This window comes from Pongo abelii, chromosome 7 (assembly GCF_028885655.2).
Source record: "Pongo abelii isolate AG06213 chromosome 7, NHGRI_mPonAbe1-v2.0_pri, whole genome shotgun sequence".
In the NCBI taxonomy this organism is placed as follows: Eukaryota; Metazoa; Chordata; class Mammalia; order Primates; family Hominidae; genus Pongo; species Pongo abelii.
Window position 1 is genome coordinate 28,315,699 of NC_071992.2, and position 288,358 is coordinate 28,604,056.

The 288,358-nt window shown below is 44.2% G+C and overlaps 2 protein-coding genes, 1 long non-coding RNA gene and 1 pseudogene across 5 annotated transcripts; 3 read left to right on the plus strand and 1 right to left on the minus strand.

Annotated features, from left to right (window-relative positions):
* Positions 1 to 33,011: 33,011 nt before the first annotated feature.
* Positions 33,012 to 42,156, minus strand: PNMA2 (PNMA family member 2). Its single transcript, NM_001133537.1, is given in 3 exon segments — positions 33,012 to 37,539; positions 37,843 to 37,972; positions 42,100 to 42,156. A coding segment is annotated over 1 exon segment (1,095 nt). The 5' UTR covers positions 37,052 to 37,539; positions 37,843 to 37,972; positions 42,100 to 42,156; the 3' UTR covers positions 33,012 to 35,956.
* A 157-nt stretch (positions 42,157 to 42,313) lies between these two features.
* DPYSL2 (dihydropyrimidinase like 2) lies at positions 42,314 to 185,593 on the plus strand. 3 transcript variants are annotated; one of them, XM_024250562.2, is made up of 14 exons: positions 42,314 to 42,963; positions 109,945 to 110,033; positions 111,782 to 111,966; positions 151,762 to 151,926; positions 154,239 to 154,300; positions 154,835 to 154,915; positions 155,491 to 155,559; positions 162,187 to 162,307; positions 170,871 to 171,027; positions 171,382 to 171,523; positions 175,051 to 175,221; positions 179,699 to 179,878; positions 180,672 to 180,837; positions 183,032 to 185,593. In XM_024250562.2, exons 1-14 carry the CDS (start codon positions 42,610 to 42,612, stop codon positions 183,121 to 183,123), a joined length of 2,034 nt encoding a protein of 677 aa, XP_024106330.1. In that variant the 5' UTR covers positions 42,314 to 42,609; the 3' UTR covers positions 183,124 to 185,593.
* On the plus strand, positions 74,889 to 76,813 carry LOC100447217 (proteasome activator complex subunit 2-like; annotated as a pseudogene).
* On the plus strand, positions 112,631 to 139,135 carry LOC134761915 (uncharacterized). The gene is made up of 2 exons (XR_010141077.1): positions 112,631 to 121,935; positions 122,471 to 139,135. It is a non-coding gene; the product is annotated as an uncharacterized LOC134761915 (long non-coding RNA).
* Positions 185,594 to 288,358: the final 102,765 nt, after the last annotated feature.

A 288,358-nucleotide genomic window follows, 5' to 3' on the forward strand; every position in this document is an offset into this window, starting at 1 on the left:
AGACTATTATTTGCAGTTACTGCAGTTATCTGCTATAAACACAACCTAGAGAATCAATGGAAACATCCAGTAATCCAGTAAATAAGAATAAAACGAAGTGATATTTTTGCCCCTTATTTAGACAAAATTTAGATTTTCCACGTTGCTAAGGATGTGGGAAACAGGCACTTGAATATAGTGTTGGTGGAGATATAAATTGGTCAACTTTTTAAAAGTTTTAGTTCTTATATATATATAATAGAGATAGGGGTCTCACTAGGTTGCCCAGACTGGTCTCAAATTCTAAGGCTCAAGTGATCTTCCCACCTCAGCCTCTCAAATAGTTGTGGTTACAGGTATATGCCACCACACCCAGTTAAATTGGTCTATTTTTGAGAGCAATTCTGGAGAATCTACCAAAGTTTCAAATACACTTATCCTTGGAGAAATAACTGCACTCGTCGTTATTCTGTTAATTCTAGAGCAACAGTTCCACATCTGCTTGAAGAAACCTGTGCAAAGAATCTGGGGCAGCGTTGTTTGAAATCATAGAAAATTAGGAGCAATCTAAATGTTTATCAACTTGTAACATACATTCTCATCTGTTTATGCTATGGAATACCATGTGGAATGAAAAAAAATGATATCAATGTACTGACAGAGACTCTGTAAGACATATTGTTAATTGAAAACATATACAAATGAAAAAACAGATGTTTTGTCAGATACAGCTGTTGGTTGTCCGAAAAGCAATTGTCAACTGCCTTCTTTGATGTCGTTCCTCCTGGTGGTTGAAAGAGTTAAACACTGGCCTTTCTAGCTTCCACTGCATCTAGAGGTGGCCATGGGACACACTTGGCAAATGAAACATACAGAAGTGTGTTGGTGGGTTTCTGGGAAATATTTTCCTGATGAAAGGCTGGGTACAGCAGCCCTTTCCTCTTTTTCCTACATTGAACACACAGGAATATAGCAGGTGGACTGTGGGAGGGGCCATCTTGCAGCCGCAAGGTCAAGAACTCAAAGGAAAGCCCCTGAAAATCATTAAGACAGGCTGGACACAGTGGCTCATGCCTGCAATCCCAGCACTTAGGGAGGCCGAGGCGGGCAGATGGTTTGAGGCCTGGAGTTTGAGACCAGCCTGAGCAACATGGCAGAACCCCATCTTTACAAAAAATAAAAAAATTAGTCCCGCATGAAGGTGCATGCCTGTAGTCCCAGCTACTTGGGGGAAAGAGGCAGGAGGGTCACTTGAACTCAGGAGGTCAAGGCTGCAGTGAGCTGAGGTCGTGCCACTCCTCTCCAGCCTGGGTGACAAAGTGAGATCTTGTCTCAATAAATAAATAAATAACAAAAAATAAAAAAGAATCACTAAGACAGTGGGGCCACCTAATGTCACTGAGCCACTGAGCTAACTCTCAGACCTACTTATGTACAGAATTCTTGGATTGTGAGTCAAATAAAAACACCATTTATTTAAGTCACTCTTAGTAAAAGATTCTAGATGAATGCATTTCTAATGGATACAACCCATTATTGGTATAGGTACATCCATATAAATGCATAGAGAAGATTTGTAACAATTCACACCAAATTGTGTATGACTACAACTCAGGAATGCAATAGGATTGCCTTTTCACTCTAAATACTTACATAGTATTCTGACTCTTTCTTTCTCTTCCTTTCTTTTCTTTTCTTTCTTTCTTTCTCTCTTTCTTTCTTTCTTCCATCCCTCCCTCCCTCCTTCCTTCCCTTTCTTTCTTCCTTCCTTCTTTTTTTTTTTTTTTTTTTTTTTGAGACAGGGGCTTGCTCTGTCACCCAGGCTGGAGTGCAGTGGTGCAATCAGCTCACTGCAGCCTCAAACCCCTGGGCTCAAGCGATCCTCCCACCTTAGCCTCCCCACTAGCTGGGACCACAGACACGTTCCATCATTCCTGGATAATTTATTTTTTTAATTATTTATTTATTTTTTTAGAGATGCTTGTTATGTTGCCCCGGTTGGTCTTGAACTCCAGGGCTCAAGTGATCCTCTTGCCTCAGCCTCTCAAAGTGCTGGAATTACAGGCTTGAGCCACTGCACAGAGCCTCTGAATTTTTTCAATAAGGAAGTTTTTATGAATCAATCATGTAATTAAAAAAATTTAGAAAACACAAAAATAAAACCTCACTGTTGGAATTTTGGGATTATAGCCAAATGGAAACAAAAAGAGTATCACTCATAGTTCCATCACAAAGAAAAAATATTGTCAGTTCCCTCTGTCTTTTTTTAATAAAATTATAAAATTAAACATAAAATTAATAAAACAACTTCCAAAGCAGGAGTAAAATTTTATTAAAAAGCTTTAGAACAGTAAGAAAAGGAAGGAAAGGAAAGAAAGGAAGGAAAGTACACTTGGAAGAGGGCCAAGAGAGCAGCTCGAGAAACCAAGCAACCAAGTGCGTGACTCTTGACTTGTGGTTTTCTACGTTGGCATACTTGTGGGATCTTGCATTACTTCTCCCCACTCCTGAGATCTTACTGGGAAGCTGCAGGTCAGTTTCACGTGAGGGTCAGGTATCTATTGGGAGACTGCCTTTCCCTGGGGCTGGCTGCGACCAGTTAATTAACAGATTTTATGTTTTGGGAGGTTTTGATTTATAGAAAAATTGAGCAGATAGTACAGATAGTTCCTATATACTTCCTCCCACCAGTTTCCCTTGTTTATTAACATCTTGCGTTAGTGTGGTACATTTGTCACCATCAATGAGCCAATATTGATAAACTATTATTAACTGAATTCTATGCTTTATACCAAGGTCCCTTTGTGTTATACTGTTCTATGGATCTTGATAAATGCGGAATGTCATGCCTACATCATACACCATACAGTATCACACCGAACAGTTTCACTGCCCTCTGTGCTCTGTCTACTCATCCCTCCTTCTCCCCACCCTCCATCCCTGACAACCACAGATACTTTTTTTTTAAGACAAAGTTTCGCTCTTGTTGCCCAGGCTGGGGTGCAATGGTGCCATCTTGGCTTACTGCAACCTCCGCCTGCCTCAGCCTCCCGAGTAGCTGGGATTACAGGCATGCGCCACCACACCCGGCTAATTTTTGTATTTTTAGTAGAGACGGGGTTTCTCCATGCCATTGGTCAGGCTGGTCTCGAGCTCCTGCCCTCAGATGATCTGCTGGCCTCGGCCTCCCGAAGTGCTGGGATTACAGGCATGAGCCACAGGCGTGAGCCACCGTGCCTGGCCAACTACAGATACTTTTATTGTCTCCATACTTTTGCCTTTTTTAGAATGTCATACAGTTGGAATCATACAGTATGTAGCCTTTTCAGATTGGCTTCTTTCAATTAGCAACACACACTTATAGTTTCTCTGTGTCTTTTCATGGCTTGAGAGTGCACATTTTTTTTTTTTTTTTGAGGTGGAGTCTCTCTCTGTCACCAGGCTGGAGTGCAGTGGCGCGATCTCAGCTCACTGCAACCTCTGCCTCCAGAGTTCAAACAATTCTCCTGCCTCAGCCTCCTGAGTAGCTGGGACTACAGGCGCGTGCCACCACACCCGGCTAATTTTTTTTATTGTTTTAGTAGAGACAGGGTTTCACTGTGTTAGCCAGGATGGTCTCGATCTCCTGTCCTCGTGATCTGCGCGCCTCAGCCTGCCAAAGTGCTGGGATTACAGGCATGAGCCACCATGCCCAACCACAACTCACTTCTTTTTAGCCCTGAATAACATTGCATTGTCTGGATGTGCTACAGTTTACCCATTCACCTGCTCAAGGACATCTTGGTTGTTTCCAATTTTTGGCCATTACAAATGAAGCTGCTATAAACATCTGCGTGTAGCTTTTTATATGGGTGTACGTTTCAACTCAACTGGGTATATATCTAGGAGCACAATAGCTGTACCATCCTGTACTCCTTGCCAGCAATTAATGAGAGTTCCTGTTGCTCTGTACACATTTGGTATTGTCATATTTGGGGATGTTAGCATTCTGATACGTGTGCAGTGGTATCTCACTGTGGCTTTCATTTGCAATGATCTCCTGACATACGGTGTTGCACATCTGTTCATATGCTTATTTGCCATCTGTTGCTCTCTTTTCATAAAGTGTGTAACCTAGGTGACAGCTGGGGTCTTCCAGCCCCTTGAAAATCAGATAAGATTTATTAAATTCCTTATTCCAAGTTCTATGAAGGTGCTAATGCCTATTCCAGATACATGTAGACTAGATTAGACAAGGAAAGACTCGTAGCAGTGGATGAATTTTTAATACTTAACATTCTTTACACATGTTAAATATTGAGTGTTTTACAAATGCCTTCCCTGCACTATCTCATTTAGACTTGGCAATAACCTTGTCTCAGATAGGCATGGCAGGTATTATCCCATTTTAAAAATCAAAATGGGGACCAGGTACAGTGGCTGAAGCCTGTGATCCCAGCACTTCAGGAGGCAGAGGTGGGAGGATTGCTTGAGATCAGGAGTTTGAAACCAGCCTAAACAACATAGCAAGACCCCTTACCCCTACAAAAAAATGAAAAAATTAACTGGGCTCAGTGGCACGCACCTGTACTCCCACTTACTTGGAAGGCTGAGATGGGAGGATTGCTTGAGCCCAGGAGCTGGAGGTTACAGTGGGTATGATTGTGCCACTGCACTCCAGCCTGGGTGACAGAGCAAGACCTTGTCTCTTAAAAGAAAATCAGGGTGAATTTCTCTGAAAATTCGGTGAATTGTCCCAGCTTATAAAACTCTAAGTGGCAAAGCTGGGACATGAACAAAGTCTTTTTTACTCTGAAGCTAGAGTTCTTTTCACTATGCCCCTAAATTCCTTCAGGAGGAAACCCGCTTTTATCCCAAAAACCTGGGAGGGCAGTAGCCGTCATTATCTCCTGCTGCTGTAAGGGTCATTGACATTTCCAAGTCCACACAGCAAGGAAGTGGTGGGAAGTCTGAGTTATTTACTACTGCATCCAGGAACTTGATTTGGGGTAGAGCTGGAGTGTGGGGTCTTAGTCCCTCCCAGAGGGGCTTTGACTGCATCCCGCTTTGTGTTGATCGGGAAGGCTGGCCATTCAGAGCTGGGTGTAGGGCAAGGGGTAGTCACCTGTTAGTGAGGGAAGGAATGCACTAAGCATGTTTTTCTCTCTTGATATTTTGACATCTTGGGGCCTTGCTGACACTTGGAGGACTGCCCCTCCCAGAGCTAGCCAGTTCCCAGAGATAATAAAGGACTCCTGCCCAGAAGCAGGCCTTTCATGTGCAAACCAACCAATCCAGAGCCCACACCCCACCAAAACTCCAAAGCACAAATTGTAAGTGAACACATTGATGGATTTAAGCACATCAAAAATAACATCTTTTTTTTAAGCAAAGGACAACATAGGTAGGCATTAGTAATATAAGAGACTGAAAAAGTTATCTCCAACATTGAAAACATAAAGGCTAATATCCAGACTATATGAGCAAACTGCAGATCAAAGACAAATCAAATAGAAAAATGGGCAATGCTTATGAAGAGAATAATCACTGAAAGAGAAAATGGAATGACTAACAAGTCTGTGAAGAGATGCATAAATTCATTAGTAATCAGAAATTCAAATTAAAACAACAATGAATGCCTCTTCACAGTCATCAGACTGGTAAACTAGTAAATGGGATAATGCCAAGTGCAGAAGAAAATGTGGGAAAACAGAGGAGTGGAGACATGAACGGGCACTTCAGAGAGATTCCCACCGGTACGGGGCAATGGAATATGGGCATATTCTGTTGGATGGCTAACTTTATGTGTCAACCTGATCAGGCTATAGTACCCAGATATTTGGTTCAACATTTTATTCTACATATTGCAGTGAGGGCATTTTTTTAGATATGATGAATGTTTAAATCAGTGGACCTGAGTAAAGCAGATGATCCTCCTTTAAGGTGGGTGATCTACTCAGTTGAAGGTCTTAAGACTGAGAACCTGGGGAAGAAGGAATTCTGCCCGCAGATGGCCTTTGGAATTGAGCTGCCATATCACCTCTTCCCTGGGACTACAGCCTGCCAGCCGGCTGGCCTTCTGATATGATTTGGCTCTGTGTCCTCACCCAAATCTCATCTCGATTTGTAATCCACACGTGTTGAGGGAGGGACCTGTAATCCCCATGCATCAAGGGTGGGAGGTGATTGGATCATGCGGGTGGTTTCCCCCATGTTGTTCTTATGATAGTGAGTGAGTTCTCTTGAGAGCTGGTGGTTTTATGAGTGCTTGGAAGTTCCTCCTTCGCTCGTCTCTCTCCTGCTGCCTTGTGAAGAGGGTGCCTGCTTCTTTTTCTTCCATGATCGTAAGTTTCCTGAGGCCTCCACAGCCATGTAGAACAGTGAGTAAATTTAACCTCTTTCCTTTACAAATTACCCAGTCTCAGGGAAGTTCTTTATAGCAGTATGAAAACGGACTAATACGCCTTCCATGCAAAGTTTAGTTTTGCTAGTCTTCACAATCATGTGAAGGAATTGCCATTCATTAAAATCAAACTCGCTCTCTCTCTCTCCACATACACACACACACACACACACACACACACAATAATTTGAATGTGTCCCCAAAGTTCTTATATTAGAAACTTAATCTCCAATGCAACAGTGTTGAGAGGTGGAACTTTTAAGAAGTGATTTATGTCAATATCTCGAGAATACATTTATTATAAAAGTGAGCTTAACCCCCTCTTGCTCTAACCCTCTCTTGTCTTTCCACCTTCTGCTCTGTTACAATACAGCAAGAAGATCCTTGCCAGATTGTGGCACATTGATATTGAACTTCCCAACCTCCAGAACTGTGAGCTGAATACATTTTTATTGTTTACAAATTACCCAGTCTGTGGTATTCTGTTACAGCAGCACTAAGGCAACACCCAGTTGGTTCTGTTTCTCTGGAGAGCCCTGACAAATAAACTTGTGTTGCTGAAATCTCCCTTCTCTGGCCTGGCTCCATCCCAAGGCAAGAGAGTAAAGGTTTTCTCTTTGGAGGAAGGGGGCAGTTTGAGGAAAAAGAGCCCCAAATCCTGACACTGGCTGGGTTCCCTCTGTGTTCCACACGGTGAAGCCCATCAGTCAACAGGTCTCGGCAGTGAACCAGAACATTCAGTCAGCGTTTTTGTGCCTCATTCTTAAATGGTACATACAGAAGGTCAAGATTTCCAGATATTTGCAGAATGCATCTGGCATGAAAAACAGAGGCCAAAACAAACAGAAAAAAGGGACTCAGAGGGAAAAGAAGCAATACTGGGAGGAAAAGACAAATAAAAAATTACCCACCTCCTCAGGTGATAAAAGGAATGATCAAATTCATGGAACAAAACCAGGAGGACTTAAAAGAAATAAGAAGAGGTTTTGGAAATTTAAATATGAGAGCAGGAATTTTTAAAAATGCTAGAAGAGAAAGTTAAGGAAGTTTCCAGAAAGCATAACAAAAGATAGAGAGAAAGGATAAGAAAATGAGAGGGTTAGTCCTGGAGAATAATTTGTGTCTGGTGGAAATTCCACAAACAAAGAACAAGAAAAATAAGAGGGAAATAATTATCAAAGAAATAGCACCAGGCATGGTGGCTAACGCCTGTAATCAAGCACTTTGGGAGGACAAGAGAGGAGGATCACTTGAGTCCAGGAGTTCGAGACAAGCCTGGGCAGCTTGGTGAAACCCTGTCTCTACTAAAAAATGGAAAAATTAGTTGGGATTGGTGGTGCACGCCTGTAGTCTCCGCTACTTGGGAGGCTGAGCTGGAAGGATTGCTTAAGCCTGGAAGGTCCAAGCTGCAGTTAACTGAGACTGCACCACTGCACTCCAGCCTGGGCCACAGAGCAAGACTCTGTCTCAAAAAACAAACAAACAAACAAATAAAAAACCCACCAACAATGACAAAAAACCACTCTGGGCCCAGGATAATGAATGAAGAGAAAGAGACTCATACCAGGGCACATCTTCATGAACATTAGGGATTAAAGAAAAGATCCCAGAAGTTTCCTGAAAAAATATCAGGTCAAATAGCAAAGGATTTGGGAATCACAAAAGCAATTGACTTCTCAACAACACTGGTAAGTATTAATGCCTTCAAATTCTGAAGGAAAATTATTTCAAACACAGTATTCAATAAGCGGGCAAACAATCAAGTAGGAGAAGAAAATAAAGACACTTCGATACCTGCAAAGCCAAAAAAAAAAAAAAAAGGGACTTCCTATTATCTTATCTCAGGAAGTAAATGAAAGATTTGCTCAGTTAAAGGTGAAGAAAACAGGGACTGTGTTACATGAACGAGGTAAGGGGACTTCCCAGGAGAATGAAGAAGGCCCAGAGGAAAGCCAGGAGGAGGAGCTTGCAGGGCGTGTCTAGAGCAAACAAAACATACATGTGACAGGTTTCTAGATATCTTGGACCATAATGAGAGGAGTTTGAAAGTTGTATTGGAGAGTTTTGGGCCAAAATTAGTGAGCAGTACATATTTAATAAAAAGCTAAGCCAAATTGGCCGGGCACAGTGGCTCACGCCTGTAAATCCCAGCACTTTGGGAAGCCGAGGCAGGCAGATCATTTGAGGTCAGGAGTTCAAGACCAGCCTGGCCAACATGGTGAAAACCCACCTTTACTAAAATATATAAAAATTAGCATCATTTACACTTTTTGTGTGTTTCTTTGTATTCCACACATTTCTTAACCAACTTCAGTTTAGCTTTCTGCTCCTCATGCCACCCAAACAGCCCCTGATAAATTCATCAGTGATCCCTACGTTGTTAATGGCAACTTGAGCCTCATTGGACTTGACTTCTTGGCTGCATTTAACTCTGTGGACCACTCAGCCTCCCTTCTTGAGAGTCTCTTTCCCTTGACCTCAGTAATCCAGCGCTTGGTCTCCTGGACTGCCAGCCATGGAGACGTTCCTTCAGGCTTCGCTGGCTCTGCTTGGATACCGCATGCGGCTTTTCCTCAAGGTGTGGGGGCCCTAGGCTCTCCTATCTCTCCATGCTCTCTCCTAAGCCCATCTTGTTCAGTCGTGTTTATAATCTGTTTACTACAGATGTCCTAGAAATTGTCTCTGGCCCAACTTGTTCTCTGAACTCCATGTCAGTGTCACCCTTTTGAACAGCTCAGAGTTTCCCTCAATGTGAACATGCTCAAAACCAAACTCCTGACTTTGACCCTAGTCCTGGTCCTCTTCCAGCAGCCTCTGTATCCATCACCATCCAGATGGGCAAGCCAGATCCTCAGAGCCATTCTCCACCACTCCTCTCCCTCATCCCCTTACCCAAGTACCATCAATGTTAGTTCGAAAATGTTTCTCAAATCCGCTCACTTCCCTCTATGGCCACCATCACCACCAAAAACAGGAGCAACCTTGTTCAGACTGTTTTGTCTCACCTGAACTACTGCAAATGGGACAGCAGGCAGTGACCTCGTCAACGCGGAAATCTCATGTCATTCTCCTGCTTCCAGAATAGGTAACGCCCCTAGCGTGGCCCCTGCGCCACCTCCACTCACTCTGCTCCACTCACCTTGGCCTTATTTGGCTCCTCCTACCTTCCGTGTCCCCTCACACCACAGACCTTTTGCACACTCAGTGTCCTTCTGCCAGAATCCTTCAGCCTTGCCTCAATTCCTTCAGCCTTGCCTCAATTCCTTCAGCCTTGCCTCAATGGCTAGCAGTGCCTGCTCAGTCCTTATATCTGGACTCATGCATCACTTAGCAAGGAAGCTGTTCCCTGGCGGAGACAAAGCTCCTTATGACAGCACAGGCTCTTTCTCCTGTGAAGCGTCTGTCACAGTCTCAATTTTATACAGCATGTGCCTTGCATTTAGAGCCTGCTTTCACCATTAAATTGTGAGCTCCACGAGGTTGGAGATTATACCTGCTTTTGCTCACCATTTATCCCCAGGACTTAAAACACTGTCAGACTTATAATAGGCACTCAATAAATATTTGTCAAATGAATTGATGACTACATAAATCACTTTCCTATGGGGCCCTCGAAACAGGACTGATCCTCCCCATCGCCTTCTCCTGAGGCTGGCAAAATAATGCAAATTGAAGAAAAAAATAGCCTGAAAACCTGAGTGAGTCTAACACAGATGAATCCTATTAGACTCCGCTAAAAAGAATGGTTTTTGACTTTCTGGGAAAGGATCCAGTACAAGGAAATAGTGTTTCTTTCTCCCAGCACACAGCTGTGTCCAAAGTCCAGCTTGTATTTGACATCATCCCCATTTCCTTAGAGCTCAAGCAAAGCTCTCGGTATTTCAGATGCCAAAGTCTGGACACATTTGTGAGGTTGAATTTCTGCACCTTACTTACGTGACTCGCAGGAGGAAAGTGCCTGGACTTGGCCGTGTCAGCCTCCTCTCCCATGTGGATCAGGTTGCCATATGATGGGCTCAGATGGGGACCTCTGTTTCTCCCAGGAGCCCACAGCCTATCTCATCCAGGACAGGGCATGCATTGGGAGCATGTTTGGACCACAGACCCTCCTGCTGAGTCATCTGCCTCTAAACTTTGAAATGAATGCATTAAGGGCAGCTTTGGGGAACCACGGAATATTTTTAGGTGCCTGCTCTCTTCATGCCCCCTTCTCCTGAGAATCCCTTCTGCAGAAGGGCAGGGCTCAGCTAGCACCATCTCAGGTCACAGTTGAAGGGACTATGGCGGGACAACTCATGGACTGCGGGTAAATGAGATGATCCTCCTGGAACGGGCTGGCAGGGAGACTCTCTCATAGACAAGTCAGGAGTCCACATGGAGTCAGGGCTGGCATGACCTTTCCTTCTGCGTGCACAGAAAGACAGGGCAGGCTGACATGCAGAGAGACAGGCAGGCTACAGTACAAGGAGACCACTGTGTTGCAGTAAGGTGAAGAGCATAACCTCAGTCCTTGGCCTTCTAGTTCCGGATTCCAGTCCCTTATGAGGCCTGGATGTGTTTCCTACCCTGATATTCCATGAGATACCCCTGAATCCTTCCAGTGGATTCTAATGTGTGCTGGAGCGTGTTGCATGCAAACAGAGACAGAGATGAGGTGGGGAGGAGGGGTGCATTGAGGGACATTTCTTTTCTTTTCTTTGCTTTTTTTTTTTTTGGACAGGATCTTGCTCTGTTGCCTAGCTGGAGTGCACTAATGTGATCATAGCTCACTGCAGCCTCGAACTCCTAGGCTCAGTCTATCCTTCCATCTCAGCCTCCCAAGTAGCTGGGACTATAGGTGTGTGCCACTGTGTCTGGCTAATTCTTTTATTTTATGTAGAGATGAGGACTCACTATGTTGCCCAGGCTGGTCTTGAACTCCCGGCCTCAAGCGATCCCCCTGCCTTGGCCTCCCAAGTCACTGACGAGAGACATTTCTAAGGAAGAAATGCCAGTTTTCCTGACACACGGAAGTCGGTGTGTAAATGGAAAGAGAAGCAGGCCCTGCCATTGGCTGAATCGTGCCTGGTACTGTGCTAGGAACCTCCCATGGGGCACCTCTCTTTTGAATTATAAGAACTTTCTGTGGTATATCTTATTATCCTCATTTGACAGACAGGAATCAGAGGCTCAGGAGGTCAGCCAATGTCTCTAGTTTCTAGGTCACACAGCTAGTAAGTGACATGGAAATGGATGTGGAGCTGGCACTGGAAGAAAACACAGCAACTCCAGTGGCTCTGGCCCAGACTGACCAGCCGATGAGAAGTGGGGGGATGGCTGGAGTGGCCATTGTGTCCCTGTCCATGGAAGCAGCAGCATTTGCGTCTCCTGTTCTAGTTACACCTGGTCATTGTTTATCCACACTACAGAATGCATCAAAGACATTGCCCTGTGGAAAATTCCTTCTCTGCCCCTCAGCCTTGTATCATTTCCTTCTCTGACATGACAAGGTGAAATTAACATTCTAACCTCCGCAGGCAGATGCCAGTCTGACCCATCACTCAGAGCAGCAGAGGTCTGTGCTCAAGTGACTGAGGGGCTGACGTATTTCCTATTGTGGGTGGCAGCAGGGAGATGGGAGCAGGAGGGAGGAGGAGGATGGTGTGCATTCTGGTTGTAGTGGGCAGGCATTTTGCTTTTCCCTCCTGACGCCTTGTCTGCAGGTTCCTACCTGAGGCCCCACATTCTCTCAGGAGCCAGGGCTGACTGTGCTACAAGCTGCCCTTTGGATGCACAGCACAAGCCTGGTTTCCATGGTAACATCTCAGGAGGAGGATGCGGATTCCAGGCTCTGTGTGGCCTTGGGTAAACAATGCGTTGGATGTTTCTGAGAATCTCAGAACCTTCCCTCTGCCTTCTCTAACACTGCTTACAAAAAGCAGCTGAAATGAGAAATTAGGTCCATGCGGCTTTTAATATGTAGAAGGAAAATCCCATGTGTTTATTTAATAAACCAAATATGAGTGGGGGGTTTCAAAAGATTTATATCTGTCAACCTGCTTAGAGAGACAAAGAATTCTAGGAAGGAATTCTAGTGAGGTGCTGCTGGGTTCCTCCAGGCATCTGTCTCTCTGACACCTGTCTGCTCAGTCACCACCTGACTTAGCAGCCTCTGCAGTGCAGCTCATGCCAGAGCTGGGGCAGTTTGCTCCTTAGCTAAGGGTGCATTCATTCATTCATTCATTCATTCCCACATTCCACCACCATTTATGGACCACCTACCTGGTACCAGGGACTGTACCACCAGTTGGGGACATGAAGAACACGAAAGGAATTCACAGCCCAGCAAAGAAGACAAATAGTGGGAGAAGTGTAAATTACAGATGGATTCAGATCCAAGGCTGAAAAGATTCAAGCTCCAACTGTTACAACTCAACCGTCAAGACGTTTTTGTTAATGGTCAGCCCTTTACTTCCTGCCCTGGTGACTTCCAAGTGCTTTGGTGCCATAGTAAGAGGAGAACAGCCTTTCTCTTTTGATATGGTTTGGGTCTCTGTCCCCATCCAAATCTCATGTCAAATTGTAATCCCCCATGTTAGAGGTGGGGCCTTGTGGGAGGTGATTGGATCATGAGGGTGGATTTCCCCTTTGGTGCTGTTCTTTTGCTTATGTGTGAATTCTTATGAGATCTGGCTGTTTAAAAGTGTGTGGCACCTCCCTCTTCACTCTCTGTCTTCCTCCTGCTCTAGCCATGTGAAGATGTGCCTGCTTCCTCTTTGCCTTTCACCATGATTGTAAGTTTCCTGAGGTCTCCCCAGCCATGCTTCCTGTACAACCTGCAGAACTGCGAGCCAATTAAACCTCTTTTCTTTATAAATTACCCAGTCTCAGGTACTTATTTACAGCAATGCAAAAATGGACTAATAGATCTTTCTACACCACCTGCTAAAGATTGGAGCCCTGCTGTGGAGCCCCTGTGGTTCCCAGTGAGAGGTGACAGCGTGCTGGCAGTCCTCACAGCCCTCTCGCGCTCTCGGCGTCTCCTCTGCCCGGGCTCCCACTTTGGCAGCACTTGAGGAGCCCTTCAGCCCACTGCTGCACTGTGGGAGCCCCTTTCTGGGCTGGCCAAGGCCGGAGCCGGCTCCCTCAGCTTGCAGGGAGGTGTGGAGGGAGAGGCGCGAGCGGCAACCAGGGCTGCGTGCGGTGCTTGCGGGCCAGCTGGAGTTCAGGGTGGGCGTGGGCTTGGCGGGCCCCGCACTCGGAGCAGCCTGCCGGCCCTGCCGGCCCCGGGCAATGAGGGGCTTAGCACCCGGGCCAGCGGCTGCGGAGGGTGTACTGGGTCCCCCAACCGTGCCAGCCCACTGGCGCTGCTCTCGATTTCTCACCGGGCCTTAGCTGCCTTCCCGCGGGGCAGGGCTCGGGACCTGCAGCCCGCCATGCCTGAGCCTCCCACCCCCTCCGTGGGCTCCTGTGCAGCCCGAGCCTGCCCGATGAGCGCCACTCCCTGCTCCACGGCGCCCAGTCCCATCGACCACCCAAGGGCTGAGGAGTGCAGGCGCAGGGCGCGGGACTGGCAGGCAGCTCCACCTGCAGCCCAGGCGCGGGATCCACTGGGTGAAGCCACCTGGGCTCCTGAGTCTGGTGGGGACGTGGAGAACCTTTATGTCTAGCCCAGGGATTGTAAATACACCAATCGACACTCTGTATCTAGCTACTCTGGTGGGGCCTTGGAGAACCTTTGTGTCGATATTCTGTATCTAACTAATCTGGTGGGGACGTGGAGAACCTTTGTGTCTAGCTCAGGGATTGTAAACGCACCAATCAGCGCCCTGTCAAAACAGGCCACTTGGCTCTACCAATCAGCAGGACGTGGGTGGGGCCAGATAAGAGAATAAAAGCAGGCTGCCGGAGCCAGCAGTGGTAACCAACTCGGGTCCACTTCCACACTGTAGAAGCTTTGTTCTTTCGCTCTTTGCAATAAATCTTGCTACTGCTCACTCTTTGGGTCCACACTGCCTTTATGAGCTGTAACACTCACCGCGAAAGTCTGCAGCTTCACTCCTGAGCCAGCGAGACCACGAGCCCATCAGGAGGAAGGAACAACTCCAGAGGCGCCGCATTAAGAGCTGTAACACTCACCGCGAAGATCTGCAGCTTCACTCCTGAGCCAGTGAGACCACGAACCCACCAGAAGGAAGAAACTCCGAACACATCTGAATATCAGAAGGAACAAACTCCAGACGCGCCACCTTCAAATCTGTAACACTCACCGCGAGGGTCCGCGGCTTCATTCTTGAAGTCAGTGAGACCAAGCACCCACCAATTCCGGACACACTAGGACCTTGTTTTCAGCTGCCTTTCGGATGCTTTAGTATGGTGGGGCAAGACTGTGGGCTTTGAGTCCAAGATCTGGGGTCAAAACTATCCCTGTAATTTGCCATGGTGAGTGACGTCTGAACCTTGATGTCCTCATCTTTAAATTGGAAACACCTCATAGGGCTGTTTGAGAGATAAATAAAATATGTGCAAAGTTCCTGGCACCGTGCTTTGGCATATGGAAAGAGCTAAATATTAGTCTCCTTCCCTTATACTTTGTCTCAGATTCCCATCCCTTTCCACTTGTTGCCAACTGTTGCCTGTGACCTGGAACTGTTGCTACCTGGGGCCCAGGGTTACTTGCAAAATGGCACCCTCGTTCTAATGGAACCTGCAATGGTTAATTTATGTGTTAACTTGACTGGGCCAAGGGATACCCAGACTAAACATTATTTCTGGGTGTGTGGATGTTTCTAGGTGAGATTAGCATTTGAATCAGTGGACTCAGTAAAGGAGTGCCATCTGCAATACGGGTGGGTACCATCCAATCTGTTGAGGGTCTGCATAGGACAAAATGAAAAAGAAGAAGGAATTCTCTCCTTTCTTTTCTGTCTCACTGCTGGGAGCTGGAGCATCTCTTCTCTTCCTCTTTTGCCCTTGGAATGAGTTTTATGTCATCGGCTCCCACAGTTCTCAGGCCTTTGAACTTGGACTGAGATGCACCACCGGCTTTCCTGGGTCTCTAGCTTGCCAACTGCAGATCGTGGGACTTTTTAGCCTTCATAATTCCATGAGTCAATTTCTATCATATATCTACACATCTGTCTATATATATCCTGTTAGTTCTGTGTCCCTAGGGAACCCTGACTAATACAACTCCAAAGCAGAGTGAGATCCCCCCAGCTTCTGGCTGGTCCCATAGATAAATTGTTTTCTGCACCTTAGAAAGTTCATGACTTCCCTGTGCTCTATTCAGTTGTAAGAGAATAGGAAACCATGAGGTTCCTATGAAGGAACTTAATGAAATAAAGTATGTGGGAAAAAGTATGTTGAAAAGACATGCCCAGCCAGCAAAAGTAAGGTGAAGTTCTCCTCCTCTGTGCATTTAATTGATAATTTATGTTTCTCTTATTCCCTGAATAATCTCATTGCTCCACTTCCCTGAGTCTCAGTGCACAGAAGGATAAAAGTATATACCATATAAATATAAAAGTATACACCATATAAATATATAAGCATATAATTTTATCCATCCATGTTCACTGGGAGGCTCTGAAGAAAGCACGTGTGAACTCTGGGTCAGAAGGAAAAGTAGGTGGGGACTCTGGCTCAGAAAGCTGGGGAAGGACAGGAACAAAGAAGGACCCTAGGCACACATCGGGCCATTCAGATGCTTCCTTCCTCAAAGACCCTTGCCAGGGATTGGCTTTGAACACTTTCACTAGAAATGAATGAGTTACTAGACCTCCTTCTATTCTAATTACTGCAGGCTTCTCTATGATTAATAATGTTGCACTTGAACAGTGCTCTTTGGGCCTTGCTTTCTCTAAAAATGGCTTTTCATATTCAAAGTTCCTTACCACCTCATGAGAAAAATTCACTTCTTGCAATCCAAAGTCCCTTCATTCCCGAATGTTTGTTGTTGTTGTTGTTGTTGTCTTTTTTGTTTTTGAGGCAGAGTCTCACTCTGTTGTCCAGGCTGGAGTGCAGTGGTGCTATCACAGCTTGCGGCAACCTCAAACTCCCAGGCTCAAACTCAGCCTCCCGGCCAGCTGGGACTATAGGCATGTGCCACCACACCCAGCTAATTTTTTCTTTTTTGTAAAGATGGGGTCTCTTTATGTTGCCCAGGTTGGTCTCAAACTTCTGACTTTAAGCGCTCCTCCTGCCTCAGACTCCCAAAGTGCTAGGACAGACGTGAGCCACTGCATCTGGCCATTCCCAACTTATAATAGGTTCTCAGTCATAAAACAACAGGTACCTTCTTGGGATAATTTATAAGAAAGGGAATTGAGTATGGGAAAATGGGGAGCTCGCTGACTCTATAGGAGGGCTGGAGAACCAGGTTCAGAGGCTGTACATCCAGAAACAAATCATGCCACAGTCAGGGGGCCTCCTAGGCTCAGATGTGATTTCCTTCTTTTTAAAGGCTGGATCATAGTCCATTGTGTATATACAATGCATTTTCTTTATTCATTCATCCATCTGTGGACATTTAGGTTGATTCCATAACTTGGCTATTGTGAATAGTGCTGCAATAAACATGAGAGTGCAGATATGTCTTTGACATACTGATTGTATTTACTTTGGATAAATACCCAGAAGTGGGATTCCTGGATCTTATGGAAGTCCTATTTTTAATCTTTTGGAGAATCTCCATACTGTTTTCCCTAGTGTGTGTCCTAATTTATATTTTCACCAGCAGTGTGTAAACATTCACTTTTATCTACATCCTTGCCAACACTTGTTATTACTTTTCTTTTTGATAATGGCCATCCTAACAGGTGTGAGGTAGTATCTCATTATAATTTTGATTTGCATCTCCCTGATGATTAGTAATGTTGAGCATTTAAAAAATACAGCTGTCGGCCATTTGCATGTCTTCTTTTGAAAAATATCTATTCCATTCCTCTGGCCATTTTTTATCTTCTTTTTTTGAGACGGGGTCTTGCTATCACCCAGGATAGAGTGTAGTGCTGTGATCCTAGCTCACTGCAGCTTTGACCTCCCAGGCTCAGGCAATCCTCCTAGCTCAGCCTCCCAAGTATCTGAGATAGCAGGTGCATGCCACCACACCTGGCTAATTAAAAAAAATTTTTTGAGATGGAGTCTTGCTATGTTGCCTAGGTTGGTCTTAAACTTCTGGGCTCAAGCGATCTTCCCGCCTCAGCCTCCCCAAGTGCAGAATTTACAGGTGTGAGCCACCGTGCCCAGCCCTTCTGTCCATTTTTAATGGGGTTATTGCTTTATTGCTGTTGAGTTGTTTGAGTTCCTTATCTATTTTGGAAATTAAGCCTGGACCAGACCCTCTCAAGGAGGGTCTAAGCAGTGCGTCCTCATGACTGCTGTGCTAGCTTTGGTCCCAAGCAAAGGGAAACACTCCCTCAAGAATGCAGAATCTCTGCATGAGATTCTGAGTCCACATCCATCCTAGGCAGGAGTGCACACGTAGACAAGGGCATCTTGACAGTAGCCGCACACATCCATATTGCACGTTGGCTTGTATGATTTCTCTTATTCTGTGTGTGTTGGTTCCACTTCCCCAAAGAGCTTGTTAGCTCTCCAAAGCTACAGATTATGTTGAACTTTAGCAAACCCACAGAACCTAGCACAGGGCGGAGCACATAGTAACAGCCTGGGGAATGCTGAGCACTACATCTGAAGGCTCCATGAGCACAGACCATCCATTAAGCCAGGGGCCCACTCTCAGGGCGAATTTCCAACAGATGAGTGCTTTCCTCCCTGCCCCCATCTCTGATCATTCATTTTTCTTGTCACAGATTGAAGAGGAAAGCAAACAGCACTTACAAAACCTGCAGCCCCGCTCTTGACACCTCCCGCGCAGAAAAGCATTTGACAACTGGTTCCCATGGCAACAGTCTTTCTTTGAAAGAATGTCTTGTTTGGTGCACCAGACCCCCACCTCTCTCTTCTTGGGAGTAATGGCCAGTGTTGACAATGAGACAGATGAGACAGGCAGAGAACATCTGGGAGGAAGCCAGCGGGTGGGCAGGGGGCTCTCCTTGGCTCAGGGGTGGGGACAGCACTCTAGAGCCCTCTCCTCAGTGGCATGCTGGTGCTCACCAAGGGGTTAAAATACACCAGAAAGAGGTCTGAGAAAAACTGACGGCTGCGTCAACAGGCGCTATTTAGAGCAACGCAGTAGCACAGAGTGCGCTAATTTTGGGAAAGGGCCCTTTTTGCACATTCTGAGTGGCAGGGCCTGCCCTGGAGGCTACCGGCTTCCTTCTCTTGTTTGGTGTCAGCTGTGACACATGAGCAGAGTTTTTCCCTCAGACAGGAGTGGACCTTGTCCCTTGCCTTTCGTCCTTGTCCCCACTGTGGTAAGCAGTGGGAGCCCCAGGCTTGACTTCTGCTATGAGCAGAACTGTGCTCCTCAAATTTCTTTTCGTTTTCTTTTTTCTTTTTTTTTAGATGGAATCTCGCTCTGTTGCCCAGGCTGGAGTGCGGTGGCGCGATCTTGGCTCACTACAACCTCCACCTCCGGGGTTCAAGTGATTCTCCTTCCTCAGTCTCCCAAGTAGCTGGGACTACAGGTGCCTGCCATCACGCCCGGCTAATTTTTTGTATTTTTATAGAGACAGTGTTTCACCATGTTTGCCAGGTTGGCCTCAAACTCCTGACCTCAGGTGATCTGCCTGCCTCGGCCTCCCAAAGTGCTGGGATTACAGGCGTGAGCCACCACATCTGGCCCGTGCTCCTCAAATTTTTGTGTTGAAGTCCTAAGCCCCAGTCCCTCAGAATGGGACTGTATTTGGAGAAAAAGGCCTTTAAAGAGATAATTAAGTTAAAATAAGGTACTTAAGGTAGGCCCTACTCCAATCTGATTAGTGTCTTTATAAGAAGAGCAGATGAAGACACACAGAAAGATGCCAGAGGTGCACACGCTCAGAGGAAAGACCCTGTGAAGACACAGCAAGGAGGGGGCTGTCTCAGTCTGTCCAGGCTGCTTTAACAAAATAGCATGAACTGGGTAATATTACTCCTGTAATCCCAGCACTTTGGGAGGCTGAGGCAGGCAGATCACTTGAGGTCAGGAGTTCAAGACCGGCCTGGCCAACATGGTGAAACCCCACCTCTACTAAAAATATACTATAAATAGCAGAAATTTATTTCTCGGGGTCCTAGAGGCTGAGAAGTCAAGATCAAGGTGCTGGCAGACTCAGTGTCTGGTGAGGCCCTGCTTTCTGGTTCATAGACAGAGCCTTCTTGCTGTCCTCATGTGGTGGAAGGGTGATGAGCTCCCTTGGCCTTTTTTATAAGGACACTAATCCCATTTATTAGGGCTCCACTGTCATGACTGAATCACCTCTCAAAGGCTTCATCTCCTGATAGCATCACCTTGCGGATTAGATTTCAATTCATGAATTTTGAGAGCTGGGCTTGGTGGATCCTGCTTGTAATCCCAGCAACTCAGGTAGCTGAGGCAGGAGGATCACTTGAGGCCAGGAGTTTGAAACCAGCCTGGGAAACATAGCGAGGCCCCATCTCTAAAAAAATATTGAAAAAACTTAGCTGGGGATGGTGGAGTGCATCTGTAGTCCCAACTGAGGTGGCAAGATTGTTTGAGCATAGGAATTTGAGAATTCAGTGAGCTATGAGCATGCCGCTATACTCCAGTCCAGGTGACAGTGCAAGAGTTAGACCCTCTGTCTGTAAACAAAGGAACAGTTTGGGCACAGTGGTTCACGCCTGTAATCCCAGCACTTTGGAAGGTCGAGGCAGGCAGATCACTTAAGGTCAGGAGTTCAAGACCAGCCTGGCCAACATGGTGAAACCCCATCTGTACTAAAAATACAAAAAAATTAGCTGGGCGTGGTGTTGCATGCCTGTAGTCCCAGCTCTTCGGGAGGCTAAGGGAGGAGAATCGCTGGAACCCGGCAGGCAGAGGTTGCAGTGAGCCAAGATCACACCACTGCCCTCCAGCCTGAGTGACAGAGTAAGATTTTGTCTCAAAACAAAACAAAAAGAAGGAACAAACTCCCCCAAAATACGTGAGTTTTGGGAGAGACACAAACATTCAGTTACAGCAGCAGCCATTTACAAAGCAAGGAGAGAGGCCTCAGGAGAAAATTGCCAACACCTTGATTTCAGACTTTCAGCCTCCGGAAAAGTGAGGATACAAATTTCTGTTGTGTCAGCCACTGAGTCTGTGCTATTTTGTTACAGCAGCTTGAGCTGACTAATAGAGCTCCCCTCTGGGCTGCAGAGGCTCCCTTTGTCAGGCTGAGGCTCCAGAAAGAGCCTGAAATGATGCTGTTCTATGGTCATTTTCAGAGAGGGTTGGGCTTGGTGAACCAAGCAAGCTGGCCAAACCCACTCCCCTCACGTCTTTCTGTGGGATACCCTTGTGTCTGGACGTGCCTGGGGATCTGTTCTCTCACTGGATACTCACAGTATTCTGGGAAGTCACTGATGGAGGCCCAGCCATCCACCATCTACAGCAGAAAAACGCAAAGACAGATCTGAGGGATTCCCCTTAGTGGGGCGTGGGAGGCATCAGTGGATGCGTCCTTGCTTCTTCCACCAGTCCACTTTTACAACTAGAAAAGTAAATCAAATAACACTTCAAAGGATATTGAATATCAGGTATTTTTAATGTTTGTGCCATCCAATAACAGGGTTCCCTGAGGTTTAGGATGCTATCTTGGGTCTCTTTGTATTTCAGCCACTGGGAAGGTTCTTGTATTAGTCTGTTTTCATGCTGCTGATAAAGACATACCTAAATCTGGGTAATGTAAAAAGAAAAAGAGGTTCAGTGGACTCACAGTTCCATGTGGCTGGGGAGGCCTCACAATCATGGTGGAAAGCAAAAGGAATGTCTTACATGGCGGCAGGCAAGAGAGCACTTGTGCAGGGGAACTCCCCTTTATAAAACCACCAGATCTTTTGAGACTTATTCACTATCATGAGAACTGGGTCCCTCCCATGACACATGGGAATTATGGGAGCTACAGTTCAAGATGAGATTTGATTGGGGACACAGCCGAACCATATCAGTGCGTAACATGAAGGTGCTTAATAACTGTTTCTAAATAAATTAATGAATTTATTCTGGCCAAGATTCAGGAAGCTTCAGATTTAAAGTTAAAAGAGAGCTTGCTGATCTTTTATTCCTAACATTCTTTTGCAGAGGATGAGGCAAAATCTCAGGGAAGTGAAGTGAGTTGCCCAAGGCACGCATGCTAAGACAAAACCAGGACCAAAAACCAAGGTCTCCTGAATCCCTGTTCGGGATACTTTTGTTCTGCCATTCACTAAACTTAATATAGATGGCAAATGTGTATAGACCTATGCCAGGAGAACAGAAAGAACACTCACCTTTGGAGTTAAACATATTCTCTTAGAGAGAGCAACAATTTTAAAAAATCACATCAAAGAACATTATAATCTAATTGTTGAAAAAACTGAAAAAGAGAACATTTTAAAGAAACTATGAAGATACATTGTATATAAGAGAACACAAATTAGAATTAACACAGAATTTTTGTCAGAAAAAGTGCAAGCCAGAAGGTAATTGAATGCCATTTAACATGCTGATTTTTTTTAAAATGCCAACCTAGAGTCCTATATCCAGTAGAAACATTCTTTAAAAGTAGAGATAAAATAAGGACATTTTTCATACAAACAAGCTAATTCATTGCCAGAAGACTAGAACTACCAGAAATTATTTAAAGGGTTTCCTTAGACTGAAGGAAAATGATGCTAGATAGAAACTCAAATGTACACAAAAAATGAAGAGTGCAAGAAATTGTAAACATAAAAGACATTTGTTCTCATTTTTTAATCTTTTAAAAAGAAAATGGAAGACAGAGGACTTGTGGATTCAGCCAAGATGGAGTAACAAGGATTGAATTTACATTTTTAGGGGGTTTGAAACAACTAGAAAAGTAAATTAAATAACACTTTAAAAGATATCGAATATGAAGCAACAAAGGCCAGTGATCTCTGAGAATCAGGAAACAATTCAAGTGACCCTCTGATTGCTCCAGCTTACTGCCCAGGGAGAATTTCCAGACTGCAGTGCAGACAGAGGGAATCCTAGTAGAAATCAGAGGTCTCCCTGAGTTAAGGAGAGAATTAAAAAAGGCCAAGTTAGCCAGAGTTCACAAGGTGGCTAGAGTTCACAGGCAGAGTACTGGAGATGAGAGAGGTTTTACTGAGATAATTCTGGAGATTTGCAGAAAGCCCCTTCAGGTATTCAGCTAACTCCTCCTGATTGGCTCCTGTGTATGAAGAAGGTACATAATGCTGGTAAAAGAACCACTTAAAAGGATGAGAGGGAACAGTCCTTGGTGCTATTAACATGAAGGTGCTTAATAAACCTTTCTAAATAAATTAATGAAATTATTCTGGCCAAGATTTAGGAAGCTTGGAATAGTGGTCTAGGAATAGTGCCTCTTCCCACCAGCCAAAGTGGAGAGCCTCATAATTCATAAGACATTGGGTAGAGTACTCAAAGATTGTGAGTCAGTATTGGGGCAAAATTTGGCCTAGATTAAATTCATTTTTGTGGTCTCTAACAATGCTCAAAAGCAAAAATCAAAAGGGTAAAGTTGTTATCAAGTAACTTATCTGCATCAAAGAACAAAACTCAAGAATATTTATAAGATTTTTCAAATCTAGCAGGCAAAATTCACAATATCTGGCAAAAATCACCAGGCATGCACAGAAGTAGAAAAATATCACCTGTAATGAGGAGAAAAAGAAATGGAAACTGAGCCAAAAGCAACTCAGAAGGCAGAATTAGTAGAAGAGGTCATTAAGACAGTTATTATGACTGTATTCCATATGTCTAAGAAGCTAGAGGAAAGAGCAATGTATTATATGCTATATGTTTAAGAAGCTAGAAAAAAGATTAACCAAGTAGACACATGAAAGATGTAAAAAAAAGACCCAAATGAAATTTCTTGAAATAGAAAACTATAAGGTCAGAATGAAAACATACACTGAATGAGATTAATAACAAATTAGATGTTGTAGAATAAAATATTAATGAACCTCAGATATAGCAATAGAAATAAACCAAAAAGATAAAGAACAATTAATAAAAAAAAACAATAGAGCAACAGTGACCTGTGGGATAACTTTATGCAGCCTAATATACATGTCATTGGAGTCACCAAAGGAAAAAGGAAACAAAAAATATTTAAAGAAATAATGACCAAAATTTTTCAAAATATGATGAAAACTATACACCTGCAGATCCAAGACACGCAATGAACTCCAAGCATAAGAGATAAGAAGAATCTATACCAAGGTACATAGTAATAAAATTGCTTAGAACCAGAGCTAATGGGAAAACTCTTAAAAGAAGGCAGAGATAAAAGACCCACTATGTATGAAAGAACAAATAAAATAATGACAGCAAGTTTCTCACTGGAAACAATGCAAGCTAGGAGACAGGAGAGCATACACCTTTAAAGCTCTGAAAGAAAAAAATTGTCAACCAAGAATTTTTTACCCAGCACAGATATCTTTCAGAAAAAGAGTGTAAAATAAAATTTTAGACATAGCTAACGGAACTCATCCAACAGAATTGCACTGCAAGAAATAATAAAGAAAGTCTTTAAAAGACTTAAAGCAGAAGGAAAATGACACTAGGTGAAAATAGGAATCTATACAAATTAATAAAGGGTGCTAGAAAAGTGACCTAACTACGTGAGTAAATATGTTGGATTTTAAATTGTTTAAACAATAATTTTAAATTGTTTTAACAATAATTGACTAATTGTTGTTTGTTTTTGAGACAGGGTTTTGCTCTGTCACGCAGGCTGGAGTGCAGTGGCACAATCATGGCTCATTGCAGCCTTGGCTTCTCAGGCTCAGGTGATCCTCCTGCTTCAACCTCTCAAGTAGCTGGAAGTACAGGCACATGCCACTATGCCCAGCTAATTTTCAAAATTATTTTTAGAGATGGGGTCTCCCTATGTTGCCCAGGCTGGCCTCAAACTCCTGGTCTCAAGGGATCTTCTCATCTTGGCTCCTGGGATTACAGGCATGAGCCACCGCGCATGGACAATAATTGACCATTTAAATTTTTTTTTTAATTTTGAATTTAAAGTATTCTATTACAGCACCAATAACTGATTGTTTAAACAACAACCACCACAGAAACCAACATATTTTGAGTTTATAACATATGTAGAAGTAAAACATATGATAACAATAGCACAAAGGCTAGGAGGGAAAAATGGAAGCCCATTATTATTGCAAGATAGTTTAGTTATATGTGAAATAATGTAATATTTGAGGGTAGAGGGTAGTAAGTTAAAGATGGATGCTATAGACCATAAAGCAATTATTAAAATAATGCAGCCAATAGTTGCACATAGTAACCCAACAAAGGAGCTAAAATAGAATCATTTAAAAACCCAAAAGAAGGCAGAAAAAGAGTGAAAGGGAAACAGAAAACAGATGGGACAAATAAACACAAATAGCAATATCAATAATTACATTAAATGTGATCATCACATTAAATGTCTAAACACCTTAATTAAAAGGTAGAGAGTTCTAGATTAGGTAAGATCCAACTATATGCTGTCTACTAGTAAGTAACATACATTAAATAAAAAGATGCAATAGGTTAAAAGTGAAAGGATGGAGAAAGATATACTACGTTAGCACTTATCAAAGGAAAACTGGAGCAAAGTGGATTTCACAGGAAAGAATAATTCCAGAAATAAAGACAATAATTTTATAATGATCAAGTAGTCAATTAGTCAAGACAATCCTATATGTGCATGAATCTAATAACAGAGCTTTAAAATGTGGAGCAAAAACTGATAGAACTGTAAAGAGAAATAGATAAATGTACAATTTCAGTAAAAATATTTTTTAAACTCTCTGAAAATTAACAGAAAGGTAGATTGAAATTCAACAAGGCTAGAGATGTCTTGAACACTACCAACTAACTTACTTTAATTGACACCTATAGAACACTTCACTCAAAAAGTGCAGAATTCACATTCTTTTCAGGAACACATGGAACATTTATATGTGGTGGGACATAAAACTAATCTTAATAAATCTGAAACTATTTTAATCACATAAAGTTCTTTCATTATAAAGAAATTCAATTGTAAACCCAAACCAGAAGATATATAGAGACACCCATAATATTTGGAAATGAAACAGCACACTTCTAAATATCCCATGAATCAAAGAAAAACAATCAGAAGGGAAACTAGGAAGATTTTGAAATGAGTGAAAATCAAAATACAACACATCAACATTTATGAGATGCAGCTAAAGCAGTACTGAGATTAAATTTTATAGCGCTAAGCACCTATATTATGAAAGAGGACAAGTCTCAATGCTCTTTCTGCCTCAAGAAACGGAAAAAAGAAGAGCAAACAAAACTCAAGGTAAGCAGAAAAGAAAGAAAAAGTAAGAAAGATTAAAACAGAAGTTAATAAAAGGGGAAACAAAAAATAGCAAAATTAAAGTTTTTTTTGAGGAGAGTGACAAAATTGAAAAGCCTCTTGCTAGACTGGTCAGAAAGAGAGAAAAGATACGAATTACCAAGGAGAGACAGAGGAACAAGGAAGGTGATGCCACAGATTTTGCAGATATTAAAAGAACAATAAAGGAAATTACCAAAAAATTGTGACAATAAATTAGGCAACTTCAATTAAGTGGAAAAAACCCTTGAAACCCCCAAACTTACTCAAGAAGGTATTGATAATCAATGTAGCCCTATATGTATTAAAGAAATTGAATTTATAATTAAAACTTTTCCCACAAAGAGAACTCCAGTCCCAGAAGGCTTAACTGGTGAATTCTAGGAAACATTTACGAAAGAAATAATAACCAACCACTTCCAGAAAAATGAACAGGACGTACTACTTGCCCTCATGCTGTGGGGTCTGTATTACTCTCATTCCAAGACCAGGCAATGACGTTACAAAAAGAAAACTAAATACCAATATTCCTCATATACTCATATACATAAATGAGAAAATTCACTTTTTTTTTGAGACAGGATCTCACTCTGTTCCTGATGCTGGAGTGCAGTGGTGCAGTCTTGGCTCCTTGCAGCCTCAACCTTCTGGGATTTTAAGTAATCCTCTCACCTTAACCACCCAAGTAGCTGGTGCTACAGATGAGCACCACCATGCCCAGTTAATTTTTGTATTTTTGGAGAGATGAGGTTTTGCCATGTTGCTCAGGTTGGTCTGGAATGCCTGGGCTCAAGCGACGCTCCTGCCTTGAGTCAGGAAAAAACCAGCAAGAATTATGGGGATTAATTGACAATTATACAATTACAGTAAGGAATTTTAATATAGCTGAATTAGAAAGTGATGGGTAAAATAGTGAAAAATTAAAATATACAGGATTTGAACAATAAATTAACAATTAGGAATCCTACAACCAACATATAGAAAATATAGATTTTTCTCAACAGCACATGGGGCATTTACAAAATTGGTCACATGTTATGCAACAAATGAAGCATCAACACATTTCAGAAAATTAATATGTTCTTGTCACAATGCAATTCCTTGGAAATATCATAAAATAAAGTACTTATTTTAACTACTTTATTCCCCCCAAAATTAACTCACAGTTTAAAGAAAAAATCATAATAAAAATATTTAAAATATTACATATCAAATTGTGGGATGTGATAAACATAGTACTTGGACATACATACATTTCTATGCTTAAATACATTTATTGAAAAATCAGGAAACATAGAAAACAAGGAACTATCTTCAAGAAGGTGGAAATGAAATGGTATATTAATTCTAAACATGGTGAGAGGAAAGAAAAATAAGAATAGGAATTAATGAAATAAGGATGCAGAGGATTAAAAAACCTAAAAGCTGATTCTTTGAAAAAGTAAATAAATAAAATGGCCAACTTCGGCCGGGCACGGTGGCTCACGCCTGTAATCCTAGCACTTTGGGAAGCTGAGGCGGGTGGATCACCTGAGGTTGGGAGTTCGAGACCAGCCTGACCAACATGGAGAAACTCTGTCTCTACTAAAAATACAAAAAATTAGCCGGGTGTGGTGGTGCATGCCTGTAATCCCAGCTACTCGGGAGGCTCAGGCAGGAGAATTGCTTCCTTACACCATATACAACTCCTTCCTTACACCATATACAAAAATCAACTCAAAATAGATTAAAGACTTAAATGTAAAACCTAAAACTATAAAAACCCTGGAAGATAGCCTAGGAAATACCATTCTGGATGTAGGCCCTGGCAAAGATTTCATGATGAAGGTACCAAAAGTAATTGTAACACAAACAAAAATTGACAATGGGACCTAATTAAACTGAAGAGCTTCTGCACAGCGAAAGAAACTATCATCACAGTAAACAGACAACCTACAGAATGAGAGAAAATTTTTGCAAACTGTGCATCCAACAAAGGTCTAATATTCAGAATTTATAAGGAACTGAAACAAATTAAAAAGCAAAAACAAACAACCCTGTTAAAAAGTGGGCAAAGGACATGAACAGACACTTTTCAAAAGAAGACATACATGCAGCCAACAAGCATATGAAAAAATGCTCAACATCACTGATCAGTAGAGAAATACCAGTCAGAATGGCCATTATTAAAAAAAAAAAAAAGATGCTGGCAAGTTTGCAGAGAAAAGGGAATACTTATAAACTGTTTGTGGGAGTGTAAAATAGTTCAACCATTGTGAAAAGCAGTGTGGTGATTTCTCAATGAACTTAAACAGAAGTATCATTAGACCCATTAATCCTATTATTGGGTATATACCCCAAAGAATGTAAATAATTCTACCATAAAGACACATGCACAGGTATGTTCGTTACAGCACTATTTACAATAGCAGAATTATGGAATTAAACTAAGTGCCCATCAGTGGTAGACTGGATAAAGGAAATGTGATACATATACACCACGGAAGACTACGCAGCCATAAAAAAGCACATGATCATGTCCTTTGCAGCAAAAATAATGGAGCTGGAGGCCATAACACTAAGTGAACTAATGCAGGAACAGAAAACCAAATACTGCGTGTTCTCACTTATAAGTGGGAGCTATACATTGAGTACACAAGAAGGGAACAACAGACTCTGCGGCCTATTTGAGGGTGGGAGGAGGGACAGGATTGAAAAACTACCTATCGGGTACTGTGCTTATTACCTGGGTGACAAAATAATCTGTGCACCAAACTCCTGTGACCATACTTTACCCATATAACAAGCCAGCACATGTTCTCCTGAACCTCAAATAAAAGTTAAATTTTCTCCTTATCTTTGGTTTATAGCAGTTTGACTATGCTATGCTTATATGTGATTTTCTTCATATTTATTCTGCTTCGAGTTGTCTGTTCCCATCTTATGTCTTATTCCACTTCTGATTTAAGTTTTAATTTCTTTCCTTTTCTTTCTTTCTTTTTTTTTTTTTTTTTTTTTTGAGACAGAGTCTCACTCCGTTGCCCAGGCTGGAGTGCAGCAGTACTATCTTGGCTCACTGCATCCTCTGCCTCCTGGGTTCAAGTGATTCTCATGCTTCAGCCTCTCTTATTCTCCTGAGTATCTGGGATTATAGGCATGTGCCACCATGCCCAGCTAATTTTTGTATTTTTTTAGTAGAGACAGGGTTTCACCATGTTGGCCAGGCTTGTCTAGAACTCCTGGACTCAAGCGATCCACCTGCCTTGGCCTCCGAAAGTGTTGGGATTACAGGTGTGAGCCACCATGCCAGGACCTAAGTTTTAATTTCTGTTGCTTGATCTTTTGTTTCTGATGTAGGGTGGAAATGCCCACAGTGAGTGTTGGGGGAAGGTGTTAGGTATGATCTCCTCTGCCTCTCTTCTTATTCCTTCATCCATATTAATTACCATCCTGCCCCTGGGCCTGAGTGCTGTAATCACATCCTAAGTAGATGCCCAGTTTGGGTATAACCTACCGATTCCTGGAAAATACTATATCCCCACCGTGGTAATAGAGGAAGTAGATGTGCCCAGCCTTACCTCTGCACTACAATTTTGATCGAGTCTTAAGTTGAACCAAAATATATTCTGGTTACGGGAGGAATACATTTCAGACCATGCCATCACGAATTCTGAAGCATCAGAGAACTTGTGGGCAAGCCTGGTCAAGGAGGAATAGCTCCTAAGTGGTTCAGCTACTGATAAACCTAGTGGTCCCAGTAGAAAAAATATGACCTAGGGATTCCAGGGGGCTGCCAAGCAGCCCCTCTAGTAATTTACAAAAGCCCATACAAGGTCTTGGGAATAGTCTGTGAGACTTATACAGCTTTCTTTCTCATCCCACATTGCCACTTGTAGGCCAAACTCAGACCAGTGACAGGGCTTGTGAATCTTAAGGCTTACTACCTTAGCTTTAGACCCATAAATCACCTTGAACTTGGAAATGGCCTTGTCCATTCTGGATTGACAGATGTTATTCCTAAGATGGCAGCACACCTAGCTCTAGACATTTACAGTTACCTTAGGCTCATACAGAAGATTTTTATTCTGAACATAAAAATGTCCACTGACCAGTACTTGGAATAGTGAGCAGGGTCGAAAAGCTCCACAAATGTGATCACAGGCTGACACCTTTGTATCGGATGTTGCCAGGCAGTGCAATGCCACTGCTGGTCAGCAGAACCCAGCCTCCCGTACTCACCAGCCTGGTTTCCATTGACTTGCTTATGCTCACTTACAATATAAAGTTTACTTTCGTGACAACTGCTTGTTAGTTCCAGAAAGCTTTTATTTTAGTTAATTGTGTTCATTGAGAAAGCTGTTTTGCCCAGAAGCCAGGAAAGGCCTTCAATGGGACTTTCAGGCAGGGAGCATCCGGTGGGATGGGATGGGGACCCCTTCCTGCTGTGGGACTACCCACAGTGGCGCCCAGCCCCAGCACCCTGCACAGTCTGGTAACTCTTCCCCTTTGGTAAATTTTCCCTTCAAGTGGGAGGAGGGCAGGTTGGGAAAAAGCCTCAGCTGCTGCTTCTGCTGCTTAAAGCAGTCCAGACGATTAATGGGCAGCTCCAGCTGCTATCCTGAAAGTGAGACTGAAATCTTACACCTTTTTTCCTTATGATAAAATTGATTTTGGCATACACTTTTGGAGTTGCTGTAATTTTCAGGAAAGTGCCTGTCTGGAAGGTCAAGGAGCATTTGGATACAGCAAAGGAGTTGTGTCACACAGGTTAGGACCAGGACAGCTCCAGGACCTGGTACATGGGAAGGCTTTCTTTCCCTTCTCTCCCCTCCCCTCCCCTCCTTTCCTTTCCCTTCCCTTTACTCTCCTTTCCTCTCCTTTCCCTTCCCTTTCCTCTCCTTTCCTCTCCTTTTTTTTTCTTCCTCCCTCCCTCCCTCCCTCCCCCTCTCTCTCTCTCTTTCTTTCTTTCATTTTTTTCTTTTTGAGACAAGATCTCACTCTGTCACCCAGGCTGGAGTCCAGTGGTGTGATCATGGCTCACTGCAGCCTTGACCTCCTGGGCTCAAGTGATCATCCTGCTTCAGTCTCCTGAGTAGCTGGGACCACAGGCGTGCACCACCATGCATGACTAATTTATTTAAAATTTTTTTTGTAGAGACAGGGTCTTGCTATGTTACCAAGGCTGGTCTTAAACTCCTGGCTCAAGCGATCCCCCTGCCTCAGCCTCCCAAACTGCTGAGACTACAGGCGTGAGCCAACCACACCCAGTCTGGAAAGGCTAGCTTCCGAGAAGCCTACTTATGGGCACCATCTTTCTCTCCAGAAGAGCATCTCCATGAGTATAAGTCTTCTCTGGGCAAACTCAAGGAATTCCTGGCCCACCCTAACAGAGAGCGGGTAAGTGAGATGTCTGCCCTGATCCTGGGCCTTCAGACCATTCAAAGATTCAGCTGGTGGCTAACATAAAACAAGCCTGCAGCACGTTCGACAACACTTGTCTCAGATCTTCTTACCTAGCTTCTGCATTTCATTTCAGGCTCCACTCCTTCAAAACGCTAGCTTCCAACCCTCTTTGCTATTTCAGTCTTGTAGGACTTCCTTGGACATGTCTCATGGTCATTGTATTTTTCTTCCTAGTCTTTGTTGCTTTAGGTAACACCAGGCCACATTCAGTCCTAAAGGGACCCCTCTGCCTTGACTTGTTTTGTCATTGCTTTGTCATTGCCATCATCCAGGCCTGTCAGGGACACTCCACAGCAGGTGGTGGGACAGAGTGGGTGACCTTATGCCAGGAAGGAACAAATGTATTTGCAATGACAATGAGCTAGGAGGAATGCTACCACCACCTTCCAGCCTCTCCTGAGCTGGCGGAGACTGAGCCGCTTCCCCTCCAGGGGCTGCACAGGCCACAGAGCACTGGGAGGAGGACCAGAGTTCAGTGCAGGAAGATGGTGACAAGGTATTCAGTAAGGACTCTGATGTTCAGGCTGGTTTGTATAGATACCGTGGAATGTCCAGAAGGTAAGTTGGAAGCATGGCACAGCGGGCAGGGAAAGGAGAGCAAAGCCAAGAGCTGCTGAGCGAAGTCTTGCATTTAGGATGGGCAGCAGAACCCAAGAGGAGGGGTGGCCTGGTGGGCATGGTTGGTGCAGGTGCATGGCAGGTGACACCAAAGGCCTAAAGAGGCAGGAGGCTGATGGCCTCAGTCTTCACCAGACAGCACTGGTGGAAAGTTATCCTCAGCAGTGATTCGAGAATCTTGGAGCCTGTATTTGAGCGTCAGGACTGGAGAAGTATGAAGTATAGGATGAGACCACCCCTTGGAGAGTTTGCTTGGGTGAGTGGGAGATGGAGTTGGGCCCCCTTGGGACATTCCTCTTTAATGGGCTGGTCTGCAGGATGTATGGCCCAGTGAAAGATACTCCCCCATTGCACTTTAGAAAAAAGAAGGAGGAGCAATTTCAAGAAGGCCAAAGGCAAGAGGAATTTTCCCCCATATACCTCCATAGAATAAAAGGTGACTTCAGGCTGGGCACGGTGGCTCATGCCTGTAATCCCAGCACTTTGGGAGGCCAACACAGGTGGATTACCTGAGGCCAGGAGTTTGAGCCCAGCCTGATCAACATAGTGAAGCCCTGTCTCTACTAAAAATACAAAAACTTAGCTGGAACATGGTGGTGCACCCCTGTAATCCCAGCTACTTGGGAAGCTGAGGCATGAGAATCCCTTGAAGCCAGTAGGCAGAGTTTGCAGTGAGCCGAGGTTGCGCCACTATACTCCAGCCTGGGTGACACCTTGGCTCAAAAAAAAAAAAAAAAAAAAAAAAAGAAGAAGAAGAAGAAAAAGGGTGACTTCAGCCCAGAAAAGCAATATTCTACCTTCAGGGTCATTCACCCTTGGCAGAATAGAGCCTGGGAATTTATCTGTACAGTTACTTTCCTAAGCAAATGAGCTGGGGGGTCTCTGAGGCAACTGACCTCCATCTGTTGTTTCTGTATATTTTAAAAGAGAAATCGATGATGGGCGGACCGAGCTCTCCCTTGTTCCCGGAGACATAGTTCAAGTATTCTTGTTGAAGCATTTTTTTGCTTTCAGGTTTTCTTGCCTAGAGGATTCTAAGACCTTTTGGCTTTAGCTTGATTTTCTCAACTTATCTCTCAAAATTTTTCAGTAACAAAGCTCCTTCTTCAAGCAGTAGTTTATAGAGGCCATGATATAGGAATCAGAAAAACTCAGGATTTTATTAGCATATATTTATTTTATAACTTCACATTTATAACATTTTACTTTGTATACTGTCAATAAATGACAATGAAACCATTTTTATAAATACAAAAACACATGAAATTAGGGTGTCATGGTAACCACTGCATCACTTTGGTGGAACAGTATTAAAAATATAATTTAGAAAGATAAATGATCACAAGTGATACCTTTTAAAAAATGCTTTTCTTACAATTTCAGGATATTCTTCAGTTAAACGTCGAACCACAATCAGAAAAAATAAGTAATTATTTAAAAGTCAAACCTCTAACAATTGTCAACAACTGCTGGAAGAGTCATCACAAATATAAAAAACAACAAGCACTCAAATTTACAATAAGAGCTGAAACGGTTTCTAACACCAGGGTAGACTGGAAGTCAACTGGAAACATATTAACTTGTTACCACACAACTGTCAGAACAATAAAGAAAGCATGCATTGAGCAGACAGGAACATCGTGAAAATCCTAAGAGCTTCAATGTATTGAGGGCTTTCTGTGTTCCAGATGTCATGCAACATGCTTAAAAAGCATTAAGTCATTTGTTCATAACAACCGTGTACTCTCATCTTCTTATTTTTCAGATGTGGAAACTGATGTCTAGAGAAGCTAAGCAATTTGCTTACAGTAGGCACAAATCTACCACAAGACTACACATCAACTGTGTTGGAGCTTTGCCTAGCACATATAACTAAATGGTGCTCATCTGCACTGCACTCACACACTTAGGTGATACACAGGTCTGATCTAAATACACAGGTCTGATCTAAAGAACCATGTGGTGCTACCGCTTTTAAAATCTATGAACAATTAAAAGAAGTTCGAATACGTACGCAGATACCATAAAGGAAACTTTGCTCTAAGGTCTGCCCAAAATGAGCCAATCTGGAAATAAAAGTAAACCTGGTGGTGAATGCTGATGTGTTAAAATTTGGTTATCAGCCCATTTGAATCTAGCTGCTATTTACTAGAGATTTAAAGAGTTTAGCCCGGGCACGGTGGCTCACACCTGTAATCCCAGCACTTTGGGAGGCTGAGGTGAGTGGATCACTTGAGGTCAGGAGTTCGAGACCAGCCTGGCCAACATGGTAAAACCCCGTTTCTACTAAAAATACAAAAATTAGCTGGGTGTGGTGGTGGGTGCCTGTAATCCCAGCTACTCGGGAGGCTGAGGCACGAGAATCACTTGAACCTGGGAGGTGGAGGTTGCAGTGAGCTGAGATTGCGCCACTGCACTCCAGCCTGGGCGATAGAGCAAGACTCAGTCTCAAAATAATAATAATAATAATTTTAAAAAATAAAGAGTTTAAAATACATTTTGGAGATGGAACTGCTAGAAAATCTCTGCAGAACTGCAGAGCACAATTTGAAAGTCATCATGATGGTAGAGGATGGACTAGTGTGAGTGAGAAAGTTCTGGGCTTCTGTCTAGGCTCCATCATTTCTTAGCATTTTGGTGTTGAGGAGCCCACTTAACCCATCTGAGCTTCAGTTTCTTTCTCTTTATAAAGAGCAAAATTATACCACAACAGGGTGGCTGTATACATTCAATGAGATATACATGAAACACTTTGCACATAGTAGGCCCTCAATAAATGTGAGTTCCTTTTTTCTCCTCTTTGTCCTTTGTTGCCACTAAAAACCTTCTCTAAGCAAACCAGCCTGCTCACTAAATCCAAACCTGCCCTAAACACCCCTGCTCTCGAGCATGCTGTCCCCTCATGTCCCCCTTTCTTTGGGGACACCTCTCAGGCTGTGGACCTCTGGAAAGCAAAGCTTAGGTTGAGTCATCTGTGTCTTCAGGGCCTGACACAGCACCTAGTTCTGGGACCATCTATCTGACACCTAGCAGAAAAGCAGGAAGAACCCTTCCCAGGTTAAAACAACAACAACAACAACAACAACAACAAAAATCTGCAGGCAGAGATGGTCCTATTCACTGGGTGATGACACTTTTACTGGGGTGATGAACTTATTTACACGAAGGGTTAGTTAGCCTTTTACCTGTCTAGATCATCTCCTCATCTAAACTGGAAACTCTCTGAGGGCAGGGCCCATTTTGTAGGTTTATAACTGCTCAACTGCAGGTTATAGCTGTAGTCTTGTAACTCCCTGTGCAGTGTCTCACAAAGCCAGGCACTCAGAGAGAATTTGCTGATTTGAGAAAGGAAAACACCTGACAAGTCAAACAGCTTTATTTTTGAAACATTACAAAAGGTATTTTTTTTTTTGACTGCTAATTCTTTCTTCTATGGTATGGGCCAATTCTGGTCTATTTGGGATTATTTAAAGAAAATTGGAAGTACAAGTGTTTCAGATTCCTTCAGGCTTACTATCTAACATTTGGAGTTTAATCTTTTGTTCATTAATAATCTACATAGGGTCTAAGAAACTCCTAGATATTTTTTTCTTAAAAAGAAAAATCAAGGGCCAGGCATGGTTGTTCATGCCTGTAATCCCAGCACTTTGGGAGGCCAAGTTGGGCACATCATTTGAGCCTAGGAGTTCCAGACCAGCCTGAGCAACACAGCAAAACCCTGTCTCTACCAAAAATACAAAAGAATAGCTAGGCATGGTGGTGCAGGTCTGTAGTCCCAGGAACTTGGGAGGCTAAGGTGTGAGGATCACCTGAGCCTGAGCCTGGGAAGTCAAGGCTGCAGTGAGCCGAGATTTTTGCACCACTGCACTCCAGCCTGGGTGATGAGAGTGAGACCCAAGAAATAAAGAAGAAAGAGAAAAAGAAAAAAGGAAGGAAGGAAGGACAGGAGAGGAGAGGAGAGAAGGAGGTAGGGAGGGAAGGAAGGAAGGAAGGTCAATAATTGGCTTTCATGCTTTGATTTCAGTCCCATACATTAAAGAAAAAATTTTTTAAAGGTCTTAGCCCACTGGCTGTGGGTCCTGCCCCCAGGTGGTTTTCAGTCGTCTCCCTCATGATTCCAGCGGCCATAGCCATCTCCTTCCTCTGGCTCTTCGATACTCTCATTCTCAAAGGAGGCCTCTTCCTCCTCTTCTTCCCGTATTACCTTCATTAGCTCAAGGAAGCTGGGGGGCGGGCCCTGATCCTTCAGCTCCCTAAGCCGGCACCACAGCATCTGGTTAAGAGTGGCCCCAGCCATGACCTGCTCCAGGCGGACCTGGTCCGCGATACGCCGAGGGATGGCGCGTTTCTCCACCGCTCTCCGGAGCAGGGTTTCTAACCGTAACACATAGGCTGAGACCTTCTCTCCTTCCTCCTGATAGGTCTTCAGATACCTCACCTGGGCTGCCCTGCGGCTCTCTAGGCTCCCAAACACTTGCTTAAAGGCCTCCAAACACTCTTCTACACTGATGGACGGGTTGTCTGCCTGCACTATGTGCATGAGGTCCAGGGCAGGGCCCCGCAGGCTTTCCGCCAGCCACCTTTTCTTTTCTGCCTCTGTTACTGGCCACTCTTTGACTATCTCGGTGGCCTGTTCCAACCAGACCTCAAAGGGCTCTTCCTCTGGGGCTGGGACAGCACTCCCCGAGAATACTCGCAGTTTCCGGTATCTCATGGGTAGCAGGGGCTGAGGCGCGTGTGCCATTGCCTGTCCCAACAAATGGGCCAGTAATTCTGGTGAGATGCAGGGCACTGTGGCTGAAGACACACCCTCGTGCCCCAGGGCTCGAAACATACCCGAGACCGTCTGCCCCTCTTTTTCTAGAAAGAGGTTCAATCTTTCAAGAAACTCAGTGTCCTGATTAGGGGTCTTAAAGATCACCTTCCAGACACCCCCCTTTCCCTGGACTTCACTGGGAATGGCCGAGACATCAGTATCTTCCAGAAGCTCTAGTAAAACAGCATTGGCATTCTCCTGCTTCCGGAATATCTTGCCAAGCAGTCTATACCTGCCCAGAGACTTTAAAGTCTCCTGAAGGACCTCCTGAATCTCAGCCTCCTCATAGTCCGCCGGTATCCCCGTAACCATCAGTGACTTCTGCTCATCCACACTCATTATCCTGCACCAGTCCTCTAACAGTGCCAGCGCCATTGTCCTAAGAATTGACCCACTCTGACTCTACAGGCACCAATTTGTTAGTGGTGCAGCTATGCACTGACTTAATATTGAAAATATCCTGGATGAGCTTCTAACCTTAGAACCCACCAATGAATGGGTCCCAGACTAGGACACTCAAAGACAGTCACAAAGTTTTCTGGACAAATGACCCTGGCCTACTCAGTGGCAAGAACTCAGGACTTCTTGTCTTTAGGCCTGACCCAGGTGGGCAGGTCGTATCTCAGTTCTAACCACACCTCTGCCTGCAGCTCTGAAGTCCGGTTACCAATGATTTTCTCAAAGATGCTGGCAGCCACGTGGCGCTGACCCTTCTCTGATAGTTGAGGCACCTGGGACAGCTGCTTTCTCCACAGCCTCCTGGTCTCAGATGTTTCGTCTCTCTCCAGTTGATGGGAAAATGCCTTCCACTCTGGCACCCAGAACTCTTGAAGAAAAGCCTCCCAGCAGGGCGGCTTGGACCCCTGGTGAAACAATGTTCAGTTTTACTATACAGCACTCTCTTTCCCTGGAAGCATCCACACTCTAGTCTGGAATGGAACTGGGGGCAGATGGTGGTTCTACTTTACACTGTGCTTGCATTTGTCCCACTCTGTCAGACCCCTTCTTTGCTCACTGTGACTTTTTTTCTCTTGAGGACTCCAATGAAATCTGGTGTTCCCACCATATGCTCATCAGACCTGTTGATTAATGTCTGAGCCCCATTTAAGGACAGGATTCAAGGTCTTTGCCATTGAAAGATGAAATCAGGAGATGTGGCTAAATACCTGTTGATGTGTTCTCGAGTGTTCCGCGAGAGGTGAGAAGCTTATTTATTCACCTTTTAGCACGGGAAGACGTCACCCACCTCCACACAGTGGTGTGTCTGGCTCTTAGCTCCAGCCAAGCCAAGCTGCCCTGTTACACATAAACAATAAGAACAGGTATTTATGCTTCATTAATATTCAGTAGGAAGACCGTTAATGCACTTATTCAAAAATATGATAATCCTTCACAATACTACTCAATATTAAGTTGCTTTACCTCTTTGATTAACAAAACTAATGAGGAATCACTCAAACGTTTAAAAATAGTTTAATCTAGGTATAACAATTCAGGGAAAAAAATCTCAGGGCCAACTAAGTTAAATTGGGTATTATGAATTAATTCTCTTTTGTTGTGTCTGGAAGGCTTTGCAAACACACATTTGGGCTTTGCTTTTGCTATGAATGGTAAGTGAAATAGTTTGAAGGTTTGTCCCCTCCAAATCTCATGCTGAAATGTGATCCCCAGTGTTGGAGGTGGGGCCTGGTGGGATGTGTTTGGGTCATGAGAGTGGATCCCTTATGAATGGCTTGGTGCCATTCTTGGGGTAATGAGTGGGTTCTTGTTCTATTAGCTTCCTCAAGATCTGATTGTTAAAAACAGACTACCACCTCCCTCCCCTCACTCTTGCTCCCTTTCTTGCCACATCTGCTCCCTCTTTGCTTTCTGCTATGACTGGAAGCTTCCTGAGGGGTCACCAGATACAGATGTCAGCACCATACTTCTTGTACAGCCTGCAGAACTGTGACCCAAATAAACCTCTTTTCTTTATAAATTATCCAGCCTCAGGTATTCCTTTATAGCAACACAAAATAGACTAAGACAATAAGTTACTAACACAACACTCTCCAGGCATTTGTTTCTGTTTCTGTTTTTTGAGACAGGGTCTCACTCTGTTGCCGAGGCTGGAATGCAGTGGTGTAAACACGGCTCACTGTAGCCTTGATCTCTCCTGGGCTCAAGCAATCCTCCCACCTCGACCTCCTGAGTACCTGGGACCACAGGCACATGCCACCATGCCTGGCTAGTTTTTTAATTTTGTGTAGAGATGGAGTCTCCTTACGTTGTTCAGCCTGGTCTCAAACTCCTGGGCTCAAGCAATCCTCCCACCACAGCCTCTCGCAGTGCTGAATTACACACTTGAACCACCACACCCAGCCTTTCCTAACATTTGAACTTTAACCCATCATTTGAGAAAAAAGAAAAAAGGAGGAAGCACACCTATCAAGGATTTTGTTCTGGAGAACCTGTGAGGATTAGAGAACATAAAAAAGTTAGAGTTGGCCAGGCGTGGTGACTCATGCCTGTAATCTCAGCACTTTGGGAAGCCGAGGCGGGTAGATCACCTGAGGTCAGGAGTTTGAAACCAGCCTGGCCAACATGGCCAAACCCCGTCTCTACCAAAAATACAAAAATTAGCTGGGTGTGGTGGCAAGTGCCTGTAATCCCAGCTACTTGGGAGGCTGAGGCAGGAGAATTGCTTGAACCTGGGAGGCAGAAGTTGCAATGAGCCGAGATTGCACAACTGCACTCTAACCTGAGTAACAGAGCAAGACTCTGTCTCAAAAAAAAAAAAAAAAAAGTTAGAGTTCCTGATACCTCCCAGTTATTGCTGTGGAGTGTGTGTTAAGGGGCTACAACCATTTCCCCCTTGGCCTAAACATCTTCATCAATTCGAATGGGGGCCATACGCCACAGTGCTGTCCTGTAAATCTATCAGCAGTGCTCCTGCTGTGGGCACATCTCCTGAGTCTTCTGGGAGGTGCTGAAGGCACCAGGGGTGCCAGAGAGCCAGGAGGGCAAAATGCTGCTTCACCCCCGTGCCCAGGAACCCCAGAGACCTGAGACTGCTGACTTCTCCATGCCTGACTTTTCCTTTCTAAAATGTGGGGACTGTGGGGGAGGGCCAGGTGCAGTGGCTTACACCTGTAAACCCAGCACTTTGGGAGGCCAAGGCGGGAGGATCACTTGAGCCCAGGAGTTTGAGACCAGCAACACAGTGCGACTCTGTCTCTACAAAAAGGAAAAATTAAAAAATTAGCTGGGTGTGTGGCACTCGCCTGTAGTCCCAACTACTTGGGAGGCTGAGGAGGGAGGACTGCTTGAGCAGAGTGGGTCAAGGCTGCAGTGAGCTGCGTTTGCACCATTGCATTCCAGCCTGGGTGATAGTGTGAGACTCTGTCTGAAAACAAAAATAAAAATAAAAAAACAGCTGGGGGCAACCTTCCTCCCCACTGGGATATTTAGAGAAAACAGGGAATGTGAAAAGATACTGCCTGGGAAAAAGCATCTCTACGGTCTACAGAATGACTGCTATGCTGAAGTTAGGCTGTCTTCAGATGACTCTTCCTCCCAATGTCACCTGCAGTGTGACCTTCAAATAAAAACATGGCAAGAAACATCCTTGATATACAATAGGGCCACGGATGGAAATATCTGGACACGGTAGAAATAGAAGAACCTTGTATTTTCTCACATAAAGGGGGTCACAGGACAAGCTGGAAAAGAAGCCAGACTTTGAGGTGGAAGACCCTCCCTGGAATTGTTGGATCATTTAACTAAATACCCAACCTTGGCTATGCACCTCAAGCTCTCTAAATCTGTTTCCTAACCTGGAAAGCAGTGCCGATAAGGCACGCATCTCACAGTGGGGCTGTGAGTAGGAAATGATGTAATTCAGTTGGAAGCGCTTTTTTCAAATGCTTTATTCAAATGCAAAGCACATCTGGCGCTAAGTCCAAAATGCCCCCTCCTGTTCTCTCAGCCCCTCCACTGCTATATTCTTCTTCCCCAGTCTGTTTCTCATCCGGAGACGCCTTTCCACCGATCAAGGTGGGCTGATCTTCAAATTGCGACTGGTTGTCCACCAGATGTAACTATATTCACCAAACTATCTCTCACAATTGGACTGTGGGGGTGGTTGGTAACCGCATTTAATCCTGGGCTGACAATGGGACTGGATCCCTGGTTACATGGCCCTACGCGGTGGCCCTGCGGTAAACGGCCTCTCAGCCCAAACCCACCCTGGTTACTGAGCATGCCCAGAACTCCCTCCCGGGCAACCAAAGGAGGGGCACCATTTCTGCAGGATTTTGCCACTGTGGAAAGAGAGGCGGAGCTGTCATCGCGCAGAGGCAGGGACTGATAAGCGGAAAGGACGTGGGGATGGGAAAAAGCAATGAAGGACCAGCATTGACCATGTTAGGCACACAAATCTAATTGCCCCCTGGTTACTTATCAACCTGGTGGCCGTGGCTCAGCTACCGCACACACACACCAAGTTCCTACACACCTTTCCCCTGCTTGGCCCCACACAATTCATGACACTCACAGCCCACATCCTACCTCCTACTCCGCACCAGATGCGCACCCGCACTTACTCCCCAAACACGTGGCATCTGGTAACCCGGGAAACACCGCGGCTGTGGCGCAGTGCGCAACAGGGGCGGGGGAACCAGGCGGGGCTCTGGGGCGCGGGGAAAAGCTGGAGATTTGGGGAGGGGGTTTCAATTTGTTTGTTTGTTTTTGTTTTTGTTTTTGTTTTTTTGGTGAGGGAAGCAGAATAAACCAAATCGCGACACGTTCCTGCGCCCTTCTTGGAGCAGTGGCGCAGACACGGTCCATGGCGCCTTGCGCAATAGAGCCGGTCTGCACCCCCTCTTTAAGTCGTGGCACTGGGCTGGAATTCCTGACTGCACTCTTTGCTACACCCCCATAGACCGCAGACCTGCGTCTCTCTATATATTTCTCTCCCATCTGCTACGCCCCTCTGCATTTCTTCCCGCCATGTTTTGTGCCCCCCCACTCCCCCGTCACCCCAACCACACCAAAGTGGATGCACGAAGCGGGAACCTTCTCGTTTCAGTCTCTGCTCCCTGCAGCCTGCCAAGACGAGTGGACAAACTGAAGCTTGGGTGTCCAGCGTCTTGGCTGCCCCCCTCCTGTCCACCCTGCCTGTGCTATCCTTGTCCATCTTCAGTGCCATCCCCCTTCCCACACCCTGGGTAGCGTGGCGCCCGGCTTGTCCCCTTTTCCCATCCATCAGCTCACACCCAGGGTAACGGAGAGGAACCCCTATCCACAGTGCGCCCTCGCCCCCCGCCCACCTCCGCCATGCGGCGGGGCAGAGGCGCCTGGGCCAGGCAGGTGGAGGAGAAGGGCACTGGGGCCGGGGGCTGCGTCCTCGGGTCCTCACTCCGCGTGCCCTACCCGATACTTACCCAGGCGCGGAGAGCGGTCAGCGGGCCCTCCGCTCCGCATCCATTAGCTGGTGGTCTGGCCGCTTCACTTCCGGAGCGCGGGGCTAGGGGCGGTGCCGCCCTCCCCTCTCTCTCTCCTTCCCTCCCCTCCAGCCCTCCCCTGCCCTCCCCTCCCCTCCCCGGCGCCGCGCCCCGCCCGCGCCTCCCTCCTCCCCGCGCTGCCGGGAACTGGCAGCCTCTCGGCTCCCGCAGTCGCAGCGGACGCCCTCCCAGATCCAACTTTGCCGCTTCCCCGAGCTCGCGCTGTAGCCGCGGGGGGCGTGGGCAGGGAGGGGAGAAGCGGGGTCAGGGGGAGGGACCGGGAGGGTGGGTCGCCGGCTCGCCAGCCCTCCTTCCTTTCTGTGCACCTTGCGGTGGGCGGCGAACGGCAGCCGCGGCAGCAGCTAGGGGGCTTGTGCACACAGCGAGGGAGACTTAGGGACTGGCAGACGGACGGACGGACGGCGAGGACCCTAACCGAGCCCCCGAGCCATGGCCGAGAGAAAGCAATCCGGGAAGGCGGCAGAGGACGAAGAGGTCCCTGCCTTTTTTAAAAACCTGGGCTCCGGCAGCCCCAAGCCCCGGCAGAAATTCTGTGGCATGTTCTGCCCGGTGGAAGGGTCCTCGGAGAACAAGACCATCGACTTCGACTCGCTGTCGGTGGGCCGGGGCTCGGGGCAGGTGGTGGCTCAGCAGCGGGACGTCGCCCACTTGGGCCCGGACCCGCAGCCGCCGTACTCGCGGCAGGGCCGGCGAGCCGGCGGGGAGCCATCTGTTGAATCGGGCCGGAAGGTGGAGATCCGGAGAGCCTCGGGCAAAGAAGCCCTGCAGAACATCAACGACCAGGTCGGTGTGGGGGTGGGGGGTGGAGACGGAGGACGGGGCGCGGGGATCGCCCCTCCCTCGCCCCTGAGCCCGGCGCGCCCACCTTCATGCCCCGCCCTGGACCTCGCCTCCCGCATCTGCACGCGCACCCCGCCCTACCCGCCCCTTCTCCGCGCAGGGTGCGGCGAGGCTCGGGCTGGGCGGTGGGCGGCCGTGCGCCCACAAAGGCTGCCCGCGTCTCCTTGAGCTTGAGAGGTGGGGGGTGGGCATAGGGAATGGGCTGATCCCCTGCTGGGGCGGGCGGTGGTCGTCTGGGAGGGTGTTGGCCGCGGTTCCATTCTTCTGAAACCCTCCGGGGCGGCTTCCGATTGCAGCTGCGGCTGGGTGCCCCACCCTTTTTTTGAGGCGGCTCAGAGCGTGCGGTGGAGGCTTTGCGTGAAGGCCCGCGGCTCCCCGGTGGTCGGGAGGGGCGGGGGTTCCGACGGCCGCTCCCTGCAGCCTCCGCCGGCGCCTTCTGCGCTCACGTCCCGAGCTCCGAGGCCAGGACCATGGTCAGCGCCCCCGGACCCCACTCCGAGCACCGCACCGCCCTTGACTCCTGCTCGCAGCGTGAGAAGAGCCAGGGAGGCCGTGGAGTCGCCCGAGGAAACCGAGACGCTCCTAAATAGCCTATGTGGGGAACAAAGTTCCAATAAGTGTCTCAGCCAGGGCTTCGCAGAGCGCTCCCCAAACCGCTATGTGGGAGGTGCTTTAGGAAGCGGGGAAGTAAGTGGATTATGTTCAAAGGGTCAAAAAGACAAGAAAAGGGGGAAAACCCCTCGCATTCGAAATAGACTGTCGAAGAAGACTAAACCCCCTCTTATTGTGTTAATGGGGGAAACAAAGGCCAATTTGGTCACGCTTGATTTTAGAAAATGTTTGTCACTTTCTGACAAATATGAACAGTGAGCATTTTCAGCGCAGTAATAATCTCACACCCCAATTCTTTCTTTATCTGAGTGATCCTTACACTAGTGTAATTCTTTTCCACAGCCTTAATTTCTTAACTGAGAATTTACAATGCAAAATGTTTTAGCACGTTTTCTGTTTCTCTCCCATGCCTGCTGGTAAAAATGAGAAGTCAATCAATGAATGATTATTGATTGAATACCTATTGTGCGCGTTGCCTTGTAGGGCAGGGGGAAGGTTAGTTATACAAAGTGCAAGAGGTTTCTTCTTCTCAGAGGGCTTCCAGAGTAGTTGGGAGTGGTCTATACATATTCAGCGAGGGATTCCACAAACATTTACATTTGTGTACTTACAGTGACAGCCTTTGAGAACAATTCAGAATTGGTGATGATGGTTGGGGCATGATTTGACTGTTTGCTGATGTGACATAGAATTTTGCAGCTTTTGACTTTTGTAGGGTCAAGTCTAGGAAAAATAAGCCATTTGCTGTCATTTGTAAAAGGTGACACAACTGGTAATTTATATCCACCCCCAGCCCTGCCCTCTAATTTATTCATATAAGGGAGTGTCTCATATCCATATTTCACTACGTGTCAACCAGAAGAACCTAAATCCAAAAAACTTGCTTTGTTCCAAGTGATCAGACAAGTAAAAGTTTCTAATAATGTAACTTATACTGAAAGCTGAGTGAGTGTGTGTGAAACACTTCCCTATGTGAATACATTGAGTGAGGGCCAAAATCATATAGCATCATGGTTGAGTGAGTAGCCTCATGCATGGCGAGTTGTGCTGGTGATTCTGATGTCCTAGAGGAAGCAGAAAAACAACTGGAGAATAAAGAAGAAATCATGTAAAAAATGGCAAATCAGAGGATGGGGTTGAAAGTGGCCACCCCTATCGTGAATTAGAACTCAAGTTTGAAAGGCATAGTTTCATCGGGTTGAATAACACTTCTTTTTTCTTGGCCATTTGGAAGCTTAGATGTTTGAAATTGTAAATTGTAAAACTAAGGCACACAGAGGGGGAGATTTGAAGAGAAAATACTCAAACAAACCACAAGGGAGTTTTAGATTGCAATCCACATTGGCTTCAGTTGCCCAGTTATTAGTAACAGAGGTCGATTCTAGCTTGGCCTTTCTGCAGCACCTTCCCCTGAATTTTCATGTTTAATCTTGTCTTATCATATAAGGCCTATTCAATGAGATTTTGTCATTCATGACTAAGAGCATTTACCTGGATCAGTACTTGCAATGTTTCAATATTTCATGTCTGTACAAAAGGGGAAAGGCTGTGGCTATACATGTGTTTATATTTATAACAATGTGACTTCCGAAAAGCTCAACTGGCCCACCATTTTGACTGAGTTGACTTGTCATTAGTTAGTTTTCAACGAATGAGTTGGGTGAGTGCCAGCATCTCTGTGCATTCTAATTGGAAGCCCTGGCACAGAGAAATGTGCGGGAGATTGAGAATGGGTGGATCCTGGGACCCTGACTCACACCACCCCTCCTCTCTTGCAGTTTTGTTTATGTGTTACTAATGTATGGTCAGATGTGGCTTTGCTCATCTGTTGCACTAAGAGGCCTGCTGTTCCCCTAACAAGGCTTTGGGAAGGGAGAGAATAGGCTTCCTTGACCCACATGCCACATGGCTCATGGAAGATGAGAGATGTTGGACATGTGCATTTGCAGTAACTAAATGAAATTATGTTCAGAGTGTGAGCCAGACAGCACCAGAAAGCGATGGGTGTGGCTTGACTTGGCATGTCAGATTTTGGCGGAGAGAAAGAGCTGGCATAGTGGTTGTGAATGAGGAAAGCCCCTATCTTGTTACTCTCTTTTCCCTATAAGTCCATTTTGGGCTGCAGTGAGGTTACATTGATTACCACTGTGAAATCCGAGCCTCTTGGAAGAGAGAGAAGAAAGGCAACTCTGTTGGCCCAATCCTCCCTTGTCAGTGCCCAGGGGTCCTTCAGCCTCTTCCCTTCCTCCTAGGAACTTCCTCCATTCCACCCCAGACACAGTGTAGCCAGAACCAGTGGCTCCACCAGCGATACTGGACCATAAGAATGCTTTCCAAAGGGGCCTCTAGGCTGTTTTCCCAGCAGCAAACAACCTATGCAGGCTGGAGTGACAGGGAGTGATTCTCCTCCTCTCCAGGGCAGGTGCCACTGAATGAACTGCACAGTGTTGCTGAGCTTGGCAATGTTACTGAGTCTGTGAAGTGCTTTCTGGTGCTCCCTTCCATCAGGGTCCCCATCTCTTCTCCCTGTGTTGAGTCTCTTCTGGCCCTGGGAGCCCAGTGCTGTGCTGCCCTCTAACTGCACAACATCATCCCTACTCCATCCCCATAGGATGCCCCTTCTAGACCTTTCTTCTTCCAAAGGGCAACAGGTTCTAAAATCACTCTTGGCCTCCCTTCTCCCATTCAGAATTCTTAACTTGTATTAATCTTAGTTAAAGAGAAATTCCAATGATTAAAGCCATCTGCTCCTCAGGCAAACAACTGATGCCCAAGTTGTCCCCAGAGATCCGTGTTTGATAATAGACTAGCCTGTTAAACAAAATGAATGTGTGGTTAGTGGGGTGTGTGGTACAGATTTGGAATAAAGGCAATACCTTGATACTTTACAGGTCATATTGATTCAAAACAGGAGATACGAGCATTTGTGTGTTCAGGAGTCCAAAAAACCTAAGACCCACCTGGGTTCAAAAGGAGGAAAGTGAGGGTGGGGGGTAATTGGAGAGGGGAAGGAAAGGATGAAAATCCATAATTATCATTTGCTCTTGATTTCCCAGCTGGTTATTGAACTAATCATATAATTAGTTAAATTAAAAAATAATTTTTACATAACATAAAATTTGCCAACTTACCCATTTTTAAGTGTATAGCTCAGTGGTGTTAAGTGTATTCACATTGTTGTGTAACCAATCTCCAGAACCTTTTCATCCCCCCAAGCTGAAGTTCTGTACCCATTAAACGCCAACTTCTCATTCCACCTCTTCCCAGCCCCTGGCAACCACCATTCTCTTTTCTGTCTCTGCCAGCTTGACTACTCTAGACTCCTCATATAAGTGAAATGACACCTTTTACATTCTTTGCGACTGGCTTATTTCACTTAGCATAATGCCTTTAAGGTTCATCTATGTTGTAGCATGTGACAGAATTTCCTTCCTTTTTATGGCTGAATAATATTTCTATAATTAGTTAAATTATAACAAGTCTTTAATGATTTAAAAAGTTGTTATTCAATTAATTGGCCTGCAATAATTAATTGTGGCAGGAAGTAAGAAGGATTAGATTTGGGATGAAATAGGCTTCCCCAGGTCTGGGGCCTATAACCTAATTAGAAGAAAACTCCTGCCAGCTAATCAGCATCTACCATCTTTCTCCTTGGAGCTCAAGGATGGAGAGGAGAATTGCTGTCATTGAACTGCCAGTGACAACTTCTGGCCATGACCTTTGCATAGTTGCATATGCAATGTTATGTGGTTCACAAACTCATGGCTCTGTACCATGGAAATCAGGGTGAGGCTGGGGAGTTTTTCCAGCCTGGTAAAGACAGGCCATGTATTCCAGGGTCCTTTGATGCAAGCATCCCTCTTCACTTTCTTGAGCAAGAAGGGGAAGTCAGAATTGATTATGGATTCATATGTGTACCATCATTGAATGTCAGAGCTTGCAAGAGACCTAATGATTGTTTAATTACCTCATTCTAGAAGTGAAGAAAGTGATGTCCTGAAAACTACTTCATTCCTTGGAGCCCAGGTGATAGTCCCAAACTGGGAGAGAGGTCTCTTGTATTCAGTCCCACTGCAGTCCTCTACCAGTAAAGCCATGTGATTTATGTAGCATTATATAACTCTAGAATGTGCTTTTAAATTCTAGATTCTACATTTTAGAATGTTTAGAGTATATTATTCTGTTAATAAAACCTGCCCCAACACTGTCTGATACAGGCATTATTTACTTTCTGTAAATAAGGAAACCGAGATTTAGTGATATTTACTTAGCCAATTCTTAAGGTCTTGCTATTTAGTAACTATGTAAACTAGGATTTGAACTAATATTTCCTAATCTAGTATCATATTTCTTCCAATAGTCAACTCTGTGGCTCAGTTACACTGCCAGAGATATGTAGTAAACATAAGGGTACAATTTAATTTTGCAGGCAAAATATTTTACATCCCATTAAACTCCATATTTTCTATGGGCTAAGTCCTGTGCTAAATGCTTGGTATGGACTATTTTATTAATTCTAGGATGACTCTTTTAAGTAGGTGTTACTCTTATTCTTATTTTGCAAATGAAATATATAAAGGTAAAAGTAACTTGTAAAATGATATGGTTTGGCTGTGTCTCTACCCAAATATCATCTCGAATTGTACTCGCATAATTCCCACACGTTGTGGGAGGGACCCAGTGGGAGATAATTGAATCATGGGGGCGGTTTCACCCATACTGTTCTCGTTGTAGTGAATAAGTCTCACAAGATCTCATGGTTTTATAAGGGGTTTCCCCTTCTGCTTGGTTCTTGTTCTCTCTTGTCTGCTGCCATGTAAGACATGCCTTTCACCATCTGCCATGATTGTGAGGCCTCCCCAGCCATGTGCAACTGTGAGTCCATTAAACCTCTTTTTCTTAATAAATTACCCAGTCTCAGGTATGTCTTTATTAGCAGGGTGAGAACAGACTAATACATAAAGCAACTTACTAATGAAAAGCCAGAGGCAGGGCCTGAACCCCAGGGATATGTGACTAGATAGCTTTTTCTGTCACTCTGATATACACTGATTTGCTTTTGATATTAATTATTTTTTCTCATTTTATCTCCAAATAATGCATTCTTGCAAAAAAGTTCTGAATGACTGTTTTTTTTTTTTCAGTGTACTCTTTGGAGCCATTTATAAAATGGACTGTTGATTTGTCTTTATGAATGTGCCCTAAACTGCTGACATTCTGTCTATCATTTTTTAAAACACAAGAAATGTCTTCAAATATCCCTGGGACACAAGCCAACTATGATAGTATGAATGACATGCTTTTCTAAGATTAGAAATTAGAGCAATGTGATGACAGTGTAATTTTTCTACTTGATGTAAATCATTGTCTTAGGCTGTGATAACAAGTTACCATGACCAGGTGGCTTGAACAAGAAACATTTATTTCTCATGGTTCTGGAGGTTGGGAAGTCCAAGATCAATATGCTGGCAGATCTGGTGTCTGGTGAGGGCCCACTTTATGGTTTCCAGATTGCCATCTTCTCATTGTGTCCTTACATAGTGGAAGGAGCCAAGGGAGCTTTCCGGGGTCTCTTTTATAAGGTCACTAGTCCTGCTTATGAGGGCTCCACCCTTATGGCCTACGTACCTCCCAAAGGCCCTACCTGCTAATACCACTCCATTAGGGGTTAGGATTTCAACATAGGAATTTTGGAGAGGGGAACACAAACACAAAGTCCATAACAATCATGAAATACAGGCAAATGAAACTAATGAAAGAGTCATCAATAAAAGCATTGGCAGGTGGGACTGATGGACGCTTGATTTAGTTGGTTGCAGCTGGTGGTAACCTAGTACCATAGGTACTGCACGCAAATACTGTCTTACGTGCAAGTGCCTGGTCTTAAAGGTGGTTTGTGTTTGTTTTTGAGAATACACAGATAACCTGCATGGGCTCTGATTCTGAGGGCACTCTGCAGAAAGCACTGAGTGAAGCCAGCTGGTAGTCCTGGCTCTGCCATTGACTGACCGTGTGACCTGCACAGTCCTCTAACCTCAGTGGTCACTGGGCTGTCCTAGGAATCTCTAATGCTTCTTCTATCCATTTCCACTGAAGGCTCTGAAAGAAAGCTATGCTGCCCATGGCTGTTCTTTTTTTTTTTTTTCTTATAATCGAGGCAAAATTGACTTAACATAAAATTCTCATTTTGGCCGCTTTGAAATGCACAATTTAATGGCTTTTACTGCATTCACAGTGTTGTGTAACCATTGCCACTGTTTAATTCCAGAACATTTTCATCACCCCTCCAAAAGAAACTTTGTACTATTAAGCAGTCACTTTCCTTTTCCCACTCCCCCCATCCCCTAGCAGTCACTAATCTGCCTTCTGCTTTTTTTTTTTCCTGAGTGGATTTGCCTATTCCGGACATTTCATAGACGTGGAACCATACAGTACATGGCCTTTTGTGTCTGCTTTTGTTTTTCACTTAGTATGATGTTTTCAAGTTTCATCTATGTTGTAACATGTATGAGTGCTTCCTTCCTTTTTAGGTCCAAATAATGTTCCATTGTTTTGTATGTATCCTATTCATTAGTTTTTCCAATTACTTGATGGACATTTGTGTTGTTTCCACCTTTTGGCTATTAGGAATAATACTGTTATTAACATTTTTTTTACAAGTTTTTGTTTAAACATATGTTTTCAAGGCTGGGCACAGTGGCTCATGCTTGTAATCCCAGCACTTTGGGAGGCCAAGGTGGGCGGATCACTTGAGGTCAGGAGTTTGAGATCAGCCTAGCCAACATGGTGAAACCCCATCTCTACCGAAAATACAAAAATTAGCCGGGCACAGTGGCACACGCCCGTAATCCCAGCTATTCAGGAGGCTGAGGCATGAGAATCACTTGAACCCAGGAGTCGGAGGTTGCAGTGAGCCAAGATCGCGCCACTGCACTCCAGCCTGGGCAACCGAGTGAGACTCTGTCTCAAAACAAACAAACAAACAAATGGTTTTCAGTTTTCTTGTGTTCTGCCTAGAAGTAGAATTGCTGGTCATATAATAACTCTATGTTTAGCTCTTTGAGGAACTTCCACACTCTTTTCTATAGAAGCTGTACCATTTTACATTCCCACCAGCAACATTTGAAGGTCCCAACTTCTGCACATCCTGGCCAACACTTGTTATTTTCCTTATTTTCGTTATAACCATCAGGTGGATGGGAATTGGTATCTCATTGTGGCTTTAATTTTCATTCCCTAATAACTAATAATGTTGAGCATCTTTTCTCGTGCTTTATGGGTCATTTGTGTGTCTTCTTTGGAGAAATGTCTGTTCAAGTCTTTGTCCATTTTTTTAGCTGGGTTATTTATCATATTGTTAAATTGTATGAATTCCTTATGTATTCTAGATACTAGGCCCTTATCAGATCTATGGTTTGCAGATATTTTCTCCAATTCTATGGATTATCTCTTTACTTTTTTGATGGTATACAAAAGTTTTAAATTTTGATGAAATCCAATTTATCTATTTTTTTCTTTTGTTGCTTATGATTTTAGTATTATACTATGCCTGGCTGTTCTTAAAAACTTCTGGATCATCTGAAATCTAGCAAAGAAGTTCCAGTACCTAATTTCCTAGAATCATATTCATGTATCCAAATCCTTGGGGAGCTTTAAAATTCATTTAGAGTAGCATTTGTAGTAGCTCAGTATTCTTGAGTGTTTTGTGCACTGAATAAGCCAGATTTTTCTATCTGAAGATCTTGTTCATATGTAAAAAACTCCTTTGTGTGTGCATATATATGTATGTATACAGACATGCAGATATATATATATATATATAAATTTTTAATAAAATTTAAAATTTGCTTTCTAATCCAATGGTTTGGGAGTGGCAGGGATGGTGTAGAGGAAGGCAGCAACCAACAAGCTGAGTTTTAAACTAATAAATTTGGGAAAATAAATGAGTTCAATTAAAAATATATATTGTAATAACGTAGACATAACATAAAATTTACTATCTTAATGATTTTAAATGTACAGTTCAGTGATGTTAAGTATATTCACATTGTTGTGCAACCAATCATCAGAATTATTTTCATTTTGCAAAACTGAAACTTTATACCCATGAAGCAACAACTCTTCATTCCCCTCTCCTCCCAGCCCCTGGCAATCACCTTTCTACTTTGTGTCTCTGTGAATTTGACTACTTTAGGAACCTCATGTAAGTGGAATCAAAGAGTATGTGTCTTTTTTTGACTAGTTTATTTCACTTAGCATAATGTCCTCAAAGTTTCTTCATGTTGTAGCATGTGTCAGAATTTCCTTACTTTTTTTTTCTTTTTTTACTTAAGAGACAGGGTCTTGCTCTGTCACCCAGGCTGGAGTGTAGTGGTGCCATCATAGCCTACTGTAACCTTGAACTCCTGGGCTCAACCAATCCTCCTGTCTCAGCCTCCCAAAGCACTGGGAGTACAGGCATAAGCCACTGCCCCTGGCCCAGAATTTCTTTCCTTTTTAAGGCTGAATTTAAAAAACAAGACCGAAGATATTCTATTGTATGTATACACCACATTTTGTTTATTTGTTCATTTATTCATCAGTGGACAATTGGGTTGTCCATCTTTTAGCTCTTGTGAATAATGTTGCTATGAACATGGCTGTGCAAATATCTATTTGAGACCTTGCTTTCAATTCTTTCGAGTGTGTACACAGAAGTGGAATTGCCAGATAATTTGATAACTATTTAATTTTTAAAAGAAACTGCTATATAGTTTTCCACAGTGGTTACACCATTTTACATTCCCAACAACAGTTTCCAAGGTTTCCAGTGTCTCCACATCCTCGCCTATACTTATTTTTTGGTAGGTTTCTTGTTTGTTTGTTTGTTTTGATAGGCATCATCCTACTGGATGAGAGCTGGTGTCTCATTGTGGTTTTGTTGAGCATCTTTTCACAAAAGATTATGTCCTTTGCTGAACAGACATTCTGATTTCAATTTTTATTTTGTTCTTTTTTAAAGAAATAATAACAAAAGTACCATGTTTATTGTAGATGACATTGGTAAACAAATTTTTAAAAAGAAAAAAATCATCCATAATCTTACTACGTAAAAATAACCATGGATAGTATTTCATTGCATTATATTTTCCAGGCTTTAAATTCCCATTAAAAATGAATGAGGGCTGAGGGCGGTAGCTCATGCCTGTAATCTCAGCACTTTGGAAAGTTGAGGTGGGTGGATCACCCACCAACATGGAGACCAGCCTGGCCAACATGGCAAAATCCCGTCTCTACTAAACATACAAAAATTAGTCAGGCATGCGTGGTGGTGTGCACCTGTAATCCCAGCTACTTGGGAGGCTGAGGCAGGAGAATCACTTGAACCTGGGAGGCGGAGGTTGCAGTCAGCTGAGATCGCACCACTGCACTCAAGCCTGAGGGACAGAGAGAGACTATATCTCAAAAAAAAAAAAAAAGAGAGAGAGAGAGAATTACTGTTTTTCAATATTCCTGACATCACTAGATATTATAGTTCTTGGAGCTATTTCCCAAGTTTATAGGTGGCAAATAGTATCCTGTTGTTTGATGGTTTTCCTATCTGTGTTCATATTGCAGACTGTGATTTGTAAAAATTACATGTTAAAATGTATTCATTTTAATGTCATCTGCTACATATTTTTTCTTAGTTTTCCTCTAATTTTTAAATGGCTTTGATCTCTTGACATGCAAATTTAAAATTTACAAGTTAAGTTGATCCATTTTTTCTGCCATATTTTTTGCCTTTGTAGTCATCCTGACCTTTAAGATTATATAATTATTTACCTGTGCTTTCTCCTAAAATCTTTTTGAATTTCATGAGTTTTTGAAATTATTGGGTTGGTTTTGAGACAGGGTTTTACTCTGTCACCCGGACTGGAGTACAGTGACATCATCATAAGCTCACTGTAGCCTCAACCTCCTAGGCTCAAGTGATCCTCCCACCTCAGCCTCCTGAGTAGCTGGGACTACAGGCGCATGCCACCATGGCTGGCTAACTTTTAAATGTTTTTGTAGAGATGGGATCTCACTATGTTGCCCAGGCTGGTCTTGAACTCCAGGCTCAAGAGATCCTCTTGCCTTTGTCTCCCAAAGTACTGGAATTACAGGCATTAATCACCATGCTTTGCCTGAATTTCATTTTTATCTACATTTTAATCTGATAATTAAGTTTTGTCTTTAACTTGAAGTAACATGTAAGTTAATTTTTCAAGTAGATGGTTTTTCCAATGGCATTTATTGAACAATTGTTGTTTTTTCCGCTTATTTTTTTCATATGCTGAACCTCTTATATACACCAGGATCAATTTTTTAGCTCTCTCTTCTGTTTCATTGATCCAGTTTACTAAATCCAGTGGTTCAATACTGCTTTAGTTACTGTAGCTCTTTAATATCTTTACTTTTTGTTTTCCCCATCACTCAAATGTGCTTTCCATTAAAGATATTTTTAGTTACAGAAACCTGATATGATTTTTTAACCAGAATTATATTAAATTTATATATTGAGTTATTTTAAGACACATTTATTTTTAAAATAGTCTTTCTATTTAAGTTTATATTATGTCTTACCTCTTATTCAGATATTTTGTTTTGTTTCTGTGACACTTCTTGTTAGATTTATTTCTAGATGTTTTGTTACTATAGTGAACAAATTTCCCTGTTATATTTGGTAGTTTATGTTCTGGGAGACTCTGGGGTTTATTTTATTTTATTTTTTCGAGACGACGTCTTGCTGTGTCACCGAGGCTGGAGTGCAGTGGCATGATCTCGGCTCACTGCAACTGCTGCCTCCTGGGTTCAAGCAATTCTCCTGCCTCAGCCTCCCGAATAGCTGAGACTACAGGTGTGTGCCACCACGCCTGGCTAATTTTTTGTATTTTTAGCAGAGACGGGGTTTCACCATGTTAGCCAGGATGGTCTCCATTTCCTGACCTTGTGATCCACCCACCTTGGCCTCCCAAAGTGCTGGGATTACAGGAGTGAGCCACCGTGCCAACTCTGGGGTTTTATATTAATTAGCAATAAGTCACGTTATTGAACTCACTCTTGGTTCTAATAGTTTTCCATTGATTCTTTTTAGACAGTTTTATTATCTGTGGCTAATAATAGTCTTGTGCGTTTTTTTGCCAATGGCTTTATTCATTATTTGTCTTCCTTGTCTCATTACATTGACTATAACTTCTAGAACCATGGTGGTAATATTCGGGTTCCCTGTTTGATTTCTGACTTTGATGAAAAGGCCTCTTTTGTCATTGTTTGAAAGAGATGCGCTCTATCATGTTAAAGAATCATCTTTTAATTGCTACTTGAGCATATTGTCAATGTCATTCAGTGAGTGACTACCAGGAACACACCTGTAGTTGATCCAGTTGGGTTTGTGCCTTGTTGCAGTGACCCCCATTGGTGTGTTCCATGGGGTGCCTCTGTCCAAGGGTGTGAGAAGGATCTGGGCTTTGGTTGGGTGATTTTGGAGGCCCAAGGAAGTGAGGGTGTCCTCTGGGTTGGGTGATATCAGAAGTGGGGACAATCCTATGACTGGGCATCTCAGTGCATCTTTTGCAGAGCAGGGCAGATGAGACTGAGGCTAACGCTGTAGTTGACAAAGAAGCAGTGATCACTCCTATTAGTTAGAATGGGGGAGTTTGGCATTTTGTGGCTTGAGCCAATGTTCAGATTTTATTAAATATGACTTGGGAGTGGGCTAGTTTTGTCTTGGTCCATCCTGGACAAGAGTGACCTGGCTGCTGCTGACGGTCCCTGAAATCATTTCTGTTCAACAGGAGAATGCCCAACCCCTGCTGTGGGTGGCGGGTCAGCTCTTGGTGACTTTTTTTGTTTTTCAATATGCTGTTAAAATCAGGGATTGATGTGATAAGTTATATTCTCTGGTGTTTTATTTTTGTTTTAGAGATATCGTCCTACCCTTCATTGAAGATGCTAAATAATTTCCTGAAAAATTTTTTTAAGGATGATCTGTCCTATCCCTTGTGGTGTAGTAATTTTTCATAAGCTTATTTTTTTCCTTTGTATTTATCTCCAATTCAGGTGAAATCCCTTTGGAATCCATGTTTTTGGCAGAAAAGTGTGTAAATTGTCTTTGGCCCCACTCTGATGACATATATTGGTCATTTCAAGCACCAGGTCTTTGTCCAATTCTTATTTGCTGGTGCAGAGGTTTCTGGTTTGGGTTTTTACACGCACATTTCAAAAATGAATTGGGGGACGGTTGCCAACTTTTTATGTTGCCAAATAAGGACACTAAAAAAATTATCATAATATTATTTCATAAAATAAACAACATCTTAGCAGTGAAATCATAAAGGGAAATTAATCCCAGAATTAAAAAATATGTATAATTTGGGCTTTATAAAAAACTAAATGTATGGTTCTTATTTGTTTATCCTTTTTTTTTTTTAGATGGAGTCTTGCTCTGTCACCCAGGCTGGAGTGTAGTGGTGGGATCTGGGCTCACTGCAACCTCTGCTTCCCAGACTCAAGCAATTTTCTTGCCTCAGACTCCTGAGTAGCTGGGATTACAGGTGTGCGACACAGCACACAGCTAATTTTTGTATTTTTTAGTAGAGACGAGGTTTCACCATGTTGGCCAGCCTTGTATTGAACTCCTGGCCTCAAGTGATTCTCCTGCCTCGACCTCCCAAAGTGCTGAGATTACAGGCATGAGCCTCCATGCCCGGTGTCTCATTTTGACCCAGATTTGTGAACACTACCTCACGCAACCTGGCATCAGCTACTAGAACAGCACTAGTGAGGTGGCACCTCTGCCTCTCCTTGTCTGCCCCTAATCCCGCTTCCTGCACAGTCCCTTTCCAGGAGTTGTGACTTCTGTTGAACAGAGAGACAGGGCCCCTGGCAGACCAGTATGGGCAATTGTCTCAAAATGCACCTGGGATCAGGTTTGGTGAGACACACAGATATGTAAATGACTGTCATAAAGAAAGAAATGGGCTGGGTGCGGTGGCTCATGCCTATAATCCCAGCACTTTTGGAGGCCGAGGCAGGTGGATCCTGAGGTCAAGAGATCGAGACCATCCTGGCCAACATGGTGAAACCCCATCTCTACTAAAATTACAAAAATTAGCTGGGCATGGTGACTCGCGCCTGTAGCCCCAGCTACTCAGGAGGCTGAGGCAGGAGAATCGCTTGAACCCAGGGGGCGGAGGTTGCAGTGAGCCGAGATCGTGCCACTGCACTCCAGCCTGGCGACTAAGCGAGACTCCGTCTAAAAAAACAAAGAAAGAAAAGAAAAGAAAAAGAAAAAAGAGAAAGAAATGAATACTCACAGATCCCTGGAAACAGGAGGCACTAAAAGCAGTGCAGCGCCACTCCGGGAAGCACCAAGTTGGGCAGGAGGCAGAGGGAGCAGGGAAATAGGTGGCCAAGAGCCTTTATTATGGTTTCTGGGAAGGAATAGGAGAGGAAGGGTAAACAGGTTTAGGGAGGCTAGTTTAGATAACGTTGATGGGCCCTGGAGCATAGTGGCTGTCCCTAAATGTCTGGTTCCTGACCCTGGGGTGATTAGGGTAGGTGGATATTGGCCCTGAGTTTCAGAGCTTCCTGAAGGAGGAGGATGGAGTGTGAGCTCTGGATTAGTTGGTTTGCATATGAAAGACATGCCTGCAGGAGAGTCATTTTACTATCTCTAGGAATTGGTTAGCTTGGGAGGTGCAGTCTCTCCAGGGTCGGCAAGGCCCCAGATGGCAAAGCATCAGAAAAACAGAATAGAAAGGCATGATTCATATGGCACTACTAGCTGGCAATAGTAGGCCTAAGATCATTATAAGATTCTGGTCTCATAGATATAAATATATATATATATATTTAGAGACAGGATCTCTCTCTGTCTCCCAGGCTGCAGTGCAGTGATGTGATCATAGCTCACTGCAGCCTTGAACTCCTGGGCTCATGTGATTTTCTTGAGTAGCTGAGACTATAGGTGTGTGCCACCACACCTGGCTCATTCTTTAATTTTTTGTAGAGACAGGGTCTCATTTTGTTCCCCAGGCTGGTCTCAAACTCCTGGGCTCAAGGGATCCTCCTGCCTCAGCCTACCAAAGGGCTGGGATTATAGGCATGAGCCACTGTGCTGCCTATAATTTTTCTTTTAAAAACTTGATGCATGTTCAGAGTTATAGTCACATCACTAAAACCAATGGAGTCCAAAACTGTCCATCCAACTGCTGGATTTTTAAATTTTAACTGTAATTTTTTTTTTTTTTCAAATGAATTATATTTCTTACAGGACATATGATTGTGCCAAAGCTGGTAGTGAAGATGGCTAGAAAAGAGTTAACTGGGGCCAGGCGCGGTGGCTCAAGCCTGTAATCTCAGCACTTTGGGAGGCAGAGGTGAGGGGATCACCTGAGGTCAGGAGTTCGAGACCAGCCTGGCTGATGTGGTGAAACCTCGTTTCTACTAATAATACAAAAAACTAGCTGGGTGTGGTGGCCCGTGCCTGTAATCCCAGCTTCATGGAAGGCTGAGGCAGGAGAATCACTTGAGCCCGGGAGGTGGAGGTTGCAGTGAGCCGAGATCGTGCCATTGCACTCCAGCTTGGGCAACAAGAGGGAAACTCCATCTCAAAAAAAAAAAAAGAAAAGAATTAACTGAAAAGAAAAAAAAAACAACAACTATCATCTACAACTCTGTTCACTAAATCTCCTCCAATTTCAGTGACGTGACAGAATTAGCAAAGCAGGATTTCCAAGTAGGGTCAGCTTTACCTTCCTCCCGTGAGATCATCCTGTAACGCGGAGCACTGTAATCACTGTGTTGTCTTGGCTGTCTTAGCTTCATCACAGCACACCAGCAAATGTGTATCTTTGCCTTATGATTTCTTGTGGTAACATTCAATTGGTCCGTGGCATTTCGGTCACATCTTAATTGGATGTGGACTTTGAAATTGTCATGGAGCATTCAGGAATGAAGCCTGCATGAAGTTATCCAGGCTTAGAACCATAGAGAGAAATGTGCAGACATTCTACAAGTTCCTCAATTTCCAATAGGACTCTGGACTGTTTTTAGGACCCTTTAAAAAATTTAACATGATCATCAGTCATTTCTTTGTCCTTCCTTCTGGCCATTTAGTTAGGTAAGAAGACATACTTCTGTGAGGAAACCGTTCCAATGCTGTGTTTCAAACTTAATTCTTGAGATTTCCTGGAATGTCACTGGAGAATCTGGTATGCAAAAGATTAGGATGAGTTTCACCAGTTATAGTGAGCTTTTATGGTATGCCAGATGGTGGGTTTAGCAAATCATCTATTTCTTTTAGATCTGCGTCCTCATTTGCAAAGTGGGTATCATGACCAGTTCCTTATATGCTGGGTCTTGACAGGGAGGTCTTGCTACTGAATGATTTCCCAGTTAGGTGTGGTGGTTCAGTCCTGTGGTCCCAGCTACACAGGAAGCTGAGGTGGGAGGATGGTTTGAGCCCAGGAGCTTGAGGCTGCAGTGAGCCCTGATTATGCCACTGCACTCCAGCCTGGGTGACAGAGCAAGACCTCATGTCAAAAAAATAAATAAATAAATAAAAAGTGATGAGGGAGCTCAGCTGCTATGACCTAAGCACCTCTCCAAAGACCCCACCTCTTAACACTATTGCATTGGGGATTAGGTTTTCAATACATGGATTTTGGGGGACACATTCAGACTGTAGCAAGGACAGAAACAAAATAAGGAAACAGCAGAGGAAATTGAGTAGGCCTGCAATGGAGGTCTGAAGAGAACACAGGGGCATTAATCCCTGTGGAAGGGCAGCTCAGGGGCTCATGGAAGTTCCCACAGGCCCAACACTAACACTCCTGGGTATGCAGAGATCACCTCTCAACTTCTGCAACCAGCTGGAAGTGAGCTCAGAAGAGATTTGGGGGCTGGAGATAGAGATAGGGTGCCATTGGCAAGGAGGTGGTGTCTGAAGCCATGAGGTGGATGAGATCAGTCAGGGAGAATGTGCGAGGTAGTAGAAAGAACATGGATGTTGGAACCATCTAGAGCTGGGTTGAATCATTTATTCTGGGCCTTGGATGTAACTGATCTTGGCTCCAGTGCCACATGAGACAAATAGAGAGAACCTCTGTTCCACAGTATTGTTCACACTGGCCCAGCGGACTGGTGAAAGTACAGGGCCTGGTATTAGCAGGTGCTTAATAAAGGGTGATTTTATGTTAATGAATATTTAAAAGTCAAGCTAGGGAAGGGAGACAATGGCATTTCAAGAGGTACATGATGGTCAGCAGTATTAAAGGCAGAAAAAAAATGAAGTAGGATGAAACCTGAAAGGACACCACTGGTTGGGTTTAGGTGCTGGTCTTGGTGGGAGCAGTCTTGATGGCGGGTGAGTGGCAGCTGCCATGTGCTGTGAGGTTGGGAGAGTGGTGGGTACTTAGGGAAACTCATCTTGGTGTCCTTTGGGAAGACAGGTGGTTTGCCAGGGATATGGGCACAGGGAGGGCACTTGTGCCTTTTGAAGGTCTTTTGCTTTTGGTAAGATGTGGAAGCCATGATCATGTTTGTGTAGAGAGAGGAAGGCCCCAGAAGGGAGAGCAGGACAGATAGAGATAGGAGGCAGGTGTGGTTCCCTGACAGGAAAGGAGGGATTGGCTTCAAGTACAGAGGAGGACACAGTTGCTGGAGGATGATCAGGGCTTTCTCTTGTGGCAGGGAACTTCTGTGAACCCAGGGATGAGGTCAGAGTTGGATTTGAGGGACTTTATGTCTGGTGGAGTTAATTTTTAGGTGAAAGAAGAGGGGCAGAGTTTCTCCCAAGGGCAAGTGGTACCAAGGTCTACTTCAGGAGAGGAATGAACTTTGGTCAAGTATTTACTATTGAAAAATTTTTCACATACCATAAAATTTGCCCCTTTAAAGTGTGTAATTCAGTGGCTTCTAGGATATTCACAAGATGTGCACCCATTATCATTGTCCACTTTCAGAACATTTGCATCATCCCCAAAAGAAACCCAGTAAACAGTCACTATCCATTTCCTCCACCCCTAGCCCCTGACAACAACTGATCTGCTTTCTGTCTGTATGGATTTGCCTATTTTCACATTTTATATACATGGAAGCATATACTATGTGGTCTTTTGTGACTGGCTTCTTCCTCTCAGCACAATGTTTTCCAGGTTCATTGGTGTTATAACATGTATCAGTACTTTGTTCCTTTTTGTGGTGAATGAGATTCCGTTGTATGGATATAATGCCTGTTTTTTAATTCATTCATCAGTTGACAGGTAGTCGGGTTGTTTCCACTTTTTAGCTATTACAAATAATGCTGTTATGAATATTCATGGTAGAGTCTGTGTGGACATATGTTTCCATTTCTCTTAGTTACGTATCAAGGAGTAAAATTGGTGGGTTATTTGATAACTATAATTTTTTGAGGAACTGCCAAACTGTTTCCCAAAGTGCCTGCACTACTATACATTCCCATCAGCAGTGTATGAGGGTTAGTGTATGAGGTTTCCAACTTCACTGCATCCTTGTCAACACTTGTTATTGTCTGTCTTTTTGATTCCATCCATCCTACTGGATGTGAGTCAGTATCTCTTGTGGCTTTGGTTTGTATTTCCCTGATGACTTGATGCCATTGAGCATCTTTTCATGTGCTTATGTCATTTGTATCTCTTCTTTGGATAAATGTCTATTAAAATTCTTTGCCCATTTTTATGTTGGAATATTTGCCATTTTGTTGTTGAGCTGTAAGAGTTCTTTATATATTCTGGATACTACATCCTTAATATATATATTTTTTTCTCCTGCTCTGTGGATTGTTTTTTCACTTTCCTGATAGTGTCCTTGACGTACGAATGCTTTTAATTTGACAAAGTGTAACTTATCTATCTTTTCTTTTGTTGCTTGTACTTTTGGTGTTCTATTTAAGAGTGTATTTCCTAATCCAAGGTCACAAAGACTTACCCCTGTGTTTTCTCCTGGATGTTTCATAATTTTTGCTTTTACCTGTAGATTTTGGATCCATTCTGAGTTAATTTTTCTATGTGGTATGAGGTAGGGGTCCAACTTCATTATTTTGCCTGTGGATGTCTAGTTGTCCCAGCTCCATTTATTGATTAGCAAAAGCATTTTAGGAGATGGCAAGAAACTAGAGACAAAACATTGCCACACAGCATTAGAGAAACCACTGGTGCTGAAAAGGCTGCATCGGGAGTAAAGTCAATGACCACAGCTGTCAAATGTTCTCAGGTGAAGAGATTGAGAGGACTCCTGGAGATCCCAGATGGAGAAAGGATGGTGGAAGAACTGAGGCTTGCCAGAAGTGACGTGCTGCTGAGGTGGCAGGGACTGATGGAGAACCCAGTGACAGCCTAGTGACAAGAGGGTCTTAATTAATGTAATTGAAAAGCAGGTCTTGTGAGAATGAGTAACAGTGTGAGAGGAGAGGAATGGAAGGGCTTAGGAGTTAGGAATTGGGAAGAAGCTAGAAGTCCATGGGCTTTGAAGGTCCAAGGAATGAAATGGTAGTGGGCTGTTAAGGATATTGAAGATCTCAGGAACAGAGGAGTTCAATGAGCTAACAACAAGACTGGTTATTGGAATTATTAGTGACAACTAGTGTGTGGATCCTTCCTAGATACCAGACACCATGCTAAGCTATTTATATGGACTATTTCACTTAATTCTTTTCTGTTTTTTGAGAGCGAGTCTTGCTCTGTCACCCATGCTGGAGTGCAGTTGCGCAATCTTGGCTCCTTGGAGCCTTCATCTGCTAGGCTCAAGTGATTCTCCCACCTTGGCCTCCCAAGTAGCTGGGACTACAGGGGCATGCCACCACCCTTGGCTACATTTTGTAGAAATGTTGTCCAGGCTGGTCTCGAACTCCTGGGCTCAAATGATCCGCCCCCTTACCCTTCCCAAATGCTAGGATTATAGGCATGAGCCACCATGCCTTGCCCCTCATTTACTTCTTACAGGATTTTTGAAATAAAAGTGTGAGCTCTGGAGCCAGTTACCACTGCTAACAGCTGTGTGGCTGTGTGGCCTTGGTCAACTTACTTACTTTTTCTATGTACGGTTGCCACTTTTTTCAAATGAAAATATATTTCATTTGAATATATTTCAGACACACTGTATTTTTTATTTTTATTTATTATTATTATTATTTTTTAAGACAGGGTCTTACTCTCACCCAGGCTGGAGTGCAGTAGCGCAATCATAGCTCACTGCAGCCTTGAACTCCTGGGCTCAAGTTATCCTCCTACCTTAACCTCCTAAGTAGCTAGGACTACAGGCATCAGCCACCATGCCAGGCTAATTTTTATTATTATGTTTTGTTGAGATGGGGTCTGTGTTGTCCAAGCTGGTCTCTAACTCCTGGCCTCAAGTAGTCTTCCCACCTCAGCCTCCCAAAGCCCTGGGATTATAGGCATGAACCACCACACCCATCCCAAATCTTGTATTTTATCTAGCTACAGCATTTCTATGACTGTTTCCTCATCACTTAAATTAGGGTTAGAACAGTGTCTACATCATTATGTGTCTTAGTCCAAGCTGCTATAACAAATCAGCATAGATTGGGTGGCTTGAACAACAAATATTTATTTCTCACAGTTCTGGAGGATGGCAGTCGGAGATCAGGGTGCCAGCATGATTGGGTTCTGTTGAAGGACTTCTTCCACATTGCAGACTTTGTACTTCTTTTCTCCTCGCGTGGCAGAAGGAGTGTGAATTAGCTCTTTATTCTCTTCTCACAAGGGAACTAACTGCAGTGTGAGGGCCCCACCCTCGTGACTTGATCAACTCTCAAAGGCCCTACCTCCAGATACCATCACAATAGGGATTAGATTTGGCCATGTGAATTTTAGGGGGACATATAAATCCAGTCCATAACATGAGGATTGTTTAGGGGATTTAAATATATCATACATATAAAGTTTTGGAGCACGGGCTGGCACATAAGAAAAACCCAACTAGAGGTTTCCCGTAGAGGTCATACTCTGATGTTGCATGACCTTTTTCTGCTCTCATTTGAAACCTGAATTCATTTCACAGAATGTAAGTACAGAGATTGCAGTGGAAACAATAAATAGAAAAGCATGCTATGTTTGGGCCCGTTTATACAAAACGGAATGCTGAGATTTATATATATATATATATATATTTTTTTTTTCAGTGTAGGGAGCATGTGCAACAGTGTTATGAACTGGGATGCAAACTAGTTATCTACTTAGATGAGCTGGTCAAGATGATATTGTTAATTTGCCGACATTGCTTTGAAATGAATGTGCCAGGACATAGTGCAGTATATTCTGTGGCAACAACAGGAACTTCATGTTAACACACAGTGGCGTTATCCTTGTAAAGTATTGTTACAAATTAATACAACTTTCTTCCCATCAAAATTATAAGCTCTCTATGGGTAGTGTGTGTGTGTGTGTGTGTGTGTGTGTGTGTGTGTGTGTGTGTGTGTTTGAGATGAGGTCTCACTCTGTCACCCAGGCTGGAGTACAGTGGTGTGATCATGGCTCACCACAGCCCCAACCTCCCAGGCTCAGGTGATCCTCCAGCCTCAGCCTCCCAAGTGGCTGGGACTACAGGTACATGCCACCATGCCCAGCTAATTTTTGTATCTTTTTCCTTCTTTTTTTTTTTTTTAGAGACAGGGTCTCGCTAAGTTGCCCAGGCTAGTCTTGAACTCCTGGGCTCAAGTAATCCTCCTACCTCGACCTCCCAAAGTGCTAGGATTACAGGTGTGAGCCAAGGCACCCAACCTTAATTTTTGTGTTTTTGGTAGAGATGAGGTTTCACCATATTGCCCAGGCTTGTCTCAAACTCCTGGGCTCAGCCTCCCAAAGTGCTGTGATTACAGGCATGAGCCACTGTGTTTGGCTCGTAATTATAGGCCAGGCGTGATGGCTCACGCCTATAATCCCAGCACTTTGGGAGGCTGAGGCGGGTGGATCACCTGAGGTCAGGAGTTCGAGACCAGCCTGGTCAACATGGTGAAACGCCGTCTTTACTAAAAATACAAAAATTAGCCTGGCGTGGTGGCACACACCTGTAATCCCAGCTACTCGGGAGGCTGAGAAGGAAGAATCGCCTGAACCCAGGAGGCAGAGGTTGCAGTGAGCCGAGATTATGCCACTGCACTCCAGCCTGGGCGACAGAGAGAGACTCCATCTGAAAAACAAACAAACAAAACTGTAAATTATTAGGTGGGCATGACATGAATAGTGAATTTATGAAAGGGAATAAATTGTGTTTGAATGAAGAGGAATCTGTAAGTCTTAAGGAAGCATAACAGAGACAAAAGAGAGACATTTGCAAATTATAGAGAAACAATGAAGGGCAAGATTCTGAATTGCAGCTGTATTGATGGGAAAGGCAGTGAGAAAATGGTGAGAATGATGCAAATAAGCTACATCTTGACTCGGCCACCAAAGGGACTCTATTTGGGAATAGGTGAGAAAATGTCTACTGAATCTGGCAGTTCCTTCCCAAATGACAAGTATATAAATGAAGGTTATGGTAAATAATAAGTATTTTTTTTTAAGTAGAAAGTCTTAAAAATTTGATTTGCTGATGAGTGGCTTAAATAGATTGGTTTATGGCTAAATTAATGTCAAAGGGCTATTAAGAAGTACAGGTAATTCCTACAGAGTTGGTTAGGTAATATTATTACTGCCATTATCATTATTACTGCCTAAATATTTGGGTAATGAAATCAAAGTCAAATGTTCTGGGAGAAGCTGAGGAATGGCTTTGACTCTCCACGTTCCTATTTAGTGGAGCCTATTCTGGGCAGGCTGCCTTCGCTTGTTGCAAAATCAAGATAAGTTCAGGAGCTGCAGGATGATTCAGCATGGAGTCCCAACCTCCAGTCATTTGCTAGTTTTTGTCATATCTGCCTATAACGTTCGCTATTATTTATCTAATATTGTGTAGAAAAAAATTGCTTGTGCTTTTAAAGCTTTTTAAAGACTGTCTTTTGGAGAAATTTAAAATATAAAGAAAAATTACAAAAATGATGCAGAATTTTTGTAGACCTTTCACCTAGTTTCCTGCATTGTTGGCATTTTACTGCATTGACCTTACTATCATTCTCTCTCTTCTCACACACACACACACACACACACACACACACACCTGTATATTTTTTCTCATTCGAGAGTAAGTTGCAGATATGATGCCCCATTTCCCCTTAATACTTCAGTGTATATTTCATAAAAGACAAGATTACTTTTCTTCATGACCAAAGTGAAACCATCAAAATCAGAAAATTAGCAGTGATACAATACTACCCTCTAATCCCCAGACTTTGTTCAAATTTCACCAATTATCCAATAACATTCTTTAGTAGGTCCAACATTCAAGTCAGGATTATCATTTACTTGTCATGTATTTTTTCCTTCTATCTGGAAGAGTTCATCTTTCCTTGGCTCACATAACCTTAACACTTAATGAAAACTACAGGCCAGTTATTTTGTAGACTGCCTCTCAGTTTGGAATCATCTGGTGTTGCTTCATGATTTATACATTTTTGTCATGACTATGTCTGAAGCAATGCTGGATCTTCTGGGAGAATCCTATCATGAAGTGCAGGATGTCAATTTATCCCATTATTTGTCATCTTAACTCTGGTCACTTGATAAAGGAGGTAGCTATCAGATCTATTCACTGTAATGTCAATTAAGAAAAATTTTATACTTATTGATGAGGAGTGATGTCAGCAAGATGGTGGACTAGGAGGCACCAGTGCTTATCTCCCCAACAAAAACAATGAACAAACAGCTACTTGCCAATGAAAATAGTTATGGGAGAGCTCTAGAGTACAATAAAGGAACTATAGTAACCCAGTGGAGCATGAAAACTGAGGATGACCACATAGAAAAGTGTAGGAAGCATTTTAACCCATGCTACCCCTCCCTCAGTCTGGTATAGGTAGGTGCCAAGAGTGATCCCTTGGCATGACCTCTCCCTGTGGGGGAAAAAGGGAGCAGGAGGACCCCAGTGGTCCTCATCACTGCCAAGAACACTAACAGCTTTCTCCCCACGGTCTTCAATGATGTTGAGCCCGTGTAATGAAGCTTCCTGGAGTCTACAAAGCTGTTCCTGCCTTGAGGAAGGAGCTGCTATTATGTTTCCACAAGAGTAAGAACCACCACTGTGTCCTGCCCTCCTTCAGGGCCAAAGCCACTACCTCCTTCCCACAATCACGTGCATGCTCCAGACCCTAGCTCCATGGCTACCGTGCATGCTCCCATGCCTCAGACACCAGCACAGTCACTGCAGTGAGTGTATTTACAAGCCAGACCTGTTGCAAAGAGGGACTCTCTTGGGCATGACATCTCCCAGTGAGATAAAAGAAGACCACTGGGCCCCAGTAGCCTTTAACACCAAGGACCCCAACAACCCTCACCACAGCAACAGCCATTTGCAACCTTGGCCACTAAGGACCACTATAGAATCCAACAATGTTTTTCAGCCCTTGCTCCCCTCCATCCCTCCCCCTTCTAGTAGTTCCCAGTGTCTATTGTTCCCATCTTTATGTCCACATGTACTCAGTGTTTAGCTCCCACTAATAAGTGAGAACACACAGAATTTTGTTTTCTGTTTCTGCATTAAATTGCTTAACTACCTCTACTTTTAACATATTTTAGGCATTAGGACTTGCTTAGCCTTTAATACACAGGAATATTAACTAAAATGCACATATAGAACAATGGTTAGACAATCTGAACTAATTTAGCTTATGGGTAGAGAACCCTTCTCTCTGCATGCTTCCTTCTCTCCCTACCCACCACCACCCAGTGATTAGTCAGCATCAAAACATCCAGTTTCACAATTCCTTTCCCAAATGCAACCACTCCTGTGAGATAACAAAAAAATATTTAAACGGTGTTACTGTAGCCCTCTACTTTTAGCATATGTTGTGCACTTTTAAACATCTAGGAAGACTAGGTGTTTCAAATAGGGCCTAAGTTTTCCACCATATACACAGTAATGTTGAATAAATGGTACACATGTAAGAAAGGCTCTAATTTGAAAGTGTTATTTATTTATTTATTTATAGACAGAGTCTCACTCTGTTGCCTAGGCTGGAGTGCAGTGGTGTGATCTTAGCTCACTGCAACCTCTGCCTCCTGGGTTCAAGCGATTCTCCTGCCTCAACCTCCCGAGTAGCTGGGACTATAGGGATGCACCACCACATCTGGCTAATTTTTGTCTGACCTCAGCAGACAGAGCTCCATGGAAACTACACCACCATGCCCTTCCTGAAGGCAGAACTGTTGCTACCTTCCCCGCCCTGCCAGAGTAGGATCGCCACACTCCACCCAGCCAACACCCTCACACCCACCTGTAGTTGTAGGTCTTTCCCCACTGAAGCCAGCCTGTTAAGTCTGGAAGAAGTGACTGTTTCCACAAGTGCATAGATACCAACACCAACATATGGCTATAAGAAACAAACAAACAAAAAATCAAGGAAACATGAAACCACCAAAAGGACACAATAATTTTTCAATAATTGACCCTAAAGCAATGAAAATCTACAAATTGCCTGACAGGGAAATCAAAATAATTGTTTTAAGGAAGCTTAGTGAGCTACAAGAGAACACAAGCAGACAACCCAATTAAATCAGGAAAACAATGCACAAACCTAATGGGAAGTTCAACAAAGAGATAAAATAATCTTAAAACCTCAGACATTCTGGGGCTGAAGAGTGCAATGAATGAAATGAGAAATTCAGTAAACAGCTTCAACAGTAGACTTGATCAAGCGTAAGAAAAAAAATCGGTAAACTTGAAGACAGGCCATTTAATACTATTTAGTCAGAGGATAAAAAAATGAAAAAAGAGTGAAAAAAGACTACAGGATTTATAGGACACCATTAAGTGAACCAATGCACATATTATAAGAGTTCTAGAAGGGGAACAGAGAAAGGGGTAGAAGGCTCATTTAAATAAATAATGGCTGAAAACTTTCCACACATTGTTGGAGAGAAATGGACATCCAGATTTCTGAATCTCAAAGATCCCCAAATAGGATCAACCACGGAAGACTACAAGTGCTCCTTAACAATGGATGTCCTGATAAACCCACTGTATGAACATATTGTAAGTTGAAAATATATTTAGGCCAGGCATGGTGGCTCACACCTGTAATCCTAGCACTTTGGGAGGCTGAGGCAGGCAGATCACCTGAAGTTGGGAGTTTGAGACCAGCCTGGCTAACATGGTGAAATCCTTTCTCTACTAAAAATACAAAATTACCTAGGCGTGGTGGCATGTGCCTGTAATCCCAGCTACTCAGGAGGCTGAGGCAGGAGAATTGCTTGAACCCGGGAGGCAGAGGTTGCAGTGAGCCGAGATCATGCCATTGCATTCCAGCTTTGGTGACAGAGTGAGACTCCGTCTCAAAAAAAAAAAGGAAATATATTTAATACCCAATAAAGCCATCAGGAAGTGAAAAAATTGTAAGTTGAACCATCATAAGTCCAGATGCTCCTCAACTTGTAATGGAGTTAAGTTCTGATAAACCCACCGTAAAGTCAAAAAATCTTAAGTCAAAACACCATGCTGGGAATTTGTCTGTACACCAAGACACATTTTAATCAAGTTGTTGAAAGTTAAGGACAAATAAAGAATTTTCAAAGCAGCAAGAGAAAAGTGATTTGTCACTTTTAAGAGAATTTCTATTAGAATATTAGTAGATTTCTTGGCAGAAACTTCACAGACCAGGAGACAATGGGATGATGTGTTCTAAATATTGAAAAAAACCCAACTTTCAATCAGGAGTACTATACCAGGCAAAATTATCCTTTAAAAGGGATGGAGAGATAGTTTTTCTCAAACAAACAAAAATGAAGGAGTTCATTACCACTAGACCTAACTTACTTATCATTTACTTGTCAAGTCTTTTTTTTCTTCTATCTGGAACAAAAAAAAATGCTTCAGAGACTTCTTCAAATTGAAATAAAATGATCTTAAACAGCAACACACACACAAGCATATGAAAGCATAAATCACACAGGGAAAGGTGAATATATAGACGCAGACAGATTCATGTAACACTGTAAAGATGGTATGTAAATTACTGTTAACCCTAATGTAAAAGTTATTAGAGAAAATGTCGCTAATGGATATACGATATAAAAAGAAGCATTCTTTGTCTACAAGAATACAAAGTGCTTGTGTGGGGGAGTAAAATGGTAGTGTTTTTGTATGCATTTGAACTTAAAATATAAGGTTAAAAACTATAAGATATTTTACACAAGCCTTTATCTAATAGCAAAGAAAAAAACCTGTAACAGATACACAAAAGATGAAAAATCAAAGTATATTACTACAAAAATCATCAAACAACAAAGGAAGACAGCAAGAAAACAAGAGTCAAAATAATGCAAGACAAATAGAAAATAATTAACAAAATGGCAATGGTAAGTCCTCATCAATAATTACTTAAATGTAAATGGATTAATCTCACCAATCAAAAGGTGTAAAGGCTGGGTGTGGTGACTAATGCCTGTAATCCCAACAATTTGGGAGGCCCAGGCGGGAAGATTCCTTGAGCCCAGGAGTTTGAGACCAGCCTGGGCTCAAACTATGTCTTTAACATAGGGAAACCCCATATCTACAAAAAAATTTTAAAAATTAGCCAGGTGTGGTTGTGCATGTCTGCAGTCCTAGCTACTAGGAAGGCTGAGGTGGGAGGATCACTTGAGGCCGGGAGGTTGAGGCTGCAGTGAGCCAAGCTCGCCACTGAACTCTAGTCTGGGTGACAGTCTGAGTGACCTTGTCTCAAAAACAAAATAAAACAACAAAAAGCCCACAAAAGGTATAGAGTCACTGAATGAATAAAAAACAAGATCCAGTCATATACTGTCTATAATAGATACACTTTACTTATTGTTTCCAGGTTTTAAAAATTACCTTATTACTTTAGGCTCTATGGTACATGTAATAAGCCTAAAGTATAATAATAATAATAGTAATAATAATAAAAAATAAAAAATAAATAAATAAATAAATAAAATAAAAAAAAAGAAACTTAAAAAAAAAAATTACCTTATTAAAAAAAATTTTTTTTTTTTTTGAGGTGGCAGTCTTGCTCTGTTGCCCAGGCTGGAGTGTAGTGGCGTGATCATAGCTCACTGGAACCTCAACCTCGTGGGCTCAAGTTGTCTTCCTGCCTCTGCCTTCTGAGTAGTTGGGGCTACAGGCATGTACCACTGTGCCCAACTATTATAATTTAAAATTTTTTTTTGTAGAGATGAGGTCTCACTCTGTTTCTCAGGTATGTTTTAAACTCTGGCTTCAGGTGATCCTTCTGCCTCATCCTCGTAAAGTGTTGGGATTACAGGAGTGAGCTACCACACCTGGCCTAACTTTTATTTTTAAAAAGTTACTACATGCATTATAGGAAAGTGAAAAACACAAGAAGCAAATAACAAAGTTGTCCACAATCACAAGCAGTTTACAGTTTGCTGTGTCCTTCTAGGTCCTGTGTGTGTTTAGACACAATATCCAGTTTTATTGGATTGAGAGCATACAGTATGTATGTTTCATGCTTTTTCACACATCATGAATATTTACCAATTTAAAATCCCAAAGTGATATGAATATTTTGATAACCAAGAATACACGACACCAACTCAATCTGTTAGAAAAAAGTATAATCCCAACCTCTTTTGAGACAAAAATTTCATAGAAGACAAAAATGGCAACACTCCTCTAGATAAAGGTATTGGCAGAATTCCGATTAAAATACTGCTTTCCTTAATGTTCAATTTAAAGTGAAACATAAAGCAACAGAGTACACCAAGTATAGTTTGTAAGATATCAGATCTATACCATTCAAATGTTAGCAAGGAGGTATATTTCCGTTGAATTACTTAATTTATTCTTGCAATTCAGCCAAGGAGATGCACATACGTCGGTTGGCTACAGTCAAAATGTAAATATGAACACATCTGCATACATCTCTCCCTTCACACTTCCTTCTGCTCCTCTGCTGCCTACCTAACAAGTCCTGATATACACTGCTAAGGGATGGGTTAACAATTCTGTATCCAAGGTTCATTTTTTGTACCAATTATAAGATGATACTTACAAATTGGCTAATTCACTGGCTCTACTTTGTTTTTTTTTGTTGTTGTTTGTTTGTTTTGTTTTGTTTTTTTTTTTGAGATGGAGTTTTGCTCTTGTTGCCCAGGCTGGAGTGCAATGGCAGGACCTTGGCTCACTACAACCTCTGCCTCCAGGGTTCAAGCAATTCTCCTGCCTCAGCCTCCCAAGTAGCTGGGATTACAGGCATGCACCACCACGCCCAGCTAATTTTATGTTTTTAGTAGAGACAGGGTTTTACCATGTTGTTCAGGCTTGTCTCGAACTACTCACTTCAGGTGATCTGCCCACCTCGGCCTCCCAAAGTGCTGGGATTACAGGCGTGAGCCACCGCGCCTGGCCACTAGCTCTACTTTTTATCATACATTGTTTGATTAGGGTGTTCCTTTTTAAAAGATACTTTCAGTCCGGGCTGGTCTTGAACTCCTGACCTCAGGTGATCCACCTGCCTTGGCCTTCCAAAGTGCTAGGATTACAGGCATGAGCCCCTGTACCCAGCCTGAAAGTATCTTTTAAATAGGAACATTCTAGCCTAGAACCCTTTTCCTTCCTACTTCTGTCAACCCAATGGACAGATATAAGCATCTATAGTACTTAGCAGGGATTTTCACAATTTCACTTCCATAAGGGCTAAGAACAGTCTTTTCTATGAATTTTAATACAAAATAGACTCAATGTATTAGTTTACTAACCCTACTTTTGTCATATGCTGGCGACCTCTTTAACATCTAGAAGGACTAGATGTTCTAAATCAGGACTTGCTTGTCCTTTTCTATGGTATAAACATAGCCAAGTAAAAGATAATGCACGGACATAAGGGACAGTGGCCAATTGTGCCTCACCACACACACACTAGTATCAAACCCTTTGGAATTCCTTCTCCTCCTTTCTGCCTGAACCAGCGTGAATATAGTAATGTGTACTGCTCAGAGAAGTGGTGTGATCATTCAATTTCCAAAAGACAATATTTCATATGAATTTTACAAAAGGATATTTGCAAAATGTGTTCTTTATTACCGCTACATTTAATATACTTTGTGCACTTCTAAACACCTAGACAGACTAGATGTTTCAAATAAGGACTTAAGTTCGTCTACTATATACACAGTAGTATTAAATAAGCTACACACATGTAACAACGGTTATATCTGAAAGTATCATCTATATTGTTCTGGTCTAGAATCCTTCATTTCTTCCAGTTCCTCTCCACCGCCAATCCGATGGATATAAGTACATGTATCACTTGGATGTGATATTATCATTTTACATCTAAAAGTCCTTTTGAGAAGACAGCTTTTCTGTGAATTTTAATACAAAGTGTACAAAATGAATAGATACAGTTTAGAATTAAAGACACATGTAGGTTGACAGTAAAGGGATAGAAAAGGATATTTTATGCAAATTGTAACCAAAAGAAACCAGAGGTGGCTATACTCATATCAGACAAAATAGACTTTAGGTCTAAAACTGTCTGTAGACACAAGGAAGATCATTTTATAATGATAAAAAGGTCAGTTCTACAGGAAAATATAACAATCATATACACACTCAACATCAGAGCACCTAAATATATAAAGCAAATATTGACAGATCTGAGGACAGGAATTGACAGCAATACATTAATAGCAGGGGACTTCAATACCTCACTTAACAATAAGTGATAGAACATCCAGACAGAAAATCAATAAAGAAACACTGACTTGAACAACACTATGGAACAGATGGACCTAACCACCATATGCAGAACTTCTTATCCAACAGCGGAAGTATGCACATTTTTCTCAGGCACACACAAAACATTCTCTGGGATAGATCACATATTAGGCCACAAAATGGGTCTTAACAAATTTAAGACGTTCAAAATAATTCTAAGTACCTTTTTCAACCACAATGAAATGTAACTACTAATCTATAACAGCAAGAAAATGGAGAAATTCACAAATATGTGGAAACAAAACACAGTCCAGAACAACCATTGGCTCAAAGAAGGTATCAAAAGGGAATTTAAAAAGTGTCTTAGCGAGGTGCAGTGGCTCACGCCTGTAATCTCAGCACTTTGGGAAGCAGGTGGGCAGATCACTTGAGGTCAGGACCTCCAGACTAGCCTGGCTAACATGGTCTGGAGTCCAAGATCATCCTGGCCAACATGGTGAAACCCCATCTCTACTAAAAATACAAAAAATTAGCTGGGCATGGTGGCATGCACCTGTAATCCCAGCTACTCGGGAGGCTGAGGCAGGAGAATCGCTTGAACCCAGGAGGCAGAGGTTGCAGTGAGCTGAGATCATGCCACTGCACTCCAGCCTGAGCAACAAAGTGAGACTCCATCTCAAAAAAAAAAAAAAAAAAAAAATCTCAGCATTGAATTTCCCTGCTCCTTTATCAAAGATAACTCGACAATATTTATGTGTGTTTCTTTCTGGGCTCTCTGCTTTCTTCCCTTGATATGTTTGTCTTGACAACCATAGCTTTATAGTAAATCTTGAAGTCAGAAAGTATCTGACATGTTCTACTCCTTCAATTTCATGTTGCCTATTCTGGGTCTTTTGGCTTTTCATATAAACTTTAGATTTCATTTGTTGATATCCACAAACAATTTGCTGGCATTTTGATTGGGATTTTGATTGTGTCGAATGTATAGATCCAGTTGGGAAGAACTGACATCTTGACAATATTGTCTTCCAATCCATGAACATGGGAATATTTCTTCATTTATTTAGTTCTTCTTTGATTTTGTTCATCAAAAAAATTGTAGGTTTCCTTACGTAGATCTTGGATGCGTTTGTTAGACTTACACCTAAAGATTTCATTTCGTGGGTGCTCATGTAAATTGTATTGTGTTTTTAATTATAAATCCCACTTATTCATTGTTGGTATACAGGAAAGCAATGGACTTTTGTATATTAACCTTGTATCTTGCAACTTTGCTACAATTGCTTATCAGTTCCAGTTTTTTTTGTTGATTGTTTTAGACCTTCTACATAGATGATTACACCATCTGCTCAACACATATCAAAAATATTAGCATTTTGGTGTATATCTTTCTAGAGTCTTTTAAAAATAAATTAGACACATTTATATTTATTGTGTGTATATACACATAATTGTATGTAACATAAATGTTACATAATTGGGATTCAGTGAGAAAGCTTCTAGTTTCTTATCTGAGATGCTAGGTACTTATGAGTCATGACTTCTATTCTCACAACAAGAAAAATCCTGCAGAGGCCGGGCGTGGTGGCTCACGCCTGTAATCCCAGCACTTTGGGAGGCCGAGACGGGCGGATCACGAGGTCAGCAGATCGAGACCATCCTGGCTGACACGGTGAAACCCCGTCTCTACTAAAAATACAAAAAAATTAGCCGGGCGCGGTGGCGGGTGCCTGTAGTCCCAGCTACTCAGGAGGCTGAGGCTGAGGCAGGAGAATGGCTTGAACCCAGGATGCGGAGCTTGCAGTGAGCTGAGATCGCGCCACTGCACTCCCAGCCTGGGCGACAGAGTGAGACTCTGTCTCAAAAAAAAAGAAAAAAGAAAAATCCTGCAGAAACTGAAAATCAACAACTCTTTATCAGTCAGATGATTGAGGTCACAAGGCAAGACACTTCACCTACAATTGGTGAGACAAGCTAATACACAGAATCAAAGCTTACTGGAGGCCAGGAGTGGTGGCTTATGCCTGTAATGCCAGTACTTTGGGAGGTCGAGGTGGGTGGATTGTTTGAGCCAAGGAGTTGGAGGCCAGCCTGGGCAACGTGGCGAAATCCCGTCTCTACTAAAAATGCAAAAATTAGCTGGGTGTGGTGGCACACACCTGTAATCCCAGCTACTCGGGTGGCTGAGGAAAGAAAACTGCTTGAACCCAGGAGGTGGAGGTTGCAGTGAGCCAAGATTGTGCCACTGCACTCTAGCCTGGTTGACAGAGAGAGACCCTGACTGGAAAAAAAAAAAAAAATTGCTTACTGGAGCACAAGCCCACTGCAGCAGCAAGACCCAGATTCCTTTTACTCAGTACATTGTATCCGCCCTTCAACAAAAAATTACAGGGCAAAGTGAAAGACAAAAAACAATTTGAGGAGACAGAACAAGCACCATAATCAGACCCAGATATTGTAGAGATTTTGGATTGCTGACAGGAATTTAAAATAACTATTTAACGTGTTAAGGCCTCTAATGGAAAAAGTGAAAAACATGCAAGAACAGATGCATAATATAAGCAGAGAGATGGGGACTTTAATAAAGAATCAGGACTAGCCAGGAGACCAGAGATCTAGCACCTGGAGCAGCATGGCCCAGCCTTGTGGAGTGCATCTGAGTGGGGAGGCCTGCATGCAGGCAGAGGTCTTCAGGCAAAATCTTTTCCAGGAGGCTGAGGAATTCCCCTACAGATTCTTGCCACAGAAAATCATATATCTGAATCAGCTCTTGCAAGAGGACTCCTTCAATGTGGCTGATCTGACCTCCCTCTGAGCGCCACTGAAATCCCCATCCCAGATCCTCTATCCAAGGATGATGAGTTGGAAACACCTAAGCAGGAGAAGAAAGAAGTCTCCCTGGCATGAGAAGGTCCTGTTCCTGTTCCCCTGGATAAGACAGAAGTCTAGACTCTCAAAGAGAAATGCATTCTCGTGATCACATGGATCCAGCATCTGATCCCCAAGATTGAGGATGGACATTATTTTGGGATATCACTCCGGGAGAAGATGCTGGAGAGGATGAAGGCAGTCAAGACCAAAGTGGTTCCAGACAACCACGTCCAAGTACTTCTCAGAACATGGAGATGCTGTGGCCAAGGCCTCCAAGGAAATTCATGTAATGGATTATTACCAGGCCTTGGTGCACGGGCAAGATGAGGCACCTATAGGGAGATTGGGGACACCGTGCTTGACCTGAGGGCTTTCTATGCTGAGCTTTATCATAATTTCAGAAGCAACCTAGAGAAAATTGTTAACCCAAAGGGTGAAGAGAAGCCGTCTATGTACTGAGCCCAGGGCTAGAGGAGAAATAAATGACTTATACTTTGTGTGGATTAAAAAACAATAATCAAGACCTTTTCCTCTCAGAAGTCCCCTCTCTCACACTAGAGAGAAAGCTATTTTCCTTTCTATTTTTTTTTTACCTATTAAACCTCCATTCCTAAACTCCTAACAGTAATAATAATAATAATAATAATAATAATAATAATAATAATAATAATATTCGGTCCATGTGTGGTGGCTTACGTCTGTAATCCCAGCACTTTGGGAGTCTGAGGCAGGAACATTGTTTGAGCTCAGGAATCCAAGACCAGCCTAAGCACTATAGTGAGACCGCCTCTCTTAAAAAAAAAAAAAAAAGTCTCCAGACATGGTAGTGCATGCCTGTGGTCCCAGCTACTTGGGAGGCTGAGGCAGGAGAATCACTTGAGCCTGGTGGTCAAGGCTGCAGTGAGCTGTGATTGCGCCACTGCACTCCAGCCTGGGTGACAGAGTGAGACCTCATCTCAAAAACAAAACCAAACAAAACAAAAAATAGGCCAGGCGCAGTGGCTCACGCCTATAATCCCAGCACTTTGGGAGGCTGAGGCGGGCAGATTATTTGAGGTCAGGAGTTTGAGACTAGCCTGACCAACATGGGGAAGCCCTGTCCCTACTAAAAATACAAAAATTAGCTAGGGGTGGTGGCAGGTTCCTGTAATCCCAGCTACTCAGGAGGCTGAGGCAGGAGAATCACTTGAACCCAGGAGGCAGAGGCTTCAGTGAGCTGAGATCACGCCACTGCACTCCAGCCCAGGTGACAGAGGGAAGACTCTGTCTCAAAAAAAAAATTAAGTAAATAATAATAATAATAATAATCAAAAGGACATGCTAGAAATAAAGAAAACACTCTACTAGAAATGAAGAATGCCTTTTATTTGATTGATCAAGAGGCAGGACACAGCCAAAGAAAGAAACAGCTAGCTTGAAGAAATGTCAGTAGAAACTTCCAAAATGGAAATGAAGAGAGAGAAAACAATGAAAATGACAGAACAGAATATCCAAGAAATACAAGAAAATTACCAAAGATTTAACATATGTATGAAGGTGATATCAGAGGGAGCAGAAAGACAGAAAGGGACAGGGGACATACTGGAAGCCATAATGACTGAGAGTTTCTCAGAATTAATGATAGCATACCACAGGTACAGGAAGCTCAGAGAACACCAAGCAGGATCAGTACTACAAAAATCTATCCCTGGGCATATCACATTCAAGCTGCAGAAAATCAAAGTCAGAAAGAAAACCTTGAAAGGAGTCAGAAGTAAAAAGCACTTTATATATAGAGGAGCAAGGATAGTGTTATACCGGATTTCTCTTGAGACCCATACAAGCGAGAAGAGAGTGAAGTGAAAGATTTGGTGCTGAAAGAACAAAAACACCAATGTAGAATTTTGTATCCAGCAAGATTGTCCTTCAAAACTGAATGATAAATAAAGACTTTCTCAGACAAATAAATGTTGAGAGAATTTGTCACCAGTGACATTGCAAGAAATGTTAAAAAAAAATTCTTCAGAGAGAAGGCAAATGACATAAAAAGAGAGTTGGATCTACTTAAAGAAAGGAAGAGTGTTAGAGAGAAATAAATGAAAGTAAAATAAAGTAAATAAAGTATTTTTAAAATTCTTAATTGACCCAACAGATACCTGTTTGTCCAAAATAACAACAGAAACAACAATAATGTATTAGGTAGTTATAGCTTATGGGTAAATTAAATAAGGAAAAGTAACATTACAAGGGATGGGAGCATTGGGAATACTCTGCTGTAAGGTATGTGTATCACCTGTGATGAAGTGGTATAGTGTAATTTGAACATGGACTTGTTGTAAATGTATACTGCAAACTCAAGGGCAATGACCAGAAAAAGCTAAAAAGGGACATAATTGATTTTTTGAGAGGTGAGAAAATGGAGTTACATAAAGTAATCAATTAAAATGACAGAAGGCAGAAATAGAATGAAAGACAAGAAAGAAAGAACAAGGACAAAAATATAAAATAGTAACAAGCATAGAAGATATTAATCCAACTATCAATAATCACTTAAATCTTAATGGTAAATACACCAGTTAAAAGATATTGTCAGAGTGAATTAAAGCAAAATAGACGTAACTATATGCTGTGTACAAGAAACCCACCCTAAATATAAAAATACAGATGGATTAAAAGGATGGAGAAAGATATGTCATGTCTTTTAGTCAGGGTTCTCCAGAAATGTAGACTGATGGGAGATAGATAGACTGATAGATAGATGACAAGTGGCTTATTAGAGGAATTAGCTCACTCCGTTATGAAGGCTGAGAATTCCCATGATAGACTGTCTGCAAGCTAGAGAAACAGGGAAGCTGATAGCTGGCTCAGTGCAAGTCTGAAGGCCTCAGATGCAAGGATGCCTATGGTATAACTCTCAGTCTGAGCCAAAGGCCTGAGAGCTGGTGGGGAGAAGGGGTCTGGTGTAAGTCCCAGAGTACAAGAGCTGGAGAACTCAGAGTTCTGACACCCAAGGGCAGGAGAAAATGGGTATCTTGGCTCTAGAAGTGAGAGAGTTTACCCTTCCTCTGCCTTCCATCCAGGCCTCCAATCAATTGGATGGTGCCCACTCACATTACATCTGGATCTTCCCCACTTTGTCCACTGACTCACACACTAATCTCCCCCAGATATACCCTCATAGACATACCTGGGGCAACCCAATTATTCTAATCAAAAGCCAAACCCTTTGAGCAGAAGAGGGATGGTCTTAGTGCCTACTGACGCACTGAGAATAATTGATCCTTTACCAGCTATCTGAGTATCTTTTCATCCAGTCAAGTTGACAACCCCAATCTACTATCACACCATGCTAACACAAATCAAAGGAAAGTTAGAATAGCTATATTAATTTATGACAAAGTAGACTTCAGAGCTAGGAAAATTATCAGGGATAAAGAGGGGCACAACATACTGATAAAGAAGTCAATTCTCCAACAAGATATAACAATCTTTACTGTATATGTCCCTAACAACAGAGCATCAAAATACATGAGGCAAAAACTGATAGAACTTCAAGGAGATATAAACAAATCTGCTAGTATAGTTGTAGACTTCAACACCCCTCTGTCAGTAACTGACAGATCCAGCAGACAGAAAATCAGTAAGGACATAACAGAACCAAATAACACCATCAACTAAATGGATCTAATTGAAATTTATATTATACATCACCCAACAACAGCAGAATTCACATTCTTCTCAAGCTTACATGGGACATGGAACGTTCACCATTCCAGGCCATAAAACACACCCTTAACACATTTAAAGGAATAAAAATCATACAAAGTAAGCTCTGAGACCACAATGAACTTAAACTAGAAATCAATAACAGGAAGATAGCTGGAAAATCCCCAAATACTTTAAGAATATACTTTTATTGTATTTTATTTTTAGAAATGAGGTCTTGCTCTGTCTCCCAGGCTGGAGTGTAGTGGCATAATCATAGCTTACTGCATCCTTGAACTCCTGGGCTCAAGCAATTTTCCTGCCTCAGTCTCCTGAGTAGCTGGGACCACAGAGGCATGCTACCATGCCTGGCTAATTTTTAAATTTTTTGTAAAGACAGGGTCTCACTATGTTGCCAATGCTGGTCTTAAACACTTAGGCTCAAGCAATCCTCCTGTCTCAGCCTCCCAAAACATTGGGATTACAGGTGTGAGCCACAGCACACGGCCTAAACAATATATGTTTGAATATCACATGGGCCAAGGAAGAAATCTCAAAAGAAATTTTAAAAATATTTTTTAACTATGAGAAAATGAAAATACAACTTATCAAAATTTGTGGACCGCAGCAAAAACAGTGCTTAATGAAAGATTTATACCATTAAATGCATATGTTAGAAAAGAAGAAATATCTAATATCAATAATCTAAACTTCCACTTTAGGAGACTAGACAAAGAAGAGCAAATTAAATTCAAAGTAAACAGAAGAAAAGAAATAATAATAATTAGAGCAGAAATCAATGGCATTGAAAACAGGAAATCAAAAGAGAAAATAAAACCAAAAGCTGATTCTTTGAAAAGATCAGTACAATTGATGTCTCAGTCCATTTACTGTTGCTATAAATGAATGCCTGAGACTGGGTAATTTATAAAGAAAGGAAAGTTATTTCCTACAGGTCTGGAGGGTGGGAAGTCCGAAGTCCATGTGCTATTTCTGGTGTGGGCCTTCTGGCTGGTGGGTCTTCTCTGCAGAGTTCTGAGGAGGTGCAGGGTGTTACATGTGAGAGCGCTTACGAGAGACTGCCAAACTGGCTTTTATAACAGACCCACTCTTGTGATAAGTAGCCCACTCCCTCAATAACCCATTAATTGGTTAATCTGTGAATGAATCAATCCATTCATGAGTGCAGAGCCCTCATGACCCAGTCACCTTCCAAAGGTTCTACCTCTCAACACTGCTGCACTGAGGATGAAGTTTAATGTGAGAAGGGACAAACATTCAAACCATAGCATTTGATATAACTCTAGCTAGGCTAAGAAAGGAAGAGAGAAGACACAAGTTACTAGTATCAGAAATGAAAGACAGGCCATCACTGCTGATCCCATGGACATGAAAATGGTAATAAAGGAAGATTACAAATAACTCTATGTCCACAAATTTGGTAATGTAAATGATATTGGCCAATTCTTTGAAATACACAATCTACCTAAACTCACACAAGAAGAAATAGATAATCGGAATAGACCTATTGCTGTTAAAGAAATAGAATAGAAAATAACCTTCCAACACAGAAAGCACCAGGCCCAGATTCATTCACTGGTGAATTCAACCAAATATTTTTTTAAACTTTTATTTTAGGTTCAGGGGTACATGTCCAGGTTTGTTATATAGGTAAACTTATGTCATGGGGCGTTTGTTGTACAGATTATTTCATCACCCAGGTACTAAGCCTAGTACCCAATACTTATTTTTTTCTGATCCTCTCCCCTCCTCCCACCCTCCATCCTTAAGTAGACCACAGTGTCTGTGGTTCCCCTCTTTGTGTCCATGTGTTTTCATCACTTAGCTCCCACTTATAAGTGGGAATATGCAATATTTGGTTTTCTGTTCCTCTGTTAGTTTGCTGAGGATGATGTCTTCCAGCTTCATTTATGTTCTTGCAAAGGACATGATCTTGTTCTTTTTTATGGCTGCATAGTACTCCATGGTATATATATATTACATTGTCTTTATCCAATCTACAGTGGTCATTTAGGTTGATTCCAGGTCTTTGCTATTTTGAATAGTGCTGCAACAAATATACACATGCATGTGTCTTTATGGTAGAACAATTTATATTCCTTTGGGTATATACCCAGTAGTGGGATTGCTGGGTTGAATAGTAGTTCTATTTTTAGTTCTTTGAGGAATGACCGCACTACTTTCTACAGTAATTAAACTAATTTATACTCCCACCAACAGTACATAAGTGTTCCATTTTCTCCGCAACCTCATCAGTACCTGTTATTTTTGGGCTTTTTTTTTTTTTTTTTTTTTTTTTGAGACAGAGTCTCGCTGTGTTACCCATGCTGGAGTGCAGTGGCATGATCTCTGCAACCTCTGCTTTCCGAGTTCAAGCAATTCTCTGCCTCAGCCTCTGAGTAGCTGGGGTTACAGATGCCCGCCACCATGCCCAGCTAATTTTTGTATTTTTAGTAGAGACGGAGTTTCACCATCTTGGCCAGGCTGGTCTTGAACTCCTGACCTCATGATCCACCCGCCTCGGCCTCCCAAAGTGCTAGGATTACAGGCATGAGCTACCATGCCCGGCCATTTTTTGGCTTTTTAATAATAGCCATTCTGACTGATGTGAGATGGTATCTCATTGTGGTTTTAATTTGCATTTCTCTAGTGATCAGAGATACTGAGCTTTTTTTCACATGCTTTTTGGCTGCCTGTATGTCTTCTTTTGAAAAGTGTCTGTTCATGTCTTTTGCCCAGTTTTTAATGGGTTTTTTTTTTTTGTAAATTTGTTTAAGTTCTTTATAGATGCTGCGTATTAGACTTTTGCCAGATGCATAGTTTGCAAATATTTTTTCCCATTCTGTAAGTTGTCTGTTTACTCTGTTGATAGTTTCTTTTGCTCTGCAGAAACTCTTAAGTTTAATTCCATCCCATATATCAATTTTTGCTTTTGTTGTGTTTGCTTTTGGCATCTTCGTCATGAAATCTTTGCCAGTTCGTATGTCCAGAACGGTGTTGTATAGGTTGTCTTCCAGGGTTTTATAGTTTTGGGTTTGACATTTAAGTCTTTTATCCATCTTGATCAACCAAATAATTAAGGAGTAAATTATACCAATTCTCTATAATCTCTTCCAGAAAACAGAAGCAGTGGGGATACCTCCTAATTCATTCTATGAGGCCAAAATTACCCTAATACCAAAACCAGACAAAGGCATTATAAGAAAAGAAATCCATAGACCAGTATCTCTAATGAATATATATGTAAAAATCCTCAAAAATATTAACAAATAAAATGCAACAATGTATACAAAGAGTTTCTACATTAGAACCAGAGGGATTTATTCCAGGTTTACAAGAGTGGTTCAACATTCAAAATCAATTAGTACAATCACATCAGCAGTGATTGTAAAGAAGAAAAAAGATCACATGATTATATCAGTAGATGCAGTAAAACTATCGACAAAATTCAACATCTGTTAGTGATAAATACTCTCAGAAAACTAAGTATATAGGGAAACTTTCTCAACTTGATAAAGAAGATCTACAAAAATGGCTAACATCATATTTATGGTGAGAAACCATAAACTTTCCTACTAACAATAGGAAAAGGCCAATGATTTCCCTTCTTAGCACGTGTATTTAACATTGCACTGAAATCCTAGGTAATACAAGAAGGAAGAAAAGAAAAAAAAGGAATATAGATTAGGAAGGAAGAAATAAAACTTTGTTTGCATATGACATCACTGCCTATGTAATAAATCCCAAAGAATCAACTACAATAAAAACTCCTGGAACTATTAAATGATTATATCAAGATTGTAGGATATAAGGTTATTATACAAAAGCCAATTGGTTTTCTATATACCAGCAATGAACAATTAGAATTTACATTAAAAACATACTATTGTTTATGTTAACACCAAAAAAATTAGACATAAATCTAACAGAATACGTATAAGATCTATATGAGGAAACCTACAATTCTCTATGCACAAAATCAAAGAAGATCTAAATATATGGAAAGGCTTGGTGCAGCGGCTCATGCCTGTAATCCTAGAGGCCGAGGCAGGTGGATAGCTTGAGTCAAGGAGTTTGAGACCAGCCTGGGCAACATGGCGAAACCTCATCTCTACAAAAAAATACAAAAAATTAGCTGGGTTGGGGGGGCGTGCACCTGTAGTCCCAGATACAAGGGAGGATGAGGTGGGAGGATTGCTTGAGCCTGGGAGAGAGAGGTCGCAGTGAGCCATGATTGTCAGCCTGGGTGACAGAGTGAAAAAAAAATTATATATATACTTGTATATGTAGTACTTGTATATGTAGTTATATATATTAGCATATATACACATATAATATATACATATACGTGTATTATATATGTAGTATATACACACATACATACACACACATTTTTATATATAATTGTCTATGTAATAAATCCCAAAGAATCAACAACATTAAAATCTTCTGGAACTATTAAATGATTATATCAAGATTGTAGGATATATGGTTATTATACAAAAGTCAGCTGCTTTTGTATATACCAGCAATGAACAATTAGAATTTATATTAAAAACATACTATTGTGTACCAAAAAATACTTAGTTATAAATCTAACAATATGTATATATGTACAGAAAGATTTTCCATGTTCATAGATAGATGGATTGTCATGATCTTGCCGGTTTGATCTACATATTAGATACAATCAAAATGCCAGCAAGTTGTTAGTACACATCAACAAACTGAATCTAAAGTTTATATGGAGAAGCAAAGGAGATTTAGAATAGACAACATGAAATTGAAGGAGAAAAACAAATTAGATACCATCTGACTTCAAAACTTACTGTAAGGCTACAGTTGCCAAGGCAGTGTGGTAGATAAACAGATCAAGGGAAGAGAGCAGAGAGCCCAGAAGGGAACCCACACAGTTATAGTTGACATATCCTTGATAAAGGAACAAGGACAATTCACTGTTGAAAATACAGCCTTTTCAACAAATGGTGCTGGAACAACTGGCCAACCACATGCGAAAACATCAATCTAGACACAGACCTCACATCTTTCAGGAAAATTAACTCAGAATACATCATAGACCTAAATGGAAAATGGAAAACTATAAAACTCCTAGAATATAACATAGAAGATGACTTTTTAGATACAACACCAAAAGCGTGGTCCATGAAAAAAATAATTGATAAGCTGGACTTCAAAAGTAAAAAACCTTTTACTTCAAAAGTAAAAAACTTCCGCTCTATGAAAGACACAGTCAAGAGAATGAAAAGATAAGCCAGAGACTGCGAGGAAAAAAATTGCAAAAGACACACATATGGTAAAGAACTGTTATCCAAAATATACAAAGAACTCTTAAAACCCAACAACAAGAAAAAAAACACCCAATAAAAAAGTGGGCCAAAGATCTTAAGAGACACCTCACCAAAGAAGATGTACTCATGGCAAATAAGCATGTGAAAAGGTTCTCTACGTCATATGTCATCAGGGAACTGCAAATTAAAACAACAATTAGAACTGGCATGGTGGCTTATGCCTGTAATCCTAGAACTTTGGGAGGCGAGGTAGGTGGATCATTTGAGGCCAGGAGTTTGAGACCAGCCTGGCCAACATGGCAAAACCCTGTCTCTACTAAAAATACAAAAAAAAAAAAAAAAAAAAGGCCAGGCATTGTGGTACATGCCTATAATCCCAGCTACTCAGGAGCCTGAGGCATGAGAATCATTTGAACCTGGGAAGTGGAGGTTGCAGTGAGCCAAGATCACACCACTGCACTCCAGCCTGGGTGACGAAGAAGACTCTGTCTAAAACAAACAAACAAACAAACAAATCCAGCAACAATGAGATACCACTACACACCTGTTAGGATGGCCAACATTCATCCTGGATTTTCATGTGTAGTGGCATCTCATTTCATCCTCACCAGCAATGGAGAGTTCCTGTTGCTCTACGTCCTAACACCAAATGCTTGTGAGGATGTGGAGCAACAGGAACTCTCATTCATTGCTGGTGAGGATGCAAAATGGTACAGCCACTTTGGAAGACAGTTTGGCAGTATATTACAAAACTAAATATTATCTTACCATATGATCCTGGAATCGTACTCCTTGGTATTTATTCAAAGGAGATGAAAACTTATTTCTAACAAAAATCTCTACAGAAATGTTTATAGCAGCTTTATTCATGATTACAAGAACTAGAAATCTACCAAGATGTCCTTGAGTAGGTGAATGGATAAACAACCTGTGGTACATTCAGACAATAGAATATTACTCGACGATAAAAATAAATGAGCTACAAGCCATGAAAAGAAACGAAGGAACCTTAAGTATTTATTGCTGAGTGAAAGAAGCCTATCTGAAAAGGCTACATAATGTGATTCCAACTCTGACATTCTGGCAAAGGCAAAACTGTGGAGTCACTAAAAAGATCAGTGTTTGCCATGGGCTTGGGGAAGGGGTGAGTGGAAGAGAGCAATAGTAGGTAGAGCACAGGGGATTTTTAGGACAGTGAAACTCTTCTACAAGATACTGTGGTGGTGGATACATCTTATTACCTTTTTAAAACTATAGAATATACAAACACCCAAGAGTGAGCCCTAATGTAAACTGTGGACTTCAGTGAATAATAATGTAACTATATTGGCTCATCACTTGTAACATATGTATCACACTAATGCAAGATGTTAATGTATTAGTAATAGGAGAAACAGTGTTTGCCTTGTGGTGGAGGAAGAAAGGGATATATGGGAATCTTGTTACTTTCTGCTCTTTTTCTGTAAACCTAAACTGCTCTAAAAAATAAAGTCTATTAATTTAAAAAGATGGGATCCTAATGTATAAACTCTGTTGTATCTTGCTCTTTGTATTTAATACTATGTTGCACACATTAAAAAAATTAGTAGTTATATGGTTAGATATACCATGAATTTAAACAATTCTCCATTGTTTTTACTATTTTTGAAACTATTTATTTATTTATTTATTTATTTTTTGAGACAGAGTCTTGCTCTGTCTCCCAGACTGGAGTGCAGTGGCGCCATCTCAGCTCACTGCAACCTCCGCCTCCCGGGTTCAAGAAATTCTCTGGCCTCAGCCTCTCGAGTAACTGGGACTACAAGCGCACGCCACCACACCTAGCTAATTTTTTGTATTTTAGTAGAGTTGGGGTTTCACTGTGTTGCCCAGGCTGGTCTCGAACTCCTGAGCTCAGGCAATCCGCTGGCCTCTACCTCCCAAAGTGCTGGGATTACAGGTGTGAGCCACCATGTCCGGCCTAGACTATTTCTAGTAGTGCTATGAAGAACATTCATAAACATGAATATTTGCCCCTTATTTCCTTACAATAAATTTATAGAAAAGAAACTTCTGTATCAAGAGTTATGGACATTAAACATTTTAATCATATTTCCTTCCACAAAGATTGTACCAATTTACATTCTCGTGAAAGAAATGAGAGAGCCCATTGCTTCACACTTTGGTTAATACTTAGTACAGTATTTTCAATCTTTTCAGGCTCCATCTATTTAACATCTAAAATACAAGATCTCAATTTTTAAAAATTGTCCTTTAGTAAAGTTAGACATATTTTCTTGTATTTATGAGCATTTAATTTCTCTTTTTATGAGTGGCTGGTTCATGTGTTTTTCTTAGTTCTTTAAGTAATTTGGAATGTTCATCTTTATGACTCATAAACAGTTAATTAAGGATATTAACTCATAGGTTTCAAATATTTATTTCTTAATTTATCATCTACTTTTAAATTTTATGTGTATTAAGACATTTAAATTTTCTATATCATCAGCTCTATTGATCTTTTCCTTGATGGTTTCTTGCTGTGAAGTCATGCTTCTCAAGGTCCCCTCTAACTACCCCAAGATCTTTTATACTCTGGCTTGTATTAAATTCAGCAAGTTTCAATAGGAAGTCAGGTTTGCAGGGAGGAGCCCCCTGTGATGTCTCAGTAATCCCACTGCTCATTCCTAAACTCATCAACCATGCCTGGAGACCACGTTCCCATCTCATCATGCTGAGCTGAAACATTGCACAAAAGTCCTTCCTCCACTTTCCTTTGCCTCACATCCCAGCTCTGCCATGGCTAGTCCATGGGAGATAATCTGTTAAAAGAAATAATGCAGATATGCTAACAAGAGTTGGTTCAGCAAAAGGCAGGGTGTAATCATTAATCAGGAGCAGACGCGACCATGCCCGACGGCCTTGGCAGCTCACTCTGCCTGAACCTGGGTGGCAAGTGCTGCATGTTTAGAACTTTCACAAAACAGGGTATATTTCCATTTTCCAGGTCAGGCCTTCCATGGATTATTTACAGAATGAGGAATAAGACAAGCCTTATGGTACTTTTAGACAGAGCCCAATCAAAGGATTTATTTTCACTTTATTCTCTATTTAAGATAACATTTAGCTTTTATTCACAATGATTGCAGCCCTCTGCTGGTGGGATGCACCTATCTGCAGGTCTGGGAAGTTCTGGACCTCCATTTACTCGATGTTGAAGGCAGACATAAATGAGTTTGTCCACAGCTCACAGCTCACAGTTCACAGCCAGGCTTTGTGGGCTGTACCCTATGAGAACTTCTAGGCGAAGGATTCGAGGGCTTCCTCTCTCCCAAGCAGAAATAATGGGTCTTGGTGATACCCAATATCTCACTTGAACCAGGTTCATCTCTATGCTTTAGCAGAAACATTAAAACAGTAAGCAGCCATCATTTTTGGGCAGAGGGAGAAATTCCTACTGGTATTTTCCAATCATTAACATCCTCTGTCTTCACAATATGTATAATTTTATCCTTTTAGTAAAGGTGCATGCGGACGTTAGTATGATCTATGTAAGTATAATCACCAGCAGTTACAAAGTGCTGATTCCACCCATTTTCCAACCAGAAAGGAAAGAAACATCATTAATCATATGATGAGTGTTTGTCAGGCCTCCAAGTCTAAAGAAGAATTTAAATTGAGCTAGAGGAAGGGAAGTTGTAAGAGAGCAGCTGTCCACAGTTATTAATGGTACCTTACAGCAACTACAGTTGCTGCCACATCCATTATCTCACCCTCTACCTGCCCTCAGCAGCCTTGAAAGAAGCAGGGGGAGGGATGGGAGAGGGGTGAAAATGAGAAATGCAAGACTCTACTAGAGTTGGTCATTGGGCATTTCTGAGTTGATGCCCATGGGATGTGGGAGTGGTTATATCCAGTTGCCTCTCAGCAGCCTCAGACAACCACTCCTGCTTTCTTGAAGTACTCTCCATTCTTGGTGTCCAATACATGCTACTCTGCCTCTCTCTGGCCACTCCTTCTGAGTCTTCTTTGCAGACCACCCTTTCTTTAGTTGAATTAGAGGTATCAGGACTGACCCTCTTCTCTCCATCATTACCTCCCCCTCAGCTGGTGTCATAGAATTATTTGACTTAATTACCATCCATGAGTGGATGTTCCTAAATTCACATCTTAAGCCCCAACTTCTCACTTGAGTGCCTTATTATTTCCACTTGGATATCTTAAAGTCATCTCAAATTAACATGGCCCCATTGGAAACCATCCCCCTAACCAAGTGGAAATCCTGATCAACTCCCCCATAATCCCACACCCCCACTTCACCCCACTCCTCACTTTGTCTTTCTTACATCCATTAATACAGCAGTCCCCAACTTTTTTGGCACCATGGACCAGTTTCACAGAAGACAGTTCTTCCATGGAAAGAGGGACTGGGGGATGGTTTTGGGATGAAACTGTCCCACCTCAGATCATCAGGGCCTTCGTCAGATTCTCATAAAGAGCATGCTATCTAGATCCCTCCCATGGGCAGTTCACAATAGGGTTCCAGCTCCTATGAAAATCTACTGGCCGGCTGATCTGACAGGAGGTGGAGCTCAAGTGGTAATGCTGGCTCACTCGCTGCTCACCTCCTGCTGTGAGGCCCCGTTCCTAACAGGCCATGGACTGGTACTTTGAATCAATTTCCATTCAACTTTGAATCATTCAACTTTGAATCAATTTCCAAATCTAGAGTTCACACTTGATATTATAGTTTTATTTATATACCACCATTCACCTTGATTCAATCCCCAAATCTAGAGTTCACACTTGATAGTTTTCCCCTACTTACTCCGCATCCAATCTATTGGTGAGTTTTATTGGCAGCAGAAACAAGAGTGGATAAGAGGAAGGACACACACTGGTCAGACTGCAGAGCTTGATTCCTGGCTCTGCCATGTGTGAGTTTTGGGTCCTGGGGAAAGTTCCTTAATCTCACTTTGTTTCCACTCTACCTCACAGAGTTGTTGTGAGGATTAAATGTATTCTGAGGCTTAACCACAGTTAATACTTGCAAAGCACTGAGAACAATGCCTGGCCCAGTAATTGCTGCAAAAGTGGTAACCGTTATTATTGCCTCCAACATAAATGACACATCTGTCCATTTATCTCAAGTGCCCTTGCCCTGGTCCTAGCCACAATCCACTCTTACCTTCTTACTGTTTGCCTCTCTTTGACCCTTGCACCACCACACTACAGCTGGAATAATATATAAAAAGTATTGGTCAGATTTTGTTGTTCCCGATTAGAATGCTTAAATGGTTTCCTTTTAAACATAGAATAAAATCCAAATCTGTTTCCATGGCCCACAGTCCTGCAGATGTGTCCCTGCCTGCTGCTTTAACTTCAGTTGTACAAAGCAGATGTTACTGTGTAACAAATAGCCCCAAATTGTAGTGGTAAAGACCAACAACAGTCTTATTGTGCCCATGGATCCTGTGGCTCAGGAATTTGAACACAGTAGAGCAGGGATATGTTGTCTCTGCTCCACGATGTCTAGGGCCATATCTGAGAAAACTTGAATGGCTTTGGGTGACTTGAACAACCGGGGTGGAGTCCTCCAGAGTCTTTCTCACTCATACGTCTGTCACTTTGGCACCATGGCAGGAAGGCTGGGCTGGGGGGGACTGTCTGCTGGAATTCCTATATTGGTCTCTCCATAGTTTCAGCTTCTTTACATCATGGTGGCCTTAGGGTAGCTGGATTTCCCACACCTGTGTCTGAACTCAGACCATGCTTTCTGTGACCTGTCCTTGGGAGGCATCTCTTCTGTCATACTCTACTGGTCAAAGCAGCCAGAAGCCCACCTGAATTCAAAGGGAGGGCATGTAGACCCCACCTTTCATTAGGAGGATGCCAAAGAATTTGTGGCACAGTTTTTAAAGGGCCACGCTCATGTCTGTCACTCTCTCTTGCTCACAGTTCTCCAGTCACACTAGACTCCTTTCTGTTCCCAAAACACTCCACCTCATCCTAATCTCAGTCTTCCCATGTTTTTGTTTTCTCTTACATAAGCTCTCTTCTCCCAGAGGGCTTCCTCCTTCTCATCTTAGTCCAAAGACTAAGTCTTCCCTTTTAATTAACACATTGAGTCAGAAACTTTGCTGCAAAAATTGAATTGAAGCCCCAATATCTTTTTCCAGACATGAAGTCCTGAACTCAGCTCCCAGACACCACGTTCTGCTACTTCCTCCAGAGGCTAAGTCTAGAACTCTGCTGGCTGAGGCTAAGTCCAGAATTTTCCCTCCAGAGGCAAAGTCTGATTTTTGCTCTTGGGACTAAATCCCTACCTAAATGTCAGCTCCCCAGAAAGACCTTCCTAGACCACCCTGTCTAAAGTGCCTTTCCACCTCTCTATCCTCTGTTTATTTCCTTGATGGCACTGACCACAATCTGAAGTTATCCTTTGTATTTGTTTCTTTACCCATTAATTAAATGGCTACCCCCTTGTAGAAGGTAACTTCCATGAGGGCAGAGGTGTTGTAGGTTTTTTCACTATCATATCCCTTGGCACATAGAAGGCACTTAATGTAACCTTGCTGAATGAATGAATGAATGAATGAATGAATGAATGAAGTGTGGAAAGGGTGAGGAATAAAGCTTTGGAAGTTAGAAACATTTAGGTAGTTGTTGAAACCATGGCAGAGAAAGAGGCTTAGGAGGCAACCTCAGGGATCATTGATATTTAAGACTGGGTAAGAAGAACTCAATGAGCGTTTAGAAAGAAGAGTTATAAAAGTGTGAAGAGAGCTGGAAAAAAAGGCATCACAGAAGCAAGGGAGGGGAATTTGGAAGAAAAAAGGTAGAGGCAATAATGTTGAGTATCACAATGAGCTCAGTTAAAATAAAGATCACAAAGGGGGCATTAGCTTCCAATCAGCATGCCGTTTGCCCAAGCTTTTCTAATGGAGTCAGGGGAAGAGGCCAACAGTAGTGGGCTGAGAAGCAAATGGGAGTTGAAGTTGAGGAAGTGATGGTCAGGAGTGTATGCTACACATTCCTGAAGCTTAACCGTGTAGGAACAGCAAGGCAGGGCAATCGTGGTGAGGAGCACAGGGCCAGGGAGACGGGAACGGCTGGAGGAGGTTTCCAAGCTCAAGGGACTGAGTGGTGGAGAGGAAGACTTTGAGATCTGGGAGCAGGGCGGGGTGGGAAACAGTATGGATTTGGGAATAATCCTTGAATGGGCCGACCTCTTCCTATGAGATCTAGGGAAGGAGAAAAGAGGAGTGTGTGTGATGCTGTGCTATGAATCCTTATTCCATTTGTGATTCCTCGTTCAGCACTGGGCTTTCCAGCCAAACTGAGCTCATGAGAACACAATTGAGGATGACCCAGGAAGCATGGCAAAGGTGGTGACAGCTGCTGAGAGGCGTGAGAGGGTGGCCAGGCCAATGACCAGTGAGAAGTCTTTGGGGGAAGCTCTTCTGGAGTGATCTGTCCCAGTCTCTTTTTAAAAGAATTTTTTTTTTTTTTTAATTTCAATAGCTTTTGGGATAAAAGTGGTTTTTGGTTACACAGATGAATTGTATAGTGGTGAAGTCTGAGATTTTAGTGCACCTGTCACCCAAGGAGTGTACGTTGTACCTAATGTGTAGTTTTTTTTCATGCCTAGCCCCCTTCCCACCCTCCTTCTTCTGAGTCTCCAAAGTCCATTATATCACTCTGTATGCCTTTAGTGAGAACATACAGTGTTTGGTTTTCCACTCTTGTGTTACTTCACTTAGAATAATGGCTTTCAGCTCCATCCAAGTTACTGCAAACGATATTATATCATTCTGTTTTATGGCTGAGTAGTATTCCATGGTGTATATGTACCACATTTTCTTTATCCACTCATTGGTCAGTGGGCACTTAGGCTGGTTCCATAGTTTTGCAATTGTGACTTGTGCTGCAATAAACATGTGAGTGCAGGTGTCTTTTATCATGACTTCTTTTTGTCCCAATCTTTAATGCAGTATGAGTGTTCTGTGGCTGCTCCCACAGAAGTGGTGAGGGAATAGTGAATTTTAGGGCTGCCCCAGGATTGGGAGGTTGCAGGGTAAGATTAGCGGAATGATGTTGCTGGTGAGAGTGGTCCAGGAAATGGACCATGGGGGCCCAGCCGTGAATGAAGAGGGTGACTCATCGCATCTTGATGATGTGGTGAGGGGATGAGGGCTCAGATAGCCCTGGGAGTGAATGGCTAAAGATAAGGGCAGGCCAAGGTCACAGGGGTCAGCAAAGTGAAGGAACTGAGGGTATGTGTATTTCACACAAATTTTAAATTCAAACAGGATTAAGTTAGGAGTTGTGGTAGAAAGAATACTGCTGCTATGATAAATAGACTCCACTATGTATAATGACTCAAGCACAAAAGGAGTTTATTTGTATATCACATAATAGTTCAAGGTGGGTGTTTCTGTTGAGTGGGCAGAGAAAGGTACAGGGTCCCCGCTCCATGCAATTAACTGGAAAGTCAAACTGCTGGTGGTTCTAACATCTTCAACACGCAGCTCCCAAGGTTGTCTGGGCAACCGTCATCCTGTCAGCTTGGAGAAAAAGCCTGGAGGAGGAAGAGGGAATTGTCTATGTCCCAGGCCTTGAAGAGATGCACTGCGTTGGCTAGAACTCTGTCACATCTTACTGCCGATGAGGGTGGGAAATGTAGTCCAGTTGTGTGTCCTGGAAGAGGAGAAGAGCCTGGATTTCATGAAGAGCCAGTGGCCTCTGCTACATCTCAGTGCCAGATAGACATGGAAAGACCCAGCTGATTATGTCCTGAATAAATGTGCAGAAGTGTCTTGGAGACAGAGATGACGGTACACAGAAGGGCAGGGCTTCTGCAAGCTGCTGAGAAAGTGATGGTCTGGAAATGACCTTGCAGGGTGGGCAGTTGGAGTACAGAGAAGTCAGACAAATCTTAGAGGAGGACCTGGGGGAGGAGCAGCCTCTGGTTGATGACTCTTGGAAGGGGCCTGGTCAGATACAAAAAATCACAGGATCCCCCTCCCCTAAAGGGGCCCTGCAGGAGAAAGGAGGGAATTGGAAACCTGAGGGAATTATCCCATTGCTTACTGTGAAATGCTGAATATTTTCTCAAAGAGAAAATACCTAATACGAACTCTTGGACTATAGGGCCTTGTGGCATGCATGTCCTCTTTGGACTTGATTACAAACTGAACAGAGTGTGGTTGACAAAGCGGTGGGGCTCATAGGCCTGAAGGGCAGGAAGGACACTGACAACAGCCTTAAGGCAAACCTCTCACAGGCTTGACAGGAGGGAAAGGAGTAGATGATGAGAAGAAAGACAATGGAAAAGAAGCCACCCACAGTCCTCCTAGAAACTTTAACTAAATGGATGAGGCCTAAGACAGGACCTGGTTGTAAATTTTGTGCTTCGGAAGGTTATGGTAGACTGAAGTCCTAGTGAGTCTATGTTAGACTCAAGTCCCAGTGTTTGGGCTTATTTTATAATGGGGACATTTGTGTAATGTGTTTATTCATCTATCCATTGTGCACCCGCCTACCCACCCATCTATCCATCCATTCACCCATCATCTGTCTATCCATCTGCCTGAGCATCCATCCTTCCATCATACATCTATTCCATCCACTCTTCCACCCATCCACTTTTCCATCCATCCACCCGTCATCTGTCTATCCATCTATTCATCCATCATCCATTATTCGTCCACCCACCCATCCATCTATCCACCTACTCACTCACCCATCCATCCATCCATTTGTCCACCCACACATCCATCCATCCATCCATCCACCCATCCACTTATCCATCCATCCATACAAACATACATACATACATCTGCCCATCCATCCATCCATCCATCCGTCCATTCACACATCATCTGTCTGTCCATCTACCCAAGCATCCATCCATCCATCATCCATCTATCCATCCACCACCCATTCGTTTATCCACCTACCCATCCATCCATGCATCCATCCGTCCACCACACATCCATCCACCCACACATCCATCCACCTATCCATCCATACATACGAACATACATACATACATCTGCCCATCCATCCATCCATCCATCTGCCCACCCACCTATCCATTCATCCATCCACCCCACCCATCTGCTATCCATCCATCCATCCATCCATCCATCCATCCATCCATCCATCCATCCTTTCAGAATTTGTTTGCCTATTACAGGCAAGGCCTTATGGTGGGTGCTGAGGAGAGAGAAAGTATAGTCTCTGTCTTCAAGATGCTTACTGTCTAAGAGAAGGAGACACTGTATAAGGAAATAGTCGAGCAGACTGTTTTGGCACTCTGCCAAGAGTCTGTACCGACCCCAGTGGGGGCATAAGAGAAGGAGTAATCAGCTGGACCTGAGGGCTCAGGAATGGTTGCACAGAGGAGTGATGGTGTGAGGGGTCCAAGAGGGCCTGGGCATGCTGGGAGAGGCAGGCATGTGAGCGCAAGTGTGGAGCTGCAAACAGCCCAGCACGCTCAGGGAATGTGAAGATGGTGCCCCCGGTGAGGCAGTGGCCTTAGATGGGGAGGAGGAGAGATGAAGAGCATCAATTCCCACTTAGTCTCTCCAGGCTCCAGTGTTATTTTCTTCCATCAGTGCCCTGTCCCTTTAAAGTGGTCTTTTTACTATCCTACCTCCATTTCTAATTCTCTGAAGAAAGAGAGAGAACTCCTGAGCCCCGATGGACATATGCAGGCACTCATTCCTCTGCTGGTTTGGCAGTGCCCACAGGAGTTAAACACTGCCTACAGTTGTAGAATTTAGTTTAAAGCCCACAAATGAGACTGATGGTTACTAACAGCACAACGGCATTTGGCTGTTTATTCTTTCAATGATTTCCTTATCTGCTTGATAGGAAGATAGGAAGAGTTCTATCTGGTTCCTCGAGACAGTGGATGTTCCCAGAAGCTGGAGGGAGACCAGTCGTTGAGTTGATGACACTGTGGGGGTGGAGAGCCCCCAGCCTAACCCTAGGTAGAGGGGCACAGTTTGCCTGGAGCTGGTAAAACATTGGTAAAGCATCATGTGCCATTCACCTGTGACTTCTCTTTCTACAGCATTGTACTACAAGAGGGGGACTGTGTATGGGGAACTTGTAAACATCTCCTGATCCCCCTTGGTCTCCTGAGGGCTGGCACACAAGGTCAGTAATAAATTATCACTCCTTGAAAACAAACAGGATGGGGGAGTGAGGAGGGCAGAAAGAGGACCAATTTATTTACAGGAAAGGTCAGAATTTTGTTAAATCTTTACAATATCCAAATGGACTACTTTCAAGCATTCCCAGACTAAGCTAATAAATTGCCCCAAAGTGGCCTCTAGGGAACTGAAATGGACAAATGGGCAAGAGCTATGGCGTGGTTTTGGATGAGTGAGCAGTTTTCAGTACATTGATTTTGGCGAATTCTTTTAAGAGACAAAAACTCCTGAAATGTTATTTACACTTTCAGAGTTCACAGTTACCCCTTTTGCTTGGCCGTTTTCAGAATCGACACAGATTCTGAATCAAGGAGGGCCCAGTTGAGGGGGATCTGCGGTATTTTCTAGCTGTGGTGAGTACAAGCCTGAAGTGCAGGATTGAAAAGAGGAATCTGGCTGCAGTTATCATGATTGGACCTCCAGGCACAGCTGAGCTTTGTGAATGTGAGGCTTGATGCTTCCCAAGGACAGATCCCAGTAGAAAAGGAATCTGCACACTCTGCCATGGATCATTAGAACCTAGGCCATGCGACCTTATCCAGTGAGGTGAATCCTCACCATCTGGTCTTTTAAAAACCTGGGGTGAAGGCTAGGCGTGAGGGTCCCCAACTGTAATCCCACTGCTTTGGGAGGCCAAGACAGGAGGATTGCTTAAGCCCAAGAGTTTCAGACCAGCTTGGGCAACATAGCGAGACCTTGTCTACACAAAAGATAAAAAGACTTAGCCAGGCATGGTGATGCATGCCTGTAGTCCCAGTTATGTGGGAGGCGGAGACAGATCGCTTGAGCCTAGGAGTTTGAGGCTGCAGTGAGCTATGCTCATTCCACTGCACTCTAGCCTGGGTGACAGGGCAAGACCCTGTCTCCAAAACAAAAACAAAAACAAAAACAAAAACAAAAAACAACCAAAAAATCACCCAAAGCCTGGGATGAATCAGGATTAGAGAACGGCAGGTGCATATCTGGGAGGCAACAGGTAGAAGATGAAGCCTCGGTCACCTGGGCTGAAGAACAGGTGTCCTTAGAAAGGTTTTCCTGTTCATTTGTCATTTAACTCTTGTTTGTTGAGTGTTGTGCGGTCACTGTGAGGTGGAGTGGAGGACTAGGTGGTTTAGGGGCTTTGCAATTGAGAAGTAGAGACAGACTGGAAATACTCAAGTAAACAAATGCACAAAAATACTTCCAAATTATAATTGTTGCTATTAAAGAGACAGTGCTGAGACAAGGAAGAGTAGGAGTACATGGGCTGGCATCAGGAGGGAGGTCAAGGAGGGCCTCCCTGAAGCAGGGATGCATGGGCAAGAAGGAGAGATGGGAGAAGAGAGAACAGCAGCAACAAAGGGCCATTGCAGGGAAAGGAAGGACATCAGTGTGCTATGGCATGAGAGAGCTTGGGGACGTAACACAGGATGAGGGTGGAAAGGAATAGAAGGGTAAGATCAGTCGGGCGCAGTGGCTCACACCTGTAATCTGAGCACTTTGGGAGGATCAGTTGAGGCCAGGAGTTTGAGACCAACATGGGTAACATAGTGAGACTCTTGTCTCTACTAAAAATAAAAATTAAAAATTAAAAAAAGAAGGGCAAGATCACACGCAGCAGACTTGATAAACAGTTTGCATTTTATTTATGCAAGCAGCCTGGCTTCGTGTCTGAAATTCTACTAACCAGAGTCTTCTCTTTTTAGCGGAGGAGTAGCACACTGAGCGTTTATCATTTGTTTAAACCTTTGTGTTCGTCTGTCATGTTTCCTATGAGGGGAGGGCCAGGGCCACTGAGTGAAACTGAGTTACATTGGGTTGTGAGGAAAGAAAGAGATGGAGAATTGATTTTGGGAGAAGGGGAAACATCCAAGGAATGTGGACTGGGGACAGTGGAAGGAGTAAAGAAAGACAGCCAATCACCTGTGCCCACCTCTTGCACAAGGTGGGTCTGAGTTTCTACTAAACAAGTACCTTACCATTAAAAGAACTAGCCTTGGCCAGGCGCAGGGGCTCATGCCTGTAATCCCAACACTTTGGGAGGCTGAGGTGGGCAGATCACGAGGTCAGGAGTTCGAGACCAGCCTGGCCAACATAGTGAAACCCCATCTCTACTAAAAATACAAAAATTAGCCAGGTGTGGTGGGCACCTGTAATCCCAGCTACTTGAGAGGCTGAGGCATGAGAATCACTTGAACCCAGGAGGCAGAGGTTGCAGTGAGCTGAGATCACGCCACTGCACTCCAGTCTGGGCAACAGAGTGAGACTCAGTCTTAGAAAAGGAAAAAAAAAAAGAAAAAAGAACTAGCCCCTCGGGTTTTGGGGTCACACAGACCCAAATTAGAATCTGGGCCTGGAACAAGAGGTTTCTTTGTGCTTTTCTCTCCTCATCTATAAAATGAGGATCTGAAGATTTACCTGGTAGGATTTTGGAGAAGATTAAAGCAGATTTATTTAAAGCACTCAGTGCCATGTGTAGAGCATGGTAGGTGCTCAATACATGTTAATTTCCTCCTCACTGACAACATAACAATATTTTAGAAGATTGTACTGTTTCCAGAAGGCAGACAAGTGGAATGAGAGTGATAATATTTACCACTCTTTCATAATGTTCCCCCTGGACAAAGAGCAGACCAGTGATGCCCTGTGGTGAGTGGAGCCCTCACTAGGTAGGAAGTGAGCCCTTCCTCCTAGTCCATGTTTTCCTCCTTCTATAAATAGAGGGTGGAGTGGGCTGGATCTGTCGCTAAGTGTCCAGAAGTAGACTAGTTTAAAAGCCTTCCTGGACCTTACCTCCGGATATTCTGTTCAGGATGTCTGAGCTGGGGCCCAGGGTGATTCTGACGGAGGGGAGTACTTGGGCACACCAACGGAAACAAGTGATCTCCAAGGCCCTGCCCTGGCTTGGAGACCAGCACGCAGGGCACCACGTGCACACTCTTTGTTTGCCACCAGAGGGCGGGCCTGAGGCACGATGGCTGAGCTAGGTGCCCTTTGTCCCCATCAGGGATAGAAAGAAGACCCCAGGGAAAATCTGTAGCCACCCAGAGAACGAGGTGCAGGGCGGGCATTGCAGGAGTTCTTCAGGAGGTGTGTGCGCTAACTGGGGGATAAGAGAAAGCCCGAGTCGACTAGATTCTGTGAAGTGCATGCTTCCTCTGTGCCCTCTTGTCCAGCAGGATTTGGACAGATGACCCTCTTGTCTTCCTGCAGGGAGGATGTGTCCTCAGAATCCTAGCAGAGCCCCCATGCTGGCCGGCAGTCTGTCCAGTTCTAGCCAAAGCAGCGTCTGTTTCAGAGGGCCAGTCACTGCTGACCCCCATTTGTCACCACCGTCACTGCTGCTAAAAGGATGCAGCCACAGGGGAAGGCAGTGGGCAGGTTCCAATCCGATCCGCAGTCTCTGACCCTTCAGAGCTACACACACAAAGAAAATGATCGTCATTGCCTGATTCCATCTGCAGTGAAGAAGGCATCACTTCCAGCTCAAGTGTCCTAGTCAATGCCCTTTGTTTTTGGCAAAGAAGGATTCCAGTACCTTCTCTTTACTGCCGCATTCATTTCAACCTTCTCTGCAGGCTGCATTAGAGGCCACAGCCCTTGGCATCCAGTTGCAGCACTCTGGGCATTGGGGATTTTCTTTGCCACCCCTGGGCTCTGTTTTGTCAGCAGTTTCTGCTTTGGAGTTCCCCTACTCTGTGAAATTCTGAACATTGCACTAATGCAGAGACCCAGGGTGCCACAGAAGCAGAAATGGCTACTCTAGCTCCCCAAAGAGGAACATGAAACCAAGAGCAGTGGTGGGCTAGTCAGGGAGGGAACACGTTCCTGGCAGATGCTGAGGAACTGAGAGCAGCACAGCCGCCCGGGGCACTGGAGTTATGTCTGCATCTCCCCAGCCCCACTTCCCTGCAGTTTGGATGATGCAAACGTGAGCAAAGGGCTGGCTGGGTGCCTCCACTCATACCTCCCTCCCTGCATTCAGTCCTGCTTGAGCCCCCAGCCTTGTCAGGCCTTCTGTAAGGATAAGGAATGAGTAAGACTTTTTTGTTTGTTTGTTTTTGAGAAGGACTCTCGCTCTTTCACCCAAGCTGGAGTACAGTGGCACATTCTCGGCTCACTGCAACCTCCATTTCCCAGGTTCCAGTGATTTTTCCAGCCTCAGCCTCCTGAGTAGCTGGGATTACAGGCGTCCCCTACCACGCCCAGCTAGTTTTTGTATTTTTAGTAGAGATGGGGTTTCTCCATGTTGGCCAGGATGGTCTCAAACTCCTGATCTCAGGTGATCCGCCCACTTCAGCCTCCCAAGTGGGATTAGAGGCATGAGCTACTGTGCCTGGCCAGGAATGAGTAAGACTTTTGAAAGAGTTTTTCTTCCCTGTGAGCTCAAACCTTGAATGGAAGAAAAATCACACTTACCTAGTTATGGCGTCGGTGAGGATTGTATTGTGTAGGTGGTTTACTGCGATGAATGGGATCACACAGGGATGTACAAAGAATAATGGGAGGATGGAGTAAAGGACAGTTTCAGAAATTGAGAAAAAATTACTAGAGGCACCTTGCATGACTTAGACCTTCATTTTAGGATTGGGTGCTGTCTCCGTGTTCTACCAGGCTTGCTGATACACAGCAGTTTTGTTAGTGGAGGCGGAGCTTAAAATCTAGGCAGCTACAGCCCCACAGAGAATAATAAGCTGTTAATAATAACATTAGGTCCTCCTGGAGTTTCAGGGGCTTGGAGAAGGGGAGGCTGCCAAGAAGGAAGGCCCGGCAAAGTGATATTCCTGACTGGGTGTGGTGGCTCACGCCTGTAATCCCAGAACTTTGGGAGGCCGAGGCAGGCAGATCCCGAGGTCAGGAGTTTGAGACCAGCCTGGCCAATATGGTGAAACCCCATCTCTGCTAATAATACAAAAAGTACCTGGGCGTGGCCGGGTGTGGTGGCTCACGCCTGTAATCCCAGCACTTTGGGAGGCCGAGGTGGGCGGATCATGAGGTCAGGAGATCGAGACCATCCTGGCAAACACGGTGAAACCCTGTCTCTACTAAAAAATACAAAAAATTAGCTGGGCGTGGTGGTGGGCGCCTCTCGGGAGGCTGAGGCAGGAGAATGGCGTGAACCCAGAAGGTGGAGCTTGCAGTGAGCTGAGATTGCGCCACTGCACTACAGCCTGGGGTGACAGAGTGAGACTTCGTCTCCAAAACAACAACAACAAAATTACCTGGGTGTGGTGGCGGGCACCTGTAATCCCAGCTACTCAGGAGGCTGAGGCAGGAGAATCACTTGAACCTGGGAGGCAGAGGTTGCAGTGAGCCAAGATCATGCAACTGCACTCCAGCCTGGGTGACAGAGTGAGACTCCACCTCAAAAAAAAAAAAAAAAAAAAAGTGATAGTCCTAAGGGAAAAGCTTGCTTGCATTGGGGATTTTTTTTTTTTTTTTTTTGACATCACAACTCACCTTGGTGCAAGAACCTTTGTCCTCGTCATAGCAATGATGGCACTTATTTATGCACCAGATGTTAAGGGCATCTGCCAGAGACAAAGCTGGGAGAAGAGGGGGCTCTTTGCTTCTAGGAGTCATGGCCTGATGGAAGAAATGTGCAAGTCATTATAGAGTGATGGTGTTATAGTAGAGCTGAACACAGGAAGGAGTGCTCAAGGCTGCGGGGGTAGGATGGGGAAAACTTCATAGACAAGGTAACATTTCAGTTGTTTTAGAGGGAGGGAGGGGAAAAGAACGGCTTAGGGCAAGACGTAGATTAGGGAGGGCACACTGTTTTCAGGGGCAGTGAGAAGTTTGCTCTGACACTGTGTGCGTGCACCCACTGAGCATGGGGACAGAGTAGGTGTCCAGGGAGGGGAGTTGAAGCTGCGGAAAAGACAGGGATCAGACTCTGATACAGCACCTGGTTAAAATGCATTCTTCCCACTCATGGATCTGCTCAGGCAGATCCTCCCTTCCTGCACACCATGCAGAATGCCCGGGATGTTACCATTTCACTAAAACATTGTCTAATTTAGGTACTGCATCTGGCTCTTTTCTGGTGCTGGGAGAAAAGTATGGGAAAGTGGAGGTTTGGGAAGGGCTGTGATTGCGGAACAGACAGTTTTACATTGCTTTCTCATGTTTGGCATGCATTTAATGTTTAAAAATTCGGAAAAGTCATGCCTGACAAAAGGAACGAATATTAGATTCACAAATAATGATTCATAATTTTACAGGAAATTTTCATTGAGTGTTTTTCTACAGAAAGTATAAGAAACATTATTTAGACAAGGTCTCACTCTGTCACCCAAGCTGGAGTGCAGTGGCACGATCATGGCTTATTGCAGCCTCGGCCTCCCAGTCTCAACTGATGTTTCTGCCTCAGCCCCAACCTTCCCGTGCCCCCAGTAGCTGGGACCACAGGTGCCCTCCACCACACCCAGCTAATTTATTTTGTCTGTTTTTGTTTTTTTGAGATGGAGTTTCGCTCTTGTTGCCCAGGCTGAAGTGCAATGGCTCTATCTTGGCTCACTGCAACCTCTGCCTCCCGGATTCAAGTGATTCTCCTGCCTCAGCCTTCCAAATGGCTGGGATTACAGGCCCCAGCCACCATGCCCGTCTGATTTTTGCATTTTTAGTACAGATGGGGTTTCACCATGTTGGCCAGCCTAGTCTCTAATATTTGTGTTTTTGTAGAGACGGGGTTTCTTCATGTTGCTGAGGCTGGTCTCCAACTCCTGGGCTCAACTGATCTGCCTGCCTTGGCATCCAAAAGTGCGGGATTACAGGTGTGAGCCACTGTGCCCAGCCTCTCATTTATTTTTACAAGGATCTCTGAAGTAAAAGTGTGAGGCCTGTTTATCTGTGGTTTTTTGTTTTTTTTCACCTTCATCAGTGCAAAGCAGGTGGAAGATTCTCCTCGGCCCTTTTTTACTTTTCCTCATTGCGTTGAACGGTAAATATGGTAAGAAATGCAGGTTGCAGACAGTTCTCTTCCTCGGTCAATTTAAACCATTTGTCTGGTATCTTTTATGTGCCAAATACTCTCTTAGGCTCTAGTCAGAACAGACAAATCAGTTTAAACCTTACATTTTTGGATATTTACGAGTGGAAACGTCAGTTATCACGGACTAAGAACCTCATAGCAATGGCTATACAATTGAAGCCAACGAGACAGACACAGAAGCTCTTGGAAACTTTTATTACAAAACAAACGATTCTATGGTAAACTGGTAAATAACAAGATATATTTAAACCCATTAAGCTCAAACAACGGGGACGGGGGTAGGGAATACAACAAGAATACAAACAATATAATTAGAGGTTACTTTGTTTTAAATTAATTTGAGTGTGGTTATTTACTCCCTTGCCAAGTAGTATTTTTGTGAGCTAATAGGACACTCCTCTCCACTGCCCTGTCCTCCGCAAAGCTGGGACTGACTGTTGGTTCTTCACAAGTACAAAGGCCAAGTAGAAAGGCGTATTTTAAGCTTTCTCAGACTCGTGACTTTAACCATTACCGGTTGACAGCAATACTTGCCGACATCATCTCACCTTGCTTGCGGCATATCAGATTGCTGGAGGGGGAAGTGCTTCACTTTCTCTTTCAGATGCACAGCTAAATTGAACTTGAATGAATTAACCAGCGGCGAAACTTTCTACGTGCCCTACAGCTCCTTTCTGGGACTTCAGATTTTTAGAGATATAGGAGTGAAAAGAAGAATTTTACACCTCCTCTGAGTCTGGAAGGACAGTCATTCCCCTAAAGTGGCTAAGGTGGTGAAGGGCAGAAAGATTGGAAGTCAGGCCCACAGCAGCTCGAATTATTCCGTATTTATCTAGCTAAGCTTTGCTGAGCAGGTGTGAGCCAATTACATACTCTTTCTCCCCCCACCCCCCCGCCCATGATTACGTAGGGATTCTATGTATCCTTTGACCTCAAGGAGAAAAGCCCGAGAGCTACGAGGGCTGGTCCAGATGTTTTACTTATTGTACCTGCCAGGGCAACCTCCCACGGGGGTTGGCCCCGGTAGATTCCTGAGGATCAACTGGATCAGCGTTTTTCTTTCCCACGGACCGTGAAGTTAGAGCATCCCAGCATGGCTTGGACAGGCAAAGCTAAGGGGTCCCAGGCCTGCTCAATTGCTAGGGCCACGAAGGGGCCTTGAGTGCCGTTTAAAGTGACTAGGCTCTGCCTGGGCAGTCAGGACACTCTTGATTTTAACTCCGATTCAGTAGGTTTTCCCCAAGACTCAGTTTCCCTTTCCTGTGGGATATAAACTCTTCCCTTCTTGCTCCTCCACAGCTCATCTCCTCCTGTCCGCCTCACGGTGCGGTGTGGGTCCCATCCATTGGCACTATAAACCCTCAGTCCCCCGCGGCGCTGGGATCCCAGCAGCTGCCCCCGACAGCGCTGCAGGTACCAGCGAAATGCGCTGCGCCCCCACGCACCCCTCAGGGGGCCGAGGTGGGCGTGACTGTAAAGCGGGCGCACAGAGCCCAGATCGGGCCACCTCGGCCTCGGCGGGCTGCGGCTGCTCCCCATTTCTCCGCCCTACTAAGTTCCTCGCGGCCGGAAGGCACAAAAGGATGTTTCAGGGCGGGGTTTCCCATACCCCGCAGCCTTCCCCGGACGCCTCCTTCCCGGCTGGGAATTGGAAGGGTTTCCTCAGGGCTCTCATTTCCTGCAGCCCGGCGCCTCCACGCGGGCCAGATCCCGTCTCTGCAGCCTCCCCTCGGCCCGCGCCCATTCCCCGCCCCCCAGGAGCCGGGCCCGGACGCTCCCGGGGAGCAGCCGCCCTCTCCGGGGCCGGGCGTGGCCGGGCCCTTCCCGCCCGCCGCCGTTCGAGTCCTCAGCCGCGCCAGGGCGGGGGCCAGGCGAGCTCAGCGCCAGCAACGGCGGGGGAGGAGGGCCCGGGCGCCCTCCCGGGCTGCGCGGCGCCGGCCGGCGGTGCAGTCGCGTGCTCGCCGCCAGCGAAGCCATTGGCTCGGCGCAGTCACCCCACGCGGGGCTGCCGCGGCGGCCTCCGCGGATTGGCGCGCAGGCGGGCAGGGACCGGGGCGCGCGCAGGCGAGTGCGTGCGGCCCCGAAGCCCCGCCGTCTCGGGGTCCCGCCCCTCCCCCCGGCCGCAACGACCACCCCTCCATTGTCCCCGCGTGGCCCAGGCCGCGCCTGGGGCCGCCGCCATTCCCGGTCCCCACCGCCCCGGCCGGAAGAAAGCGCGCGAAAAGCGCGCTCCCCGCGCGGGCGCCCGCGCCGCCTGCCGCCCCCGGCCGCTCACTGCCGCATTTCGCGCTCTCGCGCCGCGCCCCGCCCCACAGGCCTAAATTTGCATATCCCAGGATCGCGGCCAATCGCTGCTCGTCTCTCTCGAAGCGGATGGCTTTTGCCTGAGAGGAAAGGGAGTGGCTGGCGGCGCATGCGCCACGGTGGCCGACTTGAACCGAGGCTTTTATTGCTGTAGTTTATTTCCACCCCCTTCCCTCCTGTTTCTCTCTCTCCTTCTCTCTCTCTCTCTCTCTTTTTTTTCCGCCCTAGCTGGGGCTGTGTTGGAGGAGAGGAAGAAAGAGAGACAGAGGATTGCATTCATCCCTTACGTTCTTGAAATTTCCCAATAGCAAGACCAGCGAAGCGGTTGCACCTTTTACAATCTTGCAAAGGAAAAAAACAAAACAAAACAAAACAAAACCCAAGTCCCCTTCCCGGCAATTTTTGCCTTAAAGCTGCCCTCTTGAAATTAATTTTTTCCCAGGAGAGAGATGTCTTATCAGGGGAAGAAAAATATTCCACGCATCACGGTGAGTTTGGTACTTGGGAAATCTGCGGTCGGCCAGCCACCTTTTGTAGCACAGAAGGTCTAAGGAATTTTTAAAAAGGAGGGGAAAGGAGAGGGACCGAACTTTTTTTTTTCCTTTCTGTTGCTAACGGAGGCGATGGTGATGGTGGTGGTGGTTGTGGGAGATGCAGTGATCCAGGATTAGAAGTCGCATCGTTTGCAAGGCATTAAACAGGAGCGCGAGTGCACGAAGGTAGCCTTAGGTAGCGCGCCAGACCTGGTCTATCTTTTATTGTCAGTGAGAGATGCTGCAGCGTCGGCCTGCGGGGTGCAAGCAAATGGATGCCAGATTGAATATGCATGCCTGGAGCTCGGATATTGTTCTCTGGGCTGCGTGCTGCGAGGCTGGACTCCTCCAGCAGCGGTGGGGAGATGGGGACTTCGATCCTCCCCGGGTCTTCCGCCCCCACCCAAAAAGGGCTTTCTGGAGCCTTCTCCGGGTCCTTGGAAAAAAGGAGAGGGTTTGAGCCCGAAGGCGTAATGACAGCAGAGGGATGCTGAAAAGGGCAGGGTGTACCGGAATGGTGTGGAAACGGGAAGGAAAAACAGGGAGGAGGTGATGAGCAGAGTAGGAAGGCGGGGGGCCAGGCGAGGGCTTCTTCTTGGCCAGGAACCGGTTTTGGGTGCCCTCCCCCCGGTTTTCTCGCCCTGTAGTTCGGGGCTGGGGCCCTGGCGGGGATTCGGGCTCGTTTTCTCCTCTCTTTTCCGCCCCTTCTGCCGCCCGGGAGGCGTCCGTGTTGGCGCATACAAAGCGGGCTGCAGGGTGGGCGCGGGGACCGCGGCGAGCGGCCGGGCGCTAATGGCGCTGCGCGACGCGGGAGCAGATGGCCCGGCCCCGGCCAGACAATGATCGCGGCGGCCGGAGGGCTCGGCGCAGTGCTGGGGCCTGGACTTGTTGGTTTGCAAACCACGAGGAAAACGTCTGTGCCGTGAATTAGCGATGTCTCAGAGATCAGCACCGGTCTTGCTCCCACCTCTCCCCTGCTCCCGCCCTCTCCCCATCTTTTCCTGGAAAAATTCGTTCGTCCTATTCTTTCCATCCCCAGTGAAATCCCAGGGAGGGGAGAACGCCAGGGAAATTCATTGTTATATAAGGATGTGCAATTGCAACCGGCCAGCTGATTCCCGGGTAGAACCCAGGACTGAGACAGAGATCGAAAGAGTCTTTTAAAACAGTCAGGATGTGTTTTTAGGGCTGGATATAAGGACGCTCTTTGGTTCTGGTTTTCTCTTTAGCCATGGGCACCCCGGCTTCCTCTCCGTGCACAAGGGCACACCCATCCGCAGGAGAGAGAAGGGGAGCAAATGCATTGGGGAGGGGGCGTGTGCTCGGAGGATTTTCTAGGATGATCTGAAGAAGGGCGCTAGCTTCTTCTTGAAGGCAAAAGACCCAAGATCCCAAAGGGCCGGGCACGGGGCACCCACCCTTGTGTGTTCACTGTGCTGGAGGAAGGAGTGGTGACTCTGGGGAGGGAGGATGGAAAGCAGATTTGCAGCAAGCCTCAAATAATTTGCTGTCTTCGTGAATGAACAAGGCAGCTTCATTTTGATAGTGTGGGGAGAAAAAAAAATTAAAAGCAAACAATCAACAAGACTTTTTTTTTTTTTTTTTTTTAAAGAGCCCCCCCCCCAACACCCTCTAAAAAATCTGGTTGCATTATCATAGGATCTATAGCATGGTATTCCTCCCTCCCTCACCACTGGCAGCCTCTTATGTAAGAGCCTTCTGGAAGGCACTAGAGTGAACGGGGGTGTGGTGTTTCACTTTTTTTCTTGGCATCACGTTGGCTCGGGGTATTCGCAGTGATGGCTGGGGCAGGTACCACAGTGACTATGGAGGCAGGAGGTGAAGGGTGAGGCCTCTTCTTGCGTTCCAGGTGATATTTATTCCATGGAAGCTTAGAGATCTGGGAGAGAAGTGGAGATCATTGTAGACAGAGGACAAGTGCACTGATTTGAGTGACCTGGGCAAGTGGCCTAACCTCTCTGAGCCTCATTTTCCTTATGTGTCATGGGAATAGAACCTGGCCTCATCCACCTCACAGATTTCTTTCGAGGCTCTGATGTCATGATGTGCACGGCTTTGTAAAGGTCTTTACACTTACCTTATACAGGTGCAGGAATTATTGTTGGCTATTCTCCTTTGGCTTTCCAAAGTCTACGGGAGGATCAAGGACCCTGCAGTGTACAAAATTAAAATGATCTTGTTGGTTTTCAGTATGTTAGAGAGACAATAAATACTTTCTGAACCAAGGTGTGTGTATTTATGTGTAAAATTATCTTTTTTCCTTGCTCTCTAGTAGCTTATCTCTTTTTTGAAGATTTTCTATGATTTCCTTTTCTTGGTAGCTGCTAAAGAGAGATAGCACTTGCCGAGAATATTGTTTCGTAACTGAATTTTGAGTTAACTATTGCCAAAAGAATGTCATTCTTTGAAATGTGTTGCATATTAAAAGGGCAATGTATGGTTCAGCTTGCCAGGTTTAAGCCCATTCTGTATAATACAGGTGCATATTTACTCAACACTCGATGCTAGCATTCCTTCCATCAGCAGCATTTGCAATAACGATGAGTCATAATGTAGCATTTCTGTCACATTCTCAGACTTTATCTGCTGCTTGTCCTTTATTTTTTAGCATAAATATCACCGGTTAAAATATAAGTGCATCAGCAATCTGTAGTGCATTGCATCTTAGAATTTGCTATCTCAGGTACTTATTCGTGGGAGTTTACCTTTTTCTTAACAGCCTAGTTAAAATGGCATAAATGGCGTATTTTTTGTAGTCTTTTCCCTCCCTTTTTGCTATACTTGCTGTGATTTACCTCAAAGATAAATGCAAATATAAAGGACATTCTGAATGGAAACCTTGCTATGGTTGAACCCAGTGTATTTGTGTGGTATATCCCGTGACAACAGACTTTTTGGTCAATTGTGCTTGCTTGACACAGTCTTTCCAAGACATGGCTTTCCTATATGTAGGTGTTTTTTTTTGTTGTTGTTTGTTTGTTTGTTTTTAAATTGGGGTGTAGCCAAAAGCCATTTTAAAAAGTACTATCTTCTTTTTCTTTTTTTTGAGTTGGAGTCTTGCTGTGTAACCCAGGCTGGAGTGCAGTGATGCGATCTCGGTTCACTACAACCTCTGCCTGCTGCTTCAAGCAATTCTCCTGCCTCAGCCTCCCGAGTAGCTGGGATTACAGGCGCCCACCACCACGCCCAGCCCATTTTTTGTATTTTTTGTAGAAACGGGGTTTCACCATGTTGGCCAGACTGGTCTTGAACTCCTGACCTTGTGATCTGCCCGCCTTGGCCTCCCAAAGTGCTGGGATTACAGGCGTGAGCCACCGTGCCCGGCCCTATCTTCTTTATATGAAATAATTTTCACTGCTTTTTTTTTTCTTTGGAGTCCAAGGTCTAATTGAAAGAGATGGTTCGTTTATCTAGGATAAGCTGTCCCTGTGTGTTCTGACTCATTAGGTGATGAATAGGTTGCCACATACAGGCTTACCTTTGTCACTGAACCTTTCCAAAATGGGCTTATTTTGAACATCACTTTTGAATAGTGAAAATGTATCCTTAGCTCACATGTCTTAGCACCTGTTTCTCATATGTCAGTTACGCATTGTGACCTTACTGCCTCTTTATTTCAGAGCGATCGTCTTCTGATCAAAGGAGGTAAAATTGTTAATGATGACCAGTCGTTCTATGCAGACATATACATGGAAGATGGGTTGATCAAGTAAGTGTAACTCATGATATACAGATGTATTTGAACACTTTCCAGGCTTCGCAAGTATTAGATACCATTCGCATCCAAAGTATCAAACTTCAGGAACATCAGAGAGTGACCAACTTAGTATCTGTTTTAAACCGGTTTTGATTGGTGGTAATTAGTGAATTTGAAAACTCAAATTTAGGGAATTCAAAGCAACAATTAATGTACACTCGTTGCATTAGGTATTATGTAATTTACTATTTTTAACTGAGGTGATATGATATCTTTCTGTTGCCAGCTCAAATACTTGGTTTGTGATATGTTGAATATATTAAAGTTTTGCCTAGAATGTCATGGTTTGGGTTGGATTGCCCAAAGGACCCAAACGTGAAAGACAGTCTCCTCTATTGAGACAGCACGTCTGCTTTCTTCATCAAGAATCCAAGTTGGAGGGGCCAAAGAAAGATACCAAGTTAATTACTAAGTAATACAGACAAATTACTGCCTAAATCCTGAGGGAATTTTAGGTTTTATTCTAAGTGGCAACTAGTGCAAATAAGACTGCCCTTGTGTTTATTGTGTTAATGTTACAAAGGAGAAGCAACAGAGCAGTTCCTGAGTTTGGGTATTTTTGGATGCCAGAGGGTTAAGGAAGCTAAGTTCATCCCAGTATCCCCCTGCCCTTTCTACTGGGGCAGCTCCCGGGGCTCTGGAGAAATAGCACATCTGTTTGAAGACAAACACTGCAGCCAGTGACAGCTTTTAAATAAGCAGCATTCATCAAGCGATAGCTGTAAACCGGTCCAGGGGAGTGGAAAACTGGAGTGGCTGTGACTGTCGCCTCGGAGCTCACACCCAGATTTATGAACCTAAAATAGATTTTAACATTTCCACGTTTAATGTTTTCTCCATGTGTGTTTGCTGTGACAGTCTCAGCTCCAGGCTCTCAAATGCCATGACTTTCATGTTTCATTTTCCCCCAATTATAAGACGGCACGATCTGGTCTGGTAGAACGACACTGGCCCAGAAGTGCGCAGGCCTGTGTGCTATTTTTACTCATCACCAATTTGTTCTAGAACTTTATCAACTGCTCCTAGATTAATATTCCTGTTAAAAAATTGGTAGAAAGATATAAAAATTTTTTTAAAAGTTGGAAATGAATCATGTCCCCCAACATAATGAATATTCATTTTTCTGTCTTTTAAAATTATATTTCAGCTGTTAGCTTTTTCATTATCTGAATAACTAAACACACGCTTCCAAAATTTTAAATCATTGCAATCATAGTGTTCACTTTTTTTTTTTTTTTTTTTTTTGCTTTGTTTTGTTCTACCTCACCCTTCCACCCCTATTTTCCCTCTGGTGAAAAGGATATGATAAAAATAAATGTTTGGAAAGTACAGCCAGGTCTGGAGAAAATTGCTATAGGATAATTAGCTCAATTGCAAGTGTTGTAAAGAAAGTTTAATGACAGTTTTAAGAAATATCTTGGGGCCTTGTTATCATTTGATCTTAGGGGGTTTCTTGGGAACAAAACGTCTTTGAGTGGGGCCTCTGGTGCCTTATTTAACTTTTGCTTTCTAGTATACTCTGCATTGCCTCTTGCTGGGGGGTAGGAGTATATAGTGTTTTTATTATGAATCATAACGATGATCTGAAAAGCCCACGGCACAGAGTGGAGGATAGTTTATAGGTTAGTGAAAGTAGCTGTCAGATCCTATTTGAGTCCACGTTTCATTTACAACCCTTATCACCAACCCTGTTTATTTAGGCAAATAGGAGAAAATCTAATTGTGCCAGGAGGAGTGAAGACCATTGAGGCCCACTCCCGGATGGTGATCCCCGGAGGAATTGACGTCCACACTCGTTTCCAGATGCCTGACCAGGGAATGACGTCTGCTGATGATTTCTTCCAAGGAACCAAGGCGGCCCTGGCTGGGGGAACCACCATGATCAGTAAGAAGCTTAAAAATCATCATTGTAGTGCTGAGGAAGTGTGAGAGTTTGCAAATAAGTCTGTGTTGTTTGATTCTCTCCTTCTAAAACTTGCTGTCCTGAGTCACATTTCAATCTACCAAATAAGGGGGTGAGGATGTGTTAACCATTTGTCTTATTTATTTATGCTCATTTTCTGTCAAATTTTAAGTTCTTCCATTGAACTAGAGAATATGGTTCTAAGGAGTTTTGATAAGATGAATGGCTTCTTGCTTTCTCTCCATGTGGACTTTTGTCTTCCTTGACCGCAGAATGTGATTTGGTTTTGAAAACATGGCATTTGAAGTCATCTTCAATGCCACCAACTTTAAGCTGTTGAGCATAAGTATTTGATTGAGATTTTTAGAAGAATTCCTAAGAGTGCTTCTTTTTAGAATGAGGATGGGCTGCAACAAATGAAATGTTGAAGCAGGAACTCCTAATCCTCTGATATGAAAATCAGATGGAGGCGATACTCTCTAGGCTGAGTTTAACATAAAAGGAATTGGGCAGCCCTGTCTGGAGGGGGACCCACAGATAATTGTCTTTTAGATATGAAATTGCTGACACCCACAGCTGGGTGCCCCTTACGTATTGCTCCAAGGGCTTTGTGCTTTTTTTTTTTTTTTTTTTTTTGAGACAGAGTTTCTCTCTTGTTGCCCAGGCTGGAGTGCAATGGTGCAATCTGGGGTCACTGCAACCTCCGCCTCTGGGGTTCAAGTGATTCTCCTGGCTCAGCCACCCAAGTAGCTGGGACTACAGGCATGCACCCCCACGCCTGGCTAATTTTGTATTTTTAGTAGAGACGGGTTTCTTCCATGTTAGTCAGGCTGGTCTCGAACTCCCGACCTCAGGTGATCTGCCTGCCTCGGCCTCCCAAAGTGCTGGGATTACAGGCATGAGCCACCGTGCCTGGCCGCTTTGTGCTTTTTGTTTAACTAAATCTGAACCGTATTCACAGCACTGTGACACAGCACACATAATATTAAGAGTTTGCTTGTGAACTGCTAGATTCTAGCATGCCCACTGATTGTCCTTTTGAAAAATGTCATTTTGTTTTTGAGGAGGTGGGCAAGCTGCATAGTGGCCTGTCAGATACATATTTTAAAAACAGATTGCATCCAAGAGTGACAGTCAACATGGAGTCTGTCATATATGAAAAGCTAGCAGTTCAGTTCAGAAGAGGGTCTAAGTAGAAAGAACTTAGCTGTTTCTGCTATAGAAAAACCTTTCTTACTGGTTATTTTTCTGAGTGATGGTCTTTTTGCTTGTGGCTTTGGGGTCTGTCTGGAAACTTCTTTTCTATCTTGCCTGAGCTAGAAGAATGTTGCCCTGCCATCCCCTCCTAGTCTGAGTTCCCCCCCATTTTAAATCACAACTCACCCTCTGGCGTTCTCTCTGTCCTGGTCTTCAGGGTCTGAAGCATCAGGAACAGCTCTCTCCTGTTTCAGCTTTCTTGGCACCACTGAGAAAAGCCTCCAAGTGTAAGCCTTGTGACTTGTGTCTTGCTGCACACGTTGCCCTTTAACCTAGTGGGTGCCATTTTCCAGGGATGTCGGGGGGACCTTTCATGCACACCTAGGGAGAGCAGAGCCTGCACCTTGTCAGTTGCTGGGGAATCACTGGCACCTGTGGGTGTTTCTGCCTCTCCTCCAGGGCAGGCTGTGGAGAAACACTTGAACTTGGAGAAGCTTAGACTGTTCGGGCGTCAGCCAGGAAGGCCAAGTCAGGGTGATCATCTGCCTCAGTTTGGAGTTCACAGGGAGACCCTGCAGGCCCCTGGATTGGTCACAGAGAGTCAATAGCCATTAAAAACAATATTTCTCTGGCTGGGCGCCATGGTTCATGCCTGTAATTCCAGCACTTTGGGAGGCTGAGGTGGGTGGATCACTTGATGTCAGGAATTTGAGACTAGCCTGGCCAATATGGCGAATCTACTACAAATACAAAAATTAGCTAGGCATGGTGGCATGCTCCTGGAGTTCCAGCTACTCGGGAGGCTGAGGCAGGAGACTCTTTGAACCCGGGAGGTGGAGGTTGCAGGGAGCTGAGATTGCACCACTGCACTCTATCCTGAGCAATAGAATGAGACTCCGTCTCAAAAAAAAAAACAAACAAAAAAATTCTCGAGTGAATGGTCAGTGTCATCTATCATTGGAGAGGGAAATGCCCCCAGCCAGGAGTTAGGAGCCTGGAGTGCTGGCCCCCTTCCGACACTGACTTGCCGTGTGACCTTGAGTCACTACCCTACTCTATGCTCTAGCTGTGCATCTGCAGTGAGGGATTTGTACTACATGACCCTGGAAGTCCTTTCCAGCCCCTACATTCGGCCATTCACTGAAACTCATTCACTGAAACTCAGGGAGATTTTGCCTCTCATCAAGTACACTTTGCTCAGCAGATACAGAAAGGCCCTGTTTTCTCTCACACTTGCTGGAAAGAACCCCTCAGCCCACCATCTCCTGTCCTGCGTTCCTGGATCTGCCTCTTCCCTCCACATGCTCGCCCCACGCTTTGGCCCCCACTCTTGTTTTTGACTCTTTACTGCCTTCCCTTCCTTACCACAGGAGCATCGCCTTCTTGCCACCACCCTGAATTTCTCTTTCGTCTTCCCCCTCAGCGGCTGTGGCCTTTTTTCCAGTCATCCAGATGGGTTCCTTCTGTTTAGGGACGAGGGACATACCCCTCTGAGTGCGGCACCTGGCCCAGGGAGCTCAGAAGAGTCAGCAGATGGCCTTATGGGCAGGTGGTCCGGAAAGGGGAGTGAGGAGTCTGACCGCCTGCTCTGCTTCCTTGGCCAGAATGCTATGGCATTTGCACGGAGGCTGTGTGATGCGATCTGGCTATAGAGTGGGGCATCCAATGAGCGAACCTCAAGGAATAAAAGTCATCAGAGGGGGCAGTGTATGGTTAGCATTGTGACCCCCAAATGCCATTGCTTTTATAGCCTGAGAAAAGTACTAACCACTCTTGCAAATAACCACCTATGGTTACTGACCCTTGTAGAATTTCTGCTAGCCTGCCTTTCCCTGGGGGAGGGAATGGTAATAATACAGGTGAGGAACTGAGGAATTTTTTTCCTTTTTCTGTTTGCTGGCCAGACGTTCTGCATTGCTTTAAGTGAGTGAGTGGCTGGGAATTGCTTCACAGAGAAGGAGGTCTTGCAAAGAGAAATAGCTTAATGCCGCTTCATTGGCACCTAAGACCTGCTGCTTTCTTTGACTTAATATATTGAGTCCAGAAAGAAATGCTTGGGGCACTTTGAAAACTTCACAGGCCCACTGCTGCTTGCTGAAATAAACAATTGAAGTGAATTGGTACAAAAATCTCCCTCTTCCTCCCAACTCCCCGCCGCCCTGCCCCTGGGCACTCCACCCTCCTGGCTTTCTGGCCTTCTCCAGACCATGTCACCATGTCACCTGCCCTCACAGGTAAATCCTCGCCTGCCTCCCTGCTGGTTCTGCGTTTCCCAGGTCACAGGCCCTGGAGGCTCCTTTCTGTCTGAAATGGCGCCGCATGTAGAGGAAAACACAGCCAAATATTCTTGGTTTAAAAAAGGAGATGGCATGTCAGCAGCAGAAGATAATATTATTGCCATTAAACAGAGCCTGCTATTGAGAATCGCACAATGAGATCTTTATGAGGCGGACTCAATGTGGAGCCGGGGGAACGCCCTTTGCCCTTTCCACCCAGTGGTGGGTGGGCAGAGACTGCAGACATACCCTGCAGGCGGCATCCAGACCGGCTGAGGGGTTGTGGGGGCGGCCGCATTGCTGCTTGGGGAAAACCCTACGGACTTCCCAGGGCCTTCATGGTCATTCAAGTTCAGGATCTCAGAGTTTCTAGGAAGCAGCTGGGAACAGTTACCTCTATTTTATAGGGGAAGACTGAGGCTGGAAGGACAGACACGACTTGCCAACACTTACCCTGTGCGTCGGTGCAGGTGGCCAGGTGTGGAACATACACCTGTAGCTCTGGCCTCACCGCTTGCCGTGGGGCCACCTTTGCTCTCAGCCTCAGTGGCCTCATCTGCAAAATGGGGCAAGTTTTGACAAAGGTGGACTGTGGTGGCATCACAACAGCATCTGTCCAGTAGTGAGCACTCCCACGTGGTAGCTATTGTTATTCCATCCTTGCTGGGTACTGGCACCCTCCCATCTCTTGTACACTGAGCTCTACTCTCCCTTGCATAGCTGGAAAACAGGCCCAGCTGCCGCAGGGCTTGACCTGAGCATTCACTGAGAGCAAGCGCTGTCTAGGCATGGCTGGCGGACTGTGTGCTTTGTGTGTTGCTTCTGGGGGCTGCATCTTGAAACATTACACTTCCTGGGCCCCACCTTACCTGGTTAAAGTAGCAAATCTGCTGGTGGGGACTGTGAGTCTGTATTTGAATCTGGTGCTTGGGGAGCTTTTTGAAAGCGTGACTTTCAGGGGTCCATGCCGGATCTGCACACTCTGGATCTCCAGAGCTTGGGAACCACTGCTCTGAATGTCATTTCTGCTCACCTGAACTCCAGGCTTTCCCTACAGGATGTGCACCCTCAGGCACAACACACCCAGCAGGCTTCCTGGTCCCTGGGTAGCACTGCACAGCAGAGATGGGGATTGGACTCTAGCAGGGAGGAGGAGGGGAGGTGCTGCCACCGCAGGCCTGGAAGGGGCCGTCCCTCCTGAGCACCAGCCTTGTCACTTCTCCTCTGGCTGTGGCTCCCTGGGTGTGCATCAGGCACCTCCATCCACCTGTCCCCAGTCGGACTCCCTGTCTGCTCCCTGCTGCTTTTCTGGTGCCCAGTCCTGGAGAGGGCTCTCTCGAGGTTGTGCTGGCGGTATCTGCAGAGTCATCCTAGCATCTTCATGTCCTCGTGCTGCCTCAAGTTGCTTTCATCTCTGTGTTACCTCTTGCACTCATTCCCTTACCCATACAGATTTGACTTTTGTCACCTTTTCCTGAATTTTGGCCCCGGTCCTCGGAGGAGGCTTGCTGTCTGTCCCCCACCTCCTGCCTCTCGCCAGGCTGTTTTTCTGGCGCAACTTTCATTGTGCCGCCTTCTTCCTCTGAAGCCTTCAGTGACTCCCTCTTGCTCAGAGAATCAGCCCAAGTGTCAGAACCCTCCACGACGTGGCCTATTCCTGCTGCCCCAGCCCAGACTTGCATTGTCATCTCAGCCAGGGATGCCCTCCCTTTCTTTCCCTGCCTCTAGAAGCTTCGTCACCTTTGGTGGCCCAGCCTGGGTGCTTCCCATTCACTGATCTCCTCCTGTGATCCATGGCTGCTGTGTGGCCCCTTTGCAAACGTTGGGCTTTTATCCCACAGCCCAGGTGGCATTCAGCCTTGCACGTGGTTCATTCAAGTCCCCCCCGTCTCTTACGTTTTCCTATTCCCTGCCGCCTGGGCAGCCTCACTCCTCAGAGGCACTCTGTTAATGCCCATGGGTGAATGAATGAGAGAATGAATGAATGAATGAATGAATACACTAACGATACTTGATATCCTGCTTCCTCTGAGTGATGCCAAGAGACTTAGTGTGACAAGGAGGGAGGAGGGTTTAGGTATCCGATGTGGACTGTGTTCACCCTGATGGAAGCAGCCGCTTGCTCAGCAGTGGCTCCCTCTGCAGCCCCAGCTCCCTGAGTCCCTGTGGTCAGCTCTGGTCATGGTGAGGGAGGGTGGCAGAAAGGGGAAGCCCAGAGCCCAGGCATGGCCTGTGGTTGTGGATGGGACAGCTCCCTCTGTCCAGGATGTTCTTCAGAAGGGGGTGGGAACAGCAGCTCTCTCATTGGTCCTCTTGGGAGAAAGCCTGCTCTCCAAGTACAGAGGGTCACGACATGGAGAAATCACATGGTCCCAGCACCACAGTGGACCCAGCAGTCATTCCCCCAAGTGCCTTGGGCTTGTCCTGGCTCTTCCTACTGAGCCTCCCCATGGAGGCAGGAGGGCTGGGAGGAAGGCGAGGTGGCTTCCTGAAGGGATGTGGCTCCTGAGTGTCACTGCGGTACATCCACGGCTTGTCATTTGTTCATCCATGTGGCATGTGGGTTGCTCCCTCCTTATGGCGAGTACACATATGTGAACGCATGCACACACTGTAATATGGATGTGTCTGTAATTGATACTTTGATTATTCCCTTTGCAGCACTCATTTGACTCGGGTTAGAAAGTGTTTACAAAAACGCCCGACCACATCAGACCTAAGTTTCAAAGTCCAGGACCAAAGTTGTTGCCACAAAATCTGCCTGTGGCCTGGCGATTAGAAAGCCACGTTATCCAATGGGCCATTGGTGTGGGCTGGTTCTCTGTGCTCCTCCCCTCGTCCCCTCAGTCTCCACATGGTTGAGGTCACACATTTCTCCTAAGGACACGGGTGCCCTCTGCAAGCAGACGCCGGGGGCCTGGGTCCACTCAGGTGTCCCTGCGTGAATCTCGGCCTTGAGTGGCTGGACTGGAAGAATCCATCCGTCCCCTTGGCATAGTTTGGGCCAATCTAATGCCTGGCACTGAGCAGAGCGGAGGGATCTCCTAATTCCTGGTGCAGTGCAGAGGAAGGATGATGGAGCATCCTGAGAGACAGCACCGCTCTTCCCAAAGGTCCAGCACGCACACTTTACTGAACGCTTTTCTTGTGAAGGGAGTCATTGGGTCGGGCTAGCCAGGTAGGCTGGGTAGGCCTGTGGGGGTTAGGGACTTCTAGGCCCTTCCAGAAGCAAGGGCATCCCCGAGTGGGTGTCTAGACTCTGTTTCATGGACATTGTGGCAGTTATCATACTGTCCCAGGGTTTCTTGCCCCCACCTGGCCCTGGGAGCTGGCAGTTACAGTGCTGGAAATGAGCCTGACTCATTGGGGCGGTGATTTTCCACCCCTTCAGGTGCGCTCATCCCAGTTCCTACTCTGCCTATGGGTGTTGTACATGGAGAGAGGCAGCACTGGGGGTTTCCCAGAGCCTAGTCTTTGACTTGCCCTAGAGCTGAGTCACACAGACTATTGGGAACTTCCTGTCGATCCTGCTGGCCTGATTGACAGCTGGAACCAGGAGTGGAGGTGGGGCCCGTGGGAATGCCAGGCTCCAGCAAGGTCTGCCTGACTTTTGGATGTGAGGGTCAGGCATTCAGTGGTCGGGTCTCAGAGTTCCTTAGTGCTAGATGAAAGCTTCTACGACACACATGTGTCTGAGTGTGTCCTTGTCTTATGTCCTGGCTGAGTGAGTTGGGCAGAGACTTCTGAGGACAGCGATCGTGGCCTCTCCATTTTTCTAAGGCCCCTGCATGCCCGGAGCTGGCTGTGGGGGCAGCCGGAGAAGCTACCCAATGAGTCTGATGGGAGCCAGGCCCGTTACTCCTTCTACTCATGATAGCTTTAGCATTGTTGTCCCGGGGCAACCCTTTCTCATGTGAAACCTTACGTGGAACCCCCTCCACCTGAGACATGAGACTGATGAATGCAGAACTGCTCTGGTTGGAATGGTGGGTGGCAGGTGGGCTGTGGGGGAGCTCAGATCCTCTCCGCTTTCTCTTTGTCATCCCCGCATGGCAGCCCCTCTGCCTCTGGAGAATCCCAGAGCTTGGGGAAGCACAGGATGGAAACCACCCCATCCTGGTACCGCCTCCCCGTCTGCCCACCTCCCCTGCAAAGCTTGCAAGGCAACTGGTCCTGGTGTAGCCTCCCTGTTGAGTTGTAGGGGAAAGGGTGTTTAAGCAGGCATATACCCACGGAGTCGCTTAAGAAAACACCTAACCACACTGTAAGTTTTTAGTAGTTTCGTTTAATATCCCTCTCTCTGTTCAAGACAGGAACCAGGGTAGAGGGCCTGTTTCATTTTCCCTGCCTAGGTTTGGGTTGGTTTTCTTAGCTTTTTATGACAGCCCATAATAGGTGAGCATTCTGCCCTTCTTTGAAAAATTAATGGTGCAGAGAATTTTATTTATTTGTTTTTTAGAAATGGTGTCTCACTCTATCACCCAGGCTGTAGTGCAGTGTTGCGATCATAGCTCACTGCAGCTTTGAACTTCTAGGTTAAAACAATCCTCTTGTCCCAGTAGTTGAGACTGTAGGTGTGCACCACTACACCTGGATAATTTTTTACTTGTTAGTAGAGATGGGGTCTTGCTATGTTGCCCAGGCTGGTCATGAACTCCTGGCCTCGGCTGATCCTCCTGCCTTGGCCTCCCAAAGTGCTGGGATTACAGGCGTGAGCCACTGTGCCTGTTTGGTACATTAGTTTTTTTTTATTGAGACGGAGTTTCACTCTTGTTGCCCAGGCTAGAGTGCAATGGCGCAATCTCAGCTCACTGCAACCTCCACCTCCCAGGTACAAGTCATTCTCCTGTCTCAGCCTCTCAAGTAGCTCGGGTTACAGGGATGCACCAACATGCCCAGCTAATTTTTTTGTATTTAGTAGAGACAGGGTTTCACCATGTTAGTCAGGCTGGTCACGAACTCCTGACCTCAGGTGGTCCACCCGCCTCGGCCTCCCAAAGTGCTGGGATTACAGGCATGTGCCACTGTGCCCGGCCGGTACGTTAGTTTTAAAGGGAAGATTGACGTGGGTGGCCAAGGGATTTGTGTTTTCTGACTTAACCATCCATGGCTCTGACCCCAAGTCACCCATTAAGGGCTGTTTCTCCCTTTTGTTTTCCTCTTCCTCCCCAAGCTGACCTTTCTCTTTCTTCTTAAGAAGTGATTACTGATTTCTTTGGGTTTTGAGGGTTCTGTCTTTGACTCTCTGTGATTGTTGGGTGAAGCCATTTGCTTAAATTCCTTGCTTTTAGAGCGTCTTAACTGCCATGGTAATGATAAAGGGGAGTGACAGTGAGTAGAAATTAGAGTTCTTTCTGGTTAACCCATCTGGGAGGTAGCTTTCTTTGAATATGACTAAGTGTTCCCCCTAATGACAGAGAGGATGTTGCTGGGGGTTGGGTCGCGGCGGCTGAGGCTGCTGTCCAGTTAAGAGAATTTTGCAATGAGCTAGGGCAGTGGTTTAAAAACCTGGACTGCACATTGGAATCCCCTGGGGAGTTGTAACAAAATGCAGAGAACAGACCTTCTGACTTAATTGTTCTAGGTGGGCCTGGCATTGGTTGTTTTGAAAGCCTCAAGGTGATGGCTGGGATTAAGAATCATGGATCCCAGTGCTTGTTCTGATAGTTGGACTTCTGTTGAAACCGAATGAATGTCTGCCAAGATTTTCTGAAACCCAGAGCTGCCCTCTGCTCCCTGCTCTGTCCTGTCGTCTTCACGAAGGGAGTGGGATCACACTGTTGCTATCTGGCCAGGGTGGAGTCTACAGCCAGATGCTCCCCAGAAACTTAACCATGGAGGGGCTGAGCTAATTGTCACCAGAAAGAGCCTCCTCCTTCAGTTGCTGTCCTTGGTGTTTGGGAAGGTTTTACTTGGCTAATTCCCTAAAAGGGCACTGGTTAGGACTTGGAGTAAGTGGTGATGAGCAGGAGCAGCCCTGGCTGGTGGGACAGGGTGGGTGCCGGGGGCAGAGGGGAACTGGAATGTGGACTGCTGTCCCCAGCCTGTGGCCACCTGCTGTGCTGGTTTCCCTGAGAAAACCCTACTGTCTTTAGGTTGAATCTGTAGTGTTTATGACCTAATCACTCTCTAATGATAGGTCAGGACTGGAATCTTTCCTTGTGGGGAGCCTGTGAGACAAAAATCAAAAGGGCCTGATAATAACATAGAATCACGGACTCTTAAGGCAGCCATTCACCTCCTTCCCAGCCCCGCTCCCACAGCTGGGCACAGTTTATTGGACCAGGCTTCAGAGGATGGGGTTGTAAGTAACTCAACAGGACAGGATGGGAGCGCTCCAAGAATCAGATCTAAGTTTAACTTCCCTTTCTAGTGCTTTCTGTCTGAGCGTGATCATCCTAATGTGTTTCTAGATGGCTATTTCCACATCTGTGAAATGGAGACAACCAATTCTTATGTCTTAGGGCTATGGGAAAAGGTGAGTTTTTTTGTGCCATACTGTTTAAAAGTAATCATTGTGACACCTTTGGAACACATGTGAAAAGATCTCCCTCTCTGTCTCTCACATCTGTGTGTATCCATCTTTATCTTTTTATCATCTATCTATCTGTCGATCTATCTATCTATCTATCTATCTATCTATTAATATATATTTATCTATCTAGCATGACCTGGCATAGGTGAATTCTATAGCCAGGTGGCTTCCAGAAGCTTATGAAATGATCATCTACGAAATCTACCATCTATTTCCCTACCTACCTATCATTTGTCTTATCTATCTATATATTGATATATATCTATCTAGTCTATATCTATCTTGATATGACATCTGTCTATACCTATGATCTATCATCTCTATTTAATCCATCTCTATATCTATTGATTATCACTTATCTGTTTTATTTATCCTAATCTATCATTAATCTATCATCTTTCTAATCTATCTGTATATATCTATTATTTATCTAATCTATCGATTGACCATTTGTCTGTTCATCTTTCATATACCAAAGATGCAGTTGCGTGCCACTGATTCCGGATGGGTTATCTCACTTCACTGTCACTTGGTGAGATCAGGAAGAGGTCTCAAGGATTGTTTCAACTTCAAGCCCATGTACATGAGTTTGTGTTTTGAACATAGCAGGAAAAACAACGATGTATAAGAAGCTTTCTTATTGGCTGGGCATGGTGACTTATGCCTGTAATTGCAGCATTTTGGAAGATTGAGGTGGGAGGATCACTTGAAGCCGCCAGGAGTTCAAGACCAGCCTGGGCAGCAAAGTGAAGCCTTGTCTCTACCAAAATCAATCAATCAATCAATCAATAACTAAAAATAATAAAAATAAAAAATTAGCTGGGCATGGTGACACATACCTGTAGTCCCAGTTGCTCAGGAGGCTGAGGTAGGAGGATTGCTTGAGCCCCAGAGTTTGAGGGTGCAGTGAGCTATGATTGTGCCACTGCACTTCAGTCTGGGAGACAGTGAGACCCCATCTTAAAAAAAAAAAAAGGTATAATGTAGCTTATAGGGCTTATAATCCTGTAAGAAGACTTCTTATGCAAGAAAATAAAAATTTTACTTTTCACTATTTTTTTTTTCCTCCTCCAAATAATCTCTGGAGAATTTGGAGCCTGATTTTCTTGACAACACATCTGGCCCTGCAGATGTAAAGCAGTGTTCCCAGAAAACAGCCCATCAAATCAATAACTCTTGCTGTCTTTGAATTTTCAGCCTTTTTTGGCATTCAAATGAGGCCATCTTTATAAGTGTCCATTGCTGTGCTGTTGAATTCAAGCCCCTCCGTTTTTCATGGTGGATTCCTTGCATTGTCTGCTGGGGGGGTTGCATTCCTCACTGAACCAGACCTCCGCCCTCTTCCCCCCTGCCCTGCAGTTTGCTGAGCTTCCAGGCAGGGCTGCAGGGTCGTGCTGCTGGAAGTATTGGTGACAAATTCTTCCCCAGTGGGTGTTTCGGCTAAGGAAGCATTTAGTCATGTAGGGCCTACCGTGCCCAGCAGTGCAGCGTGGGAGAGGCCTGGCAGAGGGCAGAGCTCTCTTCTCTCCAGCCGGGTGTGGCTTGTGGCTCCTTCCTCTTTTGTAGTGTCAAACCAAGGGATAGTATGGACCCAGCAGAACTGAAAGCAAAGGGAGGACCCATTACTAGCCAGTTCTGGCAGAGGCGAGCAGCTTCTTTGTGTGGACAGGCACATCTCATGCCTTTTTGCTTCAGCTGGGAGTTTTTTTTTTTTTTTTTTTTTACTGTTTTTTATTTATTTAGTACCTTAGCTCATTAGCTGCAGAAATCACAGGGGATGAAAAAGCAGGTAGGATGGGTCCATTCTTAAAGCAAGGAGAGTGTTGAGTGAGGAAACTGTCCCTGAGGACTTGACAGATATTTTGGAGCCAACTCTGAGCCCAGTGAGGGACGACCTAATCTCTTGGAGGAAGTGCAACTTTAGCTTCAGAGTTTTAAATGGAAACTGGGCAGAAAGCCACAGCTTGGTGGCGTGTTGTTATGTCACTTTGCACAGTTAGATGGGGCTTCAGCCCTCTTTGTAGGATGAACGTTTAGGTTCTTGTCCAAATGAGTACACTTCTATATCCTACTAATAATGATTGCAGGACAGCAGTGCAAACCAGGGCTGTCCTAGGCAAACCCAGGCATCCATCACTCTAAAGGACACGTGTTGAATCCTCTTGTCCTCCAATGAGCTCGGGAAGGGGATGACCCTAGCAGTTGCTCTCTGGACCTCTCCACAGACCTGCCGGGAGTCATGGGTGGGAGTTGTGTGATTCCATCCTTTTCACAAGAGATAGTTAGAAGAAAGTGAGGAGTTTGGAGGGAGCAGATAATTGATATCATTTATCGGGAATCTGTGGGATGCAAGCCCTGCATACACCATTTCTAATCCTTCCATCAACCCTGAAGATAGGTAGGCTTATCCTCCTGTTATAAATGAAGTAATGAGAAGTCCAGAGAAGTGAAATGACTTGCCTGAAGCCACAGAGCCTGCAAGTGCGAGGGCTGGGATTCCAATCCAAGCTCTGGGCCAATGGCCCTTGCAGATCCTAGAATGCGAGACGAACGTTTGCTTTGTAGCAGTTAGGCAGCCTGTTCATGAAAGCTGCTTTGTGCCCAGCCTTGTGCCAGGTGCTTTACAACAATCCCAGACACAGCACCCACCTTGAGTTTGCCCTCAGGTACAGGGCTCCTATCCATCCTGGAAGAACAGAAAGATTTTGGTGTTCAAGTTTTATCCTGCCCTTCTATCCACCTGTTATTTAAAAGTACTTTTTCTGTAATATATAGGGAGAAAATGATCAGATATCATACATCTCCTACTAAGTGGGAGGCTGCACCCAGCATGGAAGATGCTTACCAAAACGGTGGTATATTGGGTGTCTCTTCTCTCCTACGGAAGCCCCGGATTGATGCCCTAGATCTCCCCTTGCATCCCAGAGGGGGATTTGGAGAGCAATCAAGAGGAGTAACTGATGCCATGCATTCATCAACTGAACTTAACCCTTCTTCTGGGAGGCCTGGGAGCCTTCTTCCACGCGGGGCCAGATTGAGCTGATTTCTGTCACGTAGGCTGCTCCGAGGTTGCCTTGCCCTTGCCTGGCTCTCATCTTTTGCATTTCTCTGAATCGTTTTGGCGTGGGCTTTTATGAGGTTCATTAGGCTCAGCACCTCCCATGTCTGCTTGGGAAACACCACGGGCAGATGGCATTTTTCTTTTCTTTTTTTTTTTGATACAGAGTCTCCCTCTGTTGCCCAGGCTGGAATGCAGTGGCTTGATCTCAGCTCACTGCAAGCTCCACCTCCCAGGTTCACGTCATTCTCCTACCTCAGCCTCCTAAGTAGCTGGGGCTACAGGCGCCCGCCACCACGCCCAGCTAATTTCTTGTATTTTTAGTAAAGATGGGGTTTCACCATTTTAGCCAGGATGGTCTCGATCTCCTGACCTTGTGATCCACCCGCCTCGGCCTCCCAAAGTGCTGGGATTACAGGCGAGAGCCACCGCGCCCGGCCTCTTTTTTTTTTTTTTTTTTTTTTTGAGGAGGGGCAGAGACAAGGAGGAAGATCAGACAATTTCTCAGAGTTGGAATTGTGTTCTCGGTATTGTTTTTCTCCTTTATGGAGATAATCCAGGGAGAAACATGAAGTGTAATGGAAAGAATTTGAGGCCCAACCTTCTTGATGATGCATCTTCACGGAGCTGGGAGACCTTCATGCCAGGGTTGACTCTGCTGCTTATTAGCTCAGGCTGGGTGCCCCACGGCTTGGTCCTGGTTTTCTGAATCGTCAGAAGCACCTGGATCAGCATGTCTTGCATAATAGGGTTGCTTTGAGGATCCAGGGAGGTGGTGGCCATGGCAGGGCTTGGACAAATTACATGTGTTGGGGAGTAGCCCCTTCACCCCAGTTTTGCTCCTGACAGTTGAAGCTTTTTAAAATGATGCATGGCCACTGTGGTATTCGAAGGGCTAAATTTGTTTTGTGGCTGTTGCCTTCAGCAGCCATCGCATTACATCGTCTACCTCTTCTCGTGTTCTTCTGTCATCGAGAATCAATTAAAATGGTCAGCATTGCTATGAAATGGTTTATTTTTTTGTGGATGTTTTAGAGCTCCTCCTCTCCATCTCCTGAATTTCTTTTCTTGCTAAGCCTATTCAGCTCTGTTTTTTAGAGAGTTCTTTTCCCCCCTGCTCTATGAAAACATATTTTCCATGTTAAAAAAGGAAGATTCATGTTGCTGTATTTAATGCTTCATGTTTTAGAATGTTAGTGCCAGCAGAAAGCACCAGGAGACACCCGATGTGCCCCCACCTTGGTGAGCACCTTTCCCCCCAGGCACAGTCCCTGCTTACAGGAGATTTGAGGCATTTGATCATTTTCTCCCTTTAGCTTACAGCACAAAGTACTTTGAAATAAAGATTGGCTCGCAGGGCAGGTTGAAGCTTCAACACCAAAATCTCTGCTCCTTGCGGGTGGATGGGAGCCTGACACCTGATTGCAAGCTCCAGGTGAGGGGCGGGTTTGAGACTTAGACCTTGTTTATTGCAATCTTTCTTTCATTTTGCAGGCAGTGGGGGTGGGGGAATGAAAGCCCAGAAAGGGATGTGGCACTTGGGCAGGACGGGGGCTGTGCGCATTCCTAGCTGCGCAAGTGTCCAAGTGTCGTGCGTTTAGCTCATACCCAGCGGGAGTGCCATTCTTGTGAAGGAAGCTTGTTCTCTACCGAAAAGCTCACTTTTCAGAGAAGAGCTGCAGAAGGCCTATTGTCCATCTTAGTCCTGAAATACGAGTTTTAATTCCATGGCAAGTCCTTTTAATGAAAGATGGACTGGAGAAGCTGATGCGTAGAAAAGAAATAGGTTCTTTTATGTAGAGGGGGAAAGTGCCCACTCTGCAGTATTTCCTGGGTCCTGTGGCTTGTAGGCATTTGAACTGTTTTGTCTTGGTTCTGAGAGAGTCAGATGATTCAGAAGCTGTGTTCTGCTGAACATTCCTGCCTTCTTGACAGAAATCCCCTATTTTTGTGGTCCCCCTGGCAGGTAAAGGTGGCCCCTACTGACTTATAGGATTTCTGTCCATGATTGTGTCTGAACTGTCATTTTTTCTGGTTGTTTTCCCTCTTCATGTATTAGCTTGGCTCTTTCTTCTCCTCTTTGTCTTTAAGGTAATTTGCAAAGGTCATACTATTCTTGCTTCTCCTTAGAAATGTCATAAGGGATTTTCAAAGAAAGAAAATTTCTGAGTAAGAGTATCTCCTTCCCCTCCCCTCCTCTCCCCTCCCTCCACTCCTGTCCCCTCTTTTCCCCTTCCCACTTCCTCCTTTCCTTTCTTTCTCTCGCTCTCTCTCTTTCTTATTTATGTTAGCTTACATGAGTATACTGACTCTAAAAATTCTTGATTGCACTACTGCACTCCAGTGTGGGTAATAGAGCAAGACCCTGTCTCAAAAAAATAAATAAAAATAAAAAATCTTAAAAAAATTTAGATATGATTTGTGTACCCTCAGATTCACTCTCTGAAAGTCTACACTCAGTGCTTTTTAGTATATTTACAGAATTGTGGAAGCATCACTACCGTCTAATTTCAGAACATTCTTACCACCCCAAAAAGAAACCCTACCAATTAGCAGCTGCTCCCCATTCCCCACGTCTCCCCTTGCACCCCTAGCCCATGGCAACCACTACTTCATTTCTATAGCGTTGCCTGTTCTGGACATTTCATATAAATGGAATAATACAATATGTGGCCTTTTATATCTGGCTTCTTTCCCTTAGCATAATGTTTTCAAGGTTTATCCAAGTTGTAATATGTGTCAATACTTCATGCCTTTTTATGGTCGAATAATATTACATTTATGGGTAGACCACATTTTGTTTGCCCATTCATCGATGGATGGCATTTGGGTTGTGTCCACTGTTTTGGCTATTGTGCATGAATAATGTACATTTGTGGGCAAGCATTTGTGTGGACGTGAGTTTTCTGTTCTCTCGGGTATATACCCAGGAGTGGAATTGTGGGGTCATGTGGTCATTCTATGTTTAATTTTTTTTTGGCCATGTTACTGGCAAATATGTTTAACTTTCTGAGCAACAGTCAGACTGTTTCCCAAAGTGGTTGTGCTATTTTACACTCCCACCAGCAGCGTGGGAGGGCCCCGGTTTCTTCGCGTCCTTGCCAACACTTGCTATTGTCTGTCGTTTTGATTATAGCCATGCGAGTGGGTGTGAGGCGCTGTGTCATTGTGGTTTTAATTTTAGGCTTTATTTTGAGGCCCGTGTACTCATTCACTGACTCCTACTCACATTTATCTTGACCTGTGATGTGAGAACTTGGTTTGAGTGTGTTTTCCCTACCCTGCGCTGGCACATCTGGTGTGGCAAGTGCAAAGATGTTCACAGAGATGAGAACGAGTACCTGCAACCAGGGGTCCAGAAAGGCAGGCCTCTTAGCTCTCCCCACTGAGGACCCTTGAGCCCTCCCTCTAGGGCTCACCATTTGTGGCTGGCTGGAATGGCTACCTCCATTCCCTTGAGCCTGGCACTGCTCCTCCAGATTTGCTCTGATCTCACCGCATGGCTGAGAGTAAATCCTGTTTTGCTCCCTTTTGTGAGCCTTCTTTCTGCTTCCTGATGGGGTGGGCAGGTAGGTGGTTCTATGCTGGGGAGGGAAGTTGGCAGAGGCCCTGTTAGCCTCTTCCTCCAGTGTCACCCTTCTGACAGCACACAGCCTGCGGGGTCCAGGCACTCTCAGCCATGATATGGACCATCTCCAGGGCCAGTGCCTTCCTGCCACTGATGGAGACTCCCTCCTGATCTCCAGAGGGCAGAGGAATCAGAATAGTTTCCTTCTACACTTGTAGTTTGCAGGAACCATTGCTCACAGCTGCTCCCTCCTTGGATGCTATACCCTCACTCTGTAAGATAGGGTGGGAAATGTCTCCTACTTTACCCATGAGAGCATCGCAGAAGGGAGAGGCTGAGGGACTTGCCCAACTAGTATGAGGCTGAATGAGGACTCAGATCCTGGTCATCTGGCTCCGGGGCCAGCACTTAATCCTGCTGGGTATGTTCCTGGGCCCTCCTTTTTTTGTTTTTGTTTTTGTTTTTTTTGTTTTGAGACACAGTCTCGCTCTGTCCCCTAGGCTGGAGTGCGGTGGCACCATCTCAGCTCACTGCGAGCTCTGCCTCCTGGGTTCATGCCATTCTCCTGCCTCAGCCTCCAGAGTAGCTGGGACTACAGGTGCTGCCAACACGCCCGGCTAATTTTTTGTATTTTTAGTAGAGATGGGGTTTCACCGTTTTAGCCAGGATGGTCTTGATCTCCTGACCTTGTGATCTACCCGTCTCGGCCTCCCAAAGTGCTGGAATTACAGGCGTGAGCCACCGTGCCTGGGCCCTCTCTTATAGGAACTTCAGGTGCTAATGCTGCGGGATTTAGGAGGACGTGAGAGACCTTGGGTTGAAACAGGAGAATTTTTACTGAGTGTACTCAGGCCCAGCTGACTTATGTTTGAAAGACTGGGCCTGGAACAAAGACAGTACTTGACTTTTATATATATTTTATAAAAGGGGCTGGGCTAGCTTGAAATAAGCTCATAGTGGTGTGAAAGCAGGGATATTGAGGCAGGACAAAGACAGGATTGTATATGACTGTTGCCAAGCAACCTAGATGTTTGTTATTTAGGTTTGCCTAGGCAAAGGCTTATTTTATAACCTTTATTATGGTGCCCAGGCAGCTGTAGTTTAGGCTTATTTAGCTTTTTTATGACTTTTGTTGTATTTTTTAGATAAAACAGAATACTTGAAGTTACTAGTTATAGAGAACAGGAATTTATAAATTTATTTTATAAAACAAAGGAAATTTTTTTTTTTATGTTGAGGGAGTGCTGCGAGAGTTTTTAAGAGCATATTAGATAATATTATTAAGACTTTTTTGGGTCTGGGCTGTGCCTGTTGCTGCCTTTGGGATAAGTTAGCTTAGTACAGGAAAACTTATTTGTTTTTAATTTTATATAAAAATTCTCCTGTTTCAACCTGAGGTGTCTCTCGTCCTCCTAAATCCCACAACACCTAAGCGTGGTTCCCTTAAGTGCACTGGATTCAAGGTGACTTCGTCCTTGCTTTTGGATGTTTTGGATGTAACAGCGATGAGATGGCCCCTCCCAGAACTGAGAACGGAGAGTATTGTGCTAGACGCCTGAGGCTGCAGTGATATGGGCTGTTGGAGGGTTGTCAAGGAGAAAGGATGTGGTCACCTTCACGGCACCATCACAGCCTTTGGTTTGTTTAAACAAAGTGAATTAGTGTGGTTTCTGCTGCTAAGAAAACCGTGTTCGTTTATTCATTCACCTATTCATTCATTCATCCATTCATTTATTCATTTATTCATCTATGCATCCATTCAGCTGACATTTATTGGCCATCTGGCAGGTGCTGATCTGGGCATTAGAAGTACAGATAAGATCCTCTTTGCAAAAAACTTCTTGTCTATTGGGAAGACCTACAAAGAAAAGATGAAAATGAAATGTGAAGATTGCTGTACTAAAGTTCCAGTGGAATAGAGAAGAGAAATCTTTAAAATCTGCCTGGGAGAGCCGAGGGAGGCTTCAGCCAATAGGTCCTATGTGAGCTGACCCTTGAAAGCTGGCTCAAATTTTACCCTGGGGTGGATTTCACCCGTTGGGTGGGCAGGAGAAGGGAGTGTCCACCCAAGAGAGAGATGTGTGGGGAAGAATTTGGTAGATGAGAGTCTGGTGTATTTTAGAATTTAGACTCCGGATTTGGCCATAGGATGTTTGAGTTCTACCTTCATGGCTTGCTAGCTGGGCAAGTGACTTTTCATTTTTCGGAGCCACAGTTTTCTTTCTTCTTTCTTTATTTATTTTTATTTTTATTTTTTTGAGACAGAGTCTCATTCTATCTCCCAGGCTGGAGTGCAGTGGCCCAATCTCGTCTCACTGCAACCTCCACCTCCCAGGTTCAAGCGATTCTCCTGCCTCAGCCTCCCGAGTAGCTGGGACTACAGGTGTCCGCCACCGTGCCCAGCTAATTTTTGTATTTTTATTAGAGACGGGGTTTCATCATATTGGCCAGGCTGGTCTTGAACTCCTGACCTTGTGATCCGCCCGCCTTGGCCTCCCAAACTGCTGGGATTACAGGCGTGAGCCACGACACCCGGCTCTTCCTTCTTTATTTTATAGTGGTAACATACATAACATAAATTTTACCACTCGAACTATTATTAAGTGGGCAGTTCAGTGGCATTAAGTGTATTCACGTTGTTGTACAGTCATCACCATGGTCCATTTCCAGAGCTTTATCGTCATGCCTAACGGATCATCATCCCTAAACTGTTCCCATTAAACACTAACTCCCTATTCCCACCTTTCTCTAGCCCCTGGTGGCCCCCATTGTATTATACTTGTTTCTATGGATTTGACTGGTCTAGGAACCTCGTATAAGTATATATGCATATGACATTGCAGAATGGCCTCAAGGTTCACCCATGTGATAACCTGTGTCAGAATTTCCTTTTTTTATGGATAATATTTCATTGTATATGTAGACCATATTCTGTTTATCTGTTCATCCATTGATTGGTAGATACATGGGCTGCTTCCACCTTTTGGCTATTGTAAATAATACTGCTATGAACATGAGTGTGCAAATATCTATTCAACTCCCTGCCTTCAACTCTTGGGTGTGTGCCCATAAGTGGAATTGCTGCATCATACGGTAATTCTGCACCACAGAGTTCTGATTTGTAATATAATTTCCGGGTTACTGTGCAGCTTAAATTTGATTGAATGTACAAAGTACTGAGCATTGCCTGGCATATAATCAGTATTAAGTCCCATCCTGAAGGGCCCCTTCTAGCCTCTCCTGAAAAGTGAACCCTTTAAAGCAAAAGCACTTTTAACTATTTGGATGAAAAAATACCTCTTCAAATGTAGTGCATGGTTCTTATATGGAGGTCCTTTTTGGCACTTTTGTGGAGTTTGGGTGAGGAGTCAGATGGCCACATTTGCATAGTGAGGTGTGATTGGGTCCTGGAAAGTCATGCCAGGGAGCAGGTGAAAGCCAATGAGTATTCTGCCAGGTCCAAAGGCCCAGTGGCCAGTTTCCATCTGGATGGGCCTGGAAGGCTTCCTGGAGGAGGGGGTAGTGGACCCAACTGGGGAAAGAGGAGGTAAAGGAATGGGTGAGAACCTGCCTGCTTCATCTTGAGAGAGGCTGAGGAAGCACAGAGCTGGGAAGGTAGCCACTGGTCTCCATGGCCACTATGCTTTGAACATGCCTTTGCTGCAGGGCCGATGAAAGGTTGGACATTAGCTTTTTTTTTTGAGACAGGAGTCTTGCTCTGTCACGCAGGCTGGAGTGCACTGGTGCCATCTCGGCTCACTGCAACCTCCACCTCTGGGGTTCAAGTGATTCTCCTGCCTCAGCCTCCCAAGTAGCTGGGATTACAGGCCTGTGCCACTACACCTGGCTAATTTTTGTATTTTTTTTAGTAGAGATGGGCTTTCACCATGTTGGCCAGGCTGGTCTCCTGACCTCAAGTGATTCACCCACCTCGGCCTCCCAAAGTGCTGGGATTACAGGCTTGAGCCACTGTGCCTGGCCAAGTCTTGCATTTACCATGGGAAATTGTTAGCATGATCATCATTTGGTCTGCTTTAGTAGAGAGTATCTTTTATGTTTCTCAAAGGCATTATGTTCTGCATTGTAAATGTGCGGAAATCAGTCACCTAGTCACCTGAACTTCCATTTAGCATCAGGTCCCTGGCCATGGGACTTGGGCAGGAGCACCAGGGCTAGCCCATCAAGTACCTCAATATATTGCTCCCTGATGAGGGAGGGGTCAGAATACATGTTATCACTACTGTTTAACATGGTTCTGGATATGTTAGCCAGTGTAATAAGATAGGAAAAATGAGAAGTAATAATAATGGGGAGAAAATATAAGATTATTACTATTTTTTTTTTTTATTGCCCAGGCTGGAGTGCAGTGGTGTGATCTTGGCTCACTGCAACCTCCAGCTCCCGGGTTCAAGTGATTCTCTTGCCTCAGCCTCCCGAGTAGAGTAGCCAGGATTACAGGCACCCGTTACCACACCTGGCTAATTTTTATATTTTTAGTAGAGATGGGGTTTCACCATGTTGGCCAGGCTGGTCTCGAAATCCCGACCTCAAGTGCCTGCCTCAGCCTCCCTAAGTGATTATTACTATTTTTAGATGGTTTACTTTAGCCATTCAAAGGAATTAAATGAAGAAATATTTGATCTAAGAAGAAAGTTTAGTAAGATGACCGACTTAAAAATAATGTATTAAAAATTAGTAGCTTTCCTGTATGTCATAAATAACCAATTGGAAAATATAATTTAAAAAATCCATACACAATAGCAACATAAAATATAAAATTACTAGGAATTATAAGAATACATTCTTATATATGGAATCCAAGAAGACTCTTAAATAAATTAAAAGAAATGCTATGTTAGTAAACAGAAAAACCCAATACTGTAAAGAAGTGTATACTTTAGATTAATTTTAAAATTCAAAATCTCAAAAGGTGGTTGAGTTTTTGTTTTGTTTTCCATTTGACCAAATGATTCTTAAGTTCAGGTGAAAGATTAAACAGGTGATAAGAACCAAAAAATATTCAAAAAGGTCATAATGAATAAGGCTGGGAGACCACTACTGGCTAGATATTAAAACAAACTGTAAAAATATAATAATTAAAGCTGTGTGGTACTAGCTCCAGAAGAGACAGCTATACAAGCAGGTTAAAGTAGAAAATCTGCTAGTGTGACTAACTGTATCTAGGTATTTAGTATATAAAAAAGGCAACATTTCATACTCATGGTAAACTTGTAAAATATTCATAGTATTATACTAGAAGTTAACTATTTTGAAAACCAAAGTAAACATCTTACCTTAGTTCATATACCAAAATATATCCCAGATGGATTAAAGAATTACATTTAAACAGTAAAGTCAGAAGAGACCAGAAGAAAATACAGATGAAAAGCCATATAATTTAGATATTTCAACAAAGGCAGAAATCAGAAAAGATGGAGATGCTTGACTACATAGCACTTAAAAACATTACTAACAGTATAATAATAAAAGGATAACAAGAAGTAGAACATTCGATTTGCAATATATGATAAAGGGTTGATGCATTTAAAATATGAAATCTTAACATTTTAATAAAAAAACATGCTTTAATAGAAAAGGTAAATGGTATGAGCAAGGTATTCACAAAAAGGAAATAATTCCACCATTGAACTATAAAAAATATTCAACTGAATGAGTAATAAAAGAAATACAAATTAAAGTGTCACTGAGCTGAGTTTTTATCTACTAAACTTTCAAATGTTAAAAGGGGTTAAGTAAGCTGAAAAAAATGAAACTATGTTGGAGGATTCACTTTTATCTGTTTTATTTAATTTCTTTTATATAAATAATACTTCAGGCAAATATGATAAACTTAATAAATGTCAATTCTGAGGGGGAAAGAATAAAGGAGTTAAATAAGTAGAAGTTGTAATACCCGCTGTTGGCTAGGTTGTAGTTAAATGAACACTCAAACTGCTGATAGGTGTTTACATTGGCATGGCCCTTTCTGGAGGGTAATAAGACAGACAGTATCTAACAAGAGCTGTAAAAATGTGTAAACAAAAAAATTCATACCCCTTGACCCAGAGTAATCTATATGTAAACACTTAGCTCTAAGGATGTTCATTGTAGCATTATTTATAATGAGGAAAACAGGAAATGAGCTAAATGATGAAAATTGGTGACTGGTGTAGTAAATTAAGGCCATCTCTAGAAAATAGTAGTATATAGTCATTAAAATTTATTGTGGGGGGCGGGCGCGGTGTCTCACGCCTGTTATCCCAGCACTTTGGGAGGCTGAGGTGGGTGAATTGCCTGAGTTCAGGAGTTCGAGACCAGCCTGGCCAATATGGTGAAACCCCATCTCTACTAAAAATACAAAAATTAACCGGGCATGGTTGCACGCCTATAATTCCAGCTACTTGGGAGGCTGAGGCAGGAGAATCACTTGAATCTGAGAGGTGGAGGTTACAGTGAGCTGAGATTGTGCCACTGCACTGCAGCCTGGGCAACAGAGTGAGACTCCATCTCAAAAAAAAAAAAAAAAATCATTGTGGGGCTGGGTGTGATGGCTCACACCTGTTATCCAGCACTTTGGGAGGCTGAGATGGAAGGATTGCTTGAGCCCAGAAATTCAAGACCAGCCTGGGAAGCATAGGGAGACCCTGTCTCTACAAAAAAATTTGAAAATTACCTGGACATGGTTTCGTGTGCCTGTAGTCCCAGCTACTTGGGAGGCTGAGGTGGGAGGATTGCTTGAGCTTGGCAGGTTGAGGCTTCAGTGAGCTATGATCCTGCCACGAACTTCACAAAGCAAGACCCTGTGTCAAAAAGAAAAAAAAAATCGTCTGGGTGTGGTGGCTCATGCCTGTAATCCCCGCACTTTGGGAGGCTGAGGTGGGCGGATCCCAAGGTCAGGAGATCGAGACCGTCCTGGCTAACACGGTGAAACCCTGTCCCTACTAAAAACACAAAAAATTAGCCGGGCATAGTGGCACGCACCTGTAGCCCTAGCTACTCAAGAGGCTGAGGCAGGAGAATCGCTTGAACCTGGGAGGCGGAGGTTGCAGTGAGCCTAGATCGCGCCACTGCACTCCAACCTGGGTGACAGGGCGAGACTCCATCTCAAAAAAAAAATAATTGTGGAAAATATTTATTAATATGACCATGTTCACAGTATGTTGATGGAAATAAGCAGACCATGATTTCATTATGTCTGATTTGATACTTTTTTAAAAAATAGCTTTTTTAAACATAAAAACATTATGATGCTACTTTTGTAAAAAATGTATATATGTATAAGTAGATAGGAAAAAGATTGTTTAGACATACATCAACATAGTAATAGTGACTTTTTTTGGACGATTGGATGAGTCATGGAAGATTTTATTTTTTTCTCCATTCTTTCTGGTGTTCCAGGGTTTTGGCATTGAAGTACTTTTGTACTTAGAGGAATTTTATAAAAAACAAAAGTTCCCTTTGAGGGATGTTTTGCATCTGGACTATTATCTCTTACCCTCATCATTCCTGAGGACAAAGAGAAAATACCTGTGAGGAAGTATTTACATTTGTTACGGTGGTGCTGGGCTGAGTTTGTGTGGACCCTGGACTCCCAGCTGTCCACACAGTTATAAAGAGTAATTAAAAGCTCCCTGAATAACAGGTCCCTTATCAGCCTTAAACCTTATTGTTCAGATACATTGGCTTTTATTCATAGTCTTACTAATCAACTGGGGACAAAAAAGACCCATTGAACCATTAGCCCTCAGCCTGAGATGGGAAGCGCATGATGGTACGATGGCCGTGGTTCAGACTCAGATGTTATGCTATGTTTTGAATTCAGTCCAGGTTCCTAGGAGGAAAACACCCATCAAATTATGTTGGCTTTAGAGCGATCTCAGTCAACAGATGACATCACCGACTTTTCCTTCCCTGCTGGACTTTATTTGGAGGGGATGCAAGAATTGTGCAACCTTGGAATAAACAGAATAGAGACCCAACTCCTCACGCATTGTGTTTCTGAGTTTAGTTTCAATCCAACAGCGGATCTTTTTTTTTTACTCCATGTAATGGGACTGTTGCCACAGCTTTTGTACAAGGGTGGAGTGGGTGTCCATTTGCTGATGAGCATCCTGTGTACACGCTAGTTTTTATTTGAATGAGGTGGTCTTGTCTTTATTATGTATTGTCTGCCCATAAATGATGTCTTGAAATAGAGGGGTGAGCATCACCTGATTTATTTCAATCCGTGTTTGTACAGAAGGATTTTTGTAATCAGATCATGGTTTGTGTGTAGAACTCAGTAAGAAATAATCATGACCCTGTCCATTCATTTGCTCATTGTTCTTTCCTGTTATTAACAATGGCTTTGGGGCTTTTGGGGAGCATTTAGTTCTGCACGTTGTGTATGTAAGTATGTGTTCTTCTGTGGGGGCTGCAAGTCCTTAAGTTATAGTTGGATTCCCTTCCCAGCGAGGAACCAACAGGAAGGAAAACGAAGTCAAACCCAGTCTTTGCACGTGGAAGCTTGTGGCGTGACTGTTATTTTTTTGTGATGTTCTGTACAGCCCTGTAATCTCTTATTTTTGGCAAGCCAACTCTGAATCTGTGGTCCCGTAGCCCCAGGCAACCAAAAGCTGAGACAAACAGAGGAAGTGTCGTTATTCACATGTTTCTCTGGCCGCCTCATTGGGCTGGACGCTGCCGGCTGCCACACCTCGCTGAGCTGGAGCTCCCCAGAGTGCAGCCTGGCCAGGCAGGGATTGTTGACCCTGGCCCCGTAGGAAGCACCTCTGGCTTGTCCCCCGGCCCCCAGGGTCCCTGCCACTCATTACTTCTCTGCACTGTTTCTGTAATTTGTTCATCGTCTGGAATTTATTTCTGGCAGACTTTGTGGTCAAAACTGGGAAGTGTCTGTTTCCTTAAAACAGCCTTTCCTCAAACCCAGGAAGTGAAGTAGGGAGCTATCCTTCCTCACCTCCTCCCTGTCACACGCGCATGGGCATACACACACATGTACACACTCACCCATGTGCACACACAGGCACACACATGAGAAAGGGACGGGGAGAGCTAGGGTGTCTACCCCAGCCTGGGCTCCTGGTATCCCTAGGGTTTTGGAAGAAGAGTTTCAGTTTTTCAAAGCCTGCTGAAGATGTAGCTGTCATGATGTTTTGTGGGATCCGTGAGGGCCTGTAGCATCAGGTTTCTTTCCTTTTGATTGGGATGACATGAAGTCTGTTAATGAGGGATCATTTGTGTTATCTGCTCTGATAGGTAGTTTTACTTGCATTTGATTTTTGATAGAATGAGAAACGAATTGACTTGTTCCTGATACATTCTGTTGGATACAGTCCATTTGATAGGAAGGTTGTTTACATCACAGTGTCCTGCATTTGGGGGCTGCCCTGGGATGTGAAAGGTCTGTATTTATGTCTGTTGACAGAGGGTCTCTATGCTTCTTCCTTTTCTAGCATTTACTCTTATTTTTACAATTAGTGCCTGCTTGCTGTGTGAACAGGACAGATTTGTCTTGTTTGGGTCGTATGCAGTTTCATGCAGAAGACTTAGCTAGATGAGTGACTCAAAGTTCCATGCCCGGGGCCCTCCGCCCTGCTTCCCTCAATCACGCCTTTATCCAGTCCCTTCCCACGCCCTGTTTTTCCTCATTGGAATCCTCTGTCCTAGCCTATCCCCCCTGCTCTCCCCTGACATAGAAGGGTGCATCTCGTCTCCCCACAACAGCACTGGAAGGTGCTAGAACACTTGGAAAATACTAGTTCTGTACCAGGGATTATGTTCAGCAGGTTTATCTCCTTAAGGCATCCCTAAAGTATGTTTTTACTATTTAACACACGATTTTGTAGGCCCTACTGTTGTTAGCTGTTCTTAGATACTATTTCAGAACAATGCTGTGAGTAGCTACTATTATTAGGTCCATTTCACAGCTAAGAAACCTGAGGCCCTGACAGGGTAAGGAGTCCTAAGGTTCTGTAGCTAGCCATGGTAGAGCTGGGGTGTAAACTCAGGCTTTCTGACTCCAAAGTTTATATTTTTAATTCGTATACAGTGAAGTAGGCACTGTTGCTATTTCTATTTTGCAGATGGGGAAACTGAGGCACCGAGGAGTACTTTGTCCAGGGTCCTAGAACTAGTCAGTGGTAGAGTCAGGATTCTACCTGGCTCTGGAGCCAAAGCCCTGAGCATCTATAGTAGATTCCTCATGGCTTTCTGTCCTGTCCTTGTTCTCAGAAAGTTCCCAGGGGACAGTTACGGAATCACTGGGTGCTTGCTGTTCTCACACACACGGATTCTACTGGCTCTCTAGCATTTCTTTCATTAGTGAGAGAATGTTTCAGCCCAGATTTTCAGATGGTGGAGTTGAGGCCCCCTTGTCTGAGCTGGGTATTTGAGAGCCAGCAGGCTTGAGGGCCTGTGAGGTCTCTGGAGAACACGGTGGTGGTGGGGCCAGGAGAAGTCACTTCTTGGGACTTTGGAAGGCCTAGTTGAATTCCAGAGATGAAACACCACACACTTACTGGAAGCCAAGTTCGTGTTTCTCCCACTGGTGGAAGGGATATGAGGTGCTGTAAACGTGGCCTTTTTTTCAGACACAGAATGCCTGTCTAATTACAGGAAACAGAGATGTCGCCCCACACTGAGCCAAGGATTTCAACATCTCTTGGAGAAATTCTGCATGGACCTGAAGTTTGAAGCTTTACATTGTAACCAAGTTGGCTCTCCTTGCCTTCTCCCCCGGCCACGATTTCGTCATCCTGCTTTATGGATGGCATTTCCTATTAAGTGTCTGTCTGTGAACATAAACATGGAGCTGAGACAAAGCACAGCTTCTCCCTGGACCCGGAAAGAGGGACTCAGGCGCCTGGGGCTGGGGCCTGATTCCAGAGCTGCTGCTGCTGCCTGGCCTGGTTCGGGGATGCCTAGCTTAACAAGGCAGCCTGGGCTGGGAATCGCTTAGGCCTCAGGTTGATGAAGCTGGGAGAAGGGTTGAGAGGGCACCAGACCTAAGATGGTGGCCAGAGCCATTTAATCTTGTGGTTGTAAAATTGTCAGCAACTTCTTTGAATGGCTAGTTGATCTGATCTCTCATGTAGGACTCAGTCCCCCAGTTGGATCTTGGAAGGTAGCCATTTATTTGAAACAGACAGCCTGGTAGAGTGAAAAGAGCTTTGTGTTTTACCCCCTCAGATAGTAAGCAAAGAAAATGGAAAAAGCAACGCTGTTTGGGGTGACATCCTGATGCATTGCTGGTGACAGAGTGAAGAGGTGACACATTTGGAACATAATGTGGCCGTCTGTATGAAGAACCATAGTTCATCCAGTCATCCCAACCCTAGAACTCCAGAGAAAACCGTTTAATATAGGGGGAAAGTTATTTGCATGAATATGTTCATAAGAACATTACATATAATAGAGGAAATTTGGAAGAAACCTATAGGTTCTTCCACAGGGAAATGGTTAAGGAAATGATGGTAGATTCTCCGCAAGAATGGCTCCCATTAAAAATTGAATTAGGAAGACTTTAAGATAATGTGGCATTAAGAAAAAAAACTCCATGATTAAAAATGAGCATGGGCCAGATGTGGTGGCTCACGCCTGTAATCCCAGCACTTTGGGAGGCTGAGGCGGGTGGATCGCTTGAGCTCATTGTCTGATGCCCTGAATTGGCTTTTTCTCATGCACATTGGGTTAAGGTCATTAGTTATCCACTTAAGTTACCCATTGCATGTGTTTCCAATGACAGAAGAGGATTTAGGGATGGATCGTTGAGGTGACTGCTATGCATAGAAATGCCTAGAAGGAGGCAGTGGTTTAAGCTGTAGAAGGAGGCAGGTGCCAAGTGCTCCCAGTTTGGGGTTTGAGCTCCCACATTCTGCTGCACAGCAGCAGGCAAGTCCTGTGGCCCCCAGGCTCTGCATCTGTGATGTAAGGATTGTAAACCTGCCCTGCCTACCTTGTTTGAGCATCAGATGAGATAAGGTATGTGATAACACTTTGTGAATCACTTAAAAACACTATGTCTATGTGAGGTTGATATTATTGCTATCAAATAAATGCAAATGTGTAGGAAATTATAAAATGGTTCAACTGTTCCATTCCTGTTTTTGAAACTTTCTGAAGACAGGTGGATATGTTTCCCTGAGGTGGGGAGCTAGGGTTGTGCCTGTGTTCATCCAGGAAAATGGGATGAAAAGCCCAAGGTACATCTGCGACATCATCTTTAGAATGTGAAATTACAGTGGGTTTGGAATCTGGGCCTTCTCTCTGCCTGCTCCCTGCCTCTCCTTCCCCACCTACAGTCTCCAGCTCTGACTCCTGGCCTCCCAGGGTCCTCTCCCAGCAGCCTGGAAGGAAGGGACATCCTCATTCCAGGGCCCAGGCCATGAGAAAAGAAGCAGTGGGCAGGGATGCAGGCTGCAGGTGTGGGCAGCTCCAGGTGCCCACTCTAGGCTTCAGGATGAGCGGCTCCCTTCGTGCAGTGGGTGCCTGTCCTGGCAGGTACAGTCACCAGAGAGGCCCACCTGCTTCTGCTGCATACCATGGGGTTTTTCCTGAGACTGAAGAGGGTCCTGCTCCTCATATCCATTGACCAGTGAGTGATGAGGAAGACTGAATGCCGAGGGATGGGAGGAAGGAGGTCAGGAGAACGGGAGAAGGGCTGGCCAGGAAGGAGCAGAGAGGAAACGACAGAGGAGAGGGAGAGATTAGGAGCCCCATGCCTGCCAGCCAGGGAAGGCCCTGCTGTTGCGCTCTTCAGAACCCCAACTCGGGACATTTTGAATAGATGTTAGGAGTGTGAGTGGAATCTAATGAGTGGGACAGACCTCCCAAGTGAGCATTGAATATGAGGGTGGGTGGGGCATGGTAGCTCATGCCTATAATCCCAGCACTTTGGGAGGCCAAGGTAGGAGGATCATTTGAGCCCAGGAGTTTGAGACCTGCCTGGGCAACATGGGAGACGCTTTCTCTACAAAAAATTAAAAATTAGCTGGGCGTGGTGGCACGTGCCTGTGGTCCGAGCTACCCGGGAGGTTGAGGTGGGAGGATTGCCTGAGTCTTGGAGGTCAAGGCTGCGGTCAGCCAGATTGCACCACAGCATTCCAGCTTGGGTGACAGAACGAGACCCTGTCTCAAAAAAATAAATAAAAAATAAAAAATAAAGAAAATGAGGGTGGAGGAAGAAGAGCCAGGGGAAGATTCTTCTGAGACATGGGAAGTAAATTTGCAAGATTGCTGTCTGGGAGCTGGACAGACAGGAAGGGAACAGAACTGGGATGTGGCAGGGACAGGTTCCAGGCACCGGCAGGATGGGGGCCAGTGTGCAGTGGGCCAAGAGGGAATGAGAGCGAGAAAGTGGGGCATCAGCAACATTCAGCTCCCTCCATAGCTCTATGAGAAGAGAGGGGTGGGGACAGTTGGTAGCTGGAGGGTCCTTCAGGATTATTTTATCCATATCCCTTTCCTATCTTTTAGTGAGTTTTTGTTTTCCCTAACTGGATTGTTGGCATTTTAAGGGCACAGTTTATATCTTCTACCTCTTTGTTTCCTCCAAAGTTGGCTGATCACCAGATCACTTAAAGGAGGTTGTTTGTTTTATAAGCGTTTTACCAGATCTTGGCTTAACACTTCCCCCAGAGTTAGTCATAATCATTCTAGCAGGGCTTCTAGATGCTGAACAATGACCGATGGCGCCACTTGATTTGTATGAAGATACTGGTTTAGTTTTAAAAGCAAACTTACATTGAACAAAGTTAGGAAAGAGAAAGGAGAGGGCTACTCAAGTGCCTGAAGGTCCGAGCAGTGAAGAACATGTTTCCATATGCCTGCCACCCTTAGGCTAAGGACACGGTTTTCCTATCTGTTTATTGAATTGGGTCACTTGCTTTAGTTATAATATATGAAGGGATAAGACTGAATTTCACTTCTCAATTAACTAGCCCTCTTGCTCTCTTTTGATCACATGTTCTGGGGTCAGATTCCAGCCCTGTCAGTCAGTGGCTGCACTGGCCAAGGTCATGTGGTTGACCAGCATCCAGAGTTCTGCCAAGAGCCCTGCCTGCCAGAGGCACGGGAGGTGTGGCTGTTGCGCAGCTTCTGTGGCCCAGGCCCTCTGCCTGGTACATTTTAAGTAATGTGAGCAGGTTACTTAATCTTACTCTCTGTTCAGCTGAAAACTAGGGCCAACCCTGGCTCAGAGCTCAGGGGGCTATTGTGAGGATTAAATGAGAGAATCCATGGAAGATGTTTAGAGTCGTACCAGACACATAGGAAGTGCTGAATAAATCAGAATGGTTTTTACTATTACTCTCACCTTTCAATATTTATGACTTAAACTTATGTTACAGTTAGTCATTTCACTGGCGTGTGCTAACCAAAGGTGGCCTGGCCCCTCCCCATCCATTAGGAGGGCTTGAATTTAAAATCCAGGCACTGTGAGTCTGCAGGGAGGACCGACAGGAGAGCTGGGTACTCCTGGGACTTCAGTGTCCAGTGGATGCTGGGGTTCTCAGGTTGGTGTATTGAGTCACATAGTTCCATGACTGAGTCCCTTGGAGGAAGAGGCTAAAGTTGCCTAGAGGCAGGTGTGATGTTTGGTCTGTCCTGTGTGCACTGAGCACCTTCTGTATACCAGTCCCCCTGCTTGCTTCTTCCAGACAGAAGAAAACACGGATGGCAATTGGTCATATTTGAACAGTGCCTCTTATAGCTTACAAACACCATCTTATTGAACACTCATGAAAAATGCTGGGATGTATGTTATTTTTACTGTTTCAAAGATGAAAAAACTCAGGCACAGACATTCTAAATAGTTCCAGGTCTTAGGAAAATGCTTCTTTAGCATTGCGGGAGAAACAGTATATTTGTACAAGGCAAGTAGTTCACCCTGTAAGGCGGCACGTGCTTTGGAGGCACCTAAATACTATGCAGTGTTTTATGCATGGGCGTTTTTCTTACAAAGGAACATAGCTTTGTCTTCCTGGGGGTGTTTATCAAACCACATCTATGTAGCAGATGCTCTTCAAGCATTTTCCATATTCCCTCGTTTACAACACCCTGGAACCCTGAGTTAATTATTAGTCCCATTTTGTGGTTGAGGAGTCTGAAGCTCTTGAGAGTTTGAACTTCTTGTCTAAAGTCACATGGTGAGGAAGTGGTAGAACTGACCTGGACCCCAGGTATCTGGCTCTGGTCTTTCCAATAGTGCCTCTTCAGTGGGTACCCCTTAAATTCTCAGGGGCAGGTGCTTTCTCCTCCTTTTCTGCCCTTTTCTTCAGAGCAAAACCACGTTATCCTAACTGCCAAGCACAAGTCACAAAGGCTGTTATCTCTCCTTCAACAAAAGCCATTCCCTGCCTGGTTGATGAGGTCACACGGCATTTTGCAGGGCATTTTGCAGGGTAGATGCCAGCTTGGGAAAGCCACATAGATAAGCCAGTGGGTGGCTTGTGTTACTGCCTCCCTGTTGGTTTGCTTTTAATTCAAGTCAATTCATTTATCTGAGATGAAAAAGGGAGAGGCTGATGCACACACATTGAAAAGCAGGGAATGGTGCTGGAGAATGAGGCTGTGACTATTTGGAATAAGATCCTGGAGATGAGCAGTGCTGATAGAGTGAATATCCAGGGAGCAGGGGGAGGTGTGTGCACTGACAACAGGAGTTTTAGCATCTGCCCCTCCTTGCTTCAAGGGGCTGGCGGGTACCCGAGGCGGGGTCGGAGGGCTGAGTGATTGCTTCCCATCCTCCCTCTTCCCTCCTGCTCCACGGGTGTAACCTTGAGGTGGGATCAGAGGGCTGGGTGGAGGGCTCCCCATCCTCTCTCCTCCCTTCTGCTCCATGCGTATAACCCCAAGGTGGGATCACAGGCTGAGTGAAGGCTCCCCATCCTCCCTCCCCCCTCCTCCCTCTTGCTCCATGTGTGTAACCCCGAGATGGGATCAGAGGGCAGGGTGGAGGGCTCCCCATCCTCTCTCCTCCCTCCTGCTCCACGTGCATAACCCCCAGCTGACTTACAGACTGTGGTACCTGCTCAACTGCTTCAATTCCAGAACTGGAACTGCAGGGAAGGTGTTTCTGACATCCCTGGTTTTAATTACAGAGGGTCCCTTGAGACCTTATCAGAAATACTGCCAGCCTAGCCCTTTAAAAACTCATGGTATTGGATTCTTTATCAGTGTCGCTGCCTGGCTGTAATATTGTACTATAGTTAGGCAAGTTGTTTCCTTTGGGGGAAACGGGGTGAAGGGTATGAAGGTTCTCTCTGTGTCATTTCTTAAAACTGCATGTGAGTCTATAGTGAGTTTTAAAAAGAAAAAGTTCTAGCCTGGGCAGCATAGCGAGACCTATTATCTCTACACATAATAATAATAATAAAATTAGCTGGGTGTGGTGGCACATGCCTGTGGTACTAGCTACTTGGGAGGATGAGGTGGGAGGATTACTTGAGCCCAGGAGGTCAGGACTGCAGTGGGCTATGATTGTGCAACTGCACTCCAGCCTGGGTGCCAGAGCAAGACCCCTTCTCAACAAAAGAAAAAGGATAAAAGAAAAAAAATTTAAAAGTAGGGTCATTTAAATATGGCAAACTCCAAACGGGTCTTCTCTTTGAAGTTTTAGGGAGCAGCTTGTTTACTTTGTGTCTCACACTTTGCTAATATCCAAAACGCAGAACAATAGGGAACTGCTTGAGGCAGGAGGGGAATGAAGCACCGATTCTCGCTGCAGCATGGATGAACCTTGACGGCATGACGCCAAGTGAAAGCAGACAGACACACAAGACCACATCTTATATGATTCCATTGATAGGAAATGTCCCGAATAAACAAATCTATGGAGACAGGAAGTAGATTGGTGGCCAGGGTTTGGGAGTAGCAGGGGTAGGAGAGAATGGGGAGTGACTGTAAGTGGGTACGAGGTTTCTTTTTTGAGTCATGTTCTAAAATTAGATTATTGCAATGGTTGTAAAGTTCTGTGAGTGAACTAAAAGCCATTGGGTTATACCTTTTAAATGAGTGATTGCATAGCATGTGAATTATACCTCAATAAAACTGTTAAAAAAAAAAGTAGGTTCCTTTGACAGTTTTAATAAAAGTCATAATAAGAGGAATAGTCCTTTTTCAGAGACTGCTTGTAACTTGCAAATTCAGGCCACTGTCCTGGGTCATGTTCTTGGCTCTCTCGTAAACCAGATTCACAGGCCTACCACGCAGACTGTGAGGGTGTTTCCAGTCACTCATCCTGAGGGAAGGAAAACCCAGTGTGTGCCAGGCATTTTGCGAGGTGCTTTTACCTACACTTTATTATGTAAACTTTTTGTAGCCCTGCATAGTATGTGGTTTTACGCCTTTTTTTTTTCTTTTTCTTAATAGAGTCTTGATCTGTTGCCCAAGCTGAAGTGCAGTGGTGCAGTCATAGCTCACTGCATCCTCCAACTCCTGGGCTCAAGCGATCTTCCCCACTTAGCCTCTCAAGTAGCTGCGACTACAGGCACATACCACCATGCCCGGGTAATTTTTTTTTTTGTAGAGTTGGGGTGTCACTGTGTTACCCAGGCTGGTCTTGAACTCCTGGCCTCAAGCAATCTGCCCACCTCAGCTTCCCAAAGTACTGGGATTACAGGTGTGAGTCACTGAACCCCGCTCATGCCTATCTTTTTATAAATGAGTAAATGGAGGTTCTTGGCCGGGCGCGGTGGCTCATGCCTGTAATCCCAGCACTTTGGGAGGCCGAGGTTGGGAGGAACATCTGAGGTCAGGAATTCGACACCAGCCTGGCCAACATGGTGAAACCCCATCTCTACTAAAAAAAAAAAAAATACAAAAATTAGCCTGGCGTGGTGGCGCACGCCTCTGATCCCAGCTACTCAGGACACTGAGGCAGGAGAATCGCTTGAACCCGGGAGGCGGAGGTTGCAGCGAGCTGAGATCGCGCCACTGCACTCCAGCCTGGACAACAAGAGTGAAACTCTGTCTCAAAAGAAAAAAAAAAGAAAAGAAAAAAGAAATGGAGTTTCCTAAAGGCTAAACCACAGTGAGGGAGTACTGCAGCAAAAACTAGAATTTGGGGGCTCCTTGACCCCCAAGCCCATTCTCTTTTCACTGCTGGTATAGCCGGGTTGCCAAGGCTGCCCTCTTGCAGGGGCGGATAGCTCAGGGAGGTCACCAGAGGAAAGGCCTGTGAGCTCTGTGCAAGTCATTTTCAGGCTTGTGTCCTCAGTGGGGACTCTGCTCCCTCCGGAAGTGAGTGTGACATTCTGCCCTATTCCCTTGGAGCAGCTCTTCCCAGGAGAGCTTCAGTGGAAAGAGAACTGTGGGAAAACATGTGGAGGCTTTTCATGGACACGTTTCTGAGTGTCACGAGCTCTTGAAGGAAGCATGTTTATTTCCCCGAAGTGCTCAGCTGTGTCCGGGTCCTGAGTTTTCAAGGGTTTATAACCCCTGGAGCTGAATTTGGATATGCAAGGAAGCCATGGGATTGCAGCCAGGGAACGTGCTATTTTTTGTAAGTGATGATGATGCTGTTGTGTAGTAAAGAGGCCCCTCGTGGTAAATGGACAGGAGTGAATGGAGGTGGAGGGAGAAGTTTTGGGAAAAGATTTGCACTCAGTTAATGATAGTCAAGGTAGTTCAAGGCAGACTCAGTAGCTCCCGGGTTGCTTAGTAGAAATGCAGATTACTGGGTCCCAGTCTGGACCTGCAGCGTCAGAAACTCTGGGGTAAGGTCTGGGAACCTGTGTTTTATTTTTATGTTATTTTTTTGAGACAGGGTCTTGCTGTGTTGCCCAGGCTGGTCTTGAACTCCTGGGCTCTAGTGATCCTCTTGCCTCAGCCTTCCAAAGTGCTGGGATTATAGGCATGAGCCACCACACCCGGCCAGAACCTGTGTTTTAATGAACACTGGAGATCATTACTGTGTACCCTGAAGTCTGAGGAGTCTAGCACCAGATGATCTGATGACACATTGTTGGGATGTGGAGTCATGGGTCCGGTCACCAGCCTGAAGTTGTCCTTGTCTGTCACCTTCCCCACGTTGTCTAAGGGTGAGTGGAACAGAGACAGAAGTAGACTAGTGGTTGCCAGGGGCTGGGAGTAGCAGGCTAGGAGGGAATGGGGAGTGACTGCAGGTGGGTACAGCCTTTCTTTTTTGGTGGTGTTCTAAATCTAGATTGTGTTGATGGTTGTAAGGCTTTAGATGGCTTGCTTGAGCCTTGCAATGGGAATGAGCGCCTTGGCCTAAGGAGAAGGGAAGAAAATCTTGTGGAAGAAATGAGCTTTTATTTTTTTTCCTTTTTTTTTTGTTTTGAGGCAGTCTCTTGCTCTGTCACCCAGGCTGGAGTGCAGTGGTGCAGTCTCAGCTCACTGCCACCTCTGCCTCCTGGGTTCAAGTGATTCTCCTGCCTCAGTCTCCTGAGTAGCTGGGATTACAGGCACCTGCCACCACACCCAGCTAATTTTTGTATTTTTAGTAGAGACGAGGTTTCATCATGTTGCCAAGGCTGGTCTCGAACTCCTGGCCTCAAGTGATCTTTTGCCACCAGATATTAAAAAGTATCAAAAAGCTGCTCTATTTAGTACTGATTGAGATGAATGGAGCAAAATAGCCCAGGAACAGAACCTGGTATTGTCTCTCTGCAAAGTATGCGTGAATTTAAAACATTATTAGATATGTTATCTAGTAATAATAATGATAAAGTATTTTTTAAAGTCATCATAAATCAATAGAAGGAAAGGATTATTCAGTAACTATGAGCATGTGGGTCTTAGTGTTACCAGTACTTATCCTTCTTCTTAGGAGGGATTTGTTTTTTTAATCTTAAAGGAAATAGATATGTTAAACATATCAGGCTTCCTTATTTACATTGGCTAGAGAGCCTAACTCTAAATTTAGCCAATGTATAAGACTAAATGTCAAGTATTTATCTATACAAACACACACATACGTACACACTTGCATCCACATATACATACACGTATTTTACATACATATATACACATATAAATACACATGTACATACATACACATACATACATGGCTCGTTCCTGATTTTATTTTACCATTATTTTTCTTCTGCTTTATCTTGCATTACTCTTTCTGGTTTGTCACATTTTCTTGTATTTTATGTATCTCTATAAACCACCTTAAAACTTTTTGGGGGAAGAAAGTGGAGTATAAATAAAGAAATATAATAAGGTATAATATATAGAAAAAAGGCAGTGAAAATACACCCAAATTTGAATAGGTTGATTTTGGGGTGGTGGTGGTAATGGGATTATTAACTTTCCCTAAAATTTTCTGTATTTTTGAAATTTTCTACTGAAAGCATCATATCATCAGAAAAAAATTGTTATTTCTGCTCATTCCCTTTGCTGGCCAGTGAAAGGAATGCATTTCCATAAGTGAGGGTCTGGCACAGCAGTGTTGAGGGGAGGGGTCTTTGCCGCAGCAAAAGCTGGTCCGGTTCCCAGGAGAGCCCCTCCTTTGCTGCTTGACCTGATTGCAAGTGGAATGTGAGAGCCGGAAGGAAACATTCCATCACTTATTTAGAGCATTCATTTGGCTCTTCCCTGATCTAGGCGTTCAGTACCTGCTCAGAGGGAGTTCACATTCTAGTCAGGGGTCAGACAGTAAATGAGTGAAACGGATTCAGAAACGATGCCACCCTGGGATGGTGACATATAGCCCCAGTGAGAAGGATGAGGAGATGCCCAAGTCAAGAGCGAGGGGAATGGATTTCCAGAGAGAGAGGGCTGCTTGTGCACAGGCTTGGAGTTGCCCAGGGGTTGGGTAGGTCAAAGTGAAGAATGGCCGGGGTGGCCATTGTGGGTGAGCAGATCGGGGATAGAGAGTACCTTGGAGAGATCAACTAGGACCGGATCTGACTGGCCAAGAGAAAGAGTTTGAATTGGACTCTAAGGATGGTAGACAGCTACTGAAGGATTTAATAAGGGGAATGGCGGTGTGTGATGAAAGGTTTAAGATCCTTCTAGCTGCTTCTGAAGGGTGATTTGTAGGAGGACAAGAGATGACGCCGGGGGAGTGGGTAGGGAGATTCTGCCCAAACTGATTCCTACACAGTGATATTTTTATGCTTTTCTTTCTTTCTTTCCTTCTTTCTTTCTTTTTCTTTCTTTCTTTCTTTCTTTCTTTCTTTCTTTCTTTCTTTCTTTCTTTCTTTCTTTCTTTTCTTTCTTTCTTTCCTTCTTTCTGTTTTTTTTTGAGTGTTGATGAGGGGACATACAACTTAAGAAGAAAAATTGGAAATTTTTGTCAAGTTTCCTACATCAGCATTTTACTGATGGAATAAGCTTGCATTTAAACTGGACATCGTTTTTGTTTTTATTAGATAACATTATCCGTATTACAGATACCAGATATGTGTGTACCCATTTAATTACATACACTAATACTTACAAAAAAGTAAATTTTGTCAAAAGAAAATTCAGCTTAGATGGCCATATTGTGTGTGTGTGTGTGTGTGTGTGTATATATATATAAAATATGTATTTTTTTTTTTTTTTTTTGAGAAAAGGTCTTGCTCTGTTGCCCTGGCTGGAGTGCAGCGGCACAATCTTGGCTCACTGCAACTTCTGCCTCCCAGGCTTAAGCAATTCTCCTGCCTCAGCCTCCCAAGTAGCTGGGACTACAGGCATGTGCCACCACGGCCAGCTAATTTTTGTATTTTTAGTAGAGACAGGGTTTCACCATGTTGGCCAGGCTGGTCTCAAACTCTTGATTCATGTGATCTGTCTGCCTTGGCCTCCCAAAGTGCAACGGCTATATTTCTGACATATACAAAGCCAAGCCCAGTTGATCAGAATTTAGCAGTATCTGCAAGATTTGATCCATTTCAGAAATCTGAGCTCTCTAGCATTACATGGACTGATGTTCTCTTAGCTCAGAACTGCTTACCTGAGTGTAGAAAATCTAATATTTAGGAAGAATGATTCATTGCTTTAAGTGTTCAGTCCTGGTTTTTATTTCTATTGTTGCACAAGTTTGATTTGACCTTGGACAAATCATTTCAGTTTGTATTTTAGTGCTTGTGTACAGAAGATGGGTAGTAATAGTCCTGGTAATCCTCCTGCCATCATGTTAACTGGGCGAGAGCTCTCCAAGACCTAGGAGAGATAATAGCAGGTGCAAAGTCCCTGTGGTGGGAGGCAGCAGGTAGATATTTTAGGAGCTGAAAAATGGTCCGTGTAGCTGGAGAGCAGGGTACAAGGGAGAGATGGTCCAGGGTCATGTTATAGAGGTAGGCCAGGGCCACACTGGTTGGGATTTTGCAAACCTTAGTGGGGACTTGAATCTTTATCTGAAGAGCAGGGGGAAGCCATTGGAAGATTTAAATCAGGTAATGACATAAGACTGATGGATGTGCTATCTCCTTTAATCCTCATAACAAATGTATGTGCTAGGTAATATTACCCCATTTTAAAGCAGCACAGAAATTAGGGCAGTGGAGATTAAGGAGTTTACCCCAGGATACCATGCGGGTGAATGATGGAGCTAGGAAACCAACTCAGGTCAGCTTGCATCCAAAGTCCTCAGTCTTCCAGATCAGCCTACCTCCATAGTAATATAACAATGACTGCAGTTTTAAAACACTTTGAACTCTTAAGATGAAAGATTTCCCTTAAATTACAAAGTGGTATTATGCTGCAGAAATGTGAGTGGTAATGAGAGAGCAGGTAATGCCCGGGAACTTTTGAAAGGCCCGGTCCGTGTGGCTCTGCTCCAGCACCTTCAAGTTCCCTGCCGTCTGGCGGGGGGTCGTCTCATAAGCTGCTTTCAACACAAAGAAGGGTTTGGCTGCTCACCGGCCATTTGACACTGCCATTGTCCATAAGGACTCGTTGTCCGTGAAATGCACCCAACGCTTGAGCTTTCAGGGGTTTTGGGAAATCAGATCTGGGCAGTGCTTGTGTGGTTTCGCTGGAGACATTATGCATGCCAAGTTTCTGCTTTCTGCTTTCTCCCTCTTGGATAATCAGCTGGGTTACATGGATTCTTAGAAGCTGGTTGTAGAGATCACCATCTCGATTTTGAACCCAAGAAGCCTTATTCAGGGTTCAAGTGGGAAAATACCTGCTGGCCCATGGCCCTTGAGGCTCTTGGTGATGACGACGTATGTCTGTTTCTTTCTAGTTGACCACGTTGTTCCTGAGCCTGGGACAAGCCTGCTTGCTGCCTTTGACCAGTGGAGGGAATGGGCTGACAGCAAGTCCTGCTGTGACTACTCTCTGCATGTGGACATCAGCGAGTGGCACAAGGGCATCCAGGAGGAGATGGAAGCGCTTGTGAAGGATCACGGTAGGTTGCACAGAGTCAATGCCCTCTGCAGATGTTTCCGCTTCAGTCCATCAACTGGCACAGCCGTGGGAAGAAAGTGATAATGCTTCCAGATCCCATTTGCACCTCATGCCCATGCCTGTCCCTGGGAAGGAGAGAGGGCTTTGGGCCGCAGCTCGTGCTGATTGGAGGTGGCCTTACCCAGTGCAGTAACATAAGCCTTCATTGATGATAAGAGAAGATGAGGCTTACTGCTGGGACCTGTTCTTAGGTGACAGTTGCTCACAGCTTATTGGTTTGTGAGCACCGTGCTCTCTAGCCAGGGTGGGGAGTTGAGGCTGCCGAGAGAGAGATTTACCCTCAAAAGATAACAAATACATATCTCAGTGAGGATTTGGCAGTCTCAGGAGAGTGTTGGGCAGCCCCTTCCTACCAACCTGGATGGATCTAGGATAGATTTGAGGGCTATGAGACACTTCAAAACTGAGTGACAACCTGAGAGGGCTTTTCCTTTCCCTAGAATTATTTTGGAGAACAAATTTCTAGGGATTGGAAAGATTCACAGAGAGGCAGGAGGAATCTACCACCTCAAGGTGCCTCTGGGACTCTTGTCAACAAGAACCTTGGGGGTTTGCGGGGAAGAGCCAGGCCACATCGTCTTCCTGGGTCTCGTTGGGTTTGGCTAGAGACCAGATTAACTAAGACTCAGGTTCACTGGATCTTAGTGTTCAGGGAAACACCTATTGCTTTAGAGTTCTGGGACTTCCAGGCTCAGAAGCACCATGTGCTGTGAGTGACATGGCAAGAGGGAAATCTCTAGGTACTAGAATGATAGAAAATGCCCTGGAATGAAAAGCAGGAGTCTTGAGTTTATTTCTCTGATCTTCCACAGACTAACTGTGTGACCCTGGGTAAATTGCTGAAATTTTATGGGTCTCAGTTTTTTAAACATTTCTCATATATGAGGGTCTTGGACTAGATGTCCTCTAAGATTCTTTCCAGCACGAAGCTTCCACATAAAAGAAAAGAGGTAACCTTTGACTTTTCTCGCTTTTGAGCATGCAGAGACTCCAAGTGGTTTAACTGTGGATACTTAGACTGAATCTGCTCCAAACTAGGCAGGAGGGTTACCGTGGTAACTGTTGCCTGGCAACGGGAGAAGGGCCAGGATGTCCAGAGGCATTTAACTCAGGCAGCTCCCAGCACCCCCCAGGTGGCTTGAATTAAGCTCCAAGGCTGTGAGGTTGTCAGGACAATTGTTTAAAATTGTGATGAATGTTGGGAAGGGATGTTTGGTCTGGTGCCTAGGGAGGCAAGAACTCCAAGACGCCAGGATGAGAATTGTGACATCTGCTTGTTGAACTAATGGACCTTTTCTTACTTAAAAAATCATTTTCTTAAAAATCAGCATGGAAGGCAGTCTGTCTGCCAAAGAAAAGACATTTATCACAGTTCTTCATAGGCAGAAACTTCTAATTCATTTTCTTGTTACAGTCGCAACAGACTTGTTTGGTAGAGGCAGCTTAAAAAAATTAACTGTGGTAAAATAAATATGACATTAAAGTTACCATCTTAACCATTTTTAAGTGTGCGTGCAGTTCATTGTTTTAAAATACACTCATAATGTTGTTGCAACCATCACCACCCTCCATCCACAGGACTCTTTATCTTGCAAAAACTGAAACACTACACTCACTCATTAAACACTAACTCTCCACTCTACTTCACCCCAGTCCCTGGCAGCCACTGTTGTACTTTCTGTCTGTGAAATTGACTTCTAGGGACCTCATACAAGTGAAATCATATAGTATTTGTCCTTTTGCAACTGGCTTATTTCACTTACCATGATGTCCTTAAGGTTTCTCCATGTTGTAGCATGTGTCAGAGTGTCTTTCCTTTTTAAAGGCTGAATAATATTCCATTGTATGGATAGACCACATTGGTTTATTCGTTTATCAGTTAATGGAGGCTTGATTTTTGCTTCCACTTTTTGGCTATTGTGAATAATTCTGCTATGAACATGGATGTGCAAACACTGGCAACTTTTAATTTTGATATACTTGTAAACGTATAGGAAGATTATAAGAATACTAAAAAGCATCCTTGTGCATCTTCATCCCACATTCACCGGTTATTTATATTGTACTCTGCTTCCTTTACCATTCTGTGTCTCCATTTCTCTCCTCTCTCTTTCTCTGTACTGAAACACACACACACACACACACACACACACACACACGTACACACACAGACAGTATTATCACTTTCTTATCCCTTATTTGGTTATTTGGTTTATCTATTAAAAGTCCACCTCTCTATTTTGTCTGTACTAGGGGTAAACTCCTTCCTCGTGTACATGGCTTTCAAAGATCGCTTCCAGCTAACGGATTGCCAGGTAAGAAAGTCGGCTTTTCGGAAGAGACACCCTGACATTTGGTACCTTCAGGCTGTGGCTGTTTGGGAAAGCAGTCTCCAATGTATGCATGTTTCCTAGCTTCCTGGGAAGTGGCTGGTGGATGCAGTTACTGATGTAATTGAGCCTCGAAAGAGAGTATGAACGCAGTGCCCTGGCCCCCAGCACTGCCACTCCACCGCCCTGGATCTGAGGCTCTGCCCTGCACGCGTGTCTGGGAGCGGCACTCAGAACCTCCTTAGCAAACCTGGTGCAGAGCCAGGTGCCACCCAAGAACTTCTCACTCCTGGTCCACGTCCTGCTAAGTTGTGCTGCCTCTGTTAATTTCTGAGGGGTCTTTCTCCATCAAATGTGGTCAGAAACATTGCCCTCATCATGTCAAAAAAACCAGGCTAATAGAATCGCCTAGGTGTCCTGTTTCTCATCCCAGAAATGCTGCTGGCGGGGAGATGATTGTCCTTGTGAACAGGAAGATGGAAGTCCCTGTCTCTGATCCCACCCTTGTCTCTCTCTCAGATTTATGAAGTACTGAGTGTGATCCGGGATATTGGCGCCATAGCCCAAGTCCATGCAGAAAATGGCGACATCATTGCAGAGGTACAGGGCTTTCTTTTTCGTCATTTCTTCATCACCTGGAGGGTGAGAGGCAGGCTCAAGAAAGGGAGGCAACATCTGTAGCTTAACACCAAGGTGGAAAAGCAGAGGGACCTGGTGTTCCCTTGCTGGAGCTCTGCTCAGTCTCACCCATGGCGTGAATGCCAGTGACACACATGCCTCTCCGTGTGTGCCACAGAACATCTAAGTCAGTTACCATTGCAGAGAGAGGCCATTTCTCTCGGTGCTGTAACGCAGCTGCCTTGGGTGGGGTACAGGAACCCTCACGTCACATGCAGGCATTTTACACCGTGGCTGAGGGCCGCAAATGCACCAGCCGTCAGCATCCCAGGGAACAGCTGAATGGTTTTGGGAGGCTGTAATTGATCCATCCTGCTCAGGCGGGACTGGGAACAGGGCAGCGAACCCTTCTCTTCATGAGGTCTTGGGATGAGGGCAGAATGATTGGCAGTGGTAATTTTCCATCTTGCCCGGATAACTGCATGCCTGGGTCTCTGCCATCAGAGCTGTGCAAAGTCCACTCTCCCTCACAGCCTGGCTTTCTCTAAACATTGCAGGAGCAGCAGAGGATCCTGGATCTGGGCATCACGGGCCCCGAGGGACATGTGCTGAGCCGACCCGAGGAGGTGAATGTTCGCCAAGCGGAATGCTCGAATCAGTGTCCCCTGGGCACTGGGCAGAGCCGCAGGGAACCCTCTTCCTGCCCGTTGAGAAGGGGGCTTCTCTGATGCTGACTCTGGTCTTTCTGAGAAGCTGTGGGTCACGTGTGTGTCTATCTGTCTACACAGGCAAAGTGAAGTGTTAGATGACTCCTGAGGGTAAGGTGGTGTGGACTGTTTTGCCAGAAGATTCCTCTTTCTGTCTGTAATTCTTCAAGCCATTGCTTGTATAGACACAAACAGTTCTTCATTGGCATCCTGCAATCTAGATTTTAGTGGTTCACAACTTATGGTCTCCAATATCTTACCAAAATTCACCAAAACATAGTTGGAAGGATGGAAAAGCTCTTCTAAATGCCTAGAAGGCATGTGGGGAATTGTAAGTTTTTCCAAGGTAACCCTGCACCGGATATCACATGATATGCAGAGTTTGGTAGACAGAATCTTTTAAAATTGTGGAGGGAAGATTCAGAGCAGGGGCCTGTGCTGGCTCAAAGGTGGAGACTCACCGTCTTGGTGAGGTGTGTGAGTTCGAAGGGAGAGTGCATACGTCTTAGGTGATGGAGAACCTGTGTTCATCAGTTAGAATTTGTGGCTGTGAAATACTTTTCAGAAGTTGGCTCCTTAATGACAGGCTGGATGTCAGGCTCTAGGGGCCCTGACTAGGGCAGGTTTGAGTGAAGCGTGCAATGGGGGAATCTCCAGGGAACCACCAGGATTTCCCGTTTATGGGAGGAAGTGGCAGAAAAGGGACTGGTGCCGAGCAGGGGGTCAGATCTCCAAGGGCCTGAGTGGAGGCTGATAGTGAGGAGGCTCCAGAAGCCCGGGCGGGAGGAGCTTGGCAAGAGCTCCCTGCAGGGTTGTGGCCACTGAGTTGCTGAGTGGAGTGTCAGCACCGTGCTGCCACCCTGAGTTCGGGACGTGGTCATGTTGGTACCAGTTTGGGAGGGGAGCCAGTCCCTGTGATAAGGAAGTGGATTCAGGAGGGCTTGGGAGCGAAGGCACCATCTGTGTACTGCCTTGGGTGCAGGAGGGGGTGGTTGGGATCCTTTCAGACTTGAGGGGAGGGAATGAGGCTGGAAGAGGAGAAAGGAGTCAAGACAGGCAGGAAGACGTGAGTGGGAGCCACTCGGAATGCTTTGCACACAGTCAGGGTCCACGCTTTGTTCTGTCCTTCTTGCTGCATGCATATGCTCACGTAAACACACATGTACACACCGACATAGGCACACGCAGACAGGTAGACACACAACAGACATAGACACACATGCACACACATAGTAACACACACAGACACACAGACAACTAGACACAGACACCTACACACACACACATACACATAGACATACAGACACATAGACACACAGACAGAGACACCTAGACACACACAGACACATAGACATACACAGACACATAGATACACACGCAGAGGCAGATACACAGAACTGCGGGCTCCAAGACACTTTCAGTACCATTTGAGGCCCTGAGGACGTTTTCCTCTCCCTAGATGACAGGATGGAAGCCGTGACATTTTCAGGACTGCATGTTCCTGCTTCAGGCCAGAGATGCAGGCCCTTTTGTAGCTATCAACCTTCTCATGCGTGCTAAAAGCTGAAAGGGTGGCCTGGCGCTGGCCCGAGGATGAGGGAGGCAGGCAGGCCCCTGTGTCAGCTGAAGAAAGCCCCATGCTGAGACCGTGGCTGGTGGGCAGTGATTCCAGGGGACAGCTTGCAGGCGAGAGCAGGCTAAGATCAGCCGATGATAAACATGCCTGAGGCTGATTTTATGCACATTTGTGTGCACACATACATGTGCACAAGCGCACACACACGTGCACACACTTCACATTCACACACATATACATACACACACATCCATAGGCACAGAGATGCACATGTACACACATAGACACATTTTAGCATATGCACATATGTGTTGTACCCCCGTATTTTCACATACAACATACACATGTGCAAGCACAGACACACATAGGTATACACACACATTTTCGCACACACATGCACATATGTGCTTGCACACACCTGTGCAGGCACCATCCCACTTTTGCAGACACCACAAGGGTTCCTTTCTGTGGTTTCACTTCTCCCTCTGGGCCGGCTTCTGTGACTGCCCTCGCCAGATTCCCCAGGATCCAGATCCACCTGTTGGGTGGTTTAAACCATGGCAACATAAGCCATGGTCGCTCTCAGCCCTGACCTCCCTGGAATTGTTCCTTTGTTCAGCCCTGAAACAGTCTTGGGATTGGGCCTTGGAAATGCACAGAGTCCGGGAGAGGTGGAGGGCTGACACAGTTTTCACGTGAGTCCTGTTCAAAGCTGCCTTCATTTAGCGCTCACGTGTGCTGGACACTGTGTTCCTGGCCCACATTTCAGTTTTGTAACTGTCCTGTGCAGGAGGTACAACAGCATCTCCTTCGCATAACTCCAGGGGATGCCATTCATGCAGGCTGCATGGTTGTATTCAGGGAGCACCATTTACATTCTACTGCCCATGCGTGGTGGTACCAGAGCTGTGCCGCAGTGGGCTCCTTGGTTATCTCTCTTTATGTGAGGACACTCCAGAAGCATGAAGTTAAGTGACTGCCCAGTTATCAAAGTAGAGAGCTAGAAAGTGTAGGGTCCTGCCTCTACCCCAACCCCTCCTGCAGTGTACACACACTCAGCTGAAAGCCACACCTCGGCCTGGGCTTTATTAGAGTTTCCTGCTGCTTTCCTCCTGTTTGGTGACTGGGAGCCAGTCCCTCTGCCTGCCATTTACCAGCTGTACAAGGAGGTGAGAAGATGTCCTCTGAGAAAAGCAAATGCCACTTCTGCAAATGCTACATGAGGCTCCTACTGAGACCCTCATTCTTGTCTAAGTTTTAGAGCCTTCCGAGGGGCTTGCATTCCTTCTTTCTCCTGCTTTCTGCAGAGAAGAACACAAACACAGAAAGAAAAGGCCCTGGCTTTACTGAAGAGGAAAAATCTCTCAGAGAGTTGTTATTCTGGTTGCTTATATTCATCCATTTTCATACTACTGTAAAGAAATATGTGAGACTGGGTAATTCATAAAGAAAAGAGATTTAATTGACTTACAGTTCTGCATGGCTGAGGAGGCCTCAGGAAACTTACAATCATGGTGGAAGGTGAAGGGGAAGCAGGTCCGTCTTACATGGCGACAAGAGAGTGAGTGAGCAGAGGGCACACTGCCACTTTTAAACCATCAGATCTCGTGAGAACTCACTCATTATCACGAGAACATCATGGGGGAAACTTTCTCCATGATCCAGTCACCTCCCACCAGGTCCCTCCCTCAACATGTGTGGATTACAATTTGAGATGAGATTTGGGTGGGGACGCAGAGCCAAACCATATCACTGCGATTTCGACCAGAGAAATTGAAACCATTTTTACATGATTAGGCCCAGCAGCCATTGCACTGAGAACTTCAGAATCCCCAGCAACTGATTACGGAGTCTCCTTGAGGGCTGGCAGATCCGGGGATGCACCAGTATGGGATGCAGTTTTTCAGCTGATTTAGAGGCCCCTCTTGTATGCCAGGCCCTGAGTCGTTTTAGCCATATGACAGCCCAGCGAGGAGAGGAGGGGGATGCAGGGGGTTTGAAAGGCTTGGATGGTGGCAGAGTGGGATTAGAACTTAAGCCCATAGGCACCTGCTGGCTGACATCTCCTCTCATGGTGAGTTTGTCAAGAGGGATCTGTTGTGTGTTAAACCCTGTGTGGGTGATAAAGAGAACAAGTATGGAACGATTTTGCATGAGTTTGAGCTTTCCAGTCTACTTGGGGAGGTGCTGCTGATGGAATGAAACACACCCCAGTAACTTCTCTGCAGTTTGGTGACCTGTCCATCACTAGCATGATGGTTCTCTTGGATTTGAACTTCCCAAAACATGTTCCTAACCCACTACGCCTTTCTTCCCAACCCACCATGTGAGACCACCCAGTAGGATTTTCCCTCATTTTCCACCCAGAGGATTGGAAAGGACATTAGGGAGTTCAGACATCTGGAACTGAACCATCTGTGGCTGAGAGGAGTGGCGACTGAGCCTGCGTGCCGATCCGGGCAGTGCCTGGCATTGTGGGGATGCAAAACAGATAAGAAAGTGATCCTTTCTGAAGGGACTGTGGACAAGGCGAGGAGAAAGAGGTAGACAGAAAGTGAGTGTAGAGATAGAATTTGACAGCGGCTCTGAGCTGTAAGACTGATGTCTGGGAAGAGAGTGGGGACTTGGAGATGAGAATAACGAAGAACCCTTCACAGGGACGGACACTTTCCAGCAGGCCTTGCAGAATGACAGATGTCCTGACACTGCCGTGTGTCCCCGGACAGGTCATTTCCCTCTCTGAGTTGCCTCATCATTAAAATCAGAAGATAGGCATAGTGGCTCGTACCTGTCATCCCAGCACTTTGGGAGGCCGAGGTGGGAGGATCGCTTGAGCCCAGGAGTTCAAGACCAACCTGGGCAACATGGCGAAACCCCGTGCTGGGACAATAAATGGAGTAGTCACCTGTATCTCTGGGAGGTGCTGAGGGTTCTAGTGGAGTCCATCTCACACTTCACACCCATGCAAGACGTCCCTGCCCCCGCCTGGTGCTGCCGGGCCACAGGCTTCTCTGCTGTAAGTGGGGAGAGAGGGCTTGTCCTTCAGCTGTCTTAGGAATGAAAAACATTTGGGTGTTTAATGAGCTTTTTCAAGAGCCCTTTGCTTGGATTGTGGATTTCTAGACATCCCTTTTCACATAGTTGATGCCTGAAAGGCCAAATGTGAGTGAAGTTGTCTCAGCTCTGCTAAATTAGATTATCAGTTAATGCAATTACAGAATTTAATCTTTTGGCCAAGCTCTGGTGGAGACAAGGTAGCCAATTTAGTTATAGGGGCTCAGTTATTTCTTGTGAAAAATAACAGTGTTCTGTGGAGCAGCCTAGATTGAAATACCATGAATATAACATGAAGTCGTTTATATGCTTAGCAAACATTTTTGAGCATGTGCTGTGTATCAGGCAGGACATTGGGAGCTACTGGGGGCAGGGCATAGAAGATACTAAGCGGTGAGTAAGCCCCAGCCCCTCCCCTCCAAGAGTTCAAGCCAGAGCCCTTTTGCTGGGATTTGGAGAGGGAGCCAGTGATGTTCTGAGATCTGCCTTCCACAATTTTACCTGCTCCTTCCCTTGCCGATTGGTGATTCCTCTGTAGGATAGAACTTGATCCACGGAGTCTTGCTTGATCAGATATTCCACAGTCATCACGTGGGATTTGAAATATCATTCATCCAAACATCCGTTTATTTATTTATTTATGAGACGAAGTCTCTCACTGTCACCCAGGCTGGAGTGCAGTGGCGCCATCTCGGCTCACTGCAACCTCCGCCTCCTGGGTTCCAGCGATTCTCCTGCCTCAGCCTCCTGAGTAGCTGGAATTACAGGCACGTGCCACCACGTCTGGCTAATTTTTTTTTAATTTTTAGTAGAGACGGAGTTTCACCATGCTGGTCGGGCTGGTCTCGAACTCCTGACCTCAGGTGATCCACGCTCCTCAGCCTCCCAAAGTGCTGGGATTACAGGTGTGAGCCACCGCACTGACTGCAACATCTGATTTAAAGCGCCAGATTATTTACTTAAGCAGTTCTCCAATCTTGTGCTGAAGGTCGTACCAGGCTGTGGCTGGCCACGTTTGTGCTTCACACACAGGGGGCCATTGGTGTAGACAAACGGGGCCCACTCCGTTCCCGGAGCCCTGTGAGGCTGCATTGTTTCGTGGGTGATGCTGACTTCATTCATGAGCATTTAATGGGAGCCCAGCACGAACTCCACATCACTGAATATCTTGAGTCAAGACCCTGGGAGCAGAATGAATATATGGAATTGAGAGCAATCAGTGTCTGTGTGTGGCGGTTCTCAAACATTAGTAAGTGTGAAAATCACCCACATTGCTGGGTCCCACCCTCAGAGTTTCTAGCCTGTGAGTTTCTAGTCCAGGGCAGAGCCAGAAAATATGCATTTCTTACAGACTCTGGGCCAGTGCTGATGTCACAGGCTTGCTGCCTGCACCTGGAGAAGGGTCAGAAGGGAGTTTTCTTTTCTTTTTCTTTTGAGACTTAGTCTCACTTTGTTGCGCAGGTTGGAGTATGGTGGTGCAATCTCAGCTTACTGCCACCTCTGCCTGCTGGGTTCAAGTGATTCTCCTGCCTTATACTCCCAAGTAGCTGGGATTACAGGCACCTGCTGCCATGCTCAGCATTTTTTTTTGTATTTGTGGTAGATACGGGGTTTCACCATGTTGGCCAGGCTGGTCTTGAACTCCTGATCTCAGGTAATCCACCTGCCTCAGCCTCCCAAAGTGCTGGGATTACAGGCATGAACCACTGTGTCCAGCCACAGGAGGGAATTAGTTCAACCAAACCAATGTTGAGAGACACAAGGCAAGTCATACTCCTCTGAATTGTCCTCTGGGGTAGGACCTTGGAGACCAGCAGCCTCACCTTCATCTTAGCCTCTCTCTGGGGTGGAGGATAAAGGTAGCAGCTCGTGGGGTGGGCTGAGCCACATTCTCATGTTCTGCTGCCGTTTTGCAGGTCGAGGCCGAAGCCGTGAATCGTGCCATCACCATCGCCAACCAGACCAACTGCCCTCTGTATATCACCAAGGTGATGAGCAAAAGCTCTGCTGAAGTCATCGCCCAGGCACGGAAGAAGGGTGAGTGTTGTGGCTGGACTGGCTGTTGTCAGGCGGGCGGGTTTGGAGAGGAGGGGGGCTCCTCACTGGGGAGGGCTCCTTTTCCAGACCCTCATGCCAAGTGGGCCACTTGCACCATGTTCTGGCATTAACCTAATTACAGCCAGGCAAGGCAGGAGCTCCAGTTTCCTCCTCTGCTCCACTGCTGCGGCCTTGTTAGTATCTATTTAAAGCCGTGTGCACGCCAAGGGAGGGTGGGCAGGCACATGTCCCCCAGCCCCAGTGCAAGAGCTGGACTTACTTTGATGTGGTTGAAATAAACTAGGCACATACACAGATTACGTCAGTTTCCATCCGCCCCAGAATCCTTGGTCGCATCATGCACTTCCCCTCCAAAGCTGGGAGTGATTTCTGCTGGGGTATGTAAGGCAGCTTTGTGGGGTGTGGGGATGCATTTTGCCCCAGACACTATCACATCCAGATGTTTTGGTGCTTGATAAACTCTCTTGATGCATTCTGAACTGAGGCTGGGTCTCTGATATTACTAGGGTGTCCACTGAGAAGGGTCCTGGAAACTAATTGATGAAGTGCAGCTTCCAGTGCTTCCTCTAGAGGACGCCCCATGAGGCATCTCATTCATTATGAATGCAGCTGAGCCCTGTTGTCACCCGCTGCTGACTACATGACTTTCGATAATCACACTGCATCTTTTATGCTTGGGAATTCTCTCCTCGTACAGAAAGCCTGAGGGCATGTCATTCGTTTTGATGGTGGATCTTAGGCTGATCTGAAATGAACATTATGAAAGGGTCCCCTTCTTTCTTCCTTCCTTTCTCCCTTTTATGTCCCCTCCTCCCCTTTGCCTGTTGGGATCTCTCCATCTCTGTGTCTCCACTTCTCTTCCCTTCTTTCCTGATTTCTGTTTCATTTTATCTTTCATTTGACTGTTTCTCAGTCCCTCTGTCATTCTCTCTCTGTGTCTTTCTTTCCCTGTTAGGAAGGGAGCCATTTGACCCTATGGCTTGGTTTCTATTCTCTGCATCATGTGGTCCACATGGATCAAGGTGGGCTGCGGGGTTTTTTTCACTGGCGGGTGACTTGCTGCAAGCCCTGGAACAAATTGCTCAATGACGACTGAGTCATCTTGTCCCAGAGATGATGACTTCCAGACGGACCCAGAGGCTCCTGGCCCTTGTTCTTTGGAGTGCTCCTGGGGCCTCTGTCCTTACTCTACGCATCAAATGGTTGCCGCCTTTCTGTCTTCTCCTGGCACCTTGAAGGAATTGCCTTTTAGAAATAAGAAAGCATTCACCTAAAGTAATGTAACCTACTCAGAATGAGCTTTGAGTTGTTTTCTAGGAGATATCCTGGATGACGATGGAATCGGTGGCCCTGGGTCACCCAGACCCGCATTTGCAAGAAGGCAGCGCATTTGTGGGAATCGGCCTCTGTACGGAAGGCCAGCCACAGCACCGCTGCCCCCACGTAGTGTGGGGATGTTTGGCATAGTGTCTGAAAGGGGGAAAGAATGAGACGGCTTATTTTCTGTATTTTACTACTGCACTATACCTAGATGATGATGATACATGAGTTAGGCTAACATTTCAATGTAATTTTGGATAGAGACCTTGTCTAAAGTTTACTCCATATTCAAACACATACCTGTCCAAATGAGAAGACGGAGGGGTCCTACATGTCCCAGACTTTAGTTGGGGGAGGTGGAGTCGTGGGCCAGCCCTGCCGCAGGCCTCTTCCTCTCTGTCCCTCAGGGTTCTTCTCACGTGGAGTTCAGGAACTGGAGTGTGTTGTTGCAGTGCCCAGTTTGGACCTAGCACCCCAACTCAGTGCCCGGTAACCCTTGTTGTTGTTTTCTTTTTAATTTTCTATTTTATTTTTGAGATGGAGTCTCACTCTGTCGCCCAGGCTGGAGTGCAGTGGTACCATCTCAGCTCACTGTAGTCTCCACCTCCTGGACTCAAGCGATTCTCCCGCCTCAGCCTCCTTAGTTACTGGGATTACAGGCGCCCCCCCCGCCGCCACACCCATCTAATTTTTATATTTTTAGTAGAGATGGGGTTTCACCATGTTGACCAGGCTGGTCTGGAGCTCCTGACCTCAGGTGATCTGCCTGCCTCGGTCTCCCAAAATACTGGGATTACAGGCGTGAGCCACTGCACCTGGCCACCCCTATTGTCTTTATAACCTTGACACGCTGTGTGTCTTATGGGGTGAGCAGTGGGAGGGGACTTTAGTCTGTTCCCTTCCAGAGCCTTCTGAGTGTGAGTCCAAATGTGCCCACACCATGGTTCCCAGGATGGCATTTGCATTCAAACTGTTACCCATTAATCCCTGAAAGCCTGAGCTTTAGACAAACCTGAGCTGCCAGAAAGGAATTTCCAGTGCATTCAGCTGCTAATGAGCAGGAATGAGAAGTCCTAGCTAACTTCCTAGGCTCTTAGGCTCTTTCCCATCTTGCTAGAACTTCCTAGCAACTTTGGGAGGCAGCCCTGGCAGGAATTTTTATATTTTGTTTTACTTTGCAGCTAAGTAAACTGAAGCTCAGAGCTCATGAATAGTGGAATTGCGGCTTGACTGTCAGGCATCTAACTTCAGGCCACAAATATCCATGTTAATGTTTGACTGACTTACCTTTGTGCTTTGAGATTATTTTAATATGGTGATGCTTGTGACCTATGTCTGTTGGGGCTTAATTCCTTAAGAATCCTGATTGAAACAGTGGCCTGACACCCAGCAGAGATATGGGTAATGTACACACAAGGATTCCCAAATGACCAAGAAGGAAAGCTCTGTAAGGGAGTATTAATTGTTTGCTCTCCAGGATCAGTATTCATTCTTGGATCAAACCCCAGCTCCACTGTACACCAGCCATGTGATGCTGGGTGCTTCCTCATCATCTCCACATGTCCTTTTGCCATCTGCAAGGGGAGGATGGTAACCATGACTTATCTCACAGGGTGATGATGATGTGTACATGAGATATTGCAGGTAAAGATGGAGACGAGAAGCGTGACCAGTTATTGTGACTACAGGATGAAGGGGCTGGTCTAACCTTGAGCTTGCGAGGAAAGCAAAGTAAACATGCCTGCTGACCCTGGACAAAGGTTTTCTGCTCAGAATTGTTTGTCCACTTCAGGTGGGTTCTTCTGGCCCCCTGAGGCAAGTGTGTGCACTGCCACAGCCCCCTTTCTGATGCTGCATTTCTTCCTCTGTGAATGGAGAGATTCTGAATTCATTCAATGCACTTTCATGATGTGATACTTCAGGCGTGTGTACCAGGAACAAGAAATGGTCCCAACCACAGTTAGCTCCTCCACTTGCAGGGGAAGGACGCTGAGTGGAAAGTCACGTTGGGAGGTGGTCGGGGCTACAAAAGGGGTACAAGTTAGGAGGGGTTGAGCCCAGAAGGAAGTCTCAGAGAGGTCAGGCTGCGTAAGCAGACTCGAAATTTTTCTATAAATGTGAGCTTTGAAAAATGATAATCCTGCCCTGGGAGGAGTAGTAATGTCTCCTTCTCTTAGTGATCCACATGAACCTCCCCAGCCAGAGACCTGCTGGTCCGGAATCTAAGACGAGAAGTTCAGGGAAGTGAGGATATGAGGTGAAACGAATGAGAACTGTTTTCACGTGCTTGCTTGAGCCAGCATGACTGCGTCCTGCCTTCCCTGAGGGACACACTGAGAGACACGCTGTTTCCATCATCCGCTCTGTGGCTGTCCAGCAGGGTGGCGTGTTCAGCCGGGGAGTGGTGTGTCATCAACCCAATTTGGCAGCTGAGGCAATGAACACAGAGCCAGGACCAGATGACCTGGGGGCATTTTTACTCTTGAAAATAACTTAGACATTGATCAACTTAATAGGCTCATTTCACTGAAGAAGTAGAAATGCAGAAATTGAAAATCTTGCCCTAGATCATGTAGCCTGTGGGAATTAGAAACCATGATTCCAGGCTCCTGGCCACCTCTCTTTCCATGGAGGGCCCCTTATGGGGATTTCTCCTCTAGAATGAGCTCCCTCTGACCACATTTTGTCCATGTGTGAAATCCAGCATGACTGCTGATGCCTTCCATGTGTAAGTGGTGGCCCGTGGGTAGTGCCTGATGACCTCATCTGGTGGACATTCTTTTCCATCCTCCTTCTCACCCCTCTCCCATAACCCGGGTGCAGAAACATTCAGGACATTAAACCGTGGGAACCTCAATTTGAGATAAGACCTCTTATGTCCTGTGGGTCGGTAGGAGTGACTCAAACATTATGAGAAGCACATGGTCGTGGGGCCTGTGAGGACCACCTCAGCTTGGGGATGAGTCCTTAGTTAAGCTTATGCTTGATGTTGCAATCTTGAACAGAAAAGGGGGGTGAGAGAGGAGAGAGTACAGTAGAGAAAGGGGGAAGATTTATTTTAAAGAATTATATTTAAGGAATCAACTCACATGATTGTGGGGATGGCAAGTCTGAAATCTGCAGATCAGGCCACGAACTGGAGAACCAGGGAAGAGCTGATGTTGGCATTGGAGTCCAAAGGCAGAATTCCTTCCCAATCTATGCCCTCACTTTAACAGCAGATGCTCTGCAAGGTTGGGAATTCAATTTGCATTGTAATTCAGCCACTGGCAGGATGAGATCCTACTTCTGGTTTTCAGCCATCTCAGCTCTGCATCTATGAGACATAAGGGCAGACATAGAAACTTTTCATTCATTCATGCGGTGCTTGAGCTAGGAATTTGAATCCCTGAATCCATTCTTTTTTTTTCCCCCCACTTTGTCTAGTACAGTTAGGAGCAACCAACCACTCTCGTTATACTTGTTAATTTTACAAAAATGTTTAAGGTATCAGCTACACACCCACCTAGAACCTTGCCTCTTAGAAGCCTTTGGGAGTATTTAATAATATTTTCTGTATCTTTATTGTCCCATCATACCCTGTACTCTCCTCTTTTTACTACTGGACGTAGAATCATTAGTGCCTTTAAACCCAATCAGATTTGAGAACGAATTTCAGAAACCTCAGAACCCATTCAGAAAACTCATTTTTAAGATGATGTTCTTCTAGAACCACTCTTGCTACGAAAACCTGACAGCACAGGCCCCAGGCTGTTTGTTAGGGACTGGCATGAATTCTTGGAAAGGCAATGGAGAATGGTGAGAGCGTGTGTAACTGTCTGTCTGTCTGTCCATCCCAGTTGGTTTTCACTGTGCTTTGGTGGCTCATATGGAGCTATAGATACTGGTTTCCCACAGTTCCCACTTTGGATTTGTTCTCCTGCTTTTCGTCCGTGGGAAATGACTGCCAGAGCTGGGAGCTGTCAAGCATTGTTAAGCCCCAGCCTTCCATTTATTCTTCATGAATGCACACGGGCCCCAGACTGGTTGCAAATAAGCACTAGCTCCCATCCCCTGCAGTTCTTGGCCTTATAGAGAGCCTGCCAGAGGCTGGCTTGGTCACATCCTTCAGTTTAGACTTTCCCTGGAGAAGAAAATCACGAAGGTCTAACGGGCACCAAGATAGCATCTTTAGAGAAGTGCAGAAGGGCCAATTAAGCCCGTTTCGTGGTTTATTATTATTAGTGGTAATTATTTCTGGCATGCCGTTCAAGGGCGTCTGTGGCCTGGCTGAGCTCCGGAAGTGCATCCACAGCTCCCTCCTATGAATGTTTATAGACCCAGGAGGGGAGCCCTGGGTTGGGAGCTCCAGACCACCGGGGATGGGAGGCAGAGACTCCATGTATAGATCATACTCTTGTGGAGGTAGAGGCCTGGTACATGATGGCTAAACTCCTGTCCCCAATTCTGGGCTAAGAAAGAAAGAAAATCCAAAAGACAGCAAGGACCTCTGAATCCCTGAGGGAAGTTGAACAGAGCAAAGTGGAAATGAACCACAGGATGGCTCCGTCCCTCCCCCGGCATCCACTGCCCCTGCCCCTGAATGTCCCTATCTTTGCTTAGCTGTGGCCCAGAAGTCCACTCAGCCTTTGTCTAAGGAGGCAGGTTCTGCTCAGCAGTGGCGTTGAGAGCTCAGACCCCGTTTTGGGTTTTCTAGAGGCTGAAGGCCAAGTTCATTCTCTTGGAGTGAGGTACATATTCCTGTGCAGAGAGAGAAGGGGAATCCAGCTCCTCATAGAGCAGCTCCCCACCCCAAGCTGAGTCGTGTTTCGCAGGGAGAGATAAGCCTGTGGTCAGCAGCATTCATCCCCATGGTATTCAGGCCACTTTCCAAGAACCAGCCCCTCCTTGTACTTAAGTTTCCAGAGGCAGGGCCGAGGAGCAGGCACAGGGAGAGGATGAGCGTCGGCAAGTTACAGGAAACTCAGGAAAATGTTTATGCGTGTCCAGGGATTTTCAGAGACTATCCAGCCATTCTTTATCTCCAAGTGCCTCTGCTCTCATGAACTTCTTCATGTGGACAAAAGCAGGAAGCCTTTAGGGCCGCGCATCCCTTGTTTTCCTGTGACTTACACAGCCCTCACCTTTGTGCTTAGATGGACTGTGGCCAGCAGGACCTGCAGGCCTGGCTGGGTCAGGAGAGTTTTGCTTAACCAGAGCTGTTTGATGCTTGAACCAAAAGTGAGGAGCCAGAGAGATCCTTTGAGAACTGATGACTGCTGCTGGGTCCTGCCCAGCCATTTGCATTTTTATAGAGGTCTTTGGCAGCGGCCAAGGCCTTCTCATTATGTGGTGTTTTTCCACTTTGGGATGAACCGGAGTGGTTTGTGCAGTCACCTTGATAGCTCTTTGCACCAGCTTCTGCATGGGAGGCTTTGAGCAGGCTGGGAGCCAAGGGGACCCTCCTAGGCCTTCCGAGCATCCAGCACTGGCCCTTTTCTTCCTCGAGGCTTCCTTCTGGAGGAGGTTTCCCTGGGTTTGGAGTCCTCCCTCCTGCTGGGGGTGGGGGCGTGGTTGCTGGTGGCCTGGAGTGAGCTGCCTGCTGTGGCCTCCAGCACTCCCCGGCTGAACAGCGAGTCCTTTGTGAAATTCCTGAGGCAGGAGGGGGCAGCTGTGCAGAGCCAGCTCTCAGAGTGGCCGACAGGGAGGGTGTTGTGGTGTATCATCAAGTGATAAGGCCTTCGGAAAGGCTGTGGAGAGGAAGGAAAACACATTCCTGACTGCGGTGTGTTTGCCCTTGAGGGCCCTGTGTTTGGGGAAGTAGAGAAGCTTGGCTGCATTGTTGTGGGATGGGAGTTAGCCCTATGCTGGGGGGAGCCAGTGAGAGATGAATTCAGCTGATCTGGGATCAAATTCCAGCTTGGATGCCTTTAATTGATAACATACTAGACCATTTAATCAATTTAACACATGTTTATGGAGTGCCTACTATGTGCAGGCAGGTAAATGATCTTCAAGATGTCTCTATCAGGTGGAAAGTCAAAAATTCAGAACTGGGCAATGACTGGAGGGGAGGATGGGATTCTCAGATGGAGGGTGTGATACCCGAGTTGTGTTTTGGATGATGTTAAAGGAGGAGATCAGCTTCCAGTAGTGAAGAGCATCTGAGGCTTTGCTGAGGATGATTTTCTTTTAAGTCCTTGAATGCAGAAGGGCTTCTTTGGAAGATTTTATGCAAGAGAATGGCATGGAAAGATTATATTTTAGTAGATCACTCTGGAAGTGTCATGCAGAATGAATGGAGAGGTAGGGAGTGGGGTTGAGAGAGCAAACGTAAATCTAAGGTCCAATTGGGAGGCTCTGTTGGAATGAGCTGGCGAGAGATGATGAGGACCTGACTTAAGGAACGATTGTATCGAAGGCACTAAGGTATTGACATTCAGTGAATGTACATGAGTCTCAACTTTCTGGTTTACATCTAAATGGACAGAGAAGAGGACATGATCTGAGCATCAGGGAGTTGATGTTTGTCTTGAACATTGCATTAATTAATATAGTTAGGCTAGGCTTCCAGAAACTCTGAAATCCCAGTGGCATAATGTCCAGTTTGTTTCTCCCTCACAGATTCGGCTGTGAAGCTGGCGGCTGTAATGGACAGCTTCTTCCAGGCAGTGACTCAGGGATCCAGGCTGTCTCTTGAGCGGATCTGGGGGGTTATGTATTTGCCCTGAAATACTTCAGCCTGGTGATGTCATGTGTGATTTCCTCCCACAGACCTTTAATCAGAGCTAGACACTGTGAAGGGCTAGGAATTGTGAAGAGATTGTGTGAATGAACAGGAAGGTTAAATTTGAGGTGCCATAGGCCATGCGTAAAGAACAGTCCAGATGGCACCTGGGACTGGATGCTTGGACACCATCTGAGCAGATTAATAGAATTGAAAATCAGCAATGTAGGAGACAGAAGCCTTCAGGATGTCTGGGATCCTGTAGGGAGGGTGTGTTGTTTGAAGAGCAGGGGCCAAAGGTGGAATCTTAGGGAGCTCATGTTCATGGGTGACAGGCTGGTGGAGGTACTGGATTTCTCCAAGTCTCAGTTTCCTCATCTGGAGATGAGCCTGATATTTCCCATAAAGGGATAGTGAGAGCACTGGGTGCTGCTGGGCAGGCAGTGGCTCCTCACAGAGGTGGTTCCCTTCCCCCTACATTGTGTTGGACTGAACCTTCTGTGTTCTGTTTGTCAGGAACTGTGGTGTATGGCGAGCCCATCACTGCCAGCTTGGGAACAGACGGCTCCCATTACTGGAGCAAGAACTGGGCCAAGGCTGCCGCCTTTGTCACCTCCCCACCCTTGAGCCCTGATCCAACCACTCCAGACTTTCTCAACTCCTTGCTGTCCTGGTGAGTCCTGGCGACTTGTTCACACTTCATATCATGTCTTTCTTCAGACCAGACCAACCCATTAGGTGAAAACAACATGGTGGCCAAGAGCAGCCATAAAACCGCGAGACCCTTGTTCACCAAACTAGGTTGGCTACGTGAGTACAGGGAATTGTCATTCTAGCACCATTTTGGGAGGGGATTCTGGATAAAAACCTGGGCCATGTTGAAAGTCAAGCCAAGAAGGGAGAGGAGGCGTCAAAAGGACTCCACTTGGGTTGGTGTGATGCCATTCATGAGACAGCCTACCAAATAGGTATAGGCGCTCAACATCTTGACGAAGCTGCAGCACCACGTTACGTGTTTTCTTTGCAGTGGAGACCTCCAGGTCACGGGCAGTGCCCATTGCACGTTTAACACTGCCCAGAAGGCTGTAGGAAAGGACAACTTCACCCTGATTCCGGAGGGCACCAATGGCACTGAGGAGCGGATGTCCGTCATCTGGGACAAGGCTGTGGTAAGGAGCAATGGCCTCACTCCTCGGTGGCTCTCAGCCTTCCTTGTCCTCCTCATCTGGGGGCCACGGGGCTCATGGAGACCTTGAAATGACAGACAGTGGAGGACATCCTAGAAGCCAGTACTTATATGACAATATTTCTGAGGGTTGGAAATCTAAGACCTCTTCTAATAGGTAATTTCTTCCTAAATATTACATATATATTTCTTTTTAAAACAATTTAAAAAATTTTTTCAGACAAGGTCTTGCACTGTTACCCAGGCTGGAGTGCAGTGGTACAGTCATAGCTCACTGCAGCCTCAAACTCCTGGGCTCAGGTGATCCTCCCACCTCAGTCTCCTGAGTAGCTAGGACCACAGGCACACACCATCATGCCTGGCTAATTTTTTAAATTTTTTGTGGAGATGAGGGTCTCACTATGTTGCCCAGGCTGGTCTCGAGTTCCCGGGTTTAAGCAATGTCTCGGCCTCCCAAAGTGCTGGGATTATAGGTGTGAGCCACCACGCCTGGCCTACCTGTATATTTCTTATCATTATCATCAACGGAGCAGTAAAGACTGAAAACCTACACAGCTTTAGATGTGACTCTGGGTCAGTCAGGAACAAACATCCTTAGCAACCAGGTGACTTACTCAATTAATCCTCTTCTACTCTTGGAAATGGGCTCAATTTCCTTAAAAGTGTCTTTTAGGGCCCTCTGGACTTAGCATGTCTTCTACTGCCAGCTTCCGGTAGGCCTGCTATGAACATACACTGACCTTTAGAGGATCTTTGGGCTTTTTCATTTTAATGTTTTGAAATATATTAACAGAATAGGTTTTCTGTTTTTTAGTGAATTGTTTAGATTATATGAAGAATATATCCTTATTTCAAGAAGAATAAGGAAGTAAATAAAAGTCACCGTGTTTCAGATATAACCACAGTTAACATTTTGGCAAATGTCTTTCCATTTTTTGCTACAACACAAGCGCACATGTGTATATGTGATATGCGTGAGTGTGTAAATAATATTGGCATCATACAGCTGGGCCCACTCCCAGGCTCTTTGGGAGGCCGAGGTGGGCGGATTATTTGAGCCCAGGAGTTCAAGACCAGTCTGGGCAACATGGCAAAACCCTGTCTCTATTAAAAATACAAAAATTAGGGAGGCATGGTGGCGGGTGCCTGTAGTCCCAGCTTCTCGTTGTTGGGGAGGCAGGAGGATCACCTGAGCCTTGGGAGGTTGAGGCTGCAGTGAGCCGCAGCCGGGCCACTGTACTCCAGTGGGCGACACAGTGAGACCCTGTCTCAAAAAATAACAATAATAATAACAATAATATTGGCATCATACATACTATTTTGTAGTCTTTTTTTTTAAATTAATATATCATGGAAATATCTCCACCTGCTTAAATATACTTGAAAAAGTTGATTTATAATAACAGACTCTTCCATGTGAATGCTAAACTGGGACTCATTTATTTATTTATTTTTTTGAGATGGAGTCTCACTCTGGAGTGCAGTGGTGCGATCTCAGCTCACTGCAACCTCCGCCTCCCCGGTTCAAGCGATTCTCCTGCCTCAACCCCCTGAGTAGCTGAGATTACAGGCGTTTGCCACCGCACCCAGCTGATTTTTGTATTTTTAGTAGGGACGGGGTTTCACCATGTTGGCCAGGCTGATCTCAAACTCCTGACTTCAGGTGATCCACCTGCCTTGACCCCCCAAAGTGCTGGGATTACAGGCGTGAGCCACTGTGCCCGGCCGGGACTCATTTATAATTCTTTTTTTTGGCTGGGGGAGACAGTTTCACTCTTTCCTCCCAGGCTGGAGTGCAGTGGCGCAATCTTGGCTCACTGCAACGTCCGCCTCCCGGGTTCACGCAATTCTCTTGCTTCAGCCCCCTGAGTAGCTGGGATTACAGGTGCCTGCCACCATGCCCGGCTAATTTTGGTATTTTTAGTAGAGATGGGGTTTTGCCATGTTGGCCAAGCTGGTCTCAAACTCCTGACCTCAGGTGATCCACCCACCTTGGCCTCCCAAAGCACTGGGATTACAGGTGTGAGCCACCACGCCCAGCCACATTTATGTCTTTGGTTGAGCATTTATGTTGTTTCTGGTTTTTTTTTTTTTAACTAGAATGACATTTTTATAGACACGTTCTTGATTATGTTTGTAGGAGAAATTTCTACAAGTGGCATTGCTGGGTCAAAGGATACATAAATTTTTAACGTTTTTGATACATATTGTCAAAGTTCCTTCCAGAAAGTTTGTACTGCTTTATACACCACCACCAATATATGTCATTCCCCAGTGTCTTCTGCCACCTGGGTGTTATCGCAAAAATCCATTGTTTGCTGATTTGATAGGTGAATTTTGTGTCTCATTGTTTTACATTTAATTTATTCAATTACTGATTAGAGTGAAAATTTTTTCCTATGCTTCGTGGCCATTTGTACTTTTTTCTCCCTCTTAATGCCAGCTTATTTCCTTTGCCCAGTTTTTTACTGGATTTAGAGTGGGTTTGGGAGGGAAAGCACTTGAGGAAATGTGATTGACACCTAAAACCAGATGTGGGGCGGAGACTTCTAGGTTGGCTAGACTAGAAGATGACATCTGGCCAGGCGTGGCGGCTCACACCTGAAATCCCAGCACTTTGGGAGAGCGAGGTGGGAGGGTTGCTTGAGCCCAGGACTTCGAGCCCAGCTGAGCAACATAGTGAGATCCTGTCTCTTAAAAAAAAATTAGCCTGGTATGGTGGTGCATGCCTGTCTTCCCAGCTACTCGAGAGGCTGAAAGAGGAGGATTGCTTGAGCCTGAGAGGCCGAGGCTGCAGTGAGCTGTGATCACTCTACTGTACTCTAGCCTCAATGACAGTAATATCTTGTCTCAAAAAAAAAGATTAAAAAATAAAAAAAAGGAAGCCTAGATCTGTGGCTGTGTTTTGTTGAAAAGGACAGCCAATTGGGCCAAATGATATTTCCTAAAGAGGCATTGCCATCCCTGCAAATTAAACGAAATTTTTTTTGTTTTGAAATAATTATAGATTAAGAAGAAGTTGCAAAGATAGTACAGAGAGAGGTCCCGGGTACCCTTCACCCAGTTTCCCTCATGGTTACATCTTATATAAATGTAGAACGATATCAAAACCAGGACACTGACAGTGTCACAATGTGTGGGTATAGCTCTAGGCTGTGTGGCCACCTGTGGAGTCATGTGGCCACCACCACAATCAAGATGCAGGTCTAGTCCAGCATTTCAGAGACCAACCTCTTGCTGCTCCTCCCCTCCACCCTCCCTAACCCTGGAAGAACCCATCTAGCCCCTCATCTGTTCTCCATCTCTACCATTTTGTTATTTGGAGAACGTTATGGAAATGGAGTCATACAGTGTGTGACCTTTGAGACGGTTTGTGTTTCACTTGGCACAACGCTCTTGACATCCATCCAAGCTGCCGTGTGTTATTGAAAAGTAGTTTGTTATTGAAAAGTAAGTTTTTAACTCGTTTTGCTGTGTGCCTCCTGTGCACACCTATGCTGTCTCCCTCAGGTCACTGGGAAGATGGATGAGAACCAGTTTGTGGCTGTGACCAGCACCAATGCAGCCAAAGTCTTCAACCTTTACCCCCGGAAAGGCCGCATTGCTGTGGGATCCGATGCTGACCTGGTCATCTGGGACCCCGACAGCGTTAAAACCATCTCTGCCAAGACGCACAACAGCGTAAGACCTGTTAACTGTGCAGACCCCATCCAAACGAATTACAGTCACAGAGACACAGACGGAGGGAGAGCCCCAGGGCTTCTAAAAAGAACTTGCTGTGATGGGAATGCGCTTTTCCTGAGGATGTTATGATTTGCAATTTGCTGGGAAAAGAATAGTTATTTCATTTTCTTTAGTGAGATCAATAAGATTGTTACTCTCATAATCATTTTGGAATACCACAGCCTCTCTATCTGTAGACCTTTAGAGCCTCTAAAGTGATGTCAGGACGTGCAAAGCTTCCAGAAGTCAGGCATCGCTCCATTTTCATAGTTTGGCACAGCACTTCTCATGGCAGTACTTTGTGCAAGGGACCTCAATGAAACAGTGAGATGTCCTCTCCTGAGATGCCCACTGGGGACTTTGATCCTCTTAAGCCATTGTTTTCTCAGGCCAGTGTCCATGCGGAAAACTGGATGACAGCCATTCTTATTACCTTAAAGGAACTGATTGACTGACTTCTCCCTAACAGAAGTACCCCCCAGCCATTTGATTGTTGTTTTAGGATCTGCAGCTTTGGGTATCTCTTCCCTCTGGGTCTGGGCTTTAGAGCTTAGAGATGTCCTCTTTTGTTAACAGGACCCAGGGAAAGTATGTTAATGTCTTAGGCTCCTTAGCTGAGAGTGAGGGGTTCAGATGAGGTCTCCAAGTGTCCTATGATTCTGTGAGGTTAGCAGACATTAAGCAGAGGTGTTAGACACCTTGCTTGTGTTAGATTCCTCACAAGCAATATGGTATAGGCAGAAGAACTGAAGGAATATGCACAGAGGGAGAGCTTTGGAAAAGAAATGGGCCTCAGGCAGAAGCGTTTCATGTCAGGAACTCATTTGAATCTTGAAGACAGCTCAGGCCAGCAAGCACTGACATCTCCCCCACACGCCACGACAGCTCAGGGCAGGTTTCTGGCATTTCTCCGGGACAACCCTGGGACTTCGCCCTGTCCCAATCCTCTCTCATTTGCACACACAGAGGTGTTTGGGCTGCAGTGGGCTCAGGCTCAGCTCTGGCTTCTGCTGCCACCTGTGAGGACCAGGACAGTGGGTGCTTCTCAGAAGACTGTTCATGTCTGTGTTTAAAGCTGCCTTTCTCCCTCCCCCACCACCACTCATTGGCTCAGCCTGACAGCGCAGCCTTATGGTCGTGCCTCTTACAGCTCAGATCATGACTTCTTGGGTGTCTTGACTGGCTATTTTATGGTCAGAGGTCCTAGGGCCCTGCCCCATGAACCTCCCTATTCGTGTGCCTGTAACTTCACATTCTCATTGACTGTTTCATTTGACCTTCTCAATAAAGGGACTGGTATTATTATCCCAATTTGGGAAAATAAATAAATGGAGGCTTAGAGAGCTTAAGTGACCAGTCTAATGTTACATAGCGATTTTGCGGTTGAGCCAGAATTAGAACCCAAAATTGTTCAGGACTCTTCCCTGCCAGAGTGCATATGCAGCCTCTTGGTCAGGCTTAGATGGGGAAAATGCTTCCCCTCTCTTGCAAGGTTGCTTCCCCCAGAGGTGCTATAAATGGCTGACTGGGCTCATTATTTAAGACACAAATGACCTAGCTGGGGAGCTTGCATTTGGAGTTCTTAACCTAGAAGAAGAGACAGGGGAAGGAGTGAAGATTTGGGAAGACGGATTCTGCCCTCCAGACATTTTCACCCCAACCTACCCTGCTTTTACCGCCAGGCGACCTATGGAAGAAATGTTGACTTTCAAAGCGGTGCTTTTCCATCCTCACCTGTTTTAAAGAGCCAGCACTAAGCATGTGCCTGTGCATTCATCTTCTGGGAAAATGCAACTAGGAGACTTTCCCTGCATAGTACAGTGTTTTCTACCATGAGGCTAATTAGCTTTAATTCGGAGCATCTAGCTAACTATTATCGACAGCCCTGTTGCTAAGCCTTTGCTTGGATTTTCCAGGCATCTGGCCCGATGAATAATTTAGGGAGCCTGTGTGGATGTAGGTTAAAAATGTCTGTGCATGGTGAGTGAGGAAGCCTCCCTGCATCATGGTTTGATGGATAGTAGGCTCTGAGTATCTGGGAATTGTGATCTGACTATTAACAGGACTTGTCAATGTTAAGTCACTGAGAGTCATGGGGCTGGTGCCTCCATCTTTTAAAAGTGAGAGATGTCACCAGAGGTCTTCTAGGTGCTCATTTATAAGCAACAAGACTCAGCGCATGCATTGTATGAGATCTGGATGCTGCAGGGCTGGCAAGCGTTAGCAAAGTGCAATAAAAAGCCAGACAGTGAATGAGTGAAGATTTTCTAAATGCCTACTGTGAGCCAAGTAGTGAGCTAGATGCTTTTGTTCATTTTATTTCATTTGATTCTCACATCAGTCCTGCAAAGGGGGACCTACTTACCCCTCACAGGTGAGGAGGTGGAGGCTCAGGGGTGTGAGGGATGCGTCCAAAGTCACATAGCTGGTGAATGGCATACCTGGGGTGTGAACCCAGGGCAAGTGTCTCCATGGCGGAGGCTGTGCCCATACTGTACCCAGTAGGGCACAAGAGGAGGTTGTCAGGGCATAAACTGTTAGCTGTGGAGTGATGTGGACGAGATGGCTCTTGATCCAGGCCTTAAAGGATGACTCACACCCTTTCAAAGGTTGTTTCTGAGATGACCAGGGATGAGGCTTTTTGTATTGTCATCTTCACATATGCCTCGGGAGGGTGCAGATGAAGAAACTGAAGCTGGGACAGGATTAAAGCAATCTCCCCAGAGTCACACAACTTCTGGATTTTACTGTTTCTGAGATGCCATTGATTTTAAGATATTCCATTAGGTTATGTACCACGATGAAAGAAAACATGCCCAAGATGAGGAGTCTCATGGGAGACTGGGCCACCAAGGGCCAGCGTGTGCTTATTACGGCATCTCTGGGGAGAGCATCTGCTGTGCAGACAGGGGTGGCAGGAAATCTCGCAGGCCTCGACCTTGGCATTGGTTGCCAAGAGGGAAAAATGTCTCCCCCAAGAATTGGAACTGGAAGTGGGTGCTTGTCCAGCCTTGTGGTCTGAATGCGTGCCGCCTGTGTAGTCCAGAACAACGTCAAGCTGAGAATTTACTGTAAAATGCCCTCAGTGGGGTTGTCCCCCAACCCAGTGGCACAAGCAAACCCATATCCCCCTAGAAGAACTTGGCTTTAGTCTAGGCTGGCAGTACCCACGTGGCTCTGGCTGCTGTAAGACACATTCTGCCTTCGGGGATGAGTGTCTTAGAATTGACGAAAGACAATTTTAAGTCTTGGGTCTCAGTAATCCAAGTGCAGAGTCCTCTTCCCTCCCTGCTGGCGCCTCTCTGCTACGGTTCCTTTGGTAGCTTCTGCATGACTGCTTTGAGACTCAGAGCAATGTACTGACAGCCCTCGTGGTTGTTTTCAACCCAACATTGTATGCGGAGCATTGTGCATTTACATGCCCGATGTGAGCTGCTGAGCTGGCCGAATCCGTGTTACCAGCTGCTGCACTAAGCAGAAATGTCATCTTGAACTGCAGGGTGCTAGCACAGCTCTCTGTTCAGAGGCCAGCTCTCTGAGTGCTGATAACCTGGTCTGAACTTTCCCAGAAGCCCAGGGTGCTTTTTATGGTTGGAGCAACCTATTAATCCTCTAGTCCAGACTCAGCCACAGCCATTGGTCCCCATGAACCAAACAGGCAGGAAGAAGCAGGAGGCATTTGGGATCTGGGAAGTAGCACTGGGTTAGCAGAAGCTGCAGGACGGAGTTTTTGATGTCAGGGTGCAATGACTCCTGTGTTCTGTTGCTTCATTACCAACCACAAACTCACATCCATATGGAGACCCCACCTATTTTCCAAGAGGGCACACAGATGTGTGTCTGTTTTACCCGGAAAAACTTGAAACCAGAAGGATAGCTACATAGCTACATTGTTCTGGAAATTAACTAGCCCTCAATCATTTTATCGGAGGCATGTCTCTTCAGTGACCACAATCCTTTCATTTAGGGACTTCAGTTTAACCACACCGCAAGCAGACTGGAAAACCAGGCTAGCCAGTGGGAAAACCTACTTGTGGATGGCTCATTTCAAGATTAAATTTAGAACTTGGTCAGAGAAGGCCTTTGGAATTCAACCGGAATGGAGCTGGAGATGGTGGGAACACAGTCTCTGTTAATAGGAGGAATCCTTTTCTTTGTATTTGTGTAGCATTTACAAACACGCACCCTTTTCACACAATTATTCTGTTTAATTATTTTTCTTTCTAACGTGGAGAGGTAGGAAAAGTTATTTCATATTCTAGACAGGGAAATGGAGACACAGCAAGTGAGTGCCTGCTGGGGTGCCCATTTGGGACAGGATCCCTGTTTCTGAGTCTCTCTTTTGTCTCTGTGGGGTTGGGGCAGTGGGTGCTGCCGGGTGGATTGAGTCCAGCCAGAGTGGCCTGTTTTAGAGTTTACTGTGCCTTCTTCCCAGTCTCTCGAGTACAACATCTTTGAAGGCATGGAGTGCCGCGGCTCCCCACTGGTGGTCATCAGCCAGGGGAAGATTGTCCTGGAGGACGGCACCCTGCATGTCACCGAAGGCTCTGGACGCTACATTCCCCGGAAGCCCTTCCCTGATTTTGTTTACAAGCGTATCAAGGCAAGGAGCAGGGTGAGTAGTTTTGTTCTGATGAATTTTTTGTTAAATCACGAATTAAGTTCAAGGCCGCAAACATTTATTAAGCACCTTGAGACAGAATATTAAGATGAATATAGTGGATTCCAGGGATAAGAGGGAGCCTGAATTTTTTATTTCTGGCATTTAAAATACTGGAGAAGGAGTCAGGCGTGTCCACAGAGAGCCCTAGCAAAGTGAGATCATGGTATATGCTATGATAAGGAGTGTGGAGTAAGGACCCAGAGGAGGGAGCCACTGCAGTAGTTGGGGAGAGTGTCATGGGGAGAGGACGTTTTGAGTTGGGCTTTGAAGGTTAAGTAGGAGTTTGTCAAGTCAAAGAAGGGAGATGAGGGAATTTGATAAGAGTATCATGAGCATAGAAAATGTACAATGTATTCAGGGCATGTGAAGCAGGAATGAGATGGAGCTATAAGGGAATTAGAAGGAGAATGCAATTGGAAAGAAAGTTTGGGGCCAGATCTTGAACATGATACCAGATCCGCCTCACAGCATGCTTAGGGGATTCTTACAGGGTTTGAAGTTGAAGTGCCTTGGGGGAGAAATGGTAAGGCGTGTTAGTTTTTGTAGAGTTAACCAGTTACTGGACCTTGTTGGGAGTTTTGGCGTGGCATGGTAGGAGCTGACCCCACACAACACCTGTCCACCTGTCTGTAAGGAGAGCCCTCCATCCCTAGATCTCACAGGCCCATCCTCCCTCCAGGAGGGTTTCTAGAGAGGTGTCCTCTGTGGCTCTGGCCTGAGCTGGGGGGACTCTTGTGTTTTGCAGCTGGCTGAGCTGAGAGGGGTTCCTCGTGGCCTGTATGACGGACCCGTGTGTGAGGTGTCTGTGACACCCAAGACAGTCACTCCAGCCTCCTCGGCCAAGACATCTCCTGCCAAGCAGCAGGCCCCACCTGTCCGGAACCTGCACCAGTCTGGATTCAGTTTGTCTGGTAGGGTTGGGGCTTGGGGAGGGCACAGTTCTGCAGGGCCAGCTCACTGGTGCTGGCGAGGCTACAATTACATTTGGAAAGGACACAGAAATGGAAGTGAATGATATTCCCTTTCACCCCAAAGTGAGAAATACAGTGGACTCAGATCTCTGGAGATGTATTTTCTTTTTCTTTTTTTTGAGACAGGGTCTCGCTCTGTCACCCAGACTGGAGTGCAATGGCGTGATCTTGGCTCACTGCAACCTCCACCTCCTGGTTCAAGTGATTCTCATGTCTCTGCCTCCCAAGTAGCTGGGATTACAGGCGTGCACCACCATGCCTGGCTAATTTTTGTATTTTTAGTAGAGATGGGGTGTCACCATGTTGGCCAGGCTGGCAGAACTCCTGACTTCAGGTGATCTGCCCGCCTTGGCCTCCCAAAGTGCTGGGATTACAGGTGTGAGCCACTGGGCCCGGCCTAGCTTGGCCTGGAGATGTATTTTCATAGTTAATGACTGGTTGGGTTTCAGAATCTTGAGATCAGTTTGTGTCACACAATGCCCATACTGTGTTTTACCTAATATATTAAGAAGACATTTGTTCAATTTATTAGGTCCATCATAAGAAAGGACATTGTGGTATTTCAGGACTTCTCTTCTCTCCTGCAGTGTATTGTAGTTTAGCTTGTGGAGTCTGGAGTTTCACAGCTCTGGCTGTGCCTCAGTCTCCACGCCTGTATAATGGCAATAATAGTAGTTGCTCCCCCGTGAGGTTGTTGTGAGGGTTAAATGGGTTAATATATGTGTCCAGTGCTTAGAACGGGGCCATTTGAGAACTGTTAGTTGTATTTGCTTGGGTAATTTGTGTGGTATCCCCTTGGTGAGAGGAAAGCGTTCAGATTTTTAAGTTTCCTTGCTTGAAACTTCCTTCCCATCTTTCATTTGGCCCATGACTAGAACATTCCACTCTTCCAGCTCCCTGGGCCACAGATTCCTATGGTGTATTAAAGAAATTGTTAAGCCAGTGAGAATTTTTTTTTTCTTGCTGGTTGTACGGGTTTTTAGAAAGTTACCTATGTACCATATATGGATTACCAATTTTCAAAACATTTAAAAATAATGAACTTTGTTGTAAGTAAAATATGTATAATCACGTCTGCGTTATCTGATCTCTTCAGGCTGTTCCAATATAAGGTGCCATCATTCCTCCTACTTGTGATTATGTGTGTAGGGTTAGGGGATTAGAATGCCAGAAGAGGGCTGTGTCCTCAGAAAAGCCACAGCCAATTTGACTAATCAGAACAGGGGACAGGACAGAGTGTAAGATGTAGTGATATTTTGTATATAGTTTTACTTTCTCCAGTAATAGATCCAACAACCTTTATATAGTGTCTGATTCTTTGGCTACCTTAGGCTCATCTCCTTTTTTAAAAGTTTTTTTTATTTTTAGAGATATAATAGTATCTCACTGTGTCACCCAGTACCCAGGCTGGAGTGCAGTGGTGCAATCACAGCTCACTGCAGCCTCGACCTCCTGGGCTCAAGTGATCCTCGCAGCTCAGCCTCCCCAGTAGCTGGTACTACAGGCTTGCGCCATCATGCCTGGCTAATTTTTTAATTTTTTTTTTTTTGTAGAGATAGGCTCTCACTGTGTTGCCCAGACTGTTCTCAAACTCCTGGACTCAAGCAATCTTCTCACCTCAGCCTCCCTAAGTGCTGTTAGTAGGATTCCAGGCATGAGCCACCATGCCTGGCCTCCACCTCCTTTCTGTAGTTTAAACTTCATTGAGGTTTTAAGAGAAGAACAAAGAATGTGAGGGCGGGCAGGGTGGCTCACACCTCTTATCCCAGCACTTTGGGAGGCAGAGGTAGGAGGATTGCTCGAGCCCAGGAGTTTGAGACCAGCGTCAGCAACATAGCGATACCCCTCTTTACAAAAAATTTAAAAATTAGCTAGGTATGGGGGCCTGTGGCTGTGGTCCCAGCTTCTTGAGGGGGCCGAGTGGGAGGATGGCTTAAGCCCAGGAGATTGAGGCTGTGGTGAGCTATGATGGTGCCACTACACTCTGGTTTGGAAAACAGAGCAAGACCCTGTCTCCAAAAAAAAGAATGCAACTAGCACTTTTCCTCCTGAGCTGTGAGATTTCACCTTCAAGCAGGATCTTGTGTGACTGTCCTGGCCTCTCACCCGCTCCTTTCTTCTCCTCTCCCTCCAGGTGCTCAGATTGATGACAACATTCCCCGCCGCACCACCCAGCGTATCGTGGCGCCCCCCGGTGGCCGTGCCAACATCACCAGCCTGGGCTAGAGCTCCTGGGCTGTGCCGCCCACTGGGGACTGGGGATGGGACACCTGAGGACATTCTGAGACTTCTTTCTTCCTTCCTTTTTTTTTTTTTTTTTTTTTTTTTTTAAGAGCCTGTGATAGTTACTGTGGAGCAGCCAGTTCATGGGGTCCCCCTTGGGGCCCCGCACCCCATCTCTCACCAGGAGTTACTGATTTTGCTCATCCACTTCCCTACACATCTATGAGTATCACACCCAAGCCTACCTACCAAGCTCATACAGGGAACCACACCCAACACTCAGACATGCGAACAAGCAGTCCCCAGCGAGGGTCTCCTTCGCCTTCAGCCTCCTAGTGTCCGTTAGCATCTTCCTTTTCATGGGGGGAGGGAAGATAAAGTGAATTGCCCAGAGCTGCCTTTTTCTTTTCTTTTTAAAATTTTTAAGAAGTTTTGTTTGTGGGGCTGGGGAGGGGCCGGGGGTCAGGGAGAGTCTTTTTTTTTTTTTTTTTTTTTTAATACTAAATTGGAACATTTAATTCCATATTAATATAAGGGGTTTGAACTGGACATCCTAATGATGCAATTACGTCATCACCCAGCTGATTTCGGGTGGTTGGCAAACTCATCGTGTCCGTCCTGAGAGGCTCCAAAATGCCCACCCACATCGCCATTCTGTAGTCTTCAGGGTCAGCTGTTGATAAAGGGGCAGGCTTGCTTTATTGGCCTAGATTTTGCTGCAGATTAAATCCTTTGAGGAGTCTCTTCTCTTTTACCATTTTTCTGCGTGCTCTCGCTCTCTCTTTCTCTCTAGCTTTTTAATTCATGAATATTTTCGTGTCTGTCTCTCTCTCTCTCTGTGTTTCCTCCAGCCCTCGTCTCGGAGACGGTGTTTTCCTCCCTTGCCCTGTTATCTTTTCACCTCCCAGGTCTACCGTTTCATAGTGGTCATTGGGTTTGCCTAAAGGATTTGAGCATTTGCCGTTGCAAGCATAGTGCTGCGTCATCCTGGTCCATGTGGGACTGGTGCTAACCACCTGCCATCGTGAGGGTGTGTGCTAGAGTGTGGGACCCTGGCCAAGTGCAGGAATGGGCCATGCTGTCTCACCCGCAGTGTCACATGTGGAATCGCAGACAGGGCCCAGAAGCTTTAGAGGTATGAGGCTGCAGAACTGGAGAGATTTTCCTCTGTGCAGTGCTCTCTGGCTAAAGTCACGGTCAAATCTAAACACCGAGCCTCATTAACCCAAGTGAGCCAACCAAAGTCACCAGTTCAGAACTGCTAAGCTAATAGGAGTCTGACCTGAGGGCCTGCTGCTTCCTGGTTAAGTATCTTTTGAGATTCTAGAACACATGGGAGCTTTTTATTTTCGGGGAAAAACCGTATTTTTTCTTGTCCAATTATTTCTAAAGACACACTACATAGAAAGAGGCCCCATAAACTCAAAAAATCCTTGGGAAACTTTAAGTCCGTTCTACTTTGCAAGAGGAGAAATGTGTTTTATGAACGATAGGTCACATCAGAACTCCTGTGGGGAGGAAACCTTACAAATTAAACACATGGCCCCCTTAGAGACCACAGGCGATGTCCTGTCTCCATCCTTCCCTCTCCTGTCACCTTTCCCCCTAGCTGGCTCCTTTGGACCCACCCCTGTCCTTGCTGACTTGTGTTGCATTGTATTCCAAACGTGTTTACAGGTTCTCTTAAGCAATGTTGTGTTTGCAGGCTTTTCTAAAAACCAAATCTGCTTTTTGTAAAGTGTAAAAACATCACAAAGTAGGTCATTCCATCACCACCCTTGTCTCTCTACACATTTTGCCTTTGGGGTTCTGGTTGGGGTTTTGGGTTTTTTGTTGTTGTTGTTTATTTGTTATTTTAAAGGTAAATTGCACTTTTAAAAGAATAATTGGTTGACTTAATATATTTGCTTTTTTTCTCACCTGCACTTAGAGGAAATTTGAACAAGTTGGAAAAAAACAATTTTTGTTTCAATTCTAAGAAACACTTGCAGCTCTAGTATTCACTTGAGTCTTCCTGTTTTTCCTGTACCGGGTCATGGTAATTTTTGGTTGTTTTGGTTGTTTTCTTAAAAAACAATTTAAAACCTGACGATTTCTGCAGGCTGTGTAAGCATGTTTACCTGTTGGCTTGCTTTGTGTGTCTGTTAAATGAATGTCATATGTAAATGCTAAAATAAATCGACAGTGTCTCAGAACTGAATAACTGCAGTGACTTGATGCTCTAAAACAGTGTAGGATTTAAGAATAGATGGTTTTTAATCCTTGAAATTGTGATTGTGACCCATGAGTGGAGGAACTTTCAGTTCTAAAGCTGATAAAGTGTGTAGCCAGAAGAGTACTTTTTTTTTTTTGTAACCACTGTCTTAATGGCAAAATAATTATGGTAAAAAACAAGTCTCGTGTTTATTATTCCTTAAGAACTCTGTGTTATATTACCATGGAACGCCTAATAAAGCAAAATGTGGTTGTTTCAGGGGTGTGTCTGTATTGAGATGTTCAGGAGGCGGCTGCTTGGCTTGGGCCTTCAACCAGACTTCCCCTTCACAAGCATTCACGGAGCCCTCAGCTTCAGTTTGGTGAATATACCAATTCAAGAGTTTTCACTCCATGTCACAGGCTGCTATGTCAAGGCCACGGGATTCTAATTCTAAGCAAAGATGCAGCCTGAGGGTGTGTGGCAAGCCAAGTGTCAGAAATTCACAGACTCTATCCTGGAGAGCCCTCCGGAATCAAGCTGCATACTGAAGCTTGAAACTGGGAATGAGGTGGGACCATATGCTTTCATGTGGGTGACCCCTCTGGGCTCTCTGCTTCCTTCCAGCTTGTTTACCCCGGAAAATCCTCCAGCGTGAAAGATAAGAGGCAGGTGTGTTGGCCCTTATCCACACCTCAGTCCGGAAGCTTGTGGGAAACCAGGTTATAAAGGCTTGGTCTTCCACTTTCATGCAAGTGTCAAGAATGCACTTTGGCCAGGAGCCCCGCCCACCCCAGCAGGCCAGATGCTTGGTTTCCGTGGTTACCCTGATAACTGGCACTCACATTATTGATTCTGAGAAGAGTGAATGAAGAGAGTGTGTGCCTTGGGCCCCCCAGGCCTATCATAGGGTTGATGAAGTCATTATCTTTTTTTCCCTTCCTCCTCCCATCTTTTTTTTTTTGAGACAGGGTTCCACTCTGTTGCCCAGGCTTCAGTGCAGTGGCACGATCTTGGCTCACTGCAGCCTCGACCTCTTGGGCTCAAGCGATCCTCCCACATCAGCCTCCTGAGTAGCTGGGACTACAAGTTGTACACCATCATGCTCAGCAATTTTTTGTTTGTTTGTTTGTTTTGTAGAGACACGGTTTCATCATATTGCCTGGGATGGTTTTGAACTCCTGGGCTCAAACAGTTCACCCACCTCGGCCTCCCAAAGTGCTGGGATGATAGATGTGAGCCACTGCAGCCAGCCCATTTTTGTTTTCTATCCAGCCCTGTCCAAACAGGATATGAGGTGACTTATGCAAACATATACACAGTGCCACAGTTTATAAATAAAGAGTGTTTGGGTGAAGGGAAAATACGAGCAAGAAAAATAAGGCCTTGCTGGGGTTAGCGTGTGACACCTGCCACGAGGCTGTAAACTTGTTAGGGAGCTCCGAGTGTCCTGGCGACATGTACACAAAAGGGAAGTACGGCCTCTTACAAACTTACAGTGACTAGAAGGTAAAGAAGATAAATGAGTCCTTCATAAGGACTGCAGCAAATCCTGGGTCCTCCCTGGGGCTGACTCTTACCTGCCTGTCACTGCATGCTGATGGCAGAGCACTGTGAACCAGTCAAATCGAGTCTGTCCACAAGAAAGGGATGAAAAGTCTCACCTTAACATTGATGGGACCTGGGACAAGAGTTAACATGAAGCCTCCAGGCCCACAGCCCATCCTCCTATTCTCACACTGGCTTCATCCCACACCAAGACGGACCTCATGCCCATGCCTGCGGACACTGCAGCCCACGTGGCCAAGTTCCACCCAAGCCCAGCAAACAGCTGCCCCGTGAGGTGTCCATAGCAGCTGTGAGGTCTTCCCTCCAAAGAATAGAGCCAGCACAGAGTCCCTCTTAGGTCCCTTTGAGCAGGGACCCAGGTACCAAAGCTGGCCTGGAAGGGCTCTGGTTGGGAACATCTCACTGACCCTTGGAAACTCCTCTGTGGTGAAAGGCGTGCTGGAGGGGGCCCAGAGAGAGGGCTTCCATAGGTAGACCAGCCTCAAACTCCTGGGCTCAAGCGATCCTCCCGCCTCAGCCTCTCAGCCTCCAGAATAGCTAGGACTATGGGTGCGTCTACCACCACTCCTGTCCATTTTTTTTTTTCTTTGTAGAGCTGGGGGTCTCACTATGTTCAGGAGTTCAAGACCAGCCTGGGTCTTGAACTCCTGGCCTCAAGCTATCCTCCTGCCTCAGCCTCCCACATGTTTTTAATGACTATTATTCCACCGTCTCTTAGAAAGCTCCTATTTAGAAGGGTGTGAGCAAAGGGGACAGGGAGTGTTAGAGAATAAGACTGAGCAGGTAGGCAGGCCCATAGGAGAAAAATGTGGGCAAATGAGAGCTTTGCAGAAAAGAGTACAATGACCTCAGGAAGCCAACACAAATTTGGAAATAGTGGGGCTCTAGTTAAGAAATGAAAAAGCCTACAAAATAGACAAGAGGAGGAGTCAGGAGAAAAATGGCCTAGAGGAAGACGAGACAGGTAAAGGAAAGCAATAATAATCTGAGTGCATTACATTTTTTTTTTTTTTTTGACGGAGTCTCACTGTCACCAGGCTGGAGTGCAGTGGCACTATCTCAGCTCACTGCAACCTCCACCTCCCAGGTTCAAGGGATTCTCCTGCCTCAGCCTTCCGAGTAGCTGGGACTACAGGCACGCGCCACCATGCCCAGCTAATTTTTTGTATTTTTAGTAGAGATGGGGTTTCACCATGTTGGCCAGGATGGTCTCGATCTCCTAACCTTGTGATCCGCCCGCCTCGGCCTCCCAAAGTGTTGGGATTACAGGCGTGAGCCACTGCGCCCAGCCAAGTTTTATAGATAAGAATTGAGAAAATTGTGTTGATTTGGCAGAAAAATTACAAATGTGTGTCTATACACAAATGTATGTATGTAATTTTTATAAGGATCTCAAAAGAATAAATAAAATAGGCCGGGTGCGGTGGCTCATGCCTGTAATCCCAGCACTTTGGGAGGCTGAGGCGGATGGATCACCTGAGGTCAGGAGTTCAAGACCAGCCTGACCAACATGGCGAAACCCCGTCTCTGCTAAAAATACAAAATTAGCCAGGTTTGGTGGTGCATGTCTGTAATCCCAGCTACTTGGGAGGCTGAGGCAGAAGAATCGCTTGAACCTGGGAGGTGGAGGTTGCGGTGAGCCAAGATTGTGCCATTTAACTCCAGCCTGGGTGACAGAGCAAGACTCCGTCAAAAAAAAAAAAAAAAGAATAAATAAAATAATGTCTGAAAATTCTTTGGGGAGGGACAAAGGGACCTAGACACAAATGCATCGTCATTTTACTAAGCCTTGGTATCAGGACAGGGCTTGGGCAGACGAGAAGACAACAGGCAGGTTGTCTAGCAATGAGTGTCTTGTTGAGGCCATGAGGCGTGGGGCCTCCACTCAGGGCGGGACAGAACCTGAGCGGCCCGTGGGAGAAACACTGCGGGGTTGACAAAGACTAAACACAAGAGCTTATAAAGTTTTACGGTTCAAACAACTTATTACATTGAGAGTATTCACGTGATTAGCTTTGGCAGCTACACCTCGTCCCTGCCAGGGATCACACACAGTTCTCATCCTAACAAACATCCCTGCACCACACAGGACCATCCAGCCAACCTGGCAAGTGCAACGGGAACAGGGTTGTGATCACAGAGGATGAAGGCTAGGTCTCCCCTAGCTGTGACCTTGCTTAGTACTAGCTTTTTGCAGCTTTATCCTGGGACTCTTGGGACCCCAAGGACCCTGGAAAATGCAGTGCGGACCCCACAGGAAGAAGTGGGTGGGGAGGAGAGAACTCCCTGTTTCACTGCCCACAGCTCCTTCAGGATCAATGCCTCCTCCTCGAAGTCCAGATGTGCCATGGCCTTGACACTGAGGCTTCCCGTTACTGGCGGGCATGTCTGGATTTTTCCTGTCCCTCCAAAGCTGTCCCTCTAGTCCTCGGTGAGCCTCTCCCCAGTGGCCCCAGGGAAGCGGCCCACTGGGTTCAACTCCGTAGGGCTGAGCTCCCTCTGCTGGAGACATGCACCTCTTACTTTTGTTTTGTTTTGAAGCAGGGTCTCTGTCACCCAGGCTGGAGTGCAGTGGTGCGATCTCAGCTCACTGCAACCTCCGCCTCCTGAGATCAAGCAATTCTTCTGCCTCAGCCTCCCAAGTAGCTGGAACTACAGGTGTGCGCCAACATGCCCGGCTAATTTTATTTTATTTTATTTTATTTTTAGGAGAGACGGGGTTTCACCATGTTGGCCAGGCTGGTTTCGAACTCCTGACCTCAAGTGATCCACCCGCCTCAGCCTCCTAAAGTGCTGGGATTACAGGCATGAGCCACTGCACCTGGCCTTGCCTCTCACCTTTTATTATGGATTCCGGCAGTCAGAGAGGAAAGCACTGCATGCTAGTCCAGGACTGCGCCATCTCTTGGTTGCATCCAAGACCCCATCTCTCAGGAGAACAAGGAGGAATTATGAGAATTCATGCCTAGGCCTAACTGCCTAGAGGCAGAGAGAAGGGCTGTCAGCCCGATTCCCCACTCTGGCCACTTTTCTCGCCCACTCCCTCCCACTGCGCCCACTTTTGATGTCCTGCACCGCCAGTCTCTTGTCCTCTTGGTTTTCTGGACATAAGCCTCCACCTAGCCTGTCCTCTGCACCCCACCAGGACCCCATGGAAGATACTTCAACTCTCTCGCGAGTTCCCTCAGTTTCCTCGAACCCACGTCTTCCCACTGTGAAACCAAGAGGTGAATCTGATGAGGTCACCCACCGTCAGCCTGCCCTGCTTGATTCGGTCACTTGCATATTGTTACTTTTTTCCCCAGGTAGCTGAAGGATGCACTGCAGAACGCTGGAACTTAACCCTGCTGGCTTCCTTAAGGATAACATTTATATGTCACCATGGTAACGGCTGCTTAAGTTGTTTTTCAGGAATCTGGGGCTGCTCCTGTCCAGTTCAAATCAGCAGAAATCACTTACTGACCCGTCAACTGGGCCTGTGCAAGTGCCCAAGAGGTGGCTCTTTGATGTCAGAAGGACAAAAACTCCATCCTCAGATATGCTACCACCACCGTTTTCTGAACATGTGTTCAGTGAAGCGCCATGAACCCCAACTACACTTGTGCAGAGCACTAATTACTTCATCTCTACCAGTCACCACTACCAGTCACCTCTGCCTATGCCTTAGACCATCCCACTTTGCTAACCCACACATATCCCTAAGCCTTATCTTGGGGAGGTGAATTTGAGAGCTGTTCTCCCACCTCCTGACTAGGCTGCCTTGTGAATAAATCTTTTCTCCTTTGCCAAACCTGCTGTCACAGTGATTGGTTTACTGCTCAAGGGCAGAACCAACCTGGTCAGTGTCAACTGTACCTGTACAACAACTCCCCCAGCCATAGTAGGTTGCAGCTCCTGCCTGCTCTGTCTTTAATTCAGAGCACCAACTCCAAAGGACAGGGACAGCCTGTACAGCGAAGAACCTTCTGACTCTTGCTTGATTGCCCCCTGGTGCTAGACCTGTTGTGCCAGACCATGAAGAATGGGAATTCATGACCCAGCCCCAGGGCCTGGCCTCCCTCCTGGCCATGGCTAAATTCTGTGAGGCCCCAGTGCCGCTGTGCAAAGGGGCTCTGGAAATCCAGTGATTGCACCTTGTCTTCTTTTCTCAGTTGTCATCTACATATTGTCCCTCTGGGCATCTGTCCTCCTCTGTGCTCCTTCCCCTTGACAAAACCTCCCACTCTGAAACTCTATATGTGTGTTTTGTGATCAATAAATGCACTTGTATTCAATAAACTTCCATCTTCTCCGCGCATTCTCTCCCACCTCTTTGCCTTAAAAAAATCCTGATCTTTTTTTCTAAGACATAATTCATCCTTAGTTCTCTCAGTGGAGGTTTCTCTGCATCTCACTGTCCACATTCTTCAGGGCAGGGGAGGTTGATGTGTTGCTCAAGCCTCCATCCTTCCTTTGTCCTCTGCCATCTGGTTACACCACTCTCACACTCTGCACCCGGCTGTTATCTACTGATGTCGGGGGAGCTGCTTCTCATTCATGGAAGACTTTGGTATCAAACCATGGCATAGGTTTCCTCTCCACTCTGTCTCTCATCATCAATTCATCAATAGAAGTTATTAATACTTGAATACCTATTAAAGGGTGGATCACCCAGTCATTAGCCTTTCAATTTTGTGATGCATTCTTTTTTTTTTGAGATGGAGTTTTGCTCTTGTCACCCAGGCTGGAGTGCAATGGTGCAATTTTGGCTCACTGGAACCTCCGCCTCCCGGGTTCAAGCAATTCTTCTGTCTTAGCCTCCTGAGTTTCCAGGGATTACAGGCACAGTAATTACAGGTGAGTTTACAGGGAGTACAGGGCACTGGGATTACAGGTGCCCGCCACCACGCCTGGCTAATTTTTGTAGTTTTTAGTAGAAACGGGGTTTAACTATGTTGGCCAGGCTCGTCCTGAACTCCTGACCTTAGGGAATCCACCTGCCTCGGCCTCCCAAAGTGCTGGGATTACAGGCATGAGCCACTGCGCCCAGCCTTTTGTTGTGATGCATTCTCTATGCTGTCTCAGCTATCCACTCCCTGTGTTCTATTCCCCTAGATGTTCTATTTGCTGAAATCACACATGCAGGCACCTTACTCTCTGTCAATCCACCAGTCCTGTTGGGTTTGTTTGTTCAAGCACTTCCACTATGTCTGTGCTTTGGCAGCCCCAGGACCTCTTGTCATTGTCCCCTCTGTGTTCCGTCTGCTCACAAGCTTCCGCCTGTCTTCCCTTTCTGCCCTCCTTGGATTCCATGGGATATCATTTCATTCACTCTCATACCAAGGGCCCAGTCCCTTGGCCCTTTGTCCTTTCATTGTCTCCTCTTTGTCAAACTGCAGTCATAGATGAACCCAACCATTCTCCACTCTAGCTTGGGCGTGAACCACAGAGTTCTGCTTGAGAAAATGGCAGAACTTGGCAGGTTGTTCTCATGACAAAATCATGGTCACTGACTTCAACTTAACACTGTGCCCTGAACACGTCCCAGGAATCCTACTGTATTTTCTTCATAGGCTGCGGTTCTACTCTTTATATTTTGAGTCTCTGTCCCTCTTTTCCTCATGTCTCCCTCGGGAGATGTCCTTGCCTCCCACCTCACGAGGAAGATGTAAACCACCAAGCAGAAATGTCTTCAGTACCCCTCGACCAGGGATAAAACTATCTGCAGCAACACCCACCCAACCTGTCCTCTCCAATTCCACCTGTTATCCAAGTCAGAGCCTCCCACCTTCTCAGAAAAATTTCTCATCTGTATCTTCAGTCCATTCAGCCCCTGTCTCTACTGGCTCCTGGCTAATTTTATCAACACGTAAGCATCTTTGAAAATCTTTTTTTTTTTTTAAATCTTTTTTTTACAAAAATCTCTCTCCTGACTCTTTTTTTTTTTTTTTCCCTCTCCTCTTCAGAGCTAGTTTTCATGGCTGACGTGTTTACATTCATTGGGTCCATTTTTCCACCTCCCGTTTACCACTTAAGCTATTCAAATCCTGAATAACCACAAAATGACCTTCCTGTTACTAAATCCAAAGAACATTTTCCATCTTTATCTTACCTGGTCTTTTAGGGCACTTGGTACAGTTGACTTCTCGCTTTTTTTTTTTTTTTTTGATTTTCACATCACTGGTCATACTTTCTTCCTATCTCTCTGATAATTCGCTAGTGTTCTTTGGCAACCCTTTCCTCTCTAGTAAACTTGATATTTGGAGTCCTTTGGAGCTCTGTCCTTTGGCCCTTCTATTTCACTTCACTCTACATCTCTTCCTAAGCAATTTCCTCTACTTCCACAGCTCTTTTCATCTGTGTGAATAACTCCCAAGAGGTAACTGGGTGATAATGACCTCTCTTTCAAGGTCAAACCCACATATCCCCAACAGCTACTCAAACCTCAGTTGTGTGGTTTATGGTCACCCCAAACACTTGTGAAATATGTAACTCTTTGTCTTCTTTCCTTCACCAATCTGTTTCAACTTTAGTGTTTTATAAAGTGGACAGCACAAGCCATTCAGTTATTCCAAACCAAGAATCTAGTGGTCATCTTCAATCCCTAGCTATCCTTCACTCATTCTATGTAAACTATCTCCAATGTCCATTCATTCTGCCTTTTCACTAGTTCTCAAGTCTATTATCTTTTCTCTGTCCTTACTATTATTGTTCCTTCTGCTCCTCTGCCATTACTTTCAACTACCATTTTCTAGGTAACTAAAGACTCTCTTAAATGGTTTTATTGCACCCATTTGTTTGTTTGTTTGTTTGTTTGTTTTTTGAGACAGAGTCTTGCTCTGTTGCCCAGGCTGGAGTGCAATGGCACAGTCTTGGCTCACTGCAAACTCCATCTCCCGGGTTCAAGCCATTTTCCTCCCTCAGCCTCCGAGGTTACTGGAACTACAGGTGCCTGCCACCATGCCAGGCTAATTTTTTTTTTTTTTTGTATTTTTAGTAGAGATGGGGTTTCACTATGCTGGCCAAGCTGGCCTCAAACTCTTGACCTCAAGTGATCTGCTCAGCTCAGCTTCCCAAAGTTCTGGGATTATAGACGTGAGCCACCACGCCTGGCCTGTTTTGTTTAAGTTTTATTGGTTGAGGTATAAAGACAAAACATTGTACAGGGTTAAGGGTACAATACAATGAACTTTCTAGATGTATGGACCCATGTAAACAGTACCCCAATTAAGATATAGAACATTTCCATCACCCAGTAAGTTCCTTGTATGCTTTTCCAGTCAATCTCTGCCACAATAATTCTAGATTCATTCTGGGGTAACCAATTTTCTGATTTCTAGAGCCATGGTTTAGCGTTGTCTGTCCTAGAATTAGCAGTTTATTTTTCACCATGTAAATTCCAGCTCAGGAGGCTCCTCTCCCCTGTGTGTCTTTTCTCAAAGTGCTAACCATGACCCTGACTCCTTCCATTCTCAGAAACCACTGTCCTCAACACATGGCCTTCAGCATTACCAGAAGAGGAAGAGACAAAGAGATTTTTTTAGCACAGTTTTGGAAATATATTCATCATTTTCGCTTACCTTCCCTTGGTCAGAACTCACTTCATGATCCACCTACATGCAAATGGCTTGGGAAATATAGGCTTCCTGTGTGCCCAGGAGGACAATGAAATTGCCTGGTTAGCACTGAGCATTGTGTCTATCACAATAGAGGAGAGGTGATTCCCCGAAGGAAAACTGGTGTGAAAGAACTGTCAGAGGCGTTTGAACCAGAGCAACTCCATCTTGAATAGGGGCTGGGTAAAATGAGGCTGAGACCTACTGGGCTGCTTTCCCAAGAGGTTAGGCATTCTAAGTCACAGGATGAGACAGGACGTTGGCACAAGGTACAGGTTACAAAGACCTTGCCGATAAAAGGATGTGGTGAAGAAGCCAGCCAAAACCCACCAAAACCAAGAAGGCAACGAAAGTGACCTCTGGTAGTCTTTATTGCTCATTATACGCTAATTATAATGCATTAGCATGCTAGAAGACACTCTTGCCAGTGCCATGACAGTTTGCAAATGCCATGGCAACATCAGGAAGTTACCCTCTATGGTCTAAAGAATTGCCCAACCCTTTCTCGGAAGACTCATGAATAATCCACCCCTTGTTTAGCATATAATCAAGGAATATAAAATATAAAAATAGCCAACCAGCAGCCCTCGGGGCTTCTCTGCCTATGGAATAGCCATTCTTTAATCCTTTACTTTCTTTCACTTTACTCTGCGGACGCTCTCTGAATTCTTTTTTTGCGAGAGGTCCAAGAACCCTCTTTTCGGGTCTGGATCGGGACCCCTGTCATAACAGAACCACTGATAGAAGGCAACTCAGGGAATAATAAAGAAAATCTTGCACGAGGTATATTTGTAATGAGCTGACTCAGTAAGACTGAGTTACTTCTTAAAATAGACTGAGGCTGAGAAGACATTTGTGGGCAGGGTTACACATCTTTGTATATTTCCACCTCAGCACGCATGGATGCTGGGCAGGAAAACACTACTGATGTCACTACCTTTATAACTGCCCAATGAGTTCCCCCTGCCCGCAGCACAAAGACCACAACATTGCCGTAAAGAGTTTAGTTGATGAAAGGCTGGCCACACTGATACAGGAGCCAGAAAGAAGTTATTTAGGCAGATACTGAGGGTAAAAGAGTCCTTGGCAGGGCTTCCTTTCTAACAAAAAGCAGCCCCCAAAATTATTTTTTCGTAATTAAAAGTAACCTGAAAAATCGAGCTGCAAATATAGATAAGCAAGCTGCAAATTTGCACGGGGGAATGCAGGCAGCTGCGTCAATAGAAAAGGGCTACCTGGGAACCAGGCATATCCAACATGGAGGCTCCATCTTCCCTTTTCTTTGTTACCACGTGTACAGTAAAGAGGGAGGCAACATGGCACCGGCCAGGTAGAGAATCCATCTGCATAATTAAAGATTAGGGTGGAGGCAGCTAGCTTTTCTCGCCTTATGCGTATGGTACACTTAACCGTAATCAGTTTTTCCCGCCCTATGCAAATAGCACACATGGTCTAACCAATCTTTCATGCCCTATGTAAATCAGACTCCGCCTCCTCAAGCTCATCTATAAAACCCCCTGTATTTCACCGTGGACTGGAAAACTCATTCGGGATCCCTCTCTCTGCAGCAGAGAGAGCTATTCTCTTTCTTTTGCCTATTAAACTTCCGCTCTCGGCTGGGCGTGGTGTCTCACGCCTACAATCCCAACACTTTGGGAGGCCAAGGAGAGCAGATCACGAGGTCAGGAGATCCAGACCATCCTGGCCGACATGGTGAAACGCCATCTCTACTAAAAATACAAAAATTAGCCGGGCTTGGTGGCGCGCCTGTAGTCCCAGCTACTCGGGACGCTGAGGCAGGAGAATGGCTTGAATCCGGGAGGTGGAGGTTGCAGTGAGCCCAGATCGCACCACTGCATTCCAGCCTGGTGACAGAGACTCCATCTCAAAAAACAAACAAACACTTCCGCTCTCAACCTCACTCTTTGTGTGTCTGCCTCCCAGTTTTCTGTGACTGTGAGACAACGAATCTCGGGTACCACCCCAGACAACGAAGCCGCTTCAACAACATATGGGAGACAGAATTATTACTCAAATTAATCTCATTAAAGGCTTGTAGGTTAGGGGTCTTTCAAAGGCAGCTTGGGGAAAGGGGTGGGGGTGGCTAGACAATGGGTGCTTGCTGGTGATTGGTTGGATTGGAGATAAAATCAGGGAGTCAAATCTGTCTTCTTGAGCTGAGTTACTTCTGGGTGGGGCCACAGGAGCAGTTGGCAGGTCCAGGTTAAGTCGGGGTGTCAGACATACAAAACACCTGAAAAGACATCTTAAAAGGCCATTCAGTGATGTTATTTGCAGGAGTGACTGGGGAAGTTACATATCTTGTGGCCTCTGGAATAGTGACTGGCAATCCTTTATGTCTACACCTTAGCAGAATTCAGGCTCCTGTCTTCCTCCTAGCCCTGTGGTCTCTCATTAGCTTTACATAGGTGGCTGAGTTTTAGGGAAGGGCTATTATCATTTAAACTATAAACTAAATGTCTCCCAAAGTTAGCTTGGCAGCTTGAAGGCCAAAGGCAAGAGGGGGGCTGGCTAGGTCAGATTTCCCTCATTGGCACAGTTTTCTCACTGATACGATTTTTGCAAAGGCGGTTTCATCTTCAGATTAATTACAAAATTATGTACAAGGTCCAAGTGTCCCCTCACTAGATGATGATCTTAACACTTTCATCTTATGAAAAATGGGGAATAGATTCCCAAAGTGTTGCAGTTATTTATGCCAGGCTCCATGGATTCTAGCTGCATTTGAGGGCTCCCTGGCTCATGGCCTCAGCTACCTGACTCAATTGTCCTCAGTGTTTCATTGATAAATTCATAAATTTGAGACTATCTCAAAAAAATTCTGATTAGTGTTGTGATAAGCTATAAACCATAAGATACATAATTAGGAGGATGCAGCTAACTGTGGGGATGAGAAGGACTTCCCAAAGAGTTCTCAAGCCTTCGTGAAATTGAATAAAGACAAAAACAGGGAAGTCTGAAACTGCAGCGCAATGACCCACAGGCCCGTTCCATATGTGTCTTGGGCCCAGTTCATCTCCAAGGACACTGATCTGGTCCTTGAAAGTGAGCTTTTTATGTAAACTGTTTGAGGACCAAGGTGTGTGTGGATCTGCTGTTCATTCCCTGATGAGCTGATAGTGATAGGGTGTTCTATCAGTATTTAGTGGCTTATTTGCACATCTGATCTTATTGAAATGTTATAAAGTTCACGGAGGGCTACTCCATTGGGATTATTATTGCTCTTTCTCTCCCTTATTCCTTGTTCTCCATCTTCCCCTCCACACCCCACCCTGCCATGCGAGTTCCAGCCATTCCCAAATGAGTATTCTGTCCTTCAGGTCCTTATTTGGAAAAACAGTCATTGGCCTGGTTGCCTTTCAATGTTTAATTCCACTTTCATAAATGGAATTAAAGCCTGCTCTTGCCCCTTTCCTCCTAGATGACAGGAGTTAGGATAATATGGTGACCTAATTAATGGTAGTCTTGGTTGACAAAGTATTTGTCAGGTAATTTGGAATGACAGCTATGGAAAGCTTACCTCTGGCGGCTTAGCTTAGTTTGTCCAGTAGGTGGCAGTAGTGTACAAGCTGTGCGAGAGCAAGTTCTCAAGAAGACAAATGCAACTTCCGTTCCTAAGCAAGAAAAGGACAGAATGCAGTATCTGTTCCTAAGCAAGCACCCAGCCAGCTGTATCTGGATGTGGACCTGCATTCTGTCCATGAGGAGACCAACAGGTGACTCTGAGTTTAGAGAGCTATGTATTAAACATAATGGTGTGTTGATTTAGCAAGAGACACTAAAAAAGTTGATTATTAGGAGCCAAAATCTCAGAACCCCTTATTAAGTAAATTGGTTTTCCTGATAGAGGCGCCCTGTGTTCAGATAGCGTTGGTGTGGCAGAGCTGACTGCAAGGAGACAAAGGCTTGCTGGGGCTTTCACAGGATGGTACTGTGCTGGAGTGGGCTATGTACAGTACGATCACGCCAAGGCTGCAGGGAGCGAGCTTGCAGGTGTCTGGTGGTATAAGTCGGGCGCAGGAAGACTGTGAGTTATTTACACAGGAGGGCTGTGTGTCCTGGACCATGAAGAAAGGCAGACTTGTAGCTTATTTGCTTCTTTTTGCTTTCCCCTGCTCCCACCAGCCTGACTTTTTCCCTAATGAGGACTTCACAGTTTGCAGCGTTGTCAAATTAGCTAACCAGATACAACTGGAGTCAGGCTCTCATTCCCTCTTGCAGCCTGTTTCGGTGCTTCATGTTAAAATCCTGTAGTTAGAGTCTCTCTCTCTCTCTTTCTCTCCCTTTCTCTCTCTCTCTGTCAACAGAGGCACTGTAAATTACCAGTGACTGGTCAAATTTGTCACCATTCTTTATCTCCTTCCCTCCTGTCCCTGAGTTTGGCTCTCGTACCCAAGCCTGGCTTTTGTATCACGCTGGATGTATGGGGAATGAGGCTCAGCACTGTCACTGCATTTGTGTTATTTCATCTGTGTCAGTGTTGTGATGAACTATAAACCACAAGGACTCAAGGGATCCCCCTGCCTCAGCGTCCTGAGTAGCTGGGATTACAGGTATTATGATACCCAAAATAGGTAATATATTAGCTGCCTATATACTATTCATGCTAATTCATTTATCTGTACTAATTAAGACTTAGCACCTTAGGTGAATGGAACATAGGCCAAACAAGCTTTTTAAAATAACGATTTAAAACAAAAGAAAAGTAATGTATGTTAAATGTAAGAACATATTTAAAAAGTAAAGTATCAGCATAATATTGGCTTCCTAAAATGATTTGGGATGTGTTCTTTTTTTTAATTTAATGCAAGAATGTATTTAAGGTATTATTTCCTCCTTAACTGCTTAACTGGTTGAATTCACCATTGAAACCATTTAGACCTAGATTTCTCTCTGTGGGAATGTTTTTAAACTACAAATTCAATTTCTTTAATAGGCATAGGGCTATTTAGTTTATCTGTTTCTTCTTGAGTAAGCTTTGGTAGTTTGTGTCTTCCATGGAATTTGTCCATTTCATCTGAGTTGTTGAATTTATTGGCATAGAATTGTTAATCATATTTCCTTATTATCTTTTTAATATTAATAGAATTTTTAGTGATGTTATCCTCTCATTCCCAAAGTTAGTAATTTATATCATCTCCCTTTTTCTCCTTATCACAATGGTTAGTTTATCAATTTCATTGACCTGAAAAAACTAGCTAATGGTTTAGTTGATTTTCTCTATTGTTTTGCTGTTTTGTATTTAATTGATACTTCACTCTGATTTTCACAATTTCTTTTCTTCTATTTAGGATGAATTTAATTTGCTCTCCTTTTTCTAGTTTTCTGAAGTGGAATCTGATATATTTTTTCTTTTCCAATGAAGGCATTTAGTGCTATAAGTTTCACTGAAGTTACTGTATTCATTTTCTCTTTACCCATGAGTTATTGAGGAGTATGCTATTAAGCTTCCAAGTATTTGGGAATGATCCAGAGATTTTTCTGTTACTGACTTCTAACTTAAAGTCATTGCAGTTAGAGAACTTACATGGTGGTGTGAACTTAAATAACCTTAAATTTATGGAGACATATTTTATGAGCCTAAATATGATCCATCTTGAAAAATGTTCCAAATACACTTGAGAAAAATGAGTATTCTGCTGAGAGGGAATGGAGGGTTCTATAAATGTGGGTGGGCCAAGTTGGTTGATGGAATTCTTGAAATATCCTAATGTCCACAGTGATTATTCATCTACTTGTTACATCAAGCCATACCAGGCTATTAGCTGAGAATGACTGGATCTGAAATTTTAGGGCAGTGTCAAAGTGGAGCCAGCAGCATCATTATTTGGTTTTCCACATTGTTGGGAGACCATCCCTGTAACATATTCCAAAGCAAATTTCTGTAAAATGCCAGTCTGGGGAGATGCTCTGTGGAAACAATATGATATAGGTCAAATGGGTATGAAGCACTTGGGGAGTTAGAATACATATATGAAAGCTTGTTTAATTTGGTTAATTATTTCTCAAATTTATTTTATCATAGCATCATTTTTTTACATGACACTAATAAAATCCTTTGGAACTAAAATTATCTGGGATACATTTAGAGAAATATGTAGATATGGCTAGTATCTAGTAGGTACTAGATACATTTCTGGCTTTTGTGGTCACATAGATACTTTTTATTTATAAAAGTATTATTACATTCCTATTTTAGTAAGTCCTTTTTTTAAAGAGCAGATACCACATTTTAACAAATCTTAATGGGATGACCTTGTGGTTTTCATTTGCCACTACTGAAGTGACAAATGATATTAATTCATGGTTATTAGTTTCTAATGAAGCTGATATCAATTTGTGTAGAGTTATATTTAGAATGTTAGATCAATATCTATAGTTGAGACAGGTCGAAGAGTTTTTGAATGTGTATGTTAGTTTTGTCAGGCTTTGACATTTAAGGCTAGGGTAGCTTCTTAAATTAATTAGGATTGTTTCCATGTTTGTGGGCTGCAGAATAGTTTACATAACATAAAAATTGTCTGAAAGCTTAAAAAGTCTTGCCCATAAAACTGTCTGAGCCCAGAGCCATAATTAGATTATAAATGAGTGTAATTAAGGGAATGTTTGGTTTGTTTTATGTGTGAAGAGTGGAGGAGAGTTAAATACTTGACATGTGAGAGAGGCTTCCTTAAAGTAATAGAGCCCCTTGATACCAATTACAAGGAAACATGGGCTCCCTCTGTGTTCCCTTCCTCCCTCCCTTCTTCCCTCCCCTCCTCCTCCTCCTTCTCTTCCTCCTCCTCCTCCTTCTTTTTGTTTTTCTCCTTCTTCTTCTTCTTCTTCTCTCTCCCTCTCTCTCTCTGTCTCTTTCTTTCTTTCTTTCTTTCTTTCTTTCTTTCTTTCTTTCTGTCTTTCTCTCTCTCTCTCTCTTTCTCTCTTTCTTTCTTTCTTTTTTTTTTGAGACAGAGCTTCACTCCTATTGCCCAGGCTGGAATGCAATGGCGTGATCTCTGCTCACCACAACCTCTGCCTTCTGGGTTCAAGTGATTCTCCTGCCTCAGCCTCCTGAGTAGGGATTACAGGCATGTGCCACCACGCCTGGCTAATTTTGTATTTTTAGTTGAGACAGGGTTTCTCCATGTTGGTCAGGTTGGTCTCGAACTCCGGGCCTCAGGTGATCCGCCCACCTCAGCCTCCCAAAGTGCTGGGATTACAGGCATGAGCCACTGCGCCCGGCCTCCTGTTGCCTGTTTCTCAGGGTCCTCTTTGTGTATTTGAAAATTAAAACATGAACCTGGGGCCTTTAGAGTCCTGGCTTCAGGGTTGTGACTTAACCTCTTAGTAGCCATCTCTATTTTATCTCATTTTTAAGCATGTCACCACTTTTAGGTGTGCAGTTCAATGGCATAAAGTATATTCACACTGTTGTACAACCATCACCACCACCCATTTCCAGAACTTTTTTCATCTTGTAAAACTGAAACTCTGTCCTCATTAAGCACTAGCTCCCCCTTCCCCCTGGCCCCCATTCCTGGTAATCACCACTCTACTTCGTCTGCATGATTTTGACTACTCTAGCTATCTCATATTAGTGGAATCATGCAGCATTGTCCTTCTGTGATTGGCTTATTTAATTTAGCATAATATCTTCAAGGTTCATCCATGTTGTAGTATGTGTCAGAATCTCCCTCCTTATCAAGGCTGAATAACATTTCATTGTGAGTATACACCACATTTTGTTTATCCATGCGTTGGTAAATAGACACTTGGGTTTCTTCTGCATTTTGGCTATTGTGGATAACGCTGCTATGAACATGGGTGTACAAATATCTGTTTGAGTGCCTTCTTTTAAATCTTTTGGGTATATACTTAGATGAAATTGCTGGATCTTATGGTAATCCTACTTTTAATTTTTTGAGGAACCACCAGACTGTTTTCCATAGCAGCTGCACCATTTAAAATTCCCACCAACAGCACATAAGGGTTCCAATTTCTCCACATTCTTGCTAACAGTTGTTATTGTCTTTTATTTACTTATTTATTTATTTATTTATATTTGTGATAATAGCCATCCGAATGGCTATATCCGATGGTATAGTTTATTGTAGTTTTTATGTGCATTTTGTGAATGATTAGTGATTTTGGCATGTTTTCCTGTGCTTATTGGACATTTGTATAATCTCCACATCTTAGAGATGATATAGATTGCTACCCATTTAGAGGTGAGTAGATTTCTACCCACAATGACACTCCAAGACCTATGCATGAGGCTCTCCAGAGATAGAAAACCCTGACCAAAATCTGAAAAAAAATCTACTCTTTTAAAAAGATTTTCGAAACTTGAACAGAGAGGCAAAGAGTTTGAAAGTTACTGGAGTTCAGCGATGGCGTACAGGAAACAGTTTGGTGTATTCCTGCTTCTCATGCCCCTGGAATTTATCTTTCCTAACGTTTAACTCCATAATTCTTCTTTTGATTCTAAAGTTTGTTTAATATTTCCCAATAAGCTTCTCTGTATCTGCTTTGAAAAGTTAATCAGAATGTGTTGCTCACAATAGATGAGCCTTAGCTACTCTAACCTAGGATACATTTCATCCAGGGAGTGTCACTGAGATTGATCGCCACCAACAAGCTAGCATCATTGTTCTTCATGGCTAAGTAGTAGGCTGCTGTCCAGATCCAGGCAGATAATTCACACCTGAAATGACTGTGTGAATTGAATACATGCTTCACTAAACAGTGGCTTGAAATAAGCAAGGAAAACTATACTGCAATAGAATATTACTCACGAAAAATTTTCTTGAGATGCGAAGTCTTTTTACCCTATGATGGACAAACACTAAAAATTCAGAAATGACATAAAAATACTCAGCTTTTAAAAGTTATGTCTTAAAGATTTCTTTTTCTTTTAAAGAATTGTGAGAATCAGGAAAAATGAGCAAAAGGATTTCTGAAAATATGTAATTAGCGGAGAAAGACTCAGAAGAGAAAAGAGGTCAAAAGAAAGACACTAAATTATTCTAAGTGTAATGGTTTTATTGAGTAGACTGACTGCCACAGGGCCCAAACAGAAAGTAACTTTGTGTTTCCTCCAAGACCAGCTTCAGAGATAACAGTTCTGAGGGTCTCCTTCCTGCTCTTTGATGGAATCTCCTACATCAGTGGTCCCCAGACTTTTTGGCACCAGGGACTGGTTTCATGGAAGACAATTTTTCCATGGACAGGGGATGTGGAGAGATGGTTCAGGATGAACTGTTCCACCTCAGATCATCAGGCATGAGATTCTCATAAGGAGTGTGCAACCTGGATCCCTCGTATGCGTAATTCACAGTAGGGTTCATGTTCCTATGAGACTCTAATGCTGCTGCTGATCTGACAGGAGGTGGCGCTCAGGCAATGATGCTCGCCTGCCCACTGCTTACCTCCTGCTGTGTGGCCCAGTTCTTAACAGACCACTGACCAGTACCAGTTTGTGGCCCAGGGATTAGGAACCCTTGTCCTACATGACATGTAACATTTAGGCCACTTTAAGTAACAAAAACAAATCCCATTTTGATGACTACCACCTAATTTTACAAAAGAAAAGACCAGCCCCAAACTCCATATTCAACTCCACATGTTAACTTCCCTCCCACTTCCAGGCTGATCTCTGGCTTGGAAACTGTCTCGGTTTGCTCAGGCTGCCATAACAGAGTGCTGCAGACTGGGTGGCTGAAAATACAGAAATTTGTTTCCTCCCAGTTCTGGAGGCTGGAAGTCCAAGATCAAGGTGCTGGCACGGTTGGTTTCCTTGAGGCCTCTGTCCTTGGCTTGCAGATGGCCGCCGTGTTCCTGTGCCCTCACTTGGTTGTCCCTCTGTGTGTGCCTGTGACCTAATCTCCTCTTCTTATAAGGACAACAGTCATATTGAATTGGGGTCCATCCTAATGTCCTCCTTTTCCATTAGTTAATTCCTTAAAGGCCTTATCTCCAAATGCAGTCACATTCTGAGATACTGGGAATTAGGATTTCAACAAAGGAATTTTGGGGGACACAATTCAGCCCCATTATAGGATTCACAGTGAGGAAGGGGGCATGGTCACGTTCTCTATTTCTTCTTTTTTCCCTCACTTCCTTTTGTTTCTGTTGTTTTCAAGGTCAAAGGAAGGGAAAGGGAGGCTAGAGGAAGGGATCAAAAAGTATTTTTTTTTTTTAACTTAAATGCTATAGTGCTATAGTTTGCTTTTAGCTAACACTGGCTTAGGATGGTGGAGACATTCTTTGTGGCAGGCATTTAAATTCTGGCTCATCCATGGGGTGCAGGTGTGGCTTCTTCAGAGACTGACCTGTGGGCTGGGGGAGACACACTGTTGATGTCCCTGAATGAGGGGTACACTGTGTGGCTGGTATCTTGCACACTCAGCCCCTATGCTCTGGCATACACACTACAGTCGCTTGGCTTGCATCCCGCCATGACAACTGGCCCCTTCTTGGGCTGGGTACCTTCTGCAGTGTCCACTGGAACATAGAAAACTTATATATCCCTGGGCACTGCTCTGTCCTTTGTCCTGCAGCTGTGGACTGCTCCAGAAAGCCTCCAACATCAGAAGTATTTAGGCAAGAAGTATGTGTGTCTCTGTTTCATGGATCTCTTAAACTTTGAGAGACACACGTCAGTCACCCCAGGAGTTCCCTACTGTGCTGTGCTCTGATGCAAGCAGATGGTCATCAGATGCAAGAATTGCAAGTTCTCACAGGTTAGCAAGTATCCTAGGCAGTGAGGAGAACCCATTCTCCCCCTACAGGGCATCTGATCTTTGGGAAGTGTTCTGGGCCTCTGCCTTGGTTTGGAAGGGGGTAGAAGGATGGAGCAAACAGGAGGAAGGGAGGAAAAATTCCCTGGTGCTCCATTCCAGGCCAACAGCTCACTACTACTGGGAGCCCTTACTCCAAGGAAGCTGATTTTAAAGCTTGTGTTCTCCTAGGACTCCAAGGCAAGGACATAAAAATTTGGCTGGGCTTCATGAAAACTGAGACTCTTTTCTTTCTTTCTTTCTTTCTTTCTTTCTTTCTTTCTTTCTTTCTTTCTTTCTTTCTTTCTTTCTTTCTTTCTTTCCTTCCTTCCTTCCTTCCTTCCTTCCTTCCTTCCTTCCTTCCTTCCTTCCTTCCTTCCTTCCTTCCTTCCTTTCTTCCTTCCTTCCCTCCCCCTCCCTCCCTCCCCTCTTCCTTCCTTCCTCCCTCCCTCCCTTCCTTCTCCTTCCTTCCTCCCTCCCTTCCTTCTCCTTCCTTCCTCCCTCCCTTCCTTCTCCTTCCTTCCTCCCTCCCTCCCTCCCTCCCTCCCTCCCTCCTTCTCTTTCTTTCTTTCTTTTTCTCCCTTTTCTCCTTTTCTCTCTTTTCCTTTCTTTCAAGGGTTAGGGCTTTGCTATGTCTCCCAGGCTGGAATGCTGTGGCACAATTATGGTTCACTGCAGCTTCAAACTCCTGGGCTCAAGCAATCCTCCCACCTCAGCATCCTGAGTAGCTAGCACTACACTTATGTACCACCAGACCTGGCTAAGTTTTAAACAATTTTTGGTAGAGATAGGGTCTTTCTGTGTTTCCCAGGCTGCTCTCAAACTCCTGGCACTCAAAAGATCCTCTCACCCTGGCCTCCCACAGTGTTGGGATTATAGGCGTGAGCCACCATGCCTGGCCTAGGGAGGGGACACCTCTCCTGCTCTCAGGAATCATGCATCTCTGGCTCTGCCTCCCTCTCCCCAGGTAGACCATTCTCCTCTCTGAGCCTGGTTTCCTCTGTGACTCACTGGTAGTTTGGTTTGCAGGTGGCTTTGCCTTGGTCTGACACAGACCTCAACTCTTCATGACCTGACTGTTGGATTCCCTTCAGATCAAAGTCTTACTTGATGTGTCCCTAATTCCAGATGCTAAGACCAGGGCTTTATCTGGCCTCACACAGCCCAGATGCTCAGCTGTCCACATGTCCTATCCTCCATGCCCAGGGATGGTGTGTGCTTTGGTCCAAATGTTTGTCCCCCCAGAATCTATATGTTGGAACCACAAAAAGTGATAGTGTTAAGTGGGGCCTTTGTGGGTGGGGGGTGTGGGGGCAGTGATTAGGTCATCGGCCCCACCCTCATGAATAGGATTAGTGCCCTTACATAAGAGGCTTGAGGGAGCCCTTTTGCCCTTCACCATGTGAGGATGCATCAAGAAGGCGCCATCTTCGAAGCAGAGAATGAGCCCTCACCAGACGCTGAATCTGCCAGTGTCTTGATCACAGAATTCCCAGCCCCCAGAGAAATATATTTTTGTTGTTTATAAGTCTAAGGTATTTTGTACCCTGTTGTATAGCAGCCTGAATGAACTATTTGTACATCACACAGTACAAAGTGATCACCTACTAGATGAAGGATACAGGTCACTGTAGAAAGTTCTCTGTATGCCCCCAAGTCGAGGGTGAGCAGAAGGCTTCTAGTTCAAAAATCTGGACAAGGAGAGAGAAAGAAAATTAAAATGCCATTGGCATATCAGAAATAGGAGTCCCTCCACCCTCTTCCCACTCCTGCCTGCTTGTCCTAGGATTTGGTCGTGTTGTTCTAGTGCAGGTTCTAGGATTGAGGAAGCCCAGAAAGTGAAGGAATATGGCTCCAGGTCATTAGATTGAGGCCAGAGAGCCTGCAGCAAAGGAAACAGTTCAGGTGCAGGTGAGGTCTTCACATGGAGGATCTCAGCCAGAAATACCCTTTATTCATGCAACAACTGAGGGCAGCATAATGGTATTTAGAACGTTGATATGTGGAGGAGACAGTTTCCTTTTAAGGTTTGTAGACTTACTATTTGGTCTTCCATTTGCTATAATTAAGCCTCCTTATGATGAAAGTTCCTGCATAAGGGGAGGGTTAGAAGGGCCAGTGTATTTGCCCAGATGTACTGAGAAAGAGACATGTTCATTGATGTATGCTTTTCCCAAGCACAGAACTGGGGTTGTGTGGGATTAAGCCAGCATCCACATGAGCCTAAACCAGAAAGCCTGACAGTTCTCCTTGTCATAATCCTTAAGTCACTTTGCAGAAGAGACAGTCAAGCCTTTTCCTGGTGAACCCTTTGACATCCCCCGAATGCTGGACAAGCTCTCAGTGGACACACTGATTGCTGCCTATGACCACATTTCCATTTGCTGTATTGATTGCCCAGATCTTTGGCCCTCATGTAACTGAATATCCCCCTACTTCCCCAGACTGTGGGTGTGAAAGAGGTCACTTTAAAACGGACACCCTCATTTTGCCAACTTCATATTCCTTGTGTGCTGGTGTGAGACTTTAGCCTCTTCCAATGCTCCTTCAGTTATTTCCGGGAGTCTCCGAGATTCGTCCCATGGGTTCTGGTGCGAGTCAGCCCCTCTGTCTCTGGTGGAGCTCCAGCACCCATACTGGAAACCACCTGTTTTCAGCACCTCTGTCACTGGCTGCCACCTCCAGCACTGCCTGGTGTCAAAGCTGCCCGTGGTGGGGGGCACCGTGGGGCTGCAGGTGGAAGAATTACCTTTTTCCCCAACTCCTTCACTCTTGCCTGGTGGGAATTTATCAATGAAAATGGCTCTCCACCTCAGCTGCACGTTGGAATCACCTGGGAAACTTTACAGATACTGATGCCTGGGCCCTGGGAATCAGGGTTCTGACTTAGCTGGTTTGGTATATTGCTGGACCTCGGGATTTTCAAAAGATATCCAGATTCTAACATGGCTGGGGTTGAGAACTACTGTCTTGTGTCTTAAAGTATGGTTTGCAGTTCAGCAGTACAGGCATCCCCTGGGAGCTTGTCAGAAATGCAGAGTCTCAGGCCCCACCCTGACCTATGGAATCAGAGTCTGGTGTTCACAAGGTCCCCAGGAGAGCTGCATGCATGTGACAGTGTGAGGAACACTGGCTTCGATCACGAGGACTGTCATACAAAGTCACAAATCAGCTGACAGCGATCAGATGGGTTCTGTTGGCGTAACATAAACACCTTAATGTGTTTACACCTTATTGTGTTGAAAAATACCACTGGAGTCTTTCCCCTCTGGAGGAGTGGTGGCTCAAAGCTGAGGGGACTTCCTGAGGATTCTTGGCTCCCCTGACTCTGCACACTTCTGCATTTGTTATGGAGTGAATTGTGTCCCCCTCCAAATTCTTATATTGAAGCCCTACCCTCTAGTACTTCAGAATGTGACTATTTGGAGATAGGCTCTTTTTAAAGGGGCAATTAAAGTAAAATGAACTCATTAGGGTGGGTCCCAATCCCATATAGCTGGTGTCCTTATAAGAAGAGAAAATTTGGACACAGACACACATATAGGGAAGACCATGTGAAGAGGCAGAGAGGAGAAGTCGCCCATCTACAAGCCATATGGCAACCTCAGAAGAAACCAACCCTACCAGCACCTTGATCTTGGACATCCAGCCCCTAGAATAATGAGAAAACAAACTCTTGTGGTCCAGGAGCCGTGGCTCACACCTGTAATCCCAGCACTTTGGGAGGCCGACGTGGGTGGATCAAGGTCAGGAGTTTGAGGCCAGTCTGGCCAATATGGTGAAACCTGTCTCTACTAAAAATACAAAAATTAGTCAGGTGCTGTGGCGGGCACCTGTAGTCCCAGCTACTCAGGAGGCTGAGGCAGAAGAATCGCTTGAACCTGGGAGGCGGAGGTTGCAGTGAGCCAAGATGGAGCCATTGCACTCCAGCCTGAGTGACAGAACAAGACTGTCTCAAAAAAAAAAAAAAAAAAAAAAAAAAGGAAATAAACTCTTGTGGTCTAAGCTGCCCGGGCTGTGGGCCCTTTGTCACAGCAACCCTAGCAAACAAACAGAGGGCCCCTCAGAGCTTCACAAACCCTTCTCTGGCTGTGGCGTGATCTCCTGTTCTCCTTACCACCCTCTTTTTACTTGTTTCCTTACAGCTAAAGTAAGCTTTGTTGGCTCTTCTTGTGCTCTTAGGAGTTCAAGAACTTGCATCCAATCTGACAAAAGTGCAGATTCGTTCTGCTCTGTCGCTTGGGCCCCACTTCTTCTGTCTACAAAACTTTCATATTTGGCCTTTGTATCCAGCTTCTTTCACTTTGAAGAAAGTCTTCAGTGTTCTTCTGTGTTGCAGCATCAGTACTTTATTCTGTTTATATCTGAACAATATTTCATTTTATGGATCTATTACATTTTGCCTGTCCATTTATCAATCAATGGGCATTTGTGTTGTTTTCATTTGGGGGCTATTATGAATGAATAATGTTTATTCATGTACAAGGTTTTGTGGGGACATACGTTTTCAACTCTCTTGAGGCATATCTAGTGGTAGATTTGCCAGGCCATAAAATTCACAGAAACAGAAAGTAGATTAGTTTCTCTCAGTGACCTGGGGTACAGGAGCATGGGGAGTTACTGCTAATGGGTGCATGCTTTCTTTTTGGAGTGATGAGAATATTCCAGAATTAGAGGTGATAGTTGCACAACTTTGTAAATATGTTAAAAGCCAGTGAATTGTACATTTTAAGGGGTGAATTTTATGGTATATGAATCACATCTCAAGAAAATGTATGAGAAAAAACAGATGGAGTAGTGGTGGCAGTGGCTGGGGTTTTATGACCGTGGGAGTGGTACGCACTATTGCTGGGGCCACTTTGGGAAGACAGGCAAGTGGCTGAGGCTGAGAGGGGCAGGCTATTTTAGTCTGGGCTGTCAGCTCATTTGGAAGTATCACGCTGTATTGGATTCAACAGTACTGTATGTGCTGATAGCCTTCCTCATGGTGCTTTTGTAGGCCCACTTTATTTATTTGTTTATGTATATCTATTTTCCCCTTCTTTGTAGGATATAACTGACAAATTAAAGTTGTGTATCTTTACAGTGTACATGTGATATTTTGATACATGTATGCCTCATGAAATGATTAAATCAAGCTAATTACCATATCCATCATCACACACACTTATTTTCTTGTGGTGAGAACACTTAAGATCTAATCTCTTCGCAATTTTCAAGTATATAATACATCCTTATTAACTATAGTCACCCTGCTGTACAATGGATCTCCAGAACTTATTCTTCCTGTCTAACTGGAACTTTGTACCTTTTAACCAGCACCATTTACCCGTTTCCACTGTGAACGTGATAGCCATACACTTGACTTAGCCCTTGAAGTGAGTTTTAATCAACCTCAGTCACCACAGGATTTTTTAGTTTTAGCTTTTCCTGTTTGAGATTGAAAAGCAATAGGTTTTTTTAAACCCTCTCAGTCCCCAATTTCTGAACTTCCTGTTTTCCCTTTCATGCTTGTAAACAGTCAAATGCTTTCTGTGAGCTCCTCTATTTCTTGCTGTCCATTGTCAGATGAAATCTGCAGAAACCAACATATACAACTAATGCTTGGGTTTCCACCTCTTCTAGACCTTAAAATCCATTAGGCTCATTGCTGGCTTTCCAAGTTATTGAGGGCAATGTCATGTTTAGCTACTGCTGAACATGGATCACTTTCTTTCCACTTTCCATGAACAGTTTCCTTGGTACCAATAATTTGACTGCTAAGTTAGTGCCACATATTTTTAAGTTTTTGTGATGGTAGCAACCCTCTTCTAGGTACCAATTTCTTTATTAATCAAGAGAGGTTTACTGCAGTTGCATTCCAACATTATCAGTATTTTAACACAAAAACATGTTTATTTCTCATGTGTCCATGAGCACCACGTATGGCAAACTGTGCCCTTCCTCTTAAAGTGAATGCCTTGAAATGACACACGTCACTTCTGCTTACATTTCACTGGACAAAGCAGGTCATATGACCACACCTAACTTAAAGGAAGTAGAGAGGCAGCACTGCACATCATACGTCTGACTACGTCTTTACCTTGAACCATGATATATATATATAAAATATATATTTATATTTTTTATATAAATAAAAATATATTTTTATATAAATAAAAAAATATATATTTTTTGAGACAGAGTCTCACTCTGTTGCCCAGGCTGGAGTGCAGTGCATGATCTCAGCTCACTGCAGCCTCCACCTTCCAGGTTCAAGTGATTCTCCTGCCTCAGCCTCCTGAGTAACTGGGATCACAGGCACCTGCCACTATGCCTGGCTGACTTTTGTATTTTTTTAGTAGAGATGGGGTTTCGCCATGTTGGCCAGGCTGGTCTCGAACTCCTGACTTCAGGTGATCCACCCGCCTTGGCTTCCCAAAGTGCTGGGATTACAGGCATGAGTGACCACCCCCAGCCGCATGATTGATATTTTGACTGGTGTATTATTTTGCTGAACTGTGATAACAAAGTACCACAGATCAGATGGCATAAAGGAATCCTGGGCATAGAATTCTAGTTTTAAAATGACTTTTCTTCAGCGTTTTGAAGACATCACTCCACTACCTTCTAGTTTTTAGTGTTGGTGTTTTACAGGCTCCAATGCCATGCTGATTACAGATAATTTATCTTAATCGATCCATCTGGAAGCATAAGATCACTACGTGCCTGGTGTTTTGAAATTCCACAATGATGCAAATCCATTTTCAACCACTGGTCAGGCCTTTCATTCTTGCTTCATGGTTGTGATGCCCTCAAATCTCTTTGAGGGCCTTAATGATTACTTTTTCAGGCTTTCTTCTTGAATAGTATCTGTTTCTTCTACATTGATCTTTTTCAGTTTTTTTTTTGGTCTTTATCTTCTATGTTAGAGAATTTCTCAGATGTTTGGCAATCTTTGCTTTTGGTCATATTTAAGAGGTACTGGAATGTTTGCTAGAAGCTTTGAGGTCATATGTGGGACTTGTCAATCTGAGTGTCACTCTAGGATGACTGAGCTGGGTTGCTTAACTGACGGTGCTCCTATGAGAGTATCTTTAATATTTTCCTCCTTAGCTGCTCAAATTCATGCCCGGGAACTAAGGGGATGGCTCTTTCCTTAGTCTTGCTGGCCTGAATTATGCCTTGTGTCCCACAGTACAGAAACACTGTGTCATCTTCTTCAGTCTTTTTCTAAGGAGAGGGAGGGCCAATTGCTCTGCAATGCACAAGGAAGTAAGAAATCAGTATTTTATTGCTTCTTAAATAGATTTTCAATAAATAAACCAGCCCTCCTTTTCTCTCTCTCTTTTTTAAAAATTTACTTTAAGTTCTTGGATACATGTGCAGAACATGCAGGTTTGTGTATACAAGTGCCATGGTGGTTCCTGCACCTATCAACCCATCATCTAGGTTTTAAGCCCTGCATGCATTAGGTATTTGTCCTAATGCTCTCCCTCCCCTTGTCCCCCACCCCTCAACAGACCCCTGTGTGTAATGTTCCCTTCCCTGTGTCCATGTGTTCTCATTGTTCAACTGCCACTCATGAGTGAGAACATGTGGTGTTTGGTTTTCTGTTCCTGTGTAAGTTTGCTGAGGATGATGGTTTCCAGCTCCACCCATGTCTCTGAAAAGGACATGAACTCATTCTTTTTTATGGCTGCATAGTATCCCATAGTGTATGTGTGCCACATTTTCTTTATCCAGTCTATCATTGATGGGCATTTGGGTTGGTTCCATGTCTTTGCTATTGTACATAGTGCTACAATAAACATACATTGTGCATGTTTTTCTTTTCTTTTTTTTTGTTTTTGAGAGACAGTGTCTTGCTCTGTTACCTAGTCTAGAGTAGTGCGATCATAGCTCACTGAAGCCTTGACCTCCCAGGCACAAGAGATCCTTCCATCTCAGCCTCTTGAGTAGCTGGGACTACAGGCATGCACCACCATGCTCGGCTGATTTTGAAATTTTTTTGTAGAGATGGGGTTTCACTATCTTACTCAGGCTGGTCTCTAATTCCTACCTTCAAGAGCTCTTCCTGCCTCAGCCTCCCCAAGTGCTAGGATTGCTGATATGAGTCATCGTTTCTCACCAGGCCTCTATATATTATTGCCCTCTGAACACACAGCATAAACTCTTCTACCCCATGGTGCATGGGCTCGTGCACACACACAGGTGTGTACATAAGTCTAGAGCAGTGGTTTTCAACCAGGGAGTAATTTTTGCCCCTTCTTGCTAGGGGCATTGGTGACTTCCGGATATAGTTTTTGGTTGTCATAACTGGAGGTGGACACTTTTGACTCCAGAAGGCAGAGGCCAGGGATGCTGCTAAACATCTTACAAGGCACAGGACAACCTTCCACACAAATAATTATCCAGTCCAAGATGTCAGTAGTGCCTTGGTTGGGAACCCATGATGTAGAAACCAGGTATTTGGGGCCTCTTTCACTTCCAGCCAAGGTAGAGTATAGGAACAAGATGTATACTCCCACCTGAAAAAGACTTTCAAACTAGACAAAATATATGAAACACTGGTTTTCTTGCTTTCTTTTTTTTAAAAGAGACAATCTTACTCTGTTTTCCAGCTTGGAGTGCAGTTGTGTGATCATAGCTCACTGCAGCCTCCAATTCCTGGGTTTAAGCAACCCTCCCACCTCAGCCATTACTTAGGCCCATGAATTCACTATCAGGAATAATTCTATTCCCATAAAACAGAGTAAAAATCTCATAATTCATATGCCATCAGATAAAATATTCAAAAAATGCAGGTTCACCTCAGTACTGAGACAAAATGTGTTATATACATATGGTGGAATATTATTCAGCCATAAGAGAAATGAAATTCTGATACATGCTACAACATGGATGAACCTTGAGGATAGTCATGAATAATGAGTGCAATAAGCCAGTCACAAAAACATAAATATTGTATGATTCCACTCATACATTATGAATGTAAGGTATACATACCTTATATGAATGTAAGGTACACATACCTTATTATGAATTGCATTGCTGAACTTGCAGATGGGGGTAGGGGACACCTACTGAAGGGTGATACAAAGATTATGTCAGTTTCAAAGGTAGGAATCTGCATAATTATGGGACTAATTAAAGCTAGGCCCTAGGTTAATCAAGGAAGGTTTCTGGAGAAGGCGACTTTCAATCAGACACCTGCCCTCTCAGCATTTTTTAAGATAAAGAATTAACATTTATTTAGTGTTAGGTACTGTTCTAAGCACTTTGCATGTATTTACCCATTTAATGATCACAAAACAGTATGAGGTATATAGATTAGGAAACCGAAGCACAGAGAGTTTAAATAATTTACCTAAGTTTACACAGCTAGAGGGTGACTTTGCTGGGAGTCAAACCCAGGCTGTCTTTAAATCCTGTGTTCCTAGCTACTAGGTTGTCTTTAAATCCTGCATTCCTAGCTACTAGGTTGTCTTTAAATCCTGCGTTTCTAGCCACTGTGCTACTTTAATAACATTAAATATACGTAACAGTAAATTTTGGAATAGATGTAAGTATACCTCATTTTATTAGAGTTTTCAAATGGATTTAATATAGTTTTAAAATACAGTGTTAAAAAATTACGGTTTCATAGTTTTTAGGGCAGTTTTGCAGAGACCAAGAGTCAGCATTCTGTTTGTCCACCAGAGGGCGCCTCCAGCACAAACTCCAAGTCCACGGTTAGCCTCCCCGTGGTTCCCATAGCGGGGGATCGGGGTCTTTGCAGGAAGCTATCCATGAGAGTAGCCAACCTCACACACACAGACAACTGTTCATCTTTGACAAAATTCACGGGTACCCAAACATGCACAAAGGAACTGTTACTTCCAAATAGATTGCATATGCCAGAGACGCTAGAAAGGAAGGAGTTCTCTCACTAGAGTGTTTTGTTTGTGGCTTTTCTCAAGGGGAGAAAACTGGGCAGGGAAGGGGACCCAACTCTGACCCTCAGTGACAATTGTGTCCTATGTCCAGATGTCCTTCTGTGCTGCCTAAACGGATGTCCTATAGGCAGGTGCACACTCGGCTGGGGTGATGGGGGCCCAGGAGGCAGGCCAGGCAGGGATCTCCCAGCATAAGGAAAATGTCAAGACATATTTGGGGCTAAGAGTGTGCCCCTTGATGAACACCCCCAGTTGTTAATAAATCAACCCTCTACGCCTGTGCAGTGCCTCAGGTGGGGAAGAAATTTCCCATGATAAGCCAAAAAGGGTGGGATTTGGAAGGGCTGCCTTACTGTGTTGGAGATTGTTGAAGGAAGCCGCGGAGTAGCTATTGTTGGCCTCGCTCTCTCCCTATCTCTCTCTCTCTGTGTGTGTGCGTGTGTGTGACTTTATTGTATCACCAGGCAGGAGGCGGTCTGTGAAAAATCTGCTCCAACAATAGTAAAGGAACGTGAAGGAGCTGAAAGAGTAGAATTTGCAATGCTGCAAGAATACAAATCAAAATAAAATGAGGATAGTTCAACAAATATACCTTTTCTGATAATTGTTTATAGCACTGACCATCACTTTATAGGTTTGAAGATATATTATCCAGAGAAAATGAACATTAAGGCAGCTTGAAGAGACTTTAAAATCCCAGTGCATACTTTCTTTCTTTCTTTTTTTTTTTTTTTGTTTTTTGTTTTTGAGACAGAGTTTCACTCTGTCACCCAGGCTGGAGTGCAGTGGCACCGTCTCAGCTCACTGAAACCTCTGCTTCCCAGGTTCAGGTGATTCTCCTGCTTCAGCCTCCCTAGTAGTTGGGATTACAGGCACGCACCACTATGCCCAGCTAATTTTTGTATTTTTAGTAGAGACGGGGTTTCACTATATTGGCCAGGCTGGCCTTGAATTCCCGACCTCAGGTGATCTGCCTGCCTGGGCCTCCGAAAATGCTGGGATGACAGGCATGATGCACCATGCCCAGCCTCAGTGCATACTTTCAAAAGTTCTAGGGGTTGAAAGGGAGTTTAAAACACACGTTCTCCAATCTGTTTTTGATGCCTGCGTTGTCTCTGTGACAACACCCTCCCATAGGTTCTCTGGCCTATGTCTGAGATCTTCACGGTGCCCACCTGTCATCCCTACAAGGCATTTCCTTCCATTTTGGGTAACTCCAACCCCTAGAAAATAGTCACCTTTCATTTGTATCCACTAGTCTAAGATGTTAAAATAATCATCACTAGCGTACACTGAATACCGGGAGCTGGTTCAGGTGTTGTTTTATATAATCCCCTATATATTTACCCCTATAGGTGCATCAGTCAGCTCTGGCTGACATCCCAAGCTACTATAGACTGGGGGCTTCAACAACAAGGAGTGTATTTTTCCACAGTTCTGGAGGCTGGGAAGTCTGAGATCAATGTTCTGGCTGATTCTATTTCTGAAGGCTTGAAGGGCAATAATCCTATCAGATCAGGCCTCCTCTACCTCAGCCCTCACTTAATCTCATTTAATCTTAATTACTTCCCTAGATGCCCCTTCTCCAAATACAGCCAGACTGGGAGTTAGGGCTTTTTTTCGGGAAGTGCCTGTAAGGGATTGATTTGCCATCTCATGCAATGAGTGCTGTGGTTAGACTGAAACCCTATCTGCCTGATTTCCCTGTATGCCAACTGCCCTGTGGTCCTTATTCTTGGAAATAACCTTGGACTTGAGACAACCTGGGGCCAAGTCCTTGCAGTGGGTGCTTTTGTCCAGCCCAGTTCACCAGGACAGGAGACCCGCTGGGGATTTGGGGACACAGCCTTATCTAGAAACAAAATATGCATTTTTTTTTTTTTTTCTGGAGTGGAGTTGTAGCAGGAGGGGCTTTGGCCAAAGTAATCAGGGACTCAGAATATTAGTTTGCTCAGACTGCTATAATAAAGTACCAGAGACTGGGTGGCTTAAACAACAGACATTTGTTTTGTCACAATTCTGGAGGTTGGAAGTCTGAGATCAAGGTGCCAGCAGGGTTGGTTTCTCCTGAGGCCTCTCTCTTTGCTTTATAGATGGCCACCATCTCCCCGTGTCCTCACGAGGTCATCCTTCTGCGCATGTCTGTATCCTAATCGCTCCTTTTAAGGACGTCTGTCATATTGGATTAGGGTCCATCCGAATAACCCTGTTTTAACCTAATTACATATCTAAAGACTTGATCTTCAAAGAGAATCACATTCTGAAGTACTGGGGGTTAGGACTTCAACATATGAATTTTTTGGTGAGGGGAGTGGAGGGGGTCACAATTTAGCCTATAACAGTTAGGGAGCTGTCAGTTGCATTTTCACAGTCTTGGCCAACAGAGGACACTAATGCTTGTATCCCTGCTCCTAGGAAGGGGCAGGTCAGATCTGTCTCCCTTGCAGGATGCTCCTGGACGCACAGCCTGTTCCGCCTGGGTATCCCTGTTTGCTTGTGTATCCCATCTACTTCCATATGGCAGGGAAAGAAAAATAATTTTTAATACAATAAAAGGTTGTGCTCTCTTTGAACCATGGGGTTGTTTTTCTGTTACCAGAAAACACTTTTTTTTTCTCTTCATTAGATAGCATCTCTCTCTGTGTGCTATTTACCTTTTCTTCTAGCCCTTGCCTTCTCTCTCCTCCCATCTGGCAATTACCAGTGAAGTTACATAAATTGGTCTCCTTACCCATCATTATACATAGGAGTCGTACCCAGCCTGCCCTGGGTACATGCTGTCCTCTGAAAAGGAAATGGACTCACAAAACTGCATCACTACAGGACTTTAGAAATATTTGAAGAGAGATAAACAAGCAGCCGTGAACTTGCCACACCAGAACAGATGTCCTCATTTTATGTATCGCTGGCTGTTTCTTAGTTGCATGCTTATAAATAAATTTTGCTTCAATATCTGTGAGGATCCAGTCAGGGAAACAGAAGCTAAACTAGTTGTTTTAACAGAGAAAATTTAATACAGGGAATTGCCCAAACAGGGGCTGGAGAATTGAAACAGCAGAAAGCCGTGAAGGGAAGGGGTGAGATGATCGAAACACGGAGCTTGGTGGAGGGTCTCTGTGCAGCTGGGGCTCAGATCTTTGAGAAGGGGGTCCTAAAGCTGCTGAGCAGATTTATTGTATTTGTCTGATCTGACAAATCAGGTTTATTGTATTTGTCTCTGAGGTGGCACATGAGGCTGGCTCTGGAAGTTTGGAAAGAAGCTAGACGCTGTAGTAACTGCTGCCTTCGCAATGGAGTGCCATTGCCAGATGGTGCTGCAGGAATAGCAGGCAGGCGGGAGGGAGCCTGGCCCTCTCCTCCTGCCTTCCAACCTCTGTCTCTACTGCCCTCTGTTGGCAGAAATTAACAGGAAGCTGGTGGACAAAGGAGAAGTGCAGGGTGCAGAATTACAGCTCTACCATCGCAGAGCACGGTACAGAAGTGTAGATTTGGAGCTTTCCCAAATCCCATAACCTCAATCTAACCATGAGGGAAATAACAGACAAATTTAAATTGAGGGACAGTCTTCAAAGTATCTAACCAGCATGCCTCAAAATTGTCAAAGTCATGAAAAAAAGGAAAGGCTGAGAAACTATCACAGAGTGAAAGAAATCGAGGAGGCATGAAGATGAAATCTAGGAATCATATTCTGGATTAGAACCTGAAAAACAAAACAAAACAAAAAAACAAAAACAAAAACAAAAACAGTAACAGAAAAGCTGCCAAGGCTGAATAAAGTCTGGGGTTTAGTGAATAGTAATGTATCAATGTTGGCTTCTTAGTTTTGCAAAGGTACTCCACTAATGAAAGATGATAACATTAGGAGAAACTGGGTAAAGGTTATAGGCAGGCACTCTGCACATCTTTGTTATATTCCAAAATAAAACATGTGTTAAAAACCTCCTTCTTCCATTGCCTATTCCATGTTCCCTTTTTCCTTAGCCCAGGGCCTCAGCTGGTTGGGGTTCTTTATCCCAAGGGTGACCCCAATTTTTTTTTTGAGACAGAGTCTCACTCTATTGCCCAGGCTGGAGTGCAGTGTCATGATCTCGGCTCACTGAAATCTCTGCCTCTTGGGTTCAAGAGATGCTCAAACCTAAGCCTCCTGAGTAGCTGGGATTACAGGCGCCCACCACCACACCCTGTGAATTTTTGTATTTTTAGTACAAAAATACAGGAGTTTGAGGCCAGGCTGGTCTCGACCTCTTGACCTCAGGTGATCTGCCTTCCTCAGCTTCCCAAAGTGCTGAGATTACAGGCATGAGCCACTGCACCTGGCCCCAATTTTTTATTCCCAAAGGGTCTGAATCCTTTGTTGTTTTGTCTGTTTTTTAGTTGCCATAGTTTTTCATTAGCTGTTATTGTTGAACACAGAAGTGCTAAGAAAGTCTCTGAGAATCCACTGGAATCACTGGGTCATAGAAATATCCTCTCCCCTCCTTTGTGTAGCAGTAACCCAGTGACCTAGAATCAGGATCAATCATCTGAGCTAGTAGAGGGGTGCATTTCTTTGCCTGTTGATTCTGAGGGCTGAAAACCCCAAAAGGCCCAGTGGTAGTCATAATGGAACTATTGTATTTGTCCCTGGTCGTAGCATCCCTTCCATGAGAACTAATACCTCCAAATCAGCAAAGCTTAAATTTGCAATTATGGAAACCAGAAATTCTGCAAGTGGATGGTTATGTGTAATAGTGAAGGGAGCTACTCTCATTTCATGCATTTATTCTTGGACTCAGCTCTCTGATTATGAGGGAAAAAGAGAACTGGTATAGTCGTTGCTGATTCGAAGCATATACTGCTTCCTAAGAGACAGAGCTTTGCATTTTCAGGATGTTTTCTCCTAACTGAAATCACAGTCGAGGCTTCAAAAAGCTATTCCCCTGGGTCCCTAGGTTTTATCAGATTTGCCTTTTCTAGGGAAGGATTTGTTGAGACAAGTGACTGACATGGGCATGAGCCCATCATTTCACTTGTTTGGCTGTGAAGCGAGTTTCTTGGCCAGAAGAAATGCTGTGTGGAATGGTGGAAGATGAGGTATTCTGTAAGTCCGCAGATAATTGTTTTTGTTTTTTTTTTGTTTTTGAGATGGAGTCTTGCTCTGTTGCCTAGGCTGGAGTGCTGTGGCATGAACTCGGCTCACTGCAACCTCATTCTCCCATGTTCAAGTGATTCTCCTGCCTCAGCCTCCTTAATAGCTGGGATTACAGGCATACACCACCACGCCCGGCTAATTTTTGTGTTTTTAGTAGTGACGTGGGGTTTCACCATGTTGGCCAGTCTGGTCTTGAACTCCTGACCTCAGGTGATCTGCCTGCCTTGGCCTCCGAAAGTGCTGGGATTACAGGCATGAGCTGCTGCGCCCTGCCAGTCCACAGATAATTGTACTGGCAGAAGCATTTTTAGCCAGAAAGGCAAATGCATGTCTATTCCAGTGAGGTCAAGTTTATGCCTCCTCCTCTGTGGAAGTGGTCAGGGATAACCACCCACTGCCAGACAGCTGGCTGCCTTCCCAGGGAAAGGGGCCACCATGCAGGCCCATTGCTGGTCTCTAATTTTGACAGATTAGGCAGAAGTGTTAACTGTATTAGCCTTGTTGGAGAGAAGTCTGTGTTAGGGCTCCATGCGGAGACCCCCATCGTGAACATCAAAGCCTCTCGCACATGCACGGACAGATGTTCCTTGACTTATGATGGGGCTATGTCCCGATAAACCCATCGTTAAGCTGAAAACATCTAAGTGATACATGCATTTAATACACATAACCTACTGAACATCACAGCTCAGCCTAGCCTGCCTTAAATACACTCAGAACACTTATATTAGCCTGTAGCTGGGCAAAACCATCTAACACAAAGCCTACTTTATAGTAAAGTGTAACTTTATTTTTTTAACTTTATTTTTTTTCATGTAACTTACCGAATACTGTAGTAAAAGTGAAAAACAGAAGGGTTATATGGGCACTTGAAATAATACAGTTTCTACTGAATGCCTGTCACTTGTGCACCATCATAAAGTCGAAAAATCCTAAATCAAACCATCATAAGTCAGAGATCGTGTGTACAGAGCAAGAACTGGGTTGCTGGGATGGGGGCCAGCTCATATCCACCTAGTTATTAAGAGCCTCCACTGCAGCGGATGTCCTAGAGTGAGCATTCATACAGGGCATGCATATCTCCACTACCTCTGCTTATTCTCAGAGATGCAGCCACAGATGCCCTTGTCATTAATTTTCCAATCCTGTTCTCTCCAAGTCCCTAACAAACTGCCAAACCACTAGCCACTCCCCATGAGTCAGTGTAACTGTACCTTTGGTTACCTCTTCTAAGAGGACAACAGATGTACTGATTGAAGTTCCTCCTTCTGTCTTTTGGGGCACTCCTGATTGGGCTACAATAAGCAGCAGTCCAGTTCCCATATTGTGCAGAACTAGCTGTAAGAAAGGTCAGAGCCTTCCTCCCTCCTCAATCAATGAGTTGGAAGGAACTCCCCATGAGGTTGTAGGAGTGGACTGAGGGAGAAGATGCAAGAACAGGAGCAGCTGTCAGGGAGTCCGAGATAGATGCTCATGCAGGTCACCTGTGCTTTCTGCACCTGCTTGAGCTTCCTTCATTAGCCATTTCTACCTGGAAGTGTCCAGCTCTGGTCCTGTACATCCCCTGCTTTATGAGTCACTGTGTCAGACAGCACCCCATTCGTGATGAGAAGCTCAGGCCACATAACCATATGATGTCCCATGGTCAGGTATTCAGTCCCTATCAGGTGTGTTGCAAGACAGGAACCACTTCTCAAAAGGAGAATAATTACCTGAAGAAGAGGGCAAGGCTTTGCTCCTAAACCTTAGATCCCTGCATGACAATTGCCCTGCTGCAGCTGTCAGAGGCTTCACACTGCATTGCTAGTTTCCATAGAAACTTCAAGCATTGTGGATATTCTGGGTCATAAGGCCCAAGTGACAGTGCGGTTTTCTCTGAAGGCTGAGCCTGCTGAAGACACCTTCTCGCCTCTGGTCCCTGTTCAATACTGGAAGCCTAATGGGTAAATGGGTCAAAATAGCACATTTAATGTGATATGTTTCCTCCAAAATTAAAAAAGGAGACCCACCAGGTAGCAGCATCTTGTTTTCAGTGATAAGAGGGGAAAGGTACAACAATTTTCACTTTGAATAGGATACCCCAATATGGTCTGTTTGGATTCAGGATTCATCTCCCATCCTCCAGCCTGCATTTGTCTTCTTCCTATGATATCTAAGGAAGTCGCTATTTCTTGTGCATCAGGTCTCATCTGCATAACACTGCCAATATAGTGGACCAGTATGATTTTTGTAGGATGTAAAGACTGTTAAGATCTCTACTCTGAGGCAAAAAAAAAACAAAAACTTGAAAGTGTACCATTGATTCTGCCAGTTAAAACAAATGGCTTCTGATGCTCCTTGGAAACGGGTGGAAAGAGAACTAAGCACCTGGCACATTGGGCACTACATACCAGATGCAATGAGTTGTGCTGATTTGCTCCAGGAAAGTGTTGGCATCTGGAGCAGCAGCTGCAAGAGAAGGCAGCATCTGCTTATGTTTACAATAATCTATGTTCTCCAAGATCCGTCTGCTCCCGACAGACTTAACAGATCTGTAAAATGAGCAAAGTGATAAGTATCACCACTTCTTCCTTCGAGTCTTTGATGGTGGCATTAATTTCTGCAGATTCTCCTAGGGATATAGTAAAGCTTTGGGTTTCTATCCTAGCAGAGGGGATGTTCTAAGGCCTTTCTGCTAGGATAGAAAGTAGTGCTCACCGTAGGGATCAGAGAGCCAACGTGGGCATTCTGCGTGCCACATTGAGTGTGGTGACTCTGTGCATCCCGGACATGGAGAAGTGATAGTAGGGATGTCCTTGTACCTACTAGGCCTGCTGTAATTTGGACTTGGGCTAAAACTCCATTTGTCAGCTGACTATTAGACCATTCCTCCCACTTTGACTAGTAGATCACATGGATGTTTTGGGTCCCTGGGAGTAAGCACCAGTTCCAAGCTAGGGTCTTGTAATGCACAAAAGGTCCAGAGATTCTTCTTTCTAGTGCATGATCACCATTTCTTAAGATTGCATACCCTTTGGGAGAAGGCATGGAGCAGGACATACTTGTGACAGGGTTGCAGAGGCCTTCCTTAAGGTGACTTGGTCTCTTCAATGAAGGGTCTGTGAAATGGCTTGTGTCTAGAAACTGGAGGAAAGTTTTTCCATTGGAGTGATGCAAGACTCCCCATTGTGGTGACTGCAGACCAAGAGCTATGTTAGTAGGCTGTCCATGCACTGCATTCCCAGGGACACTGTGATCCATGAGCCACCTTGTACCAAAGATCTGTGCGGATCAGAAGATTCCCATTCACCAAGTTGCTCCTGCTGCTCATCATTCTAGATGTGCCCACCTTGTCTCTGACAGTTAAGTGCTGCCATTGGCCTCTGCTGGTCATCTTCCTCCCTGAAATCAGGGAGCCCATCTCAGTAGAGGCATCCTGCAAAGTCACACTGGGATCTGGGAGATGGGCCCCAGAGAGCTTTGCTAGGGAACTGCTGCTTTGCCCACTGCTGTGATTCTCAGTGTCATAGTCAAGAGAATGCCCTCTTAGGGGATGAAGAAGGGGTGAGGCTAGGTGTACAGGTTGCGTATGATAAATCCAGCCCAACATTACCATATCCATAAGCTTTTGAACTCTGTCCTTTACATTATACCAGGAAAGTTCTGGAATGCCAACCTTGGTGAATATAGGCTACCACTAAGTTATAATCTCCCAGCCAAGCAGACCATTAGAACCAATCTCAATTACAGTAGCTAACATGTTCAATCCCACATGTCCAGTGGTTTGACCCCTATGTACTGATAGGGGTCTTAGTACTACTTAGGGCTACTTAGTACTTAGTACTTAGTGCACTTAGCCCTGTCTCATGCTGTGTCCTCCTACCTTGGTCCACCATCCTTACAGTTTACTCCTACACATGTTGCAAAGTTTAGAGGAGCACAATTTGCAGTCTATTCCTTGGCCAAGAGAAAAAGGCTGAGGAGTTTTAGTTGGAGTCCACGAGGCTGCTGGCTGATGACTAATCAAGTAGCATGGTAATCCTTTGTTTTACTGCCTTATACATGTTTTGCCTTTATACGTTCAATTTCCAGAAATGCCTCCCAGGAAGAACTAAAGTGAATTTCTTGGAGGTCCCATGAGGACTGAGTGAGCCACCTCCTGCACCTGTGCTCTCTGCCTGGCCAGCGAGAACAACATCTAGAGGCTTATTTGAAGGCTCACCTTAGTTGGGGATGTTGGACAAATAAAATATGTGAACGTCTTCATTTGAGAAGCCACAGAACTTTGAGAGCAATTTTTTAAGGAGACTTGAATGGAGTAGCTGGTGTGTACTTTGCAAAGCTTGGGAGAAACTTTGAAGCTGGCCCTAAACAGTGCAGGCCAACATGTTGAAGGCTTCTTTGAATGCTGGGTGTCCAGGGCTGTTAATGCCTTACTTGCACCTGCTATGAGGCTCAAAATAAAAATAACAACAACAAAATGAAAACAAAAAGTAGATCTCTTGATTAAAGGAAAATGGAAGGCCACTGGTGTCAACATGTTGATTTCATGCCTCATATCTGACAGTAATATTTGTATACTTCTGTCTATACTTGTTAAATCTCTAATAAATACATTTTCTTGCTAAAAACTTATACATAGCAAATCTTACCAGTTTATTAGTTAAAATTGGACTTTCTGTAGGCAAAGGTAAGATTTTTTTGCAATGTCAAGGAGAACTGAGACACTTCACCTCTCAAAATGTGCTATTGCATTAATGCAGATAGGTTGGAAGCCTTTGAGAAGCCTATTGCAAACCTCAGCTTGTTTATAAGAATTTTACAGAACTCTAGTTCATACAAGCTCATACAAGTCATACAAGCTCTATTGCTTAATTCACTTCCTAGACAGTGAAAGTGAAGTTTGTAACCACCTGTCAGAAAGTGATACAGTTAGGAAAGTGTAGTTATATGTCAGCTAACTCCATTTCACTCAACAAACCATATAATTAACACAGGTATGTTCACAGGAAACACAGTGAGTGCTGGTCTTTGCTTAATGGAGTCTCAGGAAGACATTTTCAATGCTACAGGAGGCCTTTTCTTTCCCCTGCTAGAAAATTCATAGTCTTAAGACATTTTTTGGTGGTATGTGAAAATACAAGGAATTGATGGCGTGGATTCCTTGACACTTTAGGGAGGACTGCAAAGGTTCAGAGCTTTGCTTCTAGTTTTTGATGGCATGAGATGCCATTTAGAAGCTCCTCTGAATGCTCACTGTAGCCAGCTTTTAAGTACAATGAGTTCGTTTGCTAACTATTATTATTTTGATATTAAAAAAATCAAATGGCTACTATTGGATTGTTTGCTTTTGTGGATCGCTAGGACTTTCAAGTAGAACTTAAATTCCAGTTCTAGAAATCCAGATAAACATTCAGAAGTTTCTGTGCATATTTGTGGAAGTCAGGGATGAGTTCAAGTTAGAGTGCACCAACAAACTCCTCCATTTCTTCAGCCAAAAGCCTCTGCCTTCCTCATAGAAAGTACAACTCCATGGGACACCTGAGATGGATTCCTTTCAACTTGAAGCTCTGTGAAATCAACGTTTGGAAGTGTCTGTGCTTGGTGACTATGCTTATGGCTGAAGTGCAACAAAATATTATAGAAACTGCTTTACTGACACTTATACCTCTGGTAGCACTTAGTTTGTGAGAACTGGAGTTGGGGGCTCATTTATAAATATTAACAGTTGGAGGAGAGTTCAGAGTTTCTCTCTACACTCTCTCAGCTTGGTAAGGGCTGATTATGTTTAATGATACAGACTGGGCCACATTTGCTCTCAGGTGGATTTCCTCTATGTTCATAGAGTCTCTCTGGGGTGAATCCTATGACCTGTCTGTGAGAACCAGTTGAAAGCACAAGAGATTCTGGTACTAAACATTGATAACAGTGTCAGCAACCTTCCTCTGTCAACGCTGTAAGGCCAGGGTTGAAATTTAGCCAAGTTTTATGCTCGTTGATTCCTGCCCCTCACTACTTACTCCAATTTCACTTCTTAAAAATGTGGCCACTATCTAATATTATTATTATTATATTTTTTTGAGATGAAGTCTTGCCCTGTCCTCCAGGCTGGAGTGCAATGGCGTGATCTTGGCTCACTGCAACCTCCACCTCCTGGATTCAGATGATCTCCTGCCTCAGCCTTCCCAGTATCTGAGATTACAGGCACCCGCCACCATGCCCAGCTTTTTTTTTTATTTTTTATTTTTATTAGAGATGAGGTTTCACCATGTTGGCCGGGCTGGTCTCGAGCTCCTGACCCCATGATCCGCTTGCCTCAGCCTCCCGAGTTGCTTGTGAATTGCCTTTGTTCCTGGTTTAGGTGGCATGAGGCATTCAAGCTGTGCTTTTGCTTCCTAAGATTAGAACTAGGACATTGGAGACTGTGTCTTTTGATTCTTCTTTCTGAGAATTCTTTCAAATAGCTTCAGGTCCACTTCCTGTAAGCAAATTAACATCTTGACTGAGATTTGCACTGGTCTTAATGAAGTATTCACGATTCAATTGAAAGCAATTTAGCGATAGCTGTACTGAGTACTGACAGAAATCTTCAAAATATCTAGCCCTAAACTACAAGAGTTTGTTTGGAATGGTTGTCTATAAAATGTCAAAGAATCACAACAGCTACTTGTTTCAAGTTCTATTTTTGAAAGCAAAGTACAGCAGCCTTGAAAGTCCTGAGCCGGAGGAAGAAAAAGGAATCAGAAGAGTCAATAGAATGACATTTCCTGGCTTTTCTAAAAAAATAATAGGCCTCAAAAAAAATTAGCCTGGCGTGGTGGCGGGCGCCTGTAGTCCCAGCTACTCGGGAGGCTGAGGCAGGAGAATGGCGTGAACCCAGGAGGTGGAGCTTGCAGTGAGCAAAGATCATGCCACTCACTGCACTCTGGCCTGGGCGACAGAGCAAGACTCAGTGTCCAAAAAAAAAAAAAAAAAAAAAAAAGAAAAAAAAGAAATATCCAACCATCATTTTCAATACCTAGGACATGAATTTAATCACGTGGAGTGGCTTAGTTCTCCCCAAAAGTTGAAGGAATCCTCACCAGCATCTCCTACATGTGTATTTCCTGTGAATAAAATGGTAGCAGCACTTAAGCAGGGAAATGAAGGTTTGATCATGCATCGGCTTCAGTACCAGTGATAGCAAGAAACAAAACACGTACACCCCAGTATTTCTCTTGTTGTCTACTACTGGTTTCTGAATAACAGCATTTAGTTTTTTTCTCAAACTTGAAAGCCTGAGCAGCAGCTCTGCAATGTGAATCTAGCTCTTAAAGTTTTTGTAAGAAGCAAAAAGTGACTTTATAGCTGATGAAATGTATTTAAGTGTGTAGCAAACTCAAATGCCCTCTAGGTGGAGTATTCACAGATACTGGCAGAAATCTCTAATTGGGCTGACTTTATTTATAACCAGGCAGTGCATATTGAAACTGATATCTTGGCTCTCTGTGCATCTTTAGGGAAGCAACACCAGCTGTTCCTTGGAAATTTGCAAACAAACTTGCAGTTGTTCTTAGTAGTTCATAGCAGGTGAAATAAAGGAGATATCACCAATCGGATTTGGGGGAGTTATGTGCTTTGGTTCTGTTGAGCTTGTTAGCAACCCAATCTCCTGAAATCTTGCAACTAGTACATTTGGAACATACTATACTATTCAGCAATAGTCTCTCTTTTTGATGTTGTAGGCTTTCTTCAGTTGTCTGGTAAACTCTGATTGCTTGTTCATATTTAAATATGAGGCCATAGAAAGACTGACCTGGATCTTGGTAGGAGTGGACGTGGCCTGCTAACTGGGTGAGAGGGCAGGGGGACAGTCATCACATAAGTGCCCTCAAACTTTGTCATTGTCCTTACAAGGCTGTAGGCAAGGCAACTTGTGTCCCCTAGTTGATGTTTTGCTTTTTTTCTTTTGCCTTTCCCTGTCATGTATGTGTGAGAGGAGACTGTAGACATCTAGTTTCTCTGCTGCTTTGCGGTGGAGTGGTGAACTTGGGCATACACAGACCTTCCATTAACGCCTGTCTCCTGGCCTATCTTTTCTGCTTTCCCTGCACTCTGAGCCTAGAGTCTGCAGGGTAGGTCTGTGGCTTCTAAGGTTGGGTTCAAAGGCACGCATGCTCAGCTCTGCTTCACTGGCCACACCCCTCCATTTGTATCCTGTCCTTCAGAGGTGTATTGAGGTGCCTTATTTACTGGTGATCTTCTCCCATTCTCTTCCTAATGCTTTAAAAATTGGCTGTAAGCCTATTAGTAGCGGGATGGTGAGTTTCTAAGTAAGTAAAATGAAGGATTTATCATTCTGCTACATTTTGGGTGATGGCTCAGTTACTTCAAGGAATCCATGCCAGCTGTTAATAGCAAACATAGTTCATTAAAATCAAAGCACGGGCAGGGCATGGTGGCTCAAACCTGTAATTCTGGCACTTTGGGAACCTAAGGTGCTTGGGAGGCTGAGGCAGGAGGATTGCTTGAGGTCAGGAGTTCAAGACCAGTCTGGGCAACATAGTGAGACCCTGTATCTAAAATAAAAAAATATATATATAGCATAACCTCACCATGGTATAGGTGAAATGGAAAGGTTAGCATGTAGAAGTAGCCTTGCTACTTTTGTTTTTATTATCTTCCTGTAAATTCATTTTTTCCTACTCAATTGTGCAATATAACAACCTAATTTTAAAAAGTTCCAGCTGGGATTCTGATGCTTAATAGGTGCTATGCTTTTTTTCTTCCCCCCAGCAGATAGCCACTAACAGAATTGCAAATTAAAAACTTAAAGTAAGATTAATTATTATTCTCTGTTTTATACACTTGAATTAGTTATGTTAGTGAATATGAGGGCCTATAGATTTGGAAATTTAGGTCTTTAAAAAAAAATAAAAGTAGATCCCTGACCAGCATTTCTTTTAATATGTTAATTAACTTAAAAATAAATACCTTTCAGTAAAATATAAGAAGGAATTCTAGATGGCTAAGAAACATATTAAAATATATTTAAGATCATTAGTAGTAAAATGCAAATTAAAACTAATAATAATGAGGTATCTTTTGCCTATAGGGCTAGCATCAGTTTTACAGAATGATAACACTCAGTGCCACAAGGGAGCAGACTGAAAGGAGTGGAAACAGATGTTTCTGGGGGAAAATTTGGCAATAAATATAAAAAGCCTTAATGATGCATATGACTGTATCAAACGATTTTGCATTTAGGAGCTTATCCTAAACAAAGAAACACTCATGTTTGAAAAAGATATAACTGAAAGAATGTTATAATAGTGCTATTCATTTAGCAGAAGTTGGGACCAACCTAAATATCAAAAAATGGGAAACTGCCATAATCCCTTATGGTATACATAAATGGAAATCAATATAGCCAAAATAATGTAGAATGTTTACTAACTGGGAAAATTCTCACAGTACATAGTTACAAAAAAAGATAAAGCCTATGGGAGAATATTGATAATATGATTTCATTTTTGCCTATTTAATTCTTCATTTATGCAAAAAAAATCTGGAAGTTTGTGCAGGCAAAGTTTATTGTCAGAAAGAAAGCAAAATTTTGTTGATAGATTTTATGTTTTCAGAGCAGTTTTGGTTTATAGACATATGAACAGGAAATACAGAATTCCCATATATCTGTTTACCTCCCACCCAGTTTCTCCTATTACTAACATCTTGCTTTAGTGTGGCACATTTGTAACAGCTAATGAGTCAATATTGATACGCTATTATTAAAGTCCTTGGCTTACGTTAGTGTTTGTTCTTAGTGTTATACATTTTATAGACTTAATAAATGTATAATGGCGTGTATCCACCATGATGGTATCATACAGAGGAGTTTCCCTGCCCTAAAAATTCCTGTGCTCCAACTGTTCATTCCCCACTCTCCCTAAATCTCTGGCAACCAGTGGTCTTTTTACTGTCTCCATAGTTTGTCTTTTCCAGAATGCCATAAACTTGGAATATGTAGCCTTTTCAGACTGGCTTCTTTCACTTAGCAATGTGCATTTACAATTCCTCCATGTCTGTTCATGGCTTGATAGCTCATTTCTTTTAACCACTGGCTAATAATAGTCCATTGTATGGATTTCTCAGTTTGTTTATCTATACACCTGTTGAAGGACATCTTGGTGACGTCCAAGCTTCACAACTATGAATAAAGCAGCTATAAACATTAATGTACACTTTTATGTATGTGGACATAAGTTTTCAACTCATTTGGGTAAATAACCAGGGAGTGTGATTGCTGGATCATATGGTAAGAGTATGCTTTATTTTGTAAGAAACTGCTAAATGTCTTCCAAAGTGGCTGTATCATCTTTTTATTCCCACCAGTAATGAGTGAAATTTCTTATTGTTCCACACCCTTGTCGGCATTTGGTGTTGTAGTATTTTGGATTTTAGCCATTCTAATGTGTTATTAATGATATCTCATTGTTGTTTTCATTTGCAATTCCCTAATGACATATGATTAAGCATCTCTTTATATACTTATTTGCTATCTGTATATCTTCTTTGGTGAAGCATCTGTTCATATCTGTTGCCTATTATTTGGGTACTTGTTTTCTTATTGTTGAGTTTTATGATTTTTGGGAGTCTATTTTGGATACCAGTTCTTTATCAGATATGAGTTCTGCAAATATTTTCTCCAGGCCTGTGGGCTTTGTTGTTTTATTCTCTGAACAATGTCTTTTGCAGAACAGTTTTTAATTTTAATGATGTGTAACATAACAATTTTTCTTTTACAGATTGTGCTTTTGGTATTATATTTAATTATCATTGCCAAACCCAAGGTTATCTAGATTTTTTTTTCTGATGCTATGTTCTAGGAATTTTACAGTTTTGCATTTTATATTTGGGTCTATAATCCACTTTGATTTTTGTGAAAGATATAAGGTCTGTGCCTATATTCATTTTCTTTTCTTGTGCCTGTCCAGTTGTTTCAACATTGTTTGTTGAAAAGACTACCTTTGCTTCATTTTATTGACTTTGCTCCATTATCAAAGATCAGTTGACTATATTTGCATAGGTCTATTTCTGAGCTCTCTATTCTTTTGCATTTATCCGCTTGTCTATTCTTTCACCACTATCACACTGTTTTGATTAGTCTAGCCTTTTAATAAGTCTTGAAGGGTAGTGTCAGTCCCACTTAGTTCTATTTTAATTTTGTGTTGGCTATTCTGAGTCTTTTGCCTTTTCGTATAAACTTTAGAATCAGTTTGTCAAAATAACTTGCTGGGATTTTGATTGGGATTGCATTGAATCTATAGACCTAGGTGGAGAGAACTGACATCTTGACAATATTAAGTTTTCTTATCCATTGCTATGATTTGAATATGTCCCCCATATTTTCGTGTGTTGGAAACTTAATTGCCATTGTAATAGTTTTAGGAGGTGGGGTCTTTCAGAGATGACTAGAATGGATTCATGCTGTTACGTGGGAGCAGGCTTGTTATTGTGGGAGTGGGCTCCTGATAAAATGATAAGTTTGGTCCCACTTCTCTCTGTGTTTTGTGTACTCACTTGCCATGTGATGCTTTCTGTCATGGCATGCCTCTCACCAGGTGCTGGTGCCATGCTCTTGGACTTGCCAGCCTCCAGAACTGTGATCCTAATAAATTTCTGTTCTTTACCAATGGCTCAGTATGTGGTGTTCTGCTATAGCAGCAGAAAATGGACTAAGACATTCATATAAATGGAATGTTTTTCCATTTATTTAGATCTTTGAGTTCTTCCACCAGTATTTTGTAGTTTCTTCATGTAGATCCTGTACGTTAAAAAATTTATAGCTGTTTCATTTTTTTGGTGCTAATATAAATAATACTGTCTTTCAAATTTTAAATTCTAATTATTTCTTGCTGATAACAAACTTATTTCTAAGAGATCATAACCATATCAGAGGATGGGAACAGACATCTTCTCTCTTACCTATCAAGTTGTTAAATAAAATATTTTGTAGTAGTTGAATTAAAATATGTGTCAAAGTTTCATTTTAACATTAATGTAAAGGAAAAAACATTAATATATTAAAAAAACTCACTTTCAGAGGCACATTTTAGGGGAAAAGGGAATGATCAGATAGTCATTTTTAAACTATATACTAAAAAGTTATAGAAAAAATAAAGGAATATTTGTCCTAAGAATTTATTGTCCCAACTGGCACACCTTTGAGGGAGCAAGGGCACACTATTAATGATTACACTGAGACAAACCTGGGACTGTCCCCTGCACCCAGTAATGTGTGTCCACTAGAATCTTGATGGACAGTCAGTGCAGACAATGATTCACGATTTCCCAGAACAGGTCTTAATCCCATTAAAGTTTATCAGAAAATTGTGTAAGCATTTTTATCAGGAATACTGTTTTTCTTTCACAATGAACTGTGAATTACACCATACAAAAAGGTTCTGTCGCATGCTAGGCTTAGCATAATTTTTGTTTGACATTGCCTTTTGATCCTTATGGAGTCAGCTTCTGGTAGGTGTCTAGGAGTCGCTTCTCTCTCTGGTTTCTCTTCCTCTCCTTCTTTTCCCCATGTCTCTCTGCCCTCTTCCTCAAGTTTCAGATCCTTGCTAGTGGTACTCCATCTTAGGATTTCTTAATAGTATTAGGAATAATAACAGAAAATTCTTACAGAGAGATTAATATATAACAAATATTGTTCTAAATGCTATCCGTACACTTACAAGAGTCTTTTGAAGTAGATACTGTACATATCTCATTTTAGTTAAGGAAACTTATGCACAAAGAGGTTAAACAGCTTGTCTAATGTCACAGAGCTAATAAGTGGTAGATTTAAACACAGCAGCCTGGAGCCCCTACTTGTAAACACTTTGCTATCCAGAGGAGAATCTTTCACACAAACTTTCTCTTTCTTATATGGAACGCTTCTCGCCTGGGCAAGGTAAATAAGAAACGTGGGAGTGAAGAGGGATGGAAAACCATTGGTCCACATTTAAAAAGATACACCTATCTTAGTCTGGTTGGGTTGCTAAAACAAAATGCTGTGAATTGAGTGACTTGTGAACAACAATAATTTAATTTTACACAGTTCTAAAAGCTGAGAAGTCCAAGATCAAGGTGTGAGCCGAGTCAGTTCGTGGTGAGGGCCCACTTCCTGGCTTGTAGACGGCAGCCTTCTCTCTGTGTGCGCACATGGCCTCTTTGTGTAGCAAAAGTATAAGGGGAGGCTGGGCTGGTGGCTCGTGCCTGGAATCCCAGCACTTTGGGAGGCCTAGGCAGGCAGATCACTTGAGGTCAGGAGTTCAAGACCAGCCTGGCCAACATGGTGAAACCCCGTATCTAAATAATACAAAAATTAGCCAGGCATGGTGGCACATGCCTGTAATCTCAGCTTCTTGCATGGCTGAGGCAGGAGAATCGCTTGAACCTGGGAGGCTGAGGTTTCAGTGAGCCAAGATTGTGCCACTGCACTCCAGCCTGGGTAACAGAGTGAGACTCTGTCTCAAAAAAAAAAAAAAAAAAAAAAAAAAAGCGTATAAGGAGAGTCCTGGTGTCCTTTCTTTTCTTATAGGTACACTAATCCCATGAAAAGAGCTCTACCCTCATGACCTCATCTAAATCTACTTATCTCCCAGAGACCCTACATCCCAATAATATCACATGGCAGGTAGGGCTTCAACATATGATTTTGGGGCAACATAAACATCAGTTCATAACAACACCTTCACATATGATGTATGAAAAGAATGTATGTGAACAAGTTAACACTGGTTGTCTCTGTGTAGAAAAACAAAAGTGATGTATTTTTGCCTATTTGTATTTGTCTTTAAAAGAGATTTTACTTTTATATAGGAGAACACATGTTATTAGAAGATCCTATAGTTTAATAATTACCTAGAATTTGCTTCTCTCAGTTTTGCATTGAGGTATGAAACATTCTCTCTGAATTCCAAAACAAAGTACTTATAACAAGCACCTTCTTTTAAAGTAGGTGAAGTGACATTGTGGCATTCAAATCCACACTGTGTTGGCTCTGGCCTTTAGGGGAATTACAAACCAACTGAGCTAAGCTTTCAGCCCAGGCAGGGGAAGTTTCCTTTGTATGTGCAGAGCATAATTATTGAATGCCCTTGCCATCCATTATTTCAGGTTCACTCCAGGACTAAGCATAGATCATCCCCTCTCCTATTAAAGAACAAGCAAAAGAGGCTCCTGGGAATTGCAATTAAGAGCAGCATACATCAAACTGGAAAATTGCCCACAATTTCAACCATTTGTTCAGATACTTTCCCCATCTCTCATTTTTGCCTGCTTTTTCTTAATTCTATTTTTTTTTTGTTAACACAGGATTCAATTATGGAGGGATGCTTTATCTTTCTTTTATGAATGTAATAAAAGAAAAGAGAAAAGCTATAGAGCTAAAAAAAGCTGCATTAGGAGCCCACATATACCTAAAGAAAAAGACAAGCAATGAGGAAGTTTTCTTAGAGGACCACAGCAGAGATGGCTGAAGCTATTCCCCAAAGGTTGCCAATCTCTATGGTGTTATTGGTGTTACCTTAGAGGCTATTGATTTTCCTAGACACTAAGACACATGAGCTCGTACACAAAAAGTAGAAGTCTCATTTGGTATTGATTAAGTCTGCTTGATATCAAAATAACCATTTATACTTTGGGAGGCTGAGACAGGCAGATGGCTTGAGTTTAGGAGTTCAAGACCAGGGCAACATGGCAAAATTCCATCTCTACAAACAACAAACAAACAAACAAACCATTTAAATCATTGGAGAATGTGACTCAGCTTAGTGCACAAAACTCAATCCAACCAGTTTTGGGATCTTGACCTTCTGTATCCTATGTTCACTAAGTCTATGTAAGAACTTGGATCCCATGCTTACAGGATGGAAACCAAAGGCCATTTTCCCAAGACAATCATTTTCTATGTTTTGAAGTCCTCTGTTAATATCTGAGTAGCCGTTACATTTCTCCCTGGCTGAAGATCAAAGAAAAAAGAGGAAATCCAAGCGTTTCACTTCTCCATCAGTATCATTGGGAATGTGTAGACATAGAATTTAGATCTTTTAGTTGTGACGAGTCTCATCACATGGAGACCTGGAGTTTTTAGGTTTCCCTTTTCTGAAGTGGGATCTTCATGCAAAGTAAACAGGATCAGAAAATTATAAATGGTTTCTGTGTCCTAGAGAATCAGGCCCAGTCTTCTCGCTTAGCCTTTTTTTATTCAACTGGCCTTGCTCTACTTCTCAGCTGATATGTTTGTCACATCCCTGGAGTCATCCCCATTATTCTGCAGGCCCTCCATGTTCACTTCTGTCTTTACAAATTCTCTAAGTGAAGAGGGGAATGGCTGTGTTTCTTGTAGGCATTCCTATAAAATTCTACTATCCTTCAGAATCCAGCAAAAATTCCATAAACTGTTTTCTTTTTCTTTTTTTTTTGAGACAGGGTCTTGCTCTTGTCACCCAGGCTGTAGCACTGGCATGATCACAGCTCACTCCAGCCTCAACCACCTGGGTTAGAGCAATCTTCCCAGCTCAGCCTCCCAAGTGACTGGGATCATGGGCAGACATCACCATGCCTGGCTAATTTTTACATTTTTTGTAGAGACAAGGTCTTGCTATGTTGCCTGGGCTGATCTTGAACTCCTGGGCCCAAGCGATCCTCTTGCCTCGGCCTTCCAGAGTGCTGGGATTATTACAGGTGTGAGCCACCGCACCCGGCCGCCGTATCATTTTTTTGGATAATTCTAGTTTATACCATTCCCTTATTATTCAGAACCATGAAAAATTGTATTTGGGGGTTCATTACTCAGAACAGAATTATTTATTAATTATCTGATTTATTTATTCATCTAAGAAAATGATATGAGCCCCTACTGTCTGCTGTGCTCAAAAGTGGATGCAAAAATGAAAGAGATGTAAATCTTCTCCTCAAGAAGCTTGGAGTCTCACTGAGGAAAGAGGAAAAGATAGAAAAAGGTATAAAGTAGTGTGGGGGTTTATAGGAAGAAGACTTGAGTTTTTTTAGGGAATGGGAGGGGCCAAAGATAAATCAGTGGAAGAAAATATGACATCACGACTTTGGGGTTTTTATCATGACTCCGCAGCTATCCAGCTACAAGGTATGCCACTTGATGTTTATTTGTGAACTTCTCAGTGCTAGCTAGAAAGTAGTACTTTTACTGTAAAATATAATACACACAGAGAAGAGCACATAAAATGGAACCGCATGGCTTAATGAGCTATTGAGGTGAACATCTATGTAACTACCACCTGGGACAAGTAATTGAATGTTCCTAGCCACCCAAAGGCTCCTACATGCCCCTTCTAGATCATGTTAGTCAGAATTTTCTAGAGAAACAGAACCGATAGGACACACACACACACACACACACACACACACAGATCAAGAATAAAAAGAATTGGCTCATGTGATTGTGTAGGCTGGCAACTCTGGAATCTGCAAATAGGTGTGCAGGTTGGAGACTGGGGAAAGAATGCAGCTAGAATCTGAAGGCAATCTGGAGGCAGAATTCTCTCATCTTCTGGGAACTTCAGTCTTTTTTTTCTTAATGCGTTCGACTGATTGGATGAAGCCCTCCCACATTATGGAGGAGAATCTGGTGCACTCAAAGTCTACTGGTTTAAATGTCAGTCACATCTAAAAATAGCCTTCACAGCAACACTTAGAATTGTATTTGACCAAATATCTGGGAACTTTGTGGCCTAGCCAAGTTGACCATAAAATTAACTATCACAGAGATCATAATTCCTTTCCTTCTTTCTTTGTTTTGCTTGATGTTTTCTTGAAACATTTTTTTTTTACTTTTTAATTTTTGTGGGTACATTGTAGGTAGATATATTTTTGGGGTACACGAGGTATTTTGGTATAGGCATGCAATGGGTAATAACCACATCATGGAAAATTGGGTATCTATTCACTCAAATGTTTATCCTTTGTGTTACAAACAATCCGAGTATACTCTTTGTTATCTTAAAATATACAATTAAATTATTATTGACTATAGTCCCTCTGTTGTGCTTTCAAATACTAGGTTTTATTCATTTTTTCTAGCTATTTTTTGTGCCCATGCTTTATAGTTTTATCACCTACGTATGCATCCCTAAAATTTACTTAACTTTTCCTGATTTTGACCTTTATATAAATATAATTATTCAGAGTAAATATTTTTGTGTCTGGTTTGTTTTGTTGAACATTTACTTTTTTTTTTAACTCTTTAAATTTCGGGGGTACCTGTGCAATTTGTTATATAGGTAAACATGTGTCATGGGGGCTTGTTGTACAGATCATTTCATCACCCAGGTATTAAGCCTAGTACCCATTAGTTATTTTTCTTGATGTTCTCCCTGCTCCCAGCCACCACCCTCTAGTAGGCTCCAGTGTCTGTTTGAACATTTAGTTTTTAAGATTCATCCAGGTTGCTGTATGTAACAGTAGTTCCTTCATTTTCATTGCTGTATAATATTCCATTGAATGAACACACCACAGTTTATCCATTTTTTTTGGCCAGTCTATCTATTCTTCTGTGGGCATTTTGTTTTCACTTTTGGCCTATTACCAACCGTAATGCTACTCTGACCATATCCTAGAGTGCATAAACATGCATTTCTATCCGGTAATTACTTAGGAATAGAATTGTTAAGTTGTAGGGGGTCTGCATCTAAAACTTGGTGAGATAATGACAGATGATTTTCCAAAATAATGGGATCAATTTACTCTCTCACTGGTGGTATGTGAGCGTTCCTCTTCCTCTCTCTTCTCCTTTTCCTTTTCCTCCCCCTCCTGTTTGCTCACTTGTCTACTGTGAGTCACGTACTGTACCCTCTTACATACTTTATTTCATCTCAAGCAGTAGTGATATTTTTATAATAGATGGTCAGTAAATATATTGCCAAACTGATTGAGAGACTGAATTAGTGACTCAAATATTTTTCATGTCCATTAGGGTAGTAGCTTGAAATAAATAAAATATCATCATGCACTTAGTCAGTTATTTCGGGGAACGTGAACATTTTCAGGCAGATTTTAATCCTGCTTGAGGACTGCCTAAGAGAATTGCATACGTGTGACAGTGCATGTGTGTGTGTTTATGGGACAGAGTGTGTGCGCATTACATCACATCCTGTGCCCAGGGCACTCTCATCCCTAGTTTATGGAATGATAACAGAGACACCACCATCATCTGCAGTGCTCCTTCATCCACCTCTCCTCTCAGCTTCTGAGGCTCCTTCTTCCTTATTGCACAGATCCCATCTGCAGTAAAGCCAGGCTCTTGCTCTCCCCAAGAAGTGCTGCAAAATTTTCCATGTTCTGGAACTCTCTTGGTTCTGCATTTATCCACTTACTTCTCTTTAATTCATCTTGTGTCCCACTCTTTCTGGGCCTTGATCTGCACTAATTAATCTGATGAACAATTTGGGTTCCAGTGCTTTGCTTGAGTCTTAAAACTCTACTACAATAATCTAAAAGAAATATGGTCACATATAGGAATTTTTTTGTGTAGTGGGGATTTCCAGTTTTTTTCTTATTTCCTGAGCACTCATGATGTTAGTTACTGCTGATTAAACTGCTCTAATTTCCATAGAGTAAGTGACAGCAAGAAGATTGGCCAATAATTCCATCCTGTATTTTAGGTATTCTTGGGAATGACAGAGAGAAAAATATGTAAATAAATGCAAGATTTCATAAAATGAGAAAAAAAGCACAGACCATAAATGAATATGGGTACAACATTTAGGGGTTTCAAACATAATAATTTATGTTAGTCTTTTCTCAGATGAGTAAGCTGTACTCTTTGAGTTCAAATGACTTGTCCAAAATCATCAGCCAGCAGTTAAGAAAACTAGGTCTTCTAGGTCTTCTAATACTTTTTTTTTTTTTTTTTAAATGGAGTCTCACTCTGTTGCCCAGGCTGGAGTGCAGTGGTGCGATCTTCGCTCACTGCAGCCTCTGCCTCCCAGGTTCAAGCGATTCTCCTGCATCAGCCTCCTGAGTAGCTGGGATTACAGGCACATGCCACCATGCTCAGCTAATTTTTGCATTTTTAGTAGAGACAGGGTTTCTCCCTGTTGGCCAGGCTGGTCTCGAACTCCTGCCCTCAGGTGATCCGCCCGCCTCAGCCTCCCAAAGTGCTGAGTTTACAGGTGTGAGCCACTGTGCCCGGTCTAGGGTCTTGTAATTATAAATCCACCCTCCATTTAATATTCCTTATCTTAGCAAGAAAATGTGAAGAAATAGCATTACACTGTTGTGATTGTTGAGAAGTAAAGAATTAGAATTAAGGAATTAATTTTTTTGTTTATTCTCAGTGTCAGCTGCTTGACATATGTTTCTTATTGTCACTCAAGCCTTCACAATAACCATGTGAAGGAAGTCTTATTAGCCTCACTGTGTTTTTTTTTCCTTCATAAACACATTTAATGATTGGTCACGTACTGCATATTAAGAGAATTTCTAGTAAGACATGCAGAGACTAATGCTAGATCAAGTCTTGCTCAGCCCAATTCTAGTTTATTATATCATTATTTTTGTTGGATCCCAGGTGCACAGAATTGGGTTAATCATAATCTAGAATCACATTCCTTTTTTTTTTTTTTTTTTGAGACCTGGTCTTACTCTGCTGCCCAGACTGGAGTGCAGTGTCATGATCTCAGCTCACTGCAGCCTCAACCTCCCAGGTTCAAGCCATCCTCCCACCCCAGCCTCCTGAATAGCTGGGGCTACAGGCATGCACCACAATTCCCAGCGAATTTTTAATTTTTTTGTAGAGATGGGGTTTTGCCATGTTGCCCAGGCTGGTCTTGAATTCCTGGGCTCAAGTGATCCAGTCACCTCAGCCTCCCAAAGTGTTGGGATTACAGGCATAAGCCACCACACCCAGCCTAGACTCATGCTTATAACTGGACCATACGTGGTCTGTGTTTATTTACATGGTTGGCTATGTGATCTTAATGTGATAAACACCCTGAACCCACCACCGAAAACAAAAGCTAAGATCTTGACAATAACTGCATCTAGTGGAAAAGTTTCTACTTCCATCTCCCTAATTCCTCCCCACTGAGGTAGCCCCCGTGCTGGATCCTGTGTCCATCATTTCCTTGTGTTCCTTTTTATATCATCTCACTTTTATAATGAATGTTATTTTGCTAAAATTCATCCATATTGTAGATTGCTATAGTTCATTCATTTTATCTTCTGTTATATTCCATCGTGTAACTATGTCAAAGTTGATACACTCTCCAGTTGGTGAGCATTTGGGTTATGTCCAGGATTTTACTTTTGTGATGGTATTGCTATGCACATTGTTGTGTATGTGTGTGTGTGCGTGTGTGTGTGTGTGTATGGTATTGCTTGTGTGTATCTCTTGTACACGAGTACATCTTCTCTTGTATATATTTCTAGGAGTTGAATTTCTGAGTAGTCACAGGTTATATAAATGTGCAACTATAAAAGAAGTGCATCCAACAGTTTTTCAATGTAGTTGCACACATTTATACATCTAGGACTGATTTATAAAAAGTTCTATGGCAATCACTTGAACCTGGGAGATGGAGGTTGCAGAGAGCCAAGATTGCTCCACTGCACTCCAGCTTGGGAAACAGAGTGAGACTTCATCTTAAAAAAAAAATTCTATGGCTCCACATGCTGTCCAACACTTGCTATTGTAAAACTTCTATATATATTTTTCTCACCAAATTGGTGTCAATGGCATCTTATTGTATGGTCTAGATATCCCTGAACAGGATGATGTTGAACATCTCTGCGTGTTTATTGGTTCTGGGTATTTCCTCTGAGGTGAAGTGTCTCTTCACTTTCATTTTACAGAGGGGGAAACTTAGGCTTAAAGAGGGTAAGGCCAGGTAAAGTGGCTCATGCCTGTAATCCCAGCACTTTGGGAAGCTGAGCAGGTGGATTGCTTGATCCCAGGAGTTTGAAAACAGACTGGGAAACACAGTGAGATTGTGTCTCCACAAAAAATTAAACAATTAGGTGGGCATGGTGGCACATGCCTGTGGTCTCAGCTACTGGGGAGGGTGAGGTGGGAGGGGAGTCGAGTCTGCAGTGAGCCATGTTTGTGCCACTGGACTCCAGCTGGGGTGACAGAGTGAGACCTTGTCTACACATAATAATAATAATAAATAAATAAATAATAGAAAAATCCACTCACTCTCCCCAAAAAACCAAAACCAAAACCAAAGAGGTTAAGTATCTTGATTGAAGTTACATTAAGTACCATGTAGTAGACCTGGACTTTAAACTCAGGTCTGTCAGAATATAAAACATTTGTTTTCTCCAACATCTGATATTGCTTCCTTCCATGGGACTGGTGGTTTTTTTTTTTTTTTTTTTTTTTGATAGAGTGTCGTTCTTTTGCCCAGGCCGGAGTGCAGTGGCACAATCTTGGCTCACTGCAGCCTCTGCCTCTCAGGTTCAAGCAATTCTCCTGCCTCAGCCTCATGAGTGCTGGGATTACAGGTATCTACCACTGTGCCCATCTAATTCTTGTCTTTTTTAGTAGATATGGGGTTTCACCATGTTGGCCAGGCTGGTCTTGAACTTCTGACCTCAAGTGATCATCCGCCTCAGCCTCCCAAAGTGCTGGGATTACAGGTGTGAGCCACTGCACCCGGCCATGGAACTGGTTTTTAAATAAACATATCAGAAGTCACTCACTCAAATAAGTAATTTACCTTAAAGGACTCACTTTAGAAGTCTATCCCATTATTCCCAAAATGAGGTCATTGTTAGAACAATTGGTAGTTTTTTTTCCACAGTTTTTACCATTTTAAACTGTCAGTTTATAAGACTTGTAAGAAAAATAAATTAAAATTTTCTCACTTTCTTTGGAATCCAAATGATAGTTCCCAGATAGTTTTTTCGCTTCAGGAACCAGGACCGTTCTGAATAACCATTGGTTGTTTCCAAAAGTCAAACCCATTCTCTATGGATGGATATTTACTACTACTGAAAATATTGAAAACACATGTGCCTCATGGGCTCATTTCAGTGGTTTCCAGTTGTGTCCCTTGAGGTGCTAGCATTTGTGAACATAATGGAGGGTCCCCATGGGGGAGAAGCAGCTGTGTGCCTCATTTTAACTAGACATTTTCTATTTTCTATATTGGGCTTGTGTATATTATTTATTTTGGAGGAAAAGGAGTTGCTAAAAATCAATTTATGAGATGCCTTTCTTGAATCCTTCAGCCCCTTCCAACACTTTCTCCCCCTCCTCTGCTTGATGTCTCTTCATAGCATTTATCCACCTAATGCATTTCTTTGGCTGCTCACCAACTCTGTACCGACTAGAATATAACCTCTGTGAGTGGGGAGCTTTGTTTTGCTGTTGCACCCTCACACCTAGAAGGGTGCCAACATAGAGTAGATGTGTAAGAGGTATTCAATGAAAGAAAGATGAAAGATGTACTGAGTTGCCACTGCTTTTCGAAGCAGCGAGGGGGCTCTTCCACACCCTCATGTCATCTTTGCCAGTTGTTTTGCCTCTACTGATAGGTAGTAAGAGGAAGAGGGATGATGGCAAGGGAGATTTCACCATGAGACCTTTAACCCACCCCCAACCCCACCCCCTCTAGATTAAGCATTCTCTGTGGGAGTCAGAGACTAAAAGAACTCGATAGCAGTACATTTTGAGGATTGTAGTTTTATATGTTCTCCATCTATTCCCACTATCAGAGAGCCAGGTGCTGGACATAAAATTTTGATGACATTTTAGCTTAACAGAATCACGTTGGATAAAAGCTTCCTAGACATGGAAATTGATCCAGAAGCTGAATATATCAACTCCTCACCAGCTGCATATTTGAGAATAAAATTCAGCCAGTACCCCAGTGGAGAGAGTTCAGGGACAAGGACAGTCCACACACCTTAAATCTTAGTAAACATTGAGTCCAGATGGATATCTTCTCTTTATTGAATAAGTCAATAGCAAACATTTCATCATGGGGCTTATGAAATCCTACTGCAAAAGATGGGAGAGAAAACATCCTCCTGAAGATTCTGATGGAGAGGAAAGTCTGAAACAACCTGCTGCAGAAGTAGAACATTTTAGGAAGTAATTTGCATAATAGGATGCAAGCAGACATGGCTTTAGTGACAAAGGGATAGAAATTTATAATGGGAAAACATGCTGCAATGAAAATCTAAGAGGGTAAGACAAAAAGACAGGTGGATAAATTAAGGAATCACTGCAAAGCTATTAAAATGCAACAGCTGAATTACAAGCCACACTGAAGGCAGATTGGACGTGAAAACAATGGAACCACTGAAGTGGAGAACACATGTGCTAATCTCTTCTGGAATGCAGAGAAAAAGTACAAGGACTTTTAACCATGACGATGTGGGAGTGGATAATAGCTATCAAGGATAGCAAAGTGAGAGTCAGGCTCAGAAATTTGGATATTCCCAAGGAGGAAACAAAACAACGGAAATGGAAGCAATCATCAACGATTTGAACTAACTCTCCCAAATTTGTTCCAAAGAGGATGTATTTATTATATTTGAGGAAAAATCAGTGAAATGCCTCCCTCCCTCTCCTTATGGTTCTTATGTTTGGAGCAGTGTGATGGAGTGAGATCCATGTGCTGAGGGTCTCAGGTGGTACCATCTTGGAAGAGGAGTGCATAATAGACAAGGAATGTGAGCCGACCACATTCTCTGTAGTCTTTCTAGAAGGTCCAGTTCAATGGCTTCCTGTTTCTTTCTTCCTTTTTTTTTTTTTTTTTTTTTTTTTAGAGACAGTGTCTCTCTGTCACCCAGGCTGGAGTGCAGTGGTGCGATCGATCATGGGTCACTGCAGACTTAAACTCCTGGACTCAAGTGATCCTCCTGCCTCAGCCTCCTGGACTACAGGCATGTACCACCATGCCCAGCTAATTTTTAAATTATTTGTATTTTGTTTTAGAGATGGGGCCTCACTTTGTTGTCTAGGCTTGTCTGGACAAGTGGTCCTCCCACCTCGGCCTCCAAAATGCTGGGATTACAGGTGTGAACCACAACACCCAGCCAGAGTCTTCTTGTTACCTTTAAACTGCTACAGTTTAGTCCTACCTAAAATTCAGTCGCTATGAATTTTAAGAATCATAGGGTTCTCCAGAGAAATGGAAGCACAAAGTTATGGCTTTATCTATATCATTTATATTATAAGGAATCGACTCATGACATAATAGGAATTGTCAACTGCCAAGATCTGCAGGGTGAGTTGGCAGGCTGGAGACCCAGGGGAGCCAGTGGTGTAGTTCCAGTGTGAAGATCACAGGACCAAGACCCAGGGAGAGTCTATGTTTCATTTTGTATCTGAAGGCAGGAAACAGCTGATGTCCCAGTGAAGGGTCAGGCTTTTCGTTCTATTTAGGCCTTCAACTGATTGGACAAGGCCCACCCACATTAGCAAAGGCAATTTAATTTACTTAGTTTCCTGATTCAAATGCTAATGTCATCCACCCTCACAGTGATACCCAGAATAATGTTTGGGCACCCTGGGGTCCAACCAAGGTGACACATAAAATTAGCCATCATAGAGCCCTTTCCTGTCTCTGATCACATTTGCTAATTCTTAATGTCTTTTATCTTCTGTGCTTGGGGGAGGGAAGGGACCAGAGTGAATTTGAAATAGCTCAAAAACACAGGACCCAGGTCTCCTCTATGTCTCAGTGGCTATGAATTTTAAGAATCATAGGGTTCTCCAGAGAAATGGAAGCACACAGTTGTGATTTTCTCTATATGATGTAAGGAATTGGCCCACAACATAATGGAAATTGACAAGTCCCAAGACCTGCAGGGTGAGTCTACAGGCTGAAGACCCAGGAGAGCCAGTGGTATAATTCCAGCCTGGTGGCTGGCAGGCTCAAGACCCTGGGAATTGGCAGGTCCTCTGAGACACTGTTCATAAAGAAAAGCATCCCTCGGAGAATCAAATCATAAAAACCTACCTCCCTTCCAGACTCTGGCAGGTGGGCCCCGACTGATAGAGTTTGCCTCTGGGAAGTGTGGGCTGAGCTTCTGACACAGCAGCAACATTCAGGTCAAACACACAACACTGGCATAGACACCTGTTACTTAGCCTTGACTGCATGCTGAAACTCCTGAGGAGCCTCCAAAAATGCAGATACCGGGGTCCCACCCAGAAATTCTGAATTAATTAGTCTAGATATGGCCTGGGCATTGGAATTTAAAATAATTATAAACAGTAGTATTCACTTTTGTGAATACGTTTTATCATATGCACCGATTCATGTAACACCTGCCACAAACAGGATGCAGGATAATCCCAAGACTCCAAAGATTTCCCCAGTGCTGACCCTTGGAGCCATTGTGGCTTGTTTCTTCAATAACATGAGGGCTGCTGCTTTCTTAACTGAACAAGAAGGAACATTGGATCAAGACCCAAGGACATTCCAACAGTAGATCCAGAAAGGCGACCCAGTGTGGAAAGAAGATAAATCATTTTTTAAAGAAAAACAGGTGATGCAAATGATTGAAAAGCTAGTCCAGATAGAAAATATCCTAAAATGGGAGTGTTCTACGAGTTTAAAAATAGAGAACAAGACTTTCTTGGCAAAGAGCAACATCCTATGACATGCCAGAGCCTCTAATGGCCGTACTTAAGGGTTTGCACATAGGGGAGGAAATAAGACACCATTCATTCAGTCCAAATGAGTTAAATTATGATTGCTGCCAGATGTCCCTAGGCAAAAACAGGATTTCAGGCAAATGAAGGCTGTCTCTCTTTGTGGCTCTTTTTTTTTTTTTTTTGGAAAATCATCTCTGAACCAAGACTATTATTACAACAGCAAGATTCTAATTAAGGTGCTGTCGACCACAGAGCCATTTCACCATGGGGTGTTCTCAGAAAGCTTTGAAGGTAAAATTTATGGGACTTTATGGCATTCCTCTGTGTCGGGGCTTGGGGGAGGTTTCTCTTGGAGAAATGACAGCCTCATCTCCCTCTTTTGGGAGCTGATTGTGAAGACAGGATTCTCTTCCTTCCCAGGATATGCCCCCCTCTTCCATCTCCTCAGTGCGTATCCTTCTCTTGCTACCAACCCCAGCCCACAGGCACCACCAGGAAGAGTGCTGAAATTAGGCATGACTGGAGGATAATTGTGAGAAAGTCCCTGGAGCTCATCAGTGTCCACAGCGCCATATGCAAATGCATATGGGGACAAGATTCATAGTTGAGTATTCTCTAATGGAAGTAGAAGCCTCTCTGGGTAATACTAGGAGGCCAGCAATATGAAAATTAAGCTTCATAATTTAATTTAACTGCCTCTTTTGGACTGCAGAATGCATCAGGGGATTCTGCAATATTACAGTTTTGAGCTCACCTAAAAATAGCCAGACTGGGGACCTGAGACTGCACAAGTATCTTTCTGGCCATGGGGTGCTCGGCTACTTAGCCACCCACATTGTCAGTGGTAGGCTTGGGCAGATACAGATTCTGTTCACCAGGCTGAGAGTAATGTTTTTCCTACTCTCTGAGGTCTGCAAACTTGTATATCAAGAAGCAAGAGAGGTTGCAGTCCTAAATGTCCATGATTGATCAAGGTAAAGGAACCGAGATCAAAAGCCAGAGGAAGGCTGGGTGCGGTGGCTTACACCTGTAATCCTAGCACTTTAGGAGGCCGAGGCAGGCGGATCATGAGGTCAAGAGATCGAGGCCATCCTGGCCAACACGGTGAAACCCCGTCTCTACTAAAAATACAAAAATTAGCTGGGTTTGGTGGCACGTGCCTATAGTCCCAGCTACTTGGGAGGCTGAGGCAGGAGACTTACTTGAACCCGGGAGGTGAAGGCTGCAGTGAGCCAAGATTGCAGCGCTGCACTCCAGTCTGGGTGACAGAGTGAGACTCCGTCTCAAAAAAAAAAAAAAAAAAAAAAGCAACAGCAAGAAAAAACGGATCTAATGTTCTAAAACAGGGTTTGGTGTTCTCAGTTCTGGCACTTTTGGCGTTTTAAGTAGGATTCTCCCTCAGATTGCAAGATATTAGCATACTTGGATCCATGTCCTAAATGCAAATAGAAGCTCCTCCCAGTCCTTTTGACAGCTCAAACCTAACAAACCAAACAACCCCATTCAATCAACCAATCAGCCGATCAACCAACCAACCAAATTCTGCACCCACATGTTTCCAAAATGCCTTGGTTGGGAATTACTGAATAACAGAGAATTTCTGGGAAGGAGGACTTACAGGGAATGACGCAAAGTGATGATGGGCTTGGGTATCACAGCTTCTTACAGGGAGAGTAAGCATTTTTACTCATTAGAAATGTTATATGTTCATTACAAAAATTTAAGCGATATAGGAGTGCATGAAGCAAAAATATCTGTAATTCCCCCGATAACCACATTTGTAACTGTAAACAGTGAAAGACATATCTATATTTGAACTCAACAATATCATTTCAAGGTCTTACCCTACAGAAATAGTATCACTATTTTGTAATGACAGATGTGTAAGACCATTTGTTTCAGACTGGCTTATAATAGCAAACAGTGGAAACAACCAAAATGTCCATTTATAGGGAAGTCATTGAATAAGTTATGGTGTGTGCATGGAATAAACACAGTGTGGTCATTATAAGTGGCCAGAGTTGATGTTCACGTCTAAAAATTTATCCTTGATCTATTATTAAATGGAAAAGCAGTCTAATGCAGTGGCTCACACCTGTAATCCCAATTGGTGATACTGTTGGGATGGTGAGGTGGGAGGCTTGCTTGAAGCCAGGAGTTCAAGACCAGCCTGAGCAACATAGCAAGACCCTGTCTCTACAAAAAATTAAAAAATTAGCCAGGCATAGTGGCATGCATCTGTAGTCCCAGCTATTTGGGAGGCTGAGGCGAGAGGATTGCTTGAGCCCAAGAGTTTGAGGCTGCAGTGAGCCAAGATTGTGCCACTGCACTCCAGCCTGAGTGACAGAGCTGTCTCAATAAATAAATGCATAAATAAAAATCAGTAAATAAAAAGAAAAAGCAGGATATAGATAACTTCGCATAGCAGATTTCCCTTTTCACTTAAAAATGTGTGTAAATATTTATGTGTGTGTGTTTCTGTGTAAACTTTGCAGTCAGGAAGGAGAGGTGGCAAATGGAAATGGAACTTCTTGGGGTTGGGATTGAATGGGGCATGGGGGGTGCATGGGGAAAAAGGGTGACTCCTGCCTTAACATACTTTTTAAAAGTAGTAGAATTATTAATGACTTTCATTATTTGTGATTAAAAATATTATTCATAATATTAATGTTTTTGTTAAATTATGTAATAGCACAGGAAGATGAATTTATTATAAAGCAAAGTTGAACATAAGTGCTTAGCACATAGTAGATACTCAGTGACGTTTATTCAGTAAGTTAGAAACAGCAGAAATCAAGCTGTGCATTTTACCTGGGGTTCTCAAAAAAGTGACTGTTTAAAAAAATTAAACTTTTTATTTTGAGATAATTGCAGATTCACATGCAGAATCTAAAGAGACATCCCAGATACCCTTCATCCGGTTTCCCCTGGTGGTTCTATCTTGTGAGACTATAGCACAATATCACAACCAGAATATTGACATTGATCAAACCCATTAATCCTATTCAGATTTCCCCAGTTTTACCTGAACTCATGTGTGGGTTTAATTTCGTGTGTAGGTTCCTGTATCGATGACCACATTCCCATCACCATGGGGATCCCTTTGTTGTCCTCTTATAACCACACCAATGTTCTTAGCAGCTTTATCCGTAATAGCCTACATTAGAAAAGGCCCAGGTGTCCTTCAGCAGTGAAAGGTTAAACACACCATGGTACATCCATACAATGGGATACTACTCAACCATAATAGGCAGTGAACTATTGATACATACTAAAACCTGGATGAACCTCAAGGGAATTATGCTGAGTTTTAAAAAAGCCAATGCCAAAAGTTTACACACTGTGTGGTTCCATTCATATAATATTCTTTTTTTTTCTTTGAGACGAAGTCTTTAGCTCTGTTGCCCAAGCTTGAGTGCAATGGTGTGATCTTGGCTCACTGCAACCTCCGTCTTCCAGGTTCAAGCGATTCTCCTGCCTCAGCCTCCTGAGTGGATGGGATTGCAGGTGTGCGCCACCAGGCCTGGCTAATTTTTGTATTTTTAGTAGAGACGAGGTTTCACCACATTGGCCAGGCTGGTCTTGAACTCGTGATCTCGTGATCTGCCCACCTCAGCCTCCCAAAGTGCTGGGATTGCAGGCATGAGCCACTGTGCCCGGCCCATACAACATTCTTGAAATGGTCAAATTATAGGGGTGGAGTCCAGATTACTGGTTGTTAGGAGTTAGCAGTAGGGGTAGTGGGAGAGAGGTGAGTGAGATTATAAAAGGACAAAAGGAAGGGTCCCTGTGAGAATGGAACTGTTTTTAAGTATAATTATATTCCCCAGTGGATGCCTGAGACTGCGGATAGTACTGAACCATATGTACATATTATGGTGAATTTCTTTTTCCTTCTTCACAATTTCATGGATAGAAGATTCGTTCCTCCTGTGGGTCTTAGCAACCTCAGTAGATGACTTTTTTTCTTTTCCTATGATGTAGAGAAATTTCACCTTTGCCCTTAAAGGAAGAATTTTATGGCTTCTGTTTGGAATATCTGAATTTCCAGCATCACTACTTTGATGCTTTGGGGCCGCAAGAGCACAAAACAAGTGTAAAATGAGGGTGATTTGACCATAAGCAGTATAATGCTGTGACAGTGGTTTTGATAACCTGGACGGCTCCTAAGTGACTGACGGGGGGCATGTAGAGTGTGGATACGCTGGACAAAGCAACAATTCACATCCCAGCAGGATAGAGTGGGACAGTGCAAGATTCTGTCATGTTAATCAGAACCTTGTGAAATTAAAAAGTTATAAATTTTTTATTTCTGGAATTTTTCATTTAATATGTTCAGACTGAGATTGACGGTGGGTAACTGAAATCATGGAAAACAAATACATGGATAAGGGAGATGTTATTGCATTTTTAAAATGAGAATTTATAATATATATTTTTTTCATAAATTGGATTATATTATTTGTACTCTCAGGCAATTAATTTTTCCACTTAATATGTATTAGCTATCCTTTCATGATACAGGGATATCTCCTTTAAAAAAATAGTTACATAGCACTTCATAGAAAGGCTGTATCATAACTTTTTTTTTTTTTTTTTGGATAGAGTCTTGCTCTGTCATCCAGGCTGGAGTACAGTGGTGCGATCTCAGCTCACTGCAACATCCGCCTCCTCGGTTCAAGAGATTCTCATGCCTCAGCCTCTAGAGTAGCTGGGACTACAGGCACGTGTCACCATGCGTGGCTAATTTTTGTATTTTCAGTAGAGGCAGGGTTTCACCATGTTGGCCAGGTGGTCTTGAACTCCTGACCTCAAGTGATCTGCCTGCCTCGACCTCCCAAAGTGCTGGGATTACAGGCATGAGCCACCTCATTTAATCAACTCACTATTAATAGATCAGTAGGTTGTTCATATTACAAATAGTGCTGCAATAAGCATTTTTGTAAATATAGTTTTTTGTATTAGAAGGGCTTTGTGTATAGAATAAAAGTGTATAGAAGTGGAATTGTTGGGTCTGAGGACAAACACATTTTAGCATTTGATATAAATTTACCAGATCATTCTCCAAAGTAGTTATGCTAATTGATGCTCCTACCAATAGTATATACATGTCTACTTCCCCACACTTACATATTAATTTTAAAAGGCTTGTTCATCTACAGAAGCAGCAAACTCTATTTACAAGTAGGAGCACGAATAGGACTATGTTCTTTTATACCATGCCTTGTTCAATCGGTAGGGTCTTCTCCCAGCTGGATGAACAAAGCCTATGGGAGCCCACCTCCAGCTTCAAGAATGATCCAGATTATGTCAGGCACTTTGTTTGGCAAACCCAGGGAGGTCTCAGTCCCACTGCAGAAGGGAGAGTGTGGCACAGGTAGAGTGGTAAAGCGCAGTGGCTGGCCTCGGTAACTTCCCACACTGCATTCTGCTTGCTTTTGTCTTCTGCTCTGATACAGTTTGGCTGTGTCCCCACCCAAATGTCATCTTGAATCGTAGCTCCCACAATCCGCACATGTCATGGGAGGGACCTGGTGGGAGGTAATTGGACCATGGGGGCGGGTCTTTCCTGTGCTGTTCTCTTGATAGTGAATAGGTCTCACAAGATCTGATGGTTTTATAAAGGGGAGTTTCCCTGCAGAAGTTCTGTTATTATCTCCTGCTGCCACCACGTAAGAAGTGCCTTTCACCTTCCGCCATGATTATGAGGCCTCCCCAGCCACATGGAACTGTGAGTCTATTAAACCTCTTTTTTTCCCCCAGTTTTGGGTATGTCTTTATCAGCAGTGTGAAAACGGACTAATACATGCTCTGTGCTCCCCTCCCTGGCTCTCCGAGTCCTGGGTCCATGGTGTCTCAGAGTCTCAATTGTCCCCTTTCAGATGTGATGACAGGTCCCAACTTCTCTCTCTGACTTACTGGGGTGGAGCCCTTGGCCAAGTCTCTGTTCTGCACATCCTCCCAACTTTGGTGTCCCTGGAGCCTTCCTGGGAAAACCCCCTCCAGCCTGCATTGGACACAGACTTTGAGTTTGGCATGACTTAGTTGGAGTCCCAGCTGTTCGGTTTGGCAGATAGTGTGAACTTTGCACAAGGTTTGCACAACTGAACAGGTCTCACAAAGTTGTATTTTCCACAACAAAGAGAAGCTCTGTTTTGAAAATAATTTTGTCCTTCACTATAAAATGCAGAAATAGCTTCCAGCATTCCCAAGGCCAGCATTGGGGCTTTAAAAATTTGGAGTGCCATTGTTGAGCCCCTGTGCTGACCAGCTCTGTGGATTCCTGTGGAGAATGGGGAGGAGACTCAGGCACTGAGCCATGTAAACCACCCTGGGCTACCTGACCTTCATCAGTACTGAGAGACGAGGAGGTCAGGAATTAGTCATGTTTCAAAGATGAAGAACTTGAGGTTCAGAGAACTTAAATGAAGGTTGCAAAGCCATTTAGTAGCTGAAGTGTGATTAGATTCCAGGACTTCTGAGTCCTAATCCCCCAATCCATCTCATAAATACTACAGTTCAAGTCTTCCTCATACTATTTCTGGGTTAATGCATTTATTGCCCTCCATGATAACATTTTGGTGGTTCAGTTGACATCACCTCCTTTTGGCTGAGTTCTGAACCAAACGAGAGATGGGGCCCAGGAGTTAGCCAGCGTCAAATTGGTTGGCTCATAGGTCAGTCCCAAATTAGCCAGGTTTGCTCACATAGTCACAGGCAGCCCTGATAACCCCAGGTCCCCCTGTAGGGACCTACCTTTGCAAAATTTAGGGCATGGAGGAGCTGAGCAGAACCCCCAAGGAAAGGCTAGAGAAAGAGGTTGAGACTCCAATGTTGAGCTTCTTGATCCAAATTTACTGTACATTTCTGCAGCCCACAGTGGGGAATGGTGGAGGAGGCCAGAATATTGCTCTAATGGCTACCCCAACATGGAGTCAGGAAGGAATCCCTTTCACCTCTCAGTAATACAGAACTTTATTGTCAGCTTCTCCCCTGTCCAAACCATTATATTAATGTCAGATTAACCTTTCTGAAGCATCTTCTTTTTTTTAAGTGTAGAATTTCTCTGAAAACCAAATATACATGTCTCCCCATTGTCTCTTACATCAAGCCAAATCTCTCTAGAACTCTCGCTGCCTCACATGCTGATTTACCACTGAATTCCAAAGGAAACCCTCTTCTCCTGCCAGGTCTGGTATCCTAGTATCTCCACGTGGGCTCTGCTCATTCTTGCTTTTACATATCTCCTCATTTTTTCACCCCACATGAAGTGCCTTTCTCCTATCTCCTGCCCCATCAGAGTCTTCTTATCTTTAGAACACTAAATGAGGGCCAAGTTCCCCCATGAGACTTCCTGGACTGCCCCAGATCACACTCATCTCTCCCTTCTCTCATACCTCTTTGGTCCTTTTACCTAGTTCTCTAGGGCTAAGGTCATAATTATTATTATTTTTATTATGGGCTAGTACTAGCATTAAATCACTTTAAAGAAAAGTCATTTTTTTGTATCCTCCCAATGTGACCATTTGTCATATTTGCCTACCCAATAACTGAATCACTTGCCCTCTTATTTTGGGAGAAACCTCATTATGTGAATCTTAGTGTAGGGCAGGGATCCACCAATGGAAGCTGAAGGGGACAGAAACTCTTATTTTCCTTCTCGCCATGCCTGGCAGACAGAGTGGGCACACAACCTAAGCTTAGTAATCCTGGAATTTTGGATTTGCAGAGTGAGCTGTCAAATTGTTCAGGGTGATGGTGGTAGCACTGTCAGTCTAGCACAGGGATGATTATCCACTGATAACCACTGTTAGTGGCAGCAGAGGAATTGGAGCCAGGAGTGGGGTCCTCCTTTGACTGATGTTGTGATGTGACTTCATCTACATTCTCCTCTGGACTCCCCTGATGGATCTGCTCATTTTCTTAGCCTGGTTCTCCAGCCTTCCTGCCAATTCTCTGAGCTTGGTGATAGCCTTTTAATACATTTTAAGTTAGAGTTGGCTTCTGTTGCTTGCAGTCAAGAATCATGCCTGCTACACTTCACACTGTCTAGCACATGCTGAGCTCAATTAAGATGTATTGACTTTACTTGGACCCGCATCAAATGGTCCAGCCCTATATTGGGAGCTGGAGTGAATTGTCAGACTAAAGTTGTCTAAACCATGGCACAGCAATTATTTGAAAAGTAAGGGATTCGACCAATGAATTCCCTCAAGTTTTCAATTTGTCTGAGGGAGTTTTCTTCTAGAGTTGATGGCATGACTGTAGATGGATAGAATTGCGGATGGAGGGTACTGATTGTTTAGCATCAGAAATTTTTATTGCATGTTTGACTTTGAAGGTTAGACTTGGAGGGCTGGTGGACTCTACTGCTTTGGGCTGCCCAAGGTCAGCTCTGGGATTCAACTCTTACCTTCCTTATAAGCTAGTAAGTTAGTCTGTTACTGCTTCATGGAATCTGGCAGAAGACATGAGACTTTTGGGTCAGAGACAAGGGATTTTATTACTCATGGCACATACTTATACTAAAAAATTATTTGGGCCAGGCACAGTGGCTTACACCTCTAATCCCAGAACTTTGGGAGCCCGAGGTGGGCAGATCACGAGGTCAAGAGATCGAGACCATCCTGGCCAACATGGTGAAATCCCGTCTCTACTAAAAATACAAAAATTAGCCGGCATGGTGGCATGCACCTGTAGTCCCAGCTATTCAGGAGGCTGGGGCAGGAGAACTGCTTGAACCCAGGAGGTGGACCCAGGAGGTGGAGGTTGCAGTGAGCTGAGATTGTGCCACTGCACTCCAGCCTGGCGACGCAGCGAGACTCCATCTCAAAAAAAAGAAAATATTTGTTGGTTATTGGAAATTAACACTTAACTGGGTATCCTGTACTTTCATTTGCTAAATCTGGCAAAGTTAGGCACAGCATACTCCATGTACATCAGTATGTTTGTATTAGCTGGTGGTCAGGGCCTCTATCCTCGGCATACCAAGAAAGACAGACAGGAGCACAAGAGACCCAAGGGGCAGTGGTGGTGGCACTTAAGGCAGCTGAGAGACTGCAGGCATCTGTGGGCTCTAGCCACACATGTGCTTTTCATTAGTGGGTGCGTAGGCTCCTGGTGACCTGCGCTCAGAGCCAGCAGCAATGGCAATGCCTCCTTTGCACTCAGCACCTACTCTGTGCTTGGGGGTTCTAGGCAGGGATGAAGGCAATTGTTAGATAGTTGAGTGACAAATGTCTTCTTTATTTTGGTTCCCCCAACACCTTTCTTTCTTTTGCTCTTTGAGCCATTACAAAACATTTGAAACCAATTCTCTGCATTACATTTCTCCTTGGATTATTTAGAGTGACGTCTCTTTTCCTGGCTAGACACTGACAGATACAGGTACAGTGGCATATTTTTGATTTATAAGCCTATGAATTGTGTCCCACTTCTCAGCATGTAATGGATGAATAAGAAATGCTACTTAAAATGAATTAAATTATTGCTGGAGATTCATAGTTACAGGCACAGGATAAAGTTATCCTAAAATGAATGGGAATCAAAGACACTAGGGGATGTCACAGGAAAACTTTTTTGAGCCAACTGTTAAAAAACTGTGGTATTCGGTGAGACATTATATACAGCTCAGAGAAGAAGGCAGTGGGAGATAGATTGTTATACCAAAAAAGTTTATTTTATTTTCAGTGCACTTCCATTCATAGTATTAATCACAGTATCAAAGTGTTATCCTCTTCTATAAATCTCCCCAAATGATGAAATGAAATACAATATCACATTCATAAGAGATGAGTATTTCAGCAGTGTGAGCATAAAAGTAAAAATGGATATTCTACAGTCATTGATTCAACAATACTTATTATGTGTTATGTGCAAAGCACAGGGCATAAGGCTTGTATTAGTAGAGTTAAAGTGACCTTCCAGATATAGTACATCTGCATAAACGTAGTAATTCTCAAGGGAATCTCAAATCTTTTCTTTTAGAATCTATGAGCTTGATCTCTCAGATGCTCTCAAGCATAACTCGTAAGAGCTGATTGCATTTGGGAAGTGGGTTGAAAACATAAGACACCAACTGATATTAACATTGCTACTAGGTTGGCTAATAAGTATTGCTTCACTCATTGCTCCTGTTTTAGCAGCTGCTAGAGGAAGAGTACTCCCCCTGGCCCACGTTCTGACTACCACCAATACAAAGAGGGATTCTGGAAAAACATCTCACCTAAACTACAGGTAGAGCAAACCTGCTTGAAGATTTAGTGGTTCCGAGTTTCCCAGTCTCTGATTTTAGGGATCCGTGATTTTAGGGATCTACTCATTAGTAGAGTCAGGGCCAACTGCTACCGCTGTGATGGTTAATTTTATGTGTCAACTTGACTGAGCCACAGGGTGCCTAGACATTTTATCAAACTATTCTGGATGTGTCTATACGGGTGTTTCTGAATGAACACTGACGAAAGCAAATTTGAATATAGGCCTAAATAGGCTCTATATTACTGCTGAAGACTTGCCTTCCAAATGATACTTGAGAGAAATTAGTTTGGTGGATGTTGTGGGTTGATGGTATACCCCTAAAAGATATGTCCCCATCTGGAAATTCAGAATATAACCTTATTTAGAATAAAGGTTTTTGCAGATGTTATTAAGTATTAAGATGGAAGAGGTCCTTAGCCCCCAGTTCATGGCCTGTTCAGAACCAGGCTGCACAGCAGGAGGTGAGCGGTGAGCAAGAGAAGCTTCATCATTATTTACAGCCTCTCCCCCTCACTCACATTACTGTCTGAGCTCCACCTCCTGTCAGATCAGTGGCAGCATTAGACTCTCATAGGAGTGCTGAACCCTAATGTGAACTGTGCATGTGAGGGATCTAGGTTGCACACTCCTTATGAGAATCTAATGCTTGATGATCTGTCACTGTTCCCCATCACCCCATCTAGTTGCAGGAAAATAAGCTCAGGGCTCCCACTGATTCTACATTATGGTGAGTTGCATAATAATATATTACCATGTAATAATAATATAAATAAAGTGCACAATACATATAATGTTCTTGAATCATCCCCAAACCATCCTTCACAACCTGTTCTGTAGAAAAGTTGTCTTCCACAAAACCAGTCCCTTGTGCCAAAAAGGTTGGCAGCCCCTGAGTTAAGGATCTTGAGATAAGATCATAGGTTGGGGCCTAAATCCAATAACAGATGTCTTTATAGGTGACAAAAAAGAAGACACACAGAAACACAGAGGGGAAGGCCACGTGAAGATGGGAGCAGAGGTTAGAGTGATGCAGCCATAAGCCAAGAAATGCCAGGGAGGAAGTGTCTCCTACCCAGGAGAGAGGCATGGAACGGATTCTCCCCAGGAGTCTTCAGAAGGAACCAACCCTGCCCACTTCTGGCCTTCAGAACTGTGAGTGAATAAATATTTCTGTTGTTTTAAGCCTCCACTTTGGTGATAATTTCTTACGGCAACCATAGGAAATAGATGCAGTGCAGTGTAGGTAGGCTATACGTGGCAATGAGTCTGGTGATGGGCAGATAGTGAAGAGTAGGATATGTTGGCTACCCAAGTTATTTCTATGAGCTCTATTTGATCAAGGACCATAGTTTCTCTGTGTTGATTTTTCATAAACTCCATCTACATGACATGAACACGACTGGTTAAAAAATTTAAAGAAAAAAGCAGGGGGCGGGTGCAGTGGCTCAAGCCTGTAATCTCAGCACTTTGGGGGCTGAGGTGGGTGGATCACCTGAGGTCAGGAGTTCGAGACCAGCCTGGCCAACATGGTGAAATCTTGTCTCTACTAAAAATACAAAATTAGCTGGGCATGGTGGCGGGTGCCTGTAATCCCAGCTACTTGGGAGGCTGAGGCAGAATTGCTTGAACCCGGGAGGGAGAGGTTGTAGTGAGCTGAGATCCTGCCACTGCACTCCAGCCTGGGTGACAGAGTAAGACTCTGTCTCAAAAATGAAACAAAACAACAACAACAACACATTTAAAAATACATATGTAACTAACCTGCACATTGTGCACATGTACCCTAAAACTTAAAGTATAATAATAATAAAAAAAATGCAAATAGTCCGAATTTTAGGTAACATGAAATCCAGATTGTAGTAGAATTTTTTTTTAAAAACCTCAATATTTGTAATTGTTATGTTTAACTAAATTGATTGAGACTACAGTTGGCCCTTGAACAACATGGGTTTGAACTGCAAGGGTCCATTCATACGCAGGGATTTATTTCCTCAACCAAATGCAGATTGAAAATACAGCATTTGTCAGATGCAGTGGCTCATGCCTGTAATCCCAGCACTTTGGGAGGCCAAGGCAGGCAGATTCCCTGAGGTCAGGAGTTCGAGACCAGCTTGGCTAACATGGTGAAACCTCGTCTCTACTAAAAATACAGAAATTAGCTGGGCCTGGTGGCGCATTCCTGTAATCCTGGCTACTTGGGAGGCTGAGGCAGGAGAATAACTTGAACCCGGGAGGTGGAGGTTGCAGTGAGCCGAGATCTCAGCACTGTACTCCAGCCTGGGTGACAGAGTAAGACTCGGTCTCAAAAAAAAAAAAAAAAAAGGAAAATACAGCATTTGTGGGATGTGAAACCCATGTATAGTGGGTTTTGCAAGGCTGACTGGGTGACTTGAGTATGCATGGATTTGAGTATGCATGGGGTTTGTTAGGGCTGGAACAAATCCCCCACATATATTGAGGGCTGACTTATCTCTTTAAGTGGATGAATCCCTAAGGCCTAACCTTCCACACTGTCGTATTTTGCCACCTCCTCCTTCTTAATGTAGCCCACCCCCATGGTCATTCTGGAGGACTCTGTAGAGAGCTTCTGTATGTAACTCATATACGGAACAGAGGAAAGATGCTCTGTTGAGTGGGACAAAGTGATTCAATCCTGTAAGGGAAAGTGGCCCAGGCCAGTGATGACACTGATGACATCCACAGTAACTACCTTTTTGAGAATTGGGAACTGTTGTAGACATTCATATGCACCATTCTGTTTTATTCCCCCAATGGCCTGTGAGGTGTGCTGTCATCCCCTATTGGAGAGGAAGATACAAAGAGGCATTGAGGGATTAAGCAACTGCTCAGTGTCACACAGCTAGTAAAGGGACTTCTAGAATTTGAACCTAAGTTTCTCTGACTCCAAATCTTTATCTAACTCGTAATCAGCACCCTATTCTCTCTCCTCCTTTGAGTAATCATATAATCACAGACCTGCAGAGCCTTCATGTTGGAAGTGCCATGAGAGATCGCCTAGATTAGGAGTGAGGTTTGTTTACATACCAAGACCTCACAGTGTGATTTTTATCTGATCTGAGGCCGGGATCCAGGGTTTACCATGAAGACACCTTCCACAGCCCTTTAGTTTTGCAGAGGCAAAGATAGCCTCTGGTGATCTGCATGGAGAGGATTTAATTGCTTCCATTTTCCTTTTAAGAGCAAAGAGCTTTCTAGGAAAAATAGCAGTATTTCAAAGGTCAAGGCTGATGGCTTGTGGGAAGAGCAGGACAGATTGATTTATGGGGATTGGAACAGGAAACATGGTGTCCAGATGGCAATGAGACAAATAAAATACCAGGGCTTGGCTGACTGTATTCAAATTCTTGTCTGTGTGAGCCCTGGCTAGGGAGGGCTCCAAATAATGTTCAAGTCATTTAGTTGGAGACTGAGACTGGCATTTGCAAGAAGGATAGAAAAATTTAAAGCTAGAGTGGACAGGAAATAAAGAGTACTTTGGTTAGGATTAAAACTGGGACTCTACTTAATTTACTCATGCAGTCAACAGATCTTTTTGAGCCCTTGCTATGTGCCAGGCATTGTACTGGACACAGGAGAAACAATAGGAATTCCAACTTATGTGGTCCCATCCAGGCTGCACAGAGCTCACAGCCAAGTCAGGGAGACAGATGTTGGCCAAATAAACACAAATTAGTTATTTAATTACAATTTAGTAAGTGCTGCAAAGAAGTACAGGATGCTATATGAATGCATATGAAGAGGCTGTGACCCAGTCTTGGGGTCAGGGAAGGCGTTGGTGATGCTTAGGCTGCTGTCTGAAGGATGTATAAAAAAGGCTTAGCGTGTGTGCAGAGGGTGAGCTTTCCAGACAGAGAGGAAGGAGCAGTTAGGTTCAAGGAGATGGAAGGCAGAGAGGGGTGGAGAGCAAAGAGGAGGGGATGAGAAGCTGGATCAACTGGGGTCTTGTATGGATTTTGGATTTTATCCTGAGAGCAATGAGAAGTCATTGGGGGGTTTTAAGCAGGGACATGATTGATCTGGCAGGAGGCCAGGGAGGGATTTAGGCCAAATGCTCATTGGTAATGATGAGTTGTCACTTGCCAGGCCTTGGACTTTTTGCCTAAAATGGCTTGGATGCCAACAGGGATAGCTGTGGACAAAGTAGGATGTGGGGTTTCTGGGTCCTGCCCACCTGCTCAACAGAATTGTAACCAACCCTACCTTATGGGTAGCAGAAGTATCTGCACCAGGGCCTGGAGTTTGTGCAGCAGAGCTTCTCTAGTTCCTGCCAGGGAGTGACCTGGATGCTCTGTCTGTGGCAAGTTCCCATTGGAAGAGACAGGCACTTGTAGTAGAAGTTCTCAGAGGAAGGTCTGGAATTGCTGGAGATGAGCGGCCAATTCTAGGGCCAGGGCAGAATTGGTCTGAGCAAATCACCTACCTGTAGGCAATTTCCCCAGTGAAGCAGGCAAGGGCTGGTCTTGAGTTGGACAGAGGTTTCCTTCAAAGGCCACAGTGGACTCAGCTCAAATAGACAGCCCTTCAGTGCACAGACTATAGGGTGAGAGATGTTGCTTCATTTCCTTTTCTCCTGTTCTTTAACCCAGCTGGCAGATTGCCATGGTGCTCCATAAGAAATAGATTTAGGGCCAGGCACAGTGGCTCACACCTGTAATCCCACCACTTTGGGAGGCTGAGGTGGGCGGATCACTAGGTCAAGAGATTGAGACCATCCTGGCTAACATGATGAAACTCCATCTCTACTAAAAATACAAAAATCAGCTGGGCATGGTGGCGCACGCCTGTAGTCCCAGCTACTCAGGAGGCTGAAGCAGGAGAATTGCTTGAGCCCGGGAGGGGGAGGTTGCAGTGAGCTGAGATTGCACCACTGTACTCCAGCCTGGCAACAGAGTGAGACTCTGTCTCAAAAAAAAAAAAAAAAAAAAGGAAAAGAAAAAAAAAAGAAATAGATTATAGATTTAGATAGATTTAGGTGGAAACTGCTCTAGTAGGGAACAAAATGCTCATGTTTCTAATAAGCTTGTGATGTTTATCCAAGGACTTGAATCTAGACAGTGGCATGGCTTTCTGAGGAGGCATAATACAGACTATATGCTCGAGGCACAGGCTTGGTGGTACCTAGAGCAGCAGAGGCACATAGTTTAGACAGATATAGGGTTTGTTTTCTACTTAGAGACAAAAGGGGAATAACACTAACATGCATACAATGCTTCTTATGTGTGTAAGCCTTTCTCATATGTGGTCTCATTCACTCTTTTTTTTTTTTTTTTTTTTTTAAACACTGGGTTTCACTCTGTTACCCAGGCTGATGGCATGATCACAGCTCATTACAGCCTCGACCTCCCGGGCTCAAGTGATTCTCCTGCCTCAGCCTCCTGAGAAGCTGGGACAACAGGCATGCACCACCATACCTGGCTAATTTTTTATTTTTTGTAGAGATGGGTTTTCACTATATTGCCCAGGCTGGTCTCAAACTCCTGAGTTGAAGCAATCCTCCTGGCTTAGCCTCTCAAAGTGCTGGGATTACAGACATGAGCCACTGCACCTGGCCGTGTCATCTCCTTTAATCTCTACAACTACCCTATAAGGTAGATGCTACTGTAGCATCCCCATTGTACAGATGAGGATACCACAGCAAAGAGTGGATACTTTACTGTGAGTGTCAGAACTGGGATCTGAACCCAGGGGTCTGATGCCAAAGGCCATGAGGTCACCCACTCTCTAGAATAAAGAACAGGGCACTGGGCTTGGGGCCACCGATTCTGGAGGGTGCATCGTATAAATGGCAGAGGGATACTGTGTCATTAGCCAGAGCACACACCCTGGCTTTGAGGTACCAGGGACTCAGGGATCAAGAGGAAGATGGAGATTGAAAATGTAATTTTAAAGCCTTTGCTATATTTAGAAGACACAGAATAAGAGATCATCAGAAATGGCCCGTGAACTAGAAGCATCACTAAAAATTTTATTTCAAATGCCCCTTTATGAGAGAGGAGTTAATTGATAGAGCTTCTGCCACACACACACAAAACCCAAGCTGGGTACAAATTAACCCTTTATTGTGTGGTATCTCTCAGATAAATTTTAGTTCACAACAGCAACCCTTTTAGATTTACTGATAGCCTGGAAAGAGGGAAACCATGAACTATTTTCATTTCTCCTCTCTCCATTTTCTGTCTGCTTCCTTCTCTGAGAATCACCAATGGCCAGCTATGCTCTACACCCAAGACTAGATGTGTGCAGCCTGGGCCCCACTTATCTGTGGGATCTCCAGCCAAATAAGGGAGTGAGTGCTTGTTTTGGAAGCTGCTGCAGAGGTTACATCTGGTTCTGAAATTGCTTCTGTTTTCCAAATTCTGAGACTGGAAGGAAATGTGGAGCTTTGGAAATGCGTGACTCACGGGCTGCTAGGACTGACTGGCCCCAGCTTTGGAGGTGCTGAGGGAGCTTCACTGGATCCAGGGCCCACCTCTCAAGACCCAGGCACCAGGCATCTTCCACTGGGGCCAAGCAGCTGCAGCAGCAGGACATGGGACTAGGAGCTGTTCTGATCCACGCTGTGCAACTTACATGACAAGGATAGAGGGAGATTCATTTTGTAAAGCCTTGATTTCTTTATGAATATAAGGCATTGAATTGATAGAGGAGTGAGTTTAAAATTTTATGTGGTGATGAGCTATTTTATATCTGGAGTACATTGAGTTAGTTTATCTGCTGCGTCTAGTGAAATGAGACAACTGTGTATAATTGGAAGTGAAAAATAAATGAAGTGGCTTTTTGATTCAGTATTCATTGTGACGTTGGGATAAATTTAATTAAAAGATTTCTGGGGAGAACAGACATCTGTAAAAGTTCTAAAGACTGAACTCCTCCCTCATTCATTCCATGTGGATTTATAGAAGCAGTGGCAAGGATTGAAAGTCAGCCACCTGGATTTGCTGGAATAATTAGATATTAAAGAAATTTAGAACTCTAATCTTACATCTTCACCAAACTAAATTCCAGATTGGAGAAAAGAGTTAAATATAACTCATATACTTACAAGGATGAGACAAAAACACAAGTAAAAACCACATAACAACCCAGGACTCTAAACATAACCCATATCAGAAATCATAGAGGAAATATTCACAGATTTGATTTCCAAAAAATTCAAAATAAAGCAAAGCAAAACAAAAGCACAGTATATCAAAAGACAATATAAACAAAATTCAAGGATAAACAAAACCCTTGGAAAATGTTTGCAGCATATGCAATAAAGGGTTGAATTCTTTAATATATAAAGAGCTCTTACAATTTAACAAGGAAAGGCAAACACACAGTGGAAAGAGAGACAAAGGGTGTAAAAAGAGCTGAAGATGTACCTATTGTCAATAAGTTTATGAAGTGACAGTCCATTTTGCTAGTAATCAAATATGCTTAAATAGCAAGGTGCCTGTTTAGTCTATCAGAAGACAAAGAAGAAAATAGAATGATAGTATGCAATGATATGAGGATATGGGGACATCTGTACTAATTTCAAACATTGTTATTGGAAAGGTAAATTGACATAGGTTCTTGGGGATGGGGAGAGATTTGTTAAAGGGTACAAAATTACAGCTAAATAGAAAGGGTCTAGTGTTCTATAGCACTCTAGGATGACTATAGTTAGCAATAATACTTATCTAGTTCAAGTAGCTAGAAGGAAGATATTGAATGTTCCCAACACAAAGATATGATAAATGTTTGCGATGATGGGTATGCTAATTACCCTGATCTGATCACTAAGCATCGTATGTTTGGAAACATTGCTATGTGCCCCATAAGTACGTACAATTATTATGTGCCAACAAAAAAATATTTATAGTAAAAAAAAAACCTAACGTGTGTTCTTCTGGAGAGCAATGTGGCCATCTGTATCAAAGCTTACAATATGCACATGGTAAGTTTTACTTTCATTTATTAATCTTAAGGAAGTAGGAGTGGATATGTGCAAAGATTTAGCCATGAAATTATTTATGGAAGTGTTTTATAATAGGCAAACATTGGAAATAGCCTAAATAAACAACGATGGGCATTGGTTAAGGAACTCATGGTATGAACATATAATAGAAAATTCTATAGCTATTAAGAATTATTTCTGTGTCATTTTTGTTGATTTTAAAATATGTGGATAATGATTAGCTATATAAGCTCTGAGGTCAGCCACCTGGTACTGAGCCTAGGCTCCAATTCTTGTTGGCTGTGTGCCCTTGAGCAAGTTACTTAACCTGTCTGTGACTTGGTTTCTTCATCTGTAAATTAGAGGCATGTAGTAGTACCTATATCCTAGGTTGGTTATAAATATCAATTTAACTAAAGCACTTAGAATAATATTAAGCCTATAACATTAGCCTGAGGAACATTAGCTGTTTTTATACTATTGCTAAGTGAATAAAATAAGCTACATTTTTTAAAATATACTTTGTGTATGCAGAAGAAATTATTTATTCAGGAGTCTAATTGCTAGGAGAATTTTTAAAATTGCATTGCTCTAAAAGATTTTTTTACATGTTAACTATGTAATGGAACCATATAGAGTTACAGAGCTTGGGGAAAGAGTGATCCCATGGGCTGCAGATAACAATGGGATGCTGAAGGAATAGCTGTGCTGCAAGAAAAATGTGTGTGTGTGTTCTTAGAGATTACACACACGCACACGCACACAGGCATACACACACCAAACATGGGCCAAAATATTCATCAAAATCACTGTATCTCTGTATTATTTTGGTCTTTTGGAAGTAAGATATCTAAATTTGGAACAATTGGGGTTTGGGTAAGTGCCATTCTTCTCTAATATGTCCATATCTACATCTATATCAAATGACAAAAATACAGAGCTCATATATCCAAAGATTAACAGTGATTATCTCTGCATGGTGCTTTTAGTTTGTATTTTTCTATGTTTTCTATTTTAGCATTTGTTTTTGCAAAGAAAATCTATCTGATATGGTTAGGCTTTGTGTCCCCACCCAAATCTCATCTTGAATTATAATCCCCAGGTGTTTAGGGAGTGACCTGGTGGGAAGTGATTGGATTATGGGGGCAGTTTTCCCCATGTTGTTCTCGTGATAGTGAGTGGGTTCTCATGAGATCTGATGGTTTTACGAGCATCTGGCATTTCCCCCGCTTGCACTCTTTTCTCTCCTGCTGCCTTGTGAGAAGGCCAAAGCTTGCTTCCCCTTTGCCTTCCACCATGATTGTAAGTTTCCTGAGGCTTCCCCACCCATGCAGAACTGTGAGTCAATTAAACCTCTTTCGTTTAAAAATTACCCAGTCATATGGTTTGGCTGTGTCCCCACCCAAATCTCATCTTGTAGTTTCCATAATCACCACATGTCATGGGAAGGACCAGGTGGAGATAATTAAATCATGGGTGTGGTTTCCCCATCATGTTCTCATGATAGTGAGCTAGTTCTCACAAGATCTGATGGTTTTATAAAAGGCTTCCTCTTTCATTGGGCACTCATTTTCTCCCCTTCCACCCTTTGAAGAGGTGTCTTCTGCCATAAGTTTCCTGAGGCCTCCCCAGCTATGCAGAATTGTGAGTGAATTAAACCTCTTCCCTTTATAAATTACCCAGTCTCAGGTATTCCTTCATAGCAGCATAAGAATGAACTAATATGCCCAGTTTCGGGCATTTCTTTATAGCAGTGTGAAAACGGACTAATACACTATCTTTGATAAAAGGGGAGTAGCCTTGCAAAAGGTTCAGGTGGGTCTTTAGTGCACCTATTGACATCTTCCCTCAATGAAAACCACAGTTTCTATCCCTGTTCAATTGGTTGTTTACGGGGCTAGGAGATCCTATTCATGCCTCTCTAACCTTTTACCCCACTCATTATCTCTCACTCCATCCCCAGCAGGGGAGGCTCTAGTTTGTTCCTAGACCATGTGCCACTGGGTTGGGGGTGGTGGCTCCTCTGGGAGGGGTGGAGGGACTGTGAGCAGAGCTGGGCTGGATGCACAGCTGTTCTGGCTCTGGGCTCTTGGCCCTGCCTGGGTTGCTCTGTGTGGCTTTTCTCTCCCCTCATGAGGCTGGGGTGGTTAAGCATTTGGAAGGATGTCCACTCCACAGATACCCACTGAAAAAGATGTTCTACAAAGCCTGTGCAGTTCACTTCAGCCTGCCTCTGGTCCTGGGTAAAGACGAGCTCATTGTTCATGATGCACAGGCCACGTTACAGGGAAGGAGGTGAGGTAGGAATAGGGACTGAGTCTTTTCTGTCCCTCAGAGCCCAGCAGAGACACCTGTGCCATGGCAGGGGGTGTTCTAAAGCATTCTATAGTCCTGGATCTTTGTCAGAGACAGATCAAAGTAAGTGCGATGTTAAGGGAACTGGAATTTGGGAGATGGTTCTCTCCCAAATTCCTAAGTAACTGACTGCCTTCAGGAGTACTGTACTGAGCAGCACTAGCACCTGGGCAGTCACTGAACAGACAGTACCATCCGCCTGCCTTTCAGGGCGTCTCATCACCCACTCATTCCAGAAGCTGGCAGGATGTAGCTCAGGTATCCACTGTGACGGACTTGGTGACCTTCTGGTCTTCTGGCCCCATGAACTTCCCTCCAGTTAAATCTCCCCTATCTCTCACCACTCTCTCACCTTCTGACACAGGGACCTAGGTCTTCTTTCTGACCCTCAAGACCTTGGTCAGTGCAGGCGTGGGCAACTAGAGTGACTTAAGAATGCTTGACTCTTGATGGCACCATGGCCAGTTCTGGGATCTGTTGTCCTGGAAAGAGGTGTGAATGGTGCTGTGAAGTCCACTCAGACTCCCAGACCGCTTTGTCATGGAGTGAGGGATAGGGCGGTGTTGATGCTGGCTCCAGGCCACATGCAGGTATGCAGTGTCCTCCCTGCAATGGCCCCTTGTCACCTGCATTCGTTGCCTGCATTCCTCTCCTCCTCTGGACTCTGACCCCTTTGACAGCTTGGACCTACTCTCTATTCCCACCCTTATCTTCAGATTCAGATTTGTTTCTGTAACCTCTTTGTCTTGATGTCTGAAGCTTTCCTTGGGGGCAGTGGTGGTAGATGTCCCTTGTATGGGGACCCACACATGGATGTGCCTCCTGTTCTTGAACCAGCCCCTCCACATCCTTGCCCAGCCCTGGCTCCACCCCCAGCCTTGTCCCCTTGCCCAGGAGGAGAGGCCCAGAGCAGAGATACAAATTCCTCTAAATTAATGTATGAATCTGGCCAGGCATGGTGGCTCACACCTGTAATCCCAGCACTTTGGGAGGCTGAGGTGGATAGATCACCTGAGGTCAGGAGTTCGAGACCAGTGTGGCCAACATGGCAAAATGCTGTCTCTACTAAAAACATTAAAAATTAATTGGCCAGGTGATGGGTGCCTGTAATCCCAGCTACTTGGTAGGCTGAGGCAGGAGAATCACTTGAACACGGGAGGCAGAAGTTGCAATGAGTTAAGATTGTGCCACTGCACTCCAGCCTGGGCGAAAGAGCAAGGCTCTGTCTCAAAAAAAAAAAAAAAAAAAAAAAAAACAAATTATGAATCTAATGCAATTTGAATCAACATCTTAGTGATTTTTTTTCTGTGAATATGGCAAGCTAATTCTAACTTAATAAAATTGATCTAGTAGATGAAGTGATTAAGACTAGTCAAAAGTTTTTCAAGACAAAAAATGTAATATGAGAACTTGTACTGCAAAGTCAAAATATCCTAGGAAGCCATGGTTTCTTGCTCATAAAATGGAGAAAAAAATGCTTCCCTGCAGGATTTTTTGAAAAGATAATAAGGCATAGTGTGTAAAGTTCGTGGGAACTTGTAAATGACGGTGGAGATTATTTTATTCTTGATGTAGCTTAGATAAATGTGTGGGGTTGGGGGCACAGTGAAAACAGAACCTGCCTTCTCATGTCTGCTAGTGAACTAGGAAGGACTTCTGGATGGGAAAGGGGAAGTGGTTGGTGTGGGACCCAGATGAGAAAGAAAAAACTCTAAGCACCCTCAGCTGACTGCATGGACCCCCCTCTTGGCCAAGAGGACCCCAGATAAACCTTGGAAATTACATTCCCAGCCATGACATGATGGGAGGTTGAACACACCTTGTTGTCCCCCATCCCTCGCTAACTGCCATTAGGCTTTCTTCCCTAAGGGCTAAACAGAAACCAGCCGTTTCAAAAGACTGTACCACTGAGTTCAACCAACCACCTGGTGCTGCTCCTCCCTTTTGCAGTTTTGACAAAACAACCCCACATTCCCTCCTGATGAGAGACCACAGACAACGGGGTGGTTCTGTCCAGTCTAGGGAGGAGTGCAGTGAGAGTTTTCGTGTCCTCTGCTTCACCTTTGACATCAGAGGTCCTAAAACTCGCATGACCCTTGCATCATGCTAAGGCTGCATTTTTTTTTGAACATAGTCTCACAGGGAAGCATGAAGCTCCCTTGCACATGAGCATGTTTCTCCTCTCATAAATATTCATGACTCCTTCTGTAGCTTATTAAATATGTATATTTGGCCACCTAATTTAGCATGAATCCCTGTCTTATGTGTGTTTGTGGGGTTACTGGGGTTGGCACAGTAAAACACCCTTGAAGTTCCTGTTTCTGGCTTTTGGTTGTAAGCTATGGTTCCCAGCCTGCATGTTGCAATGTTTTATGAGAATCAAAGCTTTCCTTTCCAAATTTATGAATCTCGTCATTCTTCCATTGACACACAGCATGTCAAAGGTCTAGAATAGCAGCTGGGATTGTACTGCTGATCAAGGCCACGTGTGGTTGAGGGCCTAAATTAGACAGGAAGTCACTGATAGGTGTTGTATTACAGGGTGGATTCCCTAGCGGTTTGACTTTGAGCAAATTACTTAACCTCTTTAGACCTCTCTTCTCTAATACGGAAAATGTGAATTAATAACTACCACCTATAATATTGCTGCAAACAGCAAATTGTAGTGCATGGAAAGCATTTAGCATTCTGCTTTGGTTTGTTGTTGTTGGTCTTCCAATACTACCAAATTCTCCAACTCTCTGGACACCATCTTGGTGCCCTATAATTTAACTCAATTCTGATGCTACCAGGAGTTGTGTGGACCCCACAAGACTGCCCCCCATTTCAGATGCCAGTTGCAAGTGGTGGGTCCCCAGGTCACCTACAACTTCTGTCTGACTTGGCTACAAATTGGGGGTTTCCATAACCTCCTTCTTAGATTTGATAATTTGCTATAATGGCTCATAGAACTCAGGGAAGCATTTGCCTTATGTTTATCCATTTGTTATAAAGGATACACCTCAGGAACAGCTGAACAGAAGGAATGCACAGGGCAGGTATGGGCCAATGTGCATAGAGCTTCCACAGTCTCTCAGGTTACAGCACACCCCTAGCACCTGGATGTGTTCACACATCCTATCTTGTTGTTTAAGAGTTTTCAACAGAGCTTAGTCTCCACCACTCTCTCCTTTTTGGAGGTTGACTGGTGAGGCTGAATGTTTCCATCCTCTACCACTTAGTCTTCCTGGAAACCAGCCACATCCTGAGGCCCTCTAGGGGTCCCACCTTAAGTCACCTCATTAGCATGAACTCAGGTGTGACTGAAGACACTCCTCTCACTCTAGAAATTACAAAGGTTTTAGGGGCTCTGTGCTCGGAACCAGGAACAAATACCAAATATATTTCTTATTATCTCACAGAGTATTGCCTGGTACGTAGGGAGTACTCCACGAGTAGCAGCAATGGTTATTTTTGAGGCAGATCGTTGGTTTTGCTGTGCTTTGCAGGGAAAGGGTGACTGAACCAGGAAACTGAGGGCTCTTGTGGTCCAGGTCTAAAGCACGAGCTCCAGGCTGGGTGAGGAAAGAGGTAAGAACAAGATGGGAGATTCAGAACACACAGGTACCCAGTAAGATAGGGATGATTTTCTTAATATTTCCAAGTGTGCTAGTAGTCATCTACATGGCCTTCAGTCTATTCTAGAGGCAATCTCAGAACCATCTGGGCAGGAAATTTTGGGCCTAGAATACCTGGGACATGATCTGTAAGGGCAGCCAGGGTGGTTCTCTGGCCTTGTGAATTCCTTGCCATATCCAAGGTGAGGTTCCTGAATGTCAAGGTACCATGCAGGGCCTTTACTTGCCTGGGCTGATGACTCTACTGCCTGTCTAGACAGCTTCTAACTGTAGCAAACTAGAAAAGGATGCTTCTTCATCAGAGTTGTTTTTCTTCATTTTCTGTAGAGTCTTTCTCATGTGACTGCAGTCCAAAGCAGTGCCTGGGGACCTCGTGCCTGAGGCATGAAGGTCTTGTCTTTCTGGCTTTGTCCTCATGTCCTCTTTAGGTTTACAGTGGCAGGCACACTGTGATGATGTGAGGATGTCTCTTCTAAAAATGGATGCAAATTCTTCTCAAACCTCAAAGTTCCCCACGGTCTGCACGGGACTGAGCTTGGAGAGGAGAGTCCCTTTCTTCCCTCAGGAAATCCTTATCATAGAGTGGCAGGATCCCCCCTGCCCTTCATGTAGATGGCAAGCAGCAATTAAATCAGCATCTCTCCAGTCACTGGCTAACAGGGAGCAAGGGGATTAACTGGTGCGCATTTTGCAAGTAATTAAAAAATGTGTTTCCATGATGAACTCTGGGAAGAAATTTTCTGGAAGCAATATTTACTATTTGGAGAATTTCAACTCTGAGTCCTAAAAGAGCCTTCCAAGCAGCAAGGCTGAAGTAGCTGCAAAAGGAATAATAACTTTCAATACTGGTGTCCATGTTTTACTGGGGCTGGGTCTCTCACTGGCTTCCTCATCAGAAAGCAAAAACATCAGATTGTCTCCCCTGTCTTAGAGTGTCACAGAATTAGTGGATACTTAATGTCGCTGAGCATAGGAGACTGACAGTGCTTGCTTTGGGAACTGGAGGCTGGTGTAGTGGCCACAACTCTATGTTCAGGGATGCCCTTAGTCTAGATATTCTGTCATGTTTCTAAAACTGTGTGCTTCGATTTCAGGATGTTAGAATATTATCAAAGGTGGGTAGTGAATGTGTTTTTGGAGAAAAATCATATTAAACATTTTACTAGGAGCTTTATTATACAAGACGGAGAATTTGAAAAGCCATGCTCTAATTTAGGGCAGCGTTTGAATGTTTCACATCGTAGCAAGTTTCTCTTCTTTGCAAGAAGTGATTTTGCTATACAGAGGGAAGAAACATGATGCTGGCCCTGGACAGCTGGAAACTGAGCAGGTGCTTAATTGTGCTATGCCTCAGTTTCCTCATCTGTAAAAGGAACATACTTTGGACTGTAAAAGCTGACTGTGAAGAATAGATTAGACAGTGTGTGTAAAGTGCCTATCATAAGGAGGTGTTTGAAACCACCTAATGCATGCCCTGGTTGCTGACCCTTTGCTCAGCTCTTGGGTCCACCTTTCATAGCTTCTTGAATCTCAGGATATCTGCTGTTTTAGACCATTTGCAGGGATCTAGTCTCTCCACTTTGCTTTATTGCTGGGTCTTTGTCCTGTCCTGAATTTTGCTTCCTACCCAACTTTGGGTCTCACCATTGCCCTGACCTTTCCTATCTCCCTTTGTGCTCCTTGTTAGGGTGAGTGTGTCCTGCCCACTCCTCAACATTTCTTCCATCCATCTCATGATAAAGGAGTAGCTTAATTCGATTGGTGAATCTGGAATAAATAAACTGGCAGGCTCAGCTCTAAGACACCTTTTGTCCTTTTGGGATGAGCTGCCTCCAGGGAGCAGCAATTTCTTTTAGTTTTTCCAGGCTGTATCACCCTTGGGCAGACTCCTCCACACCCCACCTGGTATGGGTACCCTGGTTTTGCACTGCCTATAGGGCAACCCCTCACAAAGCTCATTTGTCCACAGTTATCAGCTGTGTCCTTCAACTTGACTCTTTACTGGGAATAAAACTGAGAGTCTAGTGTCTAGGGGGGGCATATTGTTTAAGAAATTGGTCTCTGGAGTTAAAGTACCTTGGTTCAAATCCAAGCTCTGCCACTCACTTGGAGTGAAAATTTTTTTGTGTGTGAAAATTTTGCAAACCCCTAAACCCCAATGACCCTCAGTTTTCCTTCTGTAAAAGGAGGGAAACAATAGAAACTAGTTCATAGTTCTGTTGGGAGCATTACACGAGTTAGTATACGTACAATATTTGGAACAATGCCTGCCCCTGGCAACTATAACTGAGTGTTGGCTAACTGTACATATCAGTGTATTCAGGGCTTGCCCAGGGAAGGTGGAGAAGAGCACCACTTAGGCACTTCAGAGACCCATTCCCAGGTCCTGTTCCTCTACTGGTACCCTCAAGGGTGGCTTCAGAGCCAGGGCCCTCCTGACCACACCCCAGCACATGCCTTTGTCATGCTTCCCATGTAAGTCCACTTAATCCATGTGGGTTACTTTCCTAGGTTTCAAGTCGATTATTATCTCTGCTGGAGGAGTAGGGAGCAAAATAAAAATGGAGCATTTGTGTCCTCCTCTGTCATCAGTTACCATCACCCCATTCCCCCAGACCATGGGCTACCTCCTACTCATTCATGTTGTGAATTCAAAGAGTGCTAGGATGCCCCATCTGTTTTTTTCCCCAGCCTTCAAAAACTTCTGTTTGCTCTGGATTTCAACCTTTAGGAAATCATTCTTGTAGATACGAACCACTGTTTGGTAATGATCTTTGGTAGATCAAGACCAGTGGGTCTTCCATTGCTCTTTAGTTAGTTCCTTTAAATGCTGAGCTCTTTTGAGAGCCCCTCACCTTCTACCCCTTCAACAGCGATTTACTACTTGATCCCCTTTCTCATTTGGAAAACCTTTATTAACCAATGGCTATGGGCTGGGTGTCTATGGGAAGGTAAGATAACTGCCACAGAAGAATATGTAGTCCAGTGGTGCTTGAACTGTGCTCCATGGTGTCCTATGTGCCCTCTAGAGGCCCCTCACCAGTCACTGTGGAGAGAATGTGTGTGTGTGTTGGGGGGTGGTTCTGAGTGGTTGGGGTCTTACCCCACTCCCAACATCCGTCCAGCACTGCTATTTTTCTTTCTTTTGCATATTGATCTTCTGAGCAAGATTTCATCCACAGAAAGGATTGCGCTGTTAAAAAAGATTAAAAAAAAAAAAAAAGTTGGGCCGGGCATGGTGGCTCACGCCTGTAATCCCAGCACTTTGGGAGGCTGAGGCAGGTGGATCACGAGGTTGAGAGATCGAGATCATCTTGGCCAACATGGTGAAACGCCATCTCTACTAAAGATACAAAAATTAGCTGGGCCTGGTGGCATTGGCCTGATGTTGCGTCCCTGTAGTCCCAGCTGCTCGGGAGGCTGAGGCAGGAGAATCTCTTGAACCCAGGAGGCGGAGGTTGCAGTGAGCCAAGATCGCACCACTGCACTCCAGCCTGGTGACAGAGCGAGACTCCATCTAAAAAAAAAAAAATAGTTGAAAAACCATTGACCTAATTTTTTCCACTGAATTTATTCAGCATGGCTTTTTATAGTGGTTTCACCCTCCCAGCTTGCATTTGGCCAACAGGATGACCTGGCCAATGTCTTGGCACCAGTCACCTATGGACTCAACCAGAGAGGACCTCTGAAGCTGTCCCCTCAGCAGGTGAGGCTCACCTTTTGTACTGGAGAAAGATGTTTTGTGGTCAAGGTTAGTATTATTTGCAATAATAAGTAAATAAGGAATTTGTTGGGGGAGGTACCACACATAAATTGACTCTGAAGGCAATCTCAAAACAGTTTCAAAAATGTTTTAGGCAGTGACAACACTATTGAAATACACTCATGGCCCCTAAAAATACTAGAAGCTCTAAAATAAGCTCTCAAAGTTGTTTTGTAGGACTCATAATATCAAACTATAACTTTCCAAAGGACAGGAGACTGGACTTTTTTTTAACTTTCTGGTGTGTTTGTTATGGCAACAAACACAGGGATCTAAGATAATCAGGGGCTGATGGCTCAATCACTGATCTATAGAGATGCATCTAATATAACCAATCAATATCTGGCTCATTCTGTTTTTATAAAGATATTTATGCAATCCACATATTTGCATGTTCATAGAGCATTTCTGGAAGATGTTCTAGCATGTTAGCTTCATAGAGTAAGCCTTATGTTTTTCTGTTTTGTTCACTAATGTGGTCAAAGATGATGCCTGGCTTGTAATAAATTTTTAATAGCTGTGCATTGAATGAGTAAACTCACAATAAAATGGTAAGGGTGGTTACCTCTAGGGATTAGGACTAGAGATTGGTGAAACTATTACTTTTCAATTTATATCCACATATGACATTTATATGAAGAGGGCAGGAAGACTGTCTGCTTTTCTCTTTGTATTTGCTCTTTTACCCACAGAGAGGAAGAAATTTCTGCCTTTGCTTTCACTGCTGTCTTTTGGCCTTATGGCTCCTCCATGGCCAGCCCAAACCAAAAAGGAATGCACAATCTGGCTGGTTGTTCTTGGACCATGTATTCTTAGCGGGCAAGATTCCACTCTTCCTCACTCATTTCCTATCTCCACTGCTTTATGATCAGGGCCTCCCTTCCAGAAGAAGTCCTGGTCATGATTCTACTCTCAATTTCAGCTTTTCCATTAGTGTTTGGTTCGTGGGGCTAGAGGCACATGAGCATTGAAATTTGTCTTGTCTTAGTTCATTTGGGCTGCTGTAACAAAATAAATATGTGGCTTATACACAACAAAAATTTATTTCTTTCAGCTCTGGAGGCTGGGAAGTTCAAAAGCAAGGCATTGGCAGATTTGGTATCTGGTAAAGGCTTGTTTTCTGGTTCATAGGTTGCCATCTCCTCACTGGAACCTCAGATAGCAGAAGGGACAAGGAAGCTATCTGGGCTGGGGTCTCTTCTTTTTCTTTTTTTTTGAGACAGAATCTTGCTCTGTTGCCTAGGCTGGAGTGCAGTGGCATGATCTCGGCTCACTGCAACCTCTGCTTCCTGGGTTCAAGTGATTCCCCTGCCTCAGTCTCCCAAGTAGCTGGGACTACAGACGTGTGCCACCATGCCCAACTAATTTTTGTATTTTTAGTAGAGACAGGGTTTCACCATGTTGCCCAGGCTGGTCTCGAACTCCTGAGCTCAAGTGATCCACTGGCCTTGGCCTCTGAATGTGCTGGGATTACAGGCATGAGCCACCACACCCAGCTGGATCTCTTCCTGTAAGGACAAAAATCTCATTCATGAAGGCTTTGCCCTCATGACCTAATTACTTCCCAAAGGCCCCACCTCCAAATAGTTTTACAATAGGAAAGATATTTTAACATATGGATTTTGGAGGAGCACAAACATTCCTTCTGTGGCATTCCTCAAACCTGGACATTTTAGATGCAAGCAAGTTGGGTATAGGAAACCCTGAGTGAGACAGAGCAGCTCAGCAGAGATGCTTTAATTTTGGGAACACAGCTCTCCTGGTGATTCATAAAAATTCTAAGTTGTAGGCTGGGCGCAGTGGCTCACGCCTGTAGCCCCAGCACTTTGGTAGGCCAAGGTGGGCAGATCACCTGAGGTCGGGAGTTCGAGACCAGCCTGACCAACATGGAGAAACCCCGTCTTTACTAAAAATACAAAACTAGCCAGGTGTGGTGGTGCATGCCTGTAATCCCAGCTACTCAGGAGGATGAGACAGGAGAATCACTTGAACCTATGAGGTGGAGGTTGTGGAGAGCCGAGATTGCGCTATTGCACTCCAGCCTGGGCAACAAGAGCAGAACTCTGTCTCAAAAAAAAAAAAAAAAAAAAAAAAATTGTAAGTTGTTTCCCATTTGGCTCTTGTCCTTCTAGGTACAGTTTCTGCAAATGAGGCCTGCAGTGTGGTACGTGATAGGATTCAGAAACCCAGAGCCCGTCCCAACCTCATGATACTGCAGTGCTTTTACTTGTTTAGTTTACCACGTGCAGATATAATTTTGAAATGAGTATATGGATCAGAACATAATAACATGTGAGGAGTGAGTACGAACAAAGTATTTTTTCCTCCACCTACACAACAGAATAAAAGAGTTGTTTTTCATAAATTCTGTTGAAGGCAGTTTGTATTTATAAACAGGAGAATTAATAATAATAATAGGCTGGCAGGATGATTTGGCATTAAGAGGCCTTTTGTCTAAGAAAACTAGTTCATACAATCATTAAATACTTTGCTTAAAATTGAAAAGTAAAGGAACAGAGTTAACACCAAAACTTTGGAGTCTGAAGCAGAGACTTAACAAATTCAGTATGGGTGAGTGTAAGGAGTAAGTGCTATGTAATGACCAAAAAAAGGATTGTAATACTGCCACACATATCTCAGAAAAGTTGATCTACTAGGGAATATGAGTGGATGGACACTTTTGCTGTTCTGAGATGTCTGTGATCTATGCCAGTAGGCATCGTATTGTGTTAACAATAACAGCAATTGCAACAACAACAGCTAAGACTCATTGAATGTTTATTATGAACTACACAGACATTCTTTACGTGTATCGGTCCAATAAGGAAGCTTCTACTATTATCTCATTTTACAGATATGGAAATAAACACTCAGGTAGGCTTAGGTCACATGCTACTAAGGGGCATGGGTGGGATCAATGGAGTGTTGAAGTTGGCTTGTACAGGCTCTTGAGAGCTGACTGTGCACACCTCTTCCCAATAGTGTGTTCAACAACATCATGTCGCTACCTTGAATTTGACCATTGTGGGATAATTTACACCACAAAAATTGACAAAATGCCACACATCATGCGGCAATTTTGTTTTTTTTTTATAGAGAGCTCACTGGAAAACATTCTAACAAATCGCTAGATAGGATTCAAACCCAGGCGGTTTGACTGGAGAGCATTTTGGCAAAGATGCATGTTTTCAGGTCAAAGTATTGATAATGGTATTAACAATTTTCTTATTGCGTGAGCCACTTTTATTTGGTTGGTTTCATAGATGAGCTTGAGGAGGCAGTGTCTCATTTACATGGGGCATAGTGGATTCGTTGGACCAGGTGTGCCATTTACATAGTGCCAGAGGAGGCTGGCCATCCCACCCTAATTTTTTATTATGCAAATGAGGTCTTTACCTGGCCTGTGCCATGTTACCTGCACATGTAGCAACAAAGGAAAGGGAAGGGAAAACCTCCATTTTGAATATAACTGGCTTCCAGGTATCCCTTTTTTATTGGTACAGCTGCCGGCATTTACCTATGCAAGCTTCAAGCTTGCTTATCTATGCCTGCAGCTTGATTTTTCAGGCTGCTTTTTGTTAGAAAAGAAATTATTTTGGGGCTGCTTTTTATTAAAAGGAAATTCCACTGAGAGTTCTTTTACCCTAACTGCCTAAATAATTTCTTTTTAGCTCCTGTATTACTATCATTTGACTTAGATGCCAAGAACTTTGGGTAGAAAATAATGATCCCTCTTCACCGGGAAGTAGATGCTCACCTTTGTGGATAGTCAAAATGACAGCCACAAAAACCCCCTAGCAAGATCACTGAGAAAAAGAACAACCTGTAATTGCTGAGTGCTAACTATATGTCAGGCATTTCCTTAAATCTTTACCTTCATGGTTTTATTTCATTAGCCGAGAAGCCCTCTAATGATGCACAGTAGTCATTGTTCTCATTTTTGAGAAGAGGAAATGAAGATTTGGAGATGTTGAAACATTGGCTTGAGATCTTCTAAGTGGTGAGTGGTTGAGGGAATTTGGAGCCTGTAGCAGCTGCCAATCTGGAATTTGGAGCCTGTAGCAGCTGCCAGACAATCTGCCTCCAGAGTTCATGTTCCCAAGGAGGAAGACACACTGCTGAGGAGTCCCACTGAGGGAGTGGGGCTGAAAGGGTAGCCCTGAGGCTTCCAGGTTCTGAGCCCATGGCCAGAGAAGAACCTCCATCAAAGAACTCCATCAAAACACAGCTGTGTTGTCTGTGATCTTGTCTGACCTCAGCCCTCGTAACCTATTGCCTTGGCTATGGGTAACTTAATATGTCCTGTCTTGAACACATCCAACATTACCATGTGCCTGACTTCTAATACCACCTTCTCCTGCTACCTGCGCCTAAACCTGATGATCCAGGTGTATTCTGGTCCTTGCCCATATCTTGAATGCGGCCCCTTTACACCCTATGCCCAATCTACCCTATTTATTGTTATTTTTTTTTTGCAGTATACTTTCTATTTTATTTTTTTTTAAGTGAGGATATAAAAATGAGATTCTTGAAGAAAAATAATAAAGTGTTATCTTTGGAAGGTAAACTTTAAGGCACCTTATATTTTGCTCTTCCTATACTTATTTACTTATTTCCTACATTTTCTATAATGAATGAGTTATTTCTATAACAAAAAAATGCTACTTACAAACGGATACATGAAGACAAATCTTAAAATAAATCTTAATACCTATTCATCCAAAAAGCAAAAGACACTTTGCAAACTATTACAATCTACCTTATTTAGCTGGCTGAAGACACCAACTTTCTTTGTCTGCACCACCCACTCCATTTCTCAAGAGACATTCACAACACACCATGATTGAAAAACTAGGGTGTTATGTGTTTAAAGAAAGAGGTTTAAAATATTTTATTAGAGAACACATATCAATATTGAACAACACTTAAATAGATGGCATTCATATTAATAAGGACAATATAAATTCTTATAATTTGAACAGTCAGTTTTTTCAACAAATAAATTCATTTTTATCAGTGGGCATGATCCATGAAGTATATTTTTTCAATAATTTATTCATCTGCTTAGTACTATATACATTCATTTTCTTTGAAAAGAAACATAAAATCAACGTGATTGTTTATCACATCACATCATAAACAGATGGACCTATAAAAATGACATGTAGAAAATTCAGAAACACTTTAACAGCACATTCCAAGGATACTGAGTCCATTTAAGAGAAATTAAACTCTTTGAAGCCATTGTAGTCAGCCTGGGTGTCATATATATGCATCGATACAAAATGTTGCCACAAATTCAAGTATAATGATTCACACACATAAATACATTATTCTGACACAGGAGAGAATGCTCCCTTGAATAGTATAGCGTGCATACCAAACTCTCAGCATGATTCAGATTAACTTGTTTTTTTTTTTAAATGGAAGGAAAGGCAATGACATCGTCAACTTAGTCGACCAAATACCAAACCTGGAGAAGGTGGATGTGGTTCACAAACACTGCACAGTTAGAAATTGCACCTTACATGGAATCTTATTTGTCACAACAATTGTTAAAGGTTACAGAAAAACCATAGCAGCTAAAACCAGCCAGTCAGCCCACATTTGCTTCTCTGGCAATGTGGAAATACTGTGTTTGTATTTTGAACAAATGTAACAAGGAGACAAGCAGAAACGCTGCAGCAAGCCAGGAAATGTCACGGGGTTCATGGTTAAATGGCGTCAGCTTTATTTACTAAAGTATAATTTTAATTTCACAGGCAAAATGAACCTCCAGATTTGTTTTCCTTAGCCCCAGCAAGTCAAGTCCTTCCTAACTGTTAGTTGATTGCAAAAGTGCAGCTTCAAGTCTGTCCCTTTTGCTTTCATTTCCCCCCTGCCGCACCTCTGCTCCATCAGGTTTGTAACACAAGCAGACACTCTTTCATACGCTTCAATGTAGTGTGAGATGTGACCCTTGGATGGTGTGAAAGCCAGCCTTTAGGGATATTATAGTGATTCAGTTATTTTCTGTTTTTTTTTTTTTATTGTTGTTGTTGGAAAAACTTGTTTTTTAAAAACATGCTGCATAACATCTTGCTAAAAACAATTTCTCAAATAGTAGGAACACTGAATTGCTTTGTATATGATTTGCTTGTTAAGACATCCAAAGCATTTGGTTATTCTTAAGAATTAGGCACTTCCATTCTTGAGCAAAGATTTATTTGTATGAAGAGAAAGAGATAGACCTCCTTTTTTTTTCTTTTCTGTTTAGCCATCCCACTGTAATGCTGCACTAAGCCTTGAGAATAAAGAGAATCAGACAACTGGGAAACCAAGGATTTGTGATTTTCAGCCAAGCCAGACATGGTCACTCTGTCAGGAAAGCCTTGGACTCATCCCTGACTGGCTGTTTCAGTGAGTCCTTTCTTGGCTTAAAAAAAAGAGTGAGAAGGAGAGCAGTTGTGTGGTTTGCCTGTGGGGACTTGGGCAATGGGGGTTTGTAGAGCCAAGTGGCCACCATGATAAGTGAGACTGACTTCCCTGTGCCCTGACATTTGGGAGGAGGCAGCACCCCCAGCACATGCCCGAGGTTTAGCAGCCCCTGGGCCTTGGCACAGATTCCTCCCTTCTTTGCCTGGAACAACTGTTTCTGTTCCCCACCCCATTGTGTCCTCCAGGATTCAGCGTAGAGATCACCACTTTTGAGAAGCCTAACTCTGCAGCCGGCTGAAGCCCTTCACCAAGCTCCCATGGCACTGTATTACCATCACGGGTGCTTGGAGGGCAAGGACTATGTCTCTGCCATTGTTATTCTCCACCCCCTGGACTTGGCGCTGGAGCACAGTCAGCCTACACTGAATATTATAGAGTGAATAAAGAAATGAGAGAGCAGAGAGTGTAACAGCAGCTCTCTTTGAACGAAGGGGATTTTGTTTTGCAGCATGATTTTCATGTCTATGAATGTTCTAGAATTTGAGGGACACTAATTTTACAAGTTAAATGTGCCTTTTTTTCTTTTAAAATATTTTATTCTGAAAAATTTCAAACATGCACAAACATGGAAGAATGGCGTGTGGCCTTGCCTGCCATTCTTATTTCATCTATCACACTTGCTTCCCCACTTTTGGCAATGAAACTTTAAAGCAAATTGTAAACATACTTCGATGTGCACTTACCAGTTAAGGACAATGCCGTTATCACATCCAAGAAAATTTAAAGTAACGATCTAATTATTTGACGTCTAATAGGACCCAGCCTATGCTTAATTTTCTCCAATTACTTCAAAAATGTCTTTTTACACTTTGTTTCAATAAAGATCTAAATGAACAAGGCTTGTACAGTATACTTGATGAATACATCTCTTAAGAATATTTTAACCCATAGAAGTTCCCCTTTTTAAAATGCCATTTACTTATTGAAGAAAATGAGGTGCCTTATGGAATTCCTCACACCCTACACGTGGCTGATGATTCTCAATGAACTTTTAAGAATGAAATGGGGGAGGGAGGTTGTACGAAACTGATTTACAAAAAATCGAGCTATTTGTCCCTGAAGGCTCTTTTCCTCTTTCCCTTTGCATTCATGATCATTCCCCTGCATCAGTAACAGTAATATGTTGGATTTGTGCCTTAGTCAGATGGATGCTTGATAAAGAAGTAAATCCATGTGTCAGGCAAGGCTTCTGGGCTTCTGGGGCGGATTCCAAAGACAGTGGGTCGCAGGACCAGTGGTGGGTTTCATGCTCCCCTTCCTTGGTCAGTAAGGACAACAGTCGTGGATGGGAAGCTGGCTTCATGTCATGGGTGTGTGTCCCTTTAAAACACAAGGTAGACTAACATTTAATTAATCATGCATTTTTAATATCCTAGGCATCATGCATCAATGTGATCACAATCTTATCCTTTTGTAGAGTAAGAATTCTTACTCCAAACCCAGTGTGTCCATTTTTCCAAGTTCAGACTTCAGTAGAGCGGGTTCTCAAATTGAGGATCCCTCTAATTTCCTCATTAGCCAGGCTGGTCACATTCTGCTCCCTGTGAGATGATGCTTTTGGTCTTCTTTCTCCAAACACTGAAAGAACTGAACACTCTTCTTTTCAATTTGGGCCAACACCAATCCGTTCATCCTTGCAGCTGCTTCTCAAAATCCAGAAGACTGAAATAGCCATAGACTGTGTTTATATAAAGCAGAGTTGGGCCAAGAACCTCATCCCCGAAAGTGACTTTTTTCCTCTCTTTAAAACAAGTTTGAGATTCTGAGTCATGAGAGACCATTTGGCAGGGAGATGGCAGCAAGTCCCTGCCAAATTCAGCCTCTGAGCATGGCTGACTACCCCGTCAGCCTGAGTTGTGGTGAGCTGAGCTTGCAGTGTGGACTTCCCTGTGAAGCCACCTGCCTAGAAGGCTGCTGGAGACCACTTAAAGGGTGCCCCAGAAATGTCTAGACTTGACTGGCAGAACTTGAAATAGGAACTAAGATTGTGACCTGGAGCTTCCATGAGAGTCTGGAAGTACAGCGTCAAGTCTGTCCCTTTTGCTTCCATTTCCCCCACCCCCCACCTCTGCTCCATCAGGTTTGTAACACAAGCAGACACTCTTTCATATACTTCAAAGTAGCATGAGATGTGACCCTTGGATGATGTGAAAGCCAACCTTTGGGGGTATTATAGTGATCTTCAATTTGCAGTGAAGTCAAAACAACCTCTGTTCATGATTGGGAATTTGTGGTTTTGGCTTGTAAACATTTACTTCCAATAGTTGCCCAAGCCAAGAGGTGTTCATCCCATATTTCCTTAGATGATGTTACGTCTTAGTTTTGCATCAAATGCTGTACTGTCTTCCAGTGGTCAAAACTGCTTCTCTTTCCCATAACATCATTTATATAAGCACACGCATGCACACACACACAGGCAGACACTCACACCTTTTCTGTAATGACTGCATTTTATGTAGCATCTTTCATAGGACAACTATGATAACTTAAAATACTTTCTATTGCTAAGCAAGTAGCCAATGTGAGGAAGATGACAAACACCAGCCTTGGATACTGTTGTTCTGGGCTGTCTACAATTCAGAGAGCTTGGTGGAAATCTTCAAAGTAGTGTAGTTTGCCTGATTTTTAAAAGCTAAGACAAATTTTCCAGGTGGGCATATTTCCAACCCAAAGAAAATAGCGTGGTGTGGGGAATAACTGAGAGTTGGGATTTGGTGCCTAGCACCTTGAATGTAGGAATGACAGGACCCGAGCCGCGGTGCAGCAGGTGCTTTGTGACCTGCTTTCTAATTACAGAGAAATGAATGTCTTCGGGTGGGGATGACCAGCTCCTGGAAATGTAAACCTGAAGTGAGATAAAGAGCAAAGGAAAGTGAAGGACTTATTTTCTCTCTTCCCGCACATGGCACTTTCAGTGCTTGAAGATACTTTAAAGGTGATCTAATTTATAGTTGCATCTTATTTAGATAGCATTTGAGAGGGGAAATGAAGATGGGAAAAGAGTGCTGGCATTTATAGGGGGCCTACTATGATTTTATAGCTTTATCAGTTCATAAGGCATTTCATGTACACAATTGTGTTTGCTAATCCCATTTCACAGGTGAGGAAAATGGCTCAAGAGAGGTCACGTGATTTGTTTAGGGCCACTTAAATAGGTACAGAGATGGGAACTGCAATGAAGCCCAGGCCTGTGGCTGCCAGTCCATCATCGGTCTTCTCTCAACACCATTTTCCAGGTCCTTCCAGTGCCTTTCCTAGCATGGGCCTTGGGGTGGAGTTGGGAAGGTCACGTTTAGCAAGCTAAGAGGTGAGCACAGGAGAACACCAGGAGAACATACAAGAGAGCACAGCTCTTTCCAGTATTTCTCTTTTTCAAAACTCCCTGCAGACTTGACTTACTTTCCTCTTCTCATACCCATAATGTTGTATTTATTCTCTGGGAAATTTTTTTTTGTAATGTGACTATGAAATCTCATACCTTACCATATCATGTGCAAAAAGCTTGGCATGTAGTGGATACTCTGAAAATGCAATTTTTACTATTTAAACTTTATCTTTGTATAAATCATCATGGATGCATTATAGGCAGCAAAATGATTTTGTTGTCAGGAATATTGGGTTAAGTTTCTGTGTTAATACTGGAGAGGGAATTGCTTGTGACTTGTTATACCCAGAGATAAAAATAGTTTGTTTTCCCTCACATCTGATGAAGAAAGCATGTGTTTTTGATTCAGCTTTAAATACTGAGGCAGAATTTCTGTTGCACAAACGTCAGCTCTCACTTGTTGAAGTTTTGGTATCAGGGTTGCATATGGTATTCAGAAGAGGAAGATGGGGCCAGACAAGCTGCTGGGAATGGAGATGAGAGCAAGCAAGGGACCTCAGTTTTTATTTAATTACTTCCCAATAAAAGTATGACTCTTTTTTTTTTAAAGTATGTAAAAAACTAGCAATGGATTGTTATTTAAATATTTGTAATGCTTGCTTTGATCTTCAAAATACTTCACAGAAGTACTTTTTAATAGCCTTCCTACTTGTCGGATTGAATTTGGGCATCCTTATTTGCAGATTCAAGCTGTCATTCAGCACCGCATTCATCAAGGTCTCCTCCTTCTCTGCTCTTTACAACCACTGTCACCTCTGTTATGACTCCAGGACTGACTCGAGGAGGCACTGTGGGGCACAAAGTACTCTGCCTGATGCTCAGCTTTTGGTTAATGAACCACAGCCCTCCCATCCCTTGAGACTTCAATTAGCCGAACTCTTTTCATTAAGAAAGATAAGGCTGCATTTAGCAACAGGAATGAAGACAAGGGAGGGGAAGAAACGCAATTTTTATAGATAAATCAATAAGCCATTGCTACACTTATTCAAACTTGGTTTTGGATGGCTTTTGGGCTTGAATAGACCGAATACTTTTGTAGGCTTTGCCTTTTGATGTGATTTTCCCCCTGTCATTTCTAGATTGGACTGAAGCTGGTGCATCACGTGACTCTAGACAGCAAGGGTGTTCTGATGTGATTGATATTGTGGAACCAGATATACTTGCAACCTGAGGGTCCCCAGGGAGGAAGGAGGAGGATAGGAGGCCACAGCGGCATGGTGTCTTGCCCAGAAAACACAACAGTAGGTGCTATGCAGTTAGAACAGTCCTGATTCTTCCAAATGTGGATAAATGCTCCTCGCTTCTCAGCAGGAACCAGGACAGAAGAGAATATATCACTCTGTGTCTGTCAGGGAACACTGTGAGGCAATACAAGGGTCTTGGGTTGGGTGATTAAGTGGAAATGGCATGGGATTTTTCAAGAGGCACAAGGTGTGCAGGCCAGGATGCCCTGAGACCAGGCAGAGTGGGCAGCAGGGCAGCAGGACCGTCTCATTGTGCTCATGAAGGCTTAGGCTTTAAGAGTGGGAGGTGGTCTTCAGAAGGTCGAAATTAAGAGAGCTTTTAGCAGGGCCTGGCTGTCTACATCCTCATATCAAATCCAAACAGTGCAGCTTCCTTTCCTCTTTTCTGTCTTTCTTAGGCTATGAGAAGAGTAGAGGAAAACTACATGAGGCTCCTTGGCACCCATTTTTCAAGCCAGTCATGATACAGGGCAGACAGCACTGACATACCCTGAACCCACCTATCACAGGCACGGGCACCCCGGGGTGATCACAGGGCTCTCATGTGGTCCTCAATGCCCCAGTTCCCAAGATTGGGCTCTGCTGTTCGTTCTTATCCCACCTTGTTTTGCCTCACCCTCCTCTCGGAGTCTAGGGTCTGTCCTATTTAATGATGGGGCTCTGCTTCCTCAGGTGCAGATGTAGCTGGGTAAGCATATGCCCACCTGACTCGGGATGGCTGTGATTCCCCACTACTGACCTGGGGTTCTCCACTGCTGTGCTCTGCACCCCTAACTGGGATTTTACTGTCCCTTAGAATCCCAGGGTCATCAACTTGAGCCTTTTTGGGTGGATCTTCTGATGTTTCCAGGTCCCTGGGGACTGGCCTCCCAGCTGCTATCTGTAACTAGTGGTTGGGTCTTATTACTTGTTCTGCTGTGCACCCCTCTCTCCATGCCTGCTTAGGGGCTGGAGTACTGTCATGGGCATGCTAAGTGACAGACCATTGCTGCCATCCAGGAGTTCTCCTCTAGTTGAGAAGACAGAACTTATATAAGTACAGTATATACAAGGTACCCTTTAAAATACTTTAAATAGATATAGACTTAAAAACAACAGAAAAATTACAATAGAGTACAGAGTTAGTTGCCAAGTACATTCTACAGACAATTGCTGTAAGAACTTGGAAAGAAATTGGGATGATCAGAAAGGGCCGAATTTAAACTTCTGATCTGGGAAAAGAATTGTGGATAACATTTTGTATGGGCAGAAATGAGAGAGTGAGGAGGGAGTCCTTGTGGGCTCAAATGAGTCTCCAACAGATTCCTATGTTGAAGTCCCCAGGACCTCAGAATGTGACTGTATTCGGCGATAGTGCCTTTTAAGGCATGGTGTGGTTAAATAAGGTGATGAGGGTGGACCCTAATCCAATAAAACAGGTGTCCTTATAAGAAGAAGAAATTGGGACAGAGAAATGCACAGAGGAAAGACCATGTGAAGAGACAGGGAGAAGATATCTATCTACAAGTCAAGGAGAGATGCCTCACAGGAAACAACCAGCCAACGCCTTAATCTCGGACTTTCCAACCTCCAGAATGGTGAGGCAATGCATTTCTGTTGTTGAAGCCACCCCATTTGTTATGATTGGCTAGGACACTAATATGGTGGGGCTACAAATGCATGGAGCTGTGCTGTATCTGCAAATGCAGGAGCATACTGGTTGGTAGAAGATCCTTTACTTAAAGCAGAAAAGTTCCTGGAACAAGAATATGATAAGTTGGCAGAAGGACTCTGTGAACAAGTTCCAGTAGCAGATGGGCTGCTGGGGACAGGGACAAAGAGCAGAGCACCAGAAGAGAAAGAACACCCTTTGCTTGGTTGACAGTTTTGCTTAGGGTATACATTCCGATGGGTTAAGCATTGCTCAATGCTAACATAAAGCCAGTTTTACTTTATGGGATTAATCAAGGCCTTGAAGGCCCTCAGGCACTCCTAAGGGGGAAAGTCAACAAGAAAGGAACAATAAAGGAAAGAGACAGAAGATGCAGAAGAAGAGAAAGAGAAGGTTACTTCGCTGGGCTCAGTAGAGACTTTTGAACCATCAGAGAGTGGTAAGAGGTGCACACCAGGGAGGCTCATAGAAATACTGCAGCCACCCACTCTGACCACCAAGCTCTTTTCTAAAATGTGGCTGCACGTTGTTTGTACCTTTCACTTGGAAGTAATTGTGTAAGAACAGGAAGGCAGCACTGCAAGCAGAGGGTAAGTGTCCTTGGGGGCCTTCAGAATGTCCTCATCCTCCTGGCACTGTCTCCTTCCCTGGGCTCTCTGGAAGCTATGGGTCTGGAGCTCACAGAATCAGGCTGACCTGGGAAGAGGATGGAGTTGCTGAGGGAAGCCCCATCTCGTCACCCAGAGCCATGCATGGAGCATGGATTCCATGGGAAATGGCACCCTCTGGAGAAAGGGCACCCACCCCAGCTTCTTTCACTGCTTGTAAGTTTAGCAAGAAGGGGAGAGTGGAATAATGGAGAGGATGGGATCAGGAAAGGAGATGGGAAAGATGAAAGGCACAGGACCAAGACCAAACAGGGGACGAAGAAGGGAAGGGAGGGAAAGCTGCCACGAAGCATCAGCCAAAGGTGACAGATTACTCAGTGGCCTCAGTATTTCCAGGTTCTTCCATATCAGTTCTGCACCCACCACCATCCATGCCCCATCTCAGAGCTCTGCTGTGGAGCCTCCTCTCTCAACACTGTGAACACTGTGCCCTCGGCTGCAGGAACTGCACCTTATTTCTGATCGGGAGAGTCTTTCTCTTCCTCGTTGCCCATCAGGACTGGAGAGAGGAAGGAACAAGAGGTCCCTCCAACAAGTATGTCAGCTCAGGGAAACATGAATCTAGTATTCCCAGGGGAGGGCTAAATATGCTTCCCTGTAGTAATATCATTTCTATTCCAGTTAGTCAAAGGAAAAGGAAAAATAAGAAAAGAAGGAAGAAGTAGAGGAGGAGGAGAAGGAGGAAGAGGAGGAAGAGAAAAAGGAGGAGAGAAATTCTGCATCCTATCTGTCGTTTGGAAATGCTCCTCATACCCAGCATGTTTTCTGAACCCCATGGCTCTTCTTGGTGAGCTCCAGGCAGGCCCTTAAATGCCCTGGTGTGCGGTGCCATGTCCAGGAGGCCTTCCCAAGGAGCCAAGTGTGGCCCTGAAATTCTCTTGGGGTCCTCTGGGGACTTCCACTTGGGCAGGTCCCAAGGGTCTGGGAGAAATTTCAGGTTGGCCTTGGTCAGGAGGTGTGTATTTATTGTTGCTACTCTTAGGGTCAGCCAGATTGTGCTGTGGGGGTTTCCCTGATGAGGTGAGGAGCTGAATGATGTTGAGGCTTCCTGGGCCCCAGTGGACCTTTCTGCTCTACAGACGACAGCAGTTGGGG

Coding starts and splice junctions, on each gene's coding strand:
- DPYSL2 (XM_024250562.2), top strand. CDS start 42,610: ATGGCCGAGAGAAAGCAATCCGGGAAGGCGGCAGAGGACGAAGAGGTC. Junction 171,028..171,381: donor CTCAACTCCTTGCTGTCCTG/GTGAGTCCTGGC, acceptor TTTTCTTTGCAG/TGGAGACCTCCAGGTCACGG. Junction 180,838..183,031: donor GTCTGGATTCAGTTTGTCTG/GTAGGGTTGGGG, acceptor CTCTCCCTCCAG/GTGCTCAGATTGATGACAAC.